Below are 288,358 nucleotides of genomic sequence, written 5' to 3'. Positions count from 1 at the left end.
CAATATAGGACTGCCTTCAGGTGTTTTCTGAAGGCCAATATAGTTGTTTATCTCCTTGACATCTGCTGGGAGGGTGTTCCACAGGGCGGGCGCCTCTACTGGGAAGGGCCTCTGCCTAGTTCCCTGTAACCTCACTTCCCGCAGGGAGGGAACCGCCAGAAGGTCCTCTGCACTGGACCTCAGTGTCCAGGCTGGACGATGGGGGTGGAGACGCTTCTTCAGGTATACAGGACCAAGGCCGCTGAGGGCTTTAAAGGTCAGCACCAACACTTTGAATTGGGCTCAGGAACTTACAGGGAGCCCTGGGGGGTGAACCTCAAGCCAAGAACCTAATATATACCCCTTGGGTCTCTCACAAGGTTACTCCCATCTTCCCCAGGTCTCACCCTTTACTGGCCTACCTGGACAGAGGACAAAGGAATATATGTGCATGTTTCCAAAAACATCTGGCTTTTATATGGCCAGAATGTAGCACAACAGTAAGAATCACATCTGTGGCTCCGCCTATTTGCATCTGGCCCCTCCCACCACTGACCTCTGGCCCCTGGAAGGTTACACTCAATGGAATGGAGCCCCAGGGCTCAAAAATCTTCCCCGTCCTTGTCCTAGATAGCTCATCTTGCTCACCACAGTGGCCACTCGAATGCCTGCAGGAAACCCTCTATCAGGGCTTGAGTGCAACAGCATTCTCTCCTCCAGCAACTGGTCTTCAGAATTATCTCTGCTTCAGACCATGGAATCAGAGCATAGCCATTGTGGCCAGGAACCTTGTTCTTCTTCTTCTTTGGCAATCCCTCATAGCCGAGTAAGATTGTCTTCCATAAACAGTTTAACAGTGAGTCCGTAAGGGACTGTGAAGGCCAATTCTGGATCCACACGTCCTTCCACAGTGGGGACATTGGTTTCCAGGTGGGAGTTGATCACGGTGAGGGTTTGCCAAGCGTGCCTTCCTCTTAGCAGGTTTCTCCCTTGCGTCCTGAGTTCGAGCATCTTCAAAATCCATGACACCTTTGGTAAAGGCTGTTCTCCAACTGGAGCGCTCGCAGACCAGTGTTTCCCAATTGTTGGTGTTTATACTACATTTTTTTAGATTTGCATTGAGACAGTCTTTAGACCTCTTTTGTTGACCACCAACATTACGCTTTCCATTTTTAAGTTCAGAACAGAGTAGTTGCTTTGGAAGACGATGATCAGGCGTTTGCACAACATGACCAGTCCAACAAAGTTGATGTTGAAGAATCATTGCTTCCACACTGGTGATCTTTGCTTCTTCCAGTACACTGGTATTAGTGTGGCTGGCAAAATTCTTGCAAGGATCTTAGCAGGAGCCATACATAGCTGCCTACTCTAAGGGGCCCAGGTCTCTTTGGGCCCCTCAATCAAATATTTGGGGGACTGCCACCCCCCAAAAAATGTTGAGAACAATCAGGGGTGAAGGAGGCTGAGCACAAAGGTGCTTCCCTCACTGGTGTTTCCACCTTTGCCTCCTGCTGCGGAGAGGAAGAGGGGAAGCAACCCCAGGCTGGTGGCAGCGGCCAGAGGAGGAGGAGGCTAAGTGCCAGAGAGGCGGAGCCACCAGCCATTGAAACTGCACTGCCACCACGTTCAGAACCCCTTGGCTCCTCCCAGTGTCCCCGCATCGCACATACATCATACGTGTAACATCGCATCCCCCAATATTCTGCTCAAGTTGGTGCCTCTGGAGCCATCAATGACCCTCTTTTCCATGAATTACCAGATCCACTTTATAGGTACCCAAGCGATGTGCTGAGTGATAGGGTTGATTATTCTCTTCTTCTTCGGCGATCCCTCGTAGCCGAGTAAGATTGTCTTCCATAAACACCATTTTAACAATGAGTCCGTAAGTGACTGTGGAGGCCAATTCTGGATCCACACGTCCTTCCACAGTGGGGACATTGGTTCCCTGGTGGGAGTTGATCACAGTGTGGATTTGCCAAGTGTACCTTCCTCTTAGCACGTTTCTCCCTTGCATCCTGAGTTCGAGTGTCTTCAAAGCCCATGACACCTTTGGTAAAGGCTGTTCTTCAATTGGAGCGCTCGCAGGCCATTGTTTCCCAATTGTTGGTATTTATACTACTTTTTTAAGATTCGCCTTGAGACAGCCTTTAAACCTCTTTTGTTGACCACCAGCATTACGCTTTCCATTTTTAAGTTGGGAATAGAGTAGTTGCTTTGGAAGACGATGATCAGGCATCCTAACAACATGACCAGTCCAACAAAGTTGATGTTGAAGAATCATTGCTTTAACACTGGTGGTCTTTGCTTCTTCCAGTACACTGATATTAGTTCGCCTGTCTTCCTAAGTGATGTGTATAATTTTTCTGAGACATCGTTGATGGAATCTTTCAAGGAGTTGGAGGTGGCGTTTATAAGTGGTCCGTGTTTCACAAGCATATAGTAAGGTTGGTAGTACAATAGCAACCTTGCAATAGTTATATGCAATGCCAGGCTCAGCTGGTGTCTGAAGCTTTGTTGATGAAGGGAAAGGGAGTCACCAGGAAAGGAAGACAGAATAGGAAAGGGGGGAGAGACCTTTTCGAGGGGCCAATTAGGGTGGTGGCAGATACATCCCAACGTGAGTGGGAAATGATCCTGTGTGAACTGTCAGCACCAACTGCTGATAGCAGAAAGGCCCATCAAGGAATGGGTTAGGAGGTGCTGTGGACAAGGAGGTCATGGTGGTTAATTTCTTTCAACACATTCTGGCCCAGGGAGACACTGAAAGAGCATCTCTGCTTCCCACACGGATCAAGAGGGATACCATCCATGCCTCCTTAGCCTGCAGAAGGTCCCATTTTCAATCCCTGGAATCTCCAGAACGCTGTCCAGAACTCTGGAGAGCTGCTGCCAGTCAATGTAGACAGTACTGAGCTAAAAGGGCCAGTGATCTGGCTTGGTACCAGACCGTCTCCTATAATCTTGCATTATGAGCGTTGAGCATTTGTCTCTGCTTGGCTCTGACGGCCCTCATGCCCACTAAAGGAGCTATGAATTATGTCTTCCCAGCTGCTATAGAACCCCCTACGCCAATGTTTTTGTGGTCCCAGGCAGACATCAGATCCGACCGAGCCCCTGGTGGACTTCCATATGTACCATATTTTTTGCTCCATAAGGCGCACCAGACCATAAGGTGCACCTAGTTTTTAGAGGGGAAAATTGAAAAAAAAAAATCTTATTCCCCCCACCCACCCCAAAGAGCAGCAGACAGGCGGACAGGTGGATGGATCCCGCTCGCTGTCTCGGCTTCCTCTTTAGCCACGTGCTATAAATAAGCTATAGCCGTGCGCAGCCTCTCCCGGCCAGAGGGGCTGCGTGCAGCTATGGCAATACCCCTGCAAAAGCCCACAGGAGCCGCGCACCCTTTAAGGAGTGCGCGGCTCCTGCAGGCTTTTCTACGAGGAGGGAGAAGGCACTCACTGGCCGCGTTAGCCCCTTCTCCCTCCTGGGGAAAAGCCCGCAAGAGCCACGTGGAGCTTGTGTGCGGCTCTTGCGGGCTTTTCCTGCCTGCCTCCCCCCTGCATTCACTCCATAAGACGCACACACATTTCCCCTTACCTTTTAGGAGGGGAAAAGTGTGTCTTATGGAGCGAAAAATACGGTATCTTCTGGCCTGTGTTCAAAAGAGGCACACGTCTTGGCACCCACAGAAAACAATGCAAGAGATCTCCATTGCTGTTAGAAAGAAAAACGGGGAGAGATTCGGTCCAGCCCTTCTCCTCCAAACACAGCTGTTGTCTGAAAGAGCTTCCAGTTCTTTGTGGTTAATTATGAGAGCATCTGCGTTCAATATCTTGTCAGGGAGGGAGAAAGCATTGCCCCCCAGGGCAGTCAACTTTGTCATAAAACCGCACAGCGGGAGAGCAACTGTGGGTGAGTAAAGGGGCAGTTTTATCTGTGGGTTATCGTTAAACATCCTAACTGAAATGCCATCGGATTGGCCCATTCGGCAAGCTGTCTTTTTCTGTGAGTCGCAGAGCTCCGGATTCTGAACACTACATTTTCTTGAGATCAGGCTCTGTTCTTGGAGACCCATGGAAACCCCCACCCAGCTCGCTGCTCTGAAAAGCAGGCACCATTTACGGGACAAAAGACCCTCGCCAAAGTGGTGGCCCCTTTGGGTCTAGCTGTCGCAAAGCAAAGCAAGTAGTAATTGGATCCGGTCTTTGTAATATTTGGAATATTTTGGAGTGTTGCCCGATGTAAGAAACTGCAGTTGATTAATCTGTGAGAGTTAATTAATTGGTTGCATGTGTGCGGGTTAAACTAGTGTGCCGGCATCTCACGTTGCTGGAGATGTGGCCACAGTGACGCACACCTTAGTTACATCCTGTTTAGATGACTGTAACACACTCATGGTGCTGGAGGAGACTCTTGAGAGTCCCATGGACTGCAAGAAGATCAAACCCCTCTATTCTTAAGGAAATCAGCCCTGAGTGCTCACTGGAAGGACAGATCCTGAAGCTGAGGCTCCAAGACTTTGGCCACCTCAGGAGAAGAGAAGACTCCCTGGAAAAGACCCTGATGTTGGGAAAGATGGAGGGCACAAGGAGAAGGGGACGACAGAGATGGCTGGATAGTGTTCGCGAAGCTACCAGCATGAGTTTGACCAAATTGCGGGAGGCAGTGGAAGACAGGAGTGTCTGGCGTGGTCTGGTCCATGGGTTCACAAAGAGTTGGACACGACTAAACGACAACAACAACACGCTCTATGTGGGGCTGCCTTTGGAAATTGCTTGGAAACTTCAGCTGGCTCAAAGAGCAGCAGCCAGACTCTTGACTGCGGCTGGTTATAAGGAGCAGATGACTCCCTTGTTACAACAACTCCACGGTCTACCAGTCTGCTTCTGGACATAATTCAGAGTGCTTGGTGTGTCCTAGAAAGCTCTACTTGGCTGAGGGCCAAGCTACCTGAAAGACCGTAATCCCTCATATGAACCCGCCCAGGTTTTGAGATCTTCAGGGGAGGCCCTGGTCTCGGTCCCATCTACCTCACAGGCAGCCTTGGTGGGGAAACGGGACAGGGCCTTCTCGGTTGTGGCTGCTCCATAACAAGTTTGGAACTCCTTGCTAGAGAAGTTGGAGTGGCTCCCTTTTGCTGCCATTTGGCCAGCAGGTGAAGACCTGTCTATTCCAGCAGGCCTGTTGTTGCTTTTTGCTGTTGTTGTTTTAAGGAAAGGGCTTTTAAATAGTGCTGTACTGTTTTTTACAATCTGTATCTACATGTATCTATCTGTCTATCTATCTATCAATCATCTATCTATATCTATCTATCTATCTATCTATCTACATCTATCTATCTATATCTATCTATCTATCTATCTGTCTGTCTGTCTGTCTGTCTATCATCTATCTATATCTATCTATCTATCTATCTATCTATCTATCTATCTATCTATCTATCATCTATCTATCTATCTATCTATCTATCTATCTATCTATCATCTATCTCTATCTATCTATCTATCTATCTATCTATCTATCTATCTATCTATCTATCTGTCTGTCTATCTATCTATCAATCATCTATCTATATCTATCTATCTATCTATCTATCTATCTATCTATCTATCTATCTACATCTATCTATCTATATCTATCTATCTATCTGTCTGTCTGTCTGTCTATCATCTATCTATATCTATCTATCTATCTATCTATCTATCTATCTATCTATCTATCATCTATCTCTATCTATCTATCTATCTATCTATCTATCTATCTATCTATCATCTATCTATCTATCTATCTATCATCATCATCATCTATCTATCTATCATCTATCTATCTATCTATCTATCTATCATCTATCTATCTATCTATCTATCTATCTATCTATCTATCTATCTATCTATCATTCTATCATTCTATCTATCTATCTATCTATCTATCTATCTATCTATCTATCTATCTATCTATCTATCATTCTATCTATCTATCTATCATCTATCTATCTATCTAACATCTATCTGTCTTGTTTTAGACATCAGATGGCAAGGAAATAAACAACTATCTGTCTTTTAGAAGACATCTGAAGGCAGCTCTGTTTAGGGAAGCTTTTAATTGTATTTTAACATTCTGTTGGAAGCCGCCCAGAGTGGCTGGGGAAACTCAGACAGATGGGCAGGGTATAAATATATTATTATTATTATTATTATTATTATTATTATTATTATTATTATTATTATTATTATTATTATTATTATTATTTTCTTATTCTTGAACTCACCCCCTCACACACCTCTGGATTCAGAGGCTGTTAAAGGAAGCAAGCTGCGTTGAACCCCGACAGACTTGGCTCAACCATATCAAGCTTGCCATTAAACTGCAGCTCTATTTAAGGCCCAGTCCATTACTGAAGCAACATTTTTTGAACCTGGTTGCATGACCCTTCAGCACCACGTGGAGCTGTCCAGGGTGCTACCTGGACTTTGCCTTATCAAAACCTGGCCTCTGCTTTGCCTTATGGGAAGCGGGTCTCGGACTGGCTTGACTTTGCCTGGCTCCCCTTGCCAGAACCTGAACTTGCATCTAGCTCTTCTCCAAGTTTGGGCTGGAACCCGATCTATCTGAGGCACCCACCTGGGACAAAACAGCTTTCAGTGTTTGTGTGTGTGTGTGAGTGTGTGTGTGTGTAAAAATAAGTGCATAACTAATCAGATTTATTTAATATAGCTTGGTTAAACATGTTGGCTTCTCTCTTCTTCCTAACTCTGTATTCAGACAGCACTTTATTACATCTTCACAATGGTTCCTCATCTGTTCATTTTTGCATTTTATGTGATTTTTTACGTCATGTAAAAACAGTCACGAAATTAAAAGACGCCTGCTTCTTGGAAGAAAAGTAATGACAAACGTAGACAGCATCTTAAAAAGCAGAGACATCACCTTTCCAACAAAGGTCCCTATAGTTAAAGCTATGGTTTTCCCAGTAGTGATGTATGGAAGTGAGAGCTGGATAATAAAGAAGGCTGATCACCGACGAATGGATGCTTTGGAATTCTGGTGCTGGAGGAGACTCTGGAGAGTCCCATGGACTGCAAGAAGATCAAACCTCTTCATTCTGAAGGAAATCAGCCCTGTGTGCTCACTGGAAGGACAGATCCTGAAGCTGAGGCTCCAATACTTTGGCCACCTCAGGAGAAGAGAAGACTCCCTGGAAAAGACCCTGATGTTGGGAAAGATGGAGGGCACAAGGAGAAGGGGATGACAGAGGACAAGATGGTTGGACAGTGTTCTCGAAGCTACCAGCATGAGTTTGACCAAACTGCAGGAGGCAGTGGAAGACAGGAGTGCCTGGCGTGCTCTGGTCCATGGGGTCACGAAGAGGCGGACATGACTAAACAACTAAACAACAACAACAAAATCCATTTCTGGAAATCTAGTGGAAACTTGAAGAAGGGGGTTGGACAAATGGTGCTTGGGATCCCTTCCAACTCTGCAATCCTATGATTCTAAGTTTTGTGCTAATTTCTGTGTTCATTGTTTCTTTGTAACCTTGTTGACTTGGGAAATTGTGGGAGTTCTGCGCTGATCAAATTTAGGGAGGCACAATTAATGGAGGGCATAGTTTTGGAGCAGAGATGGGGCACCTGTGCCCCTCCAGAACTCTCAATACCCATCCATCCCAGACAGTATGACTAATGGTTAGAGACTGTGGTCTAGCAATATCTCAACTACATCCAAATCTGGGGGGTCCACAGGCCCTGAACCAGAGTTTTAGATAATTCACATTAAAACCCCAGTTAATGCAACCAACTGTTCAATAGCAGTAGCACTTTAAATGCTCAATGTTTAATTTGGGAGTTGTGGTGGTAAATTTAACATTGAGTGTATGATTCAATATTGAATGATTATCCGAATGTGCTACACTCGTTATTGTTGCTTTTAATTTATATATTCTGTTTTTGTTACTATGTCTGAGGCAAGTGATGAATGAATGCATAAAATATGGTGGAGGTTTTTATTTCATAGTCCAAAAAGCTCCCTGGAGTCTCATTGCTCCCTCCAAACCGAGTATGTAGCTCTCTGGTCTGGAGGGATCCGCCATAATGTCTTTTTAAAAAAAATTAAAAACACACAACTATTGAAAGCAAACCAAATTTAAATCATTAAACCAGATGAAATGCAGAGGGATTAGCTCTTCAGCCCATCTGGGGCACATCACTCCAGAATTTTCCTCTGCTTCTGTATGATTGACACAAATTTGCTGGCAGGAAGAGGGAAGAAGCTGCCCGTGAACTGGGGCCTGAAAGCCTCTCGCAATCACCATGGCTGCCATCTGAAAACCAGCCAGTCTGGAGTAGGGGGAGGGAGAGATTCTGTTTGGTTGCTGCGGCAACGGCAACCCAACGAACCCACAAAATTGCTCGGTGGTGGTGGGGCCGCAGAGCGGAAACCCGGAGCCCTGCACAGAAAGTCTTAGGAGGCCAGTGCGTTTTTTTTCAGAAGCCGCGTCCTCGCAAGACATTACCTCAGCAGGGCCCATCGAAAAAACACAGTGGCACAGCAGCTGAGGAATATAGATAGGGAGGAGGGTCGATGAGCCCCGTGCCAAGATTTCTATTTTCTTGGGGTGGGGAAAGAGAGAGAGAGCCTGAATCTGACACATTTGGCTTTATGGAGGCAAAGGGAACCTTTTTTTAAAGCACCAAGGGGATTTCCAGCCCAGCGCAAGAGCATTGTACATTCCTGGACGTTTAATGGGATCTGATGGATTTTTTAAAAACATGCGTGCACATGCCACAAATTGAAGATGAAGCACTTTTATACGTTGACGCTCATTCGTTTATTGACACTCAATAGAAGTTGGTGGGAAGCAGACATTTCAGCTGGAATCCTGGAACCTTTCGCCCTATGAGTGAAGGAATGACTCGGAGACTTACAAGATGTTAAATCCACTCCTTTGCACAAAGTGGACTTGTATTAATGTCGGGCTCAGGCCACCCAAACCTAAGGCATCATTTTCTGTCCCATTGTGCATTTGTCACATGCAGCGCTGTTTCCCTTCTGCCGCAGCCCGTATTCCACCAAAACCTACATTATTCATCTCGTTGTCCTCTGTTGAAAAGGACAGACTGAAGAAGATTCCAAGCAGATCCTTCTTGGGAAGGAGGTTCGGGGTCAAGGTGCAACTTCATAAAATATCCTTACACTGACCGTGGCAAAGTTTCTTTTGGAGGTCGCAAGGAAAACAAGACCATCATGCTCTAGACGTAACAAAATGACTACCTCGGTCTCTTTCGCCTGTTGTTTGGTTGTCTTAATTGTACAGTGAACCTCGGGTTACATAGGCTTCAGGTTACATACGCTTCAGGTTACAGACTCCACTAACCCAGAAATATTACCTTGGGTTAAGAACTTTGCTTCAGGATGAGAACAGAAATTGAAACTGTTTTGTGGGTCTATGTACCACAATAAAGATATATCCTCTTCTCCATAACTGACCACCTAACCTCCAAAACAACAACCGAGTCTTGAGACAAATGCAAGGCTAACGAATGCCCAATTCCTTTTGCAGTGGCGTAGCGTGGGTTGTCAGCACGCGGGCAAAGCAAGTAATTTGCGCCCCCTAACCCGGGGCAATGCAAGTAATTTGTGCCCCCTAACCCCTAACCTGCCGCCACTGCCAGCTTCTTCTTGCTGCTGCCTGGGCTGGTCTGGTGTGGTTCTCTCCCGTGCTCAGCGCTGGGCGGCCGCTGCACTGTCCCTCCCCCAGATAGTCCCTCGCTCTCTCTCCGCACCGCACGCCTGGCACCCACCCCCCCTCCACAGTGGGCGGCGACCCGGTGGCTCGGATCGGATTCGCACAGCCAGCACTGCAGTGGGAGAGAGTGAGTGAGCCAGGTAGGGGCAGAGAGCTGAGAGTGCGAGTGTGCCCCCCCCCCCGATGTTGTGCCCGGTGCGGCTGGCCCCCCCTGCACCTCCCACGCTACACCACTGTCCTTTTGGTATCATGCAAACATAGACTTGTAGTTATCTAGTCCAACCCCCTGTAATGCAGGGATCTCAACTAAAGCATCCATGATGGATGGCCACCCAACCTCTGCTTAAAAACTTTCAAGAAAGGAGAGTTCACCACCTCCCAAGGGAGACTGTTCCACTGTCAAAAAGCTCTTGCTGTCAGAAAGTTCTTCCTGATGTTTGGCTGGAAGCTCCTCAATGGGATTCCTAGGGGAATTACATGGAGAGGCCACGGAGGAAGACAGGGGCGTCTTACCCATAGAGGCTAGTGGCGTGGGGCTCCAGGGAGCCAAGTTCTGGAGGGCGCCAAGGAAGAGGCAAAGGCTGGACGCGGCGCCTCCCGGCATCAGCTCGCCACCTTCGCCCACCTCCGCCATGCCGCGCCGAAGCAACACAGTGCCTGGAGTCTCTGTCTGCCGTGGCCACCGTGGCAAGTAGCAGCCAGCTGAGCCAGGAGGCACCGCGTCCAGCCTCTGCCTCTTCCCCGCCAGAGGAGCCGCCCTCCAGCTGCTGTCCACCTCCTCCAGCCCCGCCGACAGTGCAACAACTCTGGGAAACGGGCGGGTATACTTAAGACGGCTCTGGAGGAAGACACCATCACCATACAATACCTTGAAGCAGAAGCCAGGAACCTTTAGTCCTCCAGATGTTGCTGAACTACAATAATAATAATATTATAATAATTTATTATTTATACCCCGCCCATCTGGCTGGGTGTGATGGCCTGGGAAACCGATTCAGAGGCTGAACCGGAGGAATCCCAGCCTGCACAGGAGTCCCCGCCTCCAGGGCCGGCTGAACTGGGGCAGGGCCTTGATTCTGAGGAGCCTACACCTGTGCCGGATCCTCAGGAGCAGGCACCAGGTGAATCCATTCTGGCTCCAGAGGTGGTTGAGGACTCAGTGCCTACAGGTGAGTCTCCCCCTGGGCCCAGTAACCCTTCAGCCTCTCCTGAACTGCAGAGGCTCAGGGCAGAGAGGCGAAGGGAACTGGTTTCTCCCAGGAGGAGTGCTCGCCTTAAGGCCAGGAGAGGCGGGTCACCTGTGGGCCGGGACCGCCCCTGGCCTCAGAGAAGATAAAGGCCAGTCAGCCCGGTCCCAGGTTGCGGGAGCAATGTTGTCGCTGAGTACCTGCTCCTACCCGGACCCAGACCTGACCTTCTAGTGTTCCTGTCCCCACCCGGCTTCCAGCTTCTGACCCTCCAGTGTTCCTGTCCCCACCCGGCTTCCTGCTTCGGACCTCGCCTCGCTCCTTGTGTACTGTTTCCAGGCTAGTGACTCAGGACTGGACTTTGACTACAACGGTAACCTTCCCCCCGGGACCAGCACACTGGGTTTCCCCAGCCACTCTGGGCAGCTCCCAACAGAACATTAAAATACAGTAACCTATTAAACATTCAAAGCTTCCCTAAACAGGGCTGCCTTCAGATGTCTTCTAAAAGTCTGGTAGTTGTTTTTCTCTTTGACATCTGACAGGAGGGCGTTCCACAGGGCGGGCGCCACGACCGAGAAGGCCCTTTGCCTGGTTCCCTGTAACTTGGCTTCTCGCAGGGAGGGAACCGCCAGAAGGCCCTCGGAGCTGGACCTCAGTGTCCGGGCAGAATGATGGGGGTGGAGACGCTCCTTCAGGTATACTGGACAGAGGCCATTTAGGTATACAACTTACATCAGCCCTAGCCAGTGTGGCCATTAGCCAGGGATGGTTGGGCCTTGTAGTTCAGTGAAATTTGTGGGTCCACCCCTGCCCTAAAGGAAGTGTTTGGTGCCACCCCCTTCATATTTTGTTGTATACTGGATTTATATCCCACCTTTCCCTCCAAAGAGCTCAAGATGGCATATGTGGTTCTCCTCCCACACCTCATTTAATCCCCACAACAACCTGGTGAGGTACATTAGGCTGTGAGAGGCAGTGACTGGCCCCAGATCACCCAGTGAGCTCCATGGCAGAGTGGGGATTTGAACCGTGGTCTGTCCCAGGTCCTCAAACCACTATACTTCAAACTACAGAGCCAGTGTGGTGTAGTGGTTAAGAGCGGTAGTCTTGTAATCTGGGGAACCAGGTTTGCGTCTCTGCTCCTCCACCTGCAGCTGCTGGGTGACCTTGGGCTAGTCACACTTCTTTGAAGTCTCTCAGCCTCACTCACCTCACAGAGTGTTTGTTGTGGGGGAGGAAGGGAAAGGAGAATGTTAGCCGCTTTGAGACTCCTTAAAGGGAGTGAAAGGCGGGATATCAAATCCAAACTCTTCTTCTTCTTCTATACCATGCTGGCATTCAGTTTTGGGTTGAAATGGTGGCACATTCTTCTCTCTCTTTTAATTTAATTTTATTTTGACAAAGTAATAATCATAAATAAATAAGAACAAGAATGTGAGCCCCAGCACCAAGACCATTCCGTTGAAACCATCCAACCTCCCAAAATGTCCAACCCCTCTTGCGATGGGTTGACCCCTTTCCGTTTTAACAGTACACATTCTACACTGTCCATATCTCCTCAAAATCATTTCTCCTGCATATTCCCCATCTTACCTTAATGGCACATGCTGACTTATCATTAATAGCTATACCCCACACTTCTTTACACCATTCTTCCATTTTATATTCTACCTACCCCTTCCGCTTCCTAGCTATCATAATTCGTGCAGCTGTCAATAAATTTGTGAGCAGGTCCTTCATAGCCTGCGTACCTTCCACCCCATCGTAAATTGATAGTAATGCTACCTCTGGACTTTGGGTCAGCTGTAACCCAGTGATTTGTTATCCCCTTAGACACCCTTTGCCAAGACAAATTGTACATATTTACACCCCCACCACATGTGAACATAGACACGTTCTTCTCCAGAGGGACCAGCGAGGCTTCTGTAAAGGCAGACACCTGGTGCTGTGTCAAGAGGAGAGATTTGGGCCTGGCTGTTTGCATACTGGGCCATTCTGCACGTATATTAATAACTTGGTTCAATATTGTGGTTCTGTGGCCACACATACTTTGGCAAAGGGGCTGTTTACCCAGTCTGCCACCGTGGCCCTGGAAACAGCTCTTCCATTCCATCAGGTGAAACGCAGCCCCAGCTTGGAAGCTGGCATGTAAATACATTAAAGCCCAGGCCGAAGCCCCGTTTTGAAGGCTCACGTCAGGGACTGGCTGGGCGAGGAGGAAAGGGGGAGGCAACAGCCGGGGAACTCCCAAGGGAACCCCCAGCGGAGGAAGATGCTTGAGCTGTGATTCCTGCAATGCAAGGATGGACTAGAACAGTGTTTCCCAACCTTTTTTGGGCAAAGGCACACTTGTTTCATGAAAAAAATCTCGAGGCACACCACCATTACAGCCCCGTGACGTCAGCGCGCAGCGTCACGCCGGGAGGGACATGAATTGCTAGCAAATTACATAATCACCTCCTTGAGGGCTGGCTCATCTTCTCCGAAGGCAGAACCCCATTAATTAACAGCACAGACTCACACCATAGCCAAGACAAGGGGGGAAAACCTCAGTCATGCACAGTCATGCACAGTCATGCACATGTGGGGGCTAAATGAGGACGAAGACCGGGCAGAGAGCAGGGTTCAAATCACCCCACCTGGCCAGGACAATCCCTGGGTGCTCCCTTGGGCCACTCGCCTGACCCACCTCGCAGGGCTGTTGTTGCGAGGATAACACGGGGAGAACCACGCGCGCCCCCGGGAGCTCCTTGGAGGAGAAAGCGGGCGATGAATGCAATGCACGAAATATATGAGAGGCGACCAGGTTTTGCAGGTGAGGGGCCCCCGCCAGCCTCCGCTTCCAACACCCGGCGCACCGACGACGAAGTTTCCCCCCGGGCTCGGCTCGGGGAGCAGCGCTGCTCCCCCCCGGCTCCCCTTCGCCCTCCTGGCTCTCTCTGCCGCCCACTGGGGACCCCCCTCACCTGCCAAGTCCGGAGCGCCGGTGGAAGTTGCATGCATGCATGCAGGGTGCCGCGTTGCCATTGCATTGCACTGCACTCCATGTAACGCCTCCACGCATGCATTGCCTTGCACGCCCGCCAAGGGGTCTCCCCGCGGTCCGATGCGTCCCCCTCCGGCGCGGATGCAGCATTGCAAAAATAACCCCCCCCCGACGCAGCACTACCTGGGGGGCAGCCTCCGCCTCCGCCGCTCCGCCTCCGCGGGGATCCCCGGGCTCCATCCTGCCGCCCGATCTCCGCGGGGGCGCAGGCAGGCTGCGCGGGGTCTGCGCGGAAGAGCCCCTGCCCGCCCGGCCGCCGCCACCGCGCTCATTCCATGGCCGGGAGAAGAGCGCTTCAAACAAAACGCCCGGCCCGCCAGGCCACGCTGGGAAAAATAGTTTGCGCACCCCGTGCGGGCGCGGAGCCCAAGGGCGAGGGGGCTACGGATCCCGGCAGCCCCCGCGCCAGGGACGGAGGGGGAGAGGCCGGGTGCAGGGATGGAGGGACGGGTGGGCGAGCGAGTGAGTGAGTGGCAGCCGCCAAGCCTTGGCCGAGAGCCAGGAAGGGCCTCCCCGGAGGAGGAGGAGGAGGAGGAGGAGGAGGAGGAGGGAGGCGCAGAGCGGGAGGGAGGGAGGGAACCCCAGGGGTCATCTAGTGACGGCGCCCCAATCGAAAATTTGACTTTAAAAAAAAAAATCTTTCGGATTTTTTAATTTTTCCCGCGGCACACCAGGCAACATCTCGCGGCACACTAGTGTGCCGCGGAACAGTGGTTGGGAAACACTGGACTAGAAGAACCTTTCCCTGCCAACTCTACAGTTCTTTGATCCTCGGTGTGATGGCCTGGGACTTGAACCAGTGGAGTCTCAGTCTGCACCAGATCCTTTGCCTCAGGCATCACCTGAAACAAGTCTGGGGCCTGATCCTGAAGAGTCCCAGTCTGCAGAGGTTCCCCTGCAACAAACACCAGCTGGGCCGAGTCAGGGGCCTGAGCCTGCCCTGGCTCCAGATGTGGGGATGACCTCGTTGCCTCCAGCTGGGCCATCACTTACAGCTGCTCCACTACCGGTTGGGTCAGGGGAGGCTGAGGTGGCCCCTGGGTCTAGTAACCCACCGACGTCTCCCGAGCTGCAGTGACTAAGGTCTGAGAGAAGGAGAGACCTGCGGCCTCTGGGTCTAGTAACCACCGACATCTCCCAAACTACAGAGACTGAGGTCTGAGAGGAGAGACCTGAGTACTCACAGGAGGAGTGGTCGCCTTTGGGCGAGACAGGGAGGTGAGTCACCGGGAGACCAGGACCAGCCATTACCCCGACAGAGATAAAAGGCTGTCGGTCCCCGCCCCAGGTTGCGGGAGTAACGTTGCTGTATGCCAGATCCTGCCTGAGATCCTGCCCCTTGCCTGGTTTCCTGCCTCGTGTCCTGCCTTGGCCCTGTCAGACTGACTCCTAGCAGAACCTTTGGATTCTTGACCGTCCTGGACCGCGTTTCATGGGTTACCCCCGGGGCCAGCACACTCTGACTGTCCTCAGCAGCCGGTCTTCCTGCTTCTGCGTAGGGTGACTCTTCCCACAGGGCCTCCTCTAGAGTCTCTCTTTAGCAGATGAATCCTCCATGCCCCAAGCCGTGCATCGGAGGATGGATATTAACAGCCACGGATGCTCTGGTCCGGACAACAACCCATCTGCCATCACAAGGACTGGAAGCCAGGAAGTACATGCGCTTATAAGCCCAGTGGCTTTAGCTTGTCACGACAAAGGTGCATTTATTAAGCAGCTAATCTCTGGCCAGAGTCCCTAAAACACCGCTATCTTGGGTCTGAAACTCTCGCTGGCTGAAGAAGCCACTTCAGACTTCCGCCACGAGTGACCTTGTCATGTGCGTTGACAGAGGACAGAACACCAGCAATGCCCTCCTCCATCCTGTGTATGTGTGTCGAAGGATGTTCTTCAGTGGAGTTTTTCCAAGCAATTCTCTTAATTGGCTTGTAGATAGTTCGGAAAGGTTTCCTGCCACAGGGTTCATGGTGGGACAGGGGAAAGCTTCTGGGGCATTGCAGCCCAGAATAGGTCTTGTTTACCCAACCCCCAACACTGCAGAAAACTGCTGGCAGGAGGAAGAGGAGGGGGAAGGATTGGGAGGTCAAAGGTTTTGCAAGCGATTCAATCCATAGTGCAACAAATTATCCCTCCAGACCCAGGTCTAGCACTGCTAGCGCTTTTTCCAGAAACCATGCAAAATGTGTTATGCAAAGACCTCACCATCCGTCTAATAATAGCAGCCAGGCAGGAACCGGCACAACACTGGAGATCTCGTTTCTATTTCACTCCAAAGGGACGGTGGGATAAAATGGGATGGGAAAGAGTCTCAGAACAGAACGGACAACTCAGAGGGGCTAAATGCAAAACATTGTTCTCAGTTGCTTGGTTTCCGTTTGTAGAATCTGCTTTGCCCCTCTCTCTCTCCCCACCCCCCTTCAAATATCTTTTTTCTAAAAATAATTTTTATTGGAAATTTTATTTACATAAATCCCCCCCCAATACGGAAATCCACCCTCATTAAACGTGAACATAACATACAATAAGCATAACATAAGGGTAAAGGGACCCCTGACCATTAGGTCCAGTCATGACCGACTCTGGGGTTGAGGCGCTCATCTCACTTTACTGGCCGAGGGAGCCAGTGTATAGCTTCCGGGTCATGTGGCCAGCATGACTAAGCCGCTTCTGGCAAAACCAGAGCAATGCACGGAAATGCCGTTTACCTTCCCGCCGGAGCGGTACCTATTTATCTACTTGCACTGGTGTGCTTTCGAACTGCTAGGTTGGCAGGAGCAGGGACCAAGCAGTGGGAGCTCACCCCATCGCGGTGATTCGAACTGCCGACCTTCTGATCAGCAAATCCTAGGCTCTGTGGTTTGACCCACAGCACCACCCGCGTCCCTTAAGCATAACATACAACAATACAAACAACCAAATAAAAGACTTCCTACATCCTGTATCTGGCCTCCTTATTTACTTCTTATAATCTGTTTCCTTTATGAATAATTATTAAGATTTTTCTAATTATAACTTAAATATCCACTAAGTCTCCTGCAGACATTTATCGAAACAAGTCCAGGTATGTATTTTAGGGCACTGTTTTGTGAAGTATTCTCTGCATTTCTCCATGCTTTTTGAAACTTGTCTAGTGTGATCTCTATTCTAGCCCCCTTCAAATATCCATCCTCCATTATGGAATAATGTTATACCTGAAAGACTGCTTTCAGATGTCTTCTAAAGGTTGTCTGATTACCGTATTTTTCGCCCCATAGGATGCACTTTTTCCCCTCCAAAAATGAAGGGGAAATGTGTGTGCGTCCTATGGGGTGAATGCAGGCATTCACTGAAGCCTGGAGAGCGAGAGGGGTCGGTGCGCACCAACCCCTCTTGCTCTCCAGACTTCGCGCAGATCTCTGCAAGGCGTGCTGGCAACTCACGCTGGGCTCCTGCATCTTGCGGAGAGTTGCTTGCATGCGGAAGGCTGGGCGCGCTGAGCTCAGTGCGCTTAGACTTCGCGCAGCTCTCCGCAAGCCGCAGGAGCCCAGTGTTGGGCTCCCGTGCCTTGCGAAGAGTTGCCTACATGCCGAAGGCTGGGCGCTCTGAGCTCAGCGCGCCCAGGCTTCGTGCGGCTCTCCGCAAGGCGCGGGAGCCCCGCGCCGGGCTCCCATGGCTTGTGAAGAGTTGCCTGTTCTGGGGGCTGGGGTCAGGGGAAGCTCAGGCTTCCCCCGCCCCAGCCCCGCACCTGGGGGGGAAAATAATTTTTCCCCTTTATTTCCCCCCAAAAAAACTAGCTGCGCCTTATGGGACGGTGCATCCTATAGGGCAAAAAATACGGTACTTATCTCCTTGACCCGGGGGTCACATAACTCCATACCCTCCAACATTTCTCCGATGAAAGTAGGGATGGCCTAAGGGAAAGGGGAACATTGGGGGATCAAATCAGAAACCAGGACGGCTTCTGTAAATCCAGGACTGTCCCTTGAAAATAGGGACATTTGGAGAGACTGGGTTTCCCAAAGCTCAACCACAATGAGAACAGGAAGCTGGACCAGATGGGTCGTTGGCCTGATCCAGAAGGTTCTCAAGGCGCCCAGCTTTCTTGCAATCAAAACCCACCAAGCTCCCCAAACTCTCCCACCCATATTTTGCCTTTCAGACATGAATACCCTTGTCACTCTTCTCTGTACCCATTTAAGCTGCTGTTTGGCAGGGGTTGGAAGGAACTCTCGCTCATGACGACGAAAGTCAGGCTTCTGAAAATTGGAAGTGTGGCTGTGAACGAGTCATTCCCAGAGCCAGCAACCTCAAGCTAACACTTAGCAAAGCTGGGCACCTTCCCAAAAGCTTGGAGACGCTACCTCACAGCCAGCAGAAAGAGGGCAACTGACAAGTGACACAGCCAGAAGATATCTCCTCTTTTTTTGGTGTGCATTTCCATGAGGTGTTGGGCACAGATCAGTGGCAATGGAGTGGGGAGGCGTCTTCTCTCACCCAGATGGGTTCCATCAGGGTTAAATTGTACCAGATGTTGCAGCTGGGCCAGAGAGGTGCCAATCTGTGTCCATTGTGACGGCTCAATCCACAAGCTCAGTGGATTTATGGCAAGCATCAGGCAACCAAAGAGGAATAAAGCATTCAGCACTGGAGCACAGCTGTGTTCCAAGAGCGCAGGATGACCCCGCCAACTCTGAAGGGTACCTCTAAAAATCTTGGCACGTTTTACCATCGCGTTTCAGCACCGGTGCTTTGTTTCCGTTCGCACTGCATCATGGGATTTGTAGTCTCCAGATCCACACAAGCAGCTAGCAGTTAGAGTTGATAAGGACCTCTCTCTTTTTTAACGGGGCAGAAAACACAGAGTGAATGGCGCATGCTAAAACCTAAGAATGCACACAGCTGGGGGCAGAAAAGCTGAAACGACGCAAGAACCTTTTTTAAAGAAATTGTGCAGGGTGAGTCCAAGTTATTTAGCCACCTGAGCCAAACACTAAGATAGCACCCCTCTATTCCACAGCCAGGAGCCAAATGAAACAGCAGTTGAATTTGAAGTGTCACGCGGCTGACACCTGAGGAACCTGGTTAGATTTGGGCAGCCAGGACAGGCCAGGTGGCAGCAGAGGAGGCCTCAGTAGGAAGAGTTAGGAGTTGATGTCCCACAGCAACTGCCACCTGAGGAGGTCATTTCACTTTGCCTAATGATAGGGCTGGCTCCATCGTTATTTTCCATAAGGAAAGTTCCGGTCTCCAGATGTCTTTAGAGGGAGGGGGAGTTTAGAAAAAGTTACCTGGAGTTTTTTGGTGTAGAAAGGAGCAGAATGGGCTGAAGCATATGGACTATGTGGCAGGCGCATATTCCCCAGATCTCTCCAGCTCACACTGAACACGCTGGTTGGTTGCCAAGACTGCATGTTTTATGATGTCCAAGGATTGATTTGCTTTAAGTTCTGTATTTCCTTCGTTAAATGTTAGTGAGAAGGTAAAGCGAAGCCCCAGGACCACACACGGAGGCTGGCCGGTGTTGTGGTCCTTGCTGACGGCTGGCTGATGCCTCACAGATTACGGTCTGCTTCCATCTAGTGGCTGAAGGAGAACCAGGAGTTAAGGTGAGTGTTATGCAAAAGTTTGCAATGGCTTGTGGGTAAGCTTCGGAGAATGTTTTCTAATTTTTTGCAATGTTGATTTTTTTTGTTTCAGTAAAACTGCAGTCTGTGTATTGCTATATGACCCTTGGGTCCCTTCCAATAAGATTCAATTATTATGCCCACAGACTGTCTGACCAGAGTGACACATGCTCTGGTTTTCTTCCGCTTGGCCTACTGCAATGTGCTCTACGTGGGGCTACCTTTGAAGGTGACCCGGAAACTACAATTAATCCAGAATGCGGCAGCCAGACTGGTGACTGGGAATGGCTGCTGAGACCATATAACACTGGTCCTGATAGACCTACATTGGCTCCCAGTACGTTTCCGAGCACAATTCAAAGTGTTGGTGCTGACCTTTCAAGCCCTAAACGGCCTCAGCCCAGTAGACCTGAAGGAGTGTCTCCACCCCCATCATTTTGCCCTGACACTGAGGTCCAGCTCTGAGGGCCTTTTGGCAGTTACAGGGAACCAGGCAGAGGGCCTTCTCGGTGGTGGCACCCACCCTGTGGAACACCCTCCCATCAGATGTCAAGGAAACAAACAACTATCTGTCTTTTAGAAGACATCTGAAGGCAGCCCTGTTTAGGGAAGTTTTAAATGTTTGATGATTTATCGTGGTTTTAATATTCAGTTGGGAGCCGCTCAGAGTGGCTGGGGAAACCCAGCCAGATGGGCGGGGTATAAATTATTATTATTATTATTATTATTATTATTATTATTATTATTATTATTAATACATACCTGGGGATAGGCATCCTTGAACTCAGTGAGACTTCTGAGAATTTATACATTGTGGTGTGCTGTTAATGACAGGCTCATCCATCCCATTCTCCAAATGATCATAGAATCATAGAATCATAGAGTTGGAAGAGACCACAAGGGCCATCGAGTCCAACCCCCTGCCAAGCAGGAAGCCTGCAGGATCAGGCCAGTGGCCCTTCCAGTCTAGCATCTTGTTCTCACAGTCGCCAACCAGATTCCTCTTTTGGAAAACCAGCAAGCAAGACCTGAGCTCAAAGCCCTCTCCCCTCCTGTGGTTTCCAGCAGCTGGTATTCAGAGGCAGCTGCTATGCCTTTTGCTCGTCTTTTCTCCAAACTAGAAATTCCCAAATGCTTCAAAATGTTCCTCATAGAGGAGCCACTCCATCCTGCTTTTTGGAATACATGGGACCACCAGTGGCGACTGTTGCCCATTGTAGCTGGTAGGGCAGAAGGCAGGGAGGCCAACAGTAGGTGGCGCTAGAGCCAATGTCATTCTAGTTCATAGCTGTCAACTTACAGATTTGAAAATAAGGGACCAGCAGCCTTGAAAATAAGGGATCGGCAGCCAAAATAAGGGATTTTGCTATTGTAAAGAGTTACATACATTGGTAGGATCGACAGGTGCTGTCAATCTGGCATGAGGTGGTTGCAGCGCGGCGGCGGCCACTGAAGAGCCGCCCTTCTGCGTCCCTCCCCATCCCCTCCTCTTCCTCCTCCCTCAGGCCGCCTCCTCAGCTGCCACCACTGCTGCCGCCTCCGGGCTTGCGGCGGCGTGGGTGAGAATCTCCCCCCCCCCACTTGGGCAGGGAAGGGCCGATGGAACTCCTCGCGCCAGGACGGCAGTGCCAGCGCGCTCTCTCTCTCACGGCAGAGGACACTGAGCCGCTGCTTCCCTCCTGAGCCGGGCGAGCATGAAACCCGGGAAATTTAAGGGACATCATCAATAAGGGACAGCAGCGGGACATGGCGCTGGGATAAGGGAGTTTCCCGCTAAATAAGGGACGGTTGACAGCTACGTTCTAGTTTTGTCTGCATCCACTTTCCTGCTGAGTTGCAGGACGCATTCAGATGTGTGTTGGCCTTTGAGATTATAATGCTCGCATTTCAATCCTGGATTCTCATGTTCCTTTTACAGTGCATTACCTGTTGCGTTACAGATCTGTGGCTTTAAAAAAATTACTATACAGTGGTACCTCGGGTTAAGAACTTAATTTGTTCTGGAGGTCCGTTCTTAACCTGAAACTGTTCTTAACCTGAAGCATCACTTTAGCTAATGGGGCCTCCCACTGCTGCTGCTCCACTAGAGCACGGTTTCTGTTCTCATCCTGAAGCAAAGTTTTTAACCTGAGGCACTATTTCTGGGTTAGCGGAGTCTGTAACCTGAAGCGTCTGGTACCTCTACTTACGGACACGATCCATTCTGGGGTGCCGTTCGCACCCCGAAAAGTGCATAAGTAGAACGCCGCTTCTGCGCGAGCGCACGACGCAATAGAACGCTCCTGTGCATGCGCAAAGCATGCAGAGTACTCCTGCGCATGCGCGAGGCACTCAGGATGCTTCTGCAGTGTGGTGTAGTGGTTAAGAGCAGTAGTCTCGTAATCTGGTGAACCGGGTTCGCGTCTCCGCTCCTCCACATGCAGCTGCTGGGTGACCTTGGGCCAGTCAGACTTCTCTGAAGTCTCTCAGCCCCACTCACCTCACAGAGTGTTTGTTGTGGGGGAGGAAGGGAAAAGGAGATTGTTAGCCGCTTTGAGACTCCTTCGGGTAGTGATAAAGCGGGATATCAAATCCAAACTCTTCTTCACACGGCAAAACCCGGAAGTATACACTTCTGGGTTTGCCGCGTTCACAACCCGAAAATCCGCGACATGAACCTAACACAACTACAGGTATGACTGTACTGCCATGCCATGCTAATTTTTAAATAGCAGGAAAGAACAGTACGTCAGATTACCTCCAGGAATTTTGTCAGGTGAGGTTAAAAGGCCTTTGGGGGGGGGGGGAGAAAATAACATGGAAACAAGTGCGAAACATCTGCAAGATTCTGCTCATTTCCCAGCAGTGGCTTTTATGTTGTGTGAAAAAATCACATAAAATGCGGAAATTATTAGGTAAGGAACCCTCATGAAAATGGAATATGGCTGCTGCATATAAATAAATAAAAAAACAGAAAGGGGCAGGGGCATAGCCTGGGGGGCTACTGAGATGGTGGCCCCAGGTGCAATTTTTAAAATGGGTGCAATCTTTCTAAAACTTCCTTTGAAGAGTTTGCAAAGGCCCCGAGTGTCTCGCACAAGGAATAGAATACCACGTGAGCAGCGCCGTTTTCCTTTTCTTTGTTTTCAAGCGGGATGGAAGAGTGCAAATTGATCTTGAATCTGGAATGATTCGAAGGGTGCGTGGCTGTTGCGTGGCTTATGCATTGCCCTGCCAGACCCAGGCTGCTTTGCGAGGGCCGCTGTGTTTTCCTGGTGAGTGCTCTGTCTTCTAGAGCTGTGGGGAGGCAAGGGGGGGCGGTTTTCCCTCGCCAGCAGAGGGATGCATGTCCCTGGGCTGGCCAATGAGGTTGCAGGTCCGAAAGCACAGGTCAGAACAGTTTTCCGCTTGACCTGCACTTTCTAGGCAGGGGTGCGAGTGGTTTCCCCCCTTGTCCCTCTCCTTACCCAGAGGAGAGCTGCTGGTTGCAATTTGTTTCAATGGGATGCTAAAGAACGGTTTCCAGGGGGGAAGCTGCTGGACAAGAGGAATTGGCTTTGCAGTGGGGGAGGGGATTTGTTTTGTTTTGTTTTTAATGCCCATCAGTACTAAGGTTACCTGATTTTTATTTTTATTTTAGTGAATCCGGGGACACTTTAAATAAATAAATAAATAAATAAATAAGAAGGAAGTGTGCATGCACACAAAAGCTCATACCAATAACTAACTTAGTTGGTCTCTAAGGTGCTACTGGAAGGAATGTTTTTATTATCTTATTTTGTTTTGTTTTGTTTTGTTTCGACTACGGCAGACCAACACGGCTACCTACCTGTAACAAATAGTACACGTTTGGGATGTTGATGCTGCCGCGATAGCGGTGGCAGAGGGAAGGGAGGTTTCACACTGCCTTTTGGAGCAGCCCCATCCCAACTCCTACTTGGGTGTAAGCAGGAGGGGGCAGGGATCCCTCAGCTGGGAAGGGAGGCTTTCCATTGCCTAACTGAGAGATCCCTGCCCCTCCTGCTTGCACGCAAGCTCTGATAGGCAGCGTGAAGCCTCCCTTCACAGCTGAGAGATCCCTGCTTGCACGCAAGTAGGAGTTGTGAGGCTGCTCCAATAGGCAGCATGAAGCCTCCCTTCACAGCTTAGTTGCTGGGGTCAGGGAAGGTGGAGGCAGCCCGGAAGCTGCATCTGAGAGCCTCTGCACCACCATCCTATGGGGACTTCTGAGCAGCTCCTGAAGCCAGCCAGAGCCAACCGCTCTGGGCTACTGAGACTGCCGCCGCTGTGTTTCCCGGGGACACTAGATGAAATCCGGGGACATTCCAGGCATGGAATTTGTCCGGGGACTTATTCACAAATCCGGGGACTGTCCCTGGGAAACGGAGACGTCTGGTAACCCTAATCAATACTCCTTAAATTTGAACATGCTTTTTTATCCCACAGCAGTCAAATTAGTTATGTCCTGTTCTACAGTCCCATAACTTGGCAACACATTTCCAGAACTCCAGAGGAATCATTTTCTTGCATGATGGCTTTTAAATTTGGTTGCTAATCCAAGTTTTCAGCTTAGGTTGAACTTCAATTTATTCAGTACAATTAGACCCTCACGTTAAGCAAACGTCACCACAGTGATCACCGTTCGAAAGCAGAGTGAGGACAAATGAGGCCAAGGGCAGTGAGGGGTGAGGAATCAGACTGAGGGCAGCGAAGGCTAAGCAATGATGTTTGGGGCAATGAGGGCTAAGAAATGAGTCTGAGGGAAATGAGACTGAAGGCAGTGAGGGCTAAGGAATGAAATTGAAGGTGGTGAGGACTAAGGAATGAGGCTGAGGGCAGTGAGGGCTGAGAAATGAGGCCAAGGACAGTGAAGGCTGAGAAATCAGACTGAGGACTGCAAAGGTTAGGCAATGATGTTTGGGGCAATGAGGGCTAAGAAATGAGTCTGAGGGGAAATGAGAGTGAGGGCTGAGAAATGAGGCCAAGGACAGTGAGGGCTGAATAATCAGACTGAGGACAGCCAAGGCTAAGCAATGATGTTTGAGGCAATGAGGGCTAAGAAATAGGTCTGAGGGGAAATGAGAGTGAGGGCAGTGAGGGCTGAGAAATGAGGCCGAGGACAGTGAGGGCTGAGAAATCAGACTGAATGCAGTGAGGGCTGAGAAATGAGGCAGAGGACAGCCAAGGGTAAGCAATGATAGTTGGGGCAATGAAGGTTAAGAAATGAGTCTGAGGGGAAATGAGACTGAGGGTAGTGAGGGCTAAGGAATGAAATTGAAGGTGGTGAGGGCTGAGAAATGAGGCTGAGGACAGCCAAGGCTAAGCAATGATGTTTGGGGCAATGAGGGCTAAGAAATGAGTCTGAAGGCAAGTGATGCTGAGGGCGTGAGGGCTAAGGAATGAGGTTGAGGGCAGTGAAGACTAAGAAATGAGGCTGAGGGTAGAAGGAATGAGGCTAAGAGGACAGGATAGAGAACTGTGCCACAAGAACGTCTTCAAAACCCACACGTGTTCTCCGTGATTGCTGCAAATAGCCAAAAACAGAAGCCCCCTTTCACCACTCACAAAAAACCCGAACAGTGGAGTCCCAATGAGGTCAGTCATCTCGTCTCGACCCTTTGTGGAATCTTCATTCCAGAAAGCACACCGAGAGAACAGCAGTGTACAATTTAACAAAACAACACGTTTGGAAAACATCTCCATTTCCAAAACTGTCGTCTGGCCCAGTTAACCTGCCAGGCCTCCCAAAAGGATCTCTGGAGTTTCGGGAACAGATGGTAGCCAGAGCACAATGCGGGACTCCAGATGCATGAAATTCTATAACATTCTTATTTCATTTTATAAGGCAACAGAAACCTGCTATAAAAACCAACCTCTCTCTCTCTCTCTCTCTCTCTTTTTCCATCCTGAAGTGCGTACAGTACATAAATAACTGAGGACATGGAGAGGATGGGAATATGTGGTTTTATAAATACCTGCCAGCTCACCTTGTGACTGTGAACATTTTTATGAGGGGGGGGGTCCATGGGAGGGTAGGATAGTAAGCATTAAGAGAACATTTCATTTGGAACTCACTAAATAGCTGGAAATTATAAAAGCCTATATGTGGGACAAGAAGCTACAGTTAGAACTGGATATGGAACAACGGATTGGTTCAAAATTGGGAAAAGAGTACGACAAGGCTGTATATTGTCTCCCTGCTTATTTAACTTATATGCAGAATTCCTCATGCGAAAGGCTGGGCTGGATGAATACCAAGCCAGAATTAAGATTGTCAGAAGAAATATCAACAACCTCAGAAATGCAGATGACACAACTTTGATGGCAGAAAGTGAGGAGGAATTAAAGAACCTCTTAATGAGGGTGAAAGAGGAGAGCGCTAAATATGGTCTGAAGCTCAACATCAAAAAAATGAAGATCATGGCCACTGGGCCCATCACCTCCTGGCAAATAGAAGGGGAAGAAATGGGGGCAGTGAGAGATTTTATTTATGATCATTGCAGATGGTGACAGCAGTCACGAAATTAAAAGACTCCTGCTTCTTGGGAGAAAAGCAATGACAAACCTAGACAGCATCTTAAAAAGCAGAGACATCACCTTGCTGACAAAGGTCCATATAGCTAAAGCTATGGTTTTCCCAAAAGTGATGTATGGAAGTGAGAGCTGGACCATAAAGAAGGCTGATCGCCGAAGAATTGATGCTTTTGAATTATGGTGTTGGAGGAGACTCTTGAGAATCCCATGGACTGCAAGAAGTTCAAACCTCTTCATTCTGAAGGAAATCAGCCCTGAGTGCTCACTGGAAGGACAGATCCTGAAGCTGAGGCTCCACTACTTTGGCCACCTCATGAGAAGAGAAGACTCCCTGGAAAAGACCCTGATGTTGGGAAAGATGGAGGGCACAAGGAGAAGGGGACAACAGAGGATGAGATGGTTGGACAGTGTTCTCGAAGCTACCAGCATCAGTTTGACCAAACTGCGGGAGGCAGTGGAAGACAGGAGTGCCTGGCGTGCTCTGGTCCATGGGGTCACGAAGAGTCGGACATGACTAAATGACTAAACAACAAATGGGTGGCTTCGGACCTCAAAGGTTTTAATCCTCAAACATTTGGAAGCAGATGAGTAACTCAGTTGCTATTAGACATGGTTAGTCATTGGAACTTCCAGATATAGAGGAAATATACCTGAGCAACATGACGGGCGACAAACCAACAGGAGGTTGGCCCTGCCTTTGAGTTTCTCAGAAGGATCCGGCCAACTGTACTTGGAAAACAGAACGGTGAAGGGCTGTGGTTCAGTGGCAGGACATCTGCACTGACGGCAGAAGGTTGCAAGTTCAATCCTTGGTGTCTGCAGGTAGAGTTGAGAAAGTTCCCTGCCTGCAGTCTTGAAGAGCCACTACCAGTTAGGGTAGACCAGGGTTTCCCAAACTTGGGTCTCCATCTGTTTTTGGACTTCAACTCCCATCATCCCTAGCTAGCAGGACCAGTGGTCAGGGATGATGGGAATCGTAGTCCAAAAACAGATGGAGACCAAAGTTTGGGAAACCCCGGTGTAGGCAATGCATGGACCTGTGGTCTGGTTCGGCATGAAACGTTTTCCTGCATTCCTAGTGGCTCAGGAGACCTGCTTTTCTGATACTAGAATCTCTAGGTCTTGTTGGGCTTCAGCCTTCAGCCTCCTCAGCCAGAATGGCCAATGGTGACAGACAATGGGAGTTGCAGTGCAACATCTGGGGATTCAGAATTCAGGAAGCCTGAATGAATGCTTGGTCCAATACTATTCATTCCTTTGTTATGCGTTGTTACATTTCTATCCTACATCTCTTCCAAGGAGCTCAAGGTGGCTCATGCAACTTTCTCACTTCCTAATGTTTAATGTTTATTATTTTTATATTTTGCTAGAAGCTGCGCAGAGTGGCTGGGGATACCCAGCCAGGTGGGGGGGGGGAAGAAGAAGAAGAAGAAGAAGAAGAAGAAGAAGAAGAAGAAGAAGAAGAAGAAGGGATTGAGGAGGAGGAGGAAGAAGGAAGAGGGAGAAGGAGAAGGAGAAGGAGGAGGAGGAGGAGGAGGAGGAGGAGGAGGAGGAGAAGAAGAAGAAGAAGAAGAAGAAGAAGAAGAAGAAGAAGAAGAAGAGATGGAGGAGGAAGAAGTAGGAAGAAGAGGAGGAAGAGGAGGGAGGAGGAGGAGGAGGAGGAGGAGAGCTTTGACTGGATTCCACACCAGGTTCAACACTCTAACAACTATCCTAGGCATGTCCAACAGGCTGGTTGTGATCTACTGGTCGATCACAGGGTGTTAATGGTTGACCTTTGGACCCTTAGTGATTTCTAAACCACCCCGATAGTCTGGTAGTTGTTCTTCTCTTTGACATCTGGTGGGAGGGCATTCCACAGGGCAGATGCAACTACAGAGAAGGCCCCCTGCCTGGTTCTCTGTAACTTCGCTTCTCGCAGTGAGGGAACCACCAGTAGGCCCTCGGCACTGGACCTCAGTGTGCAGGCAGAACAATGGGGGTGGAGACGCTCCTTCAGGTATACTGGACCAAGGCAATTTAGGGCTTGAAAGGTCAGCACCAACACTTTGAATTGTGCTCGGAAACATACTGGAATAGCATTAGCCTTTTTTTGCTGCTGCATCACACTGTTGGCTCCCAGTGAAGAGGGGCTGGTTGTTATACCATGCTGGGAACTGCAGCCCCTTGAGAAGAATAGGGACCTCCTGACCACCCTGAACCAACTACAGGTCCCAGAATCCTTTGCTGGGGGTAGCCATGACTGTGGTATTTAAACACATGGTTTGAAAGCAGCCTAGGCCTTTCTGGGCTCCCAGGGCTGGGCCAAGATGCCTTTTGTCACCGTCTGCTTCATATTAACCATTTTCACATCAGATTACGCTGGGAGCCAGGAGAAGTTCCTGACAGCCCTTACGGTCTCTCCGGGGAGGAGGACGGCTTTAAGAAGGAGCTGTCGTATCCAATCACTTGTCCAGCCAGTTTTCCAGATGTACTGAACAAACACCCTGAGGTCGGCAACCCTCAAACCCTCGAGGAACCGAATTCCACCGCTCGGTCAGAAGGGCCGGCGCTTATCGGGCCACGCTGATGGCAAATAAATTGCTTGTTGATGTGGCTCTGCAGCCGCTGCCAAAACCGCGGTGATTTATGGCAACGAATGCTCTTTGTGACAATAGGCGAAGGCAGGCGGATCCCAGAAGATAGATTACTTGCCACCTGCCGGGGCCAGATGCACGGATGACGCCGAATGTATTTTTGGGACCTCATTGTATTTCGGACATAGCAAAAGGGGTCACTTCTGGGGGGAGCTGGCGGCCAGCTGGGGAGAGTGGGGGAGGAAGGGAGGAAACTAGGACCCAGTGGAGCCCAGGCTGTCACCTGACCTCATTGGGGAGGTGGGGCTTAGGAACTAGACATAAATGGAGATGGGTGCAAAGTTGAGAGGACTTTGGGGAAGTGACTTCCAGCACAGGTGAGCCAGGTTGAAGGAAGTTCTCTTCCTTCTTGCAATAGCTGCTTCCCTCTTTCATCTGTGGACGAGTGAGGCAGGAGTGTGGTGCAGTGCTTAGAGTGTCAGACTTACGGCCTGCGAGACCAGGGTTCGAATCCCGACTGTCAGCACTGAAGCTCACCGGGTGACCTTGGGCCAGTCTCTCAGCCTAAGCTGCCTTGCAGGATTGTTGTGAGGGTGAAATGGGGAGGAGGAGGAAAACCATGAACAGCACCTTGGTACAGTGGTACCTCAGGTTACATATGCTTCAGGTTACATACGCTTCAGGTTACAGACTCCGCTAACCCAGAAATAGTACCTCGGGTTAAGAACTTTGCTTCAGGATGAGAACAGAAATCGTGCTCCGGCAGCGCGACAGCAGCGGGAGACCCCATTAGCTAAAGTGGTGCTTCAGGTTAAGAACAGTTTCAGGTTAAGAACAGACCTCTGGAATGAATTAAGTACTTAACCCGAGGTACCACTTTATATAAATGCAATAAATCAATGGTAATAAATAAGGTTCTGCCAGGAGAAATGCTGTCAGTAGAAATCAGATCACCGAGCCAAGCACAGAAGATGGGTTTTATGACAGAAGAGGCTCACCTGTGGCCACTGAAACATAGAAACTGCCTTTTATTGAGTCAGACCATTGGTTCACTTGGCTTGGTATTGTCCACACAAACTGGCAAGGGAGAGGATGGCACTGGGGTCTAAACCACTGAGCCTCTTGGGCTTGCCGATCAGAAGGTCGGCGGTTCGAATCCCCATGACGGGGTGAGCTCCCGTTGCTCTGCCCCAGCTCCTGCCAGCCTCGCAGTTTGAAAGCACACCAGTGTGGGTAGATAAATAGGTACCACTGTGGCGGGAAGGTAAATAGCGTTTCTGTGTGCTCTGGTTTCCGTCACGGTGTCCCATTGCGCCAGAAGCAGTTTAGTCCTGCTGGCCACATGACCCGGAAAGCTGTCTGTTCACAAATGCCGGCTCCCTCGGCCTGAAAGCGAGATGAGCGCTGCAACCCCATAGTCACCTTGGACTGGACTTCACCATCCAGGGGTCCCTTCACCTTTACCTTACCCACAGAAAACCAGCTATGTCAGAGTCAAGACTGGCCTTGAATTTTGCCCTGGACATTGGGAGGGGAGGAGCTGTATGGAGTCCCGCTTAAGTGCTCCATTCCAAACAGTTGTGTAGTATGGGGGGGCACAGGGGCAGTTGCCCCAGGCACAAATTTGTTAGGGGTTGCAAAATTTCAACAGCTGCTGCTACCTCAATACAGCTGCACACTTACGTTGTGGCCTCTGCTGAAAATGATTTCTTTGTGTGAACCAGAAAGTGACCTCTCCAGACAGCAGAACAATTCTCCTTTTCTTATCTCTGCAACTGTGATCTCATGAGTGATGCGTACGCCGTAAGGCAGTAGAATGCGCATGCGTATTCCCTCCATTTCCCCCCCTCCCTCCCCCCTCTCCGCACGGCCCTGGGCTTTGGCAACCCACACTATGCCACTGGTTCCAGATGGATGTTTACCACCTAAGTGATCCCTAGGTCTCTTTGCTAACAGCTTCCTAGCTCAAAGAGAAATCCCTGGAAGAGAAAGTCCAAAATCCAAGCTCTGACACAGTCCATCATCCTTGTGTTCAAATGCATCCTCAAAACCCTTGGAAAACAGCTTCTTTCCAAGTCAGATTTCATCCGCAAGCACTGCCGCCTTCTTAATCAAGGCCCCTTGCTATTGGAGCTAATCCCTTTACTTCTCATTGAAGATGTCTAGCTTTGAGGTTAACTGTTTTTAAGGCAAACACGGCCCCCTCCTTTCCTCTCACCCTTAACCTTTGCAACACGCACAAAGAGGACCGTATGCTAATATTTGTACAGCCCTCCACAACTGCAACTTGAACAGGCACCAGGGGCAGATGGGGAAGGGGGGTTGACCTCTGACCTCCCAACAGGTGTTTACTTCTTCGCAGTTATAAAGGAGGCCAAGGAAATTCCCTGGTTACAAATTAGAGCAGCACCAATTTTCTCTCTTCACAGTTTGGTTTTCGTAGCGAGTGCTTCAAAACGTGAGTCAATACAGTGGTGCCCCGCAAGACGAATGCCTCGCAAGACGGAAAACTCGCTAGACGAAAGGGTTTTCCGTTTTGGAGGTGCTTCACAAAACGAATCTCCTATGGGCTTGCTTCGCAAGACGACAATGTCTTGTGAGTTCCTGCGGGGGTTTTTTCCTCCCCCCCCCTTTTTCTAAGCTGCTAAACCACTTATCAGCTGATCCAATCAGCAGATAAGCCACTAAAAGCCGCTAATAGCGCTAATCCGCTAATCCGTCAATGGGCTTGCTTCGCAAGACAAAAAAACCGCTAGACGAAGAGAATCACAGAACGGATTCTTTTCGTCTTGCGAGGCACCACTGTAATTATTACGAAGCCATGCCATTTAAATAAATAAATCCAGAAGAACTGGGCGCATCTAGGGTACCTAGAGAAACTCCTTCCTGGAACCTCCCACCCTTGGAGGTTTTAAAGCAGAAGTTGGCAGACGTTCACAGATGCTTTAGCTGAGATTTCTGCATTGCAGGAGCTTGGACTAGATAATCCTTGAGATCACTTCCAGCTCTACAATTCTATGGTTCTAGGAAACTATGATACCAGTTAGCTGGTTTTCTGTGGGTAAGGTAAAAGTAAAGGGACCCCTGACCGTTAAGTCCAGTCACGGACGTCTCTGGAGTTGCGGCGCTCATCTCGCTTTACTGGCCGAGGGAGCCAGCGTTTGTCCACAGACAGCTTCCGGATCATGTGGCCAGGTATGACTAAGCCGCTTCTGGAGAACCAGAGCAGCACACGGAAACGCCGTTTACCTTCCTGCCAGAGTGGTACCTATTTATCTACATGCACTTTTGACGTGCTTTCAAACTGCTAGGTTGGCAGGAGCTGGGAGCGAGCAACGGGAGCTCGCTCTGTCATGGGGATTTGAACTGCTGACCTTCTGATTGGCAAGCCCTAGGCTCAGTGGTTTAGTCTGTGGGTAGGAATATATATTTAATATATGGAGGAAGGCTTATTTGCATACCACTCTGCCTCCTCCTCCTGTTGGGACTCCAACAATCAGGAGCTTTATGTGAGTATATATACTGGTCTCTACCACACCTGCTCACTCTGATCGCCAACCCCTGAACCCTTTGCCTCCACCTGATGAACCCTCCAACCTCCTCCACAGCTTGTACCCAATCCCTTCCCTCACAGCTCACTGAATGGAGGAGGGACAAACTGCACTCTGAAGTGCCTCCCCACCACCCTTTAAATGTCATTCCAGTGACACTTAGCAGACGGGGAGGACCTCAGAAAGTGGTTTGCCAAACTGCTCTCTGAAGCATCTCCCCCCCTTCAATTTCACACCTTCCTCAGCAGGTTGCCTGAGCACCACTTGCTCACCTGTCTACCTGCTCTTCTGCCATCATAATACAGTTGGCATGGCCACCTACTGGCGACCATGTGAACTACAGCATGATGCTAAGAAAAGTATAGTTTAGAGAGGCAGATATAGATATCCAACTAAGACTGCAGTCCGAGCCTCACTCACTTGGAAGTAATTTGATAGGACTTCCTTCTGAGTAGAAATTGTTAGGGGTACACTGATAGTCATAGAGTTGACTCATTAATAAGTCTACTCTGAGTATGACTAACTTTGAATATCACCCAGAGTTCAGGCAATCTGCTGTTGTATTTATCAGGCATGGCTTTCTCTTTCTTTATTTTTTGTTCCCATCTTATTTTTCACATTTCTATGTCACCTCAAGTATTTTATTGTCAAGGCATAAAGCATTCCAGAGATAAAGAAAATGCCCACCATGTTCTGGGTTAAGAAGCCCTGTCTACTCAAGCATTGCAAGGGGTTTCACTAGATCCCTTCCAACTCTACAATTCTATGATTATGTGTGATGGCCCGGGAATCTGATTCAGAGGCTGAACCGGAGGAATCCCAGCCTGCACAGGAGTCCCCGCCTCCAGGGCCGGCTGAGCCGGGGCAGGGCCTTGAATCTGAAGTGCCTGCACCTGTGCCGGATCCTCAGGAGCAGACACCAGATGAATCCACTCTGGAAAGAAGAAGAAGAACAGGAAGATGAGGAGGTGGTGGTGGGGAAGAAAGAAGAAGAAGAACAGGAAGATGAGGAGGTGGGGGGAAGGAAGGAGAAGAAGAACAGGAGGAGGAGGAGGAGGAGGAGGAGGAGGAGGAGGAGGAGGAGGAGGGGAAGGAAGAAGGAGAAGAACAGGAGGAGGAGGAGGAGGTGGTGGAGACGGAAGAAGAAGAAGAACAGGAGGAGGAGGAGTGGGGAAGGAAGAAGAAGAACAGGAGGAGGAGGAGGAGGAGGAGGGGAAGAAAGAAGAAGAACAGGAGGAGGCAGAATTGGGGAATAAAGAAGAAGCAGATCAGGAAGATGAGGAGGTGGTGTGGGGAGGAAAGAAGAAGAAGAACAGGAAGATGAGGAGTGGGGGGAAGGAAGGAGAAGAAGAACAGGAGGAGGAGGAGGTGGGGAAGGAAGAAGGAGAAGAACAGGAGGAGGAGGAGGAGGTGGTGGAGACGGAAGAAGAAGAAGGACAGGAGGAGGAGGAGTGGGGAAGGAAGAAGAAGAACAGGAGGAAGCAGAATTGGGGAATAAAGAAGAAGAACAGGAAGATGAGGAGGTGGGGGGAAGGAAGGAGAAGAACAGGAGGAGGAAGAGCAGGAAAGGAGTACGACAAGGCTGTATATTGTCTCCCTGCTTATTTAACTTATATGCAGAATTCCTCATGTGAAAGGCTGGGCTGGATGAATACCAAGCCAGAATTAAGATTGTCAGAAGAAATATCAACAACCTCAGGGCAACCCTGATGGGAATAGGAGTCACCTAACAGCTCTTGGCACACTTAGCAAATTACAGTTCCCAGAATTCTTTGGTGGGTAAGGGTAGAAACTGGCCTACTGAACAATGTGAACATTTAATATAATAAAAAATAATTTATTACTTATACCCCGCCCATCTGGCCAGGCCTCCCCAGCCACTCTGGCCGGCTTCCAACAGAATATTAAAAACACAATAAAACAACAAATGCTAAAAACTTCCCTGAACAGGCTGCCTTTGGATATCTTGTTGTTTATTTCCTTGACATCTGGTGGCAGGGGGTTCCACAGGGCAAGCGCGGCCACCAAGAAGGCCCTCTGCCTTGTTCCCTGTAACCTCACTTTTTGCAGTGAGGGAATCACCAGGAGGCCCTCAGCACAGGATCTCAGTGTCCAGGGTATAGTGTGGGGGTTTCAGAGGGGCCATGTCCCCAGGCACACACTTTTTGAAGGGGCGCAAATCAGGTGCCCCCATGCAGGCATCAGGTCCAGTGCTTCTCGCCCAAAATGAGTCACATCAGCCGGCCGGGCTCCCCCTTGTGCAGGCAGGTGGGTGCCTCAGTGCAGCCCCACTTTGCTCCAGTGCAGGTGGGATCACTGCGGTGGCATAAGCTGCAAGGGCTGGGCTGGCACCCACTTGCATTCATGCATGCGCCCCAGGCACCAGCAACCGTCGCTACGCCACTGCTCATTAATGCCATGTCCCCTACCCTAGAAAGTTACCCAGGAGGGAAGGCAGTCCACAATCTGACTATTTTCCATTTCTGAGCTGAGCAGGGCTTGAATGCACCTCCAGTTAGAGTGGAAACTTTTTGGGGAGCAGTTTGCTTACTGACCTGGATGCAGGAAAAGAAGCGCAACTGGGAAGACGCTCACTATTCAAATGTTTTGGAGGAGGGAGGTGGAGAGAGGGGACGAATTGCACCGCAGTGGCGATGTTTCTGCTGGGAAAACCTCATTCCTTAGGCATGCTTTCTTTCGGCTCATGTTCACTCTAGCAGGATGGTGCTTAGAGGGGCGGCTGGCCCTGGGGCACCTTAAACATCAGCCTCGGTTCCATAAACAGGGGCCCGAGGGAGCCCAATAAAGGGTCATTTATAGGTCTCTGCACAAAACCAAAATATTTGCAAAGAAGTGATCGTATAAGAACAGCACATTAGCGAGGACTGAGCTTGGGGACAGTGTTCCCTTGTGGGTTGTGTTGGTCATCCAGAATGTCGTCTACAGTCTCAGCTAGATTTCCATCTTGGGGTGGGGTGGTTCTGAGTGTATGATGCCCCACATCACATCTGATGCTGTTGTTGTGGACGGCTGAAAAGAGGTACAGGTGTGTGACGACTGATACAAGAGAGCTTTGCATCCAACCTTCATTCCTGTGTGTGATTTGTGCGGGAATAATAATAATAATAATAATAATAATAATAATAATAATAATGCAGTGGTACCTTGGGTTAAGAACTTAATTCGTTCCGGAGGTCCATTCTTAACCTGAAACTGTTCTTAACCTGAAGCACCACTTTAGCTAATGGGGCCTCCCACTGCCGCCGCTGCACGATTTCTGTTCTCATCCTGAAGCAAAGTTCTTAAGCCAAGGTACTATTTCTGGGTTAGTGGAGTCTGTAACCTGAAGCGTCTGTAACCCGAGGTACTACTGTAATACCTTTATTGTCATTGTGCAACCTGTGTACAATGAAATTAAATGAGTCTCCCTCCCCCCCCCCGCAAAAAAAAAACACTCAATCTCTTATCGAACAGCACACCACTTCACAAGTCAATTTCCCTATGTTATTTTCCGTTCAACAGCCTAACAGCTAACGGATAGAAGCTATTTTTTAGACTGTTGATTTTTTAGACTGTTGAAACCAGTAGGAGAACATCTCCCAGGACATTCTATACAAGATCTCAAAGTAGCTGTCATATTGCAAAAGAATCTCTGAAATAGACTGGAAAGAGAAGTCGCTGAATTACAACTTATTATCAAACTTAAAACCATGGAGAGACCTGGTCTGAATAGAGCATGGGTAGGCAAACTAGGTTTGCCTAACCATGGGTAGGTAGCCAGATACAGCCCAATTGCCTTCTAAATCCAGCCCGCGGACAGTCCGGGAATCAGCTGTTTTTACATGAGTAGAATGTGTGCTTTTCTTTAAAATGCATCTCTGTGTTATTTGTGGGGCATAGGAATTCATTCTTATTTCTTTTCAAAATATAGTCCGGCCCTCCACAAGGTCTGAGGGACAGTGGACCAGCCCTCTGCTGAAAAAGTTTGCTGACCCCTGGAATAGAGACATTGGATTCTTATCTCATTATACATGATAAAGCTATTTTTGGCCATCTCATCCCTTGCTTTTTCCTGTAAGAGCAATTGCAGTCGTTAACAGTCATCAACAGGTTTACCACACCTATCAGCCAATCACCCTTTCCCACCACTTTTTAATTTTTTATATACCGTATTTTCCGCTCTATAAGACGCACCAGACCATAAGACGCACCTAGTTTTTGGAGGAGGAAAACAAGAAAAAAAATATTCTGAATCCCAGAAGCCAGAACAGCAAGAGGGATCACTGCGCAGCGATCCCTCTTGCTGTTCTGGCTTCTGGGATAGCTGTGCAGCCTGCATTCACTCCATAAGACGCACACACATTTCCCCTTATTTTTTAGGAGGGAAAAAGTGAGTCTTATAGTGCAAAAAATACGGTATATATATCCCTTGTATTTTAACACTGACAGGCGTCTGGAGCAGATGGCCGAAGGGGACTTTCCAGTTTATAATTTCTACGCCATTCCCCACCCCACAAAAAAACAAACCAGCGCAGTGTCACCTGGCAGTGGTTTTTGGCCAAAGGTCACCAGCAGGAGAACTGTCAACACCGATATGTTATAGATATACAGGGCCGCAGCTTTGGCAAGGAAGGGGATGATGAACTGATCCCTTCCAAATGTGCTCCTCACAGCTAATAAATGCCAAAGAATTAGGCGGTATCAGGCCTCGGGGTGACCGTGGCACTGTCCCAAGGCGTCAAAAGGAAGCAGGCTGTAAATCAGGGACCTGCTGTTTTCCTTTTTGAAACCAGCTCGTAATCCTGCAAGCCTCACGCCGTTTACAAGGTCATTTTTAATCTTTGTTTTTTTAAGGAAAGAATTGTCCATCAAGGGACAGGGAACAGGAGGCCTGGAAGGGTGCCCATAATGTGCCGTCTCTGTGACAAATGGACACAAGTCCTTGGCCTCTTCCCCCAGCAAGCCTCAGTCTATTGCTGGGTGGCCATTTCATGGAAGACAATCCTCTATCCCTGAAGGACTGTCAGAGGACAGCCCACTCTCAAAAGGAAGTCATCTGCTTGCTTATTGTTATTCTTCGTGCAGTAAAGGCTTTCCCCCCAATTTCATTTTATAAGAGAGGAGAGCTATAACTATAGATGAAAATTAAAAGATGCCAAACATGGCTATAAAATAGAGGTGTAGAATGAGCACATTTGCACATGGGTTAAAATAACACTGGTGGCGCTGTGGTCTAAACCACTGAGCCTCTTGGGTTTGCCAATCGGAAGGTCGGTGGTTCAAATCCCCGCGACGGGGTGAGCTCCCGTTGTTCGGTCCCTGCTGCTGCCAACCTAGCAGATCGAAAGCACATCAAAGTGCAAGTAGATAAATAGGTACCACTCCAGCGGGAAGGAAAACAGCGTTTCAGTGTGCTGCTCTGGTTTTGCCAGAAGCGGCTTAGTCCTGCTGGCCACATGACCCGGAAGCTGTACGCCAGCTCCCTTGGCCAATAAAGCGAGATGAGCGCAGCAACCCCAGAGTCGTTCGCGACTGCACTTAACAGTCAGGGGTCCTTTACCTTTTAAAAATAATAAAATCCACGTAAAGGATATTGTCAGATTATCACGTATAATTCCAGGCTTGGGACAGTTGTTTTGAAAATGATGGCTCTGCTGTATACATGGTAAAGGAAGGCGAACTCTAGGAGAAGGAAAACTCGGATCCTAAATCTTGATGCTAACAACAAATTATTGAAATCCATATCTGCATTGCTCTCTGTTAAGCACCTCAAAACAATAGAATCATGGAATTGTAGAGTTCCAAGGGATCACCTAGTTTGATCCCTTGCAGTGCAGGAATCTTGAACCCGCAACCCTGAGATTAAGTCTCACGCTCTACCAAACTAAGCTAGGCGACTAAACAACAGCAGGAATCACAAATCAACAACGAGCACGTATATGAAACAATAAAAATACTGAAAAATACCATACTTTCCCATGCATAAGACTAGGTTTTTTTTACTGAAAAATTATGTTTAAAAAGGGGGTCGTCTTATACATGAGTATTACCTAGGATGGACATTGAATTGGTTGATGCCATGAGCCGGAGGTGGTCTGCAACATGTTGTTGGTGTCTGTGGCAAGGGGTGGTTGTGATTGGGTGTTGCTGCAGCAATTGGGCAGCCAATAAGCTGCTTCTGCCGGTGAGGGGACAGATGTTAGGATGCTGTTGCGACACGAGCGAGTGTTAGCATCGGCCAGGCAGGTGAGTGATTTTCGACAATCCCCCCTTTAAAAAGCTAAAAAAAAACTGTGGGGCACCCTCCCCCAAAAATGTTCAACAACTCTGGGCAATCCTCCCCGCAAAAAAGCTAAACAACTCATTTTCTTAATTTTTAGCCCTCTTACACATGGGGGCGTGTTATACACGGAAAAGTACAGTAGTTTCTGTTAGGCAAAAATTAGGCTTAAAATTTGTGTCTGTTCGGAAAAAGACACACTTCAAGTGGGTTTTCATGAGGGGATATATATATATAAAATTTTCTTGGTTTACAAAGGTATGCACAATGTCTCTTTTTTCAGGTTACATTTTCCATAGCTCAGTTTCATTTGTTGAGACATTAGGGTTACATTAGGAAGAAATGTTGAATTGCAACTCATTACCAAACTTAAAACCATGGAGAGACCTGGTCTGAACAGAGACATTGGATTCTTATCTCATTATACATGACTAAGCCATTTCTCACCTTCTCACCCCTTGCCTTTTCCTGTAAGACCTATTGCAGTCGTTAAGAGTCGTCAACAGGCTCATCTCAGCTATCTGCCAATCTCCCATTCCCACCACCCTTCTGAGTAATACCCCTCCCCACCTTCTCTCTATATAGAAGGATCTGGCAACTTCTGTTTCAGTGTATCTGAAGAAGTGTGCATGCACACGAAAGCTCATACCAAGAACTAACTTAGTTGGTCTTTAAGGTGCTACTGGAAGGAATTTTTTTATTAGGAAGAAAAAAAGGGGAGAAGAGGTGGAGGGGGCCATGGTGCATGGGGATGGGGTCGGGAGGCGATATTTCTATTTTGCTTAATGTATGTGTGGGTTTTTGTGTCAGCGTCGTTTGTGCAGGTTCTCTTTGCTATTCGCTTGCGTTCCTTTGGTGGTGAGAGAAATTGTGGCTTAAAAAAAGTTCTCAAACCAAGGTAAAAACATGAAAATGGAAAATGGAGAGAGAAATGAAATTGACATATTTTCCCATTTCCTGGCGTTGATGTAGTCCATCATGACTATGATAAACAGTGGCAATTGCAGGCTTCTTCCGGCTTCTTCCACCTGTGCCCACCCATTTCTCCTGTGTCGTTCGAAAGGAAGATGCCCAGACTCCTGCTAAGAAGTTGAGTGGTTGGGGGAGTGGTGCAGGAAAAACAACTTACTCCTTAACTTAAAGAAAACAAAAGAGATTATTGCGGACTTTAGGAAATGTAAATTGAATATTCAGCCACTTATTATTGAGGGGAAGTGCGTGGGACAGGTCTCAGTGTTTCGATTTCTGGGAATGGAGTTGAGAGATGACCTAACCTGGGGAGAAAACAGCAAAGACCTAATGAAGAGAGCACAGCAGAGGTTATATTTTCTGAGAATCCTCTGGAAAAACAATCTCTCAGAAGACCTGTTGATGGCATTTAACCATTCTACTGTGGAGAGTGTGTTAACTTACGGTCTCTCTGTGTGGTTTGGGAGCTGCACGGTCAGGGGAAAAACAATGCTGTCCAGGGTTGTAAAGACTGTGGAGAGAATAATTGGGTGCACTCTTCCCACCTTGGATCAAATCTACGCTTCCAGGTGCCATAAGAAAGCTGCAGAGATAGCGCAGGATAGTGCGCACCCCGAAAATTATCTCTTTCAGCTTCTGCCTTCTGGAAGAAGGTCCAGGGTTATAAAGACTAGGACCAGCCGCCTGAGAAACAGTTTCTACCCAAATGCGATTTTGGTTTTAAACGCAGTGTAAGGAGTCTCTGTGGGCGTATATTGTATTTAATTATGGGGTATCAGAGTTTTTAGGGGGCTAACCAGGCTGGGATAGATGGAATTGTTGGTTTTTCAATTTCGTTGTTCTGTATGGGACAATGACAATAAAGATTATTGTATCGTATCTTTCTCTGTGACTCGCCTCCTTCTGCGCAGAAGGAAAGCGACCCCCTGCGGAGAGGGTGGTGGGAGATCACCCGCGCCCACCAAAACGGGTTACGTCTTTGTCAGCTAAGGAGCAGGAGGGGGCCTCAGCCTGGAACGTGAAGCTTGTGGGTTTCGGGTTCCCCGGGGCGGCTGCCAGCACAAACAACAGCCTGGTCGTCCCGTGACAGCCAAGATGCTTGAGAGGTTTGCATGCATATCATTGTGTGTGTGGCATAGAGATCTTTGTGGAACATCCATCACTTCTTCCCCAGCCCCAGACAGGTGCAGCAGGTAAAATTTCACTCCTCTTTTGCCTAGAAACCCATCACTCCATCTTCCTGGAAGCAATTCTACTAGCAGTTTTCATCAGTGAAATATACTCGGAGTCGAGAGTGGATTTCATGCTCTTTATTCAGCTCGTAGTGGTGAGGGGGAATGGAAGTTCCCCCAGAATGTCTGCTTTATATACATTATTTACACAATGGGCCCCACGTGATTGGCTAATTCCGGGATTCTCCTGTAGGCCAATCAGGTTGCGGATTCACTTCCACCTGGAGCTGGATTGGGTGGCTCCTGTGAACCAATCAGACTGTTGCATCCTGGACCCTATTGTTCTAGGACCAATCAGACTGCTGCATTCTGAATCCTATTATTCTAGGACCAATCAGGGTGCTGCATTCTGGATCCTATTCTTCTAGGACCAATCAGACTGCTGCCTTTTGGATCCTATTCAACTCAGTACATAACAATCGGGGGGGGAGAGGGAGGGATCTCTTTTGAGCTAAAACTAGGCCTGGATCAAGCCCAATATTTGCATTCCTGCTGATGTGTGAATGTAACTTGTTTTGTTTTTTGTTCTAAGCCATCTCCCCTGAAGGTTCCCAAGCTTTTGGGCACAAGCTTTTGGGCATAACATTCAATCTTGGAAAAAAGTATGGAAGGGAGATTTAAATTTTACAGCGTGCTGAGCGTTGAAGGAAAACTATACGAAAATGATGTATAGATGGTACTTAACGCCAGTAAAATTAGCAAAGATGTATTGAACTGCTTCTAATGTTTGTTGGACATGTAAAGAAAAAGAAGGCACCTTCTACCATATGTGGTGGATGTGCAAGATAACCAAAGCATTCTGGGAAATGATATATAATGAATTGAAGAAAATGTTTAAATAACATTTGTGGGGGGGGGGGACCAGAGGCTTTTTTATTAGGCATTTTAGGTACAGAGATTCCAAGAGAGCAGAAAAGACTTTTCATGTATGGGATGACAGCTGCGAGGATACTATTGGCCCAGAGATGGAAAGAAGATAAAGTTCCAACCAGAGAAGAATGGCTGATGAAGATGCAAAGTCTACAGCAGGGTTTAAGGTCAAAGAACGAAAATAGCAGAACATAGCAAGAAATATGTTTAAAAGGATGAAACTTTTCTTTCCTGTTTTCTTTTTCTCTTTAGTTTTTTGATACAGTGTTTTTTTTTTATTACAGTGGTACCTCTGCCTGTGAACGGAGTCCCATTTGCAACATGAGCAGAACAAAAACCTTGTCTGTGCGTCTGTGCATGCGCGGGTCGCGATTCGCCGCATCTGCGCATGCGCGCGATGTCATTTTGTGCATCTGCACATGTGCAAGCGGTGAAACCCAGAAGTAACCGTTTCTGGTCCTTCCAGGTCACCGCGGGACGCAACCTGAAAACACGCAACCTGAAGCAAACGCAACACAAGGTATGACTTTAGTCTCTTTAGTTGGAATTTTATGGTATGTTAGGTTGAAAGCCTTTAATAAAAAAAATATTAAAGGATGAAACTGGATATGATAGATTTTTTAAAAAATTGCAATTGTATGTAACCATAATTATAAACATTGAGGTTGGGTGAGTGGGAAGTCATCCATACTGTAGAATACAACTATAATCACTGAGTGACAAAGTGCAAATAAAATCTTAAGATAAAAAAAATCTAAACCCATTCCTAATGTTAGAGGAGAGCGCAAAATATGGTCTGAAGCTCAACATCAAAAAAACGAAGATCATGGCCACTGGGCCCATCACCTCCTGGCAAATAGAAGGGGAAGAAATGGAGGCAGTGAGAGATTTTACTTTCTTGGGTTCCATGATCACTGCAGATGGTGACAGCAGTCACGAAATTAAAAGACGCCTGCTTCTTGGGAGAAAGGCGATGGCAAACCTAGACAGCATCTTAAAAAGCAGAGACATCACCTTGCCGACAAAGGTCCGTATAGTTAAAGCTCTGGTATTCCCAGTAGTGATGTATGGAAGTGAGAGCTGGACCATAAAGAAGGCTGATCAGCAAAGAATGAATGCATTTGAATTATGGTGCTGGAGGAGACTCTTGAGAGTCCCATGGACTGCAATAAGATCAAACCTCTCCATTCTGAAGGAAATCAGCCCCGAGTGCTCACTGGAAGGACAGATCCTGAAGCTGAGGCTCCAAGACTTTGGCCACCTCATGAGGAGAGAAGACTCCCTGGAAAAGACCCTGATGTTGGGAAAGATGGAGGGCACAAGGAGAAAGGGACGACAGAGGACAAGATGGTTGTACAGTGTTCTCAAAGCTACCAGCATGAGTTTGACCAAACTGCGGGAGGCAGTGGAAGACAGGAGTGCCTGGCGTGCTCTGGTCCATGGGGTTACGAAGAGTCAGACACGACTAAATGACTAAACAACAACAATGTTCACTACTATCCCACCTTCCCATTTTTTGTCACACAGCTGTGACCGCGAAACTGATGCTCTCCTGTACCTTTGGACGAGCCTCTGGGTGCTATAGCAGCGACTGGGTTAACCGCCTCCGCTCTCCCAGGCTCATTATACAGATCTGGCGGTTGTAATTAGAACTTCCTTCCTTTCCTTTTCCACTGAAAGTTCTCCAAGGCGTCCAAACAGCTCAAGCCGGCCGGTGCCAGCTCATTAGCAGGTCAACGGACTCCGTTGCCCCAGCCCTCGTTGAAAAGCCAATTAATAAGAACAAAGGCAGCGGGAAAGTTAACTAGACGGGAAGCGCCACTGGAGAGTGCAGGGCAAGAGGTTTCCAGGAACACACTTAATGGGCTTAAGTGTTTTCAGGGGTGAGCAAACCAAGGTCACCTCTCTTGCTTGCTAATTTTTTGTGTCCTCTTGACCGTGGCTGATATCAAGCCAGGTAGGAGAGGCGAGGATCAAAGGGAAAGGTCTCAAAGGAAATGGAAGCGTGGGGCATATTTAATACACCGGATTTTTTTCCTTGCCAACAAAGCTCCGTATAGTTAAAGCTATGGTTTTCCCAATAGTGATGTATGGAAGTGAGAGCTGGACCATCAAGAAGGCTGATCGCCAAAGAATGGATGATTTTGAATTCTGGTGCTGGAGGAGACTCTTGAGAGTCCCATGGACTGCAAGAAGATCAAACCTATTCATTCTGAAGGAAATCAGCCCTGAGTGCTCACTGGAAGGACGGATCCTGAAGCTGAGACTCCAAGACTTTGGCCACCTCATGAGAAGTGAAGACTCCCTGGAAAAGACCCTGATGCTGGGAAAGATGGAGGGCACAAGGAGAAGGGGACGGCAGAGGACGAGATGGTTGGACAGTGTTCTCGAAGCTACCAGCATGAGTTTGACCAAACTGTGGGAGGCAGTGGAAGACAGGAGTGCCTGGTGTGCTCTGGTCCAGGGGGTCACGAAGAGTCGGACGCGACTAAACAACAACAACAAATTTTCCCGTGTATAACACCTCCCCTATTTTGGGGGACTCCAAATTAAGGAAATGGTGGGAGGAGATTGCCCAGAGTTGTTGAGCTTTTTTGGGGGGGGGGATTGCCGCCAATCGCTCACCCGCCTGCCTGCCACTGCCAATCGCACGCCTCACAAAAGCCATCAATCGTCTGCCCGCTCACCGCCAGCAGCCACCAATCGCCCGCCCACTTGCAGCAGCAGCAGCCAATCACCAGCAGGCCTTGCCGCAGCCACAAATCTCCTGCCCGATCATTGTTTACAATCTCCTGCTTGCAGCTACCCCCAATATTTAACTATTCTTTATAATTCTAAAAAAACCCTCATCTTATACAGTGGTACCTCGGGTTAAGTACTTAATTCGTTCCGGAGGTCTCTTCTTAACCTGAAACTGTTCTTAACCTGAAGCACCACTTTAGCTAATGGGGCCTCCCGCTGCTGCCACGCCTCCGGAGCACGATTTCTGTTCTCATCCTGAAGCAAATTTCTTAACCCAAGGTACTATTTCTGGGTTTGCGGAGTCTGTAACCTGAAGCGTATGTAACCTGAAGCGTATGTAACCCGAGGTACCACTGTAGATGGAAAAATATGGTACAAGTGTGAAAGAGCAGCATGGCTGGTCCTCAGAAGGTGAAGCCCAGTGTAGGAACATCAGAAGCTGCACAAATATAAGTTGGGGGGCACCTGGCTTGCTAGTAGTACATGTGAAAAGGATCTAGTGGCCTTGGTGGACCACAAGCGCAACATGAGTCAGCAGTGTGATGCAGCAGCAAAAAAGGCTCGTGCTATTCTAGGCTGCATTAACAGAAGTCTAAGTGTCCAGATCAAGGGAAGTCATAGTCCAGGTCTATTCTGCCTTGGTCAGAACACGCATGGAATACTGTAGTAGATAGGTAGCCGTGTTGGTCTGCCATAGTCAAAATAAAAAAATTCCTTCCAATAGCACCTTAAAGACCAACTAAGTTAGTTCTTGGTATGAGCTTTCGTGTGCATGCACACGAAAGCTCATACCAAGAACTAACTTAGTTGGTCTTTAAGGTGCTATTGGAAGGAATGGAATACTGTGTTAAATTCTGGGCACCACAAAGGGTGTTGACAAGCTGGAAGGTGTGCAGAGGAGGGAAACCAATATGATCAAGGGTCTGGAAACTAAGCCTTATGAGGAACGGTTGAAGAAGCTGAGTATGTTTAGCCTGGAAAATACCCAGGTTACAAAACATGAAGGGAACTCAGCTCATCATCTGCAGGGTTGTAAAGCCAGCATCAGCCTGTGTGCTAGCTGCTCCCAGGCTCCCCTGGGAACTGCTAGAAGGCCCTTGGCGCTGGATCTCAGTGTCTGGGCTGAACGATGGGGGTAGAGATGCTCCTTCAGGTATACAGGACTGAGGCCTTTAGGGCTTTAAAGGTCAGCACCAACACTTTGAATTGTGATTGGAAATGTACTGGGAGCCAATGCAGATCTCTCAGGACCGGTGTTATGTGGTCTCTGCGGCCACTCCCAGTCACCAGTCTAGCTACCGCATTCTGGATTAATTGTAGTTTCCGGGTCACCTTCAAAGGTAGCCCCACGTAGAGCGCATTGCAGTAGTCGAAGCGGGAGATAACCAGAGCATGCACCACTCTGGCAAGACAGTCTGCGGTCAGGTAGGGCCTCATCCTGCGTACCAGATGGAGCTGGTAAACAGCTGCCCTGGACACAGAATTGACCTGTCCCTCCATGGACAGCTGTGAGTCCCAGGCTGCGCAGCTGGTCCTTCAGGGGCACAATTACAAATAACGCAGAGATGCATTTGAAAGAAAAGGACACATTCTACTCATGTAAAAACACATTGATTCTCAGACCGTCTGCGGGACGGATTTAGAAGGTGACTGGGCTGGATCTGGCCCCCAGGCCTTAGGTTGCCTACCCATGCCATAGGCCTCTGGTGGGCCACTGTGAGAACAGGACCCTGGACTAGACAGGGCTTTTCTGAGGTCATTTGGAGAGCTGGTTGGAAAAGATCCCGCTCAGACAGGGAAGACCAGCTCTGCCTGTCCCCCTTTTCCCCTCCCCGACCCCTTGCCCCATTCCTCCTCCGCCCAGTCCACTAATGTCACAGTCTGAAGGGCTTTAAAATAAAACAGGTCACACAAAAATGCGATGACTTGTCAAAAACGCAGCCGGCAAGGTGTTTAAGGCATGAATTTCCTCTTAATGAAGGCTCGCGGAGGGAATATTGCCTTCGGCTGGGAGAGCTGGCGATGACGTCGCCGGGATTTATGACTGTCCCCAAGCAATCCCTGGAGGTCATCGGGGCTGGAGGTGGGCAGGATGGAGAAGGTGGGGGAGAGAGGGATGGAGGGAGGGGGAAAGGTTCAGAGCACAGGGGAAGGGCTGTGTTAAATTGCAGCCCCTTCCCACAGACAGGGAACAGCTTGAATTGTGTAACACACCTGGCCTTTAGCTTAAAAATGTACAGTGGTGCCTCGCAAGACGAAATTAATCCGTTTCACGAGTCTCTTCGTATTGCGGTTTTTTCGCCTTGCGAAGCACGGCTATTAGCGGCTTAGCGGCTATTAGCGGCTTTAAGAAAAAGGAAACAAACTCGCAAGAATTCGCAAGACATTTTGTCTTGCGAAGCAAGCCCATAGGGAAATTCGTCTTGCGGAACGACTCAAAAAACGGAAAGCTCTTTCGTCTTGCGGGTTTTCGTCTTGCAAGGCATTCGTCTTGCGAGGCACCACTGTATAAATTATTTCCTTTGGTCTTCCAGATTACTGTTTCTACATCTTTCTTCTTCTTCTTCTTCTTCTTCTTCTTCTTCTTCTTCTTCTTCTTCTTCTTCTTCTTCTTCTTCCTCGTCCTTTGGTTATTTCAGTTCCCACCTGCCGCTGTACCGGGACTAAGTATGTTGTGTTTGTTATTACAGATTTCTTATCTGAGAAAATTTCAATTAATTTTTTTTTTAATTAAAAAAATCCAAGAGAATTCAGGTGATCTGTCAGTGAGGGTTTGGGAAATAGGACACTGCCTTTTACAAAAGTCTCCTCCGCGCCGTACCTTAGAAAGCGCTATGGGAACACTCTAAGAGAATCCTGGAAGGATTTGCAAGGATGCTGAGAGTTTGGTAGGAGATCCCTAGTCCCCTTACGGAGCTAAAACTCCCAGAGTTCCCTGTGAAGATGGATGGACTGTTCAACTACTCTGGAAATTGTAACTCTGGGACGGGAATTGGGGCCTCCTAACGACTCCCATAATTCTTTGGGAGAAGCCATGACAGTTTAAAGTGGTAGCACAATCCTTTAAACGTATGGTATGAATGTGGCCTGCGTCACATTGGCATTGTAGGGGAGGATATTAATAGACAGGATAGCAAATTGTTTTTATACGCAACAATGGCAGCAAGAATATTATTGGCGCAGAAATGGAAGCAAGAAGAACTACCGGCGAAAGAAGAGTGGCAAATGAAATTAATGGACTATGCAGAATTAGATAAGATGACAGGAAGGATCCAAAAGATTCTTAGAGGACTGGAGTAAATATTTGAACGATTTGAAAAACAATTGTAATAAACAGATTGCGCTAGTAGGATTGCAAGACGTTCTGTAAGGAGGACTGTATGAAATATTGCAATGAAGATTATGATGAGAGTTATAAGTTAAGGACGATTAAAAGCAATAGAGAAATTAAGAAATGTAGACTAAGTGATAAAGATTGAAAAATCTCCAGAGGTGGTTGATGGAAGTCCAAAATATTGTATAAGATAAGAAAGTATGTTAAATGATTGTTGGAAATGCCTTGAGTGCTGCTGCCTGAGCCGAGTGTGTCTTTGAGCTCCAAACAATGAATATTCCTTGCCTGGACAGAGGTGGTGTTTGTGTAGAAATCCCCTTGACTTCCATGGGCGTGAGAATCCCTTTCCTTGCTCCGCCCACTTTCGCCTCTGGCCCCGCCCACCACTACCGCATGGCCCCTGCAAAGCTCCTCATCGGAGAGCATGGATCTCATCTGACAAAAGATCCCCCCTCATTGTAAACAATACTGATCCAGTTGGACCAATGCGAGCAGGAACTACCCAACACCTCCCCAATTTCCAGGACCTCTTACAGGCTCCCAAATATTTTAGGACAGGCATGGGGAACCTCTGACCCTCCAGCTATAACTCCCGCCATCCCTTGCCATCAGCCATGCTTGCTTGGAGCTGTGGGAGTTATAGTTCAGCTACATCCAATGGGCCAACAGGTCCCTGTTTTCAGCCCAGTCCTTTTAACAAGTTCTCCGTCAACAAACATAGCAAATAAATAGTTTTTGTTGGATCTGGGTACAGACTCCATTCCCACCCCCCGCCCCCTGCTGAATATTGTTATTTTTCTCGCTCGCTCTAGCTCTCCCCCCCCCCCCCACCTCCAATCATCTGAGATCTTGTCTTCCCCGGTCAATCTGAGAGCAGCTGACACTTTCCCTACATGAAAGAATAAACATTTAATTTGCACTGCAGGTTGAGGGGGAAGAATGCTAATCCGCTTAGGTCTGTGAAAGCAGAAATGGAGCCTAGCGCCTGCTCTTCCACAATTACCTGCTGGCCTAATAATAATAATAATAATAATAATAATAATAATAATAATAATAATTTATTCATACCCACCCATCTGGCTGGGTTTCCTCAGCTACTCTGGGCAGCTTCCAACAAAACATTAAAAATACAATCAAACGTCAAACATTAAAAACTTCCCTAAACAGGGCTGCCTTCAGATGTCTTCTAAAAGTCAGAGAGTTGTTTATTTCCTTGACATCTGATGGGAGGGCGTTCCACAGAGCGGGTGCCACTACCGAAAAGGCCCTCTGCCTGGTTCCCTGTAACCTCACTTCTCGCAATGAGCGAACTGCCAGCAGGCCCTCGGAGCTGCACCTTAGTGTCTGGGCAGAAAGATGGGGGTGGAGATGCTCCTTCAGGTATACTGGGCCAAGGTGAGGATAATGCAGTTGCATCGCTCAATGGAGTTGAAGGTTGTGAGGAAAGAGGAGGGCAAAAGAAAAGCGTGAGGTCAGTCCATCGTCCAGCAAACTGCCTTTAAAGTTCTAAATGATCTTGGTGGTGAGAAATGTTGAGGGTGGCCTAGGATGTGGCTGGTTGTCTTCGGATGCCTGTAGTGAGATTTGCTTTTGTGTGTGAGCGGTGTGTGTGTGTGTGTGTATTTTTAAATCAGGTTAGGCAGATTGATTCGTATGCTGTCGGCGGATTCTTGTTGTCATCTTGTTGGGCTGCGTATGTGATAAAAGGGAACCATACCGGGGTGAAGGCGTCTTCTTCTATTTGTCCTCGTGTCAGTTTCAGTTTGTTGGTTAGTTCTTCTAATAGGGCTGGGAAAAGGGATTTTTGGAGAGTGGTGAGGGGAGGAAACGGGGGGGGGGAATGAAGATGTTATGTTTTTAATAATTTGTGATGTTGAAATTCTAATAAAAACTATTTTTTAAAAAAGAGTTTTGCAGGACTTTCCTTTGTATACACCTGCCCTGGGTTGAGGAAGTTCATGTTGCTAGTGGGTGGGTTGGGGGGGAATGACTGGTGCTGGAGTGCTTCAGCTGTCAAAGCTCCCCCCCCCCCCGACCCTGGACCGGTGTTTGCTTACCCGGGGCCCGTTGCCGTGGAAACGGCTCCAAAGCAAACAGCATCACATCGCACGGGGTGAAAAGGGAAGACATCCCCGGCGTGACAGAGTTGGCAGCGGTTCCACGGCTGCTGCGGTGGGTGGGCAACGCTCAAGAGACGGATGCAGAACTCCTCACCCCTCAACACCCCTCTTTCCTATGGGGTGAGGCCAAAGCAGTCTCCTTTGGAAGCAGGGCGAGGCACAAGGTGTTTCTGAGATTGCAAAAATAGGACAGAACTGTGCGCAGAAAAATGTGTACATGCACACCGAAATGGTGGTGAATTGTCACAAGGACTTTTGGCTTGGGGTGTTTCCCCCCCCCAATGTTTGTGGGGGGAAATGTTTTTAATAGTTTGAACTACATTTGCAGCCCTTTCGATATTGCAATTCTAAATAAATTGAAATGAATTGCAACGGCTTAATTATTTATCTCGCCTTTTTCCCAGACAGCGACTGGGTAAACCACTTTGTGATGGGGTTGGGGTTTTTTGTACCGAAAAGCAGGCTGGAAGTTCCAAGAAAGAAAGAAAGAAAGAAAGAAAGAAAGAAAGAAAGAAAGAAAGAAAGAAAGAAAGAAAGAAAGAGAAAGAAGAAAAGAAAAGAAAAGAAAAGAAAAGAAAAGAAAGTGGTACCTCGGGTTACATACGCTTCAGGTTACATACGCTTCAGGTTACAGACTCCGCTAACCCAGAAATAGTACCTTGGGTTAAGAACTTTGCTTCAGGATGAGAACAGAAATCGTGCAGCGGTGGTGCGGCGGCAGCAGGAGGCCCCATTAGCTAAAGTGGTGCTTCAGGTTAAGAACAGTTTCAGGTTAAGAACGGACCTCCGGAACAAATTAAGTACGTAACCAGAGGTACCACTGTAAAATAAATAAAATAAAATACTTTCAGTCTAGTTCCAGCCTGAATCTGCGAGTTTTCTCATGTTTGAAATGCCAGGCTAATGGATGTGTCTTGTTTGTTTGTTTATCTGTTGAATGGATGCTGTGGAAAAGTGATGTTGGAAATGGCTTATTCAAGTAGGGTTGCCAAAAGACCAGTCTCTTCCGCTATGAATAGTAGTTGGATCTGCAGATCTCAGGAGGTGAAGCTTCTCAAGACATATAGGTAGACTGAGGGCATTTTCAGAGGTTAACAATTCTCTCCAGGACACGAAAACAGAACCTTTCCCCCTGCCCCCCCCCCCCCGGGATCAACTTTTGATTAAAGGCACAGGAGCTGGGTGGGATCATAAATGTTGCGTGGCAATTCCCGCCCCCTCCCACAGATGTAGTAAATAAAGACACGGACACCAGAATTAAGGTTAATGGGCGTAAATGGCCACAACTTTATTGATTACAAGTAAGAGCGGTATTGGCTTTAGGCATTGGCCCTAACAGACTATCCGGTCTAACCGGGAAGGGTTAAGCACCAACAGGGGGAGCCCCCGAGATGCACATCCCTAGGCGCTCCCCAAGGGGTTACCGCTCTGGAGCGCGCTTTAGGCCCTAGCCTCCGTAGGTTTCGGACGAGGCGACGCCCCCCGGAGTCCTTTAACGAACTACCCTTCAAGAAGTGGGGGAGGTGATGGCGTTCCTCCCCCCCCGACCTCATTTACATAACAATACCCCTTCCAATGCCTAACCGCCAATACCAAGGAGTTGTGATGTTTTGCTACGAGGTAGGCGAAAAAACCAAGTGGCTTCACAACACATCCAATTAGCCAAATGGAAAAACTCCTACCAGGCCCCTTACGGCGACCAGCCGAAGCCCATAGCAAAGTCCAGCAGCAGCCTAGAGGGAGGGTGGGTGGGAAACCGCTGCTGCTGCAGAGAAGGAAAAGGGGTGAGCCAGGGCTGCCCTGACCTTAAGTGCACCTAGGTAAACCCGCCCCTACCGGCAGCTGATTGGCCGGCTCGGGGGTGATGAATATGGATGAGCATGGGGAATCCCTGACTCCCGAGGTGCTGCCACCAGCCCCGCGAGATTGTAGACGGGGTCGTGAGCCCGCAACACCCCCCCTCCTTATGTCGGGAGTGGCTTTGGACACCCAAATTCAGAGCTAGAGGGTGAACCTGAGGCAGTGCTTTGCCCCAGAATCTATTTGACCGGATGCAGTTTGGAATAGAATGCCTCTGAGCATAAACAGAGTGTGTATCACTACTGAATAACTGGTATGTCCCTATTCATCTGGCTTCACAGGGCAAAGGCAACTTCAGGGAACAGAGGGTTGCGTGTTGAGACCCCGCAACCCCCCCCCCTCGTAAGGAATAAGACACCATGACACAGATATTAGGCAAAATTTGGCCACAAATTTATTGATTAAACGTGTTCTCCCTAGCAGAGAGCAAGTGTTGCGGTTGGGGATACAGGCCACCCCATTGTCGCTGGGCGGATGTTTGGAGATATACCCCGGCAGCGAAGTGGTTAATTGGGTCGCTGGGGAGATTTGCTTGTTGCCAATTTTGGAGGAGGGGTCAGAGGTTTTAAATGCTGGGCGTCAATACAACCCTCCCTGTATTGTGGGGGGGGGTGTTTGCTTGAACTTGCTATGCCTGTCATGGGGTCGTCTGCCTTGGGGCAGGGGCCTGGTAGGAATTTTGTCCATCTGGCTGATTGGCTAGTGCCATTTGGTTTTTGCCTACTGCATAGCAAATCGTCACAACTTGTAAGGTTGACAGTTAGGCATTGGTTCAAATTGGTTGGTGGAGGGGTAAGTGCCTACCCCTCCAATGGTGGTGCGGAAAGGGAATTCCGTTAAAGGAATCCAGGGGCTTGCAGTTGCGTGGCAAGTCCCCTCCCCCATGTGAAATGAAGACACTGGGCACATTATTTAAGGTTAATGGGCATAAAAAGGCCACAACTTTATTGATTACAGAATTGAAAGGTATTGGCCTTAGGCATTGGCTCCTATCGACTACCCGGCATGGAGACCGGGAAGGGTTATCCACAAGCCGTGGGAGTCCTGTTGAAGTACGCCAACTAGGATCCCACGGGTGTCACCGCTCAGGGGCGTGCCAGAGGCCCTTACCTCCCAAGGTTTCGGACAAGGCAAAGCCCCCCCCCCCCGGAGTCCTCTACCAGACTACCCTTTTATTTGGGGGAAGGTGATGGCGCTTCCTCCCCCCCATTCATTTGCATAACAATTAACCCCTGCCAATGCCTAACCGCCAATACCGCGGAAGTTGTGACGTTTGCTACGAGGTAGGCGAAAAAACCAAAAGGCTGAGAGTGCGCCAAATTGGAAAAATTCCTACCAGGCCCCTTGTAGCGACCAACCGGAGTCCATAGCAAGGTCATATCTAGCTAAGCCTAAGGGTGGGTGGGATGGGAAAACCGCTCAGCTGGAAAGGGGAAAGAGGGCGGTCCCTGGGCGTGCCTGGCCTTAAGTAGGCTAGGCCACGCCTCCCCAGCCTGCTGATTGGCGGGCCGGGCTGAAGGCACGCCTGGGTATTCCATGGATCTCGCGGGGGCAAAAGGCCAGCCCCTGTGTGTGTGGGAGGGGGTAGCCCGCAACCCCCTCTCCTCCCAAGCTCGGAAATGGCTATCTTTTCGTCCTTGTCCCTGGCATCGGACTTGGGCCATGCAAGCCCCCAGGAACATGAGGGTGAGAAGTGAGGGACTGATGCCCAGCTTCATTTTCTCCCCAAAATTGTTTCCCTCACTGGCTTCCGCTGGAATCCGGAAGTCAGTCCTGTCCCTGGGGCAAGGACAGATAGTCGTAACCAATGCCTAAGCAATCACGTGTGTGTATTTTAATAAAGTTGTGGCCAAAATCATGCCAAAAACCTTAAACAAAAATTGATGTGTGGTGTGTGATTTTTTTTGGGGGGTGGCTTGGGGACCTCGACACGCAACAGACTGTGAGCGGTATTGGCTTAGGCATTGAATGGACCTGACTATATCTGACTCCTGCCCGTTGCGCAGGGAGTCCGGTAAGGTCAAACCACCAGAAAGGGGACCCCGGTTAATCATAGAATCATAGAATCATAGAGTTTGAAGAGACCAGAAGGGCCATCGAGTCCAACCCCCTGCCAAGCAGGAAACACCATCAGAGCACTCCTGACATATGGTTGTCAAGCCTCTGCTTAAAGACCTCCAAAGAAAGAGACTCCACCACACTCCTTGGCAGCAAATTCCACTGTCGAACAGCTCTTACTGTCAGGAAGTTCTTCCTAATGTTTAGGTGGAATCTTCTTTCTTGTAGTTTGGATCCATTGCTCCGTGTCCGCTTCTCTGGAGCAGCAGAAAACAACCTTTCTCCCTAATCTATGTGACATATATTTGAAAATGGCTATCATATCACCCCTTAACCTCCTCTTCTCCAGGCTAATGCAGACCAACTTGAGCTCCCCCAGGTGTCCCTGTCGGGGGCGTGTCATGGCCCATCCGATGCTCCCTGAACCGGCCAATTTTCGGAAGGTAAATTAGCAGCAGGCAATATCCCAAGCGTTGGCGAGTAGCCCCAATCTGCAAGGCAACCAAAAAGAAAGTAAACCCAAGAGCGAGGTCCGCGAAGTCCTTATAGTTTAAAGCAGTGAGCCAAGAGGAAGCCCTCTGGCTCATGCCACTGCTTAAATGTTCCCGGCCATGCCCCCGCAGCTGCCTGATTGGCCGACTGGCGATGACGTGGCCGGGATCCCCTGGGCAACGCAGGACTATGACCCCCAGCCCCAGGAGGAGAGGGGGTGGCCATGTGCTCCACCGCAACTCCTCCCCACAGGTAAGTGGAGCGGATTTTTCAACAGCTACTAGCCAGGATAAGTGAAAGCTGGACCATAAAGAAGGCTGATCGCCGAAGAATGGATGCTTTTGAATTCTGGTGCTGGAGGAGACTCTGGAGAGTCCCATGGACTGCAAGAAGATCAAACCTCTCCATTCTGAAGGAAATCAGCCCTGAGTGCTCACTGGAAGGACAGATCCTGAAGCTGAGGCTCCAGTACTTTGGCCTCCTCATGAGAAGAGAAGACTCCCTGGAAAAGAACCTGATGTTGGGAAAGATGGAGGGCACAAGGAGAAGGGGACGACAGAGGACAAGGTGGTGGAACATGTTCTCGAAGCTACCAGCATGAGTCTGACCAAACTGTGGGAGGCAGTGGAGGACAGGAGTGCCTGGCGTGCTCTGGTCCAGGGGGTCACGAAGAGTCGGACATGACTAAACGATTAAACAACAACAACAACTTGTTGGGATACTGCCAGGGAGATAAAGTCCATCATCGCCCCCAAGCCGGCTGCCGGACGATCCATCGATCTCCCGTAGTCACGCAGTATGAGCGATTAGCGACACGAGTTTCCTGAAAATACCTTGCCACATTCCAGGGCTCATGCACACTCTTATCAGCAGATAATGCACAGCCAGAAGTCGCACTCAGGAGAGCATTATTTACAAGCTTTTATTCAGCGTTGATCAGAACAAAAAAAGACATGACTGTCTGCGTCAGTGCCTTCGACAGAGAGAGAGCGAAAGCAATAGCAAACATAAACATCCTGTGAACAGGAAATACGCAGACTCTGTGACTCACAAAGCCTGCTCCCTTTTAAGGTGGAACGGAAATATCCTAACACAACTAACCAAGATGGCTGTTCTCTGCCTCCACAGTTGCAAGCAGCAATGCTTCTGAACACCAGTTGCTGGAAACCACAGGCGGGGAGAGGAGTCTTGTGTTCGAATCCTGATTGCTGCTTTCCCACGGTCATCTGGTTGGTCCCTGTGAGAACAGGATGCTGGAGTAGATGGGCCATCGGCCTCATCCAGCAAACTCTTCTTGTCTTCTACAATTACAGCTTCTCTAAACCCCTCACCCCACTTTCCAGAAATTAAACCCTACAGACATAACCATAACAAGAGTGCTTCGGTGTGTTTCGATTCTTTAGACAAATTGGTCATTTTCTTGCACAGAAGATGATTTTGCAAGCGTCCTGTTGGCTGTGATTAACAGCATTTAGGGGAATCTGAGGTAGATATACAGCTTGGATGCAGGAATCTCATACTGACCATAAATAATGAAATAGAGGTTGTTGATTTAAACATTGAATAAAGAAAACAGTGCTGTGCTGAAGAGATCCCATTTATTTACTTTTTGGAATAAAATAACATAAAGACCTTACTGTGGGCACAGAATCCGTTCTGAGCGCTTGGTTGTATTGACATCTCTGCCTTTACTTTTCTAAACTAGAAGCCAAATTAGTTAAATGACAAAATTGTAGTGGTGTGTTTTTTTCAAAGGAATACATTAATTGGTTCATTTATCTCCATGTGATGGGGAAATTTACTAATTAATTCTTCCACATAAAAGAAATTTGCTCTTTCCAAACCCCTTTTTCCTGCTTGCTTTTTTTATTTATATTCCGTTCTTCACCTGGAAAAAAAATCCCACGGCGGTTCTTAAATGTAGAGTGAACACAGAAATATGCCCCCATCTACACAATACATTTAAAGCAGTACCTCACCACTTTAAACAGTTCCTGCGAAGGAGAAGAGGGGTTGGTTGGGAATTGTAGCTCTGGGAGGAGAAGGACGCGAGTGGCGCTGTGGGTTAAACCACAGAGCCTAGGACTTGCTGATCAGAAAGTCGGCAGTTCGAATCCCCATGACGGGGTGAGCTCCCATTGCTCGGTCCCTGCTCCTGCCAACCTAGCAGTTTGAAAGCACGTCAAAGTGCAAGTAGATAAAAAGGTACCGCTCTGGTGGGAAGGTAAACGGCGTTTCCGTGCGCTGCTCTGGTTCGCCAGAAGTGGCTTAGTTATGCTGGCCATATGACCCGGAAGCTGTATGCCAGCTCCCTCAGCCAATAAAGCGAGATGAGCGCTGCAACCCCAGAGTCGGGCACGACTGGACCTAACGGTTAGGGGTCCCTTTACCTTTACCTAACAACTCCCAGCCCGCTTTACAAACTACAGCTCCCAGAATTCTCTGGGAGGGGAAGCCATGGCTGCTTAAAGTGGTATGATAGGCTTCCTGGAACAAAACCATTTTCAGCAGGTGCCAAAAGCACTACAGCGGTGGCAACCTCTTAATATCAATGAGCAGGGAGTTTCAAAGTGTAAATGCTGCCACACTAAAAAGACTGATTCCTTGCAGATGTGGAATGAAAACTGAGGTGGGTTTTTGGAAGACGCCTGTGCATGAATTTGTTTTATTGGTGTAGATCAGTGCATGCTAACCAATGCACAGTCTTCACAGTAAGGCTCTGCTCCGATGGCATGAGTAGGCATTTACCAAAGGTGTCATGGGCTTTGAAGACACTTGAACTCAGGATGAAAAGGAGAAACATGCTAAGAGGAAGGCATGCTTGGCAAACCCTCACCATGATCAACTCCCGCCTATAAACCAATGTCCCCACTGTGGAAGGACGTATGGATCCAGGAATTGGCCTCCACAGTCACTTATGGACTCACAGTTAAAACTGTGTTTATGGAAGACAATCTTACTCAGTTACGAGTGATCACCGAGGAGGAGGAGGAGGAGGAGGAGGAGGAAGAGGAAGAGGAAGAAGAAGAAGAAGAAGAAGAAGAAGAAGAAGAAGAAGAAGAAGAAGAAGAAGAAGAAGAAGAAATGAAAACTTTGTTGCATTTGTAAAGGCGCCAGTTTTGCATATCCAAGTGGTTAAATGTGTATACATTTGTGGATTGTTCATTCTGATTTGCTTGGGCAAAGCCTCTATAGGGGTTAGATTATATCTGGTCTTTATTGACCTGTATTGACTACAGAGCAAGATTCCAGTGATTTTTCTGCATTGGCGGGACGGGACTCATTTTTCCCCCCTGGAGCAATTAACTCAGAAATGAACGCTAAGCTTCTGCCAGATATCCAGAAGTAGCTTTTACATCATGTGAATGATCACAAAAACCACGGAAATTATTGGGTGAGGAAACATCTGGAAAACAGACTAAACGAAGTGCTGTCTGAATGCGGCCCCAGGAGCTCTCCGTGGTGCTAATAGTCTGTACTTGCCTTGCCACATGGCAATCCACATTAAACCCCAACATTTTGCTGTTCTGCTCGTGCGACGGCAACCACTGGGCTGTTCACGTGTTATGTTGAAAAACATGAAGTCCCTGCACCTGCGTATAAAACATTCTGAGCTGCATAGATTGTTCATGTATACAGAAAACCTGAACCTGAATTCAGTGTAAGGGAGAACGAGTGGATGGGGCTTATTATTATTATTTATTGAATTTATAGCTAGATGGAAAAAATGTTGCCCTAAATACTTGAATATTTGCCCCAAATTTATTAACTGCATCCAGCACTTGAATTGGTATTCGATCTCAATATTTGCTGCTTTATTACTTTGCTCAGAAAAGTCCATACAGCTGGCCTAGCTCAGTCGATAGAGCATGACTCTTAATCTCAGCCTTGCCTCAAGAAGTTTTTAACTTTTCACTTCCGGGGGCAGCGCGAACGGCAATGGCGGTCTCCTTCCACTGGTGAAGGGGAAGCTCCGCAGAAACGGGTTGTCCACTACGGCGAAGCGGAGACCCAGGCTGGAAATCCACAGGCAGCAATAGCCTCAAGAAGTTTTTAACGTTTGATATTTTAGTTTGTTTCGATATATGCTGTGAGCCGCCCAGAGTGGATCCTGAACCACAAGAAGAGAACAAGAAGAACATACGTTTAGGAAAACATTTATTGAATATATGGGAAATAACTGTGTACAGCTGAAAACGGTGGCAGCATTACAATAAATTCAACAGTGTAAATAAGTTTTGATGGATGTAATACAGTGGTACCTCAGGTTACATATGCTTCGGGTTACAGACGCTTCAGGTTACAGACTCCGCTAACCCAGAAATATTACCTTGGGTTAAGAACTTTGCTTCAGGATGAGAACAGAAATCGCGCAGCGGTGGCGCAGCGGCAGCAGGAGGCGCCATTAGCTAAAGTGGTGCTTCAGGTTAAGAACAGTTTCAGGTTAAGAACGGACCTCTAGAACGAATTAAGTACTTAACTCGAGGTACCACTGTAATGGAATGCTGAATGGTATCGTTTTTGTAAAATATGCGGGGATTTGTGATATGTAAAATGAACCATGGACAGAGAAGAAGGGAAGTCACTGATGTGTAAAAAGGAGTATTTTAAATTGTAAAACAGAAAATTGAATAAAAATTCCTTCTTTTTTTGAATCAGTCATTGTAGAGAACATTTGGCCACCCCCTTGCACAACACACATTATCAACTGCATCAGCACACGAAGTTGCCAGATGGTATATAACTCCAGACCAGATTGCAAGAATGTATAAAACTGGGTCAAATGTATGTTGGAAGTGTAAAGAAAAAGAAGGGACATTTTACCATATGTGATGGGAATGTGGAGAAATTAAAAATTCTGGGAAATGATATATAATGAGTTGAAGAAAATGTTTAAATTAACACTTGTTTTTAAAAAAACAGAGCCATTTTTGTTAGGAATTGTAGGAAAAGACCTGCCAAGGCAAATAAAGAATTTATTTACGTATGCGACAACGGTGGCAAGAGTCTTAATAGCACAAGGATGGAAGAATGAGGAAACCCCGACAAAAGAGCAGTGGCAAGAGAAATTGATGGATTTTGGTGAGGATTTGCTGAATGAATAATTTGAATTGGAATACAAAAAGGGGAGGTATGAGGAGGTCCGAGAAATAAGTTAAAAGAAAATAGGTGAATGAAATTATACGTGTTGTTAATTTTTGTATTTTTGGTTTGTTTGTTTTTGTCTTTTTTGTATAATTTTTGAAAAAGTTAATAAATATATTTTTTTTTAAAAAAAGAGAGAAATTGATGGATTTTGCAGAACTGGTGAAATTGACATACAAACTGCAAGACAAGGACAACTGTGACTTTAACGAAGAATGGGAACCTTTTACAAGCTACATAAAACATCAACAAAATGAATTGGACTCTTTGGCAGGTTTTGAATAAACATACACAAATTTATTGACTGTTAATATAATAGATAGACAATTTAAGGATCTTTACAATTTTACAATATGCCGAGAACAACATGTGCTGAAAAATCAGAGAGAGGAGCTGAGGGAAGTCTTTGGGGGAGGGAGGGAGGGAGGGTTGGGGGGGAGGCAGAGGGGGGGAATTGGGGGGGAATGATGAAGATGATGAAACTATTAATAAATTTTTTTTTTTTAAAAAAAAAAAGCACATGAAGATGCTAAGGGTGGCATTCTCTGTCCTCCCACCATATATTGTATTTTTTGCTGTATAAAGACACACTTTTTCCCTCCAAAAAAGTAAGAGGAAATGTGTTTGCGTCTTATGGAGCGAATGCAGGCTGCGCAGCTATCCCAGAAGCCAGAACAGCAAGAGGGGTCACTGCGCTCTGTCTCACTGTTCTAGCTTCTGGCTTAGCCGCACTCTGTCCCTTCCCCCACCTCCTGGAAAAGCCCCCCAAAACCGTGCTGCCTTTAAAGAGCCGCATGGAGCGTGTGTGCGGCTCTTGGGGGCTTTTCTCCGAAGAGGGAGAAGGGCAACCCATCAGTGACGGGCAGCCCTTCTTGGGGAAAAGCCTGCAAGCGCCGCACGCATGCTCCACGCGGCTCGTGAAAGGGAGCGCTGAGTGCTCCCTTTAAAGAATATTTTTTCCCTTGCATTCCCCCTCTAAAAACTAGGTGCGTCTTATGGTCAGGTGTGTCTTATGGAGCGAAAAATGCGGTAGCAAAGAGGCCTCTTCAAGCTTCCCTCTCTGCTCCTTCACAGTAAGAGCAAAAGAAGAGCATACTGGATCAGGCCAATGGCCCATCTTTCCCACCATCCTGTTCTCACAGTGGCCACCAGGTACCTGCAGGAAAGCAGGGAGAAGGATCTGAGCTCGAGAGCCCTCTTACTCCCAGTGGTTTCCAGCAACTGGGGTTCAGAAATATCACTTGGAGGAAACATAGCAATCATTAGACCTCTCCTCCATCAATTTGTCTAAAGGTAAAGGGACCCCTGACGTTAGGTCCAGTCGTGACCGACTCTGGGGTTTTGGCGCTCATCTTGCTTTATTGGCTGAGGGAGCCGGCGTACAGCTTCCAGGTCATGTGGCCAGTATGACTAAGCCACTTCTGGTGAACCAGAGCAGCGCATGGAAATGCCGTTTACCTTCCCGCCAGAGTGGTACCTATTTATCTACTTGCACTTTGACGTGCTTTCGTACAGCTAGGTTGGCAGGAGCAACGGGAGCTCACCCTGTCACGGGGATTCGAACCGCCGAGCTTCCGATCGGCAAGGCAAGTCCTAGGCTCTGTGGTTTAACCCACAGTGCCACCCGCTTCCCATCAATTTGTCTAGTCCTCTTTTAAAGCCATCCGAGTTGTTGGGCCATCACTGCCCCCCCGGGGGGAGCGAGTTCCATCGTTCGACTGTGTGATGCATGAAGAAGCACTTTCTTTTATCGGTCTGGACTTCAAGTCCCAGAAACACAATTTGTCACAGGCTGAGGAACAGCCACACGGTGGGCCTCTCCAGCCCTGGGTGGCCAATTGACCCATCCGTCAAACGGCACTCATTCTTCATCCTACCACTGGCCATCCGCAGACTGAAAGGGGGGGAAAGAATAATAATCTTGTTCACAGCTTGTTACTCTCTCCCTGCAGGGAGATAAGGCTGTCAAGTACCCAACCCTTCATCATAAAACTACTATCTTCTGTGTTTTTCTTGGCTGAGACTCTGTGTTCCTCAGGGGAATTCGTTTCAGCCCAGATGTTGGAATGGGAAAAGTTTACCTCCCTACATCCTGGATGGGGAAAAAATACCATACCACCATCATTCCCACCCTTACCATTATCAGCTGCCCAACACAACTTAGTGGTAGAGCATCTGCTTTGAATGAAAAAAGACCCGAGTTCAAATCTCAGCATTTCCCCAAATAATCTTTATTAATTTTCCGGTTACATACTCCACATACACATAATGTGTTGCATTTTACATTTTCAGTTGCTCCTAAGCGCTGACTTCCCTCCATCCTTCTTCTAGTTTTTTATATCACATATAATTTTATCACATTGTTTTCATCCATTTTGTATATTGTTATTCATTTTCCATATTTGTCCATAGTATAGGCATAAACAAATAAATTCTCCTGTTTCTTGTTGTCTGTCTGTATTCATTTACAACTACTGTTAGTTATATTAATCTCCTTAAGCAGAGACATCACCTTGCCAACAAAGGTCCATATAATTAAAGCTATGGTTTTCCCAGTAGTGATGTATGGAAGTGAGAGCTGGACCATAAAGAAGGCTGATCGCCGAAGAATGGATGCTTTTGAATTCTGGTGCTGGAGGAGACTCTTGAGAGTCCCATGGACTGCAAGAAGATCAAACCTATACATTCTGAAGGAAATCAGCCCTGAATGCTCACTGGAAGGACAGATCCAGAAGCTTAGGCTCCAATACTTTGGCCACCTCATGAGAAGAGAAGACTCCCTGGAAAAGACCCTGATGCTGGGAAAGATGGAGGGCACAAGGAGAAGGGGACAAAAGAGGACGAGATGGTTGGACAGTGTTCTCGAAGCTACCAGCATGAGTCTGACCAAACTGCGGGAGGCAGTGGGAGACAGGAGTGCCTGGCGTGCTCTGGTCCACGGGGTCACGAAGAGGCGGACACGACTAAACGACTAAACAACAACAACATTTTGCTTATTATTATTTTCACTTTTCTTAATCTTTCTCGTTATGAGGCTTATTTCCAATTCTACTGGTTTCACTATTTCATCTTATCTTTCCTATATACGACATAAATTTTTCCCATTCTTTTTGAAATGTTTCCCCGCCCTGTTGTCTAATTTCCCCTGTTAATTTGGCTATTTCTGCATATTCCATTACCCTCTGTCGCCATTCTTCTACTGTTGGTATTTGCTGTTGTTTCTCAGCATTTCCAAGTACAGCTGGGCAAGACTCCTTGACTGAAGTCCCGGAGAAGGGCTGACAGTCAGTGTAGACAATGACTGAGCTAGATAGACCACCGTGAAGCTTCCTTGGTTCTTCGTTAAACAGTTCTTCATTTTCAGCCATGAGGACTAGAATCTTACTTGATTTTTAAGAAAAGGGATTGCAACTCAGAGCCAGAGCATGGAACCAGGTTCATAATAATAATATTATAATAATTTATTATTTATACCCCAATGATCTGGCTGGGTTTCTCCAGCCATTCTAGGTGGCTCCCAACCGAATGTTAAAAACACAATACAGCATCAAACATTAATAATAATAATATTTTTTATTTATACCCCGCCCTCCCCTGCCAAGGCCGGGCTCGGGGCGGCTAACAAGCAATAATAAAAATAAGTTGAATGAATACAACTTAAAAACAAAATTAAAATACAACATTAAAATATTGAAACATTAAAATGTAGCCTCATTGCAGGAGGATAAAGGAAAAGAAAAAAGAAAGAGGGGGAGGGAATCAAATTGGCTCCAAGCCAAAGGCCAGGCGGAACAACTCTGTCTTACAGGCCCTGCGGAAAGAAATCATATCCTTAAAAACTTCCCTAAACAGGGCTGCCTTCAGATGACTTCTAGAAGTCTGGTAGTTATTTATTTCCTTGACATATGGTGGGAGGGTGTTCCACAGGGCAGGTGCCACCACCGAGAAGGCCCTCTGCCTGGTTCCCTGTAGCCTCACTTCTCGCAGGGAGGGAACCGCCAGAAGGCCCTCAGAGCTGGACCTCATGTCTGTTGAAAGTTATGGCTTCTACCCCCCAAAATGATGAAAACTATAGCTTTTTACAGGTGCTGAGAGTTATCAGGGCACCCCTATTCCCCTCACAGATCTACAAATCCCAGAGAGGTTTAAACAATCCCTCTTCACAGAAGTGGTACCTTGGTTCCCAAGCGCCGAAAACTTGGAAGTAAGTGTTCTGATTTTCAAACGGTTTTCGGAAGCTGACTGTCCGATGCGGCTGTTGGCTATTGTTTCCGGGGAGCCTGCACCAATCAGAAGTTGCACCTTGGTTTTCGAACATTTCTGAAGTCAAACAGACTTCCGGAACGAATTAAGTTGGTTGCTTTTGTTTTTGCTATTTGTTTTGCGTTTTTGAGGCTTTACGGTTAATTTGTTTTTGTGACTGTGTGGAACCCAGTTCAGCTAGTGATTGATGGATTGTGTGACCTCAGAAATGGATAAAAGCCCCCCATCCAAACAATGACTACCATCAGTGCAGGTAAGGAAAAAAAAGTAATTTTAATTTTTATCATCTATAATACTGTCTTATTTATTTTATAGTACATTGATTACTGCTTTCATTTTAGGGATCAATGGTCTCGTTAGATATTAAAATTCATGTTAAATTGCTGTATTAGGGGTTTTTAAAAAGTCTGGAACGGATTAATCAATTTTGCATTACTTTCTATGGGAAAGCGCGCCTTGGTTTTGGAACGTTTTGGTTTTGGAATGGACTTCCGGAAGGGATTATGTTTGAGAACCAAGGTACCACTGTATAGGGCAAGCTGACTGTGATCCTACATTTGGAATGCTCCCTAAACAAGGAAACAAATTTGTATTTCTTATACCTATGAGGACAAAGGTGAGGTTTTTGGGGGTTTTTTAGCAGCTGGATCTTCCAGGGGATCTCAGTGGAGTCCTCTGACAACCAGATGCAGTTGGCAACTTTGTCAAGAGCCTCCTTTGCTCTCACTGATGGGGACACCTGCAGTTGAAGGCCAAGTGAGAACCTTAGCAGGAGATACCGGCCTTTGTTGTTGTGATGAGATAACAAGGCCTGAAGGTTCTGCTTTTTCTCATCAGCCCAGTTCCCAGCCTGAAATTCAAACTGGTTAGTGTGCCTCTCTCTCTTAGATGGCCTGGAACAAAACAAAACTGTAAGAGAGAATATTATGAAAATGATGTACAGGTGGTACATGACTCCAGTCAAGCTTGCAAAAATATATCATTTGCCCGATAACAAATGTTGGAAATGTAAAGAAATTGAAGGTACATTCTTTCACCTTTGGTGGACGTGCCCAAGGATTAAGGCTTTCTGGGAGATGATCTATAATGAAATGAAAAAGGTATTTAAATATACTTTCCTGAAGAAACCAGAGGCCTTTCTCCTGGGCATAGTCGGCCAATCGGTGTTAAAGAAGGATAGAACTTTTTTATGTTTGCTACAGCAGCAGCAAGAATTCTCATTGCAAAGCATTGGAAGACACAAGACTTACCCACTCTGGAAGAATGGCAGATGCAACTAATAGACTATATGGAAATGGCAGAAATGACTGGCAGAATCCGAGACCAGGGAGAAGAGTCGGTGGAAGAAGATTGGAGGAAATTTAAAACTTATTTACAGAAATATTGTAAAATTTTTGAATGCTGATGACATTGAAATGAATTGAAGGGGTTCTAGCAACAAGGTAAAATGTAAGATGGGATTGATAATAGATAAACTAATAGGATATGAATTTGCTGAACCAATTTTTAAAAGGGATACAAAAAAGGGAGGCGTGAGGAAGTCAGGAAAATAAGTTAACTAAAGATGAGAAATCAAAAAAGAGGGAGTTTTCTTTTCTTTTATATGTGTTTTTTCTTCTTTTTTGTGTTTAATGTTTGTATTTTTGTATTTTTGTATGTTGTAATTTTGTATTTTTCTGTTTTTGTATTTTTCTGAACTTTTCTATTGATAAAACTTAATAATTTTTTTTTTTTAAAAAAAAAAACTGTTTCGAACAGTTGAACAGCCCTGGCTTCCCCAAAGAATCCTGGAAGCTGTAGTTTGGTAGCAGAGAGTTGCTCGGAGACCCCTGTTGCCTTCTCAGAGGTGCAACTCCCGGAGTTCCCAGTGAAGAGGGATTTATGGTTAAACCACTCTGGGAATTGTAGCTTGGGGAGGGGGAATAGGGGTCTCCTAGCAACTCTCAGCATCCTTAAGGGCACCTCCCAGAAATATTCAGGCAAAGGCATAACTGATTAAAATTTCATCATAGTGCTTTAATATGTGGTAAGGTAAAGGTAAAGGTACCCCTGGCCATTAGGTCCAGTCGTGACCGACTCTGGGGTTGCGGCGCTCATCTCGCTTTATTGGCCGAGGGAGCCGGCGTACAGCTTCCGGGTCATGTGGCCAGCAGGACTAAGCCGCTTCTGGCGAACCAGAGCAGCGCACGGAAACGCCGTTTAGTTTCCCGCCGGAGTGGTACCTATTTATCTACTTGCACTTTGACGTGCTTTCAAACTGCTAGGTGGGCAGGAGCAGGGACCGAGCAACAGGAGCTCACCCCATCGCCAGGATTCGAACCACCGACCTTCTGATCTGCAAGTCCTAGGCTCTGTGGTTTAACACACAGCTCCACCCACGTCCCTTAATAAGTGGTACCTTGGGTTAAGAACTTAATTTGTTCTGGAGGTCCATTCTTAACCTGAAACTGTTCTTAACCTGGGGCACCACTTTAGCTAATGGGGCCTCCTGCTGCCACCACACGATTTCTGTTCTCATCCTGAAGCAAAGTTCTTAACCCAAGGTACTATTTCTGGGTTAGCGGAGTCTGTAACCTGAAGCGTCTGTAACCTGAAGCATCTGTAACCCGAGGGACCACTGTATATGGCGTGAATGTGTTCTTGGTTTTCCATCCTCTTTCCAAATCTCGCCGTCTCACCCTAGAAGAGACACACACTAAAACGCTGCTGAGGTTTCATGATCAAATCCACAAATTGATGCAGAAAGGAGAAGAACCGAAGTTAAGACTAGGAAATTTTGAAACTGAAACAGCCAGACACTTCCACCCCTAACCGTAAAAGGTAAAGGTAAAGGACCCCTGACAGTTAAGTCCAGTCACGAACAACTGTGGGGTTGCAGCACTCACCTCGCTTTACAGGCCCCTGGGAGCCGGCGTTTCTCCACAGACAATTTTTCCGGGTCATGTGACCAGCATGACTAAGCCGCTTCTCGTGAACCAGAGCAGCACACAGAAACGCCGTTTACCTTCCCACCGGAGCGGTACCTACTTATCTACTTGCACTTTTGGCCTGTTTTCGAACTGCTAGGTTGGCAGGAGCTGGGACAGAGCAATAGGAACTCACCCCGTCGCAGGGATTCTAACTGCCGACCTTCCGATCAGCAAGCCCAAGAGGTTCAGTGGTTTAGACCACAGCGCCACCTGAGTCCATACCCCTAGCTATAGGATCCTGTAAATGGTACATAAACACTGAAATAGCTCATCAAACCAGCCACTTAACTGAGGACTTTGCCTTTGGATGCCAAAGGACGAAGCCCAGGGGACAAGGGCACCAGCAGCTAACATATCAGCTGTTACCTGTTCATTGGTTTTAACTCCACCGCTGCCGATATTCTCATCCAATGGCAAATCCTATAACCTTGCAAAATATATCAGAATTTGTCTGTGCACACAGAGGGGAGATGCAAGAGGAGCAGAGTGCTGTGACCCTCGACTTATGTTTCAGCATCAAGTGAAAATATTTAGTCTGCGACCATTTGAGAAAATATAAGAAGGGCTTGCATTCCACCAGCCTCACAGCCCACACCTCCCAGACATTCTCTGGCTTTTGGCCAAGGCTCATTCTCTGCTCCCTTCCCACCCCTTTCGGCTGTCCTTTGCATCCATCTCTCTCTCTCTCTCTCTCTCTCTCTCTCTCTCTCTCTCTCTCTGTCTGTCTCTCTCTTCCAATTCTCAGAAAAATCCGAAAGGGAGCAACGCACCATAAAAAGTGAGCCAGATCTGGCTGTACATGCGAAACCCAGCAAATTGCATATAAGTTCTGAAGATATTTTTTTGTTGTTGTTCCACACAAAAATGCAGGGTTCCCTTGCTCTCTGGATGACACCTCCCTTTTGCACACAGATGGTGCTGTTTTGGCATCGTTAGGAACGGCACTCACCACCTGAAGATCACAAACAGATGGAGAGATTCCATATGGATGGCAGGCAGTTCCAGTTAGGATGTCTGCACTATGGGTCAAAATCCTCCTGGGCTAAAAGTCAGGGGTCTCCAATGCGTCAGCAAAGTGTCCCCTGGCTGATATAGATCTCCTCTGAGATAAGAAAAATGGTTTTGCTTCTGAAAAAACTAAGTTGGAAACAGAGTTGTTGGACTCTAAAGTTAAAAATTTGTCTAAAATGTATAATTTATTGTTGGAATGGCATACAAAGAATGAACAAGTTAAATCTGTGATGATAGACTGGGCAAGAGATGTGGGACACAACATAATGTTTGAAGATTGGGAGAGGTTATGGAGGAAAGGGGTCAAGTTCACTGCATGTACGGTGTTAAAGGAAAATATTATGAAAATGATGTATAGATGTACTTAACTCCTGTAAAATTGGCAAAGATATATCATAATAGTGATAACTTATGTTGGAAATGTAAAGAAAAAGAAGGTACTTTTTATCATATGTGGTGGACCTGCCCCAAGATGAAAGACTTCTGGGAGAAGATTTATAATGAATTGAAAAAAATGTTGAAATATACATTTATTAAGAAACCAGAGGCCTTTCTTCTTAGAATAACAGGTTTGGAAGTGCCCAAGAAAGATGTTAGACTGTTTTTGTATGCCACAACTGCCGCTAGAATTTTGTAAGCTAAGAATTGGAAAACACAAGAAGTCCCAAGAGTGGAGGAATGGCAGATGAAGATGATGGACTTTTTGGAGCTAGCCAACTTCACTGGAAGAGTCCGCAACCAGAAGGAGGAGGACTACAAGGAGGAATAGATGAAATTCAAAGACTATTTAGTTAAATATGTTAAGATAACTTAACTGGAAGAAATTGCAAATACCAGATAGGCTTAGGATTTAAATATGTATTGTTAGAGAATAACATGTTTTAAGTTAAAATGAAAAGAAAGAAAGATGTTAAGTGATTAAGTTAATTTTGCGAGAAAATTGGTTTTGGAAACCTGTTACTGAAATTCAGCCAGACGGATTTGAGGAAGTCACTTAATAATGTTACTAAGATTGGATTAAGTACAATTAAGATGTTTGTTTGTTTGTTTGTTTGTTTGTTTGTTTGTTTAAAATTTTTGGGAAACCAATAAAAAAATTGGAAAGAGAAAAAAAAGATAAGATATAGATCTCCTCTGCCTTCTGTGGGAATGTTAAGGACAGTAGGAGAGGATATATTGATTAAATATTATCCTTCTTCACTCTCTCTAGTGAGTCATGTAACAGAGCAGATTCTGATCAATACATCAGGGAGCTAGTTTGCAGATTCGTTTGAATTTCTTAAGTTAAGCAATCCAGTCTGGCTTGATCAAACTGGATTATTCCTGGTGTCCCCTTTGATCACTCTGAAAAGACACAAGAGTCTTTCCTTAAAAGTAACAAGAAGTTTACTCACATTTAGTTCACAGTATGATTCCTGAAGGCAGGCTTTAGAGCTTGTAGTTACAGATACATAGTGTGAGTTCATCCCTTATGGGGATGGAGCCCATGTACTGCTGGCTGAGAGCCAGCAGACAGCAAAATACATTAAGAGAACAGCACCAAGAGAACAAAAATGGCTGCAAGAGAGCAGCATGGCATCAAGAGAGCAAGATGGCAGTGTGACTATGTTGGGAAACTGTGTACGTGCAGCTACTCACACAGAGTCAATTAAGGTTTGGCAGGCAGCCAGAAGGCAGCCTGAAGGAGTAAGTCTGCCTGGTAATAACAGAGACATGGAAACAGCTCCCTGATTGGTCAAGCTCTCTCAAAGGAGTGATAATTAATGGCCTACTAACTGGAATGTGTTAGTTCAGGAGTTCAGTGTTCAGAGTTCAGTGTGTCAGTGTGGAGGTTGAGAGTTGTATGAGAGAGCTAGCTAAAGATCTGTGTTCTGTTCCTGTGAATAGTCCACTGTATATAATAAACACCTAACTACAAGTTCCTGGTTGCTGCTTCGACTATCCTGTCTGCAGCCAAGTCGCCAATTGCTTCCGTGGATTCTGCGTGTACTCTGCTAGGTCTGGCTAAGGTCCTGCAACTAGTCAGAAAGTTGTGAAACACCAAATAGGTTTTGCCAATAGACTAGACCTCTTGTGGGGTCTTCTGGGGTCATGCCCACCTACCTGGTCACATGCAGGAAGAGGACGCTCCAGACCAGTGAAACAGGAAGTTATACTGACTGGAATAACATCCCACTGCCTGTGCCCACTCTAGGGAAACACGAAATATTGCATTTGACTGTTTCAATGGATTACCGTACTTTTCTGTGTATAAGACGTCCCCTTGTATAAGACGCCCCCTATTTTGGGGGGACTCCAAATTAAGGAGATGGCCCTCGCTTGTTGAGCGTTTTTGGAGAGGGTGGCCCAAAGTTGTTGAGCTTTTTGGGGTGAGGATTGGAGTTTTAGAGCTTTTTGGGGGGAGGATGACTCAAAGTTGTTCCCCAGAGTTACTGAGCTTTTCAGGGGGGTTGACAAAGGTTATTGAGGTTTTTTTGGGGGGGGCGATGCAGTAAATCACTAACCCGATGGTTAAAATTGCTCACATCACTCGCTAGCAAAATGTGTCTGCCAATCGCCAACAGAAGATGGAAACCACAAGCCCAATTGCCACAGCGGCAGCAAATCAAAATCTGCCCTTGGCACAGCAACCAATCACACACATATTGAACGCAGCACCAGCCAATACGAAGCAGCCTTTGCCACAGCCACCAATCACACACATCTTCAGCTTGCATCTCAATCCGGGCAGCAGGTCAACACAAGAGGTTGACAAGCACAATCTCCTTCCATGACACCAAACTACTGGCTCTCAGGCAGCCCAGCTTCTGCCAGCTTGCTTTCAAAAGAAATTAAAAACCCCACATTCTCTCATGTCTTCTGACTGCCCAAGATGCCTGACAACACCGTTCTAAATAAACATCGCCGTATCTTGGCGTACGACCGTCCTGGAACAGTGACATCCCGCTTGAGTTTACAACATTGACTGCAGAGAATCTCTTGGGTGGCCTATCTGGTTCTTAAATCATCTCTTTTTAATATTTTTTAAGCGTTTCCAGGATCTATAAATATTAAATCCGTACCCATACGCAAAGCCTCTCCCGAGAGAGCTGTCCCAGGTGACTCAGCGGGCTGAGTAAGATGTCAGAAATATGCCTTTCCTCCCGCTGTGATCTCCTTCGTCCCAGACAGGTAGATAAATGTGTTCGTGGAGGGACTTTGGAACCCAAAGCCTTTGCAAGTTCAGGCCAGGAGACAACAGAGTTGTCTGAAGTCCGTCCAGTGGCTTCCCAGCAGGGACGTTTCCCACAGACATTAGTAATGGTTTTTGCAACCATCGACATTCTCTTTTTCTCCTCCTATGTTCCTAGCTGTCCAAACAAGTTGTGGAGATGCTGTCAGGCCGCGAAGCATCGTCAGAAAGAGGGCCTCCGTCCATGAGGGAATGCAACTCCTGGCCAAAGGGTCCAGGGATGCCAGCTCAGAAAAAGGGACCTATCCTGTCATCAGTAACGTCAGCAAACTAGAGGAGAATTGAAGCAACTATCAAGAGTGTTGGTTCGGTGGCGCAGAGAATGAGAGACCACGTGTTAAGAACATAAGAAGAGGGGTTATTTTTATTTATTGCAAATTAATTTCCCTGAGTAAAATGCAGTTTTAATATGTATTTACAATGCTATTTTTCTAGAAAAAGAGGTGCCAGGACCCACCTCCCTTGTGCTTTTATACAATACTTTTTTCTTTAAAAAAAAAAGTTTTGGGGTACTCTCATTTTCCTACACATATTGAAATATTGGCCCTCAATGAGGCCAAACTTAGATTCACAAAACATTTAGGGGTGTGCGTAAAAAGCACTGCTTTTATATATGTTATTTTCACTGATACATGTGTGTTTTCCCCATTTTTCAGCTCAAGAGCCACATCACAAAATTCAGAGAAGCAGCTGGGTAGCTGGGTTTCAGTCCAAATATTGTTTCAGGAAGTGTGCATTTTTTATTATTCTTATTACAGTGGTGCCCCGCAAGACGAATGCCTCGCAAGACGAAAAACTCGCTAGACGAAAGGGTTTTGTGGTTTTGAGCTGCTTCGCAAGACAAATTTCCCTATGGGCTTGCTTTGCAAGACGAAAACGTCTTGCATTTTTTTGCAAGTTTGTTTCCTTTTTCTTAACACCGTTAATACAGTTGAGACTTGACTTCGAGGAGCAACTCACAGAACGCGGTGTGGTAGCCTTTTTTGAGGTTTTTGGCAATTTTTGAAGCTTTTCCAAAACTTTTCCGACACCGTGCTTCGCAAGACGAAAAATTCGCTAGATGAAAAACTCGCAGAACGAATTAATTTCGTCTTGCGAGGCACCACTGTATTATTCTTATTCTTATTCTTATTCTTATTCTTATTCTTATTCTTATTCTTATTCTTATTCTTATTCTTATTCTTATTCTTATAATAATTCAGGGGGGGGAGGAAAAAAGACAATAGCCAGTGTGGTATAGTGGTTAAGAGCGGTAGTCACGTAATCTGGGTAACCGGGTTCGCGTCTCCGCTCCTCCACATGCAGCTGCTGGGTGACCTTGGGCCAGTCACACTTCTCTGAAGTCTCTCAGCCCCACTCACCTCACAGAGTGTTTGTTGTGGGGGAGGAAGGGAAAGGAGAATGTTAGCCGCTTTGAGACTCCTGAAGGGGAGTGAAAGGCAGGATTTCAAATCCAAACTCTTCTTCTTCTTCATCATCCATCTGACTGGATTGCCCCAGCCACTCTGGTCAGCTTCCAACCTAATAATGAAAACACATTAAAATAACAAACCGAAACCAATTTCTCTCCAAAAACCAATATCTCCTACAACTCATTGGCTTGAATGCAAAGAACTGAGCTTCCAAACTTAGCCAATAGCTCCCTGCACCGCTGCTTTCAATCTTCCGCAACAGACACTCTCCCCATCAGAAATTAGGATGTCTATGGACATTCTGTGATCTTCACACCTTGTTCTTCATCTACAGCGATCACTCATAGCTGAGTAAGATTATCTTCCATAAACACAGTTTAACAATGAGTCCGTAAGTGACTGTGGAGGCCACATGCTCTGAACATACCAACATTGTTCACCGCTGTGTTGATTTCTTAAAACCTAGCTTTCAGTAGGCTTGTCACAAAGCGCTGTCTGGCCTTCTGGGTGAAGATGATTATCTGCCCATCTCGCCGGGGCAAATCGCTCACCTTGTTTTCGATCACAATGGTCCTCTTTGACCATATCGGCCTGCGATTGTTCCAAGCACAGCACTTGCCTTTGTCCCCTCAATCCCCATCAGTTATCCCCTCTGCCTTTCAGCGACCGAAAAGGCTAAAAGTCCCTTGGCCAACACATCAAGACCAAGAGGACGGCTTGCCTGACTTCTCTCATGTTGAGATCAAAGGGGATTTGGGAAGGACAAAGGCACAATTGGCGGTCAGGAGGCACTCGCGGGATGAAATGGGTATTGAAGTGACTTTGATGGTCTCTCAGAAATGTGTGGTTGTTCCCTCACAGCCCTACCTGTTTCCTTCAGTCTGTGCCCTTCCAATACACTGGGAGGTTTCCCACCCCCCTCCAAACAGTATATACCGTATTGGCCCGAATATAAGCTGCACCTTTAAAATTCAAGGGGGGGGGGAGGAAAAAAGACAATACCCAAATATAAGCCGCTCCCTTAAAATTATGCAGGCACTCACACCTGTTCCGTTTTACTGTATGTCTGTTTCAGCAGCGATATGGTAAAAGCCCATTTTTGTAAGGCCGCAAATTTAAGCCACACTTTAACTTCTCACGGTCGGAATTTGGAAAAAAAGTGAGGCTTATATTCAGGCCAATACGGTATACAGTGGTACCTCGGGTTACATACGCTTCAGGTTGCATACGCTTCAGGTTACAGACTCTGTTAACCCAGAAATAGTACCTCTGGTTAAGAACTTTGTTTCGGGATGAGAACAGAAATCGTGCGTCGGCAGCAACGAGAGGCCCCCTTAGCTAAAGTGGTGCTTCAGGTTAAGAACTATTTCAGGTTAAGAACGGATCTCCGGAATGAATTAAGTACTTAGCCCGAGGTAGCACTGTATACATTTTTGTTTGTTTGTTTGTTTTCACTCATTTATACAAAAAGCAACGGTCAATATTCAACAATCACTCCCCAGCCCCCCCCCCATAGAAACAAAAAATATGCCTATTTAATTACATTTAGCATTTCAGCCATTTCAGTTTTCAAACAAAAGGGGTCGTTCTGCAAGTTGCCCGGTGTCCTCAGAAGCCTATAACCATGTTGCATATGGAAGAAGAAGAAGAAGAAGAAGAAGAAGAAGAAGAAGAAGAAGAAGAAGAAGAAGAAGAAGAAGAAGAAGAAGAAGAAGAAGAAGAAGAAGAACCACCCTTAACTGATTTTGAAGGAAGGTTGAAATAAAAAGGAACTCTTGCACAGGAACAGAGGAAGCTACCTTAGGCGGAGTCAGACCAGTCGTCCATATAGTTCAATATTGTCTGCACTGACTGGCAGCAGATGCTGGAGAGACTGAACCTGATGCATTGGGCACACAGAGCAGAAGCTCTGTGACTGAGCTATGGCTTGACCCCTTTCCCAATTTGTTGTTGTTGTTGTTTAGTCATTTAGTCGTGTCCCACTCTTGTTGACCCCCTGGACCAGAGCACCCCAGGCACTTCTGTCTTCCACTGCCTCCCACAGTTTGGTCAAACTCATGCTGGTAGCTTCGAGAACACTGTCCCACCATCTCGTCCTCTGTCATCCCCTTCTCCTTGTGCCCTCCATCTTTCCCAACATCAGGGTCTTTTCCAGGGAGTCTTCTCTTCTCATGAGGTGGCCAAAGTCTTGGAGCCTCAGCTTCAGGATCTGTCCTTCCAGTGAGCACTCAGGGCTGATTTCCTTCAGAATGGAGGGGTTTGATCTTCTTGCAGTCCATGGGACTCTCAAGAGTCTCCTCCAGTGCCATAATTCAAAAGCATCCATTCTTCGGCGATCAGCCTTCTTTATGGTCCAGCTCTCACTTCCATACATCACTACTGGGAAAACCATAGCTTTTACTATACGGACCTTTGTTGGCAAGGTGATGTCTCTACTTTTTAGGCTTGGTGATGTCCCAATTTGTTACTGAGCATTTTAAGGGAGCGGCAGTCCCTCTGGTGAGGGAACCCACTGTGCTCTTTCCGGGGTAGTTTGTGAACCTTTGGACATCATCCTGCACTCAGCTCTCACCTGTGGCTTCCTAGGAGCAGTCAGTATGTGACAGCAGCCATTCCGCAGGAACAGCTTTGAGACTATCAACAGCTTCTAGCCCCAATAGCTTTGCTTTTCCTTCACAGTCAGAGAAAGCACGGCCGGATTTAGGTTTGTTGAGGCCCTAAGATGCTGAAGGTAATGGGGCCCTTTCTATGTCCAGATGTCAACAACAAATTGTCACTGTTTTTTGTGTTGAATATATCCTAGACAGGGGAACCTCGGGTTACGTACTGTCCTCCTTATGAACGCTTTGGGTTATGAGCTCCACTAACCCGGAAGTAGGTCTCCTGGTTGCGAAGTAACCTTGAAGTCGCGCGACGGCAGCAGTGGGAGGCACCATTAGCGAAAGCACGCCTCAGGTTGAGAACAGTTTTGGGTTAAGAACGGACCTCTGGAACGAATTAAGTTCTTAACCCGAAATACCACTGTACAGTGGTACCTCGGGTTACAGATGCTTCAGGTTACAGACTCCTCTAACCCAGAAATAGTACCCGGGGTTAAGAACTTTGCTTCAGGATGAGAACAGAAATCGCGTGGTGGTGGCGCGGTGGCAGCAGAAGGCCCCATTAGCTAAAGTGGTGTCTCAGGTTAAGAACAGTTTCAGGTTAAGAACGGACCTCCAGAACGAATTAAGTTCTTAACCGGAGGTACCACTGTATGGTAATTTATGGACCTGATAGGTATCTAAAGCCATTTGCACATGTTGCCATGCAGAATGTAGGCACCCTCTTTATAGAAATGAGCAAACCAGTGGTATTTTAGGGAGCAGGCTAGAAGGCGGTACCTTACAGTGGTACCTCGGGTTAAGAACTTAATTCATTCTGGAGGTCCGTTCTTACCCTGAAACTGTTCTTAACCTGAGGTACCACTGTAGCTAATGGGGCCTCCCGCTGCCGCTGCACGATTTCTGTTCTCATCCTGAAGCAAAGTTCTTAACCCAAGGTTCTATTTCTGGGTTAGCGGAGTCTGTAACCTGAAGCGTCTGTAACCCGAGGTGCCACTGTATTATGTTTTTATATATGTTTGAAGGCACCCAGAGTGGCTAGGGCAACCCAGTCAGATGGGCGGGGTACAAATAATAAATTATTATTATTATTATTATTATTATTATTATTATTATTATTATAGAATAGGACCTCTCTATTTACACTGGAGAAATGTTGGAGGGTATTTTATAGGGGCATCTGACTGGCTATGATGACAACCGAGTGCTGGTCTAGATGGGACTGATCCAGCTCTTCACATTAAAACTTTTCAGTTCCTAAGGACTACAAAGAATACAATTACGAAATTAAAGCACTGCATAAATCGTGCTGGTTAGAGCCACCAAAGGTTGCTTAAAGCCATCTTGGAATACCTGGTCTCTGCCCTTTTGTGAGGCTCTTGCGGTCAGCAACCCTCCAAGATATTGCCATTGGGCTTCTCAAGGAAGTTCCCCAAAGAGTTGACTCAGCCCGTTGTAAAGCGGCCAGCCTTGCTTACGGCCGGCGCTATAAATCCTGCAAATGAGATGTTGGTGACATTATAGACGTGTTTTGCTAGGTTTTCCAGCTGAGTGTCAGGCCACAGGAATAATTTATCCCCTGCGATCCTGGTTGGGGGGGGGGGGCGGGATGGGCGGTCGGGAAATCCAAGAACAGAGCGGTCCATAATATATTCCTTTTAAGATGCCCTCGCTTTTTTTCTCAGGACTGCCTGAGAGGGGCTGTTGCAAGGTTAGCTAAGACAGTCCCTGCCAGCAGGCTTAAAAAAAAAAAAAATCTCTTGCAACATTATGCTTTCCACAGTTGGCCACACACCCTAGACCAGGGGTAAGCAAACTTTTTCAGCAGGGGGCCGGTCCCAGTGGTGTAGTGTGGGGGGTGCAGGCGGGCTGGCCGCACCGGGCGCAACCTCTGGGGGTTAGGGTTAGGGGGCGCAAATCCACGGGTTAGGGGGCGCAAATTACTTGCCTTGCCCCGGGTGCTGACAACCCACGCTACGCCACTGGCCGGTCCACTGTCCCTCAGACCTTGTGGGGGGCCAGGCTATATTTTTTTTGGGGGGGTGAACGAATTCCTATGCCCCACAAATAAGCCAGAGATTTACAGAAGATTGGAAGAAGTATATGAATTATTTGAAGAGCAACTGTAATCAACAAATTACACTAGTAGGACTACAAGACGTTTTGTAAGGAGAAATATACAAAGTGTTACAAAGCAGAAAAAGATAGAGATGTTAGTTATGAGTTTGAAATGTAATAGGGAAGATAAGAAATGCATACTAAGAGATTAGATTGGAAAATTTTCAGACAGGATTGATGGAAGTCAAAAAAATTGAACAATATGTAAAAGTGTGTTGAATTACTGTCGAAAATGATACGTTTAAAAACTAATAAAATAATATATAAGAGATAAAACTATCATATATATATATATATATATATATATATATATATATATATGAATGATGCATTTTAAATAAAAGCACACATTCTACTCATGTAAAAGCACGCTGATTCCTGGACCATCCGCCGGCTGGATTTAGAAGCTGATTGGGCGGGATCTGGCCCCCGGGCCTTAGTTTGCCTACCCATGCCCTAGACTCCCTAGGAGAGCTTCAGAGTCTGAGCTTTGTTTCTCGAGGCTCTAAAAGTGAATCTTTCAAGTTGCAGAGGAGAGATGCCAGCACATGCAAAAGTGACTCCTGTACTAGATGTCAGTGATGGATATTGTGGCCTGTGTTTTGTTATGTATGTTTCCGAGCACAATTCAAAGTGTTGGTGCTGACCTCTAAAGCCCTAAACAGCCTCGGTCCAGTATATCTGAAGGAGCGTCTCCACCCCCATCGTTCTGCCTGGACGCTGAGGTCCAGCTCCAAGGGCCTTCTTGCGGTTCCCTCATTGCGAGAAGCAAAGCTACAGGGAACCAGGCAGAGGGCCTTTTCGGTAGTGGCGCCCGCCCTGTGGAACGCCCTCCCATCAGATGTCAAAGCGATAAACAACTACCTGACATTCAGAAGACATCTGAAGGCAGCCCTGTTCAGAGAAGTTTTTAATATGTGACATTTTAGTGTATTTTTCATCTTTGTTGGAAGCCGCCCAGAGTGGCTGGGGAAACCCAGCCAGATGGGCGGGGTACAAATAAATCATTATTATTATTATTATTATTATTATTATTATTATTATTAGCCCAAAAATGCAAAAGAAGTGAGGTCCCAGCCAAAGAAGAGTGGCAACTTAACTTGCAGCTTGCAGACTTAACATATAGAATAAGAGATACACTGAAATAGCAAAGTTAACTGAAAGACTTCAAGACAAGGACAATGGAGATTTTAAGAAAGACTGGGAACCATTTATGTCATATTTACAGAATCAATACAAAGAAATGGACTCACTAGCAGGGTTTGATTGAACACTTGCAATGAACAAAATAAATGTAGGAAACAGAATGAGCATGTCAAAACAATGAGAAGAAGAATTAATTTTAAAAAATTTAAAAACTAAGAAATAACAAGGAGAAGATAATATGACAAAAAACCAGAAGAGGAAGTTGAGGGAAGTCGCGGAGGGGATTTCTGGTGCTGGAGGAGACTCTTGAGAGTCCCATGGACTGCAAGAAGATCAAACCTCTCCATTCTTCAGGAAATCAGCCCTGAGTGCTCACTGGAAGGACAGATCCTGAAGCTGAGGCTCCAAGACTTTGGCCACCTCATGAGAAGAGAAGACTCCCTGGGAAAAACCCTGATGTTGGGAAAGATGGAGGGCACAAGGAGAAGGGGGTGACAGAGGACGAGATGGTGGGACAGTGTTCTCGAAGGTACCAGCATGAGTTTGACCAAACTGCGGGAGGCAGTGGAAGACAGGAGTGCCTGGCGTGCTCTGGTCCAGGGGGTCACGAAGAGTCGGACACAACTAAACGACTAAACAACAACAATGACACGAAAGGGCACTGGGTAAGAATTGTAAGCTTCCGCCTACACTGATGTCTCTTTCTCTCTCTCTTATACTAGGTGAGCACACAAAAATGTGAATTCTCCAATCAGAACAATGCTTGAGCAACATTTCCCTCTACTGGACATTCCATAATATTGCAAAAGTCGCACAGCCCAGTGGATTCTCTGGAAGCTGGGATGAATCAATAGAAAATCTCTCTCTCTCTCTCTCTCTCTCTCTCTCTCTCTCTCTCTCTCTCTCTCTCCCTCCCTCGCTCCCTCCCTCTCTCTCTGAACAAACTAGAGATTTATGATCTGCTAAAGCCCAGCCCAGGAGAGCCACCATATGTGATGGGTATTTTGGTCCCGTGTCCGTCCTTTCTGTGCCTCTGTCAGTTTCATCTGACAGATGAGGTCTTCCTTCAACAGGTGCCTGCCTTCCTCCTCTTGTTATCCGGCACTCAAGTTAATCTCCTCCATCACCTACTCTAAATGTTGTGTGTGTCCCCCCCTCTCCACGGCCAACCCCCAATTCCAACATAGCTGATGTTCGTCAAAGCTAGAATTACATGCAGAGCAAGCCGGGGCTTGTAATCCCATCAAAATCTATTATGCCTCGTCTCGTTTTCCCCTCCTAAGTCCCGCAGGTTATTGCGCAAACCATCGTCAAGAATGCATGACATAGGAGGGAAAGATTGGAAGCAATGAACCCCATTAGCTGAGACAAGAGACGATGGCTTCATAGGCTGAATTTCCTCGTGTTGTTATTTTATTTCATTGAGCTACATGGGTGTAAAACGAGTATCTGCAACCAATTTAATAAGAGAAGGGAGGAGAGCCTAATCAATAGTCCTCTCCTCCATTAATTTCTCTAATCTTTTTAAAAGCCATCTCCTTCTTTTTTTTTTAAATGATATTTATTAAACATTTTAAAATTACAAAAAAAGACAAAGAGACAAAGAAAAAAAACAAGGAAAAAGCAAACAGTAATCAAACAATACAAATCGATAGAAATCAAAATCAAAAAACAAAAATAAACCACAAATATTTAAAAACCTGAGGTACCGCTTTAGCCAATGGGGCCTCCCACTGCCACCGTAACGCCGCCACACGATTTCTTTTCTTTTCTTTTTTTTAAAGATATTTATTGAGAATTTTAAAGTTACAAAGAAAAAAGAAGGAAAAAATAAGAGAGAGAGAAAAAGAAAGAGAAGAATAGATAAAAATAACAATTAAACAATACAAATCAATACAAACCATCTCCTTCTTCTTTGGCGATCCCTCGTAGCCAAGTAAGATTGTCTTCCATAAACACGGTTTTAACAATGAGTCCGTAAGTGACTGTGGAGGCCAGTTCTGGATCCACACGTCCTTCCACAGTCGGGACATAGGTTTCTGGGCGGGAGTTGATCACGGTGTGGATTTGCCAAGCATGCCTTCCTCTTAGCGCATTTCTCCCTTGCGTCCTGAGTTCTTTTTGGAAGACATCTGTTCGTGAATTTGTTTTATGTGTGTAGATCAGTGCACCAATGAGATCAGCCTTCTTTATGGTCCAGCTCTCACTTCCATACATCACTACTGGGAAAACCATAGCTTTAACTCTACGGATCTTTGTCGGAAAGGTGATGTCTCTGTTTTTTAAGATGCTGTCTAGGTTTGTCATTGCTTTCCTCCCAAGAAGCAGGCGTCTTTTAATTTTGTGGCTGCTGTCACATCTGCAGTGATCATGGAGCCCAAGAAAGTAAAATCTCTCACTGCTTCCATTTCTTCCCTTCTATTTGGCAGGAGGTGATGGGACCAGTGGCCATGATCTTAATTTTTTTGAAGTTCAACAATTACTTTGATAAAATACATATCTTGTTATGTGCAAATGGCTTTAGATACCTGTTAGGTCCATAAATTACCATGTAGCATATATCCAACACAAAAAACAGCAACAATTTGTTCTTGACAAAGGACAGCTGGATGTATAAAGGGCCCCATTACCTTCAGTAGCTTAAAGGTAAAGGGACCCCTGACCATTAGATCCAGTTGTGACCAACTCTGGGGTTGTAGCGCTCATCTCACTTTATTGGCTGAGGGAGCCGGCATACAGCTTCCGGGTCATGTGACCAGCATGACTAAGCCGCTTCTGGCGAACCAGAGCAGCGCACGGAAACGCCTTTTACTTTCCCGCCGGAGCGGTACCTATTTATCTACTTCCACTTTGATGTGCTTTTGAACTGCTAGATTGGCAGGAGCAGGGACCGAGCAACGGGAGCTCACCCTGTCGCGGGGATTCTAACCGCCAACCTTCTGATCGGCAAGTCCTAGGCTCTGTGGTTTAACCCACAGCGCCACCCGCTTAGGGCCTCATCAAACCCTAAATCTGGCCCTGAGTCTTAGTCCTCCAGGCTGAATATACCCTGCTCCCTCAGCTGTTCCTAATTTCTAGCCCCAATTTTCTTTCTCAAAAAGGAATAACCGAAGCATCTTCTAGAGGTGTCATGCCTGTGATTTCTGGACGCAGTGGACAGTCGACCGAGAAACCTTGCTCTTGTTCAGCCCCGGTTTCGAAGCTTCCCTAGGGAACACAGCTGTCCTCTGTCGGAATCAAGATGCTGGGCTCAGTGGAACCTCGCTCTGAGAAGGTCATTTTGTACGTATGAGCAAACTAGCTTTGCTTCCTATATAAATGGCACACATTATGATCTGATGTCAGAGTGATGTTTCTCCCCACTCCGAAGCAGCTGTGTTTCCGACAGAGTTTTGACGAGGTCCCTAGAAAAACCATTCATTATATTTGCAGAAGAGCGGTAATGAGAATCAGATGATAGTTAGTTGCAATGTTTCTCTCTAGCCCCTTTCCTGGTACCAAAAGACAAACATATATAGGATGACTCACAGCAGAAGCAGAGCAGCGCAGAGATTCCCTGTGCCTATGGAAAGAACTTTAAAAGGAGAAGCTTCCAAAATCCTTTGGCACAAAGGGCCCTGATGCCAATCTCTGCCATCTTCATGTCGGACTGTCTGTAACTCTGACGAACAGCTGTCAATCAGTGTAGGAAATGCTGAGCCAGATGAGACACAGGTTTCAATCAGTACAGTGGTACCTTGGTTCCCAAACTTAATCCGTTCCGGAAATCCGCTCCAAAACCAATTCGTTCCAAAACCAAGGCATGCTTTCCCATAGAAAGTAATGCAAAACAGATTAATCCGTTCCAGACTTTTAAAAACAACCCCTAAAACACAAGACAGAATTAGTTGTTGAGAAGCAAAGTCGGCATTGGCACAATCAAGAGCGGATAACAGACGTAACTTGGAACTAAGGATATAAATAAATTGAATAAGAACGTACAGAATGTAGAACCGGGCCTGAATTAACAAGGTGAATTTCGACAGCAGTGAATCTAAAACCCCCGCATTTATGGAAGAATCAGATGCGCAGGTGTCGGAAGGGCGAAATCTAACTCGACAGTAGTACGTGTGAAAAGAATCAAGGGATTGTTTTTAGCCGGCTACAAATAGAAGCCAAACTGTTCTTGGGTTCTTATGCTCCGGTTCAGAGGGCCAAACAGACAGGTGTCAAGAACTCTTTTCCTCCAGCGCTTGTGTATAGATGAATTTTGTCCCCTTGTTTTTGTGGGTATCTGATGTCCTGCTGTCCAATAAGCAAACGGTGACATAGACCTTTGTATCCTCAACACCCTACCTGCCTCCTATCGAGCCATCGTGGTTCACAGCCAAAACTAAAGGAGACTTTTGGATTTTACCAGTGGGGGGAAGTTAGCATTCAGTGCTGGCCAGTACTGAACTGTGCCAGGAGTGGTTGGCACTGCCTGTCGGTATTGTGCCTTATTTTCCCGCAAAGTCCGTTAATAAAGGATTACAAGAGTCTATTTAAAAAGAAAACCATTCAGGGGTTGGCTCATTACGGGGGTTAGGAGAGTGTGAGAGCAAGAAAAGGGGTCTATTATCTGCTGCGTTGGAGTGCCGACGGCTTTGAACTCGCCAAACGAAGCTGGCGAGTTCCAGAACAAATATGAGCGTACACACAAATAGGCTTATAAACGCAAATATAAATAAGAGTTTGTTTCATTGGCTTTGTTTACGGCACAGCCCCCCCCCAACCCCAACCCCCGTCCCTCGCTTTTGTCTAATGACCCCTTGATATTTTGCCATCCTGTTAAAACATGTTTCCCCTTCGAGAAATAATAAATGTTGAAATATTCCCTCCCCAAAAGGGACGAGCTATATTTACCTTTTTTTAATGGCAAGACTGTTTGTTAAAGTTCCTTTGTTGGAGCAAAGGCATTCCGTAGTTAAAATTGAAAATAGAAATTGCGGGGAAGGGGGGGGGAGAGAGAAATTGATTGCCATGAGCGGTGATGATTTTCCCAATGAATTCCCTCCATGGGGTGAAGCAGACTAAGTCGTGGAATGCCGGGTAGTTGCCTTCTCCGAGAGAGAGAACTGCTAGCAGGCTTTCTTGGAACAGATTGACGTCTCCAGAGAGCCGCCATCTTGAACTGTAACATCTGTAGTTCGGAGGTCAGCATATAACCCATTTCAAGATCTGATCCCCATAGAATGGTGTGCATAGCAGAAGAGGGAGGGAGCAAGAGGGAAATCAGGCAAATTGTTTCACTGATAAGATTAGTGGGACTTCCAAGCTTCCTCCTAGGCAAGATGGACATCGATTCAGAATAGGTTCCCTTCTGGTAACCCTTGAATGGCCGTTGGGACTGATAGGGTGGAAGGAAGGAAGACCAACAGTAGGTGGCGCCAGAGCCAGTGGCAGGTTGAATTCCTCGTCCTTGTTGAATTCTACAATAGCAAAGGTGAGACTGAGATGCAGGCGACTGACTGCCGGGGCCGGATTTAGCTTTAATGAGGGCCTAAGCTACTGAAGAGGGGACATGGGTGGTGCTGTGGTTTAAACCATTGAGCCTAGGACTTGCCGATCAGAAGGTCGGCGGTTTGAATCCCCGCGACAGGGTGAGCTCCCGTTGCTCGGTCCCTGCTCCTGCCAACCTAGCAGTTCGAAAGCACGCCAGTGCAAGTAGATAAATAGGTACCGCTCCGGCGGGAAGGTAAACGGCGTTTCCGTGTGCTGCTCTGGTTCGCCAGAAGCGGCTTAGTCCTGCTGGCCACATGACCTGGAAGCTGTATGCTGGCTCCCTCGGCCAATAAAGCGAGATGAGCGCTGCAACCCCAGAGTCATCTGCGACTGGACGTAATGGTCAGGGGTCCCTTTACCTTTACGCTACTGAAGGTAATGTGGCCCTTTATATGTCCATCTGTCCTTTGTCAACAACAAATTGTTGCTGTTTTCTGTGAATATGTTGAATATGTGCTATATGGTAATTTATGGACCCAATAGGGCATCTAAAGCCATTTGCACATAGCAAAATATGTATTTTATCAAAGTAATTGTTGAACTGAAATACAATTGGAAATGTACATCCAAGTCCCCCCCTTTAAATCTTTTGGGGGGGCCCAAGAGAGTGGGACCCTAAGCTATAGCTTGTTTAGCTTATACGTAAATGTGGCACTGCTGAGCACTATGGCCAACTTCCTCCTAATTTAACACTAGAGCAGGGATTGTAAACTGTAGCTCTCCAGATTTTGGTGACCCTGAAGGCTCAGGTGTTGCCTGCTGTCTGAGAACCACCTCCTCCTCCTCCTCCTCCTTCCTCTTCTTCATCTCCTTCTTATTCTCCTTCTCCGATCACTTGTAGCCGAGTAAGATTGTCTTTCACAAACACAGTTTTAACAGTTGGCCAGTTTTAAGTGACTGTGGAGGCCAATTCTGGATCCATGCATCCTTCCACGGTGGGGACATAGGTTTCTGGGTGGGAGTTGATCACGGTGTGGATTTGCCAAGCGTGCCTTCCTCTTAGCACGTTTCTCCCTTTCTCCCTTTCACCCTGAGTTCTTTTTTGGAAGACGCCTGTGCGTAAATTTGTTTTATGTGTGTAGATCGGTGCACACTGACCAACACACCGTCTTCGCAGTAAGACTCTGTTCCGATGGCATGAGCATCACGACGACCAGTAGATTCTTATCTGCTGCAGCTTTCATCCACCTTCATGGCCATTGTAACATACCGCAGGTTATCATCCTCCTGTTTTGCCGTTGAGGACTTCTTGGGTCATTCTTTGTCTAGGTCCTCCCCTTTGACCTTACCACCTTGGGTGACCCTGCTATGAGTAAGAGATTCCCGACGGTTTCGCTCACAAGGGTCATAGGAACGTTCAAGCCCACTCACCACAACAAGGTGATGATCCAGTGAGCGAGTGCCTGAGGGCCATCAAGGTACTGAAAGATTTGTCTTCAACTGCCCTTGTTCTCTAGGTGTCGTGGATGTGTTGGACACAGTGGAATGGTGGGAGGAACTAGCTGGAGAACCATCAAGGGAAGAGAGCTCAGAGCCTGGGGGCTGGTGGTGTTAGGATATTTCCGTTCCACCTTAAAAGGGAGCAGGCTGTGAGTCACAGAGTCTGCGTATTTCCTGTTCACAGGATGTTTATGTTTTCTGTTGCTTTCGGTTTTCTCTCTGTGTCTGGAGACACTGACGCAGGCAGTCATGTCTTTCTTTGTTCTAAGTCCATTGAATAAAACTTGTAAATAATGCTCTCCCGAGTGCGACTTCTGCTGTCACTATCTGCTGATAGAGTGTGCATGAGCTCTGGAATGTGGCAAGATATTTTCTAGAGACTCATGTCGCTAATTGCTGATACTGCGTGCCTACGGGAGATCGATGGATCGTCCGGCAGACGGCTTGGGGCCATGATGGACTTTATCTCCCTGGCAGTATCCCAACAGGTGGTGGGATGGCGACGAGTGGTCCGAGGGGGAAGAGGAGGTGGTGGAAGCTGCAGAGGCAACAGGGCTTAGTGAGCTGGGAGAGTCTGTGGCAGAGAGAATCCCAGAATCAGAGGTAGAAGCTGGAGAGCAGGGAAGCCAAGATAATAACACAATAAAGTTCAAAAGAGTTAACAGTCGTCAACAGGTTTGTGATTCAAGGACTCCCCACCCGCTTGGGGATAAGAAAGACACATGGACACAGTATATTAGGTTAATGGGCTAAAAAGGGCCACAACTTTATTGATTGCAGCATGTGAGAGGTATTGGCTTAGGCATTGGATAAAACAACAGAGCGTGACTCCACCCCATCAGGGAGGGGTGAGTCTAACAAGGGTTAACCACCAGTGGGAGGAGCCTGTTGATGCAAATACAACTGAAAGCTCCCCCCGATGTCACCGGGGGTCGTGCCATGGCCCTAGCCACCAGCAAGGGTGTCGGACAGGATCCACGACCGCCGGATTCCTTTACTGGAATACCCATAAAGTGGAGGGGTAGGCGATGGCCACACCCTGCCCTCCAATACACAACATATTCCAATGCCTAACCACCAATACCTAAAAGTTGTGACGATTTGCTACAAGGTACCATATTTTTCGCCCTATAGGACGCACTTTTTCCCCTCCAAAAATGAAGGGGAAATCTGGGTGCGTCCTATGGGGCGAATGCAGGCTTTCACTGAAGCTTGGAGAGCGAGAGGGGTCTGTGCGCACCAACCCCTCTTGCTCTCCAGGCTTCAGGAAGACATCCGCAGCCTAGGCAGCCCTGCGGGAGGTTCCACAGGGCTGTTTAGGCTGCGGATAGCAGCCTGCTTCCCGAAGCGCCGGGCGCTCTGCTTTCAGCGAAGACATCCACAGCCTAGACATCTGCTTCAGGAAGACATCCGCAGCCTAGGCGGCCCTGCGGGAGGTCCCGCAGGGCTGTCTAGGCTGCGGATAGCAGTCTGCCGCCCGGCGCGACAAAAAACCTTGAAGCAGAGCGCCCCGCGCGCCGGGCAGACATCGGCCAGCCCCACAAGCTTGGGGGACAGCAGGGAGGCGCAGCGCCGCCATCCCGCTGTTCCTCAACCTGTTTCGGTTTCCCCGACCTGGTTTTGGGGGGGGGAATAAAGGGGGGATTTTTCCTTTATTTCCCCCCCCCAAAAAAAAAAACTAGGTGCGTCCTATGGGACGAAGCGTCCTATGGGACGAAAAATACGGTAGGTGAAAAACCAAGAGGCCAGTGCCAATTTGCCAGTTGGATAAAAATTCCTACCAGGCCCCTTGGACAACCAAGGCGACCAACCACAGGTCCATAGCAATGTCAAGAACAAAGCAATGGACTAAAGGGAGGGTGGGTGGGTGATCCGATGAAAATCAGCAGGGGAATGAAAGGGAAGTGCTGCCGCAGCCGGATTTGATTGGTAAAACTCCGCCCCCAAGCCTCCACCTGATTGGTTGGCTACCTGGGGGCATGGCGCAGCAGCCAGGCCAGCTGGGTGGGGGCTGGAATGCCCCCTGCCAACGCAGGAAACGGCTGCTGCTCACAACTCCTCCCCTCTGTAAGGAGGAGAGGTTTTACCATATCCAATGAGTCAATCACCCATCTCCTCCTACCCTTCTGAGAAAAACCACACCCTCCCACTATATATAAGTCTGGTGACTTCTAGAATCATAGAATCATACAGTTGGAAGAGACCACAAGGACCATCGAGTCCAACCCCCTGCCAAGCAGGAAACACCATCAGAGCACTCCTGACATATGGTTGTCAAGCCTCTGCTTAAAGACCTCCAAAAGAGGAGACTCCACCACACTCCTTGGCAGCAAATTCCACTGTCAAACAGCTCTTACTGTCAGGAAGTTCTTCCTAATGTTTAGGTGGAATCTTCTTTCTTGTAGTTTGGATCCATTGCTCCGTGTCCGCTTCTCTGGAGCAGCAGAAAACAACCTTTCTCCCTCCTCTATGTGACATCCTTTTATATATTTGAACATGGCTATCATATCACCCCTTAACCTCCTCTTCTCCAGGCTAAACATGCCCAGCTCCCTTAGCCGTTCCTCATAAGGCATCGTTTCCAGGCCTTTGACCATTTCTGTTTCAGTGTATCTGAAGACGTGTGCAAGCTTATACCCAGAACAAACTTAGCTGGTCTCTAAGGTGCTACTGGACAATTTTTTTTAATTTATGGCACATTGATTCAAAATCCAGTTTCAATTATTTAGTTTATTCAACAAAACTGATTAACTTGACCTTGCAATGCCAGCTTTTCAAAGCCCCCCTTGCTAATTCCCCCTAGGAGATGGTACCGTTCACTTTGGGAGCTTCTGATTTATTTTTTTCTGTCTCTCCCCCCCCCCCCTCATTTTAATTTGAGAAGGATCTCTCATCAAGGAGGACCTGGGAAGAGAAGCCGGGGTTCTCTGCGAGGTGCCTGCTGCTTTCTTACCCAGAAGCCTCTGCACTTCCCTGCCCTGCTCGCCCATTCCTAGAAAAGCAATGTCAAGCTCAAGTGTGGTGGAAAGGGAAATGAGAAATTCACTGCCCTGCAAACGGGCTCGGCTTAAAAGCTTTCCGTGCACTTCAAGGTAAACATCTGCTGCTGCTTCGTCTGAGCCGGAACGCTTGCAAATTATTCATTCATGCCTGCCGAGTCAAGTGGGAACAAACGCAGAAAGAGGGGTCCGTCCAGGTAACAGAAGGAAAAACAAACAGGGTACAGAGATAATGGGAGTTTCGCCACCAGCAAGATAAGGCAGAGCGAAGAGATTCTGTTTTGGAGACATCAGCTGCAGACGCAATGGAAAGGAAGAGGACTGCAGATGGTACATAATGAAGAAGAAGAAGAAGAAGAAGAAGAAGAAGAAGAAGAAGAAGAAGAAGAAGAAGAAGAAGAAGAAGAAGAAGAAGAAGAAGTTGCATTTATATCCCAACCTTCTTCTCCAACGAGCTCAATGTAACTTTCTATATGGAAAAAAAGAATAAAATATTATTGTAAAAAAGGAGTGAAGACCCTTGAAATTAGCTCGTCTTGGTCTCCACCAACCAGGCTCCCTCCAGATTTTTTTTGCCTCCTGCCATCCTCAGCCAGCACAGAGGGCACCAGGTTGGCAAAGACTGGTTTAGCCTAACAACATTCCCATAAATAGCCAAGGTAATGGGTTGGATCCAGTCCACACAGTTGTAGGAACCAGATCTGTGTCCTTGCCATGGAATTCAATCTGTTTCAAACGCCTTTCCCCCCTCCCTCCATAATTGCCCTATAAAGAATGCAAAAGAAATTTGGAAGACGAATAAGAAATACTCTGCATGGGTGGTCTGGGCCCCATTCATTGGTAAATACCCACATAATCTTATTTTTGAAAGCTATTTCTCCTGCATTAGTTCTTAATATCATATTTTCTACTCGGGAAAAGGAGAGAGAGAGGAGGGACGGGAGAGAACACCCGCTGAGATCTCTAAACCTTAGGAATACACCGAAAAAATTCTTATGAGGTCACCCCTATGTTGCCTCTGTGTGACAATGCAGAAAGCAACAAAGGTTGTTGTTGTTGTGCATTTTCTTCAGTCTATTTTGTTGTTGTTTAGTCGTTTAGTCATGTCCGACTCTTCGTGACCCCCTGGACCAGAGCACGCCAGGCACTCTTGTCTTCCACTGCCTCCCGCAGTTTGGTCAAACTCATGTTCGTAGCTTCGAGAACACAGTCCAACCTTATCGTCCTCTGTCGTCCCCTTCTCCTTCTGCCCTCCATCTTTCCCAACATCAGGGTCTTTTCCAGGGAGTCCTCTCTTCTTATGAGGTGGCCAAAGTCTTGGAGCCTCAGCTTCAGGATCTGTCCTTCCAGTGAGCACTCAAGGCTGATTTCCTGACGAATGGAGAGGTTTGATCTTCTTGCAGTCCATGGGACTCTCAATCTATAAAGACTCCCAAAGCAGCTTACGAACATCAGTGAGAGAACAGTCTTTGCCCTTGGGCAATTTAAGAGACGCAACACAAAAGGAAAAGGAACCAGCAGGGAGGAGGGACACTAATTCTTAGTTTCAGAGATCTTCTAGAGAACAGCAGGAATGGGAGATTTTGGAGTGGAGTGGAAAGCTGCACGTCTTTCAGCAGAACCAGTGGAGAAGCTTCGCCGTTCCACCTCTTCCTGCCTCCTACAGCCTCATGATGATGAAGAAGAGGAGGAGTTTGGATTTGATATCCCACTTTATCACTACCCTAAGGAGTCTCAAAGCGGCTAACATTCTCCTTTCCCTTCCTCCCCCACAACAAACACTCTGTGAGGTGAGTGGGGCTGAGAGACTTCAAAGAGGTGTGACTGGCCCAAGGTCACCCAGCAGCTGCATGTGGAGGAGTGGAGACGCGAACCCGGTTCACCAGATTACGAGACTACCGCTCTTAACCACTACACCACGCCGGCTCTGATGGAATAGCTGCTGCCGATGATACTTAAAAGGAGCATCCTGTGTGGGAATGTTCAAGATAGAAAAGGTAAAGGATGCAAATGACTCTGGGGTTGCAGCACTCATCTCGCTTTACAGGCCAAGGGAGCTTAGCATGACTAAGCCGCTTAACCAGAAACCAGAGCAGCGCATGGAAATGCCGTTTACCTTCTCTCCGGAGTGGTACCTATTTATCTACTTGCACTTTGACGTCCTTTCGAACTGCTAGGTGGGCAGGAGCAGGGAGTGAGCAACAGGAGTTCACCCCGTCACGGGGATTCGAACCACCGACCTTCCGATCGGCAAGCCCTAGGCTCAGTGGTTTAGACCACAGCGCCGCCCGCGTCCCTACAGTTCAAGATAGTAGGAAAGGATATATTGAATAAGTATTTTCCTTCCTTCACTCACGCTAGTAAGTGATGAAGCAGAGCAGATTCCCCTTAATATAGCTGGAAGTTAGTTTGCAGATTTGTTTGAATCTCTTAGTTAAGATTATTTCCTGGTGCCCCCTTTGAATAAAGAATAAAGACATGGGAGTGACGGGCTGCCTTTCTCCCTCCTCAGAGAAAAGCCTGCAAGCGCCACACACATGCTCCACGCGGCTTGTGAAAGGGCTCTGCACACAGGCTCTGCTCAGAGCTCCCTTTAAAGAATATTTTTTTTCTTGCATTCCCCCTCTAAATTCTAGGTGTGTCTTATGGTCAGATGCGTCTTATGGAGCGAAAAATACAGTAGCTGCTGTGACTGAACATCCTTTGCTGATCCCAGAGGCTAACCGAGAGGCGTGGTCCGAGTCCAGTCCGAGGTCGATGGTGCGGTGTGGAGGCTGTCCGTCAAAGCTGTAGCCGGGTCCAAGGCGGGGAGTCGGGAGGAGCCAGGAGCTCTGGCAGAAGAGCAGGACAGGGTGCAGGCAGGAACAGGCTGCCAACAACGCTGCTCCCACAACCTGGGACTGGGGCTGACTGGCTTTTATCTGCCCCGAGGCATAGGGCAGCCCCGGTCCACAGGTGACTCGCCTCTCCTGGTCTGGAGGTGAGTACTCCTCCTGCGAGAACTTAGTTCCCTCCGCCTCTCTGCCCTGAGCCTCTGCAGCTCAGGAGAGGCTGGAGGGTTACCGGACCCAGAGGCAACCTCAGCTTCCTCTGACGGGGCTGAGAGTGGAGCACCTGCAGGCAATGGGTCCTCCACCACCTCAGGGGCCAGAGCAGACTCAGCTGCTCTGAGGATCCAGCGCAGATGAGGACCCTTCAGGTTCAAGCCCCTGCCCCGGCTCAGCCAGCCCTGGAGGCGGGGACTCCTGTGCAGGCTGGGATTCCTCAGGTTCAGCCTCTGAGTCTGAATCCCAGGGCATCACACATCCTGATGGAGCAGACCATTAGCAGAGGTGACACCAGTTCCTTGACATTACAGGTAAGGGAGAGGGCAGTATTGTGCTGAGGTCCTCCTGCTCAGGGGTCTCTCATAATGGGCACCCAGTTCATCCCTGTGAGATGCTGGTGGGTCCCCTTTGGCCTGACCTTGCAGGACTACAATTGCCATCATCCCAGCCCTTTGGCTCTGCTGGTTGGAGCTGTGTCCAGTTCTGGGCACCACAGTTCAAGAAGGACACTGACAAACTGGAACATGTCCAGAGGAGGGCAACCAAAATGGTCAAAGGCCTGGAAACGATGCCTTATGAGGAACGGCTAAGGGAGCTGGGCATGTTTAGCCTGGAGAAGAGGAGGTTAAGGGGTGATATGATAGCCATGTTCAAATATATAAAAGGGTGTCACATAGAGGAGGGAGAAAGGTTGTTTTCTGCTGCTCCAGAGAAGCGGACACGGAGCAATGGATCCAAACTACAAGAAAGAAGATTCCACCTAAACATTAGGAAGAACTTCCTGACAGTAAGAGCTGTTCGACAGTGGAATTTGCTGCCAAGGAGTGTGGTGGAGTCTCCTTGTTTGGAGGTCTTTAAGCAGAGGCTTGACAACCATATGTCAGGAGTGCTCTGATGGTGTTTCCTGCTTGGCAGGGGGTTGGACTTGATGGCCCTTGTGGTCTCTTCCAACTCTATCATTCTATGATTCTATGATGGGATCTGCAATTCAACTGCTGGAGGGATCCTGGCCTACGTAGGGGGAAGTGTTTATTTATTTCATTTCCCACATTCAGACCCCACTGCGATAGGAATTTGATGCTCTTAGATATATGGTAATGTTCATAAGTGTACCAACCAAGCATGTACAGTGGTGCCCCGCAAGACGAACGCCTCGCAAGACGGAAAACTTGCTAGACGAAAGAGTTTTCCGTTTTGGAGGTGCTTCGCTAGACGAATTTCCTATGGGCTTGCTTCGCAAGCCAACAATGCCTTGCGAGTTCCTGCGGGGGTTTTTCCTCCCCCCCCCTTTTTCTAAGCCGCTAAGCCGCTTATCAGCTGATCCGATCAGCAGATAAGCCGCTAAAAGCCGCTAATAGCCGCTAATAGCGCTAATCCGCTAATCTGTCAATGGGCTTGCTTCGCAAGACGAAAAAACCGCTAGACGAAGAGAATCACAGAACGGATTCTTTTCGTCTTGCGAGGCACCACTGTATTTATTTCATTTCCCACATTCAGACCCCACTGTGATAGGAATTTTATGCTCTTAGATATATGGTAATGTTCATAAGTGTACCAACCAAGCACGTACATAGATCAGCACAGGAAGGCCAACCTGGAACCATTTTGATTCCTAAACTGACCAAATGTTTTCTCTGCAAGGTCAAAGTGGAAAAGCCTCCCCATTGTCTCTTTCCTCACAAATCCTGTCTTAAGGGCACATTTAAGATATGAATAGGGTGTGAGCCTGTGACCTGGCCCAGGAAATAAGTATTTATTACTACAAAAGACTGGCCAGGCTCCCCAGGCAATCCAATCAAGTAAGCAGGGTATCCAATCAAGTAACCTGCCAGGCAGGAGATAAACAACAACAGGAGAAAACAACATTCAAATTTCTGTTGTAGACCGCCTTTTCTGTGATGTAGGTGTGATGTATCTGAGGGGTGGTCTTAGGTTACACCCCTTCTGTGATGTCTGTATGATGTTTCTGGGGGTGGTCTTGATCTACAGGATGGGAATTTCAAAAGTCTTTATAAGGCCTTGCGCGCCATTGTTCTGGGTTCCTCCTCTCCTGCGGGTGAGGGGAGCACCCTGTTGCAACAGATCAATAAAGATCAGGCTTACTAGCTGCTTTGCTTCTCAATATTCTCTGGTTGGCCTCTGTTATTCTCTCCTACCAACAGGGGACTTATGGGCTCTTGGATACCCCATAAGGGAAAAGGGCAATTTTTGTTTACAACACCACCTTTGTGCTCCAAGGAGCTCAAGATGTTGTGCCAGCTTCTCATTTTATCCCCAGGTTGGTTAGGCTGATGGGGCAGTGATTGGCCCAATATCTTCATGGCTAAGCGGGATTTGAACCCAGGTCTCCCAGGTCTTAGCCCGATGCTCTGACCACACCACCACACTGGCCACAACCTTCTGGGAGCTCTCCCATTATCCTGCTCTTTCAAATCCACACATTTAACAGGGGGAAAGAAAATAATAGCTGCTTGTATGTGACTTTATCCCCCGGTCCCAGAATATGATTCCATTCATCAGTTGCCAGCTTCAGCAAAATCCCGGCGAGGGGTAAAAATGCAAATGTTAGTGGTTTTGGATGCTCTAACACGACTGACTTTGCTTTCAGGCATTTTCTTTGGGTTTTGCAAGACAGGGTGCCCAAAATTCATTATTTTTAAATAATAGTGGAAGCAGGGTGGGGGGAAGGACGAGAGGAAACATAATAGTGAACTTAAATAAAGAAACTAATGGAATTCTAGGCCTTCCAAGTGTCCCTATTTTCCAGGGACAGTCCTGGATTTATAGAAGCCATTTCGGTTTCTGATTAGATCCCAGAACGTCCTGCTTTTCCTTTTCATCAGAGAAATGTTGGAGGGTATGGAGCTATGCGACCCCGGAGCAAAGGAGATAAGTAACTAGACAACCTTTAGAAGACATCTGAAGGCAGTCTTTTATGGGGAAGTTTTGTATTAATGTTTAAGGCTTTATTATGTGTTTATATATGTTGGAAGCTGCCCGGAGTGGCAGGGGCAACCCGGTCAGACGGGCAAGGCATAAATAATAAAATAATGATGATGGGGATGAAATAGGACGTCCCTATTTTCATCGGAGAAATGTTGGAGGGTATGCCATTGGCCTGACAAAGGAAGCCCTCCTGATATACCTATGTTCTTATCTGGGCTTTTTTTTTTTTGCAGTCGGAACTCGCCAGAACTCAATTCCGGCACCTCAAATTGGGGGCCATTGCCATTATAAGAGAACAAGGGAGATGTTCGTGGTGAGTCCCGGCACCTCTTTTTCTAGAAATATAGCCCTGGTTCGTATAATAATAAATAATAATAAATTTTATTTATACCCCGCCCTCCCCAGCTAAGACCGGGCTCAGGGCGGCTAACACCAGGTATAAAAACAATTGATTAAAATACAACATTAAAATGCAGCCTCATTTCAGTACAAACTCAAATCAAAAACTTTTTGGGGATGAAAACATCAAATCTTCACCAAGGCCAACTATTCAGACTGGTCCTATGTGGGCCAGGAAAAAGCCAGGGAAGTCCCCAAATAGGAGTTCCATCACAGGAGGAGAAAGGAAAAAGGAAAGAAGGGAAGGGGATCAAGTTGATTCCAAGCCAAAGGCCAGGCTGAACATCTCCCACCACCAAGAATATGAGGAAGTCCTTCGTTTTTATCTATCCCAAATCTTCCAGCATTCTGCTTCATTAGATGTCCAAAAGTTGCATACTGGTACCTTGGTTCTCAAACACCTTGGTACTCAAACAACTTGGAACCCAAACACTGCAAACCCGGAAGTAAGTGTTCCAGTTTATGAACTTTTTTCAGAAGCCGAACGTGCTCCGTTTTGAATGTTACGCTTCCGATTTGAGTGCCACACTTCCAATTTGAGTGTTACGCTGAGGTCTGTCTATTTTTGCTATTTATTTTGCATTTTTGTTTGTGACTCTCTTGTTTTTTATTTTTTGTGACTGTGTGGAACCCAGTTCAGCTACTGATTGATTGATTGTGTGACTGCACTACATTGTTTATTGCTTTCATTTTGGTCTCGTTACGTAGCAAAATTCATGTTAAATGGCACGGATTAATCCATTTTGCATTATTTTCTATGGGAAAGCGCGCCTTGGTTTTGGAATGCTTTGGTTTAGGAACGGATTTCCGGAACGGATTAAGTTTGAGAACCAAGGTACCACTGTAGTGTTATCAGAAAGGGAGAAAAATAGCTGGCCACCACACGCTTCCTCCAAGGGCACTGTTCTCTCCTTGCCATCTTTTACGACCTTTCCCCAGCTGGAGCGAGGCAGACATTAACCAGTCCTCCAGAGTCGGCTTAGAAATCATTTTCAAACGGGCCTGGAGAATAATATAAAATGGCACATGAAACGGTCCAATTAAAACCCTATTACAATGAAACCAGACAGGGAGCCCGGGGGGAGAAACGTACCGACACACTTGCGGGAAACACTCTCGGTTTTTGTGTCGCGAGGGTGATCTCCTTGGGAGAAAGGCGTCTGAACTCAGAAGAAATCTTCCCCACCTGTCCTTGCCGGAGGATCAATTCCCCATGACTTTTTTCACCAGGCTCTCAAGAAACCTCTCAGGCAGAGGCCCCTGCAAAAATGTCCCTTAAGTGACTTTCCACCCATAACCCGAAGGCATGGGATCTTGCAAATTTCCTGCTAGCTGGGGCTAAGAAAGCAAACTGGGTCAGTGGATTCAGCTGAGTCAATCCAGTTTCTGTGTTCCAGTTAGCAGGACCAGTTGGTAGAACGGCTTCATTTCCTGCACAATAAGCAACAAACACTTCAACGATTTCAGATCAGGTAAGAACATTAGAGATAGCTGAACGAAAGGCAGCTGGGGATACCCCATCACTGTGTAGTTAAGAAGAGGTTAAATACAGTTCCAGGGCAGAAATAGGCATAAAAAGGTAAAGGGTAAAGGGACCCCTGACCTTTAGGTCCAGTCGTGGCCGACTCTGCGGTTGCAGTGCTCATCATGTTTTATTGGCCGAGGGAGCCAACGTACAGCTTCCGGGTCATGTGGCCAGCAGGACTAAACCGCTTCTGGCGAACCACAGAAGCACGGAAACGCCGTTTACCTTCCCACCGGAGCGGTACTTATTTATCTACTCGTACTTTGACATGCTTTCGAACTGCTAGGTGGGCAGGAGCAGGGAGCGAGCAACGGGAGCTCACCCCGTCGCAGGGATTCGAACCGCCGACCTTCTGATTGGCAAGTCCTAGGCTCTGTGGTTTAACCCACAGCGCCACCTGCGTCCCAGAAATAGACATAGCTGGCTTGTAAATGCCTTTTGCAAGTGTCATTCCGCACTTGCAAGGAATCAATCCTTGAGTGTGGCAGCAGCTACCCTTTGGAACTCCCTGCCCATTGATTATTAGGAAGGCCACCTGCTAAAAACTTTTCGTTTAAACTGTTATGGGAATCATCTTAAAGTTGTTACAATATTACAGATATTATGCCTGGATGTATCCTTTCGACTTGACAGCTCAGGGAAGACTGTTGTTGTTGTTTAGTCGTTTAGTCGTGTCCAGCTCTTCGTGACCCCATGAACCAGAGCACGCCAGGCACTCCTGTCTTCCACTGCCTCCCACAGTTTGGTCAAACTCATGCTGGTAGCTTCGAGAACACTGTCCAACCATCTCGTCCTCTGTCGTCCCCTTCTCCTTGTGCCCTCCATCTTTCCCAACATCAGGGTCTTTTCCAGGGAGTCTTCTCTTCTCATGAGGTGGCCAAAGTCTTGGAGCCTCAGCTTCAGGATCTGTCCTTCCAGTGAGCACTCAGGGCTGATTTCCTTAAGAATGGAGAGGTTTGATCTTCTTGCAGTCTATGGGACTCTCAAGAGTCTCCTCCAGCACCAGAATTCAAAAGCATCCATTCTTCGGCGATCAGCCTCCTTTATGGTCCAGCTCTCACTTCCATACATCACTACTGGGAAAACCATAGCTTTGGAAAGATACCTAGCTTTATAAATTCGTGCAAAATCCATACTTTGACCGACTCTCCTCATTCCAACGCCATTTTAACCCTTAAAAAAAGGTGAATTGGGGATCCCCCTCCCTCCATGATCCAGGAAGCAGGAAGTAATGTAGGCAGCAGGAACAGGGCATCCCGTGGTAATTCCCCAAGCGTGAGAGCCCATATAAGGCCCCCCACCCAGGAAGTGACCAGGGGGAAAACACTAGACATCCGCAGAGGCAGTTGAGCAGGTCAGGTGTTCTGAAAGCCCATCTCCAGACAAGTCCTGAGAGCAAGGCTATTTAAGGAGTTTTATTGTTCTTTCGGTGACAGGTACTTAAGAGGTGTTTGATAAAGTGACCTAATGTTGAACTTGTGTAACCCTTGGATACCCTTCCCCATTTGTGACATGCTAGTGATGTAGTGAAGGGACGCGGGTGGTGCTGTGGTCTAAACCACAGAGCCTAGGGCTTGCTGATCAGAAGGTTGCGGTTCGAATCCCCGCCACAGGGGGAGCTCCCGTTGCTCGGCCCCAGCTCCTGCCAACCTAGCAGTTCGAAAGCACATCAAAGTGCAAGTAGATAAATAGGTACTGCTCTGGCGGGAAGGTAAACGGTGTTTCCATGCGCTGCTCTGGTTCGCCAGAAGCGGCTTAGTCATGCTGGCCACATGACCCGGAAGCTGTACGCCGGCTCCCTCGGCCAATAAAGCGAGATGAGCGCCGCAACCCCAGAGTAGGCCACGACTGGACCTAATGGTCAGGGGTACCTTTACCTTTTACCTATTGTGATTTTATGTTCTAACCATCCTGAGACCTGCAGGTATAAGGCAGTTTATTATTATTATTATTATTATTATTATTATTATTATTATTATTAATATCACCCCATACTCTGACAGCCCCAGATTGACCTGGAACACCTAAGCCATCCTGCAGAGATCTGGGGCTGTCTCACCCTGGCTCAAGCAATCCGAGAATCCTCTCACATTGACCCTATTTGGTTCGGGTCTCATCCAATTCCTGTGAACAGCCCTATGTGTTTATGTGACTGTGATACACACACACACACGAACACAGAGAGAGAGAGAGAATGAGAGAGAGAGGGGGACTTGGGACAGAACATCTTCACTTGGGGGCAATACATTTTTTTTTAAAAAAAAAATTTCCTTTCTGCTAAAAACATCTGCTTTGAAAATGAGCACCATCCTCCATCTCGACTCGACTCGATTTGCAACCACAAGGTGTGTTTTGTTCCGGGGCCTCGAATGTGTTTTTAATTTAGCCATTTATATGGTGGCGAAGGTTGTTTACAGCCATGAAGTCACAGATACAGACAGAGAAGGTAATTGCGGGCACAGCTGTCTCCCTTCCATTACGGCACATTTATTTGGCCGTGCCGCTGCCAAGCCACCCGATGCCAGAGGCAGGAAAACAAAAAGGAGGGAGGGGAGGGGAAAGGAACGATGGGAAGCAAAATAATGCCTAGGCTCAAAAGCCACCGAAATTGGATCTAATAAGGCTCCAGCAGGGATGCGAACACCTCCATTCATTTTGGGGGGAGAAACATACATAGAAAGTCTGTTCTAGACTAGATGGGCACAAGTTTCTTGCTCACCGTGGTTTTGGCATCGCATTCTCAGCAATATTTCCCTCGGATGCTGCAGACAACTTGATGCCCATGATTAGTTTTGGACCACAACACTCCCTGCCCCAAATCAAATCAAATAGAAGGCACTAGGTTAACGAAGGCTGACATACAGCAACAATACTTATTAATAATAGTAATACTAATAATAATTTTATACTGCCCTATATCAACAGGTATCAGGGCAGTTATAATATAAAAATTAAAAATACATAATAAAAATTTTAAAAAACAGCCCAGTAACCCCCTCCCCATTTAAAAAGGGAATTGGATGTCAGTCAACCCAAGGCCTGGCTGAAGAGGAACCCTTTTCACCTGGTGCCTAAAGGTGTATAATGAAGGCACCAGGTGAAGCTCCCTGGGGAGAGAATTCCACAGTTGGGGAGCCACTGCAGAAAAGGCCCTGTTCTTGTATTGCCAGCCTCTGGACCTCACCGGGTAGGTTCATACGGAAAGAGGCGGTCCTGAGCAGTTTAGGGCTTTATAGGTCAAAACCAGCACTTTGAATTAGGCCCAGAAACTAACAGGCAACCAGTGCAGTTGGGCCAGGATAGGTGTAATATGCTCAAACCCTTTTGCCCTGGTGAGCAACCTGAATTCTGCACTGGCTGAAGTTTCCGCAGCGTCTTCAGAGGCAGCCCTATGTACAATGCATTGCAGTAATCTAACCTTGAGGTTACCGGATCATAGACAACAGTAGTTATGCTATCCCTGTCCAGATAGGGGTGCAGCTGGGTCACCAGCCGAAGCTGATGGAAGGCACTGAGGCCACCTGAGCCTCAAGTGACAGCATTGTGAGGGAGGAGCACTGCGTGATTTTATAAATTTCGATGCGCTGCTACTTAAGAATCCTTTTAATGGGAGATTTTGGAGGCCGGATCAGGGACTTCCTGCATGCCGAACACATGCTCCACCGCTGAGCTATGGCCCTTCCCAAATCCCTTGGTAGCTTCTCAGAACAAGAGGGGAAATGGAAAAACAGGAGCTATAAATATTGCTGGCTTTGCCGATGGGAGAGAGGAAAGTTCAGGGAACGAGTGCGGTGAAGTCATATGGAAGGGCAGAAACCCTGCCTTGGGCTGCACTGCCAACAGAGGAAGGGAAGAGGTTTTGAGGACACAGCAGACTGCGCCTTTGAGGTTCATAGTTCCAGGCCATAAATTCTCCCCGGCCGCTCGACTCGATGCCTCAATTGTCCAGTCCAGTTCTCCGCACTTTGGGTTTCTCCAAGAGTGACTCTGCTGATTTGACCACACTGTCTGCCGTTGCAGCCAAGCCCAACACTTGAGAAGGAAGGGAAAACCTTACCCACAATCCACCGGGAATGATCCTCACAGCCACAAGGACAGGTGGGGAATGCCACAAATGAGAGGGGTCAGGATCCAAGCCCAGGCCTGCGCTTCAGCTGGTCCTGTTGCAAAAAGAAACCTCATTGACAGACGTAGGGGTAGATTATCTTATCAAAGACTGATGCTCGTCCCACCACATGTTGCTGGCTGCCTGAGGTATCCCCGTCATTTTCTAACGTGCTGCACATCATCGTTCTCCGCCTGCGTTCCTCGGACATCTCAGAGCCACAGAGGTCCAGATGGTTCCTATTGAGGCTCTGTCTCGACAGGCTAATGAGAGCCAGCCACAGCCCTTGCTCTTCGCATCGGGCATCTCCCCACACTAAGCGCCGTCATCTTCCATCTGAGAGCAGAGTTTGTTTTCCTCCAGACAGGCCCACACAGCAGCTTCCCAAGTTTGTGAGGGAACCTTGAACATGGAAGGGTGGAGAGGGGCCTCGCTTGCCAAAGCTGGCCTGCTGGAAGTTGGCCTTGGAAGTTCCCTGCCCCACACCTCAAAAAGGAACACACACCACCAGTGCTGTGTGTGTTCTAAAAGTTTGAAAACAGGAAAATGGGATCCTGCCATGTGTCGCAGGCCAGCAAATTTGTGTAACTTCTGCATTGTTGATTGAGGTTTCTGCTAATTGGAAGGGAGGGACAACAAACTACGCAGGGGACTGAAGAATCACAGGAATTCATGTTCCACCGCATTTATGAAATCTCACCAGAAATCCTCACATATTTAAAGTCCATTTTTGCAGACACAGAAGCTTGCATCCAATTTCATGCAAAGTAACCATCCTATTAGAACAAGGATTTCCGTCTGGGCTGCAGGACTCCCCGCCTCCTCCCCCATGCACCCCCTAAAAATGGTCTGCGCGCTCTTCTAGAACAGATCTAGCAGGAGGGAAGTCCCATTGCACAAGCAGAAATTCTTGCACCAACAGTATGTTTATTTAGCGTTACACTGGGTAGAACCAAGTAGAAACTCGTGCAATGAACTCCCTGGTGCATCGTGTGATGGGGTGTAAAGAAGAGGAAAGGGATTAGACACGGGCAACTCAGCAAGTGTGAACTGAAGGAGTCAGAGGTGCACTCAGGGCACATTATTTTATAGCACCGTTAACGTGCACGACACTGCTCAGAGGCCAAGGGGTTTGCAATCTAAGACAGTGATAGGGAATATCAGGTTGAGGGGCAAAACACGGCCTTCCAGTCCTCTCCATCTGACTCTCAGGACTCTCTGCAGGCCACATCTCCTCCTTAGTAATTCCCCTCACCTGTATGTTTCATGCCCTTCATTAGTGTGTGTCTGGTTGGAATTGGTCTTGGAACTCTGAGGTCTTTTGCTTGCCTGGGCAAGCACAAAATCATGGAATCATAGAACTGTAGATTTGGAATGGACCCCAAGGATCACATAGTCCAACCCCATGCAAATCAGGAATCTGAGCTAAAGCATCCCAGAGAGAGAGGTCCATAAATTTATCTGCAGTTTCCCCTACCCCACCCTATAAAAAGCATTACTCAGAATAGTGGTGTAGTGGTTGGGAGTTACTCGTGCGTAATCCTGCTCCGTTTGAGCATTAGATTGCCTGGTTAAACCATCCGGACTGCACAGCCCATCTCAGCGTGGCTGCCCTCAGTCACTCGTAGAGTCTGTCTGTGGGCGTTTCTTAAAGCGTTGCCAACGTAAGAGTTGTTTGACGCCTAATCGTCTCCGCCTCTCACTGCGCGGGAGTCTCCTGCGCAGGGTGGGCGTGGGCAGCGGGGTGCTTGGGCTCTCCTCACTAACTTCCAACGAAGAGTCCTGGAGCCCCTGCACCTCCCTGTCCCGTTGCTCTCCTGGATCCCTGGTGTTACACTCATTCTCTTCCCCTTCTTCCCAGCTGATTCTACCCCTAGCGCTGGGACCTTCTCCTGCAGAATCAGAGACCCTCTCCTTCTCCCGTGCCTCTGATGTCAGTTCCCTGACAAGTGGTTTGCATGACCCACTAATGAAGGTATCGACACAATGAAATACAAAACAGGAACAATTAATTGCACCTTTATTCAAAATCCAATGAAAACTATTTAGTTTAATTAATTCAACAACATTGAGGGACTGGATCCAGTGATACCAGCTTTTCAAAGTCTGATAATCATTTCTATCTCTTCTAGGTAATCCCACTGTCCCCCAGGGGGAGGTACTGCCCACTATGGGAAGCACTGAATTAGATGAAGGAAACAAGACAGGGAAAGCCCTGCAAGAAATTGAGCTCCCAAACCATTTAGCAGTTTATAAAACTGATCCTGCACACAACTGAGCAGGACACTCAAAGCATCCATTCTTTAAAAGGGTTGCAGGCTAGCGTTACCAAAAGTTATCCAACACCAGCATGTCTTTCCATAAGAAAAAACAGTCTGGTGTTCGAAGATATGCCACCATTTTAATGGCAGCAAGAAATGTGCTACAAACTGCCAAATGAACACCCCAATTTGAACTTGGAAAATCCTTTTGAACATATGCTGATCAAGGTTGTTTGATGACACTCCCCACCTTGCAAAGTCAAGGAATTCAAACCCAGTCATTGAAATTAGCAAAAATAAACACAACTCATGGTAAATTTTAAAAAAAGGCCATGTTAGAAAAAACAACAGAAGATAAACGTAACTTAATAAAAGTGCATGTGCTATGTACAGGTATTCTTTCTATATTTGAGTGTGTTATAACAACCTGATTTTATGCAATTTAAGTCACGGACAGGTCAAGCCTAAGCTCTTTTGCTGCTTCTATTCCTTTCTATGGGTTTGTATTCTGCACCCTTACCAAGCTGCCTCAATTTCAACTGAATGCCACAAAATCATTGGGTACAGTTGCTTAATCACAGGTTTTGGGTTGTTGTTTTTTCATAGGATAAAAATGAACTTAAGTTTCCCTTTAAGCAGGCATCAGTTGATAATTTTCACTTAATTCCCTGAAATTCAGGATACTTTCCCCAAATATTCTGCTTTAAATTCCGAACCCTTAAAATCCATGCAGAATGTGGGGAGCAGCCATTGTCCGTTTTACAGTAAGCAATAGAGAAGCGATCTGTCCGCCCCCACAAGTAAAGCATCACGGGAAATGGGGTTTCCCCACAAGAATGTTCAGTCATGTGAAAATATGGCTCGTCGTCATATCAAATGATGGCTAGAAACAATATTTAAATACATAAACATTGTAAACATAAGCTTCTTCTCACAGTAATACAAAGCTGGCAAAACACCTGGACCGTATATAAACTAACCTGCATCTTACTATGGATAGAAAAGTGTTTGGGATGCAGGTCAATAGCCTCAGGTGTGGCATACAAAAGGTACAAACCAATCATAAAGGTAGTGGGAAATCAGAATGGGCAGTAAACAGTTCAAAAATTTGCAAGTTGGCACAATGATTTGGGTTCATCATGGAGGTCTTAAGATCTCAAAGTCATCCACCACTAAAGAATGCAAGGCTGTTGCATCCAGCTTACCATTCCCAACATGTTTAATGGCTCTGCTGCTTAATTAGTGTAATGAAGAAACAAAGCATCTCAGGGTAAGTGCCTGAAATACAGCACCAAGAATTGGGAAAAAAAATCCACCTCCCTTTACTGAATAAAGGCACAGTCCCACAAAGATCATGACTGCAAAATAATCACCAGATAAAATAGCATCCAAGTCTGCAAAATGGCATGCTCTAAAACCAATGAGCTGGGCTCTGGGCCAGGGAAATCTCATGCTACGCTAAGCTAGTTATTAATTTGCCAAAGCGCCTTTTACCGCTGAGCCAAAATGGGGCTTGGAGATGTCCCATGAGCACTTTTGTTCCCCAAAACTCACACTTCTTTGGGGCTTGCTTTTTTTTTTTTTTTTTGGCATGCCTTTGCAAAAAAAAAAGTGAGGAAGAGGGAACATGTCCTTGTTGCCAGTTCTCCTTCATCCCAATCTAGTCAAGTAAACAGCAGACAAGCCAGGCAAAATGCGATAGGGGTTCCACATCTGGAAGGAAGCATTGCTGAAAGTAATATAGTACAAATGGACAACATCATAACCAGATGTGCATCTTAAGTTGCAAATCTTGCAGAATGAAAGCCCCAAATACCTGGAAGACTTTCTCCTTCCCTACAGAACCTCTCAGGTGTTGAGATCGGCAGAGGGGCCCTCTTGGTAGTGCCTCCACCCTTAAAAGGCTTGCAGGGAGCGGTGGCCTGGAAAAGGGCCTTCTCTGCGGTGGCCCCTAAGCTGTGGAACTCCCTGCCCACATAACAGCGGCTGGCACCTTCATTGTACAGCTTCCAATGAATGCTGAAGATGCACCGCTTTACCCTGGCTTTTCACACTCGAGGTGTACTGTTTTAGGACCCACCTTATTTTTATGATTGCAAGTTGCTTTAAATGTTGTGTTTTAATGCTGCAACCTGCCCTGGGACCTTAGGGTGAAGAGCGTAATAAATAATAAAAACTAGAGCAAGACCCATAAGGAAGGCTGATGGCCGAAGAATGGATGCTTTTGAATTATGGCGCTGGAGGAGACTCTTGAGAGTCCCATGGACTGCAAGAAGATCAAACCTCTCCATTCTGAAGGAAATCAGCCCCGAGTGCTCACTGGAAGAACAGATTGTGAAGCTGAGGCTCCAAGACTTTGGCCACCTCATGAGAAAAGAAGACTCCTGATGTTGGGAGAGATGGAGGGCACAAGGAGAAGGGGATGACAGAGGACGAGATGGTTGGACAGTGTTCTCGAAGCTACTAAAATGAGTTTGACCAAACTGCGGGAGGCAGTGGAAGACAGGAGTGCCTGGCGTGCTCTGGTCCATGGGGTCACGAAGAGTCGGACAGGACTAAATGACTAAACAAACAAGAGCAAGACAGGGAGCATCAGCCCAGCAAACTAGTCATGTGTCCAATATGTGATCCCTGATTGGCTGTGTAGTCCCTCATGATCCGCAATATCATAGAAATGTAGAGTTGGAAGGGACCCTGAGGGTCATCTAGCTCAATCCCTTCCAATGGAGGTATCACCTGTTTCAGAGTCGTGAGTTTGAGCCCCTTGTTAGGCATAATATTCCTGCAAGCGGTGGGCTGCCTAGATGACCCTGTAGCCCATTCCAGCTCTAAAATTCTTTAATTCTGGTGTGGTTGCTTGGTTTTTTAAAGTGTGTGTGTGTTGAAGCAGGCTAACAACACCTGCAAAAAAAGAGAAGTTCAAAATATTCGGAATAGTGGATAGGATTTTTCAAAGATTCCACTCACTCCCCACCCCCACCCCATGCACTGGAAAAGGAACCTCACGTAAATTTGGCACAGCATTACTTTTTCTTCAAACTAATTTGCTCTAAAAGTGCAATTAGCAGGCAATATACATGTGAGTAATATTAAAGTACAGCTAAAACACATTTTTGTCTGTAGACGTTTAGAGAACCTAATGGGTCTTCTGGCTGAAATGCAAAAACTGCTTTTTTTTCAATTTTGCAAAAACTGCCCCCGAATTCAAATTCAGGTGCCGGAGAAAACACTTAATCTGACACTTAATTCACAAATGTTACTTCTGGATCCCAAATTTCTCACAGAGTTCAGTAAGTCCAGAGCGAATAACGATAAATCGGCAAATTCAACTTTTAGAACTAGCTTTGACATAAGACACATGGTTATGCCGAGGTAAATTTAGAATGGCACTGAACTACTGTGTTCAACACCAGAGAAACCCAAGGTAAGGAGGATTGGATTCTTCCTATAAACTATTACATCACATCTAAAACTTGTTTTATGAAGTAATTCTTGGTAATAAATCAATCATATTCAGCTAAATAGACTGTATAGCCATAGGAACAATGAAGTTCAAACATTGCAGCTGTTTCTTTTTTCAATGATATTAAATATGTACAGTGTATCACAGGCATCTAAAACTGGCTTTTCAAAGAGGGGCGCCTCACGCTTTTCCTCTTAAGTATCTGTTTAGAAAAGACAGTAGAAATAGGAGAGGATTTCACTTCCAGATCACTGGCACGAACTGACAGTGATTCCAATTAAGTCAATAGGTGATTGCCACTAGTTTAGATGGCCTGAAAAAGAGATTAGGCAAACTGATGCATTTTGAGTCCGGTTATTAGCCACAATAGTCCAATGGCACCTCCACGTTCAGAAGCAGTAGTATATCTCAAAAAATGCAAAGTTGTTGGTAACAGAAAAGGAAGAGCTGCTGCATCTGGGTCACTCACTGCTGGTGGAAACAGAAAACTGGAAAATATGGATACACCAGTGCAGTGTAGTGGTTAAGAGTGCTGGAGTATGACCCAGGAGACCAGGGTTCGAATCCGCAGTCAGACAGGAGGTGACCTTGGGCCAGTCACTGCCTTTCAATCTAACCTACCTAGCAGGGCTGTTGTGAGGATGAAACAGGGAGAAAGAGAGCATATATGCTGCCTTGAAGGAAAGGCAGGATAAAAATGTGAGATAGATAGATAAATAAATAAATAAATAAATAAATATTGGCCCCAATCCAGCAGGTATAGTGATTCACCGATCACATGCTGCCAATACAAGTCAGTTCCCTTATGGCTGAATAAACACAGCAACTAAAAGTGCTATTCTAAATTTTCAATTATTGTTAGTCATAAAATGCGTCATTTGCAAATCATGCTTTGCCTACATTACCATGAGTGGACTTCAGGAGCCTCCCCAACACACTGCTGTATTCTATTCATTCCCTTGAATCACAGTGCAGTTTTCTTTCAAAAAGTCAATGAGCATGCAAGGAAGTATCTGCCACAAATCAGGATACTGCCCCATTCCAGCAGTAGAGATTAAGCTCCTCATACTTTAGCAGAACTTCACTGCAATTTAGAAGGGGCTTATCAAAATCACCTCCACTGCTCAGCATTTGTTTCTTCCAGTCCTAAGCCCTCTCGGGAATTCAGTCAGCTAACACAGACATTGGAGATCTTATGGCTTGAGCTCCAAGCAGCAATTTCTGCAACCAGCTTCTCGGGGGCGCTACGTCAGTTTCTTCATTCTGCGGTTTTGTTTGTCAATATTCATGGTGGCTCGATCCACAGAAGAAGTGATGCCATCAAGGGCTTCGTCCTGCCTTTCCAGTTCTGTCTCCGTTTCCAATGCCAGGCTCTTGAGTTTCCGGAGAATCTGTTCAGAAAAGACACCAAGATCAATTTATCAGCAACACTTGGTTAAAAGCTTTGCCAGCAATTAGCACAACACCCTTTAAAATATTTCAGATTCTTTACTGCGGGGTGAGGAGAATAAAAAAAATACACTCTTGGAAGAGACCTAGAACTTATCTAAAATCCCAAATAATGTATTCCTCTGATTAATTGATAAGAGGGCTATCTTCCAGTATGGAGGGACTGCTGATTAATTTTTTTGTGCTGGATGAGGCAACATAGATAGGGAAATTCTGTCGATGAAGGATCAATATCAGAAGACTGACAAGACGAGGGTCTTCTAGTCCCAAACCCCTATTATTTCAATGTATGACACATACAAGATATGGTGCTCAATTTCAATTATTTGTGATAGGCACTGATCTTCACAACATTGCTTTCCAGAAAAAATGGCTCGTTTTTGAACATGTGTGCAGGTATGCAGGGACTCTCTCACATAAACACACACACGATTTTATTGTTGCTTGTACCCAGGCATCGTTAACAAACATTTCAACCTGAACAGACAGTATTAAAAATTATTATAAGTGAATTTCCTATGTATGCTTACTCCAAAGTAACTGCAACTGTGTACAGTGAGGTTTGCTTCCAGTTAAGTGTGCCTATGATTTCCACCTCAGTAGATAAAACATCAGTTCTATTTGTTCTGCCTTAATAACTTTTCCATCTGCAATGTAATGACCAACTGAGGCATAGGCAGCATCAGTAAAATAAAAAGGGAGTAAAATAAAAATCCATTCTTTTTTCCAGCAGCTGACAACAGCTGGATTAAATCCTCCTCTTTCAGCAGCTTTGCAGCTAGGGCTGCTTCGCGTGAGAATGAGGTTTGACTCTGAGGTTGGGCCAAGTTGGGGGAGAGAGAAAGAGATGGCTATTTTGGTGGAGTAAAATGATGACAAGATGTCTGGTCATTGAAGCCTGGGCTCAACCGGTTTCCTAAAAGATTCAATGCCCTTTTTAAAAAAATCAAACCCTAATTTGGACAGAGGGATTACAAATCAAAACTGAAAACTTCATTTTACTGTACAACATGATAGCATGTATTGGGTAATCAGCTCCCCAAAATCTGATAATCCGTCATTAACCAAGGAAACTCTGTTATGCAAACCAGCTAATTATAGACATTCAACAAGTGTCCCCATTTAGTCCCCAAACAGCATGATCCAATTAAAAAGCCTTTCAGGGAAAACACTGCTGAGGAGCTTCCTTCTCCGTGGCAATGAACTGCATACACCTATTTCTTACCACAACACTTTTTGCACTTGTCCAAACGCAATTCATTCCCACTCTCTCAGTATCCATCTATACGGTCATGGAGTAAACCATGGTATGGTCTGGGTTGTCAACATGTCAATTGCTCTATCAACAGCTGCACACATGGGCACCAGAATGAGTTTCTACATTCTAGCAGGAGAGGACAGTACCTATCAACACTCATCATATGTCCTGTGCATCCCATTCCCTCATTTCTCGGAATTTCATTGCCTCTGGTAAAGGAAAAACTCTCAGCAGGAAGACACCTAATGGGTTTTGAGTTGCTAATTTGCAGTGATCCACCTCTAACTGGATGGAAATGGAGATGTGCCCTCTCTCAGCTACTCACACCTGTTCATTGGCCCTTCCTCCAATGACAGACCAAGGTAACATTCTCTATAAAGATTATAGGACTTCTCTGCTAAGGCAGCTAGAGCCCACTGTTGGAAGTTTGGGTGCAACTCAGCTTGCATAAAAGGGGTTTAGAAATGGAGTGGAAGGCTAACGTTTTCTCTGACATCATTTCTCCATTGGCATCTAGTTGGCCATCGTAAAAACAGGATGCTGGAATAGATGGGCCATTGGCCTGATCCAGTAGGCTCTTCTCATGAGCCCGGGAAAGTCTTAGTCAAGCCCTAGATAGCCACATTTCTCTGGAAACTTGCATTCTTTCAACAAACCCCAATCCTTCTCCTGTATCTCATGAGCCTGAGCCAAAATTGCACTTAATTATTGTAAGATTAGGGTAGATCGGTCAACCAAGTATGTGGCACTGACTCAAAGTACTACCACCATTTCTGCTCTTGCTGAATATAGCTGGAATATAGGACCAGCACGTGAAGAAGCAACAAATTTCCTCAAGCTGAACATCCTACCTCACAGGGGATTCTGCTTGCTTTGTGCCAGAATTCTTCCTTGAGGCTGTGGGGGGAAAGAAACCCTTCACATGGGTTCTAAGGAGAGGGAGGCTTTGTTTTGTTGGCAGGAAGGGAGGGAATGTGTAACCAGAGTACAGGAGGCTGGGCAATTATGAGCCAGGAGGTCAAGAAGCAGGAATGTCAGGCAGATAAGAGGCAGAGGCAGTGTATGTGGTAGCTGCGAGCTGGAGGCCACATTAGTTTGAATGAACTATGGTTGTTGTTTTTTAATAGAGCTTGCATTCCATTTTGGTATGCATTTTTATGCTGAGTAATTCTGATTTGAAATAAGCAAGTATTTACACTTTCCTTCCCTCCTGCTCCTATGTTAGAACTAGCCAGACCCTGGCAGGGCAATACAAACAAATTAACCATCTCCCTTCTAGACATTTACTCCATGCTCCACAAACCACGCAGCAAGAAAGGAGGGAGTCCCTAGTTGAAAAATGGGAGAATAATAAGTATGCTGCAGACCAAGAAGCTGGGCTGCCCACCTTGCTATCAGACTGAACTGATGCTGACGTACCTGTTTGAGTTCCTGAGTTTCAGACTCTGAAACCACCTGCTCTTGCTTCTGTATCTGAGCCTGCTGGCTTCCTTCTGCTCCTCGCGAGGAGGAGGGTGCCGGTCCAGATTGCACTATGTTTCCTATCAGTCCTGTTGCTGCAAGAAGAAGACGGCAGGTTGGAATCCAGAAAAACAACAGTGCTTGATATATTTTATTTGGAAAAATCCAAAGCTTTCTATTCATTAGGGTAACCATTTCACATGCCATGGACACAACTGTACATTGATATAAATGTAGGCTACCCAAAGCAGCAACCCTATATTGAGCCCATACCCATAGCTGTCAATATTTCCTTTTTTTAAAGGGAAATTCCCTTATTCTGAATAGGATTCCTCGCAAGAAAAGGGGAAAGTTGACAGCTATGCCCATACCCCACACCCCCTCCATAATGTGAAGGACTTTTCACCCTGGGGGGGTTTTGATGGACACCTCCTTGCCCAGGCTCCATGTCACCAGCTGATGCCGTTGTGGCAGCAAAATTCTCAGAACCATGATGTCAAAGTCAGCTGTTCCTCGGAGTGGGAGATCTTGACACGGGGATTACATTAACACATTTGTGTGCTAAAGAACAGGCAGTTCTACAGGCAGTTCTGCAAAGGGCTGTGCGCCTTTCAACCAGCGTATTCTTGCTTAAAGAGGTGGTGATGGGGGAAGATAGCAACACAGTGACACCTGCAGGATAAAACATGCTATTAACTGCAAACAAGACTTCATGTAGCAGATGGAACTTGGTGCAGCGAGGGTGGGGAGGAATCAAGACTTGCTAAGCATGGGGGTTACTCCCTCCATGCAAGAGCTTCCCATAAGGCTTCAGAGTTCACCACTGTTGAAAAGGGAATACTGGATGAGAGACCTTCCGTCTGCTGCAGAAATATAGTTTTCATATCCTGATGTGGTAACGGCCTGCAATTGCTTGCTTAGGAAAAACTTATTCATGGGCTTTCCTGTAGGGCAGCATGCACTAAAGGAAAATCCACAAGGCTTCCTGCAAAGGCAGAGGTCACCTTCTGATTTACCACTTGTTGGGCATATTAGGCAAGCTCACTGTGTGGCTTGCATTCTGAGAAGTGGGTTGTGACTGGGCTGGTGGGAAGAGGCCAGGGGTGAACAACTAGCAGGGATGGATCTGAATAACTAGATGAAGGTTTAATGGGCAACATGCATAAGCAATGCATGTGGACGACACCACAGTGCTCACTTATAACTTCCAAGCTAATGTCCACATGCTATAAGCCTTTGCCATAGGTGGATAGGATTGGAGTACATGAACAAGCCCAGAGTATGATATCCTGTAGGGGACATGGGCGCTCCCATTTCTGGAGAAAGGGAAACAGGAAAGGGGGGGCGCAACTTCCATCCTGGCGCAAATCCCACAGAACAGCCCCCTCCCCTCTCATGCCCAAGCCTACTCCTCCTCTTGGGGTTTGGTAAAGGAGGCCCAAGTTGTCCACAGCCTATTGCAACTCTGAATTTCCCTCGCTCTATTATTTGGAAAGCTGCATTAACTTTTCTCTTAACGTCAGTGCTGATGCCCTTTCACTCCTCTCCCTCAATACTGATTAACCAGCAGGGTGCAGGTCCTCTGAAAACCACTTGCAAAGGCAGTCAGCTAGGCAACCTCAGAACAAAAATGTAAGCCGGATGATATTGGGGCTCCCGGAGTGAATCCACATGGTAGCACGCAGGTGGCGACTCCTGAAACAGCAAGCCACCTGTGGTTTATTTAAAGCTCTGGCTCCTATCATGGCATCTGATACCAGCTAAATGTGGCAATTAAAGGGCATTATTTGCAACACAGATAGTTGCAGGTGCTTAGCACCAGGAGTATCTCATTCTTGAAATGCTCTGAGTACCCCCCCCCAACCTGTGGTCCTTGCTGGAAGGGAGGAGGACAACACATTTTAGAGGAAGCTGCCACTGCCATATAGCATCCTCCACCACCCCGACAGCTGTGGGGCAACGGGCCAGAAAGTGCGTCGGAAGCTGAAGCTCGCTCTTGGTTTCGAAGGACCCATGCCAAAACGTCTGGCCCTGTGACAGAGCCTGCTCCACTGCTCTGGATTGTGTTACTTAATGTAAAAGGCAGACACAAAAGCTACAGCTAAAAATAAAAGCTTCTAAATCCCCACAGGAGTAATTACTGCAAACTCTTAATCCCCTGGAATTATTTGGTTATCGCAGCATTAGCTCCTGAGCTGGGACCCAGGCAGATCTGCTACAAGAGAACCATTCATACCGGTATAAATTTAAACTTTGTCTGAAATCATCAGCTTGTGCCCAGTGAATCAAACTCCTGGTACAGGTGTAACACTGTAATTTCCACAGTAACACACTGGCTGAAACTTGTTTCTGTGTGTGCTAGGGATGTTCTGCAACTTCCCCTTTCAGGTGCCTCTACTAAAACTTTAGCTGCTTGGTATACACTGCTTTATAAGAATAAGTTCAGGATGGGAAGCAGGCACACAGACAATGACTCAAGTGTGGAGAAATATGGCAAGTGCAGGGCAGCACCATACTCGGACAACTGTGAATTCTGCTAGAGCTCTGGTTAAGTTAGGGTAGATGGTGATCTCACATTCTGAGTTGCTGAGCTGAGACTCAACACAGATCCATCAAAGTCACTCCTCTCCGCATAAAATTAATTCATTCCATCAAATTTGTTATACCTTCCTAATAAGAGGTGGAAAGTTTTTTCTAAGGCAGACAGTGGACCCAAGTTGGAAGAGGACATATACTCAAATTTTGATCAATGTGGCTCCTACAAGGTTGAGGAGTAAGAAGATAACACAATATATGTAAACTTGCCAATACCGTTGGTAGGCATTTCACACCTTTTTTTTAAAAAAAAAGGATACACAAACATTTGAGATGTACATGTGAACTTGCAATGTGCACATGCTGCAAACTTGTTTCTGACAATGTACATTTTCCAGGGAAGAGGAAGTGCTGTGGCTCCCTGCCATGTGTACATAAAGTAGACAATATGTATATACTTTTCCCAGTGTGTACAGAAGCACCAAGTTAAGGAAGATGCTGTATCTGACAAATGATTGGTAGCCTCAAATGTTCAGAATCCCAAAGAGCCTCAAAACTTTTATTTGAGGCTAAATTCTATCAGAATTATAACAATACAATGGTTTTTAATTCCTTCCACTTGCCTCATTTCCTCACGCTCTGCACCTATCATCAATAGTTTTGATTTATTTTCACAAACATGAGAGCAACAAGGGGAGGCTCAGGTTCATTTCCCAACATCTCCAGAAATCTCAGGGAGCAGGGCTGGGAAGAACCTCTGGGCAGGACTATGGGAGGCACTGCAGGTAGCAGGAGCAGACAACCATCAGCTGAATGAACTGGCAGCCTGATTCAATACACGGTGCCTTCATACGAAAAGTGTCCTCACAATACAAGGCATGCGCAGCAAAATTAACTACCCTGAGCAATATGGGGCACACCTTCCTCCAGAGCCTCTAGGTTAGTGTCTCTCAATAATTATTCAGTTCTAGCAAATTCTACCTTGGAATAAAGGCTGACCTGATGTCCCAGGAAGCCACAGTGTGGTGCAGTGGGAAGGAGGGGTTTGAGTCTCCAAGAGTCAAGGTCAACTCATCCTTGGTCATGAAGCTCACTGGGTGGCATTTGGCAAGTCATTCTCTCTAGTTTGGTGTTTGTGTACGCATATTGTCCTATTGGTATCTCTGGCAAAATCTAATTTGTGCTTACACTGTGGCAACAGGGAGAAGGGCCACAGAACACATGTTTGCATAAAAAGGTCCCCGCTTCAACCTACAGCATCTTCAGGAAGAGCTGGGAAAGACTGGCGTCTGAGCTAGCTGGATCAATAAGCTGACTTTGGTATAAGCCCAGACTCCAGCGTCTCGTCCCCCCCCCCCCCGGGCTGCAAAAGCAAGCAGACACCTGGATTCTGGAAGGGAGGAAGCAAGACAATGAACCGTAGCACCCAAGCATCCTCATCAAATCAAGTTTTGACAATGCCAATGCATTTCAGCTCAGGGGCAATTCTCCTTTCTGGGAACTGTTCCATGAAAGTGTCTGCCACTTCCAACAAGAAACCTATGGCTCAAATGCCCTGGGATATTCCCAGACACAAGGCTTTTTAAAAAGCCGAAAATACTTTTGCGATATTTCCTTGATGATTTTGCTCACTGCAGTTTAAAGCAGGTTGCAACAAACAGGTTGTGCCATTGGCCCGAGGAAGAGTGGACTTGAAGCAGAACCATCAATGACTTTTTTATATTAGACAGTCGAAGGATAGACATACATGGCTCTAACTATTAATAATAGTAATAACGACAACCTGTGTTGCAGGTTAGGGCAAAAAGAAGGACCTCAGCTTCCAGAGGTTTAAGATTACTGGTTTAAAATGCCAGAGAAGATTGAATGATAGCATTTTGCACCTAAAATTGTGGGCCTCTAGATTCTGACAGCTGAACAAGTCACTTTGGTAAAACGAAGTGCTCTTTCAGATTTTATGTTCAACTAAGAGGCAAGTGCACACAATTCATGCTATTCACAGTTTGATCTCAGCCCACCATTCAACAGACAATAGCTAGTTACAAAGCAGCAATAGTATGCCCATGTGTCACTTCATACAGGGACTCTACAATAAGTCTCTGGGTTGCCTTGATCTGTGAATAAAAAAGACAGATCTACTTGCTTCCTCCCTGACCTACCACTTTAGGAAAATTAATTTTTTGTTTATGTAAAAAGAGATGGAGAAGAGAAAACACTGGCGGGTAAGGTGTGGTGGTAGACTACCATCTAGTGGCAGTGCAACGTCAATGGCAAAATAATATAGAGAATGAAAGAACAAGCAAGATGACTGGAGTAGCTTTTGGGGGAATTGCAAAAAGTCAAAATTTCCACCACCTCTTGCTTTCTGTTATTGATGTTTCCTACTTAACAGTAAAAACACTTTTTGGTTGGTGTGTAAAAAATAAAAAATAAAACTTACTGAAATATAGAAGTAGGAAAGAGGAGAGAGTTAAGATCCGGACCACAAAAGAAGTTCTTTATGTAACAGCAGTTGTCACATCAGGAACTAAACACCAATTTGCCAGGATGTAGCTCAGTGCTTAAAAAACCAGCAGGTTGTTTTTCCTCTGAGTTGTTAACGCTGACATTTTACCGCCAGGTGCCTGGGAGTTATTTCCTTTAAAATTAATAAGCTTTTCCAAGCACTGGACCTCAGCGACTGGTCAACAAGAGAACGTTTTAATCCCTGCTGAAATCTAATTTTAGCATGGGGCACAACAGAGCACAGCTTCTTAACAGATTGGCTTGTGATTGCATTGTATGTTTTTGAGTGCTGGAAAATTCTCTTAAAACAAAGTGTTTGCAAAACCAGATTCATCCCAACTGCTTAAGGAAGAAACACACAACCAAAGACTAAGATGCACAGGGTCTTCTGTAATATAACCCAAATGCTGTGCTTAATTGTTCAAAACAGCCTACTCACAGTTCCAAAATTTGGAATTTCCATAGAATAATTAAGACAGGAAATGATGGAAATGACAAAAAGAACACACTGGAATTTCACAGAAAGATGTGTTGCATTATGGTAATAGAAGGCTGGAGATGTAGATTCCATCTGGTCTTGTGTGTGCTGTGGAATGGGCTTACATCACCCATGTTTGGAGGTAGCAGTTAAAATGGGTCTATATGTAAGGATATCTGTAAGGCTTAGCAATCTCCAGTTTAAGCAAACTATGAAAGGAGGACATTCATTCAGTGAGATTCCTCCAAGATTATTTCAGTAATGTCCCAGTGGTCCTCTCTTGCATCTAAAACTGTACTGCAGAACTACCAGAAGAATATTATTTGCATGGGCTAAGGAGGACAAAACATTTGAGATCTAACAATCAGCAAATTCCTAGTCCAAATTCTACTGCAGCCACAAACTCATCAGCAATTGCTGATATTAATGCAAACCTGCCTTAATGCATTGTTGTAAGAATTACTGAGATGATGTATTTGAGGTGCTCTGAATACTCTTAAAATCCTCTTAAAATGCCATGTATTATTATTGCTAATACGTGTTCTCAATAAATGCACTAAATTTATTTAACAGATGGTTAGTTCTGTTGATTAATATGCAGGATTAGTGATCATCTTCTTTCTGCCCTTTACCTGCTTGCCAAATGGAAGCGCCAACATCTTCCTGATGAGTCTTCCTTGCCCCAGCAAATGCCAAAGCATCTTCCATGAACTGTATTTTCTTGCTGAACTGCATCTCTAAGATGGGGATGGCTTCCGGCATCTTTGCTGACAGCAGCCGATAGCTGATGTCTGGTTTCCCAATGAACCTCTGGCGGACGCTTATTTCATATGGTGTATGAACTTTGACATCGTCTACATCCTTCTTGTCAAACCAGTGAAGGAGCTGAGAGTTGGAATCGCTGATCTCCAGGCCAGAAGCCAGGAGGGCGAGTTTGCCTGGCTTGACGTTGGAATCTGTCCTTTCAGTGATAATAACTGGGATTCGCAATATTACTCCATCCTTGCTTCCAGAATCAGAAACGGCAGGGATTTCCTTTGGCTTTATGTTTAATGGCCCCTTCAACAGTTTGCTACCAAATGGCCACCAAGCGGGAGATTCCAGTTCTGACAATAGCCTAACAGGAAGAAACATACAGCATGATCAGAAACAGAAAGCTATATTGGCATCTCACACACTTTTCCTTGAAAAAGTGTAGTTTCAGCAAAAGAAACAGAAACTGCCTAGCTGGATCTGACTAAGGTCCAGCTACTCTAGGTCCAACAGCAACCTGCAAGATTCTCCTAGAATACCCCACATGCAGGGCACGAAGGTGATGGCCACCCGCTTTTTTTGTCCACAGCACTTCTATCATAGAGCTAATAGTTGCTGAGAACCCCTCCTTCCATTAGTATTTCCATTCCATTTTTAAAGACATTTAAGCTGCCATCCATCATCACATCTTTTGGTGGAGGATCTGTAAGATAAAGTAAGCTGAGAGAGGAACTTGCTCAAGGTCGCCCCGTCCCCCAATCTAACAAGCTTCACTGATGAACTAGGAGCCAAATCTCTATGAAGTCCAGCATTGGTTCTTAAAACAAAACCTTATTCTTCCAAGCACCTATCCTTAAAACATACTTCCATCACAAAGAGCAGGCACAGCAAATTCAAGCACGTAGTGAAGAGAGAGCAATACTTGTGTATACACCTGTGCTTGCAGGCTACTAAGTCTACATCTACCACTGACTGAGACTGCAAACAGTCGCTTGGAAAAAGCTCTGGCATTGAAAATCAAACTGGAGACAGGTTGTGCTTAGGGCTGCAAACATTACATTAAGAGGCTGCATGTGTAACTATGCATTCCTAGCTGCACAACTCAAGAGAATCTCACTTGGTTTGGCACTGTAAACCCAGTCATACAAAATACTGCCTTGGTTTTGGAATCTATCCTTACCATTTATTTTGGTAAGCATTTGTTCCGACATTACTGGAATATTCAAGACCAGTCTAGTACGCCATTTCCCCTATGAGGTTGTTAATCATTATGTATATTGCAGGCCTGAAATCAAAGATCAGTATGTGAAATTCAGTTCTTCCCCCTCTAATGCCCTGCCTAAATCAAAGAGCACCAAACATTTTTGCCTGCCTGTTCTGTATAGTGGGGGTGGGGGAATGCAATATGGCCATGAGAAGGCTGCATCTCCTTTGAGCTCTGAAGACTGCAGTTTGTTTTTAGTTAGCTTTGAGTGTCTAGTCATTAGCCAGATTAAGTTTTTATATATTTCTTACAGTGGTACCTTGGTATTCGAACGGCTTGGCTCCCGAACAAATCAGCTCCTGAACGCCGCAAACCCAGAAGTGTTACGGTTTGAGAAGGTTTTTCAGAAGCCGAATGTCTGACACAGCTTCTGCGGCTTCCAATTGAGTGCAGGAAGCTCCTGCAGCTAATTGGAAGCCGTGCCTTGGTTTTTGAACAGTTTAGGGGTCCAACAGACTCCCAAAATGGATTAAGTTTGAGAAGCAAGGTACCATTGTATTATAACATTTCTTGGGAGGTTTTGAAGCTTTCAAGGATGACTGGTAAAGTCGAACAGCTCTGTGAGCAAGTGAAGATATCCTCCTCTGACTTGGAGAGGCGAGCAACACCAAGCAGTAACAACACCTAATTTTCTGAGTTGCTTTAACATTCGTATCTGAGTTCTGTATGGTTTCCCAGGATTCTTTGTGAGGTTTTCCCTTTTCCCACATCTAATCTCTCACCCTTCCTTTCGTCTTTCCCTCAACTCTCCTTGTTCTGGGCCTTCTTCCTACCCAGTTCTTCAGCTCTGTTTCCCTACCTCTCTCCCTGCCAAACAGCAACTGTTGTCCTTAGGCCTCGGGACAAGTTTTCTCCCAAGCTAACTTTTATGACAAATGCCTCTTGGGAATACCTTTACTGTGAGAAGTTGGAATGTTTATGAATGCTCCATGACATCACAGGTACTCAGCCAACTGGGGATGGGAGGGTCTATTCACAACAACCCTTGAATGTTCTTGTTATTCTCATTTTACACATGGTGAACCACAGCTAAGAATTATTTGTCAAAAGCCCAAGTTACATCATATTCTAGCAAATGTTCCTGTTTGGAAACTGGTGAGTCAGGCAGCAATTCTGAAGAAGGAAGCTAGCCAAGAAGGTTGAAACCGAGTATTTCTTTAATCTTGAATAATCCAAATTAAACCTGTAGAACCACAGTTAACCTCAAATCAAAATTAAATTAATTAATTTGGAGTTTGGAGATTGCTCAAGAACACAAGGAAATAAAGGTGCAATCACTGTAAAACATATTCAGCTTCCACTTGACGGAAAATGCCAGTTGTTTCCGATTTCAAAAGCCAATTAAATATCTCACCAGGGGGAGAACTTTTTTAAAAAAATCCAGAAAGGTAGGAAGTCAATTCAGTGGGTAGATCTACTGTGTCTAACAAAATAGTTCTCAAACTACTACCAAAGAAATGCATCAACAAAATTCTGCTTTTGTTATAGATATGTCTGCAAGTATTAGTTTCTCGGACTCAGAAAACCTTTCCTTGCGTCCTCCCAGTCTGGCAACAGACTCAGAATGGCCCCTTGTGGTATGATTGTGGAATTACTCCTGAAAGGTTACTCAGCTTCCACTTCACTGAGGTAACACACACACTATTTTCCGATTGGCCCCTTTGCACGACATCATCCAGGTGAGACTCTGGCCTGTTACAAATACCTATCCTTCCTCTGGGAGCTAACATCATCCAGTGAAAGCATTTTGAATCTGGCCAGTCCTTTGGTTCATCTGCCAACCCAGCCACCGACTCCTGAAATGGACTTGGGCAAGTAACTTCTTTCTCCACTGTTAAGATTTTATTCCTTTAAATTAAAAACAGAATGCCTAGTTCCACAGGCACAATGGAGCTGTGGGCTTGTTTCTCCAATAATACCTTACCTACGCCATGTGGCAAATTGCTTTTGAAACCAAGAGGTATTTTAAAAATAGTTTGTAATATGATACAGCCATCAACTAATGGGGGGGGGGGGGACACAATGAGAAACAAAAGCAAAAAAATTCAAAGTGTTTGTATAAGATCTAAAAAAGTGAGCCTAAAATAGTTCTTTCATCACGGGCCAAGCTGATAAGTTGGCTCTCTCTTGTCTGGTTATGTACATATTCAGCTATATTTTCCAAAACTTTGCAACCAACCAAACCAGGAATTTGTCTTTTTTATTTTTTAAAACGTTTAACTGTGGGCCTGCTGGATCACACAAAGGGATAGTACAGACTACCATATCTTAACCTAACAGAGATACGAATTAAACTTTGCCTGTGCACAAAACCCATTCACATGAGCCATGATTTAATAAGGAAGTCTCTAATAAACCATAGTTTCCTACTTTGTTAAAATAAAGAAATTGTGGTTATCAGCTTTGGAACAAGCCAGGATATTCAGTCACATTCAAGCCATGGTTTACTATTCTGACTTCTTCTGAAGCTGTTAACCACCGTTTCCTGTTTTGGACAAACAGAGAACTATGGCTAATTGAAGACTTTCTGGTTTGTTTCCTCACAAAAGGAAGGCAAAGGACCTGAGTGTGCAAGTAAAAGAATCATTCCGATGTCAGTTGTGTGTTACCATACCTGTCTGCTACATCCATCTCTGATTCAATCTTGTCCAGCCCTTTCATGATGTTATCAAACTGTTCCCCCTGGTGCTCAAGCACCTTTGCAGTGTCTTCTAGCCGTTTCTGGGACCCCGCCAGCAAGCCGGTCAGCTCTTGCCCCTTGGATGTTTGGGGACAAATGGCCCCGGCTGCAGCCCCCTCCGAGGAGAGCAGCTGTTCCCTCCAAAAGTGCTCAAGGATATTGAAAACAACATTTCGGTTGGGCTGAAGGGAACTGAACCAGTGCTTGGTGCTCTTTTCCAAAACAGTGAGGGAACTGAAGATGAAGTTGGAAGATTCCTTCTTGATCTCACTGATGCCAGAGAGATGGAAGTCAGCCAGGACCTCTCCAGATTTGTCAGCTGTAAATCTGACCGAAATGGGTGTCAGGCAGAGTTTGCCAGAAATCCATCGTTTCTCAGAGTTGATGTAATAGGAGCAGGGCCACGTGTGGATACGAATGACCTCATTCATCACCTTTTTGCTTGTGTCTTCTTCCTCAAGGCAAATGGAACAATCAATTTCTAAACAAGGAGCAAACAAATGATGCAATTCACGATTCACAACAAAATGACATTTTGACCATTCTATCATGTTTTACTGTAAAAAAATTGCTGTGAAATTATATCCCCGCTTCCCTAATTTTTGGGTGGGTTTGGACTGAAACATACAATCCAAGACTGGATTGAAATTTCAACCCACTAATCCCAAATCTGAACCCATTAATACCAAATCTGAACAAGGATCAATTGCAATATGCAGTCTCTCAGATGATCTCAGAAACTAGCATTTCTCAATTATGAACTATAATAGGTTGATATCTTGGTATGTAAGCATGGTGTTATTTATATGAGAAGCTGCCTTATTCGAAGTAAAACTATTGGTCTACATAGCCCAATGATGATTGGCAGTAGCTCTTGAAAGCCCCAGTGGGACATTAATTTCCCAGAACTACTACCAGAGAACTTTTTAACAACTGATGCCAGAGAGTAAGTCTGAGACCTTTTGTAAAATGCTCTATTGATAAAAAAAGGGAAAGATGGTATTTTTGAGAGACGAGAGTTGTGATTATAATAGAACCTATAAATATCTTGGCACAGATACCAAGTGACATTTACCTTTTCCATGCTGAGTAGTAGGAAGCAATTAGGGAGGCATCCATATAGACAAAGGCTACTGGTTTTCTTCCCAAACTATGTGGTAATAACTGTAGTAATTATGTCACACCTGAGTTGATTACATGCACAGACATCCATTCTATTACTTAGTGACCGTATCTGATAAAGGGTGTCAGTTCTGCATTTATCTACTTAGCATGTGAAAAGCAAAGCAAAGCAAAGTGTGTTCACTGCTGTACTTGGTTGCCAAAATTTGGACAGCCCCATTCTTAATATAAATTTGATATGCTGATAAAGCACACCAGTAATCAGAACTGCAACACTCCGCTCTGCTATCTGAGTCATAGAATGAAATCTAAACGAGAAAATAACTATGTGCTCCCAGACACTAACCCAAGGTCTTTTATTCCCCATCTTTTGCACCTAAAAAACCCTGATAGGGCTATATCACAGATAACAAGGATGCTGTTGTATCAGTGACTCCAGGGGCCAGGGAAGAAAGGAGAGAGGTGCTTAGAGAGAATAAGATGTAATCTGAAACCTCCATCCTGCTGAAGCATCAGCAACTGCAGCATCTGGAATTTGGGGTGCTCATAGGGGAGTTGGAGGTTCTGAATCCTGGATATGCAGAGAGGTATTTCACATAATCATAGAATTGTAGAGATGAAAGGGTCCACCGGAGTCAACTAGTCCAACTCCCTGCAAAGCAGGAATCTTTTGCCCAACATAGGGCTCAAGCCCATGGCCCTGAGATTAAGAGTCTCATGCTCTACCGACTGAGCTAATGGCTCACAGAGTGAAGCAGTGGGGAAAGAGATTCAGACTCCTTTGCACATCAACTGATGCCATTTGGAATACAATGGGGCTCAATTTAGCCCAAGAATCAACCAATCTAGTAATCTTATTTTTGAGGATAGTAACTCAGTTTGCTGAGCCCAGTTCTCAACTGAACCAACTGAACCAAAGAGGCCTTGCTCATCACTACACTTATGGTGTCTATTAACATTAAAAATAAATAAATAAATAATTTAGTGATTTCTTTCTGATGCTTATAGTCACGAACAACCCCACACGGATGCACAAATAATTCCGACCACAAACTGTAATGAAGCCTAATACGAACACACACACACCAAAATTTTCTCTAAAAACATAAATAATTCTACCACATCTGCAGTGCGTGAAGAGGACCTGATGTAAAGTCTTTCCAAGTACAGGCAACCTCCCCCCCCCATTTATGAGCATTCAATATGCGTGCAACTGCACACAAGTGATTTGCGCTGAACCCAGAAGTGACCCAAAAATATCACAAAAATGGACAGAATTGGGTGCTTGCAGGCTTTTTCAATGGTGTTTCAAATATATGTGATTTCACTTAAACACACGATGCCTTAGAACATAACCTGTGGGTATAGGGCGGTACATAAATTCAATAAATAATAAAAATATTAACAACACCTACGTAAATGGGGGGTTGCCTGTAAATAGATGATTTAGTCCAAACAGCCATATCAATAGGGATTAGACAATATAAGGAAGACCTAGAGACCAAAGATACAGGAGGATTGCAGACCATTATATGACCTTGCCTTGGTGGGTTATATTATAACCCACAAAGAGATCAAAACCTAACATTAGTTGCAGGATGCCATCTCCTGAGAAAATCAAGAGAGAACTGGTTTAAAAAAAAAACAAAAATAGAAAGACAAAAATTGGCAGAGAAAAGAATGAGATCCTATAGGATCAAGGCAACAGAAGGATGCCATGTGACACACTCTTTTAAGAAAGACAAAATATATTTCCACAATATTTATTCTCCAGTAAAGCATGTCTGGCACTGACTGCTACCATTTCAGCACTAGATAAGAATGTTTTTATCCTCCTAGGCTTATAGGCAGCTTTAATAATAGTGTTGTAATCCTGGCTTTAGGGTGTGTTTTGAGTAATACTGATATTGTGAATTGTTTAATGTTTTATTATATTATATGCACTGTACTGTACTGTAAATCACTTTGTGACTTTTAGTATGAAGCAATATACAAATCTAATAAATCAAAACAATATTTTATTATGTGTTCGCTTCTCTTGCTTTTACTTGCCTTGTTCTGGTGCCAACACTCATTATTAAGCAGAATGTAGGCTAGTACGATGTACACAAGTTTTAGAGGGTTAGCTGAGTTAGTGTGTTGCATAAATACAAGTGTTGTGGCACCATAAAGACTAATAGTTTAATTATGGGATAGGCTTTCGCAGACTAGTCTGCTTCATCAGATGTAGAACTATCCTGACCTTAAGTAGAATGGAGTAATAAGACTGGAGATAAATTAAAAGTGAATCTCATGTCGCAAATGAATACTAAATGGTGGGCCTTAGGTCTAGAAAAGCTGGCAGCAGTTGCTTTATAACTTAAGTAACATACAAGAGTAGTTGAAAAATATTTTAATTGAAATGAAATAGGTCAGATCAAGCCTGTGTAGCTTAGCATTCTGTTGCCAACACTGGCCAGCCAAATGCCTTTGGGAGGCTAAAACCTACAAAACATGCAATGAAGGCAACAACCCTCTCCCCCCGCCCCATATTTTGTGTTCAACAGTAACATGCCTCCACATGTGAAGGGTCCCTTTAGCCAGCGTGGCTAGCAGGCACTGACCAAACTCTTCTTTGTGAATTTGTTGAATCGCCATCTAAATCTAAGCCAGTGGCCATCTCCTCTTATGGAAGCAAGTTCTATAAATTGATTACCGTATGTGCCGTGTTACATGAAAAAGTATTTTCTTTCATCTGTCCTGAATTGCCTGCCAATTTCAGTAGATGATTCCAAGTTCTAGTATTATGAGACATAGGGGTAAAAAGTGTCTGTCCATTATGGAAAGTCCACTGTATTCTTTCTCCAACATGAAGATTCACAGTAAGTCAAGGCTAATAACTGGGGCTCTTCAGGCAATTATGTTATTATATTTGCAATTTGTTAGCCACTGCCTAGCCTAATAAACAATTTCAAGGCCTTGCTTGTTGCCAGACACTGAATAATTATGTCATGAATAATAGTCTATTATAAGCTTTTGATTGATCATTATGAAAGGCTACATGTCACTGCAATTTACATGCTGTACTCAATGAAGATCTAAAATGACATTTACGTTTCATATGGTGCCCATTAATTTAATCTACACAAGTTTGCACAGTGCAAGCTATTATCTGAGTTGCCAATATGAAAAAGAAAATCTTCCTGTTGTATTATTTTATTGCAGTTCGATGCCACTGATCCAACTATGGCTTACAATGTTAAACTATATCCCCTTGGTGTATCACAAAACAAAACAAACTGTGGACTTGCATACAACTGAGTGTAAAATAGTATCTTTTTCTATTTTGTATATCAATTAATATTTTCGGCTGGGACTAACGGGTGGGTCAGTATGGTCAAGGGCATTTTTATATTATATGTAATATAAGAAGAAGAGGAGGAGGAGGAGGAGGAGGAGGAGGAGGAGGAGGAAGAGTTTGGATTTGATATCCCGCTTTATCACTACCCTAAGGAGTCTCAAAGAGGCTCACAACCTCCTTTCCCTTCCGCTCCCACAACAAACACTCTGTGAGGTGAGTGAGGCTAAGAGACTTCAGAAAAGTGTGACTAGCCCAAGGTCACCCAGCAGCTGCATGTGGAGGAGTGGGGAAGTGAACCCGGTTCACCAGATTACAAGTCCACCACTCTTAACCACTACACCACACTGCCTCTCAAAATATCTTAAATGTTGCTGCTATCATTTGATAAGAAAGGCTGTTGCCATTGTTAACCTCCTTTAGAGGCAGGTCCACCCTCTGTAGCCTTTAAGTACTTTGTTACCTACAGGGTTGTTGGTCTTTGCAAATGAATCAAAGTTGCTCAGAAGAAGGAAAAGCATTTTGATGATGTATGCACATCTCAGAACAGGCAACATTTCAGAACAGACATTCCTTGGAGGAGGTGTGGGAGAGCAGAGGAAAGCCTATTTTAAGATGCTTTAATTTAAAAAGAAGTAAATAGAACATAAACTATTCAAAACAATGCAAAAGTCACTACAGTATTTTGCTGAATAGACAGCAAGCTATTTCTTCAAGCATCATCAGCTTCATGGCATGTTCAATGATATTTGATCACCTATTATTTGACCATCATGCCAATTCTAGAAGCAAGGTTTTCAGGGGGTTTAATGAACTATTTTAACTGGAAGCACCTTAACATAATCCATTAACAAAACCCTGATGCCCTAGTCACAAAACAATCCTGACAACCCCAAGCAGAAAATAATACTTAAGTAAATTAAAAGGTATAATGACTGCCTGTAATTATTACATAAAACATAGCACAAAATTCTGGAAGAGTAATCTAGTCTCCAATAAACAAGACTATATAATTCTTACACAGAGAACCTGTTCAAATAATGTCAGTCCTGGAGACATCTAAACATACACAGGAGACTAGTTCACGTATGTATTATTCTTTCCCAGAATGAACACAAAAATGAATGAATGGTCCATCACACATAATTGCCAACAGAAGTTCCAGCAAATGTAGTCTTTTTCAATAGTCAATTCATATTTGGTTTACAGTTGTCATTAGAGAAATCAAGTGCTCAAAAAACAATATACATGTGTCTCAAGCCCAACAATCATAGCCATTTTGCCTTCTATAAACAGTGTTTCATGCTGGTATGGTTTACAAGCACACACACAAATTACTTTGCAAGATATGTTTCCATACATATGTAACTATGTTGTTCCCAATGTTACCTTCTCTGGATGTTGATTCAGACAACCACTTTAAGACTGTCATCTCTGAAATTTTCATGTCACTGAGTTTTCTTTTAATTTCAGAGTCAAACAAAAATTGTCCAATCTCTTAGAAGCAGATACTTGCTAGCCTTCCAATAACACAAGGAAATTAAGAGTCTCTGGAGAATACTGGATATTATATACTCTTGGCTCTCATGAGTCACTGTTCATCTGTGAGCCAGTTACCATTTGACTAGTCATGTTTTCATATTGCAGAACCTAGTATACTATTACTATCCCAGGTATCACATGCAGACCACACTACAGCTGATCACTCGTGCAAAATGGTCTTAAAGGTGTCAGGTGAGCCATGCCAGATGAGAAACCATTACTCTATGTCTCAGAGGAGGACACTGGGACTACCCTAGGCAGATGGCTTAAACAGGAAAGTTACACCAAAAGAAACAAAAATTGTACATATTGCATTCAAACTGAGACACTGCTAACAGAGATTGTCTGGAGGTTCCATGGAAACAGGGTTTTTTAAGAATGCCGGACGTGAAGCTCTATTTTTCATGTTTTCACCCAACTAACTGCAAGAGGTACTCACAAAGGAAGTAGCCATAGATTCTCTTATCATCAGTGTCTCAGCATTAATGAGTTACAAGTTTGTTTTACCAAACTAAAGCCTGCCTTATATATTATACACAAAGAAACGTAACAGCAACCCAACAACCCATTTAGTTCCAGGAATGCTGCTTCCAATGGGAACTGGGAAGCAGTGATAGCTACGTAGGCTCTAAGTCTACTATTATATGCATCAGCATATAGGCAAGGACCATTTTGCGCATGTTCAAAGCACATAAGCATCGCCACAAACCAGGAAGTGGCAGTAAAAGGGGGCGTGGTTATATGCGCTCCGCTACCACGGATGATGACCCAGAATGCAACCCCTGCACAAATCGTGGATTGCCTGTATAATGTATAAAGGTAAAGGGACCCCTGACCATTAGGTCCAGTCATGACCGACTCTGGGGTTGCGGCGCTCATCTCACTTTATTGGTCAAGGGAGCTGGCGTACAGTTTCTGGGTCATGTGGCCAGCAGGACTAAGCCGCTTCTGGCGAACCAGAGCAGCGCACGGAAACGTCGTTTACCTTCCCGCTGGAGCAGTACCTATTTATCTACTTGTACTTTGGCGTGCCTTCGAACTGCTAGGTTGGCAGAAGGGACTGAGCAACGGGAGCTCACCCCGTCGCGGGGATTCGAACCGCCGACCTTCTGATTGGCAAGTCCTAGGCTCTGTGGTTTAACCCACAGCACCACCTGCTATAGCTTGGTCTTAATTCTTACCCACCCAACTCCTGGTTTTCTAAGAATCAGTGCCTTTCAATTTAGAATGAAAGAATGCCAGAGCAGCAGCCCTGCTAGGCCTGCTGTGGAAAAACAAGAGGCCAGGACCCAACTGAAGGTTTAGAAGTTTGTTGCAACATGTGATTCTAAACCTGCATCATATTGTGTGTCATCATTTTGTGTGTCTACAAAAATCATGTTGCAATAAATTTGAGATGACAGAGAACTGTTCGTCATGTCAGCCTGAATGGATAGTTCAAAGTCATTCAGTTCCATAGTAGTCAGGCTGCCATATCTTTCCAATAGATCTAACACTGGAACAATTACTGAAAAGCCCCTGCCACTTTAGAGCTCACATATCCTTGGGGTATTATTTATTTGTCAGGTCACAGAACAGATCCAGGCACTCTTGGAGGAAACAGATATTCTAGATTCATTTCAATCAGGGGTTAGGCCGTTTTGGCATAGAAACTGCATTACTTGCCCTGAATGATGACCTATGTTGGAGGAGAGACAGGGGAAATGTGTCCGTGTTAATTCTCATTGACCCTTAGTGGGTTTTTTATATCATTGACCATGGTATTCTTCTGGAGTGACTGTCCAAGTAGGGGTCAGTGGCACCGCTTTGCAGTGGTTCCAGTCCTACATGGATGGTTGTTTCCAGAGGGTGATACTTGGGGAGTGCCAATTATTATTATTATTATTATTATTATTATTATTATTATTATTATTATTATTTATACCCCGCCCATCTGGCTGGGTTTCCCCAGCCACTCTGGGCGGCTTCCAGGAGAATGTTAAAATACAATGATACCCTTCAATGCAGGGTTCCTCAGGGTTCAATTTTATTTCTGCTTCAGCACGTTAGCAGTGCTGACCTACCTTAGAAGTTTGTTACAAACACACAATAATAAATGTGATTCACTTTTTTCCTAAGAAATAATAATGTTATTATCAGATTCAAAACACTAGACAATGTTTACCAGGTACAGTGTTATCCATACTCCGTTATTTACTGTTAAGCAGCCTTCACCAACCTGGTGCCCTCCAGATGTTTTAGACTATAACTTCCATCAGCTGTTCTGGCTGGGGCTTATGGGAGTTGCAGTGAAAACATCTGGAGGTTGGTGAAAGCTGCTATAAAGCAGTAATGCTTCACCCTCAAGAAATGGGGAAGAAAACAGGGAAATAACAATTCCCCTCCTGGGAAGTAAACATTTAATCATCACAATCCACACATTCATTTCGTCTTATATACATAAAAATGTAAGACTGTCATCATACAGCCCCCATTGGATGATTTGTGGTGCCGAATCACAAACCTGGATTTGCATGAGGGAAAACCCAAAAGGTCAAGAAAAGTAAGCTGAGTGGTTGCATGGGGTAGAAAGGGGAAGCTCAAGGGAGTTAATGTGAGGGGAAATAGCAGGGGATTGGCAAGGGACAGGGGCACATTTCTAACCAACCTTCATTATTACCAATCCTAGGGTGAGTGACAGCATAAAAAGATCACATGAAAATACCGCTAAGCCACAGTGGATAAAATACATCACTAAAACACCATACAGTGGTGCCCCGCAAGACGAATGCCTCGCAAGACGGAAAACTCGCTAGACGAAAGAGTTTTCCGTTTTGGAGGTGCTTCGCAAAACAAATTTCCTATGGGCTTGCTTCGCAAGACGAAAATGTATTGCGAGTTCCTGCTGTTTTTCCCCCCTCCCCCCTTTTTCTAAGCCGCTTATCAGCTGATCCGATCAGCAGATAAGCCAAAAGCGCTAATCCACTAATCCATCAATGGGCTTGCTTCGCAAGATGAAAAAACCACTAGACGAAGAGAATCACAGAACGGATTCTTTTCGTCTTGCGAGGCACCACTGTATTAAAACAATTATTACTAAATATGCTGTTGTATAGTGGAAATGCCTGGGCAAATAAGTATGTGTTAAATTGGCACTGAAGAGAAAAGATGGCTATCAATTGTACTCGAGATCACCGGTCCCCAAAGACACATAAACGTGTGTGTGAATGGATAGCACATTTTCCACATGGAATTGCTTTCCCTAATATAAAACAAAACACGAAGCATACATTAACTAGCATTGGCAATGAGTGGCACCTCTATAACCCTAACAAGTGTATGTTTTAATTTTATTAATTTAAGAAAAAAAATTACGGCAAGCCCACAACTTCCACTCATTTAACTTGTACCCATTCAAAAATTAAAAAGGTTGCAGGGTTACAGGAAAAATGACTTGGGCAAATCCACTCACCATTGAGCCCACTGTGTTTTGACTATATCCAATTTTGGCTTTAGACATGATCCCCGGAATGGAACTCCCACGTATTCAAAAACTAAGCAGGGCATGGTGTGGTTTCAAATTGGATTGGGGGCCGAGTGTTGAGATTTCTGCATTGCAGGAACGGCCCTTGGGGTCCCTTCCAACTCTATGATTCTATGAAAATCACTTTGTTAATTCTGGTCCAGTTCTCCATTCTGTGTGTCATTATCATTAAACTTATTTACATCCTTAGCGCTACGCTGTCTCTTACCCACTTCGGATGTTGCCATTGCTGACCTTACTTCTCAACGATTAATTCTGCACCTGCTCTTCCACATATAGATTTCTTACATTTATATACCACTTTTATGTTCCAAGGATCACTGGGTAGTGTACATGGTCTCTCAGGGATGGAAAGATGCATCTTGTTATTCTATGGATCTATTATTATTATTATTATTATTATTATTATTATTACTACTATTATCAGGGCCGGGTTCAGGTTTGATGAGGCCCTAAGCGCCTGAAGGTAATGGGGCCCTTTATATGTTCCGCTGTCCTTTGTCAAAAACAAATTGTCACTGTTTTTTGTGTTGAATACAGTGGTACCTCTGGTTGCGAACGGCCTCCATTCCAGAGGCCCGTTCGCAACATGAAAAGAGTGCAACCTGCAGCGGCGTGTGCGCGCATGCGCGGATTGCAATTTGCCGCTTCTGCGCATGCAGCAAAAACCGGAAGTAACCCTTTCCAGTACTTCCGGGTTGCCGTGGGATGTAACCTGAAAGAAGCAAACGTAACATGAGGTATAACTGTATATGCTATATGGTAATTTATGCTTCTAATGGGTATCTATAGCCATTTGCATGAAACAATATATGTATTTTATCAAAGTAATTGTTGAACTGAAATACAATCAAGAAGTATATTAATAGTGAAATTTATAGGGGGAGAGAGTGGGGCCCTAAGCTATAGCTTGTTTAGCTTACACGTAAATCCAGCTCTATTACACTACCGTATTTTTCACTCTATAGGACGCACTTTTTCCCCTTCAAAAATGAAGGGGAAATGTGTGTGCGTCCTATGGAGCGAAGACACCATAGCCCCGCGACCCTCTCCTGGCTGGAGAGGTGACACGCGGCTATGGCAGGAGCCCCTCCGCTGCACCTTTCCGCTGCTCCCTGACCTGCTCTTTGGGGCTGGTGGTGGGCTTCCCCCCCCCCCCCGCCAGCCCCAAAGAGCAGGTCGAAAGGAACCTGAAGCCTGGAGAGGGAGAGGGGTCAGTGCACACCGACCCCTCTCGCTCTCCAGGCTTACAAGGTAGACGCCTGAATGGCACCTTGTTTTAGAGCGGGAAAACAAGAGGGGGAAAGTTCTCCCCCTCTCTGCGCAGCGCCTCCTGCCGCTTCACTGAAGGGGCGCTGGGCAGAGAGGGGGAGAATTTTTTTTTCTTGTTCTCCCCCCTCTAAAACAAAGTGCGTCCTATTGTCCGGTGCGTCCTATGGTGCGAAAAATACGGTATATTAATAAGTTTGCGTACCACCTTTCACTCATAGATCTCATGGCGGTTCACAGCATAAACTCAACAATTCTGTAATATACAGTATACAATGATTCTGTAATATACAGTATACAATGAAGGTTCCCACACACGACTTTGCCAGTGTCGAATAAATAAATAAAAATACGAAGGGGCCAAGCTTCCCTGGCCCGTGTGTGTGTGTGGGGGGGGACTTCCAGAGGGCCTTGCTGCGGGCTTCCCCAATGCTGCCGCCGCTGGCCCCTCCCCACAGCCAGGGGTCGGCGGGGGCTCACCCACTTCAGGCAACAGGGGGGCGTTTTCCCTTCCCCTCACCTCCTCCGCCCCCCGGTCCCCGAGAAGGCCTGCGAGAGGGAAGGAGGGACGGAGGCAACCTCAGCGGCAGGTGCGGGGAAGGCCGGGGTGGGGGGTGGCGCCCCGAAATCACCTCAGAACCCGGGCGAGGCCTCGCGGAGGCGTTTACCTTCTACCCTCAGCCCACCTTCTCGCTTCCAAAGCCCCCGGCGGCTGAGGAGAAGAACCTGAGGCGAAGGAGGAAGACGGAGGAGTAGGCGGGGCTTACAAAGGGGGCGGGGCTGCGCCGGCTTTCCCCCCCCCCCCCGAAAGTTCGTTGGGCGCGCCTGCGCGGAAGCGGAGGGCACGCGCCGAAGTATTTGAAACGAACAACAAAAAACAAAACCGACGGACGCTTCCTCGCGCCGGCTCCAGGGCGCACGCGCGGAGGCCGCCGCCGCAGCCGTCGTCGCTTCTTCTTCCTCCTCTTATTCTGGGCTGCGTACGGCTAGCTCCGCCCACTTCCCGCGTTTTTTTTTTTTTTTTACGTGCGCTGTGCAGTCAGTGAATAAGGGGGGGCGCGCGCGCGCGCCGGAGCAGTTACGGCGCATGCGCTTCGCTCTGGGCGCTCCCTCTGAGGGAAGAAGCGGCGGCAGCAGGAACCTCGAGCCGGCTCTGGAGGGGGGTCAGTAATGGGGACAAGGGGGGAGGAGAGGGAGGGCGGGGTGGGTGAATAATAGAGGAGGGTGGGGGGAGAAAACGTGTCCTCTGTGTTTTGGGGGGTAGAGAAGGTATTGGGGGGAGGGGCTCAGGTTTCAAAACGGGGGGGGGGAGCTGTGCTAATGGGGGCAGCAGAGCCCCTCCCCCCACGGTGGGGTTTATTTTATGAGGTGGGTGAATTAAGGGGGGGGAACAACCAGGGGGGAGGCTGTGTCCTACCTATGGCAGGCCTTGAGAAATTGTGGGGGTGGCCTGGCTGGAATTAGGGGAGGGGGTGGGGAAGGGAGGCGGAGGTCCTGAGGGGGGACCCTTTGAGGGGATCTGGGGATCTTTGAGCGGATCTTTGAAGGCAGGGGTTGGGATTTCAGGGCGGGAAGGGGGGTGGGAGATTCTGGCTTGATTTTTGTGGGTGCTAAACTTTACCCCCCACCCTCCAAAAAGGTGGCCACTTACGTTGATCTGCGGCAGTTATTTATATCCTGCCTTTCGCAATACTGATCATTTCAAGGTGGTTTCCGAAATAATATCTCTGACCTCTAAATAAGCACAAAAAAGGCATAATAAGCCTGCATCAGCATATAGGAAACATTATAAGGCAGATGGTGTTACATAGCCCTGGCAGGGGAGGCAGGTTGTCTGGTTGGTTAGGTAAAACAGGCCCCTGGTGTCTTAGGTCATTTGCCTCCCTTGCATTTCTGAACTGGCATGTTGTGCTAAGAAACCTGTTGTGTCAAGTAGAGCCAGGGGCCAGATCCATGCCTCCAGGCCCTTGGGACTCTCCACAGGCACAACACGTGCTTTTGCGTGTTTTTACCTGGCTGCAAAATACACTTAAGGCGGCCCTATTCAGGGAAGTTTTTAATGTATGATATTTTAGTGTTTTTTGGTTTCTGTGGAAGCCGCCCAGAGTGGCTGGGGAAACCCAGCCAGATGGGCGGGGTACAAATAATAAATTATTATTATTATTATTATTATTACTTGCACCCTGATGATGCTCCCAGATGGAGGATAGAGATTTGTGTGTAGAAACTAGCCTGCTGTGCAAAGGTAATGTTTACATTTAGTGCTCCACCCACTTGTCCATCTGGCCCCACCCACGGCTGGTGTGTGGCCCCTGGAAAGTTGCCCAGGGCAAACAGTGGCCCTCTGGCTGAAAAAACGGTTCTCCATCACCATCCTATTTTACAGACCTGTTGAGATATTGTGTCTAAACTTCATGAGCTTTTGCCTTTGGAGAGAGGTTATAAACAAGGAAAGTGCAAGGGTAGATTGGGAGGGATGTTTGTGTGTGTGTTGTAAAATAGTTGCCATGCTTTTCAGCCAAATCAGGTTTACTTAGAGTCATGCTGAGCTCAGTGGGGGTTAATCCCAAATACAGTGGTTCCTCGCAAGACGAAATTAATCCGTTCCGGAGTCTCTTTGTCTTGCGGTTTTTCCGTGTTGCGAAGCACGGCTATTAGCGGCTATTAGCAGCTTAGCTGTGCTTAGCGGCTATTAGCGGCTTAGCGGCTTTAAGAAAAAGGAAAACAAACTCGCAAGACGTTTCGTCTTGCGAAGCAAGCCCATAGGGAAATTCGTCTTGTGGAACGACTCAAAAAACGGAAAACTCTTTCGTCTTGCGAGGCATTCGTCTTGCGGGGCACCACTGTAATTGTGCATTTTGGTACAGTGTTATACAAAATATAGGATAGTGCTTTTTGAGTAATGGCCCAGTTCTGTGTATGTTTCGTAAGAAGCAAACCTCTGAGAATTGTGCATAGGGTCAGGTTTCTGGTGCATTTCACTGATTATTTTAGCAGTAACTGTAGGCCACTATTACTGTCGGCCTGCCAGAGAGATTGCTGAAGGCCACATGGTGTTGTGGCTTTGCTGAGATTTAAATCCAAGACTTCCAGCTCCTAACTCATCAGCTTAGCTGCTGCGCTGCAGTTGCTGGAATTTGAAGAAAATGAAAATGTAAGGTTGTTAGAAGAGCCAGAGGATTTGGGCAGTAGGGATAGAGCAGCCAATTTGCAATCTCATTTATCCCTCCCTTATTTGCTCTTCATTTCAAAACAAGTGTACGCTGCATGGGAGTTTATAAAGCATCGTCTCCTGTGATTGATAGTTTGAGGCCACAGTTAGCAAAGTGTGAGATATAGGCAATTGCCAAGGGACGAGTGAGTTTCTTGGCTTAGACTCAGGGACAAACCAGACATAGATTTGCAACCATGATCTGTTGTGGTTCCTGTGATGGGTAAAAGCAGCTGGAGCTGGGAGCAGATCAGGACCATAGTACTCAGAGAGGGAAGTTTTGTTCTCTTTCACTCACACCCACACCCCCCCCCCCGCTACTTGCCCCATGGGGGGAAGCAAACAGGTGCCATATATCCCTATATGTTTCTCTCATGAGCAGCACAGTGTTCTCTACTTGTGTTTTAATTAGTGCAGAACCAGAAATTCTTTTGGCTTTTCTGCTGCAATGAGTTGTATGGATGTCTGACTTTGCGCTATTTGGCCTAATCTCATTTATATTAATAAGAATAAAATATTAATGACTTTCATGGGGTGTTATGTGAAGGAGGGAGCCACTTCAAAGCGAGGCTTTTTTTAAAAAATGAATACATTATTGTTTGCTTATAGAATTCAGGAGGAAGTTGCCCTTGATTGCTGCTTTCCATAAAATGCCAAAGAGGAGTGTGGAAGTTGTGCCTGTGCAGATGTTCCAAGGTTGAAGTGAAACTGCTCTGTTAGTTACTGCTGCTCAGTACAGCCTTTCAGGCATCCTTCTCCTAAAGAACCAAGAACATAAGGAGCCATATATGATACAAGCCAAATGGGAAGATTTTCCAGCAAGATTTGGAACTGGACTTGCTTATTCTATACACTCCACCTTTCCTGAGTCTTCAGTGACGCTTCCTTTTTTTTTTAATTTACTGGTCTTCTAGCCCAGCTATTTATTTTATAATTTAATTCCGTCTGTCACCTGACAAGTTAGGTGTCAGACACTTTCTATCGCCTGAATGGACAGGGACACTTTTGCTTACTCCACCAAGTTTTTTCGCGATTACAGCGGCCCAACTCGGGGCGCAAGCTGCCAATCCCACGAACATGTTGACTACATTGAGAAGCCAGAAATATTCACTTATGCAGACTTTTTCAAGGATTACTTGATCCCCAATGACCCCTGTGTTTTCTCTGCCAAATTCACTGAGGGCTGGGGCAGCAGGAGGAAGTGGGTGACTCCTGATGGGAAGCCTAACTTTGAGTATCTTCTGCGGACTTTTGGTAAGCCACCTTTAAACTAAAATTGCTAGCTGTGATTTTGCTCCTCTTAGAATTTTCAGTCTGCCTTCTGACTGGCCTGTGATTGCTGGTGACCACGTCCAAGTCCCTTTTCATTTGCTTCTAGTAATGTTTGATTCTGCCCTTATGCTTTCTTCACTGTTAATGTGGTATGTTTGTATTCATGCCTGAGTATGGAGTAGAAAGAAAAGTATATTGTAAGAGGTGGCTTAATTGACACATTTAATTGCAGCATCACCTCTCATAGTTAGAGCTGTATCAAAAATAGGGTTGTATACAAATGTGACTTTCCACTAGCGAAAGCGGTGTTTTTAGATGAGGCACCCAATTGCAGCCTGCTATGCCTTGTCCCATTCCTTCTCTCAACTCTCCAGAGAAATTCCTGGGTCCCATTGAATGCAACCCTTAGCATTAAATAGTGCTTTTGTGTGCTCAAAGCACTGTAAAGACATAATTCTGTTGGAATCCTTACCATAATCCTGTAAGATGGGGCAACATTCGTTGTGGGCGTTCTGCTGATTAATGTATCTATGATTCAGGTATTGCAGCAATTGGAGGAAGTTCCTTTTGTTTCCGTTGTCGCTCTGCATAGCACCTAACCGTGCCACATAGGTGGAATGTTCAAACTGGCAGGATCAAGGCCCTTACACTTTCTTTTTTATTGGTAACCCCAACAGGGCATCAGTTATTTTCCCATATGGGCTCAAAGGGTTTATATTGCAGGGGAAGCTGTAGTACCCGTTGCCAACTGTGATGTCAAGGAATACAATTCTAACCCAAAGGAACATCTTAAACTCAAGGAATACATAAGTTATTGGAGAGAACACATTAAAAAAAGCTACCGGTCGCCCCGGGGGTGCCTTTACCTCAAGGACTGGCACCTGCACAGGTAAGCAAAACCTTTGAACTCCTCGGCATGCTCTTACGAATCCCTGGCATGCTGCTGAATTGTACCTCTGATGTTCCCTTACCAGATGGATTCAGCTTTTGGGAGCATCCTTAGATAGTAGTCGCCTGTTTCAAAACTGCATCCTAAGAATCTACGGCTGTGACTGCATGGTAGGACACCCCAGTGATGTATAGCGCTGTTTGGCTTACCTTTCTTACGGTGCATGTACCTGGCACTGTCTGCTCTTTCCAATGTGAATGCACATTTTTTCTTTCTTTTTCCTGTGTTTGCACACGTTTTGATTATGCCAAAGTTGGTCTGCATGAGAGAAGTTTCCTTCTCTGACCCTGTTCTTTATATTAATTATCATTGTATGTTTGCATAGTTGCACTGGAACCAAACAGAAGAGAAGGCAGGGGAACCTGCTGAGGAGAACACAAATGCACTGTAGGCATCACCCACGCTCAGCCGTTGCACTAACACAGTCAATTGAATTTATACTCTTCCCACGTTTTGGTTGCACAGCAAGTTGAAGCAGGAAAACTGATCAGTCTTTAAGCAATGTTCAGCTTAATTAGTTATATACCGCCTACACCAAGTCTCAATTTAAAAGAACTTAATAGGTGCTTGAAAGCAACACTGATGTGAGGAAACACCTAATACAGGCAGGGCCACAGTGTGCCACACAAATAGGATGCCAAGGCAACTTCTTAAATGCCTTTTTGTATTCTTGGCACTTTGCTTTCCTTCTGATGAATCTACCGTTATCCTTTACTTAGTGTATATTGGCTATTTTTTATGGTTATAGGGCATTCAAAAGATAACTTGCAAGTTCAGAAATTGAGAATGTTTGCATGTTCAGAGCTACTGTGCTTCTTGGCTTGAACATATGCAGAGCCTAAACACTACCTCCCTGCATAAGTCTTATGTGTCCCAACCCAAAGCCCTTTACCGCTGGTGGAAAGGAAAGGTTGGAAAGATGGTTGGTTTAGAGTGATACCCCTTCCATATCCATTGTTTCAAGCTTAGGCTTAGAGTCCATGGACTGATTCAGATGTTACTTTGGGCGGATTCTTCCTTTTGAGATCAAATATGTTTTTGTATTTACACAAAAACCAGTAAAAATTATTGGAGGGAGTAGTCATTGCACTCTCAAAGCATTGAGTAGACTTCTAAGTGTGTAATATTTGTTATATCCCCAAGACTTGGGAAGGGTGGCTGGTGCAGAAGTGAAATAAAGTACCAGTTGCCAGGCCATGATCTAACCTTTATCATGCTGTTACGCAACTTTTGAATGCGTCTTGAGTGGATTTTTCTTTCTGAGATACCATTTTCAATATTTTAAGGGCTTTCCCGGAGCAAGATGTTTACACCACTCCCATCTATTTCTCATCTGACTGGCTGAATGAATACTGGGATGCCATATCAGTGGACGACTATCGCTTTGTCTACATGGGACCTAAAGGCTCATGGTACAGCCGTTTGGATACTTTCATAGGTTCTCTTTGGAAAAGTTAGTCGTATTAGAAGTATGAGGTAGGACATGCAACTTGATTCAGTGGGACTTCCTAGTAACTGTTCACAAGAGCAGCCTGTGAGATGTCTTTTCGAGGAAGAGGAAGACAGCACACCTGCTCAGAGCTTTAAACATTGTGCACCTTTTTCACATCAAGCAATGGGATCCCTACCCCTCCCAGATTGCAGGGCCGGACAGTGTTCAGCCCTTTGGATATTATGCATTGTATAGTCCCTGCATATGAAGATGCTTCTTTGTTTTGAGACTTTGCATCTTTTTAGCTGTCAAGATATTGGTGAAGTTCTAGACTTCTCACAACACAAGCCAGTTTCAGTTTGCAGTAAGAGTTTAGCAGAAAGTTGTTAGGTATGCACACATTACTGTCTGAGGTGCAGGGTATGCACTTGCATACTTTCAGATGAGAGGCCCTTGTAAATCACTGGGTGTATCAGAGTACTTGGAAAGTGGAGAAACAGACGTTGATGCACAAATACCGTATTTTTCGCCCTATAGGACGCACTTTTTCCCCTCCAAAAATGAAGGGGAAATCTGGGTGCGTCCTATGGGGCGAATGCAGGCTTTCGCTGAAGCCTGGAGAGCGAGAGGGGTCGGTGCGCACTGACCCCTCTCGCTCTCCAGGCTTCAGGAAGCTCTGCGCAACCCTCGGGAGACCGGCTCCGAGGGTTGCGCAGAGCTGCCTGCTGTCCCGGGATCAGCGCAGCTCTGCGCGGCCATCGGGAGCGGGGCGCTAAGTCCCGCCCCGCTCCGGATGGCGGCGCAGAGCTGCCCGCAGTCCCGGGATCAGCGCACTTCTCCCCATCGCCAGCCCCACAAGCTCGGGGACAGCGGGGAGGCAGAGCGTGCCTTCCCACTGTTCCCCGACCTGGTTCTTCCAGCCCCGCACCTGGGGGGGAAATAATTTTTTTTTCTTTATTCCCCCCCCCCCAAAAAAACTAGGTGCGTCCTATGGGGCGCAAAATACGGTAGCTTTCTGTGAAAGCCTGATTAATGTCTCTGCTGGAAAATAGGTCTAGGTTTGGGTGTGTATACCTCATGTCTTCAGGGTGCAAAAGTAATTTTCTGAATGACTGTGATACTAATGTTTTGGGGCTCCTGAGATGGTAGGAGAGGAGGGCCTACTCCCTTACAAATCGGCTTCTACTACATAAATACTATTCCTGCAGCTATTCAGCTGCCTTCTCCTAACCTGGTTTTCCCCTCCTCCCTGTAGGACTCCATTTCACGCAGATGTCTTCCGCTCCTACAGCTGGTCGGCCAACATTTGCGGGAAAAAGAAATGGCTTGTTTTCCCCCCAGGGCAGGAGGAGTTCCTTCGTGATCGCCATGGTCACTTGCCATTTGACATCACTGCACCTGACCTGAAGAAGAGCAACCTTTACCCTCGCTATGCCCAAAGCAGCCCTCCTGTTGAAATCATACAGGAAGCTGGAGAGATCGTCTTCATCCCGAGCGGATGGCACCATCAGGTTTACAATTTGGTAAGATGTTTCAGACAGCCACAGCCTTGGGGTAATGCACCATTAAGTGGATTTGGACGATGCTTTTGCTCACTGGGGACTGATAGGGCTTAAGGCCAGAAGCCGAACAGTAGATGGAGCCACAGCCAGTGACAGGAAGATCTGATTCTAGTGTGTCTGCATCCTCTGCCCTGCTGAGCTCTAGAATGGCAACACAGATAGAGGAGGGAGCTGACAAGCAGTGCTACCTGATGGGCTAGGTAGCAGAGGCTTTGAAGCAGGCTTCTACTGGTGACTGGATAAGCTGAGTTTGTATGCTGCATGATGTCATATGTTCACTATGGGAATCCAGCTGAATATGCCAGCAGGCAAAAAACTGTGACTCCCTTCAATCTTAAACATGTGGAATAGCCATTTGGACTGTCCTTGTTTTTTCCAGGAGGATACAATCTCCATCAACCACAACTGGGTGAATGGATGCAATGTAGCCATCATGTGGAGCTTCCTCCAAGACGAACTAGCTGCTGTCCAGCGGGAGATCAGAGAATGGAGAGACAGCATGGAGGACTGGCACCTGCAATGCCAGGTAGAGCACCCGTCTGAGAATGTTTGACATGTTCATAGATGCCCAGTAGCAATTGAGTGTCTGAAATGGTGAAACACAGGAATTAAAAGGCTATTCGGGGATGAACTGTAGTAGCAGCTCAATATTGTTTTCAAGATTTGGATCCAGCTCATCGGTCTTAATTGTTTGGAAAGAAATTCCCCTGCACATCAGCTGGCTAGCTATAGCAATCACTACTGAGGACTGAGCAGGAGAAATGGAAAGGGGATGTGGTAGGTACATGGGAGGCTCTTGTGAAGCTAGTTACAGATAGGTAGCCGTGTTGGTCTGCCATAGTCAAAACAAAAAAATTCCTTCCAGTAGCACCTTAAAGACCAACTAAGTTAGTTCTTGGTATGAGCTTTCGTGTGCAACGTTTTCAACTGAACACCAGTTCCCATGTAACGGTTGGAACAACTGTGACCTTTGACTTGTTCTCTCACCTTTGCAGGTGTTGATGAAGTCTTACACAGGGATCGACTACAAGGAATTCTACAACTTCCTCAAAATCATTGCAGAAAACCGGATTTATGTCCTTGAAAACCACCATTCTGAAGAAGATGCCTCCAAGCATTCGTACAGAGCTGCCATCTCCGGCCTGGGAATGCTGCATGCGGTCTTTGACTTGAAAAGGACTGCAAAGGTCTTGACCTCTTTGAATGCCAATGAGGAATTCAAGAAACTGAACCCAGAGACCCTTTCCCCTCCTCCTCAGGCGCTGCTGCACCGCCTGAAAGCAGCGATAGATACAGCACTCCTCTAGTTCCCCTTTTGATTTTGACCACTTGCAGAAAATGCTTCTTTTGCAAGCTGGGTGCATGCTGATAGGTTATGTCGATCGCCCCATTTAGAAGTCGTAAGCACAGTGGATTTTAGTGACCGAGTAGAGAATACAGAACCAGAGGCAGAATGTTAGGGAATTTAAGCATCTAGGAAACTGGCAGTAGTTGGAAAAGGAGAGCATCTCTTGGTGAGATGTTCTACTTCCTCAGTGACTAATATGACCACTTATTTGCCAGTATTTCTAAGCCCTTTGGGCTGCAACCCTATATGGCAGAGATTGGAGCACCTGCGTCCCTCCAGATAATGTTATACTACAACTGGTCATTCCTGTTGATCTTGCTGGCTGCAGCTGATGAGACTTGGGAGTCCAGCAGCATCTCGAGGGCCACAGACTCCTCCTCTGCTCTACATTCTCACCTGGGAGTATGACTTATTGAATACAGTGGATCTTAACTTTTGAGTAAACGTGTAGGATTGCACTGTTGGTTTCGGGAGCTTTTGTCCCACCAAAATACACGTGAAAAGCATTTCACACTAGACTGTACAGGTGAGTCTTCTTGTTTACCCACAGTGTTAGTGGAAGAATTTGATCCTATTTACATGGTCAATAACTGTCCCTTTTCCCTCCCACCAACTCACCTCCCTGCCCCTGAGCAATTCCCAGAGACATGTGTTTTGAGTGAAATAAATATGGGGGTGGGAGGGAAAGAAAAGTAAAAAATTTCAGCTCTTATGTTGAAATGGCTTAACTCCTTGAGGTAGGTAAGTATGGGAATAAAAGGTGTGTGTACCACCTCATTAAGTGGTGTGCAATACTCGCCTGTTCATAGCCCCTGCTTCCATCACTCTCTGCTTTATATGTGTGAGAGAGAAATCAGGAATATACTCACCTCAGGATTGGCACCACACTTTCAGGGACTCTGAGCCATCAAACTCAGTGGGCCTAAACAGCCCAAGCATGGCAGCTGAACTCTGTGTGCCCTCCCCTCCAGTATGATAAGCTGGGGCAATTGTGTACTGCAAGCACTCTCTTCTCTCAAGCTACCTTTTGGGTTATTTCCCAGATAAGGTGGTCTCAGAGCTGTAGTTGAATGGTCTTGCTTCTTTTTCGATTCCGAAACGGCGGTGCCTTTTTCACTGCCTAAACAGTTGTAGCACGACCACCCCCAGAGATGTTGAGGCCAGTAAAATAGATATATTTTTAAAAATCACCCTTCAGGGCTTGTTGCATGGCAGCCTACCCATAATCCAGTTGACTGTACCGGATTACACTCCTTTGTTTCTCCAGTTCCCTTTCTCCTCCTGCACTTCTTCTGAATTGTTTCTGTGCCTATGCAGATTATCCTAAAGGAACACAGTTGCTGGAACTGGAGCCTTCTCTCCCCCAACTCCACACCCCCCCCCCCAAAAAAAAAGCCACTAGGGGAGAGTAGAGGAAGAAGCCTGGGGCTGCTTGGGAATGTCCAGCTAGTTTAGCACAGTCTGCCAATCGAGGCAAAAGCTCTAAAAGCAACCAGCAACATTCAGCAAGCCAAAGGGGCCCTCTTGTGTCTCCTCTCATTTGCCTTGTGGGAAATGTGTCCCTCTCTGAAAAGGTATCACATGATTCACAACTAAGCAGGTACACATCTTGGCAGTGATCCCCTTGGGTGGATAAGAGGTTAAAATGGGGGCCAGCTTGCATTTTTACCTTGGGTGGCTACTGTCTTTTGTAATGGAGCGTGTCACCTTTGGGACCAGTTGGTTTTAACATACCAGCGCCAACATTTCTTGTTACTGAGCACAATTAGTCAAAGCACTGTATGTGAGTAAGGGCTGGAAACGGTTTGTACAAGAAGCACTCCCCTTGCTGCTGGCAGCGGCGGCAGAACTAAAATTGCAGGGGCTTTCTTCTGAATGGGGACCGGCTGAGTTTGTTCCCATTTGCTATCTAGCCTGTTTGTTAGACTTTCACTTGAACCCTTTGTAGGGAACGTTTAAGCACTGAGCTGAAGTTTACTCAACCCTCGACTGTTCTGCCAAGTTGCCCCGAGACCTTTCTGAAACTGCACATTAAAAATATTTAAGTGTCCGTGGTTTCTGTCTTTCTTGCAGATGGCCAGTTTGATGCTGAAAATATTTCAGGACAAAGAGGAGGATAGCTGTAAATGAGATTTACTTGAATCCCTGTCCGCTTGAGGGGGGGCTGTTTCTTAAATCCTGTGTTCGGTGCTGTGCCGTCCTAGGCTTCCAAAGGGAACACACATTTTTAACTCACTCTAGTTTGCCCACAGATGCAAAGTTTTTCTGGAGAATGGCTAGTGTTCCTGTGACTCTGCAAGTGGTGTTTGACTGCAGTGCTCAGCTAGCCTGCCCCAATGATCAGGGATCATGAGAGTGAAGCACTGCTGTATCTATGTTACAGAAGGCTCCATTTGCCACAATTGTGGAGCACCTATATGAAACCATGAGAAGTGATCTGATGCTTTGTCAGGCAAATTGGTGGTTCTACTTGGTAGCAGCAGCTGCTGAGGCTCAGATGGGAGAAATAAAAAGTTCTATACACTTTACAGAGCACCTTCAGGGAATTCCTACCTACACACATGGATGTTACCCTGTGAAATTATATGATGGTACCTCAGGTTACAGACGCTTCAGGTTACAGACTCCGCTAACCCAGAAATAGTGCTTCAGGTTAAGAACTTTGCTTCAGGATGAGAACAGAAATCGTGCTCCGGCGGTGCGGCGGCAGCAGGAGGCCCCATTAGCTAAAGTGGTGCTTCAGGTTAAGAACGGACCTCCGGAACGAATTAAGTACTTAACCCGAGGTACCACTGTACTCAGATATTCATTATAGATCATATATTCTCTGGGGATGGGGGGGCAGGTTCAGCGTTGAAGCTGCGCTTTAAAACATCACAGCAACAGCTAGTCCAAATTGGGGGTGGACAAATTTCCAGTCCCATCTCCCTTTCACACGTTTTTACCCATAATTCTGTTCCCACCTTAATCCAGTAAATTTTGTTTCTAAACAATAAGGCCCCAAATAATGTATTTAAATGTGTTTTCTCCCCAGCTATGCATTAAATCTGTATTTTTATACACTGCTGAAGAGTGCATCCCAACAACTGGAGAAATGTAAAATCAGTTGGGTAGGTTTGTTTCAAGTTGTAGATTAGATGTACCTGTACTCCAAAGAAAGACAATATTAGAATTGAAAACAGTGGTCTCACTCAGTTAAGGCAACTTCATTTATTCATTTCATATAAATAGCTACGTCTCCAAAACAACGCAATAAAAAAATTTCCATACAAAGTCATTTATAATGAAGTTAGCATATTAAATATTTTATCCAGTGTAATACAGTGAGGCAGTAATGTACAGTTTTATGCAGCATATTAAAGCATTAAAAAGTTGTTTAGTTAAAAATGTACACACGTTTTAGCTCTTACACCATTCAGATAAGAACAGTGTTTTCACTTCCAATTAATTTCAAAGCAACAACTCTTTTATGCCTTCAGTAGTCAAAAATGAGCCAATATTGACCTAGTTTACATCCAGACTGAAGAATAAACCAGGCTTTTGCCAGAATCTCTCATTTTGCTAAATTTGACCTAAGAAAATGGGGCTCTGCATTTTTATATTAAACTTGTCAGTTACCTTAGAAAAGGTTTGTAACACCAACCCTTTTGCAGAAAAAAGCTCTGAGGCAAGGATGCAGGGTTCGTTAATCAAAGGAAGGGCAACTATGAGATTTTTAGTCTGTTCAAGCACAGTGGAACAGTTTGAAAGACCCAGACAACCGATGCTTAGAAAAACCTCCAAAAAACCTTGTAGTCCCATCCAAGGATTAGGTCAAGAGTTTAACCTGCCTCCGTAGAGGTCGGGGCTGGTGAACCTGCGGCCTTCCAGATCCCTCCAACAACACTGAGGGCCATAGATTTGCCAGTCCAGATGTAGATTCCAGAAGTCCTGTTCTATTTGTGTGTCTGAGCACAAAAACCCAAATAAAAGAAGCAGTGATGTCACTGGAAAAATTGGGTGGTGCATGTTCACTCTCCCTTGCATGAGAAATACAGGCAGTGTGTATGTGTGTAACTACAGCTCTCGGTTGTTGTAACTTGCAAAACGCTAGACTTTGAGCTGCATTTTCCAGTGGATATCTGGGTGCGGAAATCAATCCTTGAAATGATCTTCCCTTTACAATGGAAAAGGGGTAATCGGTTAAAAGGTAAGTTAGCAGCTTTGAATAAATGGAATGTGTGGTGGAACATTTTCTGCCCTGGTATTGGATATGCTGTTTGCTTTTGATGGGAGAAAGGCAGAGAGGAGAGTCTTTGCAAATTCAAGGGCATCATCACAGTCCAAATGGTATGGTAGGAGCTGGACTAACCAGCTGGGTTGCATTGGTCATCTGAACTGGTTGAGTGAGCTTCAATTGCCATTATTGTGCTAATGGTGATCCAGAGATCACTGCCTGCTCACCAGAGCGTTTGGATTACCAGCAGACCATTGCTGAAAGAAGTAAGACTTTGACCTTCCTTCAACTGCTTCAATTTCAGCATGGCTGCCAAAATTTTGCAAAGCCCAAATAAAGTGATCGCACCACAAGCAATGCATTAACTAAAAGAACCTTCAGTATGGATTCTACCGGGATGTTTTAGCAGTACACAAGACTGTCTTTTGCAAGATGCTCCATGAATCATAAACAAGGAAATAATAAACAGTGGTAATTTGACATGAAAGGTTAAAGCGCTTGGTTAAAAAATTGCACTGGCCCAAACAAGATTGGTTCTGGCAAATTCCTGGTTTTGGTAACCTTCAAGATAGCTTTGTTTCTGGCCCCAGCAGGACCAGAATTAACCTCTTGCCTCCAAAATGAGAAGTCCTCTGGTCCAGGAATGGAAAGTTGCATTTTGCATGGGGATGAGACACAAGGAACGGAAGTATTGCACCTGGAATCAAGTTGACTTCCTTCTGTCTGCAGCCTTCTCATCAATGTCAAAGAACCATTCTTTTTCAAATGTCAATTTCAAAGAAATTGTGTCTTAAAAACCAAACATCCTTCCCATAGGAAAGACATACCAAAAAATGGAAAACCCAGCAGCGACAATTTCAAGTTCCTTCTCTTTTCAGCATCCTTTGTTAGGACAATGAATGCAGCTGTGCAACTCTCAGGAATTGTGTAGGACCTGCCAGCTTGGGCGGAGTCTTATTTCCTTCTGGATGAATTTATAACACGACTGGAGATGGGAAGAAAGAAGAGAAACCTTGTGATGGAGACTGGCACTCATTTGTAAGATTAAGATCATCCTAGATACACCAGAAATCTTCTGTGGAACCCATGGCAGAGACTCTTGGTGCTATGAAACCTCTCTTGGTTCTATGGTATACTTCTCTGAACACCTGCCTGCTTTCTGGAGTAGCTCAGTTGGCAGAACAAGGGACTTAATCTGAAGGTCATGGGTTCGAGACCCAGAATCAGCAGAAATTGGACTAGATGACGCTTGTGCTCCCTTCCAACTATTCTATAATTCTAGCAATTATAAGAGAGGGCCATTGCATTTATGTTTCGCTAGTGAAAGCCCCTGGGTGGCCATTTTAGGAAATAATGTTATCAGTTTTCCATCAATCTAATTCGACTGTTTTATCCACCGTCACAGTCTAATTTTTGTCCTTACCTCGAGTGCTGTCAGCAGGAAGTCGTACATGCCTCCTTCATTTGTCGGGTCCATCAGATCTCTGATCAGGTGGATTTCTGCTCCTAAATGTTGTATACTGGTTTGTGGAGGGGAAGGCAAGATTATTCTGTTAGAACAGTGAAGTCTTATGACATCTTAAAGACTTCTTAAAGCTTTCATGGGCCAGAGTCCATTTTGTCAGATTATAAAGGCACCATCCTCATTTGTACATACAGTACAGTGGTATAGATGCGGGCAGAAAGTATTATTAGTTAGTGAGGTCAAAGCCAACCTCGCCCCCTAAAAACAACAACAAAAAGCAGACTGTTAATTAGTTTAATGTGCCAAGGATAAAACATCCCAGCATTGGTAACCTAATTAATACCTGCAAAAAAGGGTAAAGGGACCCCTGACCATTAGGTCCAGTTGTGGCTGACTCTGTGGTTGTGGCACTCATCTCGCTTTACTGGCCGAGGGAGCCGGTGTACAGCTTCTGGGTCATGTGGCCAGCATGACTAAGCCGCTTCAGGCGAACCAGAGCAGCGCACGGAAACGCCGTTTACCTTCCCACCGGAGCGGTACCTATTTATCTACTTGCACTTTGACGTACTTTCGAAATGCTAGGTTGGCAGGAGCAGGGACCGAGCAATGGGAGCTCACCCCATCGCAGGGATTCAAACTGCCGACCTTCTGATCGGCAAGTCCTAGGCTCTGTGGTTTAACCCACAGCGCCATACCTGTAGTGGAGTTCAAACCCATTATCTTGGTTTAGGCCAGGATTAAACTTCTTGATGAGTTGCTACAGTGGATGCTCGGGTTGCAAACGTGATCCGTGCAGGATGCATGTTTGCAACCCGCAGCGTTCGCAACCCATGTCTGCGCACACACGGGTTGCGATTTGGTGCTTCTGCGCATGTGCAAAGTGCAATTTAGCGCTTCTGCGCATGCGCAGCCACCGAAACCCAGAAGTAACCTGTTCCAGTACTTCTGAGTTTCGGCGGTCCGCTACCCAAAAAAACGCAACCTGAAGCGGCTGTAACCCGAGGTATGACTGTATTTGGCTAGGGTGATCAAAAGCACAAGGAATCTTGCCTCTTTAATAGTTGCACAGAAGCCATAATTCTAGCAGGTATATATAGCTTGCATTAACAGCCTCTCTTGGTTGCGTGTTGTCACCATCAATTCAGGGGTATAACACTTATGCCAGAGAAAACAGCTGCATTGAAGGGATTCTTGGTAAGGGCCTTTGTGTGTGTATACAGACTCTAGTCAGCAGGCCAAATCCTAAGCAATAGCAGTACTTGTGCGCCACTTGGATAGGTGGGTGGGGCCACCTTCCTGTCAATCACTTGGTGTCACCATGACATCAGGTGACCCAAGTTCAAAAGAAACTTGAGCGCAGTCTAAGTTAGCTCTGAAGTTGTTGTTTTTCCTTTCTCTCGTTCTTCCTATGAATGTGCAGCTTCAAACTGTGTTAGCACGCTTTGTAGCCTGACTTGAACTCCGTTCTCTGCGCTTTAAGCACATCTTGAAATCTGATCAACTGAAAGCCCACTTTCAGCAGGGATCGACTGCGCACTTGCAAGCTGGGAACTCGCAAGCAGATCTCAGCGGGACTTGCCGTCAGCACTGGTTAGTGCTGAGATGGCATGCCCCGCTTTAAGCGAGAACCAGCTCCACTTGGCAGCTCTTGTAACCAATCCCAGAAGGGCTTACATTTGCTGCCAAATTTAAAAGGTACCACATGCAAGCCCCACTTGCCAAGAAACAAATCAGGAAAATGCTTTGCGGGTACAAACCATACTTTTAAAGGACCCTGCCCCCCAAATAATAATAATAATAATAATAATAATAATAATAATAATAATAATGGAAACTGTACTTTGTTAATAGTGTCGGATTAGTAGCTCTGAATGGTAAGTTACAGTTCCCAGAGTTCTTGAGGGGAGGGCTGTGTTTTAACCATGATTATTGATTATTGTAGCTCGCTCTACGCAGGGCTGCCCTTGAAGCTGATCCAGAAACTCCAGCGGGTGCAGAATAGAATCATAGAATCATAGAGTTGGAAGAGACCACAAGGGCCATCGAGTCCAACCACCTGCCAAGCAGGAAACACCATCAGAGCACTCCTGACATATGGTTGTCAAGCCTCTGCTTAAAGACCTCCAAAGTAGGAGACTCCACCACACTCCTTGGCAGCAAATTCCACTGTCGAACAGCTCTTACTGTCAGGAAGTTCTTCCTAATGTTTAGGTGGAATCTTCTTTCTTGTAGTTTGGATCCATTGCTCCGTGTCCGCTTGTCTGGAGCAGCAGAAAACAACCTTTCTCCCTCCTCTATGTGACATCCTTTTATATATTTGAACATGGCTATCATATCACCCCTTAACCTCCTCTTCTCCAGGCTAAACATGCCCAGCTCCCTTAGCCGTTCCTCATAAGGCATCGTTTCCAGGCCTTTGACCATTTTGGTTGAATAATTATAATAACAACAATAATTTATTATTTATACCCCGCCCATCTGGCTGGGTTTCCCCAGCCACTCTGGGCGGCTTCCAACAAAATATTAAAATACAGTAATGCATCAAACATTAAAAGCTTCCCTAAACAGGGCTGCCTTCAGATGCCTTCTAAAAGTCTGGTAGTTGTTGTTCTCATTGACATCTGGTGGGAGGGCGTTCCACAGGGCGGGTGCCACCACCGAGAAAGCCCTGTGCCTGGTTCCCTGTAACCTCACTTCTTGCAAGGAAGGAACCGCCAGAAGGCCCTCAGCGCTGAACCATGGGGGTGGAGACGCTCCTTCAGGTATACTGAACCGAGGCCATTTAGGGCTTTCAAGATCAGCACCAACACTTTGAATTGTGCTCGGAAACGTACTGGGAGCCAATGTAGGTCTTTCAAGACCGGTGTTATATGGTCTCGGCGGCCACTCCCAGTCACCAGTCTGGCTGGCGTGTTCTGGATTAGTTGTAGTTTCCGGGTCACCTTCAAAGGTAGCCCCACGTAGAGCGCATGGCAGTAGTCCAAGCAGGAGATAACTAGAGCATGCACCACTCTGGCGAGACAGTCCACAGGCAGGTGGGGTCTCATCCTGCGTACCACATGGAGCTGTTAAACAGCTGCCCTGGACACAGAACTGACCTGCGCCTCCATGGACAGCTGTGAATCCAAAATGACTCCCAGGCTGCGCACCTGGTCCTTCAGGGGCACAGTTGCCCCATTCAGGACCAGGGAGTCCCCCACACCTTCCCCCCTCCTGTCCCCCCAAAACAGTACTTCTGTCTTGTCAGGATTCAACCTCAATCTGTTAGCTGCCATCCATCCTCTTGAGCTACAGGGGAGGCAATTTCAAAAGTCTATATAAGAGCTTGCACACCAATGTTCTGGGTTCCTCCCCCCTGCGTTGGGGGCGTGGGGGGGGGGCGTGAGCACCCTGTTGCAACAGATTAATAAATATCAGGCTTACTAGCTGCTTTGCTTCTCAGTCTTCTCTGGTTGGCCTCTGTTGTTTTTCTCCTACCGATAGAGAACCTACAGTGGTGCCCTGCAAGACGAATGCCTCGCAAGACGGAAAACTCGCTAGACGAAAGAGTTTTCCGTTTTGGAGGTGCTTCGCAAAACGAATTTCCTATGGGCTTGCTTCGCAAGATGACAATGTCTTGCGAGTTCCTGCTGGGTTTTTTTCCTCCCCCCCTTTTTCTAAGCCGCTAAGCCGCTTATCAGCTGATCCGATCAGCAGATAAGCCGCTAAAAGCCGCTAATAGCGCTAATCCGCTAATCCTTCAATGGGCTTGCTTCACAAGACGAAAAAACCGCTAGACGAAGAGAATCACAGAACGGATTCTTTTTGTCTTGCGAGGCACCACTGTACATAAGGACTATACAGGCTCTTGGGTACCCCATAAGGGAAAAGGAACAGTTTTCTTATAACACCCCCATCCCCAGCTGGGAAAAACCAGAAGAAATTTATGATGCTAAGCTCCAAAACAAACCAGCAACTAATTTGAAAATGGAACAGTTCCGGAGCTGTTTACACTCCAGTCTGCAGACACGGAAATGGACCCTCCTGAGGACCTGATCCGACCACATTGGAAAGGATGAGCAAGAAGGAGACCGGCTTCCCCTACCTTGCCCGCGTCACAACATACATCAGCAGCGGCAAGAGGTCGTCCATTGGCAGGCTATATTCCTTCTCCAGAACCCGGTTCACTGTCTTCTCAATTTCCTCGTATGTCTTTTGGAGGATGTCCAGTTTTTCCCGCGGGTCAACAGTAGTGCTGCACAAAGGTGAAGACCTGGTGAGTATCAACGTAAGCCCTAAAACACTCAAACCAGAAAGCGTATGGAAATCCTTGGGTAGGCGGCCGCAAGGATACTTCTGGCTCAGAAATGGAAATCGCAGGAGCTTCCAACGCTGGAAGAATGGCGGACTAAGATGGTGGAATATGTAGAGTTAAGCAAAGCTGACGAGGAAGATCCGGAATCAGAGTGACGAACTGTTTCAAAAGGACTGGAGCAAATTCATATTCTATATGAAAGAACATTGTAAACATCTGAAAACGTTTGTAGCTTTGAGTTGAAATGTTTTGCAATTAGAATATAAGGAACTGATTTACATTTAACAAGGGGAAATATAAGAATAAGAGAGAAGGTAAAACAGTGGCTATAGAAATGCTAAGAATAAAGCAAATATGTATGGAAGTCAGAAAGGGGGCGGGAGGTCGATGCTTGGACAGAGCGATGTTTAAGTTTATTGATTTATGTATGGAAATTGTGATTATGACAAAACTGAAAATGTAATAAAAATAATAATTATTATTTTAAAAAGGAAATCCTTGGGGAGGCGAGTGTGGGCTTAGTCCTCCTCGATTTGGATAGGGCCTATGATCAGGTGCCTTGGGAATCTCTGCTTTCCTTTTGGTGAATGAGCAAGTTGCTAGTCCCTATGGAGGAATGGGGAACCTTTGTCAACCTGCAGTCATGCTGGCCAGGCTGGAGGGCAATAGGGTTGGGGGCGGCTGAGCTAAGAGAGTCAGACCAAAGTTCATGGCCCAACTCAGCTCATAGGTAAAGGTAAAGGGACCCCTGACCATTAGGTCCAGTCGTGGCCGACTCTGGGGTTGCAGCACTCATCTCGCTTTATTGGCTGAGGGAGCCGGCGTACAGCTTCCAGGTCATGTGGCCAGCTTGACTAAGCCACCTCTGGCAGACCAGAACAGCGCATGGAAACGCAATTTACCTTCCTGCCAGAGCAGTACCTATTTATCTACTTGCACTTTGACGTGCTTTCGAACTGCTAGGTTGGCAGGAACAGGGATCGAGCAATGGGAGCTCACCCTGTTGCGGGGATTCGAACCGCCAACCTTCCGATCGGCAAGTCCTAGGCTCTGTGGTTTAACCCACAGCGCCACCTGCGTCCCAACTCAGCTCATAGGAAGTTACTATTTCTCAACCGAACCCACCTCACAGGGTTGTTGTGAGAATAAGGAGGTGTGGAACCATGCAAACTGCCTCCAACACCGTGGAAGGAGGAAAAAGAAAACAAATTGGTTAAAGCTGACCGAAAGTCCAGAGGTACCATTATTAACAATTTATGATGATGGGGTGGAAGGTTTGCAGGCTATGAAGGACCTGCTCACAAATTTATTGACAGCTGCACAAATTATGATAGCTAGGAAGTGGAAGGGGCAAGCAGAATACAAAATGGAAGAATGGTATAAAGAGGTGTGAGATATAGCTCTTAACGATAAATTAACATGTGCCATTACAGTAAGACGGGGAATATGCAGGAGAAATGATTTTGAGGCGATACGGAGGGTGTTTGCAGAATGTGTGCTGTTAAAACGGAAAGGGGTCAAACCATCGCAAGAGGTGTTGAAATTTTGGGGGGTTGAATAGTTGCAATGGAATGGTCTCGGTGGTGGGGCACCCATTTTTATTCTTATTCATTTATGATTATTACTTCGTCAGAGAAAGAAAGAAAATGTCAAGAAAAAGAAAGAGGAAAACAGAAACAAATTTTTGCTGTTAAATCGGCTCCTCCCTGAAAGAGGGCACGTGTTGCGGTGAGACCTGGAAACTGATCCCCTGTGTTGTGGGTGGGTATGTTTGGATAGCCACAACACCCAATTGGTAGGTCCCTTGATGCAGAGTGCAATCTGGCCAATGGGACGCAGTCCAAATGGTTCGAGGGACCTATTTATGAACGTGACCCAGAGCTTCCTCTTTCGGAGCTTGCATTCGGAACACCCGCCCACCTCTCCCTCTATTTAGGGCTTGCGCGCTTGACCTTGCTATGCCGTCGTGTGTCGTCTCTCGTTGGGACAGGGGCATGGCAGGAATTCCCCACTTGGCTGATTGGCGTGCCTGAGTCCAGGGGAGCATTTGGGTGGCGGAGATAGCCTGTTCCTGACTTTCCACTTATCCAGGTGTTCACCCTTGGCTGACCTATGCTGGTGTCCTGGGTCAGCGCTACCTGCAACAGTGCAGGGAGCTAGTCGAACCAGAGCCTATGCAACCAGTCACTTGCTGAAATCAATAAAGTTGTGGCCTAAATTCTGCCAAAAACCAAACCAACATTTGAGTCTTGTCTGAATTTATTTAAGGGGGAGGTTTAAAGGTCTAAACACGCAAGTGTTTCTCCACTTAAAAAATTAATGGGTGGCAACTTACATCAGCTTCTGTAGACATTCAGTAGCAGAAAGAAAGCAGCGGTCTTTGACCAGTGATCGTCTCTAAAATACACACACATATATAGAATTATTGTTCTTCCTATTTATTTATTATCCACTTGCACCTGGAACCTTGTGCTTGAAAAGCAGATGTTCTGCTTCAGAGCTGTGGTCCCTTCCCACGCTTGAAAGTAATAATAATAATAATAATAATAATAATAATAATAATAATAATAATAATTTATTATTTATACCCCACCCATCTGGCTGGGCCTCCCCAGCCACTCTGGGCAGCTTCCATAAAAACCAAAAATACAGTAAAATATCACACGTTTAAAACTTCCCTGAACAGGGCTGCCTTAAGATGTCTTCTGAATGTCAGGTAGTTGTTTATCGCTTTGACATCTGATGGGAGGGCGTTCCACAGGGCGGGCGCCACTACCGAGAAGGCCCTCTGCCTGGTTCCCTGTAGCTTTGCTTCTCGCAATGAGGGAACCGCCAGAAGGCCCTCGGCGCTGGACCTCAGCATCCGGGCAGAATGATGGGGGTGGAGACACTCCTTCAGGTATACTGGACCGAGGCCGTTTAGGGCTTTAAAGGTCAGCACCAACACTTTGAATTGTGCTCGGAAACGTACTGGGAGCCAATGTAGGTCTTTCAAGACCGGAGTAAGGAGGCTTCCTTATGCTGAGCCCAGACTATTAGTCCATCTAGCTCAGTATTGCTTCAGACAGAATGTCTCCCTGCCCTGCCCAGAGATGCCATTGAGGACTGCGCTTGGGACCTTCTACGTCAGGCATAGGCAAACCCAGTCCTCCAGATGTTTTGGGACTACAACTCCCTAGCTAACAGGACCAGTGGTCAGGGATTTTTTTATTTTTATTTTTATTTTTTATTAAAGATTTTCTTGTTTTACAGAAGTAATGTCTCTCATATTTTTTCCATGTAACATTTTTACAAATCCGTTTCATTTGTTCAGACATTAGGGGGAGAAAAAAAGAGAAGGGGTGGAGGAAGGGAAGATGGGTGGGGGTCGGGTGGCGATAATAATAATAATAATAATAATAATAATAATAATAATAATAATTTATTATTTGTACCCCGCCCATCTGGCTGGGTTTCCCCAGCCACTCTGGGCGGCTTCCAACAAAGATGAAAAACACACTAAAATGTCACATATTAAAAACTTCCCTGAACAGGGCTGCCTTCAGATGTCTTCTGAATGTCAGGTAGTTGTTTATCACTTTGACATCTGAGGGGAGGGCGTTCCACAGGGCGGGCGCCACTACCAAGAAGGCCCTCTGCCTGGTTCCCTGTAACTTGGCCTCTCGCAGTGAGGGAACCGCCAGAAGGCCCTCGGAGCTGGACATCAGTGTCTGGGCAGAACGATGGGGTGGAGATGCTCTGTTATGCTTAATGTATGTGGGGTTTGGTGTCAGCGTTGCTTGTGCTGTTCACTTGTGTTCCTTTGGTGGTGAGAGAGGTTGGGGTTGGGGGTTGGCCTAGGGTGTGGTTGTTTGTGATTGGCTGTGGTGATCTTTGTTTTTGTGTGTGAGTGGGGTGGGTGGGTGTTTTTTTTTTCATGCATAATTTTTATTGGTTTACAAAAATCAAAGCACAGAGTAAGCTGTATCAATATTCATATCAATTCACCAAAAGAAAGAAAAAAGACTTCCTTCAGTCATTCCACGAATCGTCCAAAATAACAGTAAACAATATATCCGCATTTCCATGTTTGTAATGCCTTAAGTCATTCTCATTCTTCCATTTTCTTTTGGCATTACCCTTTACCTCTTACAGAGCACCTCTGAAACCAACTAGTGTTATCTGTTCATCGATTAGGCTTTCCAGATATTTCGTAAAACTTTCCCAATTTTTAACAAACCTCTGATCTTTTGTATATCTAATTTTACCTGTCATCCTGTCCATCTCCACATAGTCTAATAGTTTGGATCTCCATTCCTCCGTTGTCGGTACACTCTCTTGTTTCCAATTTTTAGCTATTAAGACCCTTGCTGCCGTTGTTGCGTATTGGAACAGTTTGTAGTCTTTCTTCTTTATCTCCTTTCCTACCAAACCTAGCAGAAACGCCTCAGGTCTTTTGGCAAAGGTGTATCTTAGCATTTTCTTCAATTCATTATATATACTCTCCCAAAACTCCGTGACCTTTCGGCATTCCCACCACATATGGTAGAAGGTCCCCTCCCTTTCCTTGCATTTCCAGCACTTGTTACAGGATCCGTACATTTTAGCTAGTTTAACCGGGGTCAAGTACCAACGATAAAACATTTTCATTAAGTTCTCTTTAAGTGACACACAAGCTGTAAATTTAAGATGTTGTTTCCAGAGTTTTTCCCACTCTTCTAAATAAATATTATGGCCAAAATCTCTGGCCCAGTGTGTCATTACCGCCTTGACCTCCTCGTCAGCTAAGTTCCAGTCCAGTAAGTATTTGTACATTTTTGATAATATTTTTGTATTATTCCCCAAAATCTCAATTTGAAATCTAGATTTTTTGTCGGCGTAGCCTTTATCTTTGACGTCTTTCCTAAACATATCATTTATCTGGTGGTGGTGTAGCCAGTCATATACTAGAGGTTTAACCTGCTCATACGGCCTTATTTTCCACTTTCCTTCCTCCTTCATTAACAGTTGTTCATAGGTTGCCCAGTTGGCTCCCATATTGATCTTTTTGATAGCCATAACCTCTAATGGAGATAACCATTGGGGTGTTCTGGGTTCTAGCATGTCTTTATACCTTTCCCAAACCTCCAGCAGAGGGCCCCTAAATATATGATTTCCAAATCCTTTGTGGCCCTTCTTCCGCCCATGCCACAGATAGGCGTGCCACCCATATCGGTTATCATGGCCCTCTAGGTCTAACACTTCCCTGTCTTCTAGTTTTATCCATGTCTTAACCCAACATAAGCAAGATGCCTCATAGTATATTTTCAGATCCGGTAGGGCGAAGCCTCCCCTTTCTTTGGTATCCGTCAAAATTTTGAACTTTACTCTCGGCTTCTTCCCCTGCCAGATGAATCTGGAAATCTCTCTATGCCAGGCTTTAAATAACTTTGTACCTTTGATAATCGGGATATTTTGAAAGAGGAATAAGATTCTTGGTAATACCGACATTTTAATTGTGGCTATTCTGCCCCAGAATGACAGTCTAAGCCGACCCCACGTTACTATGTCCTTCTTGACTCCTTTCCATACCATTTCGTAATTGTTTTTAAATAAATCTATATTTTTTGGCGTTACCCATATCCCTAGGTATTTCACCTTCTTTGTTACATCTATTTCTATTTCTCTTTGTAATTTCTCAATTTCATCTGCCTGCATATTTTTAACTAATATTTTTGTCTTCCTTTTGTTTAATTTAAAGCCTGCCACTTCCCCGAACTGGTCGAATTCTCTGAGTACCTCTTTCGTTGAATCTAATGGATCTTCCATTGTTACGACCAGGTCGTCTGCAAAAGCTTTAGTTTTGTGTTCGTGCTGGCCGACCCTGATACCTTTAATTCCTTTGTTGTCTCTGATGGAGTTCAGTAAAACCTCTAATATCATTATGAATAACAGTGGGGACAGTGGGCATCCCTGTCTTGTTCCTTTAGTTACTGTTAATTCTTCCGTCTCTACATTATTTATTATCAATCTTGCTCTTTGTTCCGTGTATATTGCTTTTATCCCATTGAAGAATTCAGTACCTACTTCCATATAGTCCAATTGCTTCAACAGGAATTCCCAGTTTACGTTATCGAACGCTTTCTCAGCGTCTACAAATAGCAGTAAACCTTGTTTGTCACACCTTTCTGTTAGATATTCTATAATGTTTATGATGTTTCTTAAGTTGTCTTTCATTTGCCTTCCCGGCAAAAAACCGGCCTGGTCTCTATGGATACTTTTTACCAAAATGACTTTAAGTCTTCTAGCTAAGACTCCCGCAAAGATCTTATAATCTATATTTAGTAAGGAAATCGGCCTGTAATTTTTAATTTGCTCTAAGTCTGTATCTAGCTTTGGAATTAAAGTGATCAATGCCTCCTTCCACGTCTCCGGTATTTCTCTTTCCTTTAAGATGTTGTTCATTACTTCTTGTAGTGGATTCAGCAGAGCCGATTCCATCTCTTTATAGTATCTACTAGTAAACCCATCTGGGCCTGGGGCTTTCCCATTTTTTAAGTCTGTTATTATTGCTTTTATTTCCTCCGCCTCAATTGGGGCGTTTAGTTTCTCTTTATCTACTGCGGTAATCTTATTAATGTTCTTGGCTATTAGATATCTCTCTATTTCCTTCGTCTGATTCCTTTCTATATTTCTAAAAAGTCCTCCATAGAAGTCCATAAAGGCTCTCCTTATTTCTTTAGGTTTGTTTATCTCTACTCCTTCCACCACTATCCTGTTTATTGTATTTTGTTCCTTTCTTTTTTTCAGCTGCCAGGCTAATAACTTCCCTGTTTTATTAGCATATTCGAAGTTCCTCTGTCGCAGTCTTTTAATTTTCCATTCTATCTCTCTATTTATCAGCATTGTATATTGGGATTGTAAGACTTTTATGTTCTCTTTTATTTTCTTATTTTTTGGGTTTTTAATCAATTTCTGCTCGTTCTCTGCTAATTGTTGTATAATTTCTTTTTTCCCTTTTCCCCTTTTTTTATTCTTGATTGCACTCTGTTGAATAAAAAAACCCCGCATCACCGCCTTACCTGCATCCCATACCACCTTTGACTTTATATTATTGCCTAAGTTATCTTCAAAATATTCTTTTAGTCTGTTTTGGGCCTTTTCTACTACCTCTTGGTCATCCAGCAGATAATCCTTCAGTCTCCATCTGGTTAATCTGCTTTCTTGCCCTTTCAATTCCATTTTTATTGGGTTATGGTCCGAGATTGTTCTGGCCTGGATCTCCACCCGTACAGATCTTGGGACTAGCTCTTTCGAAATCCATATCTGGTCTAATCTTGATGATGAATCGTTAGGTTCTGAATGGAAGGTATATTGCTTTTCTAGGGGGTATTTGAACCTCCAAATATCTAATAAATTGCAGTTTTGGGCCAAAGAGAAGAAAGTTCTAGGCAGTTTCCCTTCTTTACTCTTTGTATCCCTCAATCTGTCCAGTTCTAACGACACCACGCCGTTCATATCTCCTAGTAGTATGATTTTCTGGTCGGCGTAGTCAGATAGCCTTTCTTCCAACTTCCCATAAAATTCTGACTTATTTACATTGGGCGCATATATTCCAACTATTATTATCTTTTCTCCCTGCCAATTTATTTGTACTGCTGATATCCTTCCTTCTTCATCTTTGAATAGATGTTTCGCTTCAATTTTTTTGTTTATATAGATAACCACTCCCCTCTTTTTACTCTGGTCTGAGGATATAAATTCATTCCCCAATCTTTGATTAATCAGAGTTCTTTTATGTTTCCTCGCTATGTGTGTCTCTTGGAGACAGATGACGTCCAAACCTTCCTTCTTCAGAATGTGCTCGATTCGATTCCTTTTTCCTTTATCATTCATCCCATTAACATTCCAACTAAACACCTTTAACGCCATTACGGTTTAATTATGGGGAAGGGAAAAAAAAAACAGCTATTGATTCCTTTTATGCTTCCTCTTCAGTCCCTCCTCCCTCCTCCTGTGGTGATCTTTGTTTTTGTGTGTGAGTGGGGTGGGTGGGTGTTTTGGATCAGGTTTGCCATATTGATTTGTTAGTGGGTTATTGTCATTGTCTTGTTGGGCTGTGTATGTGATAAAGGGGAGCCATACCTGGGTAAAGGCGTCTTCTTCTGTTTGTCCCCATGTCAGTTTCAGTTTATTGGTTAATTTTTCTAGTAGGGCTGTTTCCCATACTATTTGGTACCATTGGTCCATGCTTACTCCTGACAGGTCTCTCCAGTGTCTGGTTATGGTGTTTCTGGCTGCTGAAAGTAGGTGGGTTATGAGTTCTTTGTGGTGTAAATGGGCATTGTTGTCTTGGAAGATGTTTAGTAGGGCCAATTCTGGGGTGGTGTCTAATACTTGCTTAGTTATTTTACATATTTCACATATGGCTGTTGTCCAGAATAGTACCAGTGGTCAGGGATGATGGGAGTTGTAGTCTCAAAACATCTGGAGGGCCGAGTTTGTCTGTGCCTGTACTACGTGCAAAAGATGTGCATTACTAGGAAATTGGAAAGCTCCATTGTACCACCAGACCCTCTAAGTTATCTATATTAACTGGCTGCAGCTCAAGAAACCACCGAATTGAATTCCAAATATCGCTGAATTTGTCAATAACAACAACAGCAACCAGAGCTTTTTTCTAAAAAAAATGTTTAGGGGTACTCTCATTTTCCTACTCATATTGAAAAACTGCCCATCAATGAAGCCAAATGTAGAGTCACAAAATGTTTAGGGGTATGCGTCCCCCTGCGTCCCCCCAGAAAACAGCACTGATGATGATGATGATAATAATAACAACAAAAATAATAATAAATTTATTACTTATACCCCGTCCATCTAGCTGGGTTTGCTGTTTTAGGGGTTGTTTGACAACAGAATTGACTCAGGTTCCTTCTCCCTGCTAGGCAGCTCCTTCTCCATTGAGCCACACCTGTGCTACTCAAATGAGTTTTGCACGAGGGATCTGTTTCTATATTTTTTCAAGGCATCCTCTCGCTGTCACCTGCAATGGTCCAATCCCACCTTACTGCGTACGCGAACCAGAAGAGAACTGAGGGTGGACTTACCTGGTTACTTGTGAGCGTCAGATCTTTGAGGGGCCACAAATATCTGAAACGAGAAGAGGCCGGGGTCAAAGGGCGGAAGAGGGATTTGTGTTTGGAGCAGCAAGGCTTGCTTGTGGGCTTCCCAAAGGCATTGTGGGAAACAGGATAAGAACAAAACACAAGCCTTTTGGTATGAGCCAATGGCCAATCTAGTCCAGAATCCTGTTTTCACAGTGGCCAGCTAGATGCCTTGTGGGTAACCCTGAGCATAAGAACTCCTCTCTTGCAGTTTCCAACAACTGGGACTCAAAAGCAATGCTGCTTCCAGTCACAGATGTGCATTCTTCAACATCAACTTCGTTGGACTGGTCATGTTGTGCAGATGACTGACGATCGTCTTCCAAAGCAACTACTCTATTCCCAACTTAAAAATGGAAAGCGTAATGCTGGTGGTCAACAAAAGAGGTTTAAAGACTGTCTCAAGGCAAATTTCAACACCAACAATTGGGAAACACTGGCCTGCGAGCGCTCCAACTGAATAATAATACAGTGGTACCTTGGTTCTCAAACGCCTTGGTACTCAAACAACTTGGAACCCAAACGCTGCAAACCCAGAAGTATGTGTTCCAGTTTTCAAACCTTTTCAGAAGCCAAACGTGCTCCGTTTTGAGTGTTGCGCTTCCGATGTGAGTGTGACGCTGAGGTCTGTCTGTTTTTGCTATTTACAGTATTTTGCGTTTTCGTTTGTGCGGCTCTTTTTTTTAAAAAAAAAAATTGTGACTGTGTGGAACCCAGCTCAGCTACTGATGGATTGATTGGGTGACTGCAGCACATTGTGTATTGCTTTCATTTTATGGATCCATGGTCTCGTTAGATAGTAAAATTCATGTTAAATTGCTGTTTTAGGGTTTGCTTTTAAAAGTCTGGAACAGAGTAATCCCTTTTGCATTATTTTCTATGGGAAAAGCGTGCCTTGGTTTTGGAACGCTTTGGTTTTGGAACGGACTTCCGGAACAGATTAAGTTTGAGAACCAAGGTACCACTGTAGTGTTATCAGAAAGGAAGAAAAACAGCTGGCCACCACACGCTTCCTCCAAGGGCACTGTTCTCTCCTTGCCAAGCAAGGTGCCACTGTAATTTATTAATAATAATAATAATAATAATAATAATAATAATAATAATAATAATAATAATAATAATAATATTTTCAGTGTGTGGACAATATTGAGCTAGACTGACTGAGCAGCGATATGATGGGAAAGGGCTTTAGCTCAATAGTAGAACATCTGCTTTGCATGCAGGATATAGAAAGGGAGGGAGAGAATTTCTACAGCATACGCAACCACTCACTTTTGGACCTCCAGGAATTCAAGCAGCTTAACATCAGGAAACAGGCTCAGATCCACAATCCCTTGGCAATACAGGTCATCCTCTTTCTGGTGGTAAAGCATGTAGAGCATTGAGAGTTCTGGGTAGAAACACGGCAGGATGAGGGGCAGCACGAGGGCCGGTCCGTTGAGGTCACTGAGGCGGAGGAAGCGGAAAGGGAAGTTTGTACAAAGGGCTGCAATCCAGATTGTGGCAGCTAGACTGGTGACTGGGAGCGGCTGCTGAGACCACATAACAGCGGTCTTGAAAGACCTACATTGGCTCCCAGTACATTTCTGAGCACAATTCAAAGTGTTGGTGCTGACCTTGAAAGCCCTAAACGGCCTCAGTCCAGTATACCTGAAGGAGCGTCTCCACCCCCATCGTTCTGGCCGGACACTGAGGTCCAGCGCCGAGGGTCTTCTGGCGGTTCCCTCCCTGCGAGAAGCCAAGTTACAGGGAACCAGGCACAGGGCCTTCTCGGTAGTGGCGCCCGCCCTGTGGAACGCCCTCCCACCAGATGTCAAAGAGAAGAACAACTACCAGACTTTTAGAAGACATCTGAAGGCAGCCCTGTTTAGGGAAGCTTTTAATGTTTAACAGACTACTGTATTTTAACACTCTGTTGAAAGCTGTCCAGAGTGGCTGGGGAAACCCAGCCAGATGGGTGTGGTATAAGTAAAAAATTATTATTATTATTATTATTATTATTATTATTATTATTATTATTATTATTCACAGAGGACCTTGTGCTTGGCGCTTGCTTTTCGCAAACCGGCCTTGGGAAGCAGAGCAGCGTAAAAAGGATCTTTTTTTAAAAAAATGCAGAATGTTTATTTTGTAAAATTTAGACACTGCTTGATTGAAAATGAAACCTCAAATCAGATTAATGCACTCTAATCAAGTAGCTGGGTCAGAATGGAGCCAACCATTGAGGATAGGTTAGTGGGAGAGGGTCTTTTCTTGTAGGATCATAGGGGCAGGGACCTGATTTTGATCAGAATCCCCTGTTGCTAAGCACACCGTGGTCTTTGATGGAGCTCTAGAAGGAAAATAAAGTAGAATCTAAAAAGGTAAAGGACCCCTGACAGTTAAGTCCAGTCGCGAATGACTCTGGGGTTGCGGAGCTCATCGCGCTTTACAGGCCGAGGGAGCAGACGTTTGTCCGCAGACAGTTTTTCCAGGTCATGTGGCCGGCATGACTAAGCCGCTTCTGACAAACCAGAGCAGCGCACAGAAACGCCGTTTACCTCCCCGCCACAGCGGTAGCTGCTTAACTACTTGCACTTTAACGTGTTTTCGAATTGCTAGGTGGTCAGGAGCAGGGACCGAGCAACGGGAGCTCACCCTGTCGCGGGGATTCGAACCGCCAACCTTCCAATCGGCAAGCCCAAGAGGCTCAGTGGTTTAGATAACAATGCCACCTGTGTCCCCAAAGAAGAATCTAATTGCAAATAAATAAATAGATGGCAATGCACTTTAAAATAGGACTAGGATGTAACCCACAGTGCTGATAATTAATTGGGAGGGCAGGGGCTATGCCCATATTATATTATAAGGGTTGTGGGTCAATGGTAGGGCATCCTCAATGGCATCGCCAAGTAGGGCTGCGGACGTCCTCTGTCTGAAAAACCTGTCGAGCTGCTGCCAGCCAGTGTCGACAATACTGAACTAGCTGGACCAAGGATCTGACTCAGTGCGAAGCAGCTTCCTGCATTCAAAAAGCAAGAAAACCATCCCGTGCCACTACCTCTCCTCCATGCCTCCGGCAGACGGTTGACCTTTGACCTCCAACGCAAGACGCAGCAAGCCCCTGAATGGCAAAAACAGGAAATTAAAGGAAATTAAAGGTAAAAGGACCCCTGACCGTTAGGTCCAGTCGTGGCCGACTCTGGGGTTGCAGCGCTCATCTCGCTTTACTGGCCAAGGGAGCTGGCGTACAGCTTCCGGGTCATGTGGCCAGCATAACTAAACCGCTTCTGGCAAACCAGAGCAGTGCACAGAAACGCCATTTACCTTCCCGCCGGAGTGGTACCTATTTATCTACTTGCACTTTGATGTGCTTTTGAACTGCTAGGTTGGCAGGAGCAGGGACCGAGCAACGGGAGCTCACCCCGTCACGGGGATTCGAACCGCCAACCTTCTGACCAGCAAGCCCTAGGCTCTGTGGTTTAACCCACAGCGCCACCCGCGTCCCTAAGGGAAATTAGGGCCACTTAAAATCAGTGGGTGCTCACAAGCTAGACAGGATCGCTTAACTCAAATGGTTCTAACGAATCTATCGGCTAGCTTCTTGCTATGTACAAGGGAATGTGCTTCGCTACTAGCTCACTAGGGTGAGCGAGGAAGGATAATATTTAATCAATATATCCTCTTCTATTATCCTCAACATTCCCACAATTAGATACCCCTGATCATAGTGAAAAACTTTAAAGACTGGTCTGGTTTGCACCCAAGAATATTGGGAATTGCAGTTCACCAGCCCAGCTCTCCCAAGAGTGCTCAATTTCATACTGCCACCCAAGACTTAGCACCCATTGGCTACTGAAGATGCTAATTGGATTTGCTTCCTGTGAATTATTCTATTAAAGATTTCCTGTGCTTCTGCAAAACCCCAGGATTCCAATTCTTCCCTCTTCTTTCTGGGCCTTGCTTCTATCCTCACTAAACACCAGCATTGGCTGTGATAGGAACCATTATCACTCCATCTAAACGGCAACCATGTTCCAGGGGCCCATACAGTGGTGCCCCGCAAGACGAATGCCTCGCAAGACGGAAAACCCGCAAGACGAAAGGGTTTTCCGTTTGCGAGTTGCTTCGCAAGACGAATTTCCCTATGGGCTTGCTTCGCAAGAAGAAAGCCCATAGGGAAATCTCCGGGGACCTCTTTTAAATGCTGGCGGTGGGGAGCAAAGCCTCCCCCCCCTCCGGCCTTCAGAAGAGGTCCAGGAAGGCCGGCGGGGGCCGAAAGGCTTTGCTCCCCACCGCCAGCATTTTAAAAGCAGTCCGGGATAGCAGGGAAGCGCTTCCCGCTATCCCGGACGGCTTTTGAAGGCAGGCGGGGGGGAGCAAAGACTTTCGCCCCCCGCCCGCCTTCAGAAGAGGTCCAGGACCTCTTCTGAAGGCTGGCGGGGGGCGAAAGTCTTTGTCCCCCCTGCCTGCCTTCCCAGGGGCTTTTAAATCGCCCCGGACAGCGGAGAAGTCCTCCGCTGTCCCGGGCGATTTTAAAATGCTGGGGGTGGGAAGAAAAGCCCTTGTCCCCCCCCCCAGCCTTCAGAAGAGGTCGGGGGACAGACTGTCCCCGGACCTGGTCTGAAGGCGGTTTCCATAGGAACGCATTAATTGATTTTCAATGCATTCCTATGGGAAACGGTGCTTCGCAAGACGAAAAACTCGCAAGAAGAAAAAACTTGCGGAACGAATTAATTTCGTCTTGCGAGGCACCACTGTAGTTACATATCTGCATATACAGAAGCCCTGGGGGGTTTGGATTTCACTAGCACACCCTTCAAATGAATCCCCTGGCAAAATTTGCCACAAGCTCAGCTCCTGCTCCGTGACTGCAGTCATGGGATTGTTGTCTATGGTGTATGTTTTCATTCCACAGAGTGGAAAGTGACGGAGACAGGATGTTTGTGTTACTGTGTTCCGTGAAATGGGACTCTTGTCCTTTGTTCCTTTTTCTCTTTGCTGTCTGATGCTAGAGAGAGAGGGAGCCATGTTGCAGCGCTCCGTGTGTGTTTATATGTAAATAAAGTAGATTAGCCAAAATGCTGAGTTGCTGAGGTCTGTCACGCAAGCTGTGAAGACTCTGTGGATCCCTAAGTGTGCTGGTGTCTGTTGGCATCGGTCGCTGTGATGTTCGGGCTGAAGAAAGCTTTTGAAGCTCCCGAACAATCAACCAGGAGGGAGAGAACATGCCAGTTGGGCATGTGTCTCTGCCAGGGTCCTACTCAAGTGTAGAATGAGCTCCTGACAAAGGTCACCTGCAAGGTGGATCCTCTTTGAGTTTCTCGGAGCAAAAACAACCATCCCAGAGGGGCGCCGCAGCGTGCAGATACGTACTGGTAGAATTCCCAAATCTTCTTTGCGTAATGCTTGACCTCCTCTTGCGCCATGCTGAGAAGATGCTTGTTTGCTCCGATCCCAGAGTAGCTGGCTTGGAACGCCAACGTCAGAGCCTTCAGGAATTTCCCCAGCGGGTGCAGAGAAGATTGCAGCGCCTGCGAAAGCGACGGGAAAACATAGCCTCTTCAGACTGAAGGCAAGACTCAGCTATTGGGAATTGATTTACAGTGGTACCTCTAGTTGCGAACGGAATCCGTTCCGGAGCCCCGTTCGCAACATGAGCAGAATGCAACCCGCGTCTGCACGACTGCGTGTCGTGATTCGCCGCTTCTGCGCATGACGTCATTTTGAGCATCTGTGCATGTGCGAGTGGCGAAACCCGGAAGTAACCCTTTCTTGTACTTCTGGGTCCCCACGGGATGCAACCTGAAAAGACGTAACCTGAACCGAACGTAACAAGAGGTATGACTGTACAATGAAATGAAAAACATGTTTAAGACAACGTTTGTTAAAAAAAAAACACCCAGAAGCCTTTTTGTTAGGTATTACAGGACAGGACTTGCCAAAAGACTGGAAGAAGTTTTTCATGCACGCTACAACAGCGGCTAGGATCTTGCTAGCCCAAAAATGGAAAGATGAAAAGACACGAAAGAAGAGTGGCAAGCAAAACGTATGGAATATACCAAAATGGAGAAGCTTATTGGTAAACTTACAGATAAGGAAAACAGAGACTTTAAGAAAGATTGGGAACCGTTTATGTTGTACATAGAAAAATATTGTAAAGAAGTGGACTCACTAGCAGGGTTTGAGCAAACACAATTAAGAAAACAAGTGTGAAAGTTAAGGAGCGATAACTGGGAAAATAAAGTGTAAGAGGTCATTTGGAAAGATTTGGTATAAAAATGGTAAGAATGTAAGAATCTTTAGTTAAAAGATTTCAGAATTAAGGTAAAATAAAATAAGCAGAAGAAGCAAATATTTAAAGAACCAGAAGAGGAAGTTGAGAGAGGTCAAGGGTGGGTGTGGGTGGGGGATATTAAGATTAATATATATCTTCTTGTGTTGATGATGATTATGTTGAATATAAAATTGTAAAACCAATTAAAAAAAAAAGATTCAAGGCTAGGTTGGCAGAAGCTGGGACCGAACAAGGGGAGCTCACCCCGTCGCGGGGATTTGAACCGCCGACCTTCCAATCGGTTTAGACCACAGCGCCACCCGCGTCCCCAATATTGACATAAGGCATAATACAAGTTAATTTGGGGGCTAAACTAAATTTGGGGGTGCTGGGCAGATCTTTGCATCCTGGGGGCACAAATGCTAAAGACAGCGTCTCCACCTCCATCCTTCTACCCGGACACTGAGGTCCAGCACCGAGGGCCTTCTGGCGGTTCCCTCATTGCGAGAAGCCAAGTTACAGGGAACCAGGCAGAGGGCCTTCTTGGTGGTGGCGCCCACCCTGTGGAACACCCTCCCATCAGATGTCAAGAAAATAAACAACTTCCAGACTTTTAGAAGACATCTGAAGGCAGCCCTGTTTAGGGAAGCTTTTAATGTTTGATGTATCACAGTATTTTAATATTCTTTTGGAAGCCGCCCAGAGTGGCTGGGGAAACCCAGCCAGATGGGCGGGGTATAAATAATAAATTATTATTATTATTATTATTATTATTATTATTATTATTATTACTTGGCGTTATCAGAATCACACTCTAACCAACAGAGCTATTGTGCAAACAGCGTGGAACAAATTACCTGGTGCAGATAATCTTGCAGGTCATCCTTCTCCTGGTGTTCAATGAGTTCTTCAAGGTAGTCAACTTTCTTGGGAGCCTCTTCAGTCCCTCTGAGAGGACAAAGATTAACAGAGTACAGTAGTCCATCACCACTCAAAACGTCTCCTAACACGATTTGCCACCCATTTTTTATTCTTGTCCAGGCAGAATGATGGGGGTGGAGATGCTCCTTGAGGTTCTGCCTGGACACGGAGGTCCAGCTCCGAGGGCCTTCTGGCGGTTCCCTCCCTGCGAGAAGCCAAGTTACAGGGAACCAGGCAGAGGGCCTTCTCGGTGGTGACGCCCGTCCTGTGGAACGCCCTCCCACCAGATGTCAAAGAGAAGAACAGCTACCAGATTTTTAGAAGACATCTGAGGGCAGCCCTCTTCAGGGAAGTTTTTAATGTTTAACAGACTACTGTATTTTAATACTTTGTCGGAAGCCGCCCAGAGTAGCTGGGGAAACCCAGCCAGATGGGTAGGGTATAAATAAATTATTATTATTATTATTATTATTATTATTATTATTATTTATTATACTGGGCTGAGGCCATTTAGGGCTTGAAAGGTCAGCACCAACACTTTGAATTGTGCTCGGAAACGAACTGGGAGCCAATGTAGGTCTGGTCCGGGGTTATATGGTCTCGGCTCCCATTTCAAATGTGACCTGAGTTCAGATTTCGCCCCAAGCTCTTCTACTCACCTGTGGCAGAAGAGGTACTCCTGGGATTTCCTCAGTTCTTTGCTCGTCTGAACGTGGAAGCCCATGAAAGCCTCCTCTGTTTCCCCTTGACCGCCTGAGCAGATGAACTCCAGGAAGGGACTGTAGAGGCCTTCCCATCGTTTCTCTACCGGGAACACTTCCTGACCCAGCTGTCTGAACAAGGAGAGAAAAGTTTCTCAGACGAGGTCTCCAAGAATCACAGAGTGAGAAGGGACACCGAGGGTCATCTAGTCCAACCCCCCGTGTCACCGAGTTAAAAACAAAAGAGGAGTGCAATTGGGTAAAATTGATGGCAGTTGCAGCCAGACAGGCTATAGCGAGTGACTGGGAAAATGCAGAAGAGTTAAGGGTGAACCAATGGAGGGAAAAACTGAATAATATTATAATTTTAGAATACCTAACTGTGCAGATACATAGAATGAAAGGGTTTAAGGTCAGTGAGAAAGAGGAGGATTGGTTTGAGAAGCTACTGAATTATTTGAACAATTTGGAGTAATTAAAATGTTAAAAGTTAAATAAACCTTGTGGAAGGAGGAGTGTAAATGTATATAGAAGCGTACATATGGTTGATTTGAATATGTTATTATTGAATAATATTGAATATGTATATTATTGAATATTGTATTATTGAATATGTATCAGCTGCCTGGCGGCGGGGTTTCACTGTGTTTTGGTGGTTGGTAAAAAATAAAAAAATTATATATATATATATATATATATAATCAATCTAGTCCACCCCCCTGCTATGCATTCAAATTCACACAACCCCTGCCTTCCCGTCCCTTGATGGCTGCAGAGTAACGGAGGCAGCATCCCTGTGTGAATGAGCCAAGAGAGGAAGCGTGGTGCAGTGGTTAGAGCAGCCTCTCTCAGATGTTCTTGAGCTACATCCCTGACCACTAGCCAAGCTGGCTGGAGGGGGGGGTGATAGGAGTTGTAGTCCAATGGCATCGTAGGTGGAGAAAGCCTGGATTAGTCACTACCTTCTCCCTGCCTCCCTCTCAGGGTTGCTGTTGTCGTGGGGATTGAATGAGGAGGGAAAGGGCCATTTTAAGCTCCTCGTTGGGGAGGAGAAAGATGTGGTGTAAATGCAAGAAATAAATTAAGATCAAATCGCCACAAACGATCCTTCACCCCAGGCAACGCTTCTCCATTCCCACATTGGTTGTCTTCTTTTAATTATATTTATTCCTCGCCTTCCCTCCGAAGAGCTCAAGGGGGCAGCAAAAGCACAGACTCTAAACGTGTTTGCGTCGTGGTAAAACAATATCGAAATAATCGCAATAACCGTGGTTCCTACTCGCCTCCGTCTTCACCCTCAGAAAAACAACATTGTGAGGGAGGTTAGGCTAAGAGGGAATGGCTGGCCCAAGATTCCTGTGTGGAAGGGGGTTGGACTGGATAATAATAAAATAATAATAATAATAATTTATTTATTTATTTATATCCCGCCCTCCCCAGCCAAAGCCGGGCTCAGAGTGGCTAACAATAGTAACAGGTTCCCTCCTGACTCAACAATCCTATGAAATGTAGGCAGAAAGTTGCCCCCGCTTTAGGCCAAAGCACTGGTACTTAAGAGGTTAACCAAGCTCTCTTTTTATTAATCGATCTGTCTATATAATTTTTATTAAATTTTCTGCCTGCGATTCAATGTCTGGGGCTGCTCTAGCAAAATAATCAAAATATAATTTTTATTACATTTTCTGTTTTACAATTTAGAATATTCACTTACACAACCTTAAAATATCAGTCACTTCCCTTCTTCCCTTTCCGTGGTTCATTTTACATATCATAAATCCCTGCAGATTTTACATAAACGAAAACCATTCTGTATTCCATTATTACTTCCATCAAAACGTATTTACACTGTTGAATTTATCTGAAGGCTGCCAACATTTTCAAGTGTACACAATTCCCCCCATATAGTCAATAAACATTTTCCAATCTCCTTTAAATGAATGTTCCCTCTTGTTCTCTTATTCTATAAGTTAGGTCTGCAAGCTGCGCATATTCCATCAATTTAAGTTGCCATCCTTCTTTGGTTGGGACCTCGCTTGTTTTCCATTTTTGGCCTCTGAAATATACTCAGAGTCGCAAAGTGATTTCATGCTCTTTATTCAGCTCATAGTGGTGAGGAGGAATGAATGAAAGTCCCCTCACAGTATCTGCTTTATATACATTATTTACACAATGGGCTGCACATGATTGGTTAATTCTGGAATTCTACTGTAAGCCAATCAGGTTGTGGATTCACTTATATCTGGAGCATGTTTGGGTGGTTCCTGCCAACCAATCATACTGCTGCATTGTTCTAGGACCAATCAGACTGCTGCATTCTGAATCCTATTCTTCTAGGACCAATCAGACTGCTGCAATTTGGATCCTATTGTTCTAGGACCAATCAGACTGCTGCAGTTTGGATCCTATTCAACTCAGTACATAACAGCCTCGGGCCGCTGTAGTGGCATACATAAATAACCCTTCTTGACACCTGGGAATTTCCATCTGAATTATCCCCCACCCACCCAAAAAAGGACTCTGGCTTTTGGGGGAAAGGTGCTTTTAAACCTTATTTTCACTTCATTATAAATTATTTTCTGGCCCACGTAGGACCAGTCTGGATAGTTAGCCTTGGTGAAGACTTGACCTTTTCATCCCCAAAAAAGTTTTGGAGTTTCTGCTGAAATGAGGCTGCATTTTCATGTTGTATTTTAATCTTGTTTTTTAAGTTGTATTTCAATCAATTGCTTTATATCTGGTGTCAGCCACCCTGAGCCCAGTCTTGGCTGGGGAGGGCGGGGTATAAATAAAATTATTTACAGTGGTACCTCAGGTTAAGTACTTAATTCGTTCCGGAGGTCCGTACTTAACTTGAAACTGTTCTTAACCTGAAGCACCACTTTAGCTAATGGGGCCTCCTGCTGCTGCCGCGCCACCGGAGCACAATTTCTGTTCTCATCCTGAAGCAAAGTTCTTAACCTGAAGCACTATTTCTGGGTTAGCGGAGGCTGTAACCTGAAGCATATGTAACCTAAAGGGTATGTAACCTGAGGTACCACATTATTATTATTATTATTATTATTATTATTATTATTATTATTATTTCCCAATACTTCTTTACCCTTTTACAAGTCGACTACATATGAAAGAACGTTCTTTCAGAGGTAAACCACGCTCTCGACTCCCACTTACAGTTTCTCTGCGGTGTCATCCTGTTCACCAGACGTGTCTAGGATTCCTTGAGTCTGCAGCCCGTGGGTCGATTTGCTGCTGAACGTGCCCTCCAGGGTGAATCCGTTTGGGAAGGTCAGCTTGCCCTGAAAACCATCCCCAAAAGACAGAGTTAATTTTTCATTCATTCATTCAAAACCATACCTTTACACGCAACTCCAAATATTCATTAATGCCCCCACTGTTCTCCAGGCAGAGTAAGTCCAAGAGCAGGGGTTGTCAAGACCTCGTCCTACACTCGAGTAGGACCCTGGCAGAGACACATGCCCAACTGGCATGTTCTCTCCCTCCTGGTCGTTCGTTCGGGAGCTTCAAAAGCTTTCTTCAGCCCGAACATCACAGCGACCGATGCCAACCGACACTAGCACACTTAGGGATCTGCAGAGTCTTCGCAGTTGCGTAACAGACCTCAGCAACTCAGCATTTTGGCTAATCTACTTTATTTACATATAAACACACAGGGAGCACTGCAACATGGCTCCCTCTCTCTCTAGCATCAAACAGCAAAGAGAGAAAGAACAAAGGACAAGAGTCCCACTTCACGGATCACAGTAACACAAACATCCTGTCTCCGTCACTTCTCACTCTGTGGAGTCAAAACATACACCGTCATGTGATAGACAACAATCCCATGACTGCAATCATGGAGCAGGAATTCTAACAGGGGTCAGCAATTTTTTCAGCAGGGGGCCGGTCCACTGTCCCTCAGACCTTGTTGGGGGCCGGACTATATTTTCTTTGGGGGGGGGGATGAATGAATTCCTATGCCCCACAAATAACCCAGAGATGCATTTTAAATAAAAGCACACATTCTACTCATGTAAAAACACGCTGATTCCCGGACCGTCCGTGGGCCGGATTTAGAAGGCAATTGGGCCGGATCCGGCCCTCGGACCTTAGTTTGCCTACCCATGTCCAAGAGCAACACAGTTCCTCCCGTGAAGCTTACATACCCCAAGGAAGTGACACAGCAGTAAAGGGGAAAAGGTTGAGGAGGGAAAAGGAGAATGAAGCAAACACGAAGTTCTTCATGTTACGAAGTTCTCATGATGACCAGAGAGCAGTGCCGGATTTACGTATAAGTTAAACAAAGTATAGCTTAGGGCCCCACTCTCTTGGGGCCCCCAAAAAAATTAAAGAAAAAAAACAGCTGGATGTACATTTCCAAAATATAAGATAAAAAACAAATAAAATGGCTCTAGATACCTATGAGGTCCATAAATTACCATATAGCATATATTCAGCACAAAAAGGCAACAATTTGTTGTTGACAAAGGACAGCTGGACATCGAAAGCACAGTGGTGCCCCGCAAGACGAATGCCTCACAAGACGGAAAACCCGCTAGACGAAAGGGTTTTCCGTTTTGGAGGTGCTTCGCAAAACGAATTTCCTATGGGCTTGCTTCGCAAGACGAAAATGTCTTGCGAGTTCCTGCGGGATTCCCCCCCCCCTTTTCCCCAAGCCGCTAAGCCGCTTATCAGCTGATCCTAAGCCGCTAAGCCGCTTAACAGCTGATTCGCTAAGCCGCTTATCAGCTGATCCGCTAAGCCGCTAAACCGCTTATCAGCTGATCCGCTAAGCCGCTAAACCGCTTATCAGCTGATCCTAAGCCGCTAAGCCGCTTATCAGCTGATCCGCTAAGCCGCTAAGCCGCTTATCAGCTGATCCGCTAAGCCCGCTAAGCCGCTAATAGCGCTAATCCGCTAAGCCGCTAATGGGCTTGCTTCGCAAGACGAAAAAACTGCAAGACGAAGAGACTCGCGGAACGGATTCTTTTCGTCTTGCAAGGCACCACTGTACTCCATTACCTTCAGTAGCAGAGGGCCGCATCAAATCTAAATCTGGCCCTGCCAGCATCTTAAAAGCATGGCTTTAGGAATATTTTCCAAACAGCACACTCTTTCTGGACCCAAATGTGGTCAGTTAAGCCCAGTTCGCAGCTTCTTAAGCCCAGAGCAATCGAAAAGCCGAGCCCACAACTCACTTTGCCGACAAAAGTCAAGTCTCTGGTGAAGTTTCCCACAAAGATTGAGTCATCTTCCAGGAGGAGCGTCCCAGGTCCCTGCAGATCGTAGGAAAGAAGGGGAGGTAAATTAGCAAAACATGCCTCCTAACTGAGCATACTTAAAAAAGGAAGGTGGAATTATGAAACCCATATAACATTGTGCAAACTTGACTAACTCAAATGACTTTTTATTTTGCAGAAGTTATTCTGATGGAACTCTTGAGTCCAGGCAATCCTCCGCCTCTGCAAGCGTCTATCTGCACTCATACGGGCTAGAAACTTTTCTTCCCTTTTAAAAATAAAAAGTAGGAAGAAAAGTTAGCTTCTGCTGGTTCAAATTTCTCTTAGGTCCTTCTCTCACAGCCTCCATCCTTGCAATATGATACTGGACCGCTTTGCAGGGATGTTTGTAAGACTTGCTTTGGCACGACACTTGAGTAAATTGGCAAAAATCCAAATCGAATACAGTGGTACCTCGGGTTAAGAACTTAATTCGTTCCGGAGGTCCGTTCTTAACCTGAAACTGTTCTTAACCTGAAGCACCACTTTAGCTAATGGGGCCTCCCACTGCCGCCGCGCAATTTCTGTTCTCATCCTGAAGCAACCAGAGGTACTATTTCTGGGTTAGCAGAGTCTGTAACCTGAAGTGTCTGTAACCCGAGGTACCACTGTAAGTATAGGAAATGTAAAGAAGGTTCTTTTTATCATACATGGTGGCCTTGTAGCAAGGTTAAAGCTTGCTGGAAAATGATATATAATGAATTGGAAAATGTGTTTAAATTAACATTTGTAAAAAAAAAAAAAAAAAAAACAGAAGCTTTCCTTTTGGGAATTATAGGGACAGAACCACCCAAACTGTATAGAAATTTATTCATGTGTGAGACCACAGCGGCAATAATGTGTGAGACCACAGCGGCAAAAATGGAAAGAAGAAGAAGTCCCAGTGAAAGAAGAATGGATACAAAAACTTACGGAATATGCAGAAATGGCAAAACTTACCAGAAAAATAAGAAATCAAGATAAACTTTTTTTATATAAAAGAATGGAATATTTACAAATAAACTATAAACAGATAAAAACATTGGCAGGATTATTGTAATAACCTGCAGTTTTATAAAAGAGTATATATTTAAAGTGGATGAATATATGAGCAAATTAAGCTAATTTGGATATGCAGAAACTATGAAAAATAAATTTAAGGAACCGCAGAAACAGGGGGAAGGAATGTCAAAATGACTGTAAAATTATTGAAATGTATAAAATTGAAAATCATAATTTTATTATTTTTTTTTAAAGAAAGCACTTGGTGAAGGCTACCTGACAAGCCTGCATGAGAGTTCAAACATTTTATTTCCCGGTGATCCTTACCACCATTTTATCCATGTGGAAAGTTCTCTGATAGCAGACGCCCGACTGCATGAGCACAAGCCCCGGTCCATGTCTCTGGTCTTCCTGCCACATCCCAATGTACCTCTCCCCTCTGAAATAGAACGAGAGGAATCACAGAATTGTAGAGTCGGGATATGCCACTGCCATAATATCAGGATGAAAGCCAAATAAATCATTCCGACCATATTCTCTTTCTGCAAACCTCATTACAGTGGTACCTTGGTTCCCAAACTTAGTCCGTTCCAAAACCAAAGCGTTCTAAAACCAAGGCGTGCTTTCCCATAGAAAGTAATGCAAAAGGGATTAATCCGTTCCAGACTTTTGAAAACAACCCCTAAAACAGCAACTTAACATGAATTTTACTCTCTAACGGGACCACTGATCCATAAAATGAAAGCAATAAACAATGTACTGCAGTCACACCATCAATCCACGAAAACAAAAAACAAAAGAGCCACAAAAGCAAAAACACAAAATAAATAGCAAAAACAGACAGACCTCAGTGTAACACTCAAAACAATGAAAATGAAATGCAATACTCAATGTACTGTACTATAAAATAAATAAGACAGAATTGTAGATGATAAAAAAAAAAAAATCTTACGTGCACCGATGATAGTCATTATTTGGATGGGGGGTTTATTTCTTCAGTCACACAAGCAATCAGTCAATCAGTAGCTGAACTGGGTTCCACACAGTCACAAAAACAAGTCACGAAAACAAAGTCACAAGCCACAGTCACAAAAACGAAGACACAAGGCACAGTGACACGTCAGTCCCATAAAACGAAGAACAAGTCACAGTCAAAAAAATGAAACAGCTGCACAAACAAAAACGCAAAAAATAAAATAAAATGCAAAAACTAAAGCTCCGAATATCACCTCTGCCTTGCGTGGGTACAGCCGACAGTCTCAACATAAAGCCTCTGATTAGCAGCGAGGGACTGAATTTAAAAACGGAACACACTCAACAGAAAGCGGAACATGTTCCGCTTCCAAGGCAGGCATAGGGCAAACTCCGGCCCTCCAGATGTTTTGGAACTACAATTCCCATCATTCCTAGCTAACAGGACCAATGGTCAGGGATGATGGGAATTGTAGTCCCAAAACATCTGGAGGGCCGGGGTTTGCCTATGCCTGTTCCAAGGCAAAGTTCACAAACCAGAACACCTACTTCCGGGTTTGCAGCGTTCTATTTCAAAGTTGTTCACAAACATAAGCTGTTCTGAAACCAAGGTACCACTGTACAGCGGGCGGCTTAAAGAAAAAGGCTCCAAATTAATGGGTGACTTACCTCTCTTTGTCGTCCCAGACGCCATAGCCGTGTTTCTTGTCATTTTCCCAGTGCCCGGAGTACTTGAACGGCTGCTCAGCGTCCGAAGCGTTCTCCAAGATGCCAAACCCTTGGCGTACGTTGTCCTTGAAATACCCTTTGTAGACCATCTCGTCGCCATACCTGGGAAAAATGCACGCAACATATATTTTGGATGCTATTTGGCAACTTTGGAACTCCCCGCCAATTGATTCTAGAGTTGTAACTGCTTCTGGTGCCTGCTAAAAGCTTAAGCAAGCCTACCCAGACATTTAAATGGGACATGGATTTTAATACCGTATTTTGCGCCCCATAGGACGCTCTGGCCCATAGGACGCACCTAGTTTTTTGGGGGGGAAATAAAGAAAAAAAATTATTTCCCCCCCAGGTGCGGGGCTGGAAGAACCAGGTCCGGGAACAGTGGGAAGGCACGCTCTGCCTCCCCGCTGTCCCCCGAGCTTGTGGGGCTGGCGATGGGGAGAAGTGCGCTGATCCCGGGACGGCAGGCAGCTCTGCGCCGCCATCCGGAGTGGGGCGGGACTTCGCGCCCGGCTCCCGGTGGCCGCGCAGAGCTGCGCTGATCCCGGGACTGCAGGCAGCTCTGCGCAACCCTCGGAGCCGGTCTCCCAAGCGTTGCGCAGAGCTTCCTGAAGCCTGGAGAGTGAGAGGGGTCGGTGTGCACCGACCCCTCTCGCTCTCCAGGCTTCAGCGAAAGCCTGCATTCGCCCCATAGGACGCACACACATTTCCCCTTCATTTTTGGAGGGGGAAAAGTCCGTCCTAAAGGGCGAAAAATACGGTACGTAAATTTCAATTCATAGTGTGCATTTTTGAAACTGCTGGTTTTATTTTGGAAAATTGGGAGGGGGTCAACTCGTTCTTAACATTTGATTCCACTGAGAATTTGCACATATAGTTTCTATAAGATGCTTAAGGATTGTGATGATTATGCAGTATAAAATCATGGAATTGTAAAGTTGGAAACAGCCTATCCACTTGCAGGTGTGAGCATGGAGAAGGTGGAAACAACCTCTTTTGCAAGGCTTAAAAAAGGCAAAGGGTAAAGGGACTCCTGACCATTAGGTCCAGTCGTGGCCGACTCCGGGGTTGTGGCACTCATCTCGCTTTACTGCTGAGGGAGCTTCTGGGTCATGCGGCCAGCATGACTCAGCCGCTTCTGGCGAACCAGAGCAGCGCACGGAAACGCTGCTTACCTTCCCGCCGGAGGGGTACCTATTTATCTACTTGCACTTTGACATGCTTTCAAACTGCTGGGTTGGCAGGAGCTGGGACTGAGCAACGGGAGCTCACCCCGTCGTGGGGATTCGAACCACCGACCTTGTGATCGCTAAGTCCTAGGCTCTGTGGTTTAACCCACAGCGCCACCTGCATCCCTTTGCAAAGCTTAAGGTAAAGGTAAAGGGACCCTTGACCATTAATAATAATAATAAATTTTATTTATATCCCGCCCTCCCCAGCCGAAGCCAGGCTCAGGGCGGCTAACAACAATAAAACAGTACAAAAGTACAGCATAAAAAACACTCTAGGTCCAGTCGTGACCGACTCTGGCGTTGTGGTGCTCATCTCGCTTTATTGGCCAAGGGAGCCGGCATACAGCTTCCGGGTCATGTTGCCAGCATGACTAAACCGCTTCTGGAGAACCAGAGCAGAAACGCCGTTTACCTTCCCACCGGAGTGGTACCTATTTATCTACTTGCACTTTGAAGTGCTTTCGAACTGCTAGGCTGGCAGGAGCTGGGACCGAGCAACAGGAGCTCACCCCGTCAAGGGGATTCGAACCGCCGACCTTCTGATCGGCAAGTCCTAGGCTCTGTGGTTTATCCCACAGCACCACCCGTGAACCCCATAACCTTTGCAAGGCTTACTCACTCGCAAATCCCATAACCGCTCATCTTGCCTTCTCGCCAGTGACACTTGTAGCAGTCATAGCGGTCCTCGGAGGCGCGAGGGATGAGACAGATGCCAAAGCTGCAGCCAGGAACAAGATGATCATAGAACCACAGAACTGTGGGGCCGGAAGGGACCCCCAATGCTCATCTAGTCTAACCCCCCTACAATACAGGAATGACAGCTCAAGAACCCTTGAGATATTTCCATCCAACCTCTATATTAAAACCTCGAAGGAAGGAGAGTACACCATCTTTCAAAGGAGACTGTTCCACCACTGAACAGCTCTCACCCTCAGAAAAGTTCTTCCTGATGTTTAGTTGGAATCCGGGTGGATAAAAATCAAAGATTTTTTTAAAAAAATTTAATTAGATTTCTTTGATTTAAATCGGATTTTTAAAACAAAATGCTTTTGGAGGAAAAATCTTTCTAAAGATAGTTTTCTGTTTATGTTACATTATAGTCCAAAGGCTATTCATCAAGAAATAAGGATTTCTTTTAAGTTTTTCATGTGTGCTACAACTCAGTCTAAGTTTTGTTTTTAAATTGTTTTACCACATTGGTTAACAAACATATACATATGCTATAACGTTATTGTTTCAGTTGAATAAATTGTTTAAATTGCTATTAAGGAAATGATTATTTTCCTCCTTCCAATAAAGTGCAGCAGAAAAGTTGTCCAAATATAAACACCAATTTCACAATTATCTGTCTATGTATTTCTGATAGTATAACCAAATCAGTAATGTTTGATAAAACCGTAAAAAAATACTCTGAAAATTATTCCAAAAACGAAACCTTCACCTGGTTGTAAATATTAAGAAGATGCCAGCAAGGTTCAACCTTTATGTAAAAAATAATGATTTAAATCATTAGTCTTACTGACTAGTGTTTTAAATCAATTTGATTTAAATCAAATCCACCCTAGTGGGAATCTCCTTTCATGTAACTTGAGGCCATTTTTTCGAGTCCTACCCTCCAGAGAAAACAAGCTCGCTCCATCCTCTATGTGACAGCCCTTTCGATATTTGAAGATGTCAATCCTATCTCCTCGCAGTCTCTCCTTTCCAGGGCAAGCAAACCAGATGACCCTCAACTGTTCTGCTTAGTTTCCAGACCCTCAACAATCTTCATCTCCCTCCTCTGCAAACCTTCCAACCTCCTTCTTAAATTGTGGCACCCAGAACTGGACACAGGGCTCCAAGTGGGGTCCGACCAAGGCAGAATAGAGCAGTATCATTTACACACCATCGAGGTGTGCAATTCAGGGTGGACCAAAGCTCTTTCCCCTGTACACCTGACAGGTGAGCCCGGGAGCATCCTTACCCATGTTCCATGCCTTCCTGGAAGTCCCCGACATAATTCCGACCATCTGGCCATGTCAGCGTCCCCCTGTAAAGAAGATAAACCCATTATGGCCAGAGGAAAGCCAAGGTTTGACTCAGTCCAGGGAAGCAATCTCTGTGTATTGGAGCAGGGTCAGCAACTATCGGCCTGCAGGTCCAATTCCGCCCATTTAGCTGGCTTGTCCCTCTCCACCCTTTTTTTACAAGTTAAAAGTGGAAGTGGGGATCGGAGGGAGAGAGAGAGAACACAAACGGGGGCTATGGACTTACTTGCCGTGGGGCTTACTCAGCCGCCACTCTCCCTCGTAGGTCGCGCCCTTGAACCTTCCTTCCTCCTGGAAAGTGAAGCTGGAGAAGCGGCAGACCGGCGGGTCTCTCCCTCGGCCAGCCTCCCCCCACAGAGGGAAGTCTCGCTTCCCGCTCAACGCCTGGCGCACGGCCTGGTTCAGCTTCCATTGCCACACGGCCTGCGGGATGGAAAGAGGAGGAGAGCAGGGAGGATGAGGGGATTAAGCAAGGAAGCAGAGATAGAGGAGGGGGCTTCAGCTGCAAAGTCTGCATCAACTCATCGCTGGGAGGTGCACAAAAGTGCCCGTTCAGCTCTTCGCAGCTCCATACCTGTTTGCCTGTCAAAACGCACCCCCCAGTTTGCCCAATTGCCAATGCAAACCCCTCGTTCTCGTTATATACAGTTATAGCTTGTGTTAAAGTAAAAGGTAAAGGGACCCCTGACCATTAGGTCCAGTCGTGGCTGACTCTGGGGTTGTGGCACTCATCTCGCTTTATTGGCCGAGGGAGACGGCGTTCAGCTTCCGGGTCATGTGGCCAGTGTGACTAAGCCGCTTCTGGCGAACCAGAGCAGTGCACGGAAACACCGTTTACCTTCCTGCCAGAGCGGTACCTATTTATCTACTTGCACTTTTGACGTGCTTTCGAACTGCTAGGTGGGCAGGAGCAGGGACCGATCAACGGGAGCTCACCCCGTTGCGGGGATTCGAACTGCAGACCTTCTGATCAGCAAGTCCTAGGCTCTGTGGTTTAACCTACAGCGCCACCTGTCTCCCCTCATATACAGTCATACCTCGGGTTAAAGTAGCTTCGGGTTAAATCTTTTCAGGTTGCATCCCGCGGCGACCCGGAAGTAACAGAATGGGTTACTTCCTGGTTCCGCCGCTCGCGCATGCGCAGATGCTCAAAATGGCATCACGCGCAGAAGCGGCGAATCGCGACCCGCGCATGTGCAGACGCAGGTTGCGTTCTGCTCAGGATGTGAACAGGGCTCCGGAACGGATCCCGTTCGCATCCAGAGGTACCACTGTAAAGGTAAAGGACCCCTGGACGGTGAAGTCCAGTCAAAGGCAACTATGGGGCTGCGGCCCTCATCTTGCTTTCAGACCCAGGGAGCCAATGTTTGTTCGCAGACAGCTTTCCGGGTCATGTGGCCAGCAGGACTAAACCGCTTCTGGTGCAACGGGACACCGTGATGGAAACCAGAGCGTATGGAAACGCTGTTTCCTTTTCTGCCGCAGCGGTACCTATTTATCTACTTGTGCTGGTGTGCTTTCAAACTGCTAGGTTGGCAGGAGCAGGGACCGAGCAACGGGAGCTCACCCTGTCGTGGGGATTCAAACCACCAACCTTCTGATCAGCAAGCCCAAGAGGTTCAGTGGTTTAGACCACAGCGCCACCCGCATCCCATGCATTTGTGTACACATTCCTTGGCAGAAGAACTGCATTGCCAAATTTGGAGAAGTGTGAATCTCAAAGGACAACTGTGCTACAGTTCATGTAAAAAGGTAAAGGGACCCCTGACCATTAGGTCTAGTCATGACTGACTCTGGGGTTGAGGCGCTCATCTCGCTTTATTGGCCGAGGGAGCCGGTGTACAGCTTCCGGGTCATGTGGACAGCATGACTAAGCCGCTTCTGGCAAAGCAGAGCAGCACACGGAAACGCCGTTTACCTTCCCGCTGGAGTGGTACCTATTTATCTATTTGCACTTTGACGTGCTTTTGAACTGCTAGGTTGGCAGGAGCAGGGACCGAGCAACGGCAGCTCACCCCGTAGCGGGTATTCGAACCACCGACCTTCTGATCGGCAAGTCCTAGGCTCTGTGCTTTAGACCACAGCGCCACCCGCTTCCCTTCAGTTCATGTAATTAGTGCAAATTAGGTCGGCTGTCCTTTAGAGCCAAATTTCTCCCTTGCATCCCAGACAGATCCAACTTTTAACCACCAGCATCTATCCCTGGGCAGTGAGTCCCACACAGCTACATACCCGTGACTCTGGTTCTTTGGCCAAGAGGAAGAATATGCCTTCTGGGGTGTTGATGTGGAGGGTGTGCCTTGAGAAACAGCAAGCAAAATAGAGAGTGGAAAGAAAAATCTTTCTAAATCTTTGTATTTAAGTTACATTATATTGCAAAGGCTATTCATCAGGAAATAAAGATTTGTTTAAAGTTTTTTATGTGTGCTAAAACTCAGTCTAAGTTGTTTTTTTTAAAATTGTTTAACCACATCAGTTAACAAACATGGATACATATGTTATAATGTGATTGTTTTTGTTAAATAAATTGTTTAAATTATTATTAAGGAAATGATTCTTTTTCTCCTTCCAATAAAGTACAGCAGAAAAGTTGTCCAAATATAAACAATAATTTCACAATTACCTGTCTATGTATGTATAATAGTATAATCAAAACAGTAATTTTTGATACAACTGTAAAAACTACTCTGAAAATCTATTATTCCAAAAATGAAACCATCATTAAGATTAAGATTATACCAGCAAAAATGAGTCTTTCTGTGAAAAAATTATTTAAATCAAGTCTTACTGACTAGTGATTGAAATCGTGATTTAAGTCGTGATTTAAATTGATTGGAATTAAATCAAATCTACCCTGTTTGGAAATACAGTCATACCTCGGGTTACAGACGCTTCAGGTTGCGCGTTTTCAGTTTGCGCACAGCGCTGAACCCAGATGTACCGGAACATGGTTTTCCGGGTTTCGGCACTCACACATGCGAAGCACTAAATCACGCTTTGCGCATGCGTAGAAGCGCCAAATCGTGACCTGCGTGTGCGCAGATGCGGCGCTGAGTGTTGCGAACGTGCCTCCCGCACGGATCACATTCACAACCCAAGCGTCCACTGTAAACAATTTGCCACCAGCAGAACACAAGGAAAGCCTTCTGGATCAGGCCCATGGCCCACCTAGTACAGAATCCTGATCTCACAGTGGCCAACCACATGCCTTTGGGAAGCCTGCAAGCTGGACACGAGTGCGAGAGCCTGTGATTCACCTGTGATTCCCGGCAACTGCAATTTGGAAGCATTTCTGCCTCTGAGAGCGAAGGCAGAGCCATTGTGGCTTGGGGTGTTATGTACTGAAGTTCTCACCCTGGGCCAGCAGGGGGATACTGTAGTTAGTTATGCAAATAAGGGATTGAAAGCGATGTTCAGTGATTGGATAGTTACAGAAAGTTGTTACAGTTACATTGTACTGGAACTCTATATAAGCAGGCTGACTGAACCCTTCAGTTCAGTTCAGTCCTGGCCTGTGAATAAACAAGAGCTGTTTGAAGAATCGCTGTGTCATCTGATATGTTCACCCACAACTTAACACGGAGGAAGTCCACTTACTTTCCTGTTTCCTTGAAAGTTGCGTCCACCCAGGTGAGCTTCAGGTCGAAACTCTGGAAGGTGTTCCCCTAGAAAACGTTGAAATGCAGAATTAGATAAATTAACAAGAAGGATTCGAAACCTGCGGGACCAGAGATTTTTAGAGGACTGGAGTAAATATCTGAACTATTTGAAAAGTAATTGTAAAAAACAGATTACGCTAGTAGGACTGCAAGAAGTTCTGTAAGGAGGACTATGCGAAATATTGCAAGGAAGACTATGAAAATAATTATTAGTTAATGATAATTAAAAGTAATAGAGAAATTAAGAAAGCCAGAATAAGTGATTAAGAATGGAAAATCTTCAGAAGTTGTTGATGGAAGTCCAAAATACAGTATAAGATAATAAAGTATGTTAAATGACTGTTGGAAAAGACATGTTAAAAATCAATAAAAATGTATATAAAAAAGAAAGAAAATGTTGAAATATTTTTCATTGCGGAGGTGGGGGGAAATTGACGACTTCCTCACAAATTTATGGGGGGGGGGGTAAAGGGACCCCTGACCATTAGGTCCAGTCGTGACCGATTCTGGGGTTGCGGCGCTCATCTCGCTTTACTGGCCGAGGGAGCCGGCGTACAGCTTCCGGGTCATGTGGCCAGCATGACTAAGCCGCTTCTGGCGAACCAGAGCAGCACACGGAAACCCCGTTTTCCTTCCCACTGGAGCGGTACCTATTTATCTACTTTTGAACTGCTAGGTTGGCAAGAGCAGAGACCGAGCAACAGGAGCTCACCCCGTTGCGGGGATTCGAACCGCCGACCTTCTGATTGGCAAGTCCTAGGCTCTGTGGTTTAACCCACAGCGCCACCCGTGTCCCCCACAAATTTATTGACAGCTGCACAAATTATGATAGCTAGGAAGCAGAAGGGGCAAGCAGTATAGAAAATGGAAGAATGGCATAAAGTGGTGTGGGATATAGCTACTAATGATAAATCAACATGTGCCATTAAGAAATGATTTTGAGGAGATGTGGAATTTGTACTGTTAAAACGGAAAGCGGTCAAACCATCGCAATAGGTGTTGAAATTTTGGGAGGTTGGATGGTTACAATGGAACGGTCTCTGTGGCGGGCTGCACATTTTTATTCTTATTTATGTATGATTATTCCTTTGTCAAAAATATAAATAAAGAAATAAACAATAGGGGGGGGGGGAAAACCGCAATAGCAAAATGTTGCACAGCGTTGGTCTCGACGAGGCGAAAGGCCGAAGAGATTTAAAGTATCAGTTCTTCAACACGCCCTCAGCAACGTCAAGGGCGCTTTATAAAATTAATAAATAATAATAACGCGAGGGAAAGCTGTTGTTGTGTGTTGAACCACGGGCAATTTGTTCCAGGAGCTCTGCTGGATACTCAAGATAACCTCACAATTGGTGGAATGGTCTCCCTTGAGAGGTTCCTTGGAGGTTTCTAAGCAGAGGATGGATGACTGTCTATCAGGGATGCTTTTAAGCTGAGATTCCTGCATTGCAGAGTGTTGGAGCAAATGATCTTCCAATTCAATGAGAAATTGGAATTCCACCCAGATGCCTTGAAAACAGTACACCAGAACACACTGAATGCAAAATAAGAATCCCATTGTCCAGGCGAAGGATGTGGAATCTTTGGCCCTGTAGAAGCTGCTGAACTATAAAATGCAGGAAGTACCAACAGTGGAAGAATGATGGAATTCTCAGAGCTAGCCGACCTGACTGGAAGAGTCCGTGACGAGAAGGAGGACGAGTATCAGGAAGAATGGACGAAATTCAACAACTATTTAGTTAAATATGTTAAGTTAAATTAATTGGGGGGGGGGGGACACTTGCAAATACCGGATTGGCTTAGGATTTAAATAGGCAATACGTGATGATTCAATATGTTGAATACTGAATTGGTTAGAAAGAAAGATGTTAAGCGATTAAGTAAATTTTATCAGAATACTGAATTGGAAAACCGTTAATATGATATCCATCGAAACCCAACCATGGGGATACGAGGAAGTCACTTAACAATGTTCATTAGATTAAGGCTCAAAAAGGCTATGATTTATGTTTGTTTATTTGTTTATGTGTTTATCTGTTTGTGTGCTTAAATATTTGTGAAAAAAACAATAATTTTTTTTTCAAAAAAAGAAGTTGCTGAACTATAACTCCCATCAGCACCAACAAACATGGTCAATGGCCAGGGATGATGAGAGCTGTAGTTCAGGAACATCTGGAGGCCCAAAGATTCCCCACGCCTGGGTTAGGGACATTGTTCCCTCCATTTCCAACATAAAAAAAATCATTCCAGTAGCACCTTTAAGACCAACTAAGTTAGTTCTTGGTATGAGCTTTCGTGTGCAAGCACACTTCTTCAGATACACACGTTCAAGTTGTGGGTGCGAATCCTTACAGAGAGGAAACAGCGCCACATAAGCACAGGAAGAATCTCACTCAGGTTTCTAGGAGGGCAAAAAGCTTCAGGACAAGCAACGTTAAGGCGAAGGAGGGCATCAAACCACTGGCAACGACCAGTGGCTTCAGAATTCTGACTGGGAGGGAATAGGAAAACAGAGGGAGGAGAAGCAGTGGCGTAGCGTGGGGGGTGCAGGGGGGGCCGGCCGCACCGGCCGCAACATCTGGGGGTTAGGGTTAGGTGGCGCAAATCCACGGGTTAGGGGGCGCAAATCCACGGGTTAGGGGGCGCAAATTACTTGCCTTGCCCCGGGTGCTGACAACCCACGCTACGCCACTGAGGAGAAGGTAAGGGGATGGAACGGCTTGAATCCTGAATGGGGAACGCTCCACACGGCAGCAATTTTTGGCACAGGTCAAAGTGCACCTGGACTCCTTACTTGAATCAGCACAAGGATGTCGTTGAAGAGCAGAACCCGGTCAGATCTTCCTGTGCTGGGATAGAGGGCAAGATTCCGGCTGTCTTCCAGCAGCCTCCTCTCAGGAACGCAAAGAACATCCTGGAATAACAGAGTTATTTCATCATTGCACAGTATACTTAAAGGAGCGTCTCCACCCCCATTGTCAAGCCCAGACACAGACGTCCAGCTTCAAGGGCCTTCTGGCGGTCCTCTCATTGAGAGAAGTTTCAGGGAACCAGGCAGAGGGGCTTCTTGGTAGTGGCGCCTGCCCTTTGAACGCCCTACCTGTTAAGTACTTAACCAGAGGTACCACTGTATTAATATACTTCTTCATTGTATTTCAGTTCAACAATTACAGTGGTACCTCGGGTTAAGTACTTAATTCGTTCCGGAGGTCCGTACTTAACCTGAAACTGTTCTTAACCTGAAGCACCACTTTAGTTAATGGGGCCTCCTGCTGCTGCCGTGCCGCTGGAGCACGAATTCTGTTCTCATCCTGAAGCAAAGTTCTTAACCTGAAGCACTATTTCTGGGTTAGTGGAGTCTGTAACCTGAAGCGTATGTAACCTGAGGTACCTCTGTACTTTGATAAAATACATATTTTGTTATGTGCAAATGGCTTGAGATACCTATGACGTCCATAAATTACCATGCAGCATATATTCAACTCAAGAAACAGCGACAATTTGTTGTTGACAAAGGACAGCTGGACATATAAAGGGCCCCATTACCTTCAGTAGCTTAGGGCCACATCCAGTGGCGTAGCGTGGGTTGTCAGCACCCGGGGCAAGGCAAGTAATTTGCGCCCCCTAACCCTGAGTGAACCATTTCACAGCCTGTTGTTCTGTCTGCTACTGGAACTCTCTGTGTGTCTCTCTTTCTGAAACTGTGTCTGTAAACGTAGCTGGGATAGCCAGTGGCGTAGCATGGGTTGTCGCACCCGGGGCAAGGCAAGTAATTTGCGCCCCCTAACCCCTAACCTGCCGCCGCTGCCAGCTTCTTCTTGCTACTGCCTGGGCTGGTCTGGTGTGGTTCTCTCCTGCGCTCAGCGCTGCGCTGGGCGGCCGCTGCACTGTCCCTCCCCCAGATAGTCCCTCGCTCTCTCTCCACACTGCACGCCTGGCACCCACCCCCTCCACAGTGGGCGGAGACCCAGCGGCTCGGATCAGATTCGCACAGCCAGCACTGCAGTGAGAGAGAGTGAATGAGCCAGGTAGGGGCAGAGAGCTGAGAGTGTGAGTGCGCCCCCCCAGATGCTGCGCTCAGTGCTCCTGCCCCCCCTGCACCCCCCACGCTACGCCACTGGCCACATCAAACCTAAATCCGGCCCTGTGTCAAGGTCTTTTGGACTGGCACCAGAATTCCCTTTTCCCCCAGCTGCAAAGTTTTTGAGCCATTGAATGTTTGAAACGCTTTGCGTAGGGGAGCCCTTAAAGGTAAAGGTAAAGGTAAAGGGACCCCTGACCATTAGGTCCAGTCGTGGCCGACTCTGGGGCTGTGGCGCTCATCTCACTTTATTGGCCAAGGGTGCCGGCATACAGCTTCCGGGTCATGTGGCCAGAATGACTAAGCCGCTTCTGGCGAACCAGAGCAGCGCACGGAAACGCCGTTTACCTTCCCACCAGATAAACCTATTTATCTACTTGCACTTTGACGTGCTTTCGAACTGCTAGGTTGGCAGGAGCAGGGACCGAGCAACGGGAGCTCACCCCGTCGTGGGGATTCGAACTGCCGACCTTCCGATCGGCAAGTCCTAGGCTCTGTGGTTTAACCCACAGCGCCACCCACGTCCCTCCAGGGGAGCCCTTAGACCTCTCCCAACCATTTCCCCCTCTGTGACGCACCGTGAACTTGTGGCCCAGGGACTTCCAGAGGTTCCGGGTGAGGTTGGCTTCATCCAAAGCTTGGCAAATGAACAAGTGAAGCTTTGCAAACCCTTCGGCAGATTCGCTCACTTCTTTAACCAGGTTCTGTTAGGTGGGGATAAAAACAACAACAACATAGATCTTCAGAAATCTTTCCTTTCTTTTTTTAAATCACCAAAAGGCAGATCTACGCCACCAGAAAAGTGGATGTTATTTATTTATTATATTGTATTATATTATTGTCGTTTTGTTTGCATAGTAGCATATAACTCCTACCGCACAAAAATCCTTGGGAATCTAGCTCAGGAAGGACGTTGAGAATTGTTAGGAGACATCCTACCACCAGTCCTCCACTTTTGGCACCATGCATAAAATTGCAACCTATCTGAACACATAATGTCCATTCCACACTTACAAGGAATCAATGTTTTACCCTGTGAAACTCCCTGCCCATCGACATTAGGCACCTTCGCTATACTATTTCCCAGCACATGCTGAAACCTTTTCTGTTTTGGCAAGCTTACCCCGGATGCATAAGCTAAATACAATTTAGTTTTTTACTGCTATTTCTAACTTCTTGTATTATTCATATTATGATTTCTCTTAGGCCACATCGTTTTTAACTTCTGGTTTCTGTCCAAAAAATGTACGTTATGTAAACCACTTGGCAGTTTCTTTACAAATACAGTGGTACCTCAGGTTACGTTACCAAAATAAAATAAAATAATCTGCACAGACAAGTCTAACAGCTTATTTTTAATTATTTTTATATATCCTTTATTTATTTATTCTTGTATTTCCTCCAAGGAGCTCAAGGTGATGCGACTCGGTTCTCCCCCTCCTCAATTAATCCCCCAAACCACAATGCCCATCCTGCGAGGTAGGTAAGGCTGAGAGGTAGCGACCGAGCCAAGCTCACCCAGTAAGCTTCGGGCCAAGTTGGGCATGCTAAACCAGGTCCCCTGAATCCTAGGTCCCAGCGCTCTAACCACTATGCCACGCTGCCTAGCGGAAGGCGTACAGGAATCCTCTACCTGGCCAGGAACTTCCTTGAGTTGGGAGAAGACCAGGCTGTACTTCTGGAGATGCTCCCAGAAGGGCTTGTGCAGCACAGTGTGGAGAGCGACAGCGATGGACGTCCCCGGGGAGAAGTCGGCGAGGAACTGCTGAAGCGACGGCTTGTGGCTCTTCCAGAAATCACTGCAACAATTCAGAGTTGGCAAGACAGAAACATGCTGTGAGCGGTGTGGGATGTGAAACACAAGAGCAGTCAAGTACAACATTCCTAGAGTGAACATGTTTACGCATGGGGAGGAAGGTTTGTCCAGCCAGCAGATAAACTTCCTGTGTCCTTCTGGGCTGGGACAGACTTCCTCTGCAATGTGACTAGAGGTGGGCGTGGCCTCACCTGTGCAGGTAACGACAAAAGCAAAGGGCAGGGCACCCATCTCTCTCTCTTTGACTACATGCATTGAAGAAGCAACATCTACTTAGCCAAAGATGCTCTCTTGGCCTCCAGCCAAGAGAGGACAAAGGGACTGTCTCCTTATGAGATAGTTTCCAGGTGTATGTTACTTTTCTAAGCTAAGTCTGCCTTCTGGGATCCAACTGTGAACAGAATGATGTGTGAGTAAACCTTTTTATACTATTATAGAAGACTGTGTCGTGTCTTATCTTTTATGAGGGAATAAGACGCCTGCTTCTTGGGAGAAAAGCAATGACAAACCTAGACAGCATCTTAAAAAGCAGAGAATCACCTTGCCAACAAAGGCCCGTATAGTTAAAGCTATGGTTTTCCCTGTAGTGATGTATGGAAGTGAGAGCTGGACCATCAAGAAGGCTGATCGCTGGAGAATTGATGCTTTTGAATTATGGTGCTGGAGGAGACTCTTGAGAGTCCCACGGACTGCAAGAAGATCAAACCTCTCCATTCTGAAGGAAATCAGCCCTGAGTGCTCACTGGAAGGACAGATCCTGAAGCTGAGGCTTCAATACTGGATGCTGGACCAGATGGGACACTGGCCTGATCCTGCAGGGTCTTCAAGCACGCTACAAGCCACACCCACCTTTTATTCCTGGCAGCATGGTCAAAGACTTGGGTCACGACACAACTGGTGAAAGTGGAGAAGTACCTGTTTAAAATAAATTCGGACAAGCATTAGGCTGCATGTTGAGCTCCCCGGGACTGAAGCAACGTTGCAGATGTTTTGCAATGCTCTTTTACGAAAGCTTGATGGGAAGGTCAGGGCAAGCTAACAGGTATCTAAACCCATTTGCACATAACAAAACATGCATTTTATCAAAGTAATTGTCGAACTGAAATGCAATGAAGAAGTATATTAATAGTGAAATACAATGAAGAAGAAGTATATTAATACAGCGGTACCTCGGGTTACATACGCTTCAGGTAACATACGCTTCAGGTTACAGACTCTGCTAACCCAGAAATAGTACCTCGGGTTAAGAACTTTGCTTCAGGATGAGAACAGAAATCACGTGGTGGCAGCGGGAGGTCCCATTAGATAAAGTGGTGCTTCAGGTTAAGAACAGTTTCAGGTTAAGAACGGACCTCCAGAATGAATTAAGTTTTTAATCCGAGGTACCACTTTAGTGAAATACTTATTAAGCTCTTACTTAAAATTATTTTTATTCATAGCAAACTTAATAATGCAAACACATGGGCATTTGGCAATGATAAAAGTTATTTTGATCAAATATGTATTTTGTTATGTGCAAATGGCTTTAGATACCTATTAGGTCCATAAATTACCATATAGCATACAGTATATTCAACACAAAAAACAGTTACAGATAGGTAGCCGTGTTGGTCTGCCATAGTCAAAATAAAAAAATTCCTTCCAGTAGCACCTTAAAGACCAACTAAGTTAGTTCTTGGTATGAGCTTTCGTGTGCATGCACACTTCTTCAGATACACTGAAACAGAAGTTGCCAGATCCTTCTATATAGAGAGAAGGTGGGGAGGGGTATTACTCAGAAGGGTGGTGGGAATGGGTGATTGGCAGATAGCTGAGATGAGCCTGTTGACGACTCTTAACGACTGCAATAGGTCTTACCTTCTCACCCCTTGCCTTTTCCTGTAAGACCTATTGCAGTCGTTAAGAGTCGTCAACAGGCTCATCTCAGCTATCTGCCAATCACCCATTCCCACCACCCTTCTGAGTAATACCCCTCCCCACCTTCTCACTATATAGAAGGATCTGGCAACTTCTGTTTCAGTGTATCTGAAGAAGTGTGCATGCACACGAAAGCTCATACCAAGAACTAACTTAGTTGGTCTTTAAGGTGCTACTGGAAGGAATTTTTTTATTTTGACAAAAAACAGTGACAGTTTGTTGCTCACAAAGGACAGCTGGACTTATAAAGGGCCCTATTACCTTCAGTAGCTAAGGGCCTCATCAAAACTAAATCCGCCCTGATCTCACAGGTCCTAGTCCATCACTCTTAACCCAAAGCTTTCCAAACTCTGTGTCATGACACATTAGTGTGTCGGCTGCAGTGTGTAGTCGCACAAATGCTCCATGTGCTCCTCCCCGGGCTGGAAAGAGAGCAGGCAGGCAGCCGGTTTGCTAGCCAAACTGAATTACTGCGTCACAAATTGACGCACGTCTAAAAAGTGTGCCGCCAACAGGAAAAGTTTGGAAAGCTGTGCTCTAACCACTACGCCACGCTGCCTCCACGGGTTTGCGGTTGCACTCACTGGATGTAAGCGTCAAGGAACAAGTCGGCTTTCTGGGCCAGGTACAGGTCTTGGATGCTGACGGATTCTGACACGCCGAAGGTTTGCTTCAGAGTTCTGTAGCTCTCCTCCGTCAGGTCCCAGATGACTTGGAAGCGGTCGTTCAAGTCGTCCAAGATCTTCGCGTTCTCAAAAGACCCTTCGGCGCAAGCGGGGAAGGTAGGGCAAGGAACAAACGTTAAATCAGGGGTCAGCAAACTTTTCCAGCAGGGGGCTGGTCCACTGTCCCTCAGACCTTGTGGGGGGCCGGGACTATATTTTTTGGGGGGAAAGAAACAAATTCCTATGCCCCATAAATAACCCAGAGATGCATTTTAAACAGTAGGTAGTAGCACTGTGTGTGTGCTGCTGGCAGTGGCGTAGCGTGGGGGGTGCAGGGGGGGCCGGCCGCACCGGGCGCAACATCTGGGGGTTAGGGTTTAGGGGTCGCAAATCCACGGGTTAGGGGGCGCAAATCCACGGATTAGGGGTCGCAAATCCACGGGTTAGGGGGCGCAAATCCACGGGTTAGGGGGCGCAAATTACTTGCCTTGCCCCGGGTGCTGACAACCCACGCTATGCCACTGGCTGCTGGGCAGTTTGCCCCGCCCCTCGACACACCGCACTGAGTGTCAGAGAGCCTTCCTTCGCCCCTGGCACAGAGTGTGAAATTTCAAGGCCAGGAAGCCCACGCCGCTCACCTGACTGCAGGAGAGGCTGGAGGACGACGCTGTTGATCCGAGCAAGGCAGGCAGAGAAGGAATCCTCCGTCCTAAGCAGTGAGGCAGCGACGTCTGTGATGCTCATGTCCTGCCAGGGATCAGGAAATAGGGGAGAACACAAAAGACTCCAAATTAGACCGGAGCTGCAAAATGAGAATAAAAACCAGCCACCCAGATTGCTGTTTATGAAGCCCCATCCCAACCCAAGTAGCCTGAACCACGTTGAACAAATCAAATTAGCAAATCTTTATTGGCATATACAGTGGTACCTCAGGTTACGTACTTAATTCGCTCTGGAGGTCCATTCTTAACCTAAAACTGTTCTTAACCTGAAGCACCACTTTAGCTAATGGGGCCTCCCACTGCTGCCGTGCAATTTCTGTTCTCACCCCGAAGCATAGTTCTTAACCCGAGGTACTATTTCTGGGTTAGCGGAGTCTGTAACCTGAAGCGTATGTAACCTGAAGTGTATGTAACCTGAGGTACCACTGTATACAAGATTCCAGCAGGGTTCGGAGCAATAAAAGAACTCAGCATAATTTGCGTCGGACACTTAAGTTAACGTTGTATAACATTCACAAATCCTCATTGCGCATTGCAGAAACCTCCATTTTTCAGAGACACGGTTGATGGAATGTTTCAAGGAGTTGGAGACGGCGTTTATAAGTGGTCCACGTTTCACAAGCACACAGTAAGGTTGGTAGTACAATAGCTTTGTAAACAAGCCTTTTGGTTTTCCTGCGAATATCCCAGTCCTCAAACACTCTGTACTTCAATCAGGAGAAAGCTGCACTCGCAGAGCTCAGGCCAGGCATAGGCAAACTTGGCCCTCCAGATGTTTTGGGACTACAACTCCCATGCTAACAGGACCAGTGGTCAGGGATGATGGGAATTGTAGTCCCAAAACATCTGGCAGGTCAAGTTTGCCTATGCCTGGCGAAGGTGATGCTGGATTTCGGCATCAACGTCGGCCCTTGTGGAAAGATAACTGCCCAAGGAGTTGAGGAAGGGGGACCTTCACATTTTTCATCTGGCACAGAGCCACTTCCTTTGTTACCTTAATAGCCCATCGCCTCAGCCTGGCAATTTCAGGGATTTCAATACCTGCTTAGATTTTAACACTCGCTGGATACAGGGATTAGAAGGGAGCCCAAGCATACAACCTAATCCCCCTTTTAAAAAAAGAACAACAATAAGGACTGGCAACACTTTTTCAGAAATGAATATTTTCCTATTTCAGTGTTATAAGCCTAGGTCCCCCAATTTGGTGCCCTCTGGGTAATGTTGACCCTTTGACCGTGAATACTGACAGCTGATGGCAGTCATAGCTTGACAAACTCTGTAGGGGAGAGTACTACTGGGGAAACCCATTGAAAAACCCAGCTGAAGAAACACCACTGATTCAGTGCCATTTTTAGAAAGCTTTTTCACCAGAAGTGGTATGATTAATGTGGGAAACAGGAAGCCGCAGCTTATGATGGTCAGTTGATAAATTAACTTTCATTCTCCCCCACAGTTTGCCACCAAAAGGATATCGGGAAATCCTTTGCAGTGAGCGAAGGCAAATCTAACAGGATGGGGGGAGAGATATTTTTGCATATTCAGGGTACCAGTAAAGGAAATAAACTACAATGCCATGATTTTCCCCCTCCCTGCTTGCTTCTACTTAGTGGGTTCCCAAATTAGTCCTCAATAGCTGCAGTTTCTATGTGCAAAAGCCTTTGACTGTGTCAACCACAGCAAACTATGGCAAGTTCTTAAAGAAATGGGAGTGCCTGATCACCTAATCTGTCTCCTGAGAAATCTCTATGTGGGACAAGAAGCTACAGTTAGAATGGGATATGGAACCACGGATTCGTTCAAAATTGGGAAAGGAATATGACAAGGCTGTATATTGTCTCCTTGCTTATTTAACTTATATGCAGAATTCATCATGCGAAAGGCTGGGCTGGATGAATCCCAAGCCGGAATTAAGATTGCCGGTAGAAATATCAACAACCTCAGATATGCAGATGACACAACCTGGATGGCAGAAAGTGAGGCGGAATTAAAGAACCTTTTAATGAGGGTGAAAGAGGAGAGCGCAAAATACGGTATGAAGCTCAACATCAAAAAAAACGAATATCATGGCCACTGGTCCCATCACCTCCTGGCAAATAGAAGGGGAAGAAATGGAAGCAGTGAGATTTTACTTTCTTGGGCTCCATGATCACTGCAGATGGTGACAGCAGCCACAAAATTAAAAGACGCCTGCTTCTTGGGAGAAAGGTGATGGCAGACGTAGACAGCATCTTAAGCAGAGACATCACCTTGCCAGCAAAGGTCCGTATAGTTAAAGCTATGGTTTTCCCAGTAGTAATGTATTGAAGTGAGAGCTGGACCATAAAGAAGGCTGATTGCCGAAGAATGGATGCTTTTGAATTATGGTGCTGGAGGAGACTCTTGAGAGTTCCATGGACTGCAAGAAGATCAAACCTCTCCATTCTGAAGGAAATCAGCCCTGAGTGCTCACTGGAAGGACAGATCCTGAAGCTGAGGCTCCAATACTTTGGCCACCCCATGAGAAGAGAAGACTCCCTGGAAAAGACCCTGATGTTGGGAAAGATTGAGGGCACAAGGAGAAGGGGACGACAGAGGACGAGATGGTTGGACAGTGTTCTCGAAGCTACCAGCATGAGTTTGACCAAACTTTGGGAGGCAGTGGAAGACAGAAGTGTCTGGCGTGCTCTGGTCCATGGGGCCACGAAGAGTCGGACACGACTAAACAACAACAGCTGCAGTTTCACCTGCCCTGCACCGAAAGGGTGTTGGAGAATTGCAACAGAAACAGAAACAGGAGTGGAAATCGCTTATGTTCCCCGACTCCTCCTATTTCTGGAATGCAAGTCAGTCCAACAGATCTGCTGATATCTGCTGCTTTTTTTTCTTCCCTTCTTTTTTGATCTTGTTGACTTGTTAACAGAAGAAGCGTGCAAACATTACAAAAAGAAACAGAAAACAAAGATTCAGTCTTTTAAACCAGAAATCACCACCACCTGGAAGCACAAATGTACAAAGCAGCAGGGATAATGAAATATTGACTCATAACCATTTTTTGTTGTTGAAAAATTCTCCAGAGAGTGGGGTATTTATAGAGGTCGTGTAAAAAGAACACTGTCAAAAGATCAATCCGTTGGCAGGTCTTGATTGAGCTGCGGTGTGTTAATAGGATAACGGTACAAAACAAAATTTATAGTAACACAAATAATATGGAGAAAGGAAAGTTTAAGAGTGTGTTTAAGGAATTTAAATCAGGAATGCAAGGGGAAGATCAGAGGTCTTGACAAATTTAATCACAAATGGATGTACAAAGCAAGTATTAAGTTAAAGCATGGGTAGGCAAACTAAGGCCCGGGGGCCGGATCCAGACCAATTGCCTTCGAAATCCGGCCCATAGTCAGTCCAGGAATCAGCGTGTTTTTACATGAGTAGAATGTGTGCTTTTATTTAAAATGCATCTCTGGGTTATTTGTGGGGCATAGGAATTTGTTCATTATTTTTTTCAAAATATTGTCCAGCCCCTCACAAGGTCTGAGGGACAGTGGACCCTGGCCCCTTGCTGAAAAAGTTTGCTGGCCCCTGAATTAAAGAATGAATAACTCTTTATTTTTATTTCTCATTTTGCCTATAATATCTATTGTAAAAGGTAAAGGGACCCCTGACCATTAGGTCCAGTCGTGGCCGACTCTGGGGTTGCAGCGCTCATCTCGCTTTACTGGCCGAGGGAGCCGGCATACAGCTTCTGAGTCATGTGGCCAGCATGACTAAGCCGCTTCTGGCGAACCAGAGCAGCGCATGGAAACGCCATTTACCTTCCCGCCGGAGCGGTACCTATTTATCTACTTGCAGTTTGAAGTGCTTTTGAACTGCTAAGTTGGCAGGAGCAGGGACTGAGCAACCTCCCGTCGTGGGGTTTCGAACCGCCGACCTTCTGATCGGCAAGTCTTAGGCTCTGTGGTTTAACCCACAGCGCCACCAGCGTCCCTTAATATCTATTGTATATTTCTGTTATAAAGTTTTCAATCAGTAAAGCACTCAAAGGACTCATAACAAAGACTCCCTTTAAAATAACCAAGATATAGAAAAAGAAAAATCTCATCCACTTGTGAGTTCCATCGTTCTTGAGAATAAAGGTTCTATATAGTCTTAAATGGGACAGACATTTGCTTATACTGGTGACCTTGAACGACCAGAGGGGCACCAGGTTGGTGATGCTAGGTTGGCGATTTCCCCCCTCCCTTTTCCTGCTGGGGAAAAAAAGAGCATCTCCCATAGTTAAGGCACAAGAGACTTCTCTTCCAGGAAAGATAAAACAAAAAACTCAACAGGTATTCAACCTTATTCAAGCTTGGTTTGAGTTTCAAACACAGGAAACCAAACAAAGCCAGATGTGACGCAACAGGAAAAAATGTGCATCGAGTGCATTCATAAGAAGCAGCCCCACACCTTTCGCAAAATGGGGAACTTTCACAGCGGCCGTCATTTCATTCATTCACTTGTTCCATTCTTTCAGCCTTCCGCTAGCCGGTCCCAGCCAGATGTTGCTGGAATACAGCTCTCATCACCCCCAACTGTTGGGTCATGCTGTCTGGGAGCTAAACAGGGTCACTGACAGTCCCTGCCGGTAGGCTCACCATCTAATAGACGCAGCACAAAAGGAAAACGGAACTGGGAGGGAAGAGGTGAGAAAGCGAATTCAGGTACGATGCCTTAAAAGCTAAAAGAAAAAAGAAAGGGAAGTGATGGAAGGATGATCTGCATCTACAGGACAAGAGGGAGCAAAAGCAAAGTCTTTTTAGGAAGAATGAGACCTTGGGATGGTAGAGCTGGAGGAGCGAATATTCTGGGCAGTGAGCTTAGAACGAAGGAAGGAAGTTTGCCTGCCATGAATGGTGAAGAAAGGGCCCTGAGAAATCCCATAATGTAAGGGATCTGGCACTCTCTCGACCGTGCTGGACTACAAATCCCATTAGCCCTGACCATTGGGCATGGGGGCTGGGGGGAGTGGGGGCCCAAAATCTGGAGGCCACCAGGTCAACTAAAGTTGAATATTTCAACAGTCACTGTTCAGACTTGACAGCAGAAAGCCACCCCCAGTCCAGTATGTGACTTTTTTTTGGGGGGGGGTGAACCTCGTGAGTCAAGTTTCAGGGGAATGATCGTCAATTGTCATATTTCGAAAAGAAAAATTTCTGACACCTGCAAAGTGTTGAGCTTTTTGGGGGAGACCACCCCCCTTTTTACTTTTACTTTGGGAGCTGTTTTCGCTGCTTTTTCCATCGCACTGCCATACATCCAGGTTTCCCATGACATTTTGCCAGCAAGATTCCCCCCTGACCCCATTTATACACCCGGAAACCAGAACATTTTTCTTATTCTATATTAGACCCATAACAGGAAGGAATATTAAGTTGGCTCTTGTAACAGCTGTTGGCTAAAACCAGGAAACATGCCAGATGTTAACTACGTCGCTGGAGTTGGTGAGACCCGTCTATGGTCCAGATCTTTATTTCTTTAACATTGTTTTGTGTGATTTTTTTGGGAAAAAAACCCCTCAAGAAATTCACCTCTGCATCTCAACTAAAAGCAGCTTGCAATAAATGAATTTTCAAGGCCTGCTTTAAAATGTTAATAGTGATAGAACCAAATGGGTATCGCTTGGAGCCAATACCAGTGACCTTCAAATTGCAACCTTTACAACAACCCTGCAAGGTAGATGGGCATTCTTCCCCCATCTCCAATGGTAGGCACAAGGCTGGGGGAAGCCACAACCTCACAGCCTAAAGCCGACAAGTAAAGGGAAGTTCTCTCTCTGCACATAACTGTTGCATTATGGGAAAGTATTGCTTCTTTTCTCTTGCATTTTGGGAAGTCTCACTTATAAGCTTTTCCCTGCTTTTGCACACACTGTACGAACCTGTTCCAAACACCAAGACATTCCTTCCTTGCTCAGTTCATCTTAAGTTCATGAAAAACACTATGACCTGTCCTTAATGCATAGCTGACCACATCTACAGAACTCAATTATTATATTCTTTCATGTTATGATCAATCATTAGCAATTGTTTTAGTCATGCTATATTAATCTTTAGTTATAATTTAATTAGGAGGTTTCATGCCTGTCTAGTTCTGTGCTCCTTTTCCCAGCCTTTAATCTATCGATGATTAATGTTCACATGTAATTCCCGCCTTGTACTTTTGTTAACCAATCAGCAACAAGTTGCTTTGTGTTTGTATCAACCAATCAGCCACAAGCACACCTGTGACAATGTTTGTAATATTCAATAAAAGAGAGTTCCCGGGGCTCGCCCCGGCAGACGCCTCTCTCATGACACCTGCTACTTGTCTGTCGTGGATTCATTCCAACAAACAAGCAAGTTCATGGCAGAAGACAGATCTGCCACTGGCGACCTCTTGAATCAGAACTAGCCTTGAACACCACTCTAGACAGCTCTGGAAGATATCTTCCTATATGCATAGAAATGTAAGGCTGTCGTCACGCGACACCCATTAGAGCATCTGGAGTGCATCTTCAGAATCCAGGATTTGTATGAAGTCAGGCAGGGGGAAGGAAAGGGGGGAAAGGCGGGTTGCAAAGTGGGTTAATGTAGGGGGAAAGATAGGGGGCTGGTGAATGGAGCAGACAGGGGTATAGCTATGTCTTTGTTTGTGTGTTTAGCTGCAGTTCTTGCATTGCAATGGGTTGGACTAGAATGGGGTCAGCAAACTTTTTCAGCAGTGGGCCGGTCCACTGTCCCTCAGACCTTGTGGGGGGCCGGACTATATTTTGGGGGGGGAAATGAACAATTTCCTATGCCCCATAAATAACCCAGAGATGCATTTTAAATAAAAGGACACATTCTACTTATGTAAAAACAAGCTGATTCCCGGACCGTCCGCAGGCCAGATTGAGAAGGCGATTGGGCTGGATCTGGCCCCCGGGCCTTAGCTTGCCTACCCATGTTCTAAATCTAGATGAATTTCAGGGTTCCTTCCAGCTCTCGTTTTTATTACACATTTTGTATTTCTGTCTTGTATTTTTATGCTGCGAACCGCCCTGAGACAGAATCCTAGAGTTGCTGAAATAAATGAACTTTTCCACGATATTCTAATTTTTTGAGTTTCACCTGTAGGAACCTTCACAAACTCCTATCATGTGGCTTGCAATCTTCAATCTAGGATCCCAGATATTATTTTTCTACTTGCAGAAAGTTTTATATAAGCATTAAGAAGTTGTTCTTTCATCCCCATGCAGTCTGACTTGGTACACTCCTCTGGGAGTTTTCCACACACACACACACACACACACACACACACACACCCTACAAGTATAGGCTGGTCCCCATTTATAACCCCAAAGTGAATCCTCAAGTCTCTGGCGAATGAGGAAGCCTTTCTCCCAGCCTTCCGGCTTAAGCCTCCCACCTGGTCCAGCCTTCCAGGGACGCCAGTCCCTCCCCATGACTAACTCTCCTGGCATCTGTTTACGCTGCAAGAGTTAAGACTGGATTCCTTGGCCTAGCCGACCGCGGTAGGAAAGCTTCCATTCAAGCCCAAGGAAAGAAACGAAAGAGGTAAAAGGGAAGAAAAAGGCAAGTTTCAGCACAGACAAAAACTGCCCCTTTCCGTTGCCAGGAAAACCTCAGAGTTCAAGCCCAAGGAGGGCGCCCCGCTGTCTCCCGGTTCTGAATGGGAGTTTCGCCGCTCCGGCACGATTCACATCGTAGCGAACAAAATGCAAAACACAGAGAGTTTCAGTCCTGCCACAGGTTTCCAGCAGAAACACTACTGCCTCCAAGCTGGGCGGCACAACAGAAGCGATCAATAGCCGTCTCCTCCTCCATTAATTTGTCTAATACTCTTTTAAAGCCATCCAAATTGGTGGCCAGCACTGTTTCTAGTGGCAAGGAGTTCCATAGTTCGACTGCACTGCATTAAGAACGACTTTCAGTTCTCTGTCCTGAATCTTCCAACGCTCAGCTTCATTGTGCACAAGTCCTAGCGTTATGAGAGGGAGAAAAGCGTTTCTCTATACAGTGGTACCTCGGGTTACATACGCTTCAGGTTACAGACTCCGCTAACCCAGAAATAGTGCTTCAGGATGAGAACAGAAATTGTGCTCCGGCGGCGCGGCAGCAGCAGGAGGCCCCATTAGCTAAGGTGGTGCTTCAGGTTAAGAACAGTTTCAGGTTAAGTACGGACCTCCGGAACGAATTAAGTACTTAACCTGAGGTACCACTGTATCCGCTTTCTTTGTACCATGCATAATTCTATAAACTTCTAGTACATTCCCTCTGACTCCAATCCCCCCCCCAAAAGCTGCAACTTTTTTCACAGGGGAAACGGCTCCATCCCCGCGATCGTTTGGGCTGCTCTTTTCTGAACAGAAAGCGTCGGTGCCCACCAGCTGAACCCAAACGCCACCAAGCGCACTCCTATTTGTGATTCTCAGAAAGTGCAGCCCAGAGGAATGCTGCCTCCAACTGAATGAGAGACTACTGCAATGCGCTTTATGTGGGGCTGCCTTTGAAGGTGACCCGGAAACTACAACTAATCCAGAATGCGGCAGCCAGACTGGTGACTGGGAGCCGCCACCAAGACCACATAACACCGGTCCTGAAAGACCTACATTAGCTCCCAGTATGTTTCTGAGCACAATTCAAAGTGTTGGTGTTGACCTTGAAAGCCCTAACCAGCCTCAGCCCAGTAGACCTAAAGGAGCGTCTCCACCCCCATCGTTCAGCCCGGACACTGAGGTCCAGCTCCGAGGGCCTTCTGGCAGTTCCCTCCCTGCGAGAAGTGAGGTTACAGGGAACCAGGCAGAGGGCCTTCTCAGTGGTGGCGTCCGCCCTGTGGAACGCCCTCCCACCAGATGTCAAGGAACTAAACCACTGACTTTTAGAAGACATCTGAAGGCAGACCTGTTTAGGGAAGTTTTTAATGTTTGGTGTTCTGTTGTGTTTTTATTATTCCGTTGGGAGCCGCCCAGAGTTGCTGGGGAAACCCAGCCAGATGGGTGAGGTATAAATAATAAATTATTATTATTATTCCAAGGAAAAACACACAAGAACGGTTCCACCCGACCTGTCAGGAATTGCTTTCTGACTTCAGATATTGGCGACCCCACATTAGAGGAAAAGCCACCCAACTGAAACAACTCAAAAACAGAACCTTCCTAATGCAATGCCACGCTGCTCAGTTCCTCGAATGCCACCATCCCCGATGCCTCAGAGGAAATGGGGAAAATCCATTTGGTGCTCTAGTGAGCAAGGCGCAAAAGAAGCGTCAAAACCAGGGTGTAAGGTGGCGCCCACAAGGGATCCTTGCAAAAGGTTGCCAAGGCCAGCTTGTGAGATTTTCTGCACGTATCTTGCTTTCGGATTTGTAGGTCTCACAGGCAGAAACCCAGACATACAACCAAATTCCCACACTGCAAATACACGTCCTTTGCTTCACCAACTCTGCATTATCCCATGTGTAAAGGTAAAGGTAAAGGTAAAGGTAAAGGTAAAGGTAAAGGGAGCCCTGACCACTAGGTCCAGTCATGGCCGACTCTGGGGTTGCAGCGCTCATCTCGCTTTATTGGCCGAGGGAGCCGGCATACAGCTTCCGGGTCAAGTGGCCAGCAGGACTAAGCTGCTTCTGGCGAACCAGAGCAGCGCACGGAAACGCCGTTTACCTTCCTGCCAGAGAGGTACCTATTTATCTACTTGCACTTTGACGTGATTTCGAACTGCTAGGTTGGCAGGAGCTGGGACCGAGCAACGGGAGCTCACCCCCGTCGCGGGGATTCAAACCGCCAACCTTCTGATCAGCAAGTCCTAGGCTGTGTGGTTTAACCCACAGCACCAGATGGCCTTGATGCTTTAGATGTCAATAAATTAATTGTAATAATAATAATAATAAATAACTACTACTACTACTTTACCACACATCAGGTGCAAATGTAGGCTGCATACATGCCATATATTCAAAGCACATTTCTCACACACTCCCAATAATCTTGGGAACTGTAGTTTACCCCCACAGAGCTATAATTCCCAGCACCCGATATTCTTTTTTTGGAGGGGGAGTTTGAAATGTATGCTGTAGATGCATCCACAGGCTTGGGGGGGGGGGAATCTGCCAATTTCCATTTTTTTTAGGTCCCCCCCATTTTTTCCAGTCTTAAATTTAGTGTTCCACACTCCTGCAACAGCTTGCAGGTTTTTAAACGCGTCAGCATTTTCCAAGCGCACACATTTGTGCTAGCAATTCCCCCTCCTACAATTCATTTCTGCATATTATTTTACCGTGCTCTCCCATAACATACCCATTTTGGCACACATTTCCTGGACAAAGAGCTGCACTGCAAAATGGAGAGGGAGGGCACCTGTAGTTTCACGTTACGGTGCAAACGGAATTGAATTTCCACCCCCTATCCCCGTGCAGATGCCAGGCACAAGGTAGGGCGAAATATCGCATGCTTCAAAAAGAACAAAATCCAATAGCAATAGATGGAAAGTGTTTCCTTTTCTCCCAGAATCCTAGAAACTCAGCAAAGCTGATGGGCAGACAAAAGTCAAGGACTCCTCTGCGCAATGCAGAACGTGCGGAACTCGCTGCCACAAGGTGCCGTTGGTGACGGCTACTAGCTTGGAATGCTATAAAAGTGGATGAGACAGAAATCACAGAGGAGAGAGTATGTTCCATCTCCATGTTCAAAGTCCACTGAATTCCAGGAAGTTTGTTGCCTTCATGTCCTGCCAAGAACATCAATAAGGTCTTGGTGGTAAAAAAAAGAAGTAAAGGACCCCTGGGCGGTTAAGTCCAGTCAAAGGAGACTATGGGGTTGTGGCACTCATCTCGCTTTCAGGCCGAGGGAGCAGGCGTTTGTCCACAGACAGCTTTCCGGGTCATGTGGCCAGCAAGACTAAACCGCTTCTGGCGCAACGGGACACCGTGACGGAAACCAGAGCACACGGAAACACCCATTTACCTTCCCACCACAGTGGTACCTATTTATCTACTTGCACTGGTGTGCTTTCAAACTGTTAGGCTGGCAGTAACTGGGACAGAGCAATGGGAACTCGCCCCGTCGTGGGGATTTGAACCGCTGACCTTCCGATCGGCAAGCCCAAGAGGCTCAGTGGTTTGGACCACAGCGCCACGGTGGATGAGGCCAATGACTCCTCTATTTCAGCATCCTGTTATTGCGGTACCCAACAAGATGCCCATTTACAAGAAGGCAGCAAGCGACAACCAGCTCTTTCTTCTTAATGCATCAATACAATCCTCTCTGTGAGTCTACTCAGGAGCAAGCCACCTGAATCCAATTGGAGGAGGTATACTCCCAAGTAAGTATCCTTCTTCCCCTCGCAAGCACTGGTTAAACCGGGATACACATTTAAGCCAATTCGGCCAACCTAGACTGCATCATCCCACGCTTAAAAATAACAGGAAAACCGCCTTTGATTTGAAATAGCGCATTGTAAAAGTTTTTAAGAAAAGGAACCAGCTGGGCAAACCAGCCTCCATTGTGTCCACATCCTAGGTGACTCCTATTTCTAGCAATCTACAGGCTGCCTGTTCATCAGAAAGCAGTCTGCGCATGCTCTACAGTCCTGTTACTTCAGAAGAAGCCAGGCTTGAATTCAACTCGGGCTCCTTGCCTTCAAGAAGAGAGGGCAGTCTAATTCACAGATGGCCCGATTTCACAGGCTGAGGCAGTGAGGGGTCTCAGTCGCTACTGAAAAATCCCAGCTGGTCAAAAGGGGGTTGGACTAGATATCCCCTGGGGCCCAACTCTACAATTTGAAAAAAGAAGACGGAAAAACAACTTGCCTTATATTGAAAGCGACATAGCTTGCGTGGTTCGTTGCCGGCGGCACCTCTGAGCAGTTCTGGGCAGCTTTTCATGCCTGGCTGTTTAAGAACCTGCGATGCCACTCCCGCCCGCCTCCCACTGCCAAATTTCCTTTTCTGTTCAGCTGCAAATCCTGCTTCCTGGATGACACACACACAACACACACCCGCCGCAGCCCAGAGGTACGATTACAAAACCATCCTGGGCAGAAGGTTTCAAGCCAGCCGCACGATTCGTTTCCTCCTTCGCCCCGCCTGTTTACAAACGAGCCTTACTGCCTGCAGCCTGGCGAATGGCAAGGATTTACTGTATTTTTTGCACCATAACACTCACTTTTTTCCTTCTAGAAAGTAAGGGGAAATGTCTGTGCGTGTTATGGAGGGAATGCCTACGGGTGGCATGCCTACGGATTTTCCTCCTCTAAAAACTAGGTGCATGTTATGGTCAGGTGCGTGTTATAGAGCGAAAAATACGGTAGTTTTAAAAGATCGGGAGCCTGGGAGGAAGATTTAGGCCAGGGGTCAGCAAACTTTTTTTTATCATTATAAAAGAAGAAGATTGGAACATGTTTATTGAATATATGGGGCTGGGGTTGTGTATATTTGAAAACATTGACAGCATTGAGATAAATTCAGTGTTTAGTTTAGTTTATGTAAAATATGCAGGGATTTATGTTATGCAAAACAAACCATGGAAAGAGAAGAAGGGAGATCATTTATATTTTAGGGTTGTTTAAATGAATACAGCGGTACCTTGGGTTAAGAACTTAATTTGTTCTGGAGGTCCGTTCTTAAGCTGAAACTGTTCTTAACCTGAAGCACCACTTTAGCTAATGGGGCCTCCCGCTGCCACCGCACCGCCAGAACACAATTTCTGTTCTCATCCTGAAGCAAAGTTCTTAACCCGAGGTACTATTTCTGGGTTAGCGGAGTCTGTAACGTGAAGAGTATATAACCTGATGTATGTAACCCAAGGTACCACTGTACTCTAAATTGTAAAACAGAAAGGGAGCTGGTCCACTGTCCGTCAGAACTTGTGGGGGGCTGGACTATATTTTGGGGGGGGGGGGGGATGAACGAATTCCTATGCCCCACAAATAACCCAGAGATGCATTTTAAATAAAAGCACACCTTCTACTCATGTAAAAACACCAGGCAGGCCCCACAAATAACCCAGAGATGCATTTGAAATAAAAGGACACATTCTACTCCTGTAAAAACACGCAGATTCCTGGACCATCCGCGGGCTGGATTGAGAAGGCGATTGGGCTGGATCCGGCCCCCGGGCCTTAGTTTGCCTACCCATGATCTAGGCGGTGGCTAAACTGCCAAGCCAAAGCGGCTGAGGAATTTACAGAGGGGTGCATCTCAAACAAAGGAGCTTTGAAAAGAGAGAGGCTGGCATTTAAAAAAATGCCAGTCCGAAAAACGCTGAATTGAAACTTATCGAGAAGAGAGGTTTTGTCAACTCTGGCCAGAGAATCGGGCCTTGCTGTTCTCAGAAAGTCGTCCAGAGAGGGAAACCCGCAAACAGAATCCCAACAAAAATGCACAGTCTCCTTCTGTGGTTTTCAAAAACTGGTATAGTGGTACCTTGGTTCTCAAACGCCTTGGTACTCAAACAACTTGGAACCCAAACGCTGCAAACCCGGAAGTAAGCGTTCCGGTTTGCAAACTTTTTCCGAAGCCGAACGTGCTCCGTTTTGAGTGTTACGCTTCCGATTTGAGTGCCATACGTCTGTTTTGAGTGTTACGCTGAAGTCTGCCTTTTTTTTTGCTTTTTATTTTCCGTTTTTGTTTTTGCGGCTCTTTTTTGTTTTGTTTTTGTGACTGTGTGGAGCCCAGTTCAGCTACTAATTGATTGATTGTATGCCTGCAGTACATTGTTTATTGCTTTCATTTTCTGGATCAATGGCCTAGTAGTTAGACAGTAAAATTCATGTTAAATTGCTGTCTTAGGGTTTGTTTCTAAAAGTCTGGAACAGATTAATCCCTTATGCATTAGTTTCTATGGAGAGGTACGCCTTGGTTTTGGAACGGACTTCCGGAACGGATTAAGTTTGAAAACCAAGGTACCACTGTATTCAAGAAGTATTGCAGAATCTGACCAGGGATTCATGTTTGCAGTTTTTTTGTCAACCAGGCAACCCTGGTCAGGCTTTGGGGTTCGGCAGCTGCGGAATCGAAACTTTGGAACTCCCTCCCTTAGGAAGCAGCTGGTGGCAGGATGCCCACCAATCCAGATGGCATCAAAAGAGAATTACAGTGGTTCCTTGGTTTTCAAACTGCAAACATGCATTTTATATCTAACAAGACCATTGATCCATTAAATGAAAGCAATAAACAATGTACTGCAGTCACACAATCAATCCATCAGTAGCCGGACTGGGCTTCACACAGTCATAAACAACAAAAGAGCCACAAAAACAGAAACGCAAAATAAATAGCAAAAACAGACAGATTTCAGTGTAACACTCAAATCGAAAGTGTAACACTCAAAATGGAAGCGTAACACTCAAAACGGAGCATGTTCGGCTTCCGAAAAAAGTTCGCAAACCGGAACACTTACTTCTGGGTTGGCAGTGTTTGGGTTCCAAGTTGTTTGAGTACCAAGGCGTTTGAGAACCAAGGTACCACTGCAGCCAAATTCGAGGAACAGCGGGCTATCAAGAGCAGGGGTCAGCAAACTTTTTCAGCAGGGGGCCGGTCCACTGTCCCTCAGACCTTGTGGGGGGCCGGACTATATATATATATATTTTTTTTGGGGGGGGTGAACGAATTCCTATGCTCCACAAATAACCCAGAGGTGCATTTTAAATAAAAGCACACATTCTACTCATGTAAAAACACGCTGATTCCTGGACCATCCGTGGGCCGGATTGAGAAGGTGATTGGGCCGGATCCGGCCCTCGGGCCTTAGTTTGCCTACCCATGATCAAGAGCTACTAGCCTGGATGGCTGTTCTCTGTCTCCACAGTTAGGGGCAGCGATGCTTCTAGTTGCGGGAAACTGCTGAAGGAGAGAGTGTTGAAGAACTAGGAGTTCCTTTGATCTCAGATTTTTATTTCTTGCAAGCCAATTACGGTCCCACACAAATCCATTCCAGCTCCACAAACCCGCTTTGCCAGAGCGCCCTGAGGGCAAACCTTGTTCCGTAAAACTGTAGGCCAAATGTTTAAAATGACATTTGTAAAAAAAACAGAAGCATTTTTGTTAAGGATTGTTGGAGAAGACCTGCCAAGAAAAATAAAGAATTTGTTTATGTATGCAACGACAGCGGCAAGAGTCTTGATAGGGCAAGAATGGAAGAATGAGGAAACCCCGACAAAAGAACAGTGGCAAGAGAAATTAACGAACTATGCAGAACTGGCGAAACTGACACATAAATTGCGAGATAAAGACAGCTGTGACTTTAAAGAAGAATGGGAACTTTTTACAGTCTATTTAAAAAGACAACAAAATGAACTAGACTCCTTGGCAGGTTTTGAATAAACATACACAAATTTGTTGGATTAATATGGTGGATAGATAATATAAGGATGTATGTTGCTGTTGTTTAGTCGTTTAGTCGTGTCCGACTCTTCGTGACCCCATGGACCAGAGCACGCCAGGCACTCCTGTCTTCCACTGCCTCCCGCAGTTTGGTCAAACTCACGCTGGTAGCTTCGAGAACACTGTCCCACCATCTCGTCCTCTGTCGTCCCCTTCTCCTTGTGCCCTCCATCTTTCCCAACATCAGGGTCTTTTCCAGGGAGTCTTCTCTTCTCCTGAGGTGGCCAAAGTCTTGGAGCCTCAGCTTCAGGATCTGTCCTTCCAGTGAGCACTCAGGGCTGATTTCCTTAAGAATGGATACGTTTGATCTACTTGCAGTCCATGGGACTCTCAAAAGTCTCCTCCAGCACCAATAAGGATGTATACAATTTTGCAATATGCAGAGAACAATATGGGATAAGAAATCAGGGAGAGGAGCTGAGGGAAATCCGGGGGGGGGGGGGGGGAGAGGGTATGTTGGGGAGGGGGGAAAATGAGAGGGGGAAATAATGAAGATGATTTGTATTGTTGATTTGTTATGTTAAATTTGTTAATTATTATTTTTTTAAAGTAAAACTGTAAGCCAAACCAGTTAGCCAAAGAACGCAAAACCCTCTCCTCGCGTGCTGCAGCCACCAGGCATTTGCTCTCTGGCAAGAATGCAGCTCAGCAAAAGCATCCCACGGACTCCCGTTGCTTCAGGGAAGCGCTAAAGGAGTCCTAACAAAAGCCTCTTTGTATTCTCAGGCGCTCTTTGCTCTTCGTAGGCGAGGAGATGCCAAGCCGATCCTCCTTCGCTTGATGGACCAACCCGAGCGACCTGGGACAGAACATTCCTGGACCAGCCAGCCAGAACCGGAGCTTAGGTGGGAGACGGAGGAGGGATAGACGATGCACACAATTTATTCTAGGGCTCAGGAACCTCCAGCAGCTCTCCAAGGACATATAAGAGCATGGCGGCTAACAGATTGAGGTTGAATCCTGACAAGACAGAAGGACTGTTTTGGGGGGACAGGGGGCGAGTGGGTGTGGAGGACTCCCTGGTCCTGAATGGGGTAACTGTGCCCCTGAAGGACCAGGTGCGCATCCTGGGAGTCATTTTGGACTCACAGCTGTCCATGGAGGCGCAGGTCAGTTTTGTGTCCAGGGCAGCTGTCTACCAGCTCCGTCTGGTACGCCGGCTGAGACCCTCCCGCAGACTGTCTCTCCAGAGTGGTGCATGCTCTGGTTATCTCCCGCTTGGACTACTGCAATGCGCTCTACGTGGGGCTACCTTTGAAGATGACCTGGAAACTACAACTAATCCAGAATGCGGCAGCTAGACTGGTGACTGGGAGCCGCCGCCGAGACCACATAACACCGGTCCTGAAAGACCTACATTGGCTCCCAGTACATTTCCGAGCACAATTCAAAGTGTTGGTGCTGACTTTTAAAGCCCTAAAGGCCTCAGCCCAGTATACCTGAAGGAGTGTCTCCACCCCCATCGTTCTGCCCGGACACTGAGGTCCATTTCCGAGGGCCTTCTGGCGGTTCCCTCCCCGCGAGAAGCCAAGTTACAGGGAAGTTACAGGGCCTTCATGGTGGTGGTGCCTGCCAAGTGGAATGCCCTCCCATCAGGTGTCAAGGAAATAAACAACTATCTGACTTTTAGAAGACATCTGCCCTGTTAAGGGAAGTTTTTAATGTTTGATGTTTTATTGTACAGTGGTACCTCAGGTTACAGATGCTTCAGGTTACAGACGCTTCAGGTTACAGACTCCGCTAACCCAGAAATAGTAGTTACAATGGTACCGAGGTACCACTGTACTGGGAAAATGAATTAGATAGCACGCTGTAAATTTTAAATTGCTTTTCCATAATTCCTCCCATTTTTGTAGTTCAATGGGGTATCCAAAATCCTGGTGCACATCACCACGTCTATCAGCAAACCACAGATCTCTGGCATTCTCCCCAGAGCTCCAAAGCTGCCCTGTGTGGGACACTTTGGTTAATGTAACACAGCTCAAAGCAGCCTTAAAGTTTCCAGGCTGCAATGACTGTCTTCTAACTTCCTCCTAGATGCAAAGAATTGATGAGTGGCATGGCTTAGGAACTGCTGAGGTGGCCATTTTTCGGTCAGTGACCAGGAACAGCTATTTAACTCATGACAGGGAATAACCTTGAGAAGTTATGGAAACCTTAGCTGCTCGGTGCGCAAATGCCTGTTTTAATGGTAGCTTCTTGTGGCTGAAAATGGAGAACACCAACTGCAGGGTGTGTGGGGTTTTAGGGGACGGGTAGTATCTGGATAAGGGATGTGTGTGGCGCTGTGGGTTAAACCACACAGCCTAGGACTTGCTGATCAGAAGGTCGGTGGTTCGAATCCCCGCGACGGGGTGAGCTCCCGTTGCTTGGTCCCTGCTCCTGCCAACCTAGCAGTTCGAAAGCACCTCAAAGTGCAAGTAGATAAATAGGTACCGCTCTGGCGGGAAGGTAAATGGTGTTTCCGTGCGCTGCTCTGGTTCACCACAAGCGGCTTAGTCCTGCTGGCCACATGACCCAGAAGCTGTACGCCGGCTCCCTCGGACAATAAAGTGAGATGAGCGCTGCAACCCCAGAGTCGGCCACGACTGGATCTAACGGTTAGGGGTCCCTTTACCTTTAGTACCTGAATAGAGGACACGTCGTGCTCTTTCTGGAGTAGTTTGTTCACCATTGGTCCCCATCCTGCGCTCAGCTCTCACCTGGGGCTCCTAGAAGCTGTCTGCATGCGACAGCGGCCACATTCCCGGGAAAAGGCTTCGACTGGTTGTTTAATCCCAGTGCCAGATTTACGTAGAAGCTAAGCAAGCTATAGCTTAGAGCCCCACTCCCTTGGGGGACCCCAAAAAATTAAAGAAAAAACCAACTGGATGTACATTTCCAAAATATAATACAAAAAACAAATAAAATAAAACCTACATATATTGTGTTGTGTAGGCTCCTAGGATGTAAGTCAGGCTTCCTCAAACTCAGCCCTCCAGATGTTTCGAGACTACAATTCCCATCATCCCTGACCACAGGTCCTGCTAGCTAGGGATCATGGGAGTTGTAGGACAAAAACATCTGGAGGACCAAGTTTGAAGAAGCCTGATGTAAGTCATGGGCCCCGCCTGCTAGCCTGCTCCATAAAATATCACTGGTTTGCTCGTTTCTATATACAGTGGTACCTCAGATTAAGAACTTAATTCGTTCTGGAGGTCCGTTCTTAACCTGAAGCACCACTTTAGCTAATGGGGCCTCCTGCTGCTGGCACACAATTTCTGTTCCCATCCTGAAGCAAAGTTCTTAACCTGAGGTAATATTTCTGGGTTAGCGGAGTCTGTAACCTGAAGCGTCTGTAACCCAAGGTACCACTGTATGGGGTGCCTACATTATGCATGAGCGAATGGCTTGAGATACCTATTAGGTCAATAAATTGCCATCTAGCATATTGTTAGAGCTTAATAATTATTTCACTATTAATATACTTCTTCTGAATTGTATTTCAGTTCAATAATTATTTTGATAAAATACATATTTTGTTATTTGCAAATGGCTTGAGATACCTATTAGGTCCATAAATGACCATCTAGTGCAGGGGTCTGCAACCCGCGGCTCCGGAGTCGCATGTGGCTCTTTTACACCTTTGCCGCGGCTCCGGGGCGGATACTAGCGAGGGGAGGAGGCGCATTGTGCGCCCCGACACTCCCCACTGTGGTGGGCGCTGTACTGGCTGTGACGTCGCATGGGGGTGGTGCATGCGTTAGTCACGCACCGTCCCGACGTCACCTTCCCGCCCGCCCGCTACATTGTAAGGGGCATGTACGCTGGTCACTGCATTGAAAGGGGGCATGTACGCTGGTCACTGTTTTGAAGGGGAGTGAAGAACACACACACACAAAAAGGTAACTTGTTAATTTAACGTTTATTCTGGAGTAATTCTGAGGGGTCAAACAAAGAAATAATAATAAAAAGTGACAAAATTTATTTTTATAATGACGAGTTTTGCGGCTCCGTTTTTTTTTCTTCGGAAACGGGTCCAAGCGGCTCTTTTTGTCTTAAAGGTTGCATTTCCCTATGGGCTTGCTTTGCAAGACGAAAAACGAAAACGTCTTGCAAGTTTGTTTCTTTTTTCTTAGCACCGTTAATACAGTTGCGACTTGACTTTGAGGAGCAACTCATAGAACGCGGTGTGGTAGCCTTTTTTGAAGTTTTTGAAGACTTTGGTGATTTTTGAAGCTTTTCCAAAACTTCTTTTAAACTTTTAAAACTTTTTTGGGGGGGGTTGAATTTTGGGTTGGGGTGTTTGGAATTCAAGGACTTGGTGTTGGGGAGGGGTTTGCAAGAATCTGGAAGCTTGTGTGTTTTTTTTCTGCGTTTTTATGATTTTCTGTGACCATTGGGCCACTCTGCTGTTTTTTTAAAAAAAATTCTGGATTTGAATTTCTGTGTGGTGGGTGGCTGGGGGAACAGTTGAGGAGGGATTTGCAAGAATCTGGAAGCTTGTGTGGTTTTTTTTCTGCATTTTAATGATTTTCTGTGACCATTGGGCCACTGCTATTTTTTTAAAAAAAAATCTGGATTTGAATTTCTATGTGGTGGGCGGCTGGGGGAACAGTTGAGGAGGGGGTTCTTCAGCAAGAAGCAAAGAGTGGAAGAGGAACCTTCTTCGAGTTGTCCCCCAGAGTCTTAGAAAATGTCCTGTACACTTTGTTGATTTTTAAATGTTTTTCTGTCATGTTTAGAAACTTAATTTATTGTTCCTTCAATTTTTGAAATGCTCTTTACAGTATGTATGACTTTAAAGAGCACTTAATAAACTCTTGTTGTACCAAATTTGGCTTTGTTTGGACTTTTTTTGACCATAGGAACGCATTAATTGAATTTCAATGCATTCCTATGGGATTTCGTGCTTCGCAAGACGAAAAATTTGCTAGACGAAAAAACTCGCGGAACGAATTAATTTCATCTTGCGAGGCACCACTATAATTGTGGGTCCAATGGTCAACAAGGCGGTCTCTGCATATGCCATAGAGAGAAGTGAGGGGCAGATGCCGTTCATCCACCTGGGAAAGGAGCCGCTCTAGAAGAAGGAAAACTCTGATCCTGAACCTCCACTGCCTTGAGGGATATCTTCAGGAGAAGAAAATGCTCTGGAGTAAACACTACACAAATCCAAAATGGAGTCCCTCCTGCAGCCAAGCTGGGGCCAAACGTCCTCCTCTGCTTTCCTCAGCGAGGCCGAGAACGGGGTCTTGTCGTCTGGGCAGCCCAAGACCTCCATACACACTGCTAGAGGTTTAATTGCTGCACCACCGGCGTAGCGGTGGTCGGACTATAACTCCCATCATCCCTGTCCATTGGTTAAACTGACTGTGGTCGATGGGAGTTGTAGTCCAACAACATTTGGGCGCCCGAGGCGGGTGAAATCCCTGTTAGAAGGCCAGTGTTGGAAACAAGAGCTTGGAAAGCAGAAGCAGCAGCATGACATGATCCTGGAAGGTCAGAGCTGGTCCTGAATGGGGTAACTGTGTCCCTGAAGGACCAGGTGCGCAGCCTGGCAGTCATTTTGGACTCACAGCTGTCCATGGAGGCGCAGGTCAATTCTGTGTCCACGGCAGCTGTTTATCAGCTCCATCTGCTACACAGGCTGAGACCCTACCTGTCTGTGGACTGTCTCGCCAGAGTGGTGCATGCTCTGGTTATCTCCTGCTTGGACTACCGCAATGCGCTCTACGTGGGGCTAGACAGCTAGACTGGTGACTAGGAGCAGCCTCTGATACCATATAACACCGGTCTTGAAAGACCTGCATTGGCTCCCAGTACATTTCCAAGCACAATTCAAAGTGTTGGTGCTGACCTTTAAAGCCCTAAACGGCCCTGGCCCTGTATACCTGAAGGAGCGTCTCAACCCCCGTCATTCTGCCTGGACCCTGAGGTCCAGCACCGAGGGCCTTCTGGCAGTTCCATCCCTGCAAGAAGCAAAGCTACAGAGAACCAGGCAGAGGGCCTTCTCGGTGGTGGAACCCGCCCTGTGCAACGCCCTCCCATCAGATGTCAAAGAGATAAACAACTACCTGACATTTAGAAGATATCTGAAGGCAGCCCTGTTCAGGGAAGCTTTTAATGTGTGACATTTTAATGTATTCTTAATCTTTGTTGGAAGCCACCCAGAGTGGGTGGGGTATAAATAAGTTGTTGTTGTTGTTGTTGTTGTTGTTACAGGTCATCCAATCCAGCTCAACGCAGGATGGAACTGCAATCTTCAATGACAGGTGAGCACATCAATGTGTCCATTCAAGGAGGGCCCACAACCTCACACTTTCCACTTTCCTTCCCTGCTTTGGGGGCAAATCATCTGTTCTTTGCAGAGAACCACATCCTTGAGAAAACCATAATGGGGACACCTAGTGGCCAAATGGCACAACTACATCGGAGCGCTGGAATCAGGCTTACAGACACACCTAAAGCCCTTTCCCCAGGGGTAACTGTAGTTTACCCTTTGCAGAGCTGCAGTCCCCAGCACCCTTAGCAAACTACAGTTCCCAGGATATATTTTTGTGTGGGGAGGGTGTGTGCTTTAAATGCAAGGTGCGTACGCAGCTAGAGTCAGACCACCTAGCTTAGATTCGCCAATAAAGAGCAAAACTCTGGGGAATCTTAGGACTGAGAAATTGGAAGGGACCCAGTGGGTCATCTAGTCTAACCCCCTGCAAGGCAGGTGGGGCATTCCCAGCCCTACCTGGAGCTCCTGGGCATAGAACTTGGGTTTTTTCCATGCAAAGCATTCCATGCCGCCTTAGAAAATGTACATGAAATGTGTTCTCATCACCAAACATGGCAGGCAAGCTTTATTGCCAAAGGATTTTGCCCTTTTTGCCCTGCTTAGACCATCCTCCTAGCATTCTTAAAGTTTTAAGACTCGGCATCTGATCTTGCTTTTTTCCTCATCCCTCCCAGTTCTGCTTTCCTTTGCTGCTGCATCTCTTAGACTGCAAGCCTGTGGGCAGGGACTGTCTCGTTTTTTACTTGTCTGCATGCAAGCCTATCTGGAAGTCTATTCAGCTAAAGAGCAGGGTGCAATTGCAAATAAATAAGTCAGCAACAATGCCACACCTCCGACTTCTCTCAAACACCTCCTCAAAAGATCCATCTTTAACCTCAAGCCTTCCACGGGTAAGCTCTCAGTCTCCATGCCCTACTGTAACTAAATACAACAAGGCACTGCATCCCTTGCCTCCACTCCCTGCCTTTCTCTGTTGTTGTCTTTCATGCAGTAATCTCCTGGGAATAAAAAAAGGCTTTTAAAAAATAAATGATCAAACCCAGCAGTTACTTCTCACTTTCTTCCTAACACAACTTTCTGCCCTAACACAGCCATATCTGCACTAAACATTTAAGACGCATTACAATCCCCAGAACTCTTTTTTTTTGGGGGGGAACGCTTTACCCCCTGCAGAACTACCACTCCCAGCACCCTTAAAAAACTACAATTCCCAAGATCGTGGGTGGGATGAAGGAGCCATGCGCTTTAAAATATGTTCTAAATGTACTTGTACAGTGTGGATTTGACCACACAGGAAAACATCCAGGCCTTTGCTGACACAGTATCAAGTCGAGAAATTTCTGTACCTTTGACAAGAGTAAATCAAGAGCTCAACAGCCACATCCTCCTAAAGTTGCATCTCAGCAGATTGTCCATAGCGCAGAGCTGACCCCTCTCTGTCTCTTTGCAAACTCTGTTCTTTCCCTGACACTTTTTGCACAGCGACGGGCAGGGGAGAAATTTATAGAGAACATTATGATACGATAATCTTTACTGTCATTGTCCCATACAGAACAATGAAATTGAAAAAATCTACATCAGACATTCAAAAACCAACAAGCCTGCTATCCCAGCTATCCCAGCCTGGTTAACCCCCTAAAAACTCTGATACCCCACAATTAAATACAATATACTCCCACAGAGAATACCTTACACTGCGTTTAAAACCAAAATCGCATTGGGATAGAAAATGTTTCTCAGGCAGCTAGTCCTAGTCTTTATAGCCCTGTACCTTCTTCCAGAGGGATGTGGGTGGCACTGTGGTCTAAACCACAGAGCCTAGGGCTTGCCGATCAGAAGGTCGGTGGTTCAAATCCCCACGACGGGGTGAGCTCCCGTTGCTCGGTCCCTGCTCCTGCCCACCTAGCAGTTCGAAAGCACGTCAAAGTGCAAGTAGATAAACAGGTACCACTCCGGCGGGAAGGTAAACGGCGTTTCCGTGCGCTGCTCTGGTTCGCCAGAAGCGGCTTAGTCATGCTGGCCACATGACCCGGAAGCTGGACGCCGGCTCCCTCAGCCAGTAAAGCGAGATGAGCACCGCAACCCCAGAATCAGCCATGACTGGACCTAATGGTCAGGGTTCCCTTTACCTTTTACCTTCTTCCAGAAGGCAGAAGATGAAAGAGATCATTGCCGGGGTGCGCACTATCCTGCGCTATCTCTGCAGCTTTCTTATGACACCTGGAAGCATAGATTTGATCCAAGGTGGGAAGAGTGCACCCAATTACTCTCTCTGCAGTCTTTACAACCCTGGACAGCATTGTTTTTTCCCTGGCCGTGCAGCTCCCAAACCACACACACAGACCATAAATTAACACACACTCAGCAGTCCTCGGGTCCTTTGAGAGATTGTTTTTCCGGAGGATTCTCAGAAAATATAACCTCTGCTGTGCTCTCTTCATCAGGTCTTTACTGTTTTTCTCCCCAGGTTAGGTCACCTCTCAACTCCATTCCCAGAAATCGAAACACCGAGACCTGTTCCACACACTTCCTCTCAATAATGAGTTTCGGATTACGTTCAGTCGCCCACAACTCACCCACAGGGAAGACAAAGGCTCATTCTGCTAGAAGGTGGGGTCAGGCGATACCAGCAAGGCACGACCACTGGGCAAGGACCTCAGCTGAGCTGCGCATCGTTTTCCTCTGTGAAACACAAATGGCCTTTGCTCCCCTGTCTGGCCCTTCCCCAAAGTCCCAGCCCTTCAGGAGAATTCTCAGGCTCACATGCTTCCCTGTTGACGGAAGTCTCCCAGGCCAACCCTTCGGATTTGCTCTCCCAAGGAAGGAAAAAAAAATAGAAAGGCACATCTATGTCTCCCAGGATGCACTGCGAGCGCATTCCTGGTGTTCATGGAAACTGCTTGAATGGCAGCCAAGCGCTGTATGCCTTGGCAGAAGGCCGCAGCGGCTGTTGTTGAACCTAAGCTAGCAAGCGTTTGAGAGAATTAAGAAGCAAGGATACATACATCACAGCTGACAGCTCTAAGCTGGAAAGCAGAAAGCAGACACTGGGTTCAGCATCCGGGACGGGAAAAACAGACATTGTTCTGCAACAAGGATAGGAAGGGTCCTCGCCCCCAAAGAGCTTACAATCCGACTGGCAGGGGGCAGGAAGTTTGGATGGTTACACAACCGCACGCTCAAACTTGACATTTTGAAACGTGGAACTTAATTGCGAGGGATCTGTTTGGCATTCACATTGTTACCTAAACTGAGTTTGTAGCTTGCCCTGCAAGAATGCAAGGCAGAGGATATTACTGAGGGTGCAATAGCGTTTATGGAGGAGTACATTTTGCTCTAGGGACACGGGTGGCGCTGTGTGTTAAACCACAGAGCCTAGGACTTGCCAATCAGAAGACAGGTGGTTCGAATCCCCGTGACGGAGTGAGCTCCTGTTGCTCAGTCCCTGCTCCTGCCAACCTAGCAGTTCGAAAGCACATCAAAAGTGCAAGTAGATAAATAGGTACCGCTCTGGCGGGAAGGTAAACGGGGTTTCCGTGCGCTGCTCTGGTTCGCCAGAAGCGGCTTAGTCATGCTGGCCACATGACCCGGAAGCTGTATGCCGGCTCCCTTGGCCAGTAAAGTGAGATGAGCGCTGCAACCCCAGAGTCAGGGGTCCCTTTACCTTTACATTTTGATCTGCTCCTCAACGCAAATCAAAACTCAGCATCCAACCACGACTGGTCACCCCACCAACACCCCAGAGTTCTCTTCCCTGGGGAAACCCAGCCAGATGGGCGGGGTATAAATAAAAAAATATTATTATTATTACTATTATTATTATTTTTCCCTACCCTTTTTCAAAAGAGGGAAATTGGGTGGTGTTGGTGATGGGAGAGATAAGCAACCCTCTTCCAGCGTAAATCAGCTTCTGCGTCTGGTCGCCTGGAGGATGTCGCTGCTCGTCATAGGCGAGCGGCCGTTCCGCAGCTTGCACAGCCCATACAGGTGCCCGTCTCATTTACCCATCTGTGCAATCAGGAGGAGGAAACCAGGCGATTCAGAGCCGGTTCCTCCGCCGGAGAGAAAGCAGGCCTTGGTTAAGTTAATAAGCCGGGTCTCCGGGGAGCCGGGCAAAAGCAGCCAGCAATATCATCCCGCTGCCGACCTGGGAGATCGCACCCATCCACCCCGGCTGCTCCCCGGACCAAGGCTGCTGAGTGTAAACGAACCCAGCCTAATGAATTAATTAATGCCTCCCCAGGGCTGCCTTTGTGGCTGCGAGGGAAGCGGCCACAGATTGCTGGAGGGTGCAGAGCCAACACCGGCAGATGTTAGGGGGGTGGCTGGTGGCGAGCCGGCGATTGACAAGACAGCTAGCAGCCAGCTAGTTGGACCATCCATCAGCCGCCCTTCTCAGGCTCCGCTTTGCAGAGAGACAAGAGGAGCAAGACACAGACAGGGGAAAAGATGGCGCTGGACCACCCCATGAGACCGACGCTTTGTCCCTTCAGCGGGTCGCCCTCCTTGCTGTTATGCTACTCCCGGACCGCTCTGAGTCAGCTGATAGAGGTAAGGAGAAAGACCCCTCAGGGAAAAAAACCCCTGCACAGAATGGAATTATTCTCCTTTAACTGCGTCTGGCACCAGGGCAACTCAGAGACCCTGTTTGGGTTTCAGGTGGTAGCAGCAAGCCAGAGGGGCTTGGTTAAGTCAGTTTTCTTCCTATGATGATCCGGACTCTGAATTTTGCACCCCGAGAGAGACAGCTGGTTTGTCTGTACTGGGGGAGACCTAGGGGAGAAAAATCAAGTTTCTAGGTCTCATGGCCGAGGTATAATAATAATAATAATAATAATAATAATAATAATAATAATAATAATAATAATTTATTTATTTATACCCTGCCCATCTGGCTGGGTTTCCCCAGCCACTCTGGGCAGCTTCCAACAGAACACCAAAATACAATAACCTATTAAACATTAAAAGCTTCCCTAAACAGGGCTGCCTTCAGATGTTTTCTAAAAGTCTGGTAGTTGTTGTTCTCTTTGACATCTGGTGGGAGGGCGTTCCACAGGGCGGGCGCCACCACCGAGAAGGCCCTCTGCCTGGTTCCCTGTAACTTGGCTTCTTGCAGTGAGGGAACCGCCAGAAGGCCCTCGGCGCTGGACCTCAGTGTCTGGGCAGAACAGTGGGGGTGGAGACGCTCCTTCAGGTATACTGGACCGTGGCCATTTAGGGCTTTCAAGGTCAGCACCAATACTTTGAATTGTGCTCAGAAACGTACTGGGAGCCAGTGTAGGTCTTTCAAGACCGGTGTTATATGGTTTGTAAGAAAGCTTGCCCAAGTCTGAGAAATGTGGCGCTGCCGTTTGTTTGGGGAATGCACAGCGCATGTAAGAGAGAACTTATTTTGAAAACGTGCAAAGACTACTTCTATCATCGCCATGTAACTACAGCTCCCCCCCCACACACACATAGAGGGTGAGCTGCCAAATCAGTGGGTATTTTCTTCCAGATAGGGTTAAGCCTCTGCGGTTGTGTATTTAAAGATTTGCCCTGGACCCCATAGAGAGGGCAGGTGCTATCCTCCCTCTTTGTCCTGGGGCAAGTCTGTCTGTCTTGAACGGAAGGAAAAAGGAGGGGCGATCCTCAATAATTATATTTTCTTTCAAATTAGTGTGCTGTTCTCCAGGGGTGGAGATGCCCTGGTCATTAAGGCTGTATAGAGAAGAGGGCTATTAATGGATACTAGACGCAAATCAGTGTTAGAAACAGAGATAGAAAAGCTAATCGCCAAATAACACCTTAAAACTGGGTTACGGTCAGCAGAACAGAATGTCTCGGTGCCTTTTCCCCTTCAATGAGAGTTGCTCTTGTTGTTAATTTTATATACTGTTTTGTATTTTAAAGAAAAAAATCTCAGTGCAGTTTACAACACATTAAAACATCAAATACAACAATCCAGAATTAAACAAATTCAAGTTTCAAGGAAAATATTTCAGATCCTTCTCTAATGGACAATTGGCTTTCCCTTTACAGTGCTACCTTGGTTCTCAAACTTAATCCGGACGTCCGTTTCAAAACCAAAACGTTCCAAAACCAAGGTGCGCTTTCCCATAGAAAGTAATGCAAAAGGGATTAATCCGTTCCAGACTTTTAAAAACAACCCCTAAAACAGCAATTGAACATGGATTTTAGTATCGAGACCATTGATCCATAAAATGAAAGTAATAATCATTGCACTGTAAATAAGACAGTATTGTACAGTGGTACCTCAGGTTACATACGCTTCAGGTTACAGACTTCGCTAACCCAGAAATAGTGCTTCAGGTTAAGAACTTTGCTTCAGGATGAGAACAGAAATTGTGCTCCGGCGGCGTGGCAGCAGCAGGAGGCCCCATTAGCTAAAGTGGTGCTTCAGGTTAAGAACAGTTTCAGGTTAAGAATGGACCTCCGGAACGAATTAAGTACTTAACCTGAAGTACCACTGTAGATGATAAAAATTAAAACTATTTTTTTTCCAATCAATCAGTAGCGGAACCGGGTTCCACACAGTCACAAAAACAAAGTAATTGAAAAAGCCTCAAAAACAAAAATGCAAAATAAAAAGCAAAAACAAAAGCGCCAAACTTTATCCGTTCCGGAAGTTCATTTGACTTCCAAAATGTTTGAAAACCAAGGCGCGGCTTCTGATTGGTGCAGGCGCTCCGGAAACAATAGCCGACAGCCACATCGGTCAATTGGCTTCCGAAAAACATTACAGTGGTACCTCGGGTTAAGTACTTAATTCGTTCCGGAGGTCCGTTCTTAACCTGAAACTGTACTTAACCTGAAGCACCACTTTAGCTAATGGGGCCTCCTGCTGCAGCCGTGCCGCTGGAGCACAATTTCTGTTCTCATTCTGAAGCAAAGTTCTTAACCTGAGGTATTATTTCTGGGTTAGCGGTGTCTGTAACCTGAAGCATATGTAACTTGAAGTGTATGTAACCCAAGGTACCACTGTACGTACTTCCAGATTTTCAGTGTTTGAGAACCAAAGCGTTTGAGCACCAAGGCATTTGAGCACCAAGGTACCACTGTATTTGTTTACCTGCTTAATTTTTAGAGCTGCCCTATAGCAGAAGAACTCTAGGGCGGAAGTGTGGTATAGTGGTTAGAGTGTTGGATTAGGACCTGGAAGATCAGCGTTCAAATCCCCACTCGGTCCTGAAGCTCACAGGATGACCTTGGAGTCAGTCCCAGTCTCTTCACCTACCTCGCAGGGTCGCTGTAGGGATTAACTGAGGAGGGGGGTTACTGCGAATGGGGTAACTGTGCCCCTGAAGGACCAGGTGCGCAGCCTGGGAGTCATTTTGGACTCACAGCTGTCCATGGAGGCACAGGTGAAATCTGTATCCAGGGCAGCTGTTTACCAGCTCCATCTGGTACACAGGATGAGACCCTATCTGGTCGCAGGCTGCCTCGCCAGAGTGGTGCATGCTCTGGTTATCTCCCGCTTGGACTACTGCAATGCGCTCTACGTGGGGCTACCTTTGAAGGTGACCTGGAAACTACAACTAATCCAGAATGCGGCAGCTAGACTGGTGACTGGGAGCGGCTGCCAAGACCACATAACACCGGTCTTGAAAGACCTACATTGGCTCCCAGTACGTTTCCGAGCACAATTCAAAGTGTTGGTGTTGACCTTTAAAGCCCTAAACGGCCTTGGTCCAGTATACCTGAAGGAGCGTCTCCACCCCCATTGTTCAGCCCGGACACTGAGATCCAGCTCCAAGGGCCTTCTGGCGGTTCCCTCACTGCGAGAAGCCAAGTTACAGGGAACCAGGCAGAGGGCCTTCTCGGTAGTGGCGCCTTCCCTGTGGAACGCCCTCCCACCAGATGTCAAAGAGAACAACAACTACCAGGCTTTTAGAAGACATCTGAAGGCAGCCCTGTTTCGGGAAGCTTTTAATGTTTGATGTATTATAGTATTTTAATATTCTTTTGGAAGCCGCCCAGAGTGGCTGGGGAAGCCCAGCCAGCTGGGCGGGGTATAAATAATAAATTATTATTATTATTATTATTATTATTATTATTATTAGGTGGGAGATAAAGGCAAAAAATGAGCTCTTCTGCTGACCTGCTTAAGAAAGCTGGAGGGGTCAGCCAGATGGAGGTGTCAGTCACAAACCAGGCATCCCGAGATCTCAGCCCTACTTTTCATGAACAGGTTCTCTCTCCAGCATATTGGCTTGGTTATGTTCTGAAGTTCTCACCCTGGGCCAGCAGGGGGATACTGTAGATAGTTTTCACTCAGGTCCACATATGCAAATAAGGAGTTAAAAGTGACGTTCAGTGATTGGCTAGTTACAGAAAGATTGTTACTGTTGCCTTGTAAAGGTAAACGGACCCCTGACCATTAGGTCCAGTCGTGACCGACTCTAGGGTTGCGGCGCTTTATTGGCCGAGGGAGCTGGCATACAGCTTCCGGGTCATGTGGCCAGCATGACTAAGCCGCTTCTGGCGAACCAGAGCAGCACACGGAAACGCCGTTTACCTTCCCGCTGGAGTGGTACCTATTTATCTACTTGCACTTTTGTGCTTTTGAACTGCTAGGTTGGCAGGAGCAGGGACCGAGCAGCGGGAGCTCACCCAGTCACGGGGATTCGAACCGCCGACCTTCTGATTGGCAAGTCCTAGGCTCTGTGGTTTAACCCACAGCGCCACCCGCATCTCTACTGTTGCATTGTAGTGGAGCTCTATATAAGCAGGCTGGCTGAACCCTTCAGTTCAGTTCTGTTCTGGCCAGTGAATAAACAAGAGCTGTTTGAAGAATCGCTGTGTCGTCTGATATGTTCACCCACAACCTAACAGGCTTCATGTTTTATTGTTGCTTTCGCCCACTTGTTGATTTTAAAATAAATAGATTTTAGAATGCTGGGTTTTATTGTTGTTAGCCGCTCTGAGCCCGGCTTCGGCTGGGGAGGGCGGGATATAAATAAATTATTATTATTATTATTTATTGCTTGCATTTTATTGTTTGCTGCCTTGATTTATTTTTTTTCTTTTATGGGAAAGGAGGAGACAGCTGTTGAAAATAAGTAAAGGAATAACCAAACACGCATGTCTGAATTAGCTCTTCTCCAATTTTAAAACACCCAGAACGCCAGTTCCCTAGTGCTCCCTTAGTACCAAAGGAAAAAAAACAAGGACATTTTAGCAAATTCAAAAAACCTGCCAGGACAGAAAACTTACCCCTGAAAAAGAGGACATGTCCTGGAAAAAGAGGACGTATGGCAACCCTGGGCCAACTTGTGCTTAACTCCGGGTGAATAAAAAGCTACAAATCTGCCCATGAGCTTGCCAACTTGGGTAGGTAAAGCCCCTCAGTTATCTGAGGCAAATTCAGGCCAGTTCTTAATCCAAGCATATCCCAAACTTCCCATCTCAGAAGCAAGTTTGCAAAACCTGCTCCAGATTCAGACCATCATTAACAGCAATTAGCTCCGCCCATCGGCTCACCATCGCTGAATATTTAAAGCAAGCACCAGTTTCAAACACAGAAGGGGAAATTGGAGGTACAGTGGTACCTCAGGTTAAGTACTTAATTCGTTCCAGAGGTCCGTACTTAACCTGAAACTGTTCTTAACCTGAAGCACCACTTTAGCTATTGGGGCCTCCTGCTGCTGCTGGGCCGCCAGAGCACAATTTCTGTTCTCATCCTGAAGCAAAGTTCTTAACCTGAAGCACTATCTCTGGGTTAGCGGAGTCTGTAACCTGAAGGGTATGTAACCTGAAGCATCTGTAACCTGAGGTACCACTGCATTGTTCAAAATATCACTATCACCACCATTATTTCATAAAATTTATACACCTCTTGATGGTAAAAAAACAAACCGTTTACTAAAAGGAATAAAACAATATAGTTACCACTAAGTAATAATTTAAGACATTTGAAAAATTATAACAACAACACGCTAAAAAGAGATGAAAACTCACATCAACTTTCTAAACACCTGGCATATTTAACAAAAATGTTTTTGGCAGGTGCCGAAAACAGTATAGTGATATCAATAGGAAAGGAGTTCCAAAGTGCAGACGCTGCCACACTAAAAGACTGGATTCTTACAACCCATACAGCACTTTTTAAGAAGTTGCCCTCTGAATTTGCTTCCCGCAGACCTTTTGCCATGATTATTAAGACTCCCTGGTCCTGAATGGGGTAACTGTGCCCCTGAAGGACCAGGTGCGCAGCTTGAGATTCATTTTGGAGGCGCGGGTCAATTCTGTGTCCAGGGCAGCTGTTTATCAGCTCCGTCTGGTACACAGGATGAGACCCTCCCTGCCCACAGACTGTCTCACCAGAGTGGTGCATGCTCTGGTCATCTCCCACTTGGACTACTGCAAGGCGCTCTATGTGGGGCTACCTTTGAAGGTGACCCGGAAACTGCAACTAATCCAGAATGCGGCAGCTAGACTGATGACAGGGAGCGGCCGCCGAGACCATATAACACCGGTCCTGAAAGACCTAGATTGGCTCCCAGTACGTTTCCGAGCACAATTCAAAATGTTGGTGCTGACCTTGAAAGCCCTAAATGGCCTCGGCCCAGTACACCTGAAGGAGCGTCTCCACCCCCATCGTTCTGCCTGGACACTGAGGTCCAGCGCCAAGGGCCTTCTAGTTGTTCCCTCCCTGCGAGAAGCCAAGTTACAAGGAACCAGGCAGAGGGCCTTCTCGGTAGTGGCACCTGCCCTGTGGAACGCCCTCCCACCAGATGTCAAAGAGAAAAATAACTACCAAACTTTTAGAAGACATCTAAAGGCAGCCCTGTTTAGGGAAGCTTTTAATGTTTAATAGGTTATTGTATTTTAGTGTTTTGTTGGAAGCCACCCAGAGTGGCTGGGGGGACCCAGCCAGATGGGCGGGGTATAAATAATAAATTATTATTATATTATTATTATATTATTAGAGGCAAAGCACCTCTGTCTACCAGGTCTTAAGAGGCAAACAGGGAAAGATGGGTTGCAACGCACACTTCTTGTCTCAGAGAGCAAATATTGTCTTAACCCAAGTCCCAGATCTGACTCCCAGAGGCAGTGCTTAAGTAACACAAAAGCTGCCGCCAAAAGAACACATTTTAACCACAAGTTTGCATGCAAGACATCTTCACATCTTGCTATCCAAGTGTCACACATCCTACCTGAGTTTTGTCCTGGGTCCCTGGTCAAATCTTGGTAGCCTCTTCTAGGCCACTGTGTCCTTTTGAAAAGCTTGTTTTCCCCTTCCTTCCCTTTCCCTCTTTTTGCATCTTCAAGAAAGACTTTGCTTCAATTTCCTCTTTTTATAAAGCTCCCATTTGGAGAGGAGGCGGGTCTAAAAAGCAACAGCCCCGCCTCCTAGCCAAACTGACTGACCCTGGAACTTTGCAAAAGATGGAGGCCAGTGAATGGGGAGAGGAATTCTCTTGCATGAAGCTAGATGCCTACATTTACGTGGGAGTAAGTCCCATTCAATTATCTGGGGCTGAATGCTGAGTAGAAAGTGCAGTGTAAAGACTTCCTCGTGGGCTACAGGTTCACTGGGGTTTGAGAAATGAAGAAGAAGAAAAGGAGAACTGTTTATTCCCACCCACCACCACCAAGATCTGCAGAAAAGAATGTGCGTTAAAGATTCCTGTAAAATTCCTAAGGTTGCATAACTAGCAATAGCAAGGTTGCCAGCTGCTTTTAACAGGAGAGCTCCTGTCCCTTTAATATTTGGTCACTGGGAGGAAAAGCGGCTTTTCTACTCAAAGGGCTGGGAAAGGACTATTGGACGCCCAAGGAAGATGAATGTTGGAAGATTCAGGACAGAGGAAGAAATGATTTATTCGCACAGTGCTTTGTTAAATCTGCAAGTGCAGCTTTCTTCCGATTGAAATGCAGAGTGTTTGAGGACCGGGACATTCGCAGGGAAAGCAAAATGCTTGTTTGCAAAGCTGTTGTACTACCAACCTTACTGTACGCTTGGGAAACATGGACCACTTGTAAATGCCATCTCCAGCTCCTCGAAAGATTCCATCTATGGTGTCTCTGGAAAATTTTACACATCACTTGGGAAGACAGGCAAACTAATGCCAGTGTACTGGAAGAAGCAAAGACCACCAGTGTCGAAGCAATGATTCTTCAACATCAATTTCGTTGGACTGGTCATGTTGCGCAGATGCCTGATTATCGTCTTCCAAAGCAACTACTGTACTCTATTCCCAGTTTAAGAATGGAAAGTGAAATACCAGTGGACAACAAAAGAGGTTTAAAGACGCTCTCAGGGTGAATCTTTAAAAATGTAGTATGAGCACTGATAACTGGGAAACACTAGCTTGCAAGCGCTCCAGTTGGAGAACAGCTTTTATCCTTGTCCCGTAGTTTATGTTTCAATTTTGCCAGTTCTGCATAGTCCATCAGTTTTTCTTGCCATGATTCTTTACTTGGAATTTCTTCAGTCTTCCATCCTCGTGCTATTAGGACTCTCGCGGCCGGCCGTTGTCGCATACATGAAGATGTTTTTCAGCTTTTTTGGCAGGTCTTTCCCTACAATCCCTAACAAAAATGCTTAAGGTTTTTAAACAAATGTTAGATGGAACATTTTCTTCAATTTGTTATATATCATTTCCCAAAATTTTTAAATTACATTACAATCCCACCACATATGATAAAATGCCCCCTTCTTTTCCTTACACTTCCAACATATATTTGAACTAGTTTTGTACATTTTCCCTAACTGCACTGGTGTCATATACCATCTGTACATCATCTTCATATAAGGCGACGTGGGTTTTGAAGACACTCAAACTCAGGACGCAAGGGAGAAACGTGCTAAGAGGAAGGCACGCTTGGCAAATCCACACTGATCAACTCCCGCCCGGAAACCAATGTCCCCACTGTGGAAGGACATGTGGATCCAGAACTGGCCTCCACAGTCACTTACGGGCTCACTGTTAAGACCGTGTTCATGGAATACAATCTTACTCAGCTATGAGTGATCGCCAGAGCAGGAACTGTGGACTCCCTCCAACAGGAGGCAGTGATGCTACCAACCTAGATGGCTTTAGAAGGTTCCCACAAATTCCTGAAGGAGAGAGGGCTATCGAGGGCTGGCAACAGCTCTACCTGGAGCTAGTAGGGCTTGAACCGGGGACATTGTGTGTGCAAAGCAGATGTTCTGCCACTGAGCCGTGCCCCTGGGGCAGGAGGTTAACCCAGCCTGACAACTCTCCTCTCCTTCCTTCCACTGCAGTCTTCTCTGCAGACATCAGGAAGCTTTTAGCAGTCTGCTGAGAAAACACGCCAGCTCTTAATAGCCAGAGATCGAGTTGCAGGCACCAGGCAGAAGGCACCAGGGATGGGGGCAGCCTGGCCACCCTGCGCTCTCATGGCAAAGGGGTGGATCCTGCAGGCAAGATGTGTCCAGTTCTGAGGGATATTGGCAGGCTGGAAGGTGGGCAGAGCTTGTTTCCTGATGCTCCAGAGGATAGGAAATGAAAAGATGGATTCAGATTCCCAGGAGATTCCGACGAAACATTTAAAGAATTTCCTGATGGTAAGAGATGTTCGACAGGGGAACGGACTCCCTTGCAAGATGGTGGACTCTCCTTCGTTGGAGGATTTCCAACAGAGGTCAGGTGGCCGTTTTATAAAATCGCAGAGTTGCAAGGGACCTCTGAGGGTCATCCAAACCAACCCGCTGCAAGGCAATCTGTCAGGGATTTTCGAGCTGTGATTCCTGCATCGCAGGGGGTTGGACTAGATGATCGCTGGGGGTTCCCTTCCAAGTCTACAGTTCTGATTCTAGACACCGGGCTGGAAGGAGCGCTTATCTGTTGTAATAAACAAAAATCTGCCCTTATTCCCTTATAGGGGACACAAGAGCCCTTATAAAGTCCTTTGAAGGTTCTCCATCAGTCAGAGAAAATAACAGAGGCCAACCTGAGTATATTGAGAAGCAAAGCAGCTCGTAAGCCTGATCTTTATTGAACTGTTGCAACAGGGTACTCCCCTCACACGCAGGAGAGGAGGAGGAACCCAGAACCAAGGTGTACCTGCCCTTATATAGACATTTTAAATTGCCCGCCCTGGAGTCCAAGACCACCCCCAGAAACATCATACCTACATCACAGAAGAGGCAGTCTACAACAGAAATCTGAGTGCGTTGTTTATCTCCTGTCTGGCAGGTTACCTGTTAATGGTTACTTGATTGGATACCCTGGGGAGCCTGGCCAGTCTTTTGTAATGATAAATACTGAGTTCCTGAGCCAGGTCACAGGCTCACCCTGTTCATACACAGACATACCCTTAAGACAGGATTTGTGAAGGAAAAGACAATGGGGAGGCCTTTCCATTGTCCTTCCACCTTGCAGAGAAATATTTGAGGTCAATTTGGGAGGGACAAAATGGTTTCAGGACTTTTTCTGTGGGGTTTCAAACATGTGGTTTATATATGCAGTTATGAATATTTATTACATATATACAGTGGTACTTCGGGTTAAGTACTTAATTCGTCCCGGAGGTCCGTTCTTAACCTGAAACTGTTCTTAACCTGAAGCACCACTTTAGCTAATGGGGCCTCCTGCTGCCACCGCGCCGCCGGAGCCCAATTTCTGTTCTCATCCTGAGGCAAAGTTCTTAACCTGAAGCACTATTTCTGGGTTAGCGGAGTGTGTAACCTGAAGCGTATGAAACCCGAGGTACCACTGTAGATATAAGACCTTAATATTTTTTATTTTAATATATTGAGGAATATGTAAATAACGCAACACAATTTACATCTTTTTACGACTGGGTGTCCCATCTCTTGGGCAAAATAAAAAAGTTCCTTCCAGTAGCACCTTTTCCTGTAAGACCTATTGCAGTCGTTAAGAGTCGTCAACAGGCTCATCTCAGCTATCTGCCAATCACCCATTCCCACCACCCTTCTGAGTAATACCCCTCCCCACTATATAGAAGGATCTGGCAACTTCTGTTTCAGTGTATCTGAAGAAGTGTGCATGCACACGAAAGCTCATACCAAGAACTAACTTAGTTGGTCTTTAAGGTGCTACTGGAAGGAACTTTTTTATTTTGACTATGGCAGACCAACACGGCTACCTATCTGTAACCATCTCTTGGGGTTTATTGAGATGTGATTCCTGCGCTCTTGTCCACCTGAAGAGTCACCCATCACTGGGAGGACACTAGGTGAACCTGGAGGGATAACAGCCCTACAAGGATGTGATTGGCAAGGCTGTGTTTCAGTCCCCCCCCCCTGCACAGTGCCTGCTCACATGGATTCTGCCTTTTAACAGCAGACACACTGCCTTCCGAGGGGGAGACAGAAATGCAAGCCTCCCACAATGGATTGTCAAGGGAGTTTGTTTTGGGTGGATGCAGCGAGAGGCTGAAAGATGGGCTTCTGCTGCCCAAAGATCCATCAGCTGTAACCCGAACCTTGCTAACCCTCTTCCCTAAGAATTAGCTGGCAGCAACTGAACAGGAGATCAAATAGCAGGCATTAGAATTCCCTAGAAAGCAAGTCTGCCTGGCAGAACTGCAGCTTATCTTCTTCCCTCTGGTGTCGGTGCTGACCTTTCAAGCCCTAAATGGCCTCAGCCCTATATACCCGAAGGAGCATCTCCACCCCCATCGTTCTGCCCGGACACTGAGGTCCAGCTCCGAGGGCCTTCTGGCGGTTCCCTCCCTGCGAGAAGTGAGGTTACAGGGAACCAGGCAGAGTGCCTTCTTGGTGGTGGCGCCCGCCCTGTGGAACGCCCTCCCGTCAGATGTCAAGGAAATAAACAACTATCTGACTTTTAGAAGACACCTGAAAGCAGCCCTGTTTAGGGAAGTTTTTAATGTTTGATGTTTTTAGCAGTCCGTGGGTGGCGCTGTGGGTTAAACCACAGAGCCTAGGACTTGCCGATCAGAAGGTCGGCGGTTTGAATCCCCGCAATGGGGTGAGCTCCCATTGCTCAGTCCCAACTCCTGCCAAACTAGCAGTTTGAAAGCACATCAAAGTGCAAGTAGATAAATAGGTACGGCTTCAGCGGGAAGGTAAACAGCGTTTCCGTGTGCTGCTCTGGTTCGCCAGAAGCGGCTTAGTCATGCTGGCCACATGACCCGGAAGCTGTACGCTGGCTCCCTCGGCCAGTAAAGCAAGATGAGCGCCGCAACCCCAGAGTCAGCCACGACTGGACCTAATGGTCAGGGGTCCCTTTACCTTTTAAAACCCAGCCACATGGGCGGGGTATAAATAATAAATTATTACTATTATATTTATATTATTAAAAGAAACAAAGTAAGCAAGTTCCTAGCCCTCATGGGGTTGCCAAGAAAGGGTTAAAACGGGTTCCCCTGAGCCCAGCAGAGGACTGGAAAAGCAGAGGGAGCTGGTCACGTTTCGGCTATTTGGTGACATTACACAAACCGGCTCCCAATTTGTGTGTACGCAAATGCACAGAGGGAGGTGCTAAACTGGGTCTTTGACACGGGTGAAATACAGTGGAACTTTGGTTCTCAAACTTAATCCATTCTGGAAGTCTGTTCCAAAACCAAAGCGTTCCAAAACCGAGGCATGCTTTCCCATAGAAAGTAATGCAAAATGGATTAATCCATTCTGGACTTTTAAAAACAACCCCCTAAAACAGCAGTTTAACAGGAATGGCCACCAATCCTGATGGCATCAAAAGAGAATTGCAGTGGTACCTTGGTTTTCAAACTTCAAACATGCATTTTATATCTAACAGGACCACTGATCCATAAAATGAAAGCAATACACAATGTACTGCAGTCACACAGTCAATCAATCAATCAATCAGTAGCCGAACTGGGTTCCACACAGACACAAAAACAAATTAAATGAAAAAGCAAAATAAATAGCAAAAACAGACAGACCTCAGCTTAACACTCAAAGCGGAGCACGAGAAAGGTTTGCAAACACTTACTTCCGGGTTTGCAGCGTTTGGGTTCCAAGTTGTTTGAGTACCAAGGCGTTTGAGAACCAAGGTACAACTGTAAAGCCTAATTTCGCCCCTGGCTTGATACTTCATCTTTCTTTCTTTCTTTCTTTCTTTCTTTCTTTCTTTCTTTCTTTCTTAAAAAATGTTTTAATGAGCTTTTAATGGACTTTCTCCTCTATCTTGTAATTTCATATTCGGATAAGAAAGGGGAGGGAGGGAGTAAAGCAATGCAATAGATGTTTTGCAAAACCCTCACGTTCCTTTTGATTCCTTCGAGGACTGCACCAAGCGATTGCAATTTGCCTGCCAGTGGGAATGGGAATTAAAATGCATTGAGGAGGGATTTCTTTTGGGGTGTGGGGGTTGTTTTTAGGAATACCGTTTTGCTTTTTAATTTGTCTTTGTGTTTACAATTGCACCAGTCAGTTAGAAAGTAACTGCTTAAAAACAAAAGCGAAAATGCATCTTAAATTCCGATAACCTGCCCCTCCCAGTTTGCGTTTCCTCAGTTGCAGTACGTACTCTGAACAGCAAGCGGCGCTGCAACACAGTTTAATTGGCACCGCAGACTGTTGCCAGCAACGTTATTTGCAAATGCAATCGCGTATTCCAGCAAGATACGGCTGGAAAAAATATTTTTATTAGCTTGCTCTGAGCTTGATTCCGTTTTGAATCCTCACTTGTGCAAAGATCTAAGGACAGCGCAAGCTTCCTTCAAAGGGTTTGCTGCCTTTGAAGTTGCTTTTTTCAAACATTAATTACGGGGCGCTCTAATCTTCCCAGGGATTGCCAACTTATTTGCTTCGCTCTCTTCTTTCTGCTCCTCTGCTCTGCTTTTCCTAGCAGCTTCCTCTACAGGTGGAGAATTGCTGCTATTTAATTTGTAACCACTGAGTGCCCAGATTGACTCCTAAGCCGTTTTGTTGTTGTTGTTTAGTCATTTAGTCGTGTCCACCTCTTTGTGACCCCCTGGACCAGAGCACGCCAGGCACTCCTGTCTTCCACTGCCTCCCGCAGTTTGGTCAAACTCATGCTGGTAGCTTCGAGAACACTGTCCCACCATCTCGTCCTCTGCCGTCCCCTTCTACTTGTGCCCTCCATCTTTCCCAGCATCAGGGTCTTTTCCAGGGAGTCTTCTCTTCTTATGAGGTGGCCAAAGTATTGGAGCCTCAGCTTCAGGATCTGCCCTTCCAGTGAGCACTCAGGGCTGATTTCCTTCAGAATGGAGAGGTTTGATCTTCTTGCAGTCCATGGGACTCTCAAGAGTCTCCTCCAGCACCATAATTCAAAAGCATCAATTCTTTGCCAATCAGCCTTCTTTATGGTCCAGCTCTCACTTCCATACATCACTACTGGGAAAACCATGGCTTTAACTATACGGCAGTGGCGTAGCATGGGGGGTGCCAGCCGCACCGGGTGCAACATTGGCGGGGGCCCGTTTGGCCGGCCCTTCGCAAGACAAAAGTCCATAGGGAAATCTCCGGGACAGCGGGGAAGCGCAGCGCGTCTTCCCCACTGTCCTCGGACCTCCTCCGAAGCCTGGCGGTGGGGCAGAGAGACCTCCTCCCGCCGCCAGGCTTCGGAAGGCTGCTCCGAAGCCTGGCGGTGGGGCGGAGAGACCTTCTCCCCGCGCCAGCCTTCGGATGGCTGTCCTGAAGACTTGTGGTGGGAGCAGTGGCGTAGCGTGGGGGGTGCAGGGGGGGCCTGCCGCACCTGGCGCAACATCTGGGGGGGCGCGGAAGAGACTCGAGTGCTAAAATCCACGGGTTAGGGGGCGCAAATTACTTGCCTTGCCCCGGGTGCTGAGAACCCACGCTATGCCACTTCTATACGGACCTTTGTTGGCAAGGTGATGTCTCTGCTTTTTAAGATGCTGTCTACGTTTGCCATCGCCTTTCTCCCAAGAAGCAGGCGTCTTTTAATTTCATGGCTGCTGTCACCATCTACAGTGATCATGGAGCCCGAGAAAGTAAAATCTCTCACTGCCTCCATTTTGTAAGCCACTTACAAAATTTTAAAAAAGAATTGCACAACATTGTCAAAATACAGAACCTCGTTTCCTAAAAAACACACACCAAAAAACCTCATAATTAAAATGCATTTTAAAAAAAGATTGCAATTGAAACTTTAAGGTGTAAACGACCACGATTAAAAGGTGCAGAGGAACAATACCATTCAACCGTCGCAGTGACAGAAACCAGAGACTCGGGTGTTCAAAAATATATTGAATTTGCCATAAGCTCACCATCGCCATCTAGTGTCACATTTGTATAAAACTTAGGGAGCAAGCTGTACTACCAAAATGATCAAGGTTTTAAATGACAGTTTTAGGTTATATTTTAGTGATCAAGAATATATATATATATATATATATATATATATATATATATATATACACATACTGCTATATCTGTATTGTCTCTGTTATACCCAATTGCAATTCAATGTATTCCTGTTGTGTTTTACGATTTTCCTGATATTGTAAGTGAGACGGAACTGGTCTGTGACCGTGATAATAAAATTCACTTATTCAATGCGCTTAAAAGTGGTATTTGCAGCTGTATAGCTGAGTCCTCAGGTTGAGAGGTGAAAGGAACTATGTAAACAGAGGCATCTTCAGAAGCCAGAACTGGTGGAACATTTATAATATTGTCTTCACTCGGCGCCAGAAAGCCATAAGATGGCCACACACTTCATCACCTTTCCTCCCACAAACTCAAAGTGGTGTCCATAATTCTCCTCCCAATCCTTGTTTTATCCTCCCAACAGCCCTGCTAAGTAGACGATCTTCATGGCCAAGTGGAGATTTGAACCCGCGTCTCCCAGGTCCTATTCTGACCGTCAAACTGCTACATCGCACTGGCATTTAAAGACACTGCAAATCTGGCCTCTTAATATCCGACATGCAATTTATGGTTTATTTGTTCGCTAAACTGGTTTGATCTCTTTTCCTGCAGCCGAAGAAGTTTTTATGTTGCTGCTGATTGTATTTTATTCTTGTGAGCCGGAGAGAGAACGCTATCCGATAGGGCAGCCGATACAATGGTAGTATAATACTAGATTTCGTGGCCGTGCAATGAAGCTGCAGGTTGAAAGATTCAGGGCAGAGAAAAGAAAGTTTTTGTTTCCGCAGTGCATAGTAAAACTGTGGAACTCACAGCCACAAGATGTAAGGCTGTGTGAATGTAGGAACATTCCCCCATTTTATTTCATCTCTGAATTCCTTTTGCCAGTTAGAGCTCTGCAGTCTGAAATCTGTGTACGAGCCTTACTAAACCCACCTAGTATATAATTATTAAGTTTGCAGATGATACTACCATAATGGGTCTAATTACAGGTGGAGATGAATCAGTGTACAGTGGAGAGGTTCAAAAAGTATCTACATGGCGCTTAGAGAATAACTTGCACCAAAATATTAGCAGGACAAAAGAGATGGTGTTGGACTTTGGGAGGAAGAGAGGGGAACTAGCCCCGTTGTATATCGGTGTGTGTGTGTGTGTGTGTGGGGAGAGAGAGAGTCTCTTCCTTTAAATTCCTGTGAATTTACCTTAGTGAAGATCTCGCTTGGAAAAACAATATAACTCAGGTTGTTGTTGTTGTTGTTGTTTAGTCGTTTAGTTGTGTCTGACTCTTCGTGACCCCCTGGACCAGAGCACGCCAGGCACTCCTGTCTTCCACTGCCTCCCGCAGTTTGGTCAAACTCACGCTGGTAGCTTCGAGAACACTGTCCCACCATCTCGTCCTCTGCCGTCCCCTTCTCCTTGTGCCCTTCATCTTTCCCAACATCAGGGTCTTTTCCAGGGAGTCTTCTCTTCTCATGAGGTGGCCAAAGTCTTGGAGCCTCAGCTTCAGGATCTGTCCTTCCAGTGAGCACTCAGGGCTGATTTCCTTCAGAATGGAGAGGTTGGATCTTCTTGCAGTCCATGGGACTCTCAAGAGTCTCCTCCAGCACCATAATTCAAAAGCATCCATTCTTCGGCGATCAGCCTTCTTTATGGTCCAGCTCTCACTTCCATACATCACTACTGGAAAAACCATAGCTTGACCTATACTGACCTTTGTCGGCAAGGTGATGTCTCTGCTTTTTAAGATGCTGTCTAGGTTTGTCATTGTTTTTCTCCCAAGGAGCAGGCGTCTTTCAATTTCGTGACTGCTGTCACCATCTGCAGTGATCATGGAGCCCAAGAAAGTAAAATCTCTCACTGCCTCCATTTCTTCCCCTTCTATTTGCCAGGAGGTGATGGGACCAGTGGCCATGATCTTCGTTTTTTGGATGTTGAGCTTCAGCCCAACAGATACTCCATTTCCTCAGGGTCTTGAGAAAGAACAATGTTAAAGAACAATCAATGACCTCCTTCTACCGGTCCACAATAGAAAGTGTCCTCTCATATTGTATCACAGTGTGGTACGTTGGCTTGACAGCCATGGACAGAAAGTCTTTACAGAGGGTGGTGAGCACAGCACATGGTATCATGGGTTGTCCCCTGAGCCCACTAGATGGCATCGCAATGGATCTTTGCCTTAGGAGAGCAAGAAAAATTCTCAGGGACGATTCACACCCCTGCCAGCTCCTCTTTAATCTTCTACCCTCAGGCAGGAGATATAGAAGCATAATCAGTCGTACCAATGGGCTACAAAACAGTTTCTATCCGTGGGCTGTTAGAACAGAAAATAATATAGTGCAACTGACTTTCGGGGTTGGTGTGTCGCGCGACAAGCACACAGAGTGCAATGAGATTGAGTGTTTTTGTGGGGGGGGGGGAAGGCTTGGTTAATTTCATTGTACACAGGTTGTACATTGACAATAAAGGTATTAGTTACAGGTAGGTAGCCGTGTTGGTCTGCCGTAGTCGAAACAAAATAAAAGAATTCCTTCCAGTAGCACCTTAGAGACCAACTAAGTTTGTTACTGGTATGAGCTTTCGTGTGCATGCACACCTCTTCAGAAAATAAAATGTATTATTATAACATTACGCATTAGCAATTAGCTCCAGCATTGCCTCTGATGTTTGATCACACGACATTAGCCACAAGCCACAAGTATCCTGCAGTTCCTTGTGAAACACAGCAGTTTCATCAACCAGCTTTCACCTAGTCTTAAAAAATAAGTTGCGATTAAGCTGAGGTGTGTACGCCGAGGATAGAAACTGCACATGCTCAGATGACAGGAGTTTGGTCCACCAGGCCCAGGCAGGAAGTTATGATTACATCCTTCCACAGTGGTTAGTTGAGAACAATTTTTAACTTTTCTATATGGTTTGTATTATGCTTATATTGCTGTAAACAGCTTTGGTCTATACCTTTAATGGCCACGGCGGCCTGTGAATGAGACCTGTGACCTGCAAGTGTAGGGCAGTATATCTTTATATTTATATATTTTTTGTTGATTAAATTTATATACTTCCCTACACACGCAGGTCGCAGATCTCATTCACAGGCCACCTGGGCCATTAAAGGTATCGACCAAAGCTGTTTAAGTTAATGATATATTAATTCCAATGGGTCTACTCTGAGTAGGGCTTAGCTGGGTACAATCCCTTGACCCTTCCGCCCGTATGCTCTAACACTTCCTGTTCTTTTTTTAGGCCACCACCGAGCCGCCGAAAAAGAAACCGGACCCCATCACATCGGAGACTGTGGTGATCTGGGGCTTGCGCCTCTGGCAAGTGGTGGGGATCTTTGCCCTATTTGTCATGAGCGTCAGTAAGTCCCACCTCTCTGCCTTCCATCCTAACCCCGAGAGCCTCATTCCAGCATTAGAAACTCAGATATACAGTGGTACCTTGGTTCTCAAACTTAATGCGTTCCAGAAGTACGTTCCAAAACCAAAGCGTTCCAAAACCGAGACGTGCTTTTCCATAGAAAGTGATGCAAAATGGATTAATCTGTTCCAGACTTTTGAAAGCAACCCCTGAAACGTAGCTGTCAACGTTTCCCTTTTCTTGAGAGGAATCCTATTCGGAATAAGGGAATTTCCCTTTAAAAAAGGGAAACGTTGACAGCTATGCCCTGAAACAGCAATTTGACATGAATTTTACTATCTCATGAGGCCATGGATCCATAAAATGAAAGTAATAAACAATGTACTGCAGTCACACAATCAATCCATCAGTAGCTGAACTGGGTTCCACACAGTCACAAAAACAAAAAGTGCTAAGCTGTGGGTGAACATATCAGACGACACAGCGATTCTTCAAACAGCTCTTGTTTATTCACAGGCCAGAACAGAACTGAACTGAAGGGTTTAGCCAGCCTGCTTATATAGGGCTCCACTACAACGCAACAGTAGCCACTTTCTGTAACTATCCAATCACTGAATGTCACTTTCAATCCCTTATTTGCATATCCATATCAACAGAAAGGAAAGAACTCACTCTGAAACTCACTTACAGGTGGTACCTAACACCAAGGAAACTAGCGCTAATATGCCCAGGAATCTCACCAAAATGCTGGAGAGGGTGCACCTCCACAGGTACATACCTCCACATGTGGTGGCAATGGCCCCAAGTCCAACTATTCTGGACAACAATCATATGAGAAATATGCAAAATAGCTAAACAAGTATTAGAAGTCACCCCAGAACTGGCCCTACTAAACATCTTCCAAGATAATAGAACAAGGATGGGGAATTTATGGTCCTCCAGATTAAACTGGACTCCCAGTTCATGCTGGCAGGGGCTCATGGGAACTGGAGTCCAAGGATGTCTGAAAGTCCACAGATTCCCCGCCCATGAATGTATGCAAAATTTGCACCGACAGTATTGAGCCCCACAACTTACCACTTGTCCGCGCAGAGGAGGGGACCCCATCTTCTTAGGGCTCGAAGCTCGCCGTCCCCGGGAAGAAGGGTAAATAAATGGCAGGACTTTGTGGGTGAAAAAAGGTGGCTCTTTGGCTGAACGCAGAGTTCCTTCCTCCAGAATGCATAACCAGGATTTGCCCAGCATCAGATCTGGAGAGCTAAGAAATTCTTGAGACAGGCCTGTCTGGCCTGGGAGGGCCTGGTTTCAGTCCTGAGCGGGGAGATAAGGCGAGAAATTTCATGGCGACAGGATTGTCCTCTTATCTTCCTCCCTGAAATGCTTTGAAGTTTTCCTGAAGGCGGGATCTGAGAAAGGGGCTCTTTCTTTGACCATTGATGGGATGACCAAGCCCTAATTCTGGTGGAGGAGATCAAAGACCTCTGGAGGTGTAGAGGTGTAGATTCACAGAAAGCCCAGCCAGGGAGAAGACCCTCTCCTGTGCTCCCCACCAAGCATTCCTCTGAGGGTCTCTGAAGACCCCAGAGCCTTGTCTGTTTTGCACTGTCCTTCAGGCAGTCTGTGCCTAAGCTTAAAGCAATAAAACCATGCATAAAAAGAGTGGAAAACAGCTTTTTTAAGCATGCGAATGGTCATTTAAATCAGTGATAAGCTAAGAGCAGCTTGAAACGCTTGCAAATAGTCTACATATCTGGGTTGGTATGCAGGGATTGTCCTAAGACCTTTGCTCAGATAGGAAGAGGCAGGTCAAACATTGTTGAAGAGTGATTCATGCTGTTTTCTGATGGATTTCACAAAAGAGAGAGGGAACTTCCCGATCTCTGTAGCCTGTGATGAAAAGAAGGAGTTAATAGGATCTGGATCATTTTAGAGTCAGGGTGGGCCTGCTTTAGCCTGTAGAATCATAGAATTGTAGAGTCAGAAGGAGACCCCCAAAATCATCTAGTCCAACCCCATCATCCACAAAGGCCGACATTGATGCTAAAATCCAGTATCGCCTGAGCTCTGTGAGTGCGGCTTTCTCCCGATCGAAGTGCAGAGTGTTTGAGGACCGGGACATTCGCAGGGAAACCAAAATGCTTGTTTGCAAAGCTATTGTACTACCAACCTTACTGTACGCTTGTGAAACATGGACCACTTATAAACGCCACCTCCAACTCCTCAAAAGATTCCATCAACGGTGTCTCTGAAAATTTTTACACATCACTTGGGAAAACAGGCGAACTAATGCCAGTGTACTGGAAGAAGCGAAGATCACCAGTGCTGAAGCAATGATTCTTCAACATCAGCTTCGTTGGACTGGTCATGTTGTGTGGATGCCCGATGATCGTCTTCCAAAGCAACTACTCTATTCCAAACTTAAAAATGGAAAGCGTAATGCTGGTGGTCAACAAAAGAGGTTGAAAGACTGTCTCAAGGCAAATCTTAAAAAATGTAGTATAAACCCCAACAATTGGGAAACACTTGCCTGTGAGCGCCCCAGTTGGAGAACAGCCTTTACCAAAGGTGTCATGGGCTTTGAAGACACTCGAACTCAGGACACAAGGGAGAAACGTGCTAAGAGGAAGGCACGCTTGGCAAATCCACACCGTGATCAACTCCCACCCGGAAACCAATGTCCCCACTGTGGAAGGACGTGTGGATCCAGAATTGGCCTCCACAGTCACTTATGGACTCATTCTTAAAACCGTGTTTATGGAAGACAATCTTACTCGGCTACTACGAGGGATCGCCAAAGAAGAAGAAGAATGCAAGGCAGCCCTGTTTAGGGAAGCTTTTAATGTTTGGTGTATTACTGTATTTTAATATTTTGTTGGAAGCTGTCCAGAGTGGCTGGGGAAGCCCAGCCAGATGGGAGGGGTATAAATATATTATTATTATTATTATTATTATTATTATTATTATTATTATTATTATTATTATTATTATTACAGCTAAAGAAACCTTGGCATTGATGCCATCCAACCTCTGCTTAAAAACCTCCAATGAAGCGTATTATTATTATTATTATTACCTTTGAGTATTGTCCTTGTTTTACCACTCCCTGCCTGTTTAGCCTGATGGGTTTTTACATTTGTAAAAGAGCAAGGGGATTCGATTCCTGGGGAGAGAAATGTGCGCTGTCACGGGCACTTAAAAATGGCAAACATTCAATTGCTCGGGCCATTAAATCCACACTGGGATGCATCGTTCCAGCATTAGGGCTCTAATTTCACCGCTGGCATCTGAAGTAGGAAGGAACATAGCCTGTGTTTGGTGTGTAGAGGATTGGCACTGTTAAATAAGCATCACTGTTTTGGATGGTGAAAGTGACCAGATGTTTCAAGCTTCTATATGTCTGTCTGTCTGTCTATCTATCTATCTATCTATCTATCTATCTATCTATCGATCTATCTATCTCTCTATCTATCATCTATCTATCTATCTATCTATCTATCTATCATCTATCTATCTGTCTATCTATCTATCTATCATCTAATCTTTCTATTTTAAAACCATCCTCTTGCCTAGCAGCTAGAAAGGGGGAGGGCTTCAATGTACCGTATTTTTTGCTCTATAAGTCTCACTTTTCCCCTCCTAAAAAGTAAGGGGAAATGTGTGTGCGTCTTATGGAGCGGATGCAGGCTGCGCAGCTATCCCAGAACTTTAGCTCTCGAGTGTCTTATTGTGTGGATTGGCACAAGCATAGTCTTCATGTTCTTTCATCCATTCATGACCTCAGGAGCTTTATTGGCCAAAGCTTAGACTTAATTTGGAGACTGCGGGAGCTTTTTCTTAAAAGAAAAACATTCATTTTCAACAGGTTGGAAATCAATTTTTTATTAAACTGCAAACACACACACCCTCTTCCTTTCTTTCGATCTGTTGTTTCTGTTAAATAGCAATAATAATTTTTGGCAGCAGAATGAACGGGGAAAGCGAGTGGGGAGAACAGCTGATTGTGTTGTTTTCTACAGTCAACATGGCTAACCCAGTCGCCTGCAGGGAAAGGTGGGGTGCTGTTTCTTTAATGTGCTCCCTGGAGGGCTGCATGTCCAATAACTCCATCAGCCTAGAAGCAGGGACTGCCTGCCCTACCTTTGGGCAGAACGAGGTGGCTGCCTCGAGCGGCAGATTTGGATTGTCAGGAAAGGGAAGCAAATGGTTCGTTATTTGATTTATAATCCTGGTATTTTCGCTGCCAGAGAGGGAGAGAGGTGTAAAAATAAATTGACTGGCTCTGGGTATTGTGTTCTTTGAATAAATGTATGTGCATTCAGGAAGGAATGAATAAATCATTCAAGTTTTGGTTTCTTGCACTTGTCCATTCTTGAGTTCAGTTTGCAACATTCATGCCTCACTTAGCAACTACTTTTTAAAATAACACAACAACAACAACTGTTTATCAGCATTTTACCGATCGTTACTCCTCATGCAAATGCTTTTGTATGAGATTTTGCTCACTGTATCCATTTTCAGAAATGATTTCCCCTAGTATGCATGTTTTGTTTGGGAGGTTATTTTCATGAATGTGTGCATTTTATTTTATTTTTTTAAAGCATCTCTCCAGGCAACATGATTATGGATCATAAGAGAACCTAATGAGGATTGTTTTGTGGAAGAATGGAAGCCATTTTCAGAATATTTAAAGAACTATTACAGTATGATGAATTTGGAAGCATGATTCCAACTGTGAGCAAGAGAAGAAATTAGATTATTGTGCAGTAGTTACGATATAAGAAAAGAGGAGATAGGGTGCAGCAAGGAGGATAAATTAAAAACACCATGGAAAATGGGAGGTCAAGTAAAAAACTAAACGAAGGCTGCCACAGTGGTGCAGAAAGCAAGGTTCAAACCTTCACTCATGGTGATGTTACATTATTGCTTTTAACTACCATATTTTTTGTTCTATGGGACTCACTTTTTCCCTCCTAAAAAGTAAGGGGAAATGTGTGTGCGTCTTATGGAGCGAATGCAGGCTGCGCAGCTATCCCAGAAGCCAGAACAGCAAGAGGGATTGCTGCTTTCGCTGCGCAGCAATCCCTCTTGCTGTTCTGGCTTCTGAGATTCAGAATATATATTTTTCTTCTCTTCCTCCTCCAAAAACTAGGTGCGTCTTGTGATCTGGTGCATCTTATAGAGCGAAAAATACGGTAGTCTTTTCCGTTTCATACGGGAGACAGACTGACAATCTCAAGGGAATTACAGTGGTACCTCGGGTTAAGAACTTAATTCGTTCCGGAGGTCCGTTCTTAAGCTGAAACTGTTCTTAACCTGAAGAACCACTTTAGCTATGGGGCCACCAGCTGCCAACGTTCGCAAGAAGCACAACACAAAAGCCCTTCTCTGAACGGTGATTAAGCACCCAAGCTTTCCAAGAGGTTTTCAAACTACAGTGGTACCTTGCTTCTCAAACTGAATCTGTTCCGGAAGTCCGTTCCAAAACCAAAGCGTTCCAAAACCAAGACGCGTTTTCCCGTAGGAAGTAATGCAAAAGGGATTAATCCATTCCAGACTTTTAAAAACAACCCCTAAAACAGCAATTTAACATGGTTTTTACTATCTAACGTAGGGGTCAGCAAACTTTTTCAGCAGGGGGCCAGTCCACTCTCCCTCAGACGTTGTGGGGGGCCAGACTATATTTTGAAGGGGGGAGGGAATGAACAAATTCCTATGCCCCACAAATAACCCAGAGATGCATTTTTTTAAAAAAGACACATTCTACTCATGTAAAAACACGCTGATTCCCAGACCATCCGGGGGCCGGATTTAGAAGGCGATTGGGTCGGATCCGGCCACCGGGCTTTAGTTTGCCTACCCAAGATCTAATGAGACCATTGATCCATAAAATGAAAGCAATAAACAATGTATTGCAGGCACACAACCAATCCATCAGTAGCTGAACTGGGTTGCACACAGTCACAAAATCAGCGGCGTAGCGTGAGTTGTCAGCACCCGGGGCAACGCAAGTAATTTGCGCCCCCTAACCCGGGGCAAGGCAAGTAATTTGCGCCCCCCGCTGCTGCCCAAACGACGCCGCTTGCCCGGAGGAGGAGGGGGGCAGAGAGGCGAGGAAAATGCAACTGCCCAGCAGCTGCAGCAGCACCGGCGGAGGCGGGGCTGTGAAGAGGGGCTGCCTGGCGCGTCCTCCGCGGCCAGCGCTGAGAGCCGCTGCCTGCCGGGCGCCTTCAGCCCGGACGCGCGCACAGCTCGGCGGTTCCGCGAGACATGCGGCTCCGCTACAGCCTGCGCCTGAGGCTCTTTGGTGACTCCGGAGGCAGCGAGCGCGCCCCTCCCAGATGTTGCGCCCGGTGCGGCTGGCACCCCTGGCACCCCCCACGCTACGCCACTGCACAAAATTAAAAAAGAGCCGCAGAAATGCAAAATAAATACCAGTAGCAAAAATAGACCTCGGTCTAACACTCAAAACAGAAGCATGACACTCATATCGGAAGTTTAACACTCAAAACGGAGCATGTTTGACTTGAGGAAAAAAGTTTGCAAACCGGAACACTTACTTCCGTGTTTGCAGCGTTCGGGTTCCAAGTTGTTTGAGTACCAAGGCGTTTGAGAACCAAGGAACCACTGTATAGCATTGGAACTGATTTGCAGAAATCAGTTACATAATTAACCATGGGATGACATTTTCATTTGTTAGGACAACCGCAGCCTTCCTTAAAGGCTGATTAAATGCTTTGCTATCTTGTCTCCTCAGCAAGGCTTTTTATTTTTTTTAACTTCCTCTAATTTACAGTTTCCAATTCCATCGTTGCTGAACGATAGCAAATGTTCCATCATTTCCTTCCTGCCCGATGCGTTCCTCATTTTTCATCCTCTCCTGCCTCCTATTTTTTCCTCCCAAGTTGAGTCTTTTCATTACCCCACACATAGGACACTGAGGTCCTCCTGAACCGGCCTGTATACAGTGGTACCTCGCAAGACGAATGCCTCGCAAGACAAAAAACTCGCTAGACGAAAGGGTTTTTTGTTTTTTGAGCTGCTTCGCAAGACGATTTTCGCTATGGGCTTGCTTTGCAAGACGAAAACGTCTTGCAAGTTTGTTTCCTTTTTCTTAACACCGTTAATACAGTTGCGACTTGACTTCGAGGAGCAACTCATAGAACGCGGTGTGGTAGCCTTTTTTGAGGTTTTTAAAGACTTTGGTGATTTTTTAAGCTTTTCCAAAACTTTCCCGACACCATGCTTCGCAGGACGAAAAAAATCGCAAGACGACAAAACTCGCGGAACGAATTAATTTTGTCTTGCGAAGCACCACTGTATGTTAATTCCAGATGGGGCAGAGCTGCTTGGGGTTTCTCAGCCGTCGGCAAAAGGCACTCTGCACGTGCTCAGGGGATCTCTTCCCTCTGTTATCACGGTGTGCAATCCGGTGAAGGGAAACCTTAACATACACAGTCTCTTAAACAAGCTTTGCCAGAGAACTAAAGCAGGCAGTGATCGCTTCCAAAACACTGAAAGATCTGTGTCAGCGAAGGAGGGTTTGAAAGGGATTTTCAGAAGGGAAAAATAAATCACTGCCCACTAACAGAAAGCTAGAACGGAGGGTTTTAATTTCTCTGGAGATGGTTCACGCCTCTTATCTGAGGGATGAGAGAACTGCAACGAGCCCTCATTTCCGTCTGGGTTGAAAGCTCAGCTTCATCCGGTCATAAAAGGGCAGCAGAGTATATTACTGCCAGGAGCTGTTCAATATATTTAGTTTTTTTAAATATGCTTGAATGCTGTTCACTAGGGGCTGGGGAAGAGTTCTCTGTAGAATGAGCATGTCAGGGGAACCAGGACTCTTCTCCCTGAGGTGCTAGATTTCTACTTGCAAGGAGGCTTTGCAAAAAAATCCTCAAGGTGTATTTATATAAACTGCCTTAGGAGGAGGAGCTTAGCTTACATGCCCTGCCTTCTTCTTATTCCTCTAAAGAATATCGGTGGAAAATGTGGGACAGTTCGCGGGGTCTGAGTTACACATTCCGGTTGCTTAAAATGCCTCTAGATTGCCTGGGTGGAAAATGGGCACAAGTCTGTCGAGACACCTCTGGCTTTTGCATGGTTGGAATGGAAACCGTTTTGCAAAGGTAGAATTCGCACCCATAGCTCTGTTCCCGTTTGCCTCTGGCGCCTGAAATTCTGAATGCACCTGAAAGAGGCTTCCCCACTCTTGATTTTAGATAAAAAAAATCCTTCCAGTAGCACCTTAAAGACCAACTAAGTTAGTTCTTGGTATGAGCTTGTTGGGAAACTGCCAGGGAGATAGTGTCCATCTGAGCCCCCAAGCCGGAGTTCTGGACGTCCATCGGCCTCCCGTAGTCACGCAGATCCAACAGTTAGGGGCACAAAGCCTTTGGAAATTCCTAGCATCATTCCTAGGCTGGTGCACCCTCTTTCAGCAGAAAGCACAGTCAAAAGCTTGCACCGCAGAAGAGCAGAAGAGCATATTTACAGACTTTATTTAGAACATGAACAGAACAAAAGAAAACACGTCCATTCTGTCAGCGTCTCTGAGCCGACTGAAAACGAAAGGAATCAGCAAACATAAACATCCTGTTAACAGGACATGCGCAGACTCTGTGACTCACAAAAGCCTGCTCCCTTTAAGGTGGAACGGAAATATCCTAACATCCTCCCCCTTTCCGTGTAACCTGTTGTACCTGTGGTTCACCCAATTGCAACTTCTGTGTGTAAACCTTAAGTTGTTCTCTGTTAACAACCTTCGACAACAGATCAGCAGGAATTTCATTTCCTGCCATGTAGGACACCTGAATCAGTCCTTTCTGAATACACTCTCTTGCACGATGTAGCTTAATCTGCAAGTACTTGGTTCTCTGCTTGCAACTCTCAGAGTTCAGCAAAGCCAAACAAGATCTATTGTCTTGATACACTTGTACAGGACATTTCACAGACACCCTGATGTCCTTAAACAGTTGCATCAACCATTCACAATCCATGAGTGAAAATGACAGAGCATTGAGTTCTGCTTCACAGGAACTTAGGCTCACTGTCGTCTGCTTCTTGCACAACCAGTCAAACAGGCAGTGGTTGTACATGTAGCATACTCCAGAAGTGCTTGTACCATCCGTGGTGTCACTTCCAAAACTTGCATCTGCAAAGATTTCAAGACCTCCAGTCTTCTGACTGGTGAACCTCAGCCTGTAGTGCATAGTCCCTTTCAAATAGCGGGCTATGCGCTTCAGAGCTTTCCAATCCTGAACCGTAGGATTGTTGGCATGTCTGCTAAGCAGATTACAGCTTACAGCTATGTCAGGTCTTGAACATCTGGCAATGAAATTCAGCTTGCCTAGAATGCATCTGTATAGCGTTGTGTCAGAAAACGCTTCAGCAGTACTGTCTACCTGGTAACCTGTCACCATCGGTGTGTCTGCTGGGTTTGCATCAACCAAATTCAACCTGGTTAATACATCAGTAATTTTCTGTGTTTGGTGTACCAGAAAATTACCTGCTTGGTCTTTCTCCACCTGCAGAGAAAGATAGTTGGATACCTCACCAAGATCCTTCATGTCAAAGTGCTCCTTCAGTTGAGCTAGGGTGCTTTGGTAAAAAGCCTGATTCTTCCAAAACATCAGAAGATCATCAACAAAACATAAACAATACAGTTTGTTTTGCCCCTCCTCCTTGACAAACACACATGGATCAGCTTTGCCCTGGTGAAAACCTAGAGAAAGCAATGTCTCAGTGAGTTTTGTGTTCCAACACCTGGCACTCTGCTTGAGACCATATAAGGATTTCCGCAGTTTACAGACCATACCCTTCTGTATCTCCATCCCATCAGGTGGAAGCATGAACAGCTGTTCATTCAAAATCCCGTACAAAAAAGCTGTATTAATGTCGTGGTGGGAAACATGCAGTTTCTCCTCCGCAGCGATCTTGAGCATCAGCCGAATGCTCTCATATTTGACTGTGGGTGAGTAGGTCTCGTGGTAATCCTGTCCTGGTACCTGTGAAAAACCTCTGGCAACCAATCTGGCTTTGTGTCTGACTACCTTGCCATTCTGGTCTGTCTTGGCCTTGAAGACCCATTTGCTGCCAACCAGTCTCATTCCTGGGACTACCGGTACCAGTTCCCAAGTTTGGTTCCTGTTCAAGGAATCAACTTCAGCCTTCATGGCATTAAGCCAAGGCTCAGCATCTTTAGAGGTCAACTCCTGAACCTCTTTGAAGCTTGAAGGTTCCCATACCTTCTCTGAGCTGCTAAGAACAGCTGTTGCTGTCTTAGCAAACTCATCAGCATACCTCTTTGGAGGTCTGCCCTTGGTCGCCCTTTCAGATCTGCGTACTAGACGCAAGTCTTCTGGACTCATCTCCTCTTTCTTAGGAGAAAAATGACCAATGGTGAACAGTGGTTCTTCCAGTTCATTGTCAGACACATCAGATGGTCTGACTGAGGCCTTTGCGCTCTGGTAGTCTGCTGTGTCATCACTTTCACTGACATCAGCAGCAGCGCTGCCCACTGAACTGGAATCCGAACTCTGATCATCATCATCATCATCATCCTCATCCTCATCATCAGCAGCAGCTTCCTCATCTTTAGCTGCTTGCTTGACATCACCTTCATCCTCCTCTGGGTAACTCTGGAAAATTCCCACATTTTCCCCCCACTTAGGATTGTACTCAACACTCCTTGTGAACTTAATGGACTTAGAGTCAGTCATCCATACTCTGTATGCACCTTTTTCGTACCCCATAAACAAACCATGTGCCCCACACTTCCCAAGCTTGTTGGTTTGTTGTGTGCGTATCCACATGTCAGAACCAAAAATTCTCATGTGTTTGGTGTTGGGTTTCTTGCCAAACATCTTCTCATAGGGGGTACAACCAATGGGTGATGACAATCTGCGATTATAACTGTAAACCAAATTCCCCAGAGCCTCCCCCCAAAACTTATCAGGGAGATTGGCATCATGCAACAAGGTATTGATTCCTTGCAGCAATGTCTGATTTGCTCTCTCCGCAAGCCCATTCATCCATGGCGATCTGGGCGTTGACATGTCATGCTGGATTCCCTTCTCAGTCAGGAAAGCTTCAAACTGCTGAGAAGTAAACTCCCCGCCCCGATCAGTAAAAAAAACAAGAAATACGTTTACCGTGCACATTTTCCAACCAAGCACAGAATTCCTTAAACCTTGGAAACGCTTGCGATTTCTGTTCGAGCAAATACACATGAATGTACCTGGAAAAAGAATCAATCAGAATCATGAAGTACCTTGCTCCTCCTATAGAGGGCGCAAGTGGACCAACCAGGTCCGCATGCACTAGCTGGTAGGGCTTGGAAGCCTGCCTGCTAGACTCCTTGCCTTTTGGAGCCACCTTCACCTTGTTCTCTGCACAAGATACACATTTCATGTGAAATTTACAGGGTTTGATGTTCAAACCTTCAACCACCTCTGGCATCTTGGCCAGTGCCTTCCAAGAGAGGTGACAAAACCGTCGATGCGCATCGTGAATGCAACCTGCATGAAGAACTTTGTTAGTTTGTGCAACACAACAAGAATCAGCATTAGATTCAACAGCAGTGTCATCATAAGTTATATGGAACAAACCATCCATAAACTTTGCATGCAAATAGTCCTCTTTGCCTTTACTGATGACACAGACGCTCCTCTTGAAGGAAATCTGAAAACCACGCCCAGTAAGCTGTGGGACGCTCAACAAGTTGCTTGCAGCTCCTGGAACAAAAAGTACATTACTGATGGTTGTGTGCAAACTTGCAAGTTTCACAGTCCCTTCTCCAGCAATTTGCAACGTCCTTCCATCAGCCAGGTGGATCTCACCTTCCTGTGGCTTGAAGGAGATAAAGAGATGCCTGTCCTTGGAAATATGGCGGCTGGCACCTGAGTCCACAATAAACCTGCCTTTGGCTGTTGGAGCAGTCTTTACAGCAAGCAAACCCTTGTTTTCCAGTGGTCTGGGCTTTTGCAGCTTGCCCCCCTGCTGCTCCTGGCCAGCAGACGTGCCTTTAGCCTTTGGTGAAGCTGTGCCAGCAAGCAAAACCTTGCTCTCCACTGGCGTGGGCTTTTGCAGCTTGCCCCCCTGCTTCTGGTCAGCAGACGTGCCTTTAGCCTTTGGTGAAGCAGTGCCAGCAAACAATGCTTTGTTTTTCTCTTGCGCGGGCTCTTCACTCTCCCTCTGCTCCTGGCCATCTGCAGATGTCTGCCTGTATTTACCTTTGCCTTTCCGGCCTCTGCAAAGGCGATGACCTTGGTTCTCACGAGAACCAGAGCTCTCAGCTGCCGACTCCTTGGCTCCCCCTGGAGGCTGGAATGCTGCCTGGGATGACGTGACGGTCAGCTCCCCCTGCAGCTTGCAACCGGTGCCCTCAGCATCCCTGCACTCATTCGCATTCTGGGAAACAGCTAGGACCTCCGATGCAGTCAAACTCTGGGCTGGGATTTTTGGCTTGTGAGCTTTTTTTAAAGCAGACCACATTCCACGTGCAGTGGTGTTGCCAGCCAGCGTCTTAATTTCCTCAAGAGATACGGATAGGACTATTACGTCCATCGCTCTCGAATCAGCTGATTTCCATCTCTCTGTCAGAGGAACTGGGGGGGGGCTTCAGAAACAACATGCCACACCCCAAACTGACGCAGTAAACTCTCACACCATTTTGCCCAGGGTTCATAATTCTGCCCATCCAACTTAGGACACGGAGCAGTTTCTGAGGTCTGTAAGAGATCCATCTCAGCTTTTTACTTGAGCTGTGAGCCCTATGCCTTCAAAGACTCCTTATCTTGGCAGCTCATTAATCACGAACTCTTTGGCTCGGCTCCCAGGCCAATTAATCTGCCTTGCCAGAGATCAAAGGCTCTTTGCCGAGGTAAAACAGAAAAAGCGTCCCTTTGCTTTCGCTTTTCCCCCCTTCATACCTCTCAAACGCAGTCTGTTGCAGCTTTACTCTCCTGTAGGTGCCGTGAATCTGGGCCCGAAACCTTGTTGTTGGGAAACTGCCAGGGAGATAGTGTCCATCTGAGCCCCCAAGCCGGAGTTCTGGATGTCCATCGGCCTCCCGTAGTCACGCAGATCCAACAGTTAGGGGCACAAAGCCTTTGGAAATTCCTAGCATCATTCCTAGGCTGGTGCACCCTCTTTCAGCAGAAAGCACAGTCAAAAGCTTGCACCGCAGAAGAGCAGAAGAGCATATTTACAGACTTTATTTAGAACATGAACAGAACAAAAGAAAACACGTCCATTCTGTCAGCGTCTCTGAGCCGACTGAAAACGAAAGGAATCAGCAAACATAAACATCCTGTTAACAGGACATGCGCAGACTCTGTGACTCACAAAAGCCTGCTCCCTTTAAGGTGGAACGGAAATATCCTAACAGAGCTTTCGTGTGCATGCACACTTCTTCAGATACACTGAAACAGAAGTTGCCAGATCCTTCTATATAGTGAGAAGGTGGGGAGGGGTATAACTCAGAAGGGTGGTGGGAATGGGAGATTGGCAGATAGCTGAGATGAGCCTGTTGCCGACTCTTAACGACTGTAATAGGTCTTACAGGAAAAGGCAAGGGGTGAGAGGGTGAGAAATGGCTTAGTCATGTATAATGAGATAAGAATCCAATGTCTTTGCTCAGACCAGGTCTCTCCATGGTTTTAAGTTTGGTAATGAGTTGCAATTCAGCAGCTTCTCTTTCCAGTCTATTTCTGTAACTTGATTTTAGAGTCATAGAACTGTAGAATCAGAAGAGACCCCCAGCGGCCATTTAGACCAATCCCCTGCGATGCTCAAAAATCCTTTTTGGGAATAATAGGGACAGAACTACCTAAATTGTGTAGAAATTTATTTATGTATGCTACTACAGCAGCAAGAATGTTACTCGCCCCAAAATGGAAAGGAAGTCCCAGCAAAGGAAGAATAGATACAAAAACTTATGGAACGTGCAGAAATGGCAAAACTTGCCGGAAGCATAAGAAATCAAGATAACAAACTTTTAATAAAAGAATGGAAATGATTTATTGAATATTTACAGATCAATTGTAAACAGATAAAAACATCCGCATGATTATTGTAATAACCTGCAGTTTGTATTTAAAGTAGATACTGTAATGAAATGAGCAAATTAAATGAATTTGGAGATGCAGAAGATATTAAAAAACAAATTTGAGGAACCACAGAAAGAGGGGGAAGGAAGTCAAAATTTGGAAATGTTAAAAGGATTGTAAAATTAGTGAAATGTATAAATTTGAAAATTGGAAAACCTCCAATGACTTGAATCCACTGGTATGGATCCTACCCTCTGGATCACCTCCAGCACTGATCCTGCTAGCTCCCAATCTCCCATTTGGTCCGAAGACCGGTGGTGTTGTGCAATGGTTAGAGCAACAGTCTGGGAACTGTCTTCCATAGACATAGCCCTCCTTGCTGATAAAATCAGGAACTGGGACAGAGCAGCGGGAGCTCACTCCGTCGAGGGGATTCAAACCGCCAAAATTCCGATCGGTTCAGTGGTCTAGACCACAGCGCCACCCGCATCCCAGCTCCTGCCAACCTAGAAGTTCAAAAGCATACCAGTGCAAGTAGATAAGTAGGTACCGCTGCAGCGGGAAGGTAAACGGCATTTCCGTAGGCTCTGGTTTCTGTCACAGTGTCTCGTTGTGCCAGAACCGGTTTAGTCCTGCTGGCCACATGATCCGGAAAGTTGTCTGCGGACAAACGCCGGCTCCCTTGGCCTGAAAGCGAGATGAGTGCCAAAACCCCATAGCTGCCTTTGACTGGACTTAATCATCCAGGGGTCCTTTAAATGTAAAGGTAAAGGACCCCTGCCCTGCCAACCTAGCAGTTTGAAAGTACATCAACGTGCAAGTAGATAAATAGGTACCACTCTGGCGGGAAGGTAAACGGCGTTTCCGTGCGCTGCTGTGGTTCGCTAGAAGCGGCTTAGTCATGCTGGCCACATGACCCGGAAGCTGTACGCCGGCTCCCTCAGCCAATAAAGTGAGATGAGCGCCGCAACCCCAGAGTCGGTCATGACTGGACCTAATGGTCAGGGGTCCCTTTACCTTTACTAAAGGACCCCTGACAGTTAAGTCCAGTTGCGAACGATTCTGGTGTTGTGGCGCTCATCTCGCTTTATTGGCCGAGGGAGCCAGCATTTGTCCGCAGACAGTTTTCCCACGTCATGTGGCCAGAATGACTAAGCCGCTTCTGGTGAACCAGAGCAGCGCACGGAAACGCCATTTACCTTCCTGCCAGAGTGGTACCTATTTATCTACTTGCACTTTGACGTGCTTTTGAACTGCTAGCTTGGCAGGAGCTGGGACTGAGCAACGGGAGCTCACTCCCTCGCGGGGATTCGAACCGCCGACCTTCCGATCGGCAAGCCCAAGAGACTCAGTGGTTTAGACCACAGCGCCACCCGCATCCCGAGGGGTCCTTTACCTTTTCGATAAGATGAATTAGGCAAGTGAATCCCTTGCCCAGACTCTCTCTTGAGCTCTCCAAGAAGAGGTTGGATAGTCATCTGTTGAGTATGACCTACAATCTTCCTCCCCCCATCCGCTGCTGTGTGGTTTTAACCCCTTGCAGCCCGTGCTAAACTCCATGTTGTCTTTCTCGCTGCCTGCAGTCATCACTCTCTGCTGCATCTTCAAATGCCGTATTCCTCGGACCAAGAAGGAGATAGAGGCTCGCTACGCTAAACGCCAGGCTGCCAAGACCTACGCAGACAAGCTGGACACCGTGCCTCCGCTCAATGAACTCACCGAAATCCCAGGAGGTAGTTTTTTATTATTATTATTATTATTATTATTATTATTATTATTATTATTATTGTTGTTGTTGTTGTTGTTGTTGTTTGGTTTTTCAGATTAAAATTTTACAGTCATCTATCGAACATAGGCAATAAAGACAAGATTCCAAGGAATCTTGTGGACTTCCCTCCTCCCCTTTGTGGGTCCCATTGTTAACCCTTTCCTCCTCCATCTTTAATCCACATCTTTTACCTCTCCATTGGGTCCAAAATTCACCATTAAACTACATGTGTTATTCCTACACTTTGTAGAGGTGGCATTTATGTTGTGTGCAGGGTGTGTTGTGTTGTGTGTGTGTTCACCTGCTACATTCCCTACCCTTACTGGTTTTTGTTCTTGTCATGCATTTTGTGTTTTTTTATCTTATTTTTTGCATTGTGAACCATATCGCTATCTGTGCCTGGAGAGCAGTACAGTGGTACCTCGGGTTAAGTATTTAATTCGTTCCAGAGGTCAGTTCTTAACCTGAAACTGTTCTTAACCTGAAGCACCACTTTAGCTAATGGGGCCTCCCGCTGCCGCCGTGCAATTTCTGTTCTCATCCTGAAGCAAAGTTCTTAACCCGAGATACTATTTCTGGGTTAGCGGAGTCTGTAACCTGAAGTGTATGTAACCTGAAGCATATGTAACCTGAGGTACCACTGTATACAAATAATGGTGATGATGATAATAATAATATTTCAAGTCTAAGCATGCCACTAATCCTCAAAGGTTCTCCTTCATTTCCCTTCCCTTTGCTGTTGCACAGTTCTCTATCCCTCTCTCATTCTCTCTTATATCCTTTTCTGATTCTCTGCCCCTTTCAGGCTCCACTGAAAACCTCCCAACTCTCTCTGGGCAAGTCGACTCCCTACCTCTAAGTTCTCTGCCGGTGGTGAAAGAGGAAGACGAAATAGCACTGCCAATCCACTAGGGGGCACCCTCTGCCTACGATTTTCCTTTGGCTTGTTCTCGCTTTCTTTGGAGAAGGACTCTGCTGTAGAGATTTTTGAGACTCTGCCCCCTTCCTTTGCTTTCGACCTCCTCCTTCCAGATCTTCCTCCTCTGATTCTGCCGTTTTCCTCTTACTGCTTTCTCTCTCGCTCACTACATAAAGAGGACATTCCAGCCACGGAAGCAGGCTGTGTAACGCTCAATTTATTCAGCTCTATTGAACTCAATGGTGCTCCCTTCAGATTGCAGTCAATTTAATTTGCTTTAAAACAAAAAACCTGGCCAGCTTCAACAAAAGGTCTCCAGCCATCTGGAATGCTAGCATTAGCTTTTACCCGGAAATTCACCTTGCGAAAGGAAAGCGTTCCCATTCAAATGGCTTGCATGAAGTAGGAACCTCGCCAAAGAAAAGAAGAAGGCGTACCTAGCCTCTGCTGGAATTAAGATTGCCGGAAGAAATATCAACAACCTCAGATATGCAGATGACACAACCTTGATGGCAGAAAGTGAGGAGGAATTAAAGAACCTTTTAATGAGGGTGAAAGAGGAGAGCGCAAAATATGGTCCGAAGCTCAACATCAAAAAAACGAAGATCATGGCCACTGGTCCCATCACCTCCTGGCAAATAGAAGGGGAAGAAATGGAGGCAGTGAGAGATTTTACTTTCTTGGGCTCCATGATCACTGCAGATGGTGACAGCAGTCACGAACTTAAAAGACGCCTGCTTCTTGGGAGGAAAGCAATGACAAACCTAGACAGCATCTTAAAAAGCAGAGACATCACCTTGCCAGCAAAGGTCCATATAGTTAAAGCCATGGTTTTCCCAGTAGTGATGTATGGAAGTGAGAGCTGGACCATAAAGAAGGCTGATCGCCGAAGAATTGATGCTTTTGAATTATGGTGCTGGAGGAGACTCTTGAGAGTCTCACGGACTGCAAGAAGATCAAACACATCCATTCTTAAGGAAATCAGCCCTGAGTGCTCACTGGAAGGACAGAGCCTGAAGCTGAGGCTCCAATACTTTGGCCACCTCATGAGAAGAGAAGACTCCCTGGAAAAGACCCTGATGTTGGGAAAGATGGAGGGCACAAGGAGAAGGGGATGACAGAGGACGAGATGGTTGGACACTGTTCTCGAAGCTACAAACATGAGTCTGACCAAACTGCGGGAGGCAGTGGAAGACAGGAGTGCCTGGCGTGCTCTGGTCCAGGGGGCCACGAAGAGTCGGACACGACTGAACAACTAAACAACACAACCAAGCCTCTGCTGGATCATTTCCCTTGTTTTCTATGCGAAGCGCCAACTTCAAAGCTTCATTATCACCTTGTTCACTTTGCCGGAGGAAGGAGTGTCCATCAGTAACTTTGACACTCTGGCAGATGAGACCAGTCCAGAACAGGGACTTCTGCAGAGGACCTCCTGTGGCTTTCTCAATGCGATGGGAAGATTCAAGGACAAAGAAACATTTTCAACATTTCAGTCTGGCATAGTATAGTATCAAGAGCAGAAAGGACAAGGCTTCTTTGGGCTAATGAGAAGATGAGGAGTTAGACCTAAAATAAACAAGATTACCCAGCAAAAGCCTGCTCACACCTCTCTCTTTTTTAAAAAATATATCTTTATTAATTTAAAATAAATGCATTTATGAAAAACAGACATACATACAAACAAATAACAGAAAAATCAAACAAACCACCACACTATAAGATATAAGAAGATTAATATAATTATCATCATATACACTCCTGGTATTGAACACAATTATAAAATTTATAGAAAAGAAATTTAAAACTGACTTCCAATTAATCTCACTGTACTTTGTCTATCCATTACTTTATACCACACAGTTACATATTTCTTATATAATTTCTTTTTACCTCCCTACAAACTACAATGCAGGGATCAGTCTAATTCTGCCAAGATGTTTCCTTTTATTCCTTTTAGTTTTCTAAATATTCTTTAAAGAGTCTCCAATCCTTCTAGACTTTTTGTTTTGGTTGGTCTCTTACTCTTCCTGTCGCTTTCGCTAGCTGCAGATATTCTACCATTAGAGCATGCTCACACCTCTCATTGAGTTTGTAGGTGCAAATCCAAGAGGATTGCCTGTAATCACCGTATTTTTCGCTCTATAAGACGCGCCAGACCACAAGACGCACCTAGTTTTTGAAGGAGGAAAACAAAGAAAAAAAATATTCTGAATCCCAGAAGCCAGAACAGCAAGAGGGATCGCTGTGCAGTGAAAGCAGCAATCTCTCTTGCTTTTCTGGCTTCTGGGATAGCTGCGCAGCCTGCATTCACTCCATAAGACGCACACACATCTCCCCTTACTTTTTAGGAGGGAAAAAGTGAGTCTTATAGAGCAAAAAATACGGTATATTTTGGGAATAATACGTGTTCTTACGTAGCTGCATTGCTTTATACTTTTCGGATGTCCTACAATCATATTATAAAGCACTTGAGTTCTATGCTATAAATCAAGCACTGCCAGGAGTCTTCCAATGTATCTCTTATCAATATAAATAAATAAATGGTGTGGCGCGAGATTTATTTATTTTTTAAGCGTGGCCCAGAAAAAAAAGTTTGAGACTCACTGCCCTCTTTGAAACCCATCCCTTCCTGCCTTAAGTTTTCTTCCTCGTTTTTTCCCCCATGAAACACCTCCGTTGACCTATGAAATTGGGGTTCTTTATCATACATGTCTCCAGTGCTGGATTTACGTATAAGCTAAACAAGCTATAGCTTAGGGCCCCACTCTCTTGGGGGGCCCAAAAAAAGGGGGGGAAACCCTGGGTGCACATTTCCAAAATATAAGATTAAAAAACATTTTGTTATGTGCAAATGGCTTTAGATACCTATTAGATCCATAAATTGCTATCTATCTATCTATCTATCTATCTATCTATCTATCTATCTATCTATCTATCATCTCTATCATTATCTATATCTACCTACCTAACTACCTACCTATCTATCTATCTATCTATCTATCTATCTACGTATCCTCTATCTATCTATTTATCTATCATCTATCTATCTATCTATCTATCTATCTATCTATCTATCTATCTATAGTGGTGCCTCGCAAGACGAAATTAATCTGTTCCGTGAGTCTCTTCGTCTTGCGGTTTTTCGTCTTGCGAAGCATGGCTATTAGTGGCTTAGCGGCTATTAGCGGCTTAGCGGCTTAGCAGCTATTAACGGCTTAGCGGCTTTAAGAAAAAGGAAACAAACTCGCAAGAACTCGCAAGACATTTCGTCTTGCGAAGCAAGCCCATAGGGAAATTTGTCCTGCGGAACGACTCAAAAAACGGAAAACTCTTTCGTCTAGCGAGTTTTTCTTTTCGTCTTGCGAGGCATTCGTCTTGTGGGGCACCACTCTATCTATCTATCTATCTATCTATCTATCTATCTATCTATCTATCTAATCTCTATCTATCATCTCTCTACCTACCTACCTATCTCTATTTATCTCTATCATCCACCTACCTACCTGCCTATCTATTTATCTGTCTGATTGTCTGTCTATCTTTATCTATCATTATCTATCACTATCTATCTATTTAGCTGTCATCCGTCTATCTATCTATGTATCTAAATTTGCTCATTTAATTACAGTATGTAGTTTAAATATAAACTCTTATGAAACTGCAGTTTATTACAATAATCATACCAATGTTTTTATCTGTTTACAATTGATCTGTAAATATTCAATAAATCATATATTCAACACAAAAAACAGTGACAATTTGTTGCTGACAAAGGACAGCTGGACATATAAAGGGCCCCATTACCTTCAGTAGCTTAAAGGTAAAGGGACCGCTGACCATTAGGTCCAGTTGTGGCTGACTCTGGGGTTGCAGCGCTCATCTTGCTTTACTGGCCGAGGGAACCGGCGTACAGCTTCCGGGTCATGTGGCCAGCATGACTAAGCCGCTTCTGGCGAACCAGAGCAGTACCTATTTATCTACTTGCACTTTGTTGTGCTTTCGAACTGCTAGGTGGGCAGGAGCAGGGACCGAGCAATGGGAGCTCACCCCGTCGTGGGGATTTGAACCGCCGACCTTCTGATCGGCAAGCCCTAGGCTCTGTGGTTTAACCCACAGCGCCACCCACGTCCCAATTTTACAATACGCAGAAATTAATATGGGTAGAGAAATCAGAGAGAGGAGCTGAAGGAAGTCTTAGGGGGAAGGGTTTGCTGGGCAGGTGGGAGGTGGGAAAAGGGGGGGGATAAAGAAGATGATTTGTTTTGATAATTTGTTATGTTGAAATTGTTAATAAAAAAAAAACAAATTTAGGATTTAGGTGGGGGTTTGTTTGTTTTTTGTGTAAGAGTTTTCATTTTTGTGCGCTCTCTCTCTCTCTCTCTCTCTCTCTCTCTCTCTGGTCCTTCCTCGACAGCTGCGACCCCCGGGGAAAAGAAAGAGGAAGAGGAGGAGGTGCCCACGGTCTCTGGAAAGGTTGATGCGAAGAAGAAGAAGAAAGACGAGAAGAAGTCAAAGAAGAAGGAAGGAGAGGAGGGGGAGGAGTCCCAGAAGGAAGAGAAAGGGGGGAAGAAGAAGGGAGGAAACAAGAAAGACGGGGAGAAGGAAGACGAGAAGAAGAAAGGGGAAGAGGAGGGTGGGGGCAAGGACAAGCCCAAGGGGGCTGGTGCCAAGGGAGGGGGGAAAGGGGCTGGGAACCCCAAGGGAGCTGGGGCCAAGGGAGGTGGGGGCCCCAGAGCTGGTGGTGCTGCCAAGGGAGGGGGGCAAGGGCCTGGGACCCCCAAAGCTGGCGGTGCCAAGGGAGGTAGGCAAGGACCTGGGACCCCCAAAGCCGGCGGTGCCAAGGGAGGTGGGCAAGGCCCTGGGACCCCCAAACCTGGTGGTGCCAAGGGAGGGGGGCAAGGGAGCGGGACCCCCAAAGCTGGCGGTGCCAAGGGAGGGGGGCAAGGGAGCGGGACCCCCAAGCCTCCAGCCAAGAAGCCCCCACCAAAGAAGTGAGCAAGGGGGGGACACAGGAGGGATTTCCCCACACCACCCAAAGGCAGGGTCTTCAAACGCCGTTTTCGTCCTCCGCACATAGCTATGCAAACCTCATGCCTTCGCTTGACCCAGAAGAGTCAGACTCAGAAATTGAGCCAAGTGAAAGAGAGACTGACTCTGCAGATCAGAGCTGGCTGTTCGATTCCCCCCCTTCTCAAGATAGACACTGTTAGCTCTCAAGAAGAGGAAGAGGTGGATGGCAGTCGGAGCGCCGCTAGGCAACCAGCAGACAAGCAAATGTCTGAGACTGTTTCAAGTGAAAATGGGGAGCGTGAAGGCCAGCTTCTCAGTCCCCGTTCTAGGAGACTGGATAAGATCAGAGGGCAACGGAAGGCCAAGAGTGGAAAGGCGGAAGTTTGGCATCCTTCTTGCTGTGGAAGGGGTGAAGATTCAGACTGGCCAACTATCGTCAATGTGAGGAGGCAGGAAGCCATGCTCTGGATGTGTTTTGTTGTAAATAAATGTACATAAAACTGCCGGAGAGTCAATACTCGCTTGCCTGCCAGAGATTATTACAGTTGTGTTCAGACGCAGCCTGAGACTGTGGAGGAAAGACCCTGGAGAGGAGGGGTCCTAGTGGACACTGGGAGATCAGGGATATTCAGTCCTTGCAACTGTTTTATTGGGGCAAGACCTCCTAGTAAGTGTTGCTGAGACCACCAGGCCTGAGCTGTTGTTTGTTTCCTTGAATAAAGATTTACTGTATTTTCCCCTCCATAAGGTGCACCTGACAAAAAGGCGCACCTAGTTTTTAGAGGAGAAAAACAAGAAAAAAAATATTCTGAACGAAACAGTGGATGTATGATTTTTGTGGTTCATGCTGTGGCCACAGACATGTGATTTGACGGTGAGTTTGGGGTAGCCCAATGCAAAAATCCTGAGAATCCATGTGGATCCGTGCTTTGTAACCACGTTTTAAGTGGGGAGGGAAGGAAAAACACTGAAGGGACAAGGAGCACGCGTGGGGGGTGTGGAGAAGGAGCTTTTCAGCTCGCTGAGCCGGGGAGGGAGAGAGGGGCACGGTTGCTTTAAAGGAGCCAACCGGACAGGAGCCGCTTACACCCATGTAAGTGGCTCATCTCTTCTCCTGCTTTGCTCCTTTAAAGCAAGCGGGCTCTCCTAATCTCCCTCCTCCCCAGCTCAGCAAAAAAGCTTTGCTGCTATTCAGCCAGCTGAGCGGGGAGCGAAGGAGAGAAAGAGAGCACGCTCGCTTTAAAGCAGCCAATCGGACAGGAGCCGCTTACACTCGTGTAAGTGGCTCCTCTCCCGCTTGGCTGCTTCAAAGTGAGCGACAGAGGAGGGAAGGGGAACCATGGATCCTGCAGCAGATCCCCCTGCCATCCGTAGGCATTCGCTCCATAAGACGTACAGACATTTCCCCTTACTTTTTAGGACGAAAAAAGTGTGTCCTATGGAGCGAAAAATATGGTAACTTCCTTGGCCTCGAGTGATTTATTGTTTTTGCTGCTGACCTACCCGATTCCAACTCTGACATCTGCAGAAGCCCCAATTTAAATGATGTCCTCTCCTTCTGGAAATATCACTAGCTCTTTGATTCTATGTACTTGAGCAACTCTTTAGACATGTGAAAAGGATGCCTGACAGGTCAGGGCCAGTAACTTAACAGAAAAACTGGTCCGACCACTTCAGCCGGTTCCTTCTTCCACGGACGCCCATCTTACAGATGTAAAACCACAAGCCTGAAAGGGACCCCAATATATCATCAAATCCCACCCTATCCTATAGCAATATGTATACCTTAATGCATCCATTTCATCCCCAAGTCTGCATACATTCTCTCTTTAAAAAAAAAAGATTTTTATTGATACAGCAAGAAAAAAGAAAGAAAGAAAAAACAAATACCAAATTTGTGGTATAACCATAGACAAATAATTTTCTTAGCAAACAAGAAAACATATATTGGTCTTCACACTAAAGACCCAACCTCCCGTCTATTCCATATTTCAATTTCATATTTCTTATTGCCAATACACACTTTCATCATAATTAAACTTATTCTTAATATATCTAATTTCTTATATCTACCTTGGAACTATTACTGAAGTTCCTCGAATGCTGCAACAGAATTTAAACTACTATATTTATTTTTCAGATATTCTCTGAAAGCTTCCCATTTTGAAACAAATTCCTGTTTTGATTTATTCTTTATTTTTTCTGATAGACCATCTAATTCAGCATATTCTGTCAGCTTTTGGATCCAATTTTGTATAGAGGGGATTTCATTACTCTTCATACATTCTCATTTCAGTTTCAAACACTTTTTCTCTGTGTGTGAGATGCAAAAAAATAAAATAAAAATCCACCTTTTTTGTAGTTTAGAAAGTAATGAATATTCACATGTTTACCGCTGGTGAAAGCAGAACACCTATTCGGCGGGGGCGGGGAATTAAGGCACCTGTTCGTACTTTTTGGATGGAAATTGCAATTTCAAAGTTGCACATTCTCCTTAGAGGCAATCAAGATGTTGATCTGCGTTGTGGGAAGAGTGGGGGGGAAAGAATATTGAAACCTCTCCTTCTGGGACTTGTCAATCAATACCTGCGATTAACGAGAGAGAACGCAGGGAAATGGAGGCGTGTTGCCGGTTAAATATTCCACCGCAAGAAACTCAAAATTGTTTGTGATGCCAGGGGGAAACGAGTGGATTCTGATTGACTCGAATGCCGCCTTAACACCAGCTAAAAGATTCGGTCATCAGAATGGAATGCACGTCATTTTTTCGGTGTGTGTGTGTGTACCAGACTTTTAGAAGACATCTGAAGGCAGCCCTGTTTAGGGAAGCTTTTAATGTTTGATGTACCATAGTATTTTAATATTCTTTTGGAAGCCGCCCAGAGTGGCTGGGGAAACCCAGCCAGATGGGCGGGGTATAAATAAATTATTATTATTATTATTATTATTATTATTTGTGTGTGTGTGTGAAACCTACTAAGCATGACCCAACCAAATAAAGACCCTCTATTATTAAACAGAATCTAGTGAACTTCAAAGTTCTATCCCCATTTTCCACCCTGTTAGAGCTCTCTGGGGACTCAGCTTTGTTGTTGTTGTTTCGTCGTTTAGTCGTGTCCAACTCTTCGTGACCCCATGGACCAGAGCACGCCAGGCACTTCTGTCTTCCACGGCCTCCCGCAGTTTGGTCAGACTCATGTTTGTAGCTTCGAGAACACTGTCCAACCATCTCGTCCTCTGTCGTCCCCTTCTCCTTGTGCCCTCCATCTTTCCCAACACAAGGGTCTTTTCCAGGGAGTCTTCTCTTCTCATGAGGTGGCCAAAGTATTGGAGCCTCAGCTTGATGATCTGTCCTTCCAGTGAGCATGTTCCAAAGTGCATTATACAAATGTGCCACTAGATAGCGATGGCGAGCTATGGAAAATGCAATATAGTTTACAAAACTTTTTTTTTAAAAAAAGTCATTTTCACAATGTTTTTTTATATGTGTCTAGATTCCACCTATGTCATAAAGGGTAAATAGAAGAATGACAACGGAGATTTTCCTACTGTTCAGCCCAACCGGAGGCCACTACAGCTTCTTGAAAATCTGAATCTGACAGCCCATTCTGAAGTGCTCTGTTTGTCCTGTCCCAAGTCTGGCTTAAAGAACCTTAAAAGAGGAGTCTGGGGGGGGGGGGTTGAGGGGGTGAGGATTAGAAATTATCTGTCAACAATGACAGGCAACCTAGTCACCGTCTTATTCCACACTAGGGTGAACAATCTGGCATTTCTATTTAAATCACTATAATTATTTCTAAATTTGCATCTGGACGTTCAGATAAATGCATGCAAATGTTATGCAAATCCCTTTTGGCGCTGCAGCCTACTTATTGGGGAGAGTCATCTCATTTCTCTCTGGAATAACAGACATGAATCTGCTATTCTAACTTTATCCTTCCTGGACGGGGGTGTTTTCAACCTTTCAGTTTCAGGCAAATTGAAAGTGCATTTTCTTTTGAAAAGTGACACAGCTAGGGCTGGATTTAGGTTTGATGAGGCCCTAAGCTAATGAAGGTAATGGGGCCCTTTATATGTCCAACTGTCCTTTGTCAACAACAAATTATCACTGTTTTTTGTGTTGAGTATATGCTATGTGGTAATTTATGGACCTAAGAGTTATCTAGGGATGCGGGTGGTGCTGTGGGTTAAATCACAGAGCCTAGGGCTTGCCAATCAAAAGGTCGGCGGTTCGAATCCTCGCAATGGGGTGAGCTCCTGTTGCTTGGTCCCTGCTCCTGCCAACCTAGCAGTTTGAAAGCACACCAGTGCAAGTAGATAAATAGGTTCAGCTGTGGAGCCAGTGTGGTGTAGTGGTTAAGAGCGGTAGTCACGTAATCTGGGAAACCGGGTTCGCGTCTCCGCTCCTCCACATGCAGCTGCTGGGTGACCTTGGGCCAGTCACACTTCTATGAAGTCTCTCAGCCTCACTCACCTCACAGAGTGTTTGTTGTGGGGGAGGAAGGGAAAGGAGAATGTGAGCCGCTTTGAGACTCCTGAAGGGGAGTGAAAGGCGGGATATCAAATCCAAACTCTTCTTCTTCTTCTTCGTAGGAAGGTAAACAGCGTTTCCATGCACTGCTCTGGTTCGCCAGAAGCAGCTTAGTCATGCTGGCCACATGACCCGGACCTAATGGTCAGGGGTCCCTTTACCTTTACCTTTACCTTTAATAGTTATCTAAAGCTATTTGCATATAACAAAATATGTATTTTATCAAAGTAATTGCTGAACTGAAATAGTTCAAGCTATGGTTTTCCCAGTAGTGGTGTATGGAAGTGAGAGCTGGACCATAAAGAAGGCTGATTGCCGAAGAATGGATGCTTTTGAATTCTGGTGCTGGAGGAGACTCTTGAGAGTCCCGTGGACTGCAAGAAGATCAAACCTATTCATTCTGAAAGAAATCAGCCCTGAGTGCTCACTGGAAGGACAGATCCTGAAGCTGAGGCTCCAAGACTTTGGCCACCTCATGAGAAGAGAAGACTCCCTGGAAAAGACCCTGATGTTGGGAAAGATGGAGGGCACAAGGAGAAGGGGACGACAGAGGACGAGATGGTTGGACAGTGTTCTGGAAGCTACTGTAGAAAAGACCCTGATGTTGGGGAAGATGGAGGGCACAAGGAGAAGGGAACAACAGAGGACAAGATGGTTGGACAGTGTTCTCAAAGCTACCAGCTTAGAGTTTGACCAAACTGCGGGAGGCAGTGGAAGACAGGATTGCCTGGCGTGCTCTGGTCCATGGGGTCATGAAGAGTCGGACACGACTAAATGACTAAACAACAATATTAATAGTGAAATTTTTGAGGGGATCCCAAGAGAGTGGGGCCCTAAGCTATAGCTTGTTTAGCTTATACGTAAATCCGGTACTTTTGAGTATGTCTCCAGTGCGTTGGACTGGCATGGGATTCTGAAATATTTCCCTATTCTGCTCCAGATTTAATTCAGGGAGTGGGAGAGTTGTGTACCTCCAACTATTGGAACTTTAGGAAACTGTGTATTCCTTGACACTACTGGGAGGTAATGATAGACCTGTCATCATCAGGATAATCACCATCTCACCGTCATAATCTAGGGATCCTTTCGATGTAAATGTGAACCTGCCTTTCTCAATCACTGGGCATTTCTCTCTTAATGAGGCTTTGTAAAAAGACTGTGATGAATTTCTCAAAAGGATAGGTTGATTGGGAGTGGGCAGAAAACCCATTTGAGTTGGTTGGAAGGTAACCTGCAAAGCTATTTGTGGTCCCATCGAGATATTGTGCTATTTTCTGAAAGACTGGAACAAATCCATGTTCTATTTGAAAGACAACTTGAAATATACTCGGAGTCCTGTAGTGATTCCATGCTCTTTCATGCGAAAGGCTGGGCTGGATGGATCCAAAGCCGGAATTAAGATTGCCGGAAGAAATATCAACAACCTCAGATATGCAGATGACACAACCTTGATGGCAGAAAGTGAGGAGGAATTAAAGAAGCGTTTAATGACGGTGAAAGAGGAGAGTGCAAAATATGGTCTGAAGCTCAACATCAAAAAAACTAAGATCATGGCCACTGGTCCCATCACCTCCTGGCAAATAGAAGGGGAAGAAATGGAGGCAGTGAGAGATTTTACTTCCTTGGGCTCCATGATCACTGCAGATGGTGACAGCAGTCACGAAATTAAAAGGCGCCTGCTTCTTGGGAGAAAAGCAATGACAAACCTAAGCATCTTAAAAAGCAAAGACATCACCTTGCCCACAAAGGTCCATACAGTTCAAGCTATGGTTTTCCCAGTAGTGATGTATGGAAGTGAGAGCTGGACCATAAAGAAGGCTGATCGCCGAAGAATGGATGCTTTTGAATTATGGTGCTGGAGGAGACTCTTGAGAGTCCCGTGGACTGCAAGAAGATCAAACCTCTCCATTCTGAAGGAAATCAGCCCTGAGTGCTCACTGGAAGGACAGATCGTGAAGCTGAGACTCCAATACTTTGGCCACCTCATGAGAAGAGAAGACTCCCTGGAAAAGACCCTGATGTTGGGAAAGATGGAGGGCACAAGGAGAAGGGGACGACAGAGGACGAGATGGTTGGACAGTGTTCTCGAAGCTACCAGCATGAGTTTGACCAAACTGCGGGAGGCAGTGGAAGACAGGAGTGTTTGGCGTGCTCTGGTCCATGGGGGTCACGAAGAGTCGGACACGACTAAACGACTAAACAACAACAACATTGCAGCTTGTAAAACAGTGATTGAATTGCCCCCAAAACACACTGTGGGCTCATGTTCAGCTTGAGGTCCACCGAGACTCCTGGATCCTTTTCACATGTACTGCTGGCAAGCCACTTGTCAGCTCCTGCCCAAATAACATAGCGCTTGAAGCATCAAGGCTGATTATTCCCTTGCGATTGTCCATCTCCCACGAAGCAGCTCCACCGAAAAGACAACTTTGAAGCTACATTCTCCCATGTCACAGCCTTTCAGATATTTAAAGATGGTTCTCAAATCTCCTCTCGGCCTCCTCTTTTCCAGGCTAACCATACCCAACTCCTTCAACCGTTCCTCATCAGGCTTGGTTTCCAGACCCCTAATCATCTTGGTCCCTCTCCTCTGCACACATTGAATGTGGTTCAGAGGCTTCAGGCAGCTTTTGTGGGTCTAAGCTTAATTTTTTGACCTAGACATTCTTTGGACAAGCCCCATTGCCCCCCGATCAGTATGTATCATTTGTTCATCTCCATTCCGAAAATCTACAACACAAGGACACTTCTGTCTGGGAATGCCCAAAGGTAAAGGAATTCTGGAATAAAATCCTAAAGGTTATTATTAAAAATTTTAAAGTGAAGCTTGCAATAGACTTCGATTTCATGACAATGGGTATACAGTGGTACCTCAGGTTACATACACTTCAGGTTACATACACTTCAGGTTACAGACTCCGCTAACCCAGAAATAATCCTTCAAGTTAAGAACTTTGCTTCAGGATTACAGGTTACAGACTCCGCTAAACCAGAAATAGTGCTTCAGGTTAAGAACTTTGCTTCAGGATGAGAACAGAAATTGTGCTCCGGCAGCGCAGCGGCAGCAGGAGGCCCCATTAGCTAAAGTGGTGCTTCAGGTTAAGAACAGTTTCAGGTTAAGTACGGACCTCCGGAATGAATTAAGTACTTAAGTACCACTGTACTTGGAAACACAGCTATAGAGAAAGGTGACCAGTTTACCCTCAAAGCTATGATATTAGCAAGAAAGGCAATGATAGTTTTAGGTTGGAAAGATAGAGAAAAATGGACAGTAGAGGCATGGAATAGTTATTTGTTTGAACTTGTTCAGTCGGACATTGTCGCAGTCATGTCACAGGAAACCACGTGGAAGGTCAAGTCCACCACGATAAGGAGCAGATGGAACCCCTATCTTCAATGGATAAAAACTACAGTGATACCTCGGGTTACATGCGCTTCAGGTTACATACGCTTCAGGTTACAGACTCTGCTACCCCAGAAATAGTGCTTCAGGTTAATAACTTTGCTTCAGGATAAGAACAGAAATCATGCTCTGGCGGCACGGCAGCAGTGGGAGGCCCCATTAGCTAAAGTGGTGCTTCAGGTTAAGAACAGTTTCAGGTTAAGAACAGACCTCCGGAACGAATTAAGTACTTAACCCGAGGTACCACTGTACTGGAACAAAAGACATTCGGTGGAAACTAAAGATGCTATGCTTGTGGCTGAGGATAATAGTTTGAACCCTTAATATAATGTATGTAAAAATTCTGAACTCGAATAAAACTTTTTTTTAAAAGGACACTTCCGTCTATGTGCTTTGCTCAACCCCCCCCCCCCCAACACAGATTTTCCTGTGTGGGTCCAACCTCCCAAACCCACAGCCCATAACACAGATCATAGTAGAAAGGAAAGGATTAGCCAAACATCCCATTCACAAGCCACATTCAGCCAGAGCTCTGTTTCATAGGACTGGGTGTTTGTTTCATTCATAAAGTCAGCCTGTATATGCATTTCAAAATGCCGTCCTCATTCATTCATTCATCCTGGTTCCTTCCTTCCAAATCCTTTACTTTAGCCACCCTGTCTGCAGTATTAACCTCCAGGGATGTTTAAAATATGGGGTGTAGAGAACCGGGAGAAGGAGAGACAGTGTAAGAAGCTGGAGATGGGGTGATATAACAGGGAACTGATTAATTAGGTTCCCCTGCAAGACAAATTCATTAAATCCATATCGTGAACACACTGTCTGCGATTCAAAGTCTGGGGCTGCTGTAGCAAAATAATCATAATATAATTTTTATTACATTTTCTGTTTTACAATTTAGAATATTCACTTCTACAACCTTAAAATATCAATGACTCCCCTTCTTCCCTTTCCGTGGTTCATTTTAAATATCATAAATCCCTGCATATTTTAGGTAAACCAAACCATTCAGTATTCCATTATTACTTCCATCAAAACTTATTTACACTGTTGAATTTCTCTTAAGGCTGCCAACGTTTTCAAGTGTACACAATTTCCCCTCATATATTCAATAAACATTTTCCAATCTTCTTTAAACGAATGTTCCCTCTTGTTCTATAAGTTAGGTCCGCAAGCTGCGCATATTCTATCAGTTTAAGTTGCCATTCTTCTTTGGTTGGGACCATGATCGTTTTCCATTTGAGGGCTAACAAAACAGGGGCCGCCGTAGTGGCATACATAACTAACCTTTTTGACACCTGGGAATTTCCATCTGAATTATCCCCAACAAAAAGGACTGGTCTTTTTGGAAATATGTGTTTAAACAGTTTTTTCAATTCATTATAAATTATTTCCCAATGCTCTCTTACCCTTTTGCAGGTCCACCACATATGAAAGAATGTACCCTCGACCTCATTGCATCTCCAGTACTTATCTGATTCAGTCTTATACATCTTAGCAAGTCTAAAAGGTAAAGGACCCCTGACAGTTAAGTCCAGTCACAAACAACTCTGGGGTTGCAGCGCTCATCTCGCTTTACTGGCCGAGGGAGCCGACGTTTGTCCGCAGACAGTTTTTCTGGGTCATGTGGCCAGCATGACTAAGCCGTTTCTGGTGAAACCAGAGCAGCGCATGAAAACGGCGTTTACCTTCCCGCCGGAGTGGTACCTATTTATCTACTTGCACTGGCATGTTTTCAAACTGCTAGGTTGGCAGGAGCTGGGACTGAGCAACAGGAGCTCACCCCGTCATGGGGATTCGAATCGCTGACCTTCCGACTGGCAATCCCTAGGCTCAGTGGTTTACACCACAACGCCATCCGCGTCCCCCTTAGGAAGTCTGTTGTCGCTGTTGTTTAGTTGTTTAATCGTGTCCGCTTCTTTGTGACCCCCTGGACCAGAGCACGCCAGGCACTCCTGTCTCCCACTGCCTCCCGCAGTTTGGTCAAACTCATGTTCGTAGCTTCGAGAACACTGCCCAACCATCTCGTCCTCTGTCGTCCCCTTTTCCTAGTGCCTTCCATCTTTCCCAACATCAGGGTCTTTTCCAGGGAGTCTTCTCTTCTCATGAGGTGGCCAAAGTCTTGGAGCCTCAGCTTCAGGATCTGTCCTTCTAGTGAGCACTCAGGGCTGATTTCCTTCAGAATGGATAGGTTTGATCTTCTTGCAGTCCATGGGACTCTCAAGAGTCTCCTCCAGCACCAGAATTCAAAAGCATCCATTCTTTGGCGATCAGCCTTCTTTATGGTCCAGCTCTCACTTCCATACATCACTACTGGGGAAACCATAGCTTTAACTATACGTTAGCAAGTCTACTCTGTGTTAAATGCCATCTGTGCATCATTTTCAAGTAGTTCTCCTTCAGGGAATATCATGCTATGAACTTCAGATTGCTCTTCCAGAGTTTCCCCCATAATATAAAATCTATGTTATGCCCTATAAAGCGATTTTTAAAGGACTGCCATGTTTCGGTTCTCAGGTTCTTTCAGACCGTGTGAATGAGGTACATTTCCCTTCCAATGTGAACCTCTCTGCCCATACCAGTTCCTTCTAAATGGAGCTGCTGATGGAACGCAAGACATTCTACATGCAAGACATGTGCTCTGTCCCCCCTGAGCTGAAGTTCAGCTTGTGAGGTCAAAAGATGCTCTTGTCCAAGCGCCCCTTTGAGCTATCTGCACATCAAAGCAAGTGCTCCTTCTGCAAATCCACCGTCAATAGCCTTTTGCTTTAAGAATATTTAAAGAGAAAGCCTGCCAAAAAAGGGGGGGCAGACCTCCAAATTCCAGTTATCCCGGTGGAACGGGCTAACCATATTCTAATTCCATTTTGCCGCACATGTAACAAGCTCCCCCCTTCTCTCTCAGGTGATCTCCTGCTTCCTCGTTATGAATGTTTACCTGTTTAATTCCAGGAAATTCCGCCAGCATCGCAGACCAATAAAACTGGGAAAGCAGGCAATCATTATGCAAAGATTTAACGAGGACTCCGACTCAAACCGGGCTCCAGCTGGAGACGCCGCCGTCCGCAAGGCAAAGGCTGTGCTGGGAAGCAGGCTGAGTTCCCTAAGCATATTAGGATTCAGGAGGAAAGATTTGGGTGGAGGAAACGTTAAAATTTGAGTGGTCCAAGAGAAAAAAGCCAATGCAATTCTGGGCTGCATCAATAGGAGTATAGCATCTAGATCAAGGGAAGTAATAGTGCCACTGTATTCTGCTCTGGTCAGACCTCACCTGGAGTACTGTGTCCAGTTCTGGGCACCACAGTTCAATAAGGACACTGACAAACTGGAACGTGTCCAGAGGAGGGCAACCAAAATGGTCAAAGGCCTGGAAACGATGCCCTATGAGGAACGGCTAAGGGAGCTGGGCATGTTTAGCCTGGAGAAGAGGAGGTTAAGGGGTGATATGATAGCCATGTTCAAATATATAAAAGGATGTCACATAGAGGAGGGAGAAAGGTTGTTTTCTGCTGCTCCAGAGAAGCGGACACGGAGCAATGGATCCAAACTACAAGAAAGAAGATTCCACCTAAACATTAGGAAGAACTTCCTGACAGTAAGAGCTGTTCGACAGTGGCATTTGCTGCCAAGGAGTGTGGTGGAGTCTCCTACTTTGGAGGTCTTTAAGCAGAGGATTGACAACCATATGTCAGGAGTGCTCTGATGGTGTTTCCTGCTTGGCAGGGGGTTGGACTCGATGGCCCTTGTGGTCTCTTCCAACTCTATGATTCTATGATTCTATGAAATGTTGCGTGCCTGATGGGGGGAAATGGCAGTGTGCATCGGGGTAGAGAATTGCGTGGAAATTCCCTAAATACCACATGACTTGCAAAAGGGTAAAAGAGTATTGCGAACAGCTCTTACTGCCAGAAAGCTTTTTTCTGTATGCTTAGTCAGAATCCCCTTTCTTATAACTTGGAGCAAGACATGCTCAGGTCCTTCGACCGTTCCTCATAAGGCTTGGCTTCCAAACCCTTCATCTTCTTGGTCGCCCTCCTCTGCACACCTTCCAGAATTTTTTTCTGCGTGCTTAGTCAGAATCTCCTTTCTTGTAACTTGAAGTCATAGGTTCGAGTCCTGCCCTCCAGAGCAGGAGAAAACAAGCTTGTTCCCTCTTCCATGTGACAGTCCTTGAGGCATTCCAAGGTAGGGTTACCAGACGTCCCTGGTTCCCAGGGACAGTTCCCAGATTTGCAAATCTGTCCCCGGGCAAATTCCGTCCCCAGGATGTTCCCAGATCTGCAAATATGTCCCCAGGAAACGTGGGAGTGGCAGCCTCAGCAGCCCGGAGCCAGCACTGTCTTGCCAGAGTGGTGCATGCTCTAGTTATCTCCCGCTTGGACTACTGCCATGCGCTCTACGTGGGGCTACCTTTGTAGGTGACCCAGAAACTGCAATTAATCCACAATGCGGCAGCTAGACTGGTGACTGGGGGCGGCCGCTGGGACCACATAACACCGGTCCTGAAAGATCTTCATTGGCTCCCAGTACGTTTCCGAGCACAATTCAAAGTGTTGGTGCTGACCTTGAAAGCCCTAAATGGCCTCAGTCCAGTATACCTGAAGGAGCATCTCCACCCCCATCGTTCTGCCCAGACGCTGAGGTCCAGCTCCAAGGGCCTTCTGGCGGTTCCCTCCCTGTGAGAAGTGAGGTTACAGGGAACCAGGCAGAGGGCCTTCTTGGTGGTGGTGCCCACCCTGTGGAACACCCTCCCTTCAGATGTCAAGGAAATAAATAGCTGTCCTATCTTTAAAAGACATCTGAAGGCAGCCCTGTTTAGGGAAGTTTTTGATATTTAATGCTGTATTGTTTTTAACACTCGATTGGGAGCCGCCCAGAGTGGCTGGGGTATTTGCTGCCAAGGAGTGTGGTGGAGTTTCAATCTTTGGAGGTCTTTAAGCAGAGGCTTGACAACCATATGTCAGGAGTGCTCTGATGGTGTTTCCTGCTTGGCAGGGGGTTGGACTCGATGGCCCTTGTGGTCTCTTCCAACTCTAGGATTCTATGATTCTATAAACTCAGCCAGATGGGCGGGGTCCATGGGGTCACGAAGAGTCGGACACGACTGAACGACTAAACAACAACAAGACCTTGGTAGAAACAGCGCAATTATTTTTCCTTGAGTGAAACAGGTGGCTTTGTGACAAAACAAGTGCCTGTCTTTGCAAAGGCTGCAAAGAAGATTAGAGATAGATGCAAAGATACAGGGAATGAGGGACTTCCTTTGCAGGCTCTGGTGGACTGAGCAAACAAGACCAAGAGAGAGTCCAACGGTCTAGAAGGCAGTTTTGTCACTTGCAGTGAGGGGCAGATGGGGCTCGTCCATCTGGGAAGGGACCCCATTCAGGAGAAGGTTGTTTTCTGCTGCTCCAGTGAAGCGGACACGGAGCAATGGATCCAAACTACAAGAAAGAAGATTCCACCTAAACATTAGGAAGAACTTCCTGACAGTAAGAGCTGTTCGACAGTGGAATTTGCTGCCAAGGAGTGTGGTGGAGTCTCCTTCTTTGGAGGTCTTTAAACAGAGGCTTGACAACCATATGTCAGGAGTGCTCTGATGGTGTTTCCTGCTTGGCAGGGGGTTGGACTCGATGGCCCTTGGGGTCTCTTCCAACTCTATGATTCTATGATTCTAAACCTCTTCTCTGGATGACTGAGGGGTGGTCACTGCTTTAAGTAACCACCATCTACCTCAGAAGTAATAATAACAGCAACAATTTTATTATTTATACTCCACCGACATGGCTGGGTTTCCCCAGTGATGCCAATTCATATCAGTCCAGGCCCTGCCCTCCAGGGCCGGATTTAGGTTTGATGCGGCCCTCAGCTACTGAAGGTAATGGGGGCCTTTCTATGTTCAGCTGTCCTTTGGAAACAACAAATTGTCACTGTTTTCGTGTTGAATATATGCTATATGGTAATTTATGGACCTAATAGGTATTCTCAAGCCATTTGCATATAACAAAATTTTATCAAAGTAATTGTTGAACTGAAATACAATTCTGAAGAAGTATATTAATAGTGAAATAATTATTAAGCTCTAACTTAAAATGATTTTTTATTCATAACAAACTTAATAATGCAAACACATTGGCATTTGGCAATTACAAAAGCTCCTTTAGAAACACAATTTACAAAGACTCAACTTGCTATAATATGAAATAATAATAGGTGTAAATATATGATGCAAACTACTAATAATTATACATAGCAGAATGTAGGCACCCTATATATAGAAAGGAGCAAACCAGTGATATTTTAGGGAGCAGGCTAGCAGGCGGGGCCCATGACTTACATCCTAGGAGCCTACACAACACAAAACACTGTTGCTGTATGTAGGTTTTATTTTATTCATTTTTTATCTTATATTTTGGAAATGTACATCCAGTTTTTTTCTCTAATTTTTTTTGGGGGGCCCCAAGAGAGTGGGGCCCCTAAGCTATAGCTTGTTTAGCTTATCCGTAAAACCGGCACAGCGTGTTTCTTGCCAGCAGCCTCTTCCTTTGTGCTCCTCGAGAGTAAACCTTTGCATCGCTTCCGCACCGTACAGGCTGCAGCCTGTGTTTCTGGATTCAACACTTCCATCCCTTCCTCCTCTAGCAAGGAATTTGCAAAGGCAGCATCACAGGCAATTTATCCCCCTGCTTCCAGGCGCTGCAGATGTGGCAACCAGCATTGAAATAGCTACACATCTCTTCTCCTGCTGCTCTGTTGCAGGGGTAATTTCTGATGCCAGCGTGTTTCTTCTTGCTTTCTCTCCAAAAAGCGGAGCCTCAGCCCTGCTGCTCTCCAAAAAGAACGAATGAGTCACCCACTGAACTCAAATATTGGTGTGGATCCACGAGGCCGCGAAAGGAAAGCGTTTAATTAATTTCACGTTGCGAGTGGAGGCCAGCCGTTATCTTCCAGCGGTTCTAACTGCTTGTTCTTCTGTGTGCATGTGTGGTTAAGAGCGGTGGACTCGTAATCTGGGGAACCGGGTTCGCTTCTCCGCTCCTCCACATGCAGCTGCTGGGTGACCTTGGGCCAGTCACACTTCTCTGAAGTCTCTCAGCCCCACTCACCTCACAGAGTGTTTGTTGTGGGGGAGGAAGGGAAAGGAGAATCTTAGCCGCTTTGAGACTCCTTCGGGTAGTGATAAAGCGGGATGTCAAATCCAAGCTCTTCTTCTTCTTCTTCTTCTTCTTCCATAGACTAGACTGGGGAAAACCATTTCCTAGGGCTGACCCAACCTGGATCCCTGGCGAAAGCAGGCGTAGCCAGACACATATCCCTCTCCAACCTCCTTCCAGACATGCAGAAGGTTTTATTTCAGGGACGCATACCAGGCAGGCAAAAATCAACTTTGAAAGCAGTGGCGTAACAATGACCGCTCCCCACATTAAACGGGGGGCACTCTTTGCATGGTCGCGCGCAGCCCCCTTGACCCTATGAGGCACCATTAGCACATGCTTCGCTTTGCCTTCCTCAGATGGGATACCTGTTGGTTGTGATAGGAATTTTGAGGTCTTAGATATATGTTAAATGTTCATAAGTGTACCAACCAAGCACGTACATAGATCAGCACAGGAAGACCGACCTGGAACCATTTTTGATTCTCAAACTGACCAAATGTTTTCTCTGCAAGGTCAAAGGAAAATGAAAACACCTCCCCATTGTCTTTTCCTTCACAAATCCTGTCTTAAGGGTATGTCTGTGTTTGAATAGGGTGAGCCTGTGACCTGATTCAGGAACTAAGTATTTATCATTGTTGTTGTTGTTGTTGTTGTTTAGTCGTTTAGTCGTGTCCAACTCTTCATGACCCCCTGGACCAGAGCACGCCAGGCACTCCTGTCTTCTACTGCCTCCCGCAGTTTGGTCAAACCCATGCTGGTACCTTCGAGAACACTGTCCAATCATCTCGTCCTCTGTCGTCGCCTTCTCCTTGTGCCCTCCTTCTTTCCCTACCAAGGTATGTGTTATGTACTGAAGTTCTCACCCTGGGCCAGCAGGGGGATACTGTAGATAGTTTTCACTCAGGTCCACATATGCAAATAAGGAATTGAAAGTGATGTTCAGTGATTGGATAGTTACAGAAAGTTGTTACTGTTGCTTTGTAGTTGAGCTCTATATAAGCAGGATTGCTGAACCCTTCAGCCCAGTTCTGTTCTGGGCCTGTGAATGATATGTTCACCCACAACTTAACAGTATTCCTTCTGTGTGTCAACAAAGATTTCAGAAATCTCTCTTGTTTCGCTGTATAAAGGCAAATTAGCAGACAGGGGAAAATGTCTTCTGCATGATATTGGCCACAAGTACAGAATCTGCCTTTCGTAAGTGACCTTGTTATCATGTCCGGCGCTGTGGTGCAAAGATCCCTCTGGCGCCCCCCCTTTCCCAGAGTTGTCGCGACCTTTTTTTAGGGCTGGAGGAGGTGGGCAGCGGCTGGAGGGCGGCTCCTCCGGCAGCGAAGAGGCCGAGGCTGGATGTGGCGCCTCCCGACTCAGCTGGCAGCACACCAAGCGAGCGACTCGGTTTTTCCCCTTTTAGTTTTCTGGCACCCCGCAAAATTCGGCCCCTGCAGGCTAAAAGGGGAAAAACCTCAGCGGTGGGAGAGGCGCTTGCACACACCCTCACTCAGTGCGCTCGCTCGGTGTTCCCCAGACTCTTGCCTCCAGAACTTGGTGCCCGAGCGCCCAGCGCCACTATCCTCTATGGCTAAGACAGGCCTGCTTGTAACATAGTGACCATCCAGGGCTGCATTTAATAGACTCATAGAACTGTACAGTTGAAATGGACCTGAGGGTCATCTAGACCAATCCCCTGCTTCTGGGTTTTTTTAAAAAACAAAAGCATTTTTAAACATTTTCTTTAGTTCATTATATATCAGTTCCCAGAAAGCCTTTACCAGTGTACATGTCCACCACATTCGCCAACCCCACTGGCTACCTTCACCTGGTTTAGCCAACCAGTCGGAGCCGTTCCAAGGATTGAGGCCGCTGTGGCATGTAGACAGCTTCTAGGAGCCCCAGGTAAGGGCTGAGCACAGGTTGGGGTCCAAAGGAGGACAAACTACCCCAGAAGGAGCACGACAAAATGTCCCCCACCAGAGGTTCTTCTCCTTTCCTAACACTCCATACACCCCAGGAACTCAGTTGTTAAAAAAGGTGTTTTTTAAGAGTTGCTATTGCTTTCTGCTTCGAAATGTGAAAATAGGTAGCCCTATAATAATGTCCACAAGGGACATGGGGTGGCACTGTGGGTTAAACCACAGATCCTAGGACTTGCCGATCAGAAGGTCAGCGGTTCGAATCCCCGCGACGGGGTGAGCTCCCGTTGCTCGGTCCCTGCTCCTGCCAACCTAGCAGTTCAAAAGCACGTCAAAGTGCAAGTAGATAAATAGGTACCGCTCCGGCGGGAAGGTAAATGGCGTTTCCGTGTGCTGCTCTGGTTTGCCAGAAGCAGCTTAGTCATGTTGGCCACATGACCCAGAAGCTGTACGCCGGCTCCCTCGGCCAGTAAAGTGAGATGAGCGCCACAACCCCAGAGTCGTCTGCGTCTGGACCCAATGGTCAGGGGTCCCTTTACCTTATAATAATACCAGAGAACCCCTTTTCTTTTACGCATCTATTATCCTAGATATCAAATTAGCTGCCACTCTTGCTGTCAACAGCAGAACCGACAAAGCATTTTAACAAGCCCCCTCATGGACCAGAGGCAAAACGAGCCTCCACTACAAATCATCTTTATTATCCCTTTTTTCCAGATTTAATTAGAAAACAAACTGTGCTTTTAGTGGAGGCAGCAGCAGGGGCGCAGATCTTTATTTACACATCAGCAGATTTGGCGTCCTGTCACTCGGAATGGGAACTTTACGAGATTGCACAAATCCCAAGCTTCCATCCCGATGCAAATCCTGGAAGGCATAAAAGACTTTCCAGATTGATCGCAGCCAGTCAGTTTTTGTGGGCTGGGAAGCTTTCTCTGGGCAAAAAGCAATAAATTGGTGAGTCTTTAAGGTGCCAGGCTAGTCTGTTAGGGAAGCAGCAAGGTTGTTGCTGTGGGATTTGAATTTCTTTTGGGACTTCAGAAAATCCACATCATTGTTTATACACTGAAAATCAATAAAACGTCTTATTTAGAAAAAGGGAAAGAAAATTCACATCACTGACCACTCCTAGCCAGGGTCAGATTTAGAATAATAGAATTGTAGAGTTGGAAGGGACCCCAACAGTCATCTAGTCCACCCCTCTGCAATGCAGGAATTTAGTCAACTTATAATAATGATGATGATGATGATGATAATCATAGAATCATAGAATCCTAGAGTTGGAAGAGACCACAAGGGCCATCGAGTCCAACCCCCTGCCAAGCAGGAAACACCATCAGAGCACTCCTGACATATGGTTGTCAAGCCTCTGCTTAAAGACCTCCAAAGTAGGAGACTCCACCACACTCCTTGGCAGCAAATTCCACTGGCGAACAGCTCTTACTGTCAGGAAGTTCTTCCTAATGTTTAGGTGGAATCTTCTTTCTTGTCGTTTGGATCCATTGCTCTGTGTCCGCTTCTCTGGAGCAGCAGAAAACAACCTTTCTCCCTCCTCTATGTGACATCCTTTTATATATTTGAACATGGCTATCATATCACCCCTTAACCTGATGATAATAATAATAATAATAATAATAATAATAATAATAATAATAATAATAATAATTTATTATTTATACCTCACCCATCTGGCTGGGCCTCCCCAGCCACTCTGGGCGGCTTCCAACAAAATATTAAAATACAGTAATGCATCAAACATTAAAAGCTTCCCTAAACAGGGCTGCCTTCAGATGTCTTCTAAATGTCAGGTAGTTGTTGTTCTCTTTGACATCTGGTGGGAGGGCGTTCCACAGGGCAGGTGCCACTACCGAGAAGGCCCTCTACCTGGTTCCCTGTAACTTGGCTTCTCACAGGGAGGGAACCGCCAGAAGGCCCTCGGAGCTGGACCTCAGCGTCCGGGCAGAACGATGGAGGTGGAGATGCTCCTTCAGGTATACTAGACCGAGGCCGTTTAGGGCTTTCAAGGTCAGCACCAACACTTTGAATTGTGCTCGGAAACATACTGGGAGCCAATGTAGGTCTTTCAAGACCGGTGTTATGTGGTCTCGGCAGCTGCTCCCAGTCACCAGTCTAGCTGCCGCATTCTGGATTAGTTGTAGTTTCCGGGTCACCTTCAAAGGTAGTCCCATGTAGAGCACATTGCAGTAGTCCAAGCGGGACATAACCACTCTGGCAAGACAGTCTGCGGGCAGGGAGGGTCTCATCCTGCGTACCAGATGGAGCTGGTAGACAGCTGCCCTGGACACAGAATTAACCTGCGCCTCCGTGGACAGCTGCAAGTCCAAAATGACTCCCAGGCTGCGCACCTGGTCCTTCAGGGGCACAGTTACCCCATTCAGGACCAGGGAGTCCTCCACACCCGCCCGTCTCCTGCCCCCCCAAAACAGTACTTCTGTCTTGTCAGGATTCAACCTCAATCTAGGAGTCCGTAACCAAGAGAGTGGGGCCCTAAGCTATAGCTTGTTTAGCTTATATGTAAATCTTGCACTGTTGCCCTCCCAGGCCAGGTGGGGGAAAGCCTGCAAGACAGGGAGCAGGTCTTTAAGGACTCACAAACAAGGTTGACTTGTAAGTGTAGCAGATAGAAAATCACTTCCCCACTAACACCTGGCTTGAGAGCAGTACATGTGAAAAGGATCTAGGAGTCTTGGTTGACCACAAACTTGACATGAGCCAACAGTGTGACGCGGCAGCTAAAAAAGCCAATGCACTTCTGGGCTGCATCAATAGGAGTATAGCATCTAGATCAAGGGAAGTAATAGTGCCACAGTATTCTAGTCTGGTCAGACCTCACCTGGAGTACTGTGTCCAGTTCTGGGCACCACAGTTCAAGAAGGACACTGACAAACTGGAACGTGTCCAGAGGAGGGCAACCAAAATGGTCAAAGGCCTGGAAACGATGCCTTATGAGGAACGGCTAAGGGAGCTGGGCATGTTTAGCCTGGAGAAGAGGAGGTTAAGGGGTGATATGATAGCCATGTTCAAATATATAAAAGGATGTCACATAGAGAAGGGAGAAAGGTTGTTTTCTGCTGCTCCAGAGAAGCGGACACGGAGCAATGGATCCAACCTACAAGAAAGAAGATTCCACCTAAACATTAGGAAGAACTTCCTGACAGTAAGAGCTGTTCGACCGTGGAATTTGCTGCCAAGGAGTGTGGTGGAGTCTCCTACTTTGGAGGTCTTTAAGCAGAGGCTTGACAACCATATGTCAGGAGTGCTCTGATGGTGTTTCCTGCTTGGCAGGGGGTTGGACTCGATGGCCCTTGTGGTCTCTTCCAACTCTATGATTCTATGATTCTATGATTCTATGATTCTAACCTTTGTCCATAACAAGGACTCTGGGTCCTTAGTACCCAGGAAAGGAGAGAAACATTTCTACGGCAATTGACCCCAATACTGATGTCAGTACATGGATTTATGTTTCCAGCCCTGCAATTTGGGGTGGGGGGATGCAATCTATTTGCAGCAGGGAAGGAAATGCAGAAAGCAAATCTTAGGAAATGATGGGAAATTAGTGTTCCTCTCGATTTTTCCTACCTTCTTCTAAAAATAAAATAAAATCAATCTGAATATGTGACGAGGAAGCAAAATGCAATTTTGAGGTTGCAGCAACGTTTACCAAATGCTGCCGTGACTGCTTGCAAATGTTAACCTTTCTCAGAGGTAAGTAAATGCAGCGAAATGAATCTGCAAAGGGTCAGTCTTCCCTCTAATCAAAATCCGGCAGAAACATGTCTACCTGTCATGCCACTTCACTTCACAGAAGAGGAAACATCTGTTCAGCGAAGAGGAGAGCAACCTGTGGTCAATTTGTATATTTATGTGTCATTAGTGTAATGTGCCCAATAACTTACAGGTCAGGTGTGAGAGGGAACAGCGAAATGTAATAGAAAAACAGGAACTAAGGGCGTTTTCAGAATGTCAATATTTTGCGGGAGGCATTCAAGAATATTTAGAAATTTAGATTTGTGCATGCTGATTCGTTCACCCTAGGGCAACAAACCCCACTTAAAAACAAACACACAAAACCCTTTTGTGATTAGAAAAATGGCAAGGAAATGTACGGGAAAGTGTGGGGTGAAGTCGGGGTTAATGGGAAAACATATAAACACGGTAGGATGTTCATTGTGATATAACTTGCCCCACAAATATATCAGAACCAATGCTCGATAAAGATAAATTTAAAAAAAATCCTTCCAGTAGCACCTTAAAGACCAACTAAGTTAGTTCTTGGTATGAGCTTTCGTGTGCATGCACACTTCTTCAGATACACTGAAACAGAAGTTGCCAGATCCTTCTATATAGTGAGAAGGTGGGGAGGGGTATTACTCAGAAGGGTGGTGGGAATGGGTGATTGGCAGATAGCTGAGATGAGCCTGTTGACGACTCTTAACGACTGCAATAGGTCTTACAGGAAAAGGCAAGGGGTGAGAAGGTGAGAAATGGCTTAGTCATGTATAATGAGATAAGAATCCAATGTCTTTGTTCAGACCAGGTCTATCCATGGTTTTAAGTTTGGTAATGAGTTGCAATTCAGCAGCTTCTCTTTCCGATAAAGATAGTCTCACCTCTGCAAAAGCTTTCTGCAAGCAAATTGAGATGAATGCTCCATAAACAGATCATCTTGAGGAGCCCAAAGGCCAGAGATCCCCCAAATGCCTGCAAAATTTGGAACAGATGGGGAAAATATGAGAAAGCAACCGCTGTCTGAGCTGGAGAAAGTCAAAATTGAGATAAAATGTGGCAGCCGTCAAACTGGGAAAGAGGATAACAAGATCTTGGCTTGAGCCTAGTAGATCCTTTCAGTTGTGCTGAGAAAATCAGGAGAGTCTTCTAAATCAAGCCAAAGGCAGACAAAACTCCCAAGCAGACAGTATTTGATTGATTGAAATTGTCTGCAAAGCCTCTAGCCTTTCAAAGACGGATTTCAAACACGGCCAATTTAGCGGCAGAAAAGCTTAGCGGGTTTCATGTTTTAGACTCGCCGTCGACAATTTGCTGAAACCGTTGCAAAGCATGAAATAATACTCCAGAGACCCAGCGGTGTGCCTCTGGTGTCAAATTCCCTGTTGAGAGCAAGATTTCTTCCCACTAGTTACAGGTAGGTAGCCGTGTTGGTCTCTTAGCTGGTCTCTAAGGTGCTAATGGAAATATTTTTTTTATTTTATTTCTTCCCACTGTTATAAAGCTCTCCTACTTCTCAGCAAAGTGACGGTCAAAAGCAAACTCGCATCTTAGAAGTTTCATGCGGAAACGTTTCAAAGGCATGTAAAGGACATCTTTTTGCAGCCGTTCTCTCTCAAAACATCAGCCGAAACCGAGAAGCCCTTTCACCCTAGTGGGAGTGTGACTTGCTTGGCATTCATTAAAATGGGCTTTATTGACAGATGTGTGTTCTTAAAAAGATCTCACTGCGTAGATTTCACTGTAAGGATATAAAGCTTGAATCAAACAGCGGAAATAGCATTAAGAGACATCTGAGAGGGCGGGTTTCTTTTTTTCAAGCCGGGAGGAAGGGAGAAACAGGCTGACTTTTTTGTACAACATCAACACAGCATCTTTAAATTCACTTCCGCTCTTGAAGTTTAGCAGCTGAAGTTTAGACTGAACTTCATAATCTCGTGCCCCTTTTGTACTGAATGAATAAATCTTTATTTGCACCAGCCACAGCAATAAAACAATCAAAACACGGTAAAGGTAAAAAGTCAATCATATAAAATGCATTTTGGGGGTTTGGGTCAATAGTCAAATAATGGATCTTATTCCAATTTCCCCGGCTAAGAACCTTGCAACCTTTGCTGTCAGCTGCTCATCTTGATCTGTCAAGAGAAAGGACACTGGCAGTGGTTGGGTGACCCAGAATGGACAATAATAGAGAGGTGATAACTTCATTCCTCAAATCTTTATAAAGAGTGAAAGCCAGAAGGACATGAGCCGCCAATTCAGTAAAGCCAAATCCACAGGGACATAACAGTTTTTCGAGTGGAATTTTTTTGGAATCGTCCCTTGAGTACAGTCAAAGGCAGTACAGTGGTACCCTGGTTCTCAAACGCCTTGGTACTCAAACAACTTGGAACCCAAACGCTGCAAACCAAGAAGTAAGTGTTCTGGTTTGTGAACTTTTTCTGGAAGCCAAACATGCTCCGTTTTGAGTGTTACGCTGAGGTCTGTCTGTTTTTGCTATTTATTTTGCATTTTTGTGACTCTCTTGGTTTTGGTTTTTGTGACCGTGTGGAACCCAGTTCAGCTACTGATTGGTGGTGTGACTGCAGTACATTGTTGATTGCTTTCATTTTATGGATCAATGGTCTCGTTCGATAGTAAAATTCATGTTCAATTGCTGTTTTAGGGGTTGTTTTTAAAAGTCTGGAACGGATTAATCCCTTTTGCATTACTTTCTATGGGAAAGCGCGCCTTGATTTTGGAACGCTTTGGTTTTGGAATGGACTTCCAGAACGGTTTAAGTTTGAGAACCAAGGTACCACTGTATATTCAATCTTGCGAGAATAAAAGGGCGTCTATATTTTGGAATTATTAAGTTCTGGCCTCAGTTACAGATAGGTAGCCGTGTTGGTCTGCCATAGTCAAAATAAAAAAATTCCTTCCAGTAGCACCTTAAAGACCAACTAAGTTAGTTCTTGGTATGAGCTTTTGTGTGCATGCACACTTCTTCAGATACACTGAAACAGAAGTTGCCAGATCCTTCTATATAGTGAGAAGGTGGGGAGGGGTATTACTCAGAAGGGTGGTGGGAATGGGAGATTGGCAGATAGCTGAGATGAGCCTGTTGACGACTCTTAACGACTGCAATAGGTCTTACAGGAAAAGGCAAGGGGTGAGAAGGTGAGAAATGGCTTAGTCATGTATAATGAGATAAGAATCCAATGTCTCTGTTCAGACCAGGTCTCTCCATGGTTTTAAGTTTGGTAATGAGTTGCAATTCAGCAGCTTCTCTTTCCAGTCTATTTCTGAAATTCCTTTGTAGTAAAACAGCTACTTTGAGGTCTTGTATAGAATGTCCTGGGAAGTTCTGGTCTGTTCATTCTAAGTGAGGGCCTGGACGTCTGTCCCAAGGGCATGTCCTAATGCCACCTCTGGTCAGCAGCCAGCTGCCAGGAGTCTGCACAAACCTTGTAATTCACTTTCCGGTGCACTTTCCGAATCTCTCCATCTTGCCACAGCCTGGCAGGATGTTGAACCTTTGTAAAGAGAAACCCTTGCAAGGCCCCTCCCCTTCCGTGACCTTGGAGAGAAGCCCTTTCAGAGTCTCATGGCCCCCACACCACCCCATTGTCCGGGTGGCAAGTGATGTTTTGCCTCAGGTCCTGAAACGTCCCGGGCAAACCAGGGTGCTCGTTTTTTGGTTCCAAGATCTCACGGGAGCAAGCTGATTCACGTGAGAGTGCAAAACCAAAAAAAGAAAGCGTCTTTTAAGGGGAGGGTACCTTCATGCAGATGGCGCTTATAAACGCCATCTCCAAGTCCTCGAAAGATTCCATCTTTGATTTTACACATCACTTGGGAAGACAAGCGAACTAATATCAGTGGAAGAAGCAAAGATCACCAGTGTTGAAGCAATGATTCTTCAACATCAACTTTGTTGGACTGGTCATGTTGTACAGATGCCTGATGATCGTCTTCCAAAGCAACTACTCTATTCTGAACTTAAAAATGGAAAGTGTAATGCTGGTGGTCAACAAAATAGATCCAAAGACTGTCTCAAGGCAAACACTGACAACTGGGAAACACTGACCTGCGAGCGCTCCAGTTGGAGAACAGCCTTTACCAAAGGTGTCATGGGCTTTGAAGACACTTGAACTCAGAATGCAAGGGAGAAAGTGCTAAGAGGAAGGCACGCTTGGCAAACTCTCACCGTGATCAACTCCCGCCCGGAAACCTATGTCCCCACTGTGGAAGGACGTGTGGATCCAGAATTGGCCTCCACAGTCACTTACGGGCTCATTGTTAAAACCAAGTTTATGAAAGACAATCTTACTCAGCTATGAGGGGTCACCAAAGAAGAAGAAGAAGAAGACCTTCATGCACATGTGGTGGGACTATGTGAGGATACAAGAATTTGGGGATAATAATATATAACAAACTCAAAAAGATATTTAAATTCTCCTTCCAAAAAAACCCAGAAGCCTTTTTGTTAGGCATTATGTCCACTGAAATCCAGAAAAAAAACCTTTAGAACCATCTTTATGTATGCAACTATGGCGGCTAGAATTTTAGTAGCAAAAAACTGGAAATGTGACTTAATTCCTACAAAGCTTGAATGGCAGGTGAAGATGATACAATACTTAGAACTTTCAAAAAATGGCTGGGGAAATAAGAGGAAACTCAAACCAGAAAGTAGATAGATAGGTACTGCTGGCAGGAAGGTAAACGGTGTTTCCGTGCACTCTGGTTTCAATCACGGTGTCCCGTTCTGCCAGAAGCGGTTTAGTCATGCTGGTCACAGGACCTGCAAAGCTGTCTGTGGACAAATGGCGTGAAAGTGTTAAAAAAAGATAGAACTTTCTTTATGTATGCGACTACAGCAGCTAGGATACTTATTGCAAAGTATTGGAAGACACAAGATTTGCCCACACTGGAAGAGTGGCAGACGCAATTGATGGACTATATGGAACTGGCTGAAATGACTGGCAGAATCCGAGATTTGGGAGAAGAAACAATGGAAGAGGACTGGAAAAATTTAAGGACTATTTACAAAAATATTATAAGTTATATGAATGTTAAGAATTTGCATGATTTGGAAAATCTAGCTTCAGCAATAAGATTCGGTGATATGGGAAATTAAGTTACAATTATGAAAGGACTAAAGTTTAAAGTAATGTTATATTTATTTTAAGGTAAAAGTAAATTGACAACAAGTATTTTAAACCCAATATATAATTATTTGAAAGTACAAAGGAATGCATGAAACAAGGTATCAATTTGCTGACATTTTTATTGTAAAGAATGCAGGGTGAGGGAGATGTGGGGAAGTCCGGTTGGTTATGAAAAAATGTCTTGGAAAGATGGATTTCTTTCTTTCTTTTTCTTTTTTCTGTTATTTCTTTCATATATCTGACTTTATATCTGTACCTGAAAAAAGCAATAAAAATATTTAAAAAAAAATGAAAGCGAGATTAGTGCCGCAACCCCATAGTCACCTTTGACTGGACTTAACCATCCAGGGGTCCTTTCCTTTTTTTACCTTTACAGTGGTACCTTGAGTTACAAACGCTTCAGGTTACAAACTCTGCTAACCTGGAAGAGTTACCTTGAGTTGAGAACTTTGCCCCAGGATGAGAACAGAAATTGTGTGCTGGCGGTGCAGCGGCAGCAAGAGGCCCCATTAGCGAAAGCATGCTTCTAGTTAAGAACAGTTTCAGGTTAAGAACAGACTCCGGAACAAATTAAATTTGTAACTAGAGGTACCACTGTACATTGAAAGCAGTATGATACCCCTCTATACAGCCATGGCTTCCTTGCAAAGCATCTTGGGAAGTGTAGTTTGCAAAGGGTGTTACGAGAGCCCTATTCCCCTCACAGATATACTTAAAAATGCATCTATTAGGAACTTTACAAAACAGATGATGGCAACATTATTAACCAGCTAACACAGGATTTATCTGACGATTTGAAGCCGAAGCATGCTTTATTCAGCAACTGAACAACAGCAAAAAAAAAAAAGGCAGTTTGCAGGCATCAAAGGCAGATGACTAATGAATTTATGAACCATCGCCCAGATCCAAATATTTGGAAAGCCTTCAGCAGGATTTGGCATATTCTTAGTAACCGTGGTAATTAAACTGACTATCAGTCTCTCTCTGTGTGTGTATAGAGAAGAGATCATTTTCGACAATGCCAGGCAGACTTCCAGGTGCAGAATAACTGAACAACAAAATAGGCAAGATTTTATGCAATCATCTCCTGAAGTGGCTGGCAACCTGATATCATAAGCTCAGGAATAAAGCTGTAATGGGAGAGGGTTTTTCCATTTTCTGTGGGATGACTATATTCTGTGGGATGATACGAGAACCAAAAACACAGTTATCCTTTGAAATTCTCATTTTTCCTAATTTTGCAATGCAGATCTCCAGCTGGAATGTGTATAAACAATGCATAAACTGGGATAAAGGGTCCATAAAAATTAATAGTTGTGAAAATAACATGCCAGAATGCACTAAATAACATGTCAGAATGCGGGGAATTGCATTGCAAAAATATCTATCTGTATTAGGCAAAACTGCCTATTTTGATGTATATTAGGAGCAATTCACACTAAAACGCTGAACAATTTTCATGGGGATTTAATTTTTTAAAATTGCAGATTGTAGCAGACACATGGAGATGTGAATTTAATACTGGAAAATTGAGAAACAGGGAGAACCATTTGCCCATCGCTGGTTGACGGTCAAGATCAGATAGTCAACAGATAGCACATATCTGATAGATTACTCCAAGGAAGAATGGATCATAGTGTGACCACTATGGTTACTTCTGGGTTTCGGTGCTCGCGCATGCGCAGTAGCACAAAATGACATCACGTGAATGCGCAGAAGTGCTGAATCATGTCATGCACGTGCGCAGACATGACACTTCAGCCTGCGAACGCTGCAGGTTGGATCACATTCGCAACCAGAGGTATGACTGTATATTGTTTATTACTATGCTTCCTAACTTGTGCTAGCAAGTTCTATAACTTAGCAGAGTTTTAAACATTCCCCTTTAAACGCACAGCAAGTTGCAAGCTTTTTTAAGCTTCTCAGTATAGATTCTTGGTAAGATCCCTTATTTCCCCTCTTAAAAGAATAAACACGCCACAATCTTATTTAAGATATATAAAAGTAGTTTACTCACAGCATCATCAGTTCACAATTGGATCCCTGAAGGCAGACTTAGTTACAGATATATACATGTGAGTCTACCCCATATGGAGATAGTCTCTTTGTCCTCTGTTGGCTGAAAGCCAACAGGGTATCTCTAGCTAAAAAGCTGCTCCAAGGAAGAGAGGAAGTCAAAGAAGAAGAGAGGTGTTGCATGCCTTGTGCTTTGGTGTTACCTGCACAGGTAAGGTCATGCCTACCTCTAGTCACATGCAAGAGGAAAGATGTTCCAGGTGAGGAGGAAAGAGGGATAAAAGGGAACTTACCAGGAATATAGGGACACGGGTGGCGCTGTTGGTTAAACCACAGAGCCTAGGGCTTGCCGATCAGAAGGTCAGCGGTTCGAATCCCCGCAATGGGGTGAGCTCCCATTACTCAGTCCCTGCTCCTGCCAACCTAGCAGTTCGAAAGTACGTCAAAGTGCAAGTAGATAAATAGGTACCGCTCTGACGGGAAGGTAAATGGCGTTTCTGTGCACTGCTCTGGTTTGCCAGAAGCGGCTTAGTCATGCTGACCACATGACCTGTACGCCGGCTCCCTCGGCCAATAAAGCGAGATGAGCACCGCAACCCCAGAGTCGGTCATGACTGGACCTAACAGTCAGGGGTCCCTTTACCTTTATCTTTTTTTTTTTTTTACCAGGAATATACAATTCAATATTGAATTATATAATAGTGAGAGACTTACACAAGCCTGCAACCTGTGATCTGCTGTGTATGTATGAAAGGGGAATGTAAACTCTGCTAAGCAAAGAAACTTGCCAGCACAAGTTAGGAAGGATATTAATAAACAAAATATCCTTTCCTGCCACCCTGAACATTTCCCACAGAAACATCCCCACTCAATTTCAACGCTCTCTCTTGGGCTCAGCCGGGAGCACACAGACCCACAGCCCTCAAAAAAAGATCATCATATTTTAAACATTAATAAATGCCGACGGTGGGTTTTGTTTGCTTTCTCTGGTTAGTTATTTTGAGCACTCCGTCCTCGTCCCTCTCTCTTTTTCTGGGAAATATATATACATCCCACATTAACCCCACAATTAAATTCCAGACAGGTGGTGGGTCCACCCTCCCGGCAGGCAGAGGGACCGTTAGCGAAATGATTGCATCTATTATGGGAGGACAGGAGCCAGAAATAACACAAGTACCCACCCCTCCCCAGTGGGGGTAAAAGAGGACCGAGGACCACCCAAAAAGGCCTTGTTTTAATAGACAGGGCTGGCCTTCCCTTCCAGTTAGAAGGAAAAATCAAAGGCCATTGTGGGAGATGAAATGATTAATTTGTTCAAACTCACCCACCTTTTTCTCTGCAGCCCAAATTATACAGAAAGGTCTACGTGTAAAGGTGAGGCACCGTTAAATGGTTTACCCCCTTTTTTCCAACTAAATATGAAATAAAGGGAGCTCTTCAGAGGATGTTTGCCAGCAAAAGGCTGAGTTTGAAAGGACGCTGGGCGGCTGAGGTACGAGGAGTGAACTAACATACCCTCCAACATTTCTCCTGATCCCTTATTTTCAAATCTGAAAATCTGCTTGAAATATACTCAGAGTCGCAAAGTGATTTCATGCTCTTTATTCAGCTCATAGTGGTGAGGAGGAATGAATGAAAGTCCCCTCACAGTATCTGCTTTATATACATTATTTACACAATGGGCTGCACATGATTGGCTAATTCCGGAATTCTACTGTAAGCCAATCAGGTTGTGGATTCACTTCTATCTGGAGCAGGATTGGGTGGTTCCTGCCAACCAATCATACTGCTGCATTGTTCTAGGACCAATCAGACTGCTGCATTCTGAATCCTATTGTTCTAGGACCAATCAGACTGCTGCATTTTGGATCCTATTGTTCTAGGACCAAACAGACTGCTGCAGTTTGGATCCTATTCAACTCAGTACATAACACTGCTGATCCCTTATTTTCAGATCTGAAAGTTGAGAGTTATGGATAGAGGCGGTGTGGCCCTTTGGGCTCTGGCCCCGCCCACCAGAACCTCTGGCCCCGCCCACCAACATATCTGGCCCTGCCCACCACAACCATGTGATCCCTGGCAGGCTGTTCCCAGGAAAGTACAGCCCTGAACCGGAAAAAGGGTTCTTTAGGACTGCTTTAGGAGAGGACTAGTTCTTCCTATTTTATCCACCAGGGCAGATCTACCTAATGTCAGCTCTTCCCCTGATAAGCTTCCAAGGAGACCCTGTTCCTAAGGGCACAGCTTTAAAAATACCCTGAGCGACTCGGCTATTATATCTAATTCTGCATTCTGTAGGAACGGGGCATTGCAGTCAATTTTCAATTGCTAGCATCTAAATCAGCAGGCCGTTTGGGTCTCAGGAAATTAGAGGCTGCGCAATGATGCATTTGTGGGATTTTTACAGCTGGGAACCAGCGAGGAAAACATAGGGCATTCGCCTCTTGCATGTCTTGCGGTGCATTTGGAAGACTCCGTTTCCGCACAGACCTAAAAGCACTGCAGGGAAAGGTGGTCTTTAGGGGGCCCCATTGCTGTCTGTGGGTTCAGTAATGAGGCCAGGCTTTTGTAGACGGCTTCCTGCTAACCATGAATGGTGATGGGAGAGGGAAATAATTAGGCCTTGCTTTGGGATGGTGCTGATGTTTGGCAGCTTCGCCAGT

The 288,358-nt window shown here is 46.0% G+C and overlaps 4 protein-coding genes and 1 long non-coding RNA gene across 18 annotated transcripts; 3 read left to right on the top strand and 2 right to left on the bottom strand.

The window, feature by feature from the left end:
• The first annotated feature begins 100,910 nt into the window (after positions 1–100,910).
• Positions 100,911–102,629, top strand: LOC310689617. Its single transcript, XR_014517562.1, has 2 exons — positions 100,911–101,550; positions 101,991–102,629. It is a non-coding gene; the product is annotated as an uncharacterized lncRNA (long non-coding RNA).
• Positions 102,044–131,843, bottom strand: SNAP47 (synaptosome associated protein 47; the record flags this gene model as incomplete). 9 transcript variants are annotated; one of them, XM_083467090.1, is made up of 5 exons in its annotated part: positions 102,044–107,155; positions 109,891–110,027; positions 116,083–116,567; positions 120,082–120,628; positions 131,627–131,843. In XM_083467090.1, the coding sequence occupies 4 exons, from the start codon at positions 120,576–120,578 to the stop codon at positions 107,009–107,011; spliced, it is 1,266 nt and encodes a 421-aa protein (XP_083323216.1). In that variant the 3' UTR covers positions 102,044–107,008. The 9 variants fall into 9 exon arrangements, with proteins under 9 accessions (XP_083323216.1, XP_083323220.1, XP_083323221.1 ...); XM_083467094.1 differs by having other exon boundaries at positions 120,082–120,598; positions 131,573–131,837; XM_083467095.1 differs by having other exon boundaries at positions 120,082–120,598; positions 131,627–131,837.
• A 44-nt stretch (positions 131,844–131,887) lies between these two features.
• JMJD4 (jumonji domain containing 4) lies at positions 131,888–142,764 on the top strand. Of its 3 annotated transcripts, none has more exons than XM_083467120.1 (7): positions 131,888–132,103; positions 134,761–135,405; positions 136,147–136,312; positions 137,659–137,784; positions 139,060–139,327; positions 139,746–139,892; positions 140,362–142,764. In XM_083467120.1, the coding sequence occupies exons 2-7, from the start codon at positions 135,141–135,143 to the stop codon at positions 140,671–140,673; spliced, it is 1,284 nt and encodes a 427-aa protein (XP_083323246.1). In that variant the 5' UTR covers positions 131,888–132,103; positions 134,761–135,140; the 3' UTR covers positions 140,674–142,764. The 3 variants fall into 3 exon arrangements, with proteins under 3 accessions (XP_083323246.1, XP_083323247.1, XP_083323248.1); XM_083467121.1 differs by having other exon boundaries at positions 136,101–136,312; XM_083467122.1 differs by lacking the exon at positions 134,761–135,405 and having other exon boundaries at positions 131,985–132,103.
• A 1,145-nt stretch (positions 142,765–143,909) lies between these two features.
• ALS2CL (ALS2 C-terminal like) lies at positions 143,910–237,792 on the bottom strand. 4 transcript variants are annotated; one of them, XM_083466694.1, is made up of 26 exons: positions 237,111–237,792; positions 191,680–191,788; positions 190,961–191,138; positions 189,309–189,374; positions 188,277–188,442; positions 187,222–187,347; positions 185,357–185,476; positions 182,501–182,568; positions 181,136–181,202; positions 179,130–179,326; positions 178,840–178,905; positions 177,496–177,594; positions 175,588–175,749; positions 174,274–174,385; positions 172,885–172,962; positions 170,861–170,985; positions 167,648–167,821; positions 166,925–167,015; positions 165,167–165,324; positions 162,852–162,914; positions 161,084–161,257; positions 159,755–159,797; positions 153,025–153,086; positions 150,480–150,629; positions 146,354–146,450; positions 143,910–145,915 (listed from the first exon to the last, which is right to left on the bottom strand). In XM_083466694.1, exons 1-26 carry the CDS (start codon positions 237,276–237,278, stop codon positions 145,847–145,849), a joined length of 2,988 nt encoding a protein of 995 aa, XP_083322820.1. In that variant the 5' UTR covers positions 237,279–237,792; the 3' UTR covers positions 143,910–145,846. The 4 variants fall into 4 exon arrangements, with proteins under 4 accessions (XP_083322820.1, XP_083322823.1, XP_083322822.1 ...); XM_083466697.1 differs by lacking the exon at positions 237,111–237,792 and adding an exon at positions 224,563–224,687; XM_083466696.1 differs by lacking the exon at positions 237,111–237,792 and adding an exon at positions 215,977–216,212.
• TMIE (transmembrane inner ear) lies at positions 217,442–253,362 on the top strand. The gene is made up of 4 exons (XM_083467306.1): positions 217,442–217,951; positions 235,917–236,034; positions 251,668–251,817; positions 252,658–253,362. The coding sequence occupies exons 1-4, from the start codon at positions 217,850–217,852 to the stop codon at positions 252,762–252,764; spliced, it is 477 nt and encodes a 158-aa protein (XP_083323432.1). The 5' UTR covers positions 217,442–217,849; the 3' UTR covers positions 252,765–253,362.
• Positions 253,363–288,358: the final 34,996 nt, after the last annotated feature.

Source organism: Podarcis liolepis (genome assembly GCF_965112155.1).
Source record: "Podarcis liolepis genome assembly, chromosome: 12".
NCBI classification, from domain to species: domain Eukaryota; kingdom Metazoa; phylum Chordata; class Lepidosauria; order Squamata; family Lacertidae; genus Podarcis; species Podarcis liolepis.
Note: the sequence above shows the minus strand (reverse complement) of the source record. Positions and strands in the feature narration are given on the sequence as shown.

Coding starts and splice junctions, on each gene's coding strand:
- JMJD4 (XM_083467120.1), top strand. CDS start 135,141: ATGGACAGGGACACTTTTGCTTACTCCACCAAGTTTTTTCGCGATTAC. Junction 136,313..137,658: donor AAGGACTGGCACCTGCACAG/GTAAGCAAAACC, acceptor CAATATTTTAAG/GGCTTTCCCGGAGCAAGATG. Junction 139,893..140,361: donor ACTGGCACCTGCAATGCCAG/GTAGAGCACCCG, acceptor TCACCTTTGCAG/GTGTTGATGAAGTCTTACAC.
- TMIE (XM_083467306.1), top strand. CDS start 217,850: ATGGCGCTGGACCACCCCATGAGACCGACGCTTTGTCCCTTCAGCGGG. Junction 217,952..235,916: donor CTCTGAGTCAGCTGATAGAG/GTAAGGAGAAAG, acceptor TTCTTTTTTTAG/GCCACCACCGAGCCGCCGAA. Junction 251,818..252,657: donor ACTCACCGAAATCCCAGGAG/GTAGTTTTTTAT, acceptor TGCCCCTTTCAG/GCTCCACTGAAAACCTCCCA.
- ALS2CL (XM_083466694.1), bottom strand. CDS start 237,278: ATGCTGGGCAAATCCTGGTTATGCATTCTGGAGGAAGGAACTCTGCGT. Junction 177,595..178,839: donor CAGGAAGGCATGGAACATGG/GTAAGGATGCTC, acceptor TCCTGGCTGCAG/CTTTGGCATCTGTCTCATCC. Junction 161,258..162,851: donor GCCGGAGGCATGGAGGAGAG/GTAGTGGCACGG, acceptor CCTCCGCCTCAG/TGACCTCAACGGACCGGCCC.